The 243,479-nt window shown below is 38.3% G+C and overlaps 9 protein-coding genes and 1 long non-coding RNA gene across 18 annotated transcripts; 4 read left to right on the forward strand and 6 right to left on the reverse strand.

Moving 5' to 3' along the window:
• The first annotated feature begins 11,158 nt into the window (after window positions 1-11,158).
• On the forward strand, window positions 11,159-22,844 carry LOC121943490 (cdc42 effector protein 3). Its single transcript, XM_088079288.1, has 2 exons — window positions 11,159-11,317; window positions 18,523-22,844. Exon 2 carries the CDS (start codon window positions 19,007-19,009, stop codon window positions 19,916-19,918), a length of 912 nt encoding a protein of 303 aa, XP_087935414.1. The 5' UTR covers window positions 11,159-11,317; window positions 18,523-19,006; the 3' UTR covers window positions 19,919-22,844.
• Window positions 22,845-23,641: 797 nt separating this feature from the next.
• Window positions 23,642-44,450, forward strand: ercc2 (excision repair cross-complementation group 2). The gene is made up of 23 exons (XM_042487277.2): window positions 23,642-23,811; window positions 24,225-24,324; window positions 27,481-27,558; window positions 27,661-27,723; window positions 27,924-28,037; window positions 29,747-29,863; window positions 30,236-30,352; window positions 30,566-30,689; window positions 31,598-31,694; window positions 32,977-33,110; window positions 33,329-33,497; window positions 33,710-33,828; window positions 34,346-34,415; window positions 34,788-34,857; window positions 36,412-36,513; window positions 36,719-36,782; window positions 36,975-37,096; window positions 37,984-38,076; window positions 38,264-38,336; window positions 38,465-38,535; window positions 39,653-39,796; window positions 40,026-40,169; window positions 41,999-44,450. Exons 1-23 carry the CDS (start codon window positions 23,807-23,809, stop codon window positions 42,089-42,091), a joined length of 2,283 nt encoding a protein of 760 aa, XP_042343211.2. The 5' UTR covers window positions 23,642-23,806; the 3' UTR covers window positions 42,092-44,450.
• A 296-nt stretch (window positions 44,451-44,746) lies between these two features.
• Window positions 44,747-92,534, reverse strand: klc3 (kinesin light chain 3). Its single transcript, XM_042486945.2, has 14 exons — window positions 92,305-92,534; window positions 89,496-89,744; window positions 88,413-88,478; window positions 87,820-87,984; window positions 85,005-85,080; window positions 83,223-83,368; window positions 82,966-83,048; window positions 82,304-82,391; window positions 81,219-81,320; window positions 79,703-79,876; window positions 79,291-79,390; window positions 78,391-78,571; window positions 76,867-76,933; window positions 44,747-47,787 (listed from the first exon to the last, which is right to left on the reverse strand). Exons 2-14 carry the CDS (start codon window positions 89,703-89,705, stop codon window positions 47,707-47,709), a joined length of 1,539 nt encoding a protein of 512 aa, XP_042342879.2. The 5' UTR covers window positions 89,706-89,744; window positions 92,305-92,534; the 3' UTR covers window positions 44,747-47,706.
• Window positions 92,535-98,712: 6,178 nt separating this feature from the next.
• LOC148189442 (uncharacterized) lies at window positions 98,713-117,088 on the reverse strand. 2 transcript variants are annotated; one of them, XR_015776856.1, is made up of 4 exons: window positions 116,947-117,088; window positions 116,407-116,615; window positions 101,991-102,109; window positions 98,713-100,283 (listed from the first exon to the last, which is right to left on the reverse strand). It is a non-coding gene; the product is annotated as an uncharacterized LOC148189442 (long non-coding RNA). The 2 variants fall into 2 exon arrangements; XR_015776857.1 differs by lacking the exons at window positions 116,407-116,615; window positions 116,947-117,088 and adding an exon at window positions 114,965-115,074 and having other exon boundaries at window positions 98,749-100,283.
• Window positions 113,013-122,040, forward strand: ckmb (creatine kinase, muscle b). Its single transcript, XM_042486204.2, has 9 exons — window positions 113,013-113,170; window positions 114,634-114,746; window positions 114,992-115,088; window positions 116,974-117,128; window positions 117,553-117,685; window positions 118,291-118,462; window positions 119,014-119,137; window positions 119,658-119,847; window positions 121,481-122,040. Exons 2-9 carry the CDS (start codon window positions 114,654-114,656, stop codon window positions 121,657-121,659), a joined length of 1,143 nt encoding a protein of 380 aa, XP_042342138.1. The 5' UTR covers window positions 113,013-113,170; window positions 114,634-114,653; the 3' UTR covers window positions 121,660-122,040.
• Window positions 122,041-122,750: 710 nt separating this feature from the next.
• Window positions 122,751-204,881, reverse strand: mark4b (MAP/microtubule affinity-regulating kinase 4b). 8 transcript variants are annotated; one of them, XM_088079290.1, is made up of 19 exons: window positions 204,736-204,881; window positions 171,176-171,373; window positions 169,527-169,580; window positions 153,347-153,395; window positions 153,074-153,139; window positions 152,124-152,194; window positions 151,595-151,651; window positions 150,820-151,056; window positions 149,706-149,825; window positions 149,509-149,608; window positions 149,251-149,360; window positions 148,405-148,588; window positions 148,065-148,285; window positions 146,409-146,512; window positions 140,193-140,471; window positions 137,316-137,398; window positions 132,224-132,268; window positions 130,515-130,560; window positions 122,751-128,555 (listed from the first exon to the last, which is right to left on the reverse strand). In XM_088079290.1, exons 1-19 carry the CDS (start codon window positions 204,775-204,777, stop codon window positions 128,222-128,224), a joined length of 2,400 nt encoding a protein of 799 aa, XP_087935416.1. In that variant the 5' UTR covers window positions 204,778-204,881; the 3' UTR covers window positions 122,751-128,221. The 8 variants fall into 8 exon arrangements, with proteins under 8 accessions (XP_087935416.1, XP_087935415.1, XP_087935417.1 ...); XM_088079289.1 differs by lacking the exon at window positions 204,736-204,881 and adding an exon at window positions 197,870-198,866; XM_088079293.1 differs by lacking the exon at window positions 204,736-204,881 and adding an exon at window positions 197,870-198,866 and having other exon boundaries at window positions 128,435-128,555; window positions 132,224-132,260.
• A 2,058-nt stretch (window positions 204,882-206,939) lies between these two features.
• LOC121943506 (uncharacterized) lies at window positions 206,940-212,021 on the forward strand. Its single transcript, XM_042487027.2, has 3 exons — window positions 206,940-206,983; window positions 208,025-208,252; window positions 208,974-212,021. Exons 2-3 carry the CDS (start codon window positions 208,037-208,039, stop codon window positions 210,954-210,956), a joined length of 2,199 nt encoding a protein of 732 aa, XP_042342961.2. The 5' UTR covers window positions 206,940-206,983; window positions 208,025-208,036; the 3' UTR covers window positions 210,957-212,021.
• On the reverse strand, window positions 212,019-223,671 carry LOC121943507 (uncharacterized). The gene is made up of 8 exons (XM_042487028.2): window positions 223,302-223,671; window positions 220,956-221,054; window positions 219,756-219,963; window positions 219,218-219,288; window positions 218,290-218,415; window positions 217,050-217,332; window positions 214,453-215,201; window positions 212,019-213,849 (listed from the first exon to the last, which is right to left on the reverse strand). Exons 1-8 carry the CDS (start codon window positions 223,455-223,457, stop codon window positions 213,583-213,585), a joined length of 1,959 nt encoding a protein of 652 aa, XP_042342962.2. The 5' UTR covers window positions 223,458-223,671; the 3' UTR covers window positions 212,019-213,582.
• Window positions 223,672-224,342: 671 nt separating this feature from the next.
• LOC148189443 (uncharacterized) lies at window positions 224,343-228,797 on the reverse strand. Its single transcript, XM_088079297.1, has 4 exons — window positions 228,580-228,797; window positions 227,480-227,819; window positions 226,850-226,915; window positions 224,343-226,088 (listed from the first exon to the last, which is right to left on the reverse strand). The coding sequence occupies exons 1-4, from the start codon at window positions 228,769-228,771 to the stop codon at window positions 224,623-224,625; spliced, it is 2,064 nt and encodes a 687-aa protein (XP_087935423.1). The 5' UTR covers window positions 228,772-228,797; the 3' UTR covers window positions 224,343-224,622.
• Window positions 228,798-228,832: 35 nt separating this feature from the next.
• LOC121938101 (uncharacterized) lies at window positions 228,833-236,382 on the reverse strand. The gene is made up of 4 exons (XM_042481383.2): window positions 235,768-236,382; window positions 233,561-233,901; window positions 232,497-232,563; window positions 228,833-231,872 (listed from the first exon to the last, which is right to left on the reverse strand). Exons 1-4 carry the CDS (start codon window positions 236,186-236,188, stop codon window positions 230,284-230,286), a joined length of 2,418 nt encoding a protein of 805 aa, XP_042337317.2. The 5' UTR covers window positions 236,189-236,382; the 3' UTR covers window positions 228,833-230,283.
• Between the last annotated feature and the right edge of the window lie 7,097 nt (window positions 236,383-243,479).

Below are 243,479 nucleotides of genomic sequence, written 5' to 3' on the forward strand. Positions count from 1 at the left end.
AAAAAGAAAGAAGTCAATGTTTTGGAAACACTGGGTTACTGTATGATGCGCGTGCATATGCTCGTGGTTGTCTGGTCGGAGATGCTTACGACATGGAGGGGAGAGCTGCAGCACGAGGGGGTATTTTCAGACTCTGACTGTTTTTTGCCTTTTCCAGATTTCTGCCTACCCCTGCTTTAAGAAAAATTTCAAAAGCAGGACTTTTACTAGTAAAAGAGTATTTCTACATTGTGGTATTAGTACTTTGGCTCACCGGCCTCAAATTGTGATTCAGTTTATCCACTAAAGAACTCAGCTCCCCTGAGTTTAACTCAACTATTTCAAATGACGTCGATACACAACTTGTGTTGGTTTGTCAGTGCGTCTTTCCTCGTCTCCTCCGTTCCCAGAAACTCCCAACATCAACATCTTAACTTCCTGTTGTGGAGCGGACTAAACCAGACCACAGGTCAAATTTAAAACTGGCATGTTCCCAAACACACGCTCCCACAAACAGAAACACACACACACACACACACACACACATACACAAACAGGCACCACAAGCATGTGGCTACCACAAAGTGAACACTGGTACAGGATGTTGTACTCACCTCTCGTGGGTGTTGTTTAAGAATGGAGATGCACACTTCTTATTTTCAATGTCACACATACACACATACACACATGCACACACACACACACACACACACACACACACACACACTCACACACACTCACACACACTCATAAATGGCGTCTACTTCTCAGTCGTGATGTTTTACTGAGAAAAAATATTGGTGAGAGTTTTAAGTCTTTCATCTGCCAAGTTTCCCATTGTTACCTGAAAACGTGTTACTTTTGCAAACACACAGCCACACACACACTAACACACACACACACACACCTTGTCCCTTTTGGAAACTGCCCAGCGTCAGCAAGGCATGAGTTAGATGTTTGTTTATCTTGCAGTTTGGCCATTAAGGTTCCTAAGTTTATTTTATCTGTCAATCTCACACACATAAACACATACTGTATGTTTTTTCTAATAACTGCAGCCCCCTCCCCCTGGCATTAACATGAAACTACGCGACCTTGAACCAAGTCTTCAAGGAAAAGATTTTTGGGAAATGTACCAGTGGAAAGTGGTAGAGAAGCCTACATTTACTCTGTCAGGCTCATTGTTTCACCTGTTTGCAGTCTTTATGTTATGCTAAATTAGCTGATTGCTGGTGGACATGAAAGTGGTATTAATCTTCTGAACTAACTGTTTGTAAGAAAAAGCTGATATTTCCCAGAAATTTGCACTGAATTCCAGGGCTGTCAGCTTTAACACATTAATCATGATGCAATTAGAGTTTGCACATAAAGCATAGTTTTTTTTTAATCGCAGGTGATTCCTCTCTTTGGATACATTTTGACAATGAAAAACAGCATCGCCATATTAGGGGTCCCTAATATGGGCTCTGTGTAACCCATGAGTCTAACGTTTACAGACATTCCCACTTTATGATTGTCCCATGCAATTTTGGGCAGAAAACATACATTATTTTCCATGCAGTATAAATGTGTTATTTTCTCCTATTGAATATTTCTGCATATTGGGGTCCCGAAACGGTCTTGAAATTGCTCCCACCTACAAGGTGAGCAATTGGATTGACTCCAGCAGCCAACTGCATTGCCATAGCCAGCAAAGCACTATTTTGGGGTGTGTGCAAATCGCCATAGACCTGTGACTGAAACTAAATCAAAGAAGTTAACTACAGCGCTGCCTAATAGGTGAAAACAAACTTAATCAACAAATGTTGTCATTTAATTCCCAATCAAGACAATCTGGTAAGACTTGCTTTATCATGTTGATATGGACTTCAAAACTGTTTTGAAATGCAAAATGATAGAATTGAAAACATGCAATAAAAAAATTGATTAATCGTAATTAACTATTGAAATTAAGTGATTAGTTGCAATTAAAAAAAACAACCAAAAAAAAAAAAAAAGTTTGAAAGTGTGTAAAAAATGATGTAGACAGTTACGACCCAACCCAAAACCCAGTACCCTCACAACTGCCCTTCTGTATTCCTTTAATCCTCAAATAGTCATTTCCACACTTCCAAAACTGTCCTCCCTCTGAAGATTTTAAAACAGATATACACACACTGTGTCCCTGCATGATTCAGGCTCAGCAATAAGTAGAGAGGTGATCATCCGGCCACGTCCCTTCCTCTCTTTCTCTGCCTTTGTCTATTTCAGTGTGTTTGTTCCAGGCGGGCAGGGGCTCTGATCCCCCGGACGACCCCTGAGCCTTGACAGAGAGGAGGAGGGAGAGAGAGAGAGAGAGAGAGAGATAGAAAGAGGAAGGGAGGCCAGAGGAGAGAAAGAAAGGATTGTGGGAAAGGAAGGAGGCTAAAGAGACAGGAGGATCAGGATCCGGATGAGGAGGACGAGAGGGGAGGAAGAATTTTGCAAAATGACCAGAGGCCAGCACAATACATGTTTCTAGGATTTTAGGGTTTTCTAGGATTTGGGACATTTATAGGATTTTAGGACATTTCCAAGATTTTAGGATATTTCTAGGACTTTAGGACATTTCAAGGATTTTAGGACATTTCAAGGATTTTAGGACATTTTAAGGATTTTAGGACATTAGGGGCTTAGCTAGGTCCTCTGTCATTGATGCAGGGGATCCTCCACTGGCACTTTCTTTTTAAATAAACAAGCTCTATTTTGATGCTGTTTTGTGCACTCTGGCACCTTCTGTACACTTAAGGTAAAAAAAACAATTCCCAGTGTGAATCACTTTTTTATTGTTAATTAAAAAATGGTTGGAGGGCCCCCTGGCATCCTACGGGGGCCGGTTTGGCCTGTAAGTTGAGCACCGCTGGTCTAAAGGTTTCTGTTCATGCTTCAATTCTGTTGCTTCTCTGCAGCTTGTGAAATAATTCTGTGCTCTTTGTGCACATGTGTGTATTTCTCAGTTTAGTATTTTGAGGCTGGAATGACACATTTACGGTGTCCTGTGTTATTCTGCCCTCGGTCCTTTTACATCATTCATTGTTTTGCTTTCCACCGCCCGCTCAACCTCCGGAAAAGCACCACTGAAAGACCTACACTGCATTCACAGTCTCAGCCCAGCAGCATATAAGCCCATAACTTTGCCCCCGGGGCCATAATTGAAAGCTGTGGAAGCTGAGATGGTCAGCTAATTTTAAAAATGTCACCAAAAAATAGAAAAAAAACCAAACTATTCTTTTGTTGAAGTCAAGTGACACAAATGCAGACTATATTTAGGGTGATGACATTGCTTTTGCTTTATTTATAATCCTTAACAATCTACAAGCTAGATTTACAATGTGCCTCAATAACATTTCCAAAACATATTGTTTGTGTTGCAAACATAGAGGAGAACTGGTTCAAGAGGTCATCTCTCAGGTTCCTAACTTCTTTTAGTTCTTTTCCCACAGTTGACCATCAGTACATTTTTTCTCATTTAAAGTAAATTGCACATGTGTAAATAACTTGCATTATTTAAATCTTTGGGTTGCCCTTTGCGGCCTGAGCATGATGTAAGTTGAAAATAGCTGTTCGGGCAACTGACACTTATCAGCATTATAGTACATACTTTGTAGTTTGTGATGTCTCTGACTATGTGTTAAATAATGCAAAAAAAAGAAGTGTGAAGAATTTGCAAATCAGGAACAGCTATAGGCTGTGCAGCGATTTTAGCAAAATAGCCAAAATAGAAACTACAGGTCATGTGACACAGTTTTAAGAGCCAGTATCACTTTTTATCAATCACATCCATTAAGAAAAAGGAAAAAAATAAGTTGGCATTGCATGTGTCTGTAAACCATGAATACATTACATTGGTATGTTTTATACATACATTATAAAGCGTCTAATGTGATAAAGTATATGAGATGACTTTCACGGTGAAACTGTGACAAGTAAGCAACATACCTGCAAAGCTGCAGACCTCTGAGAGCAAGTCATTGCTGTGTTTCCAGCAACTTTCTAGGCACCCAACATTGGTATTTTATAGCAAGCCATTGCTGTTTTTACAGCTGTTAGGCATGAAAAGCAGATGTTTTTGGCTCTGAGACATCGCTGTTTTTTCTGCTGAGATTTTGCCTCACAAACCAGGTAATTAGAGCCAAAACATGAACTTTTGTGAACCACAACCAAGTGGTTTTTGTGTCTAAACTTAACCAATTGTTGAAATGTAAAGGAAATGAAAAATGAAACGTAATAGCATGCAAGTGTAATGTTTTTCTTTTTACTTTTAGTATGTACCACAGCTGCCCTTACAAAATACGCACTATTGTGTGGAGTCTGCACACAATTGGAATAAACCAATTCGTCATAACACTGCACCCTGAACTTTGACCCTCTTGCTCATGTGTCCCTTGTAGTCTGAAGCACGGAATTTGAAGTAAGAAGAAAAAGTTCACTAAAAGAATTCCTATTCTTGTTATTACTATCCATTCTTCTGGTTATTCGTCACTGCAGCTTCAGAAAAGCCAACAACGAGCTGAGCTGTCATCTGTCTATGACTCAGTAGATATGATGAATGTTTCATTATGCAAAGGATTGTGGATCAGAATTGCCAGAAATGCATGCTGGTTTGCATATTTGCAAAATATGTAGTAGAGGATTCTGCCATTTTCGCATTTGACGCACAGTATATTGTGACATACTGAATTGTTTCGAGGCAAACTGAATAGGAGTATGGGTATCAGAGCGCACAAACAGTGTTGCTCTGACGCAGAAAAACCAGCTGGAAACAACTTCCTCTCTGAGGTCATCTATCTGATGACAGGGCCTCTTTTCTCCTTTTTCACTTCACTCCAGGTCATTATTATTTTATTTATTTCTGTGCCCAAATGCAAGCTGTAAAGACGAAAAAAAGCTTGTTAAAACATTTTTTCTCCTCCTTTTGATGTTTTCCCCCAGTCCCTCATTCTGCTTTTTCTTGTCCTCTTTTCCTCTCTCTTTCTTCAGCTTGTCACCCCTGAGGCTCTGCAGTTTTCTTCAATCACAGCAAACTAAATGGAAACATATGAAGGCTCATTTACTCACAGATTCCCAGAATTCCAGGCTATGAGGTCACTCAGTTGTGTCGTTCATGACTTTCACTGCCCGGAAATGGAAATACAACCCCACGCTCACCAGAAACCACAGTGGGCTGGATGTTAGGGCGATGTGGGTCAGGAGTGTCGAAGCCATTTAGATTTCTTTTTTTATGGTGATTTTCAAGTCAGATTTTTATAAACAACAATTTTAGGGTTTATCTTGAAGTACTTTAAGACACTAATCCAGATAAAGATGTAATGACACAACGGATAACAATAAGGGAGTGGGTATTCATCAGAAACTCTAAAAAAGACATGTTATCATTCTTTAAACTGCAACCCCCATGTTGCACCCCAGTAGATGGATAGATAGATAGACGTTCTAAGACGTTCTTAGAAAACCATTCTGTATAAAGACAGAGTTGTCTTGCCTTTAAGATGGCATTGGAGGTAATAGCGCCAAAACGGTGTCTGTGTAAAAGGGACAGCTGGCAGGGCGGGTGTGACATTCTGACGCGTGTTATGTGTGCAACCCTTAGGGGGAAATGTAAAAAGAAGCTAGCAGCAGCTAGCAATTAACACTAACAAGAAGGACAGCTGTTGAAAATGTCCTTGCATTGGGAAAACAATGCCCTGTCTGAAGAAAAGTTAAACTGGAGGAAATATTCTCAGTGCAACGTACACTTAAACTGGTTATTTTTTAAATTAATTTAGGTGGCCAAAATACGTTTTTCTGCTGACTCCTGACCACAGCAGTACACCACTGAGCTTCAGTATCATTACTCCAGCCCGCTTCTCCAAACTGGGGGCGTGATGACTGACATCGACTGAATGTAATAGACTGACTATGTATAAGTACTTCATACAACCCCACTTAAAAAAAACCCCAACCTATCCCTTTAAAATTATTGTACAGCCTCAGTGAAGTGTTGGGAGAAGTAGATACGGAGTATTTACACAGGAGATGTTGTCATATTCTGACAAATATAGTCATACTTTCCGAAAAAAAGGGGGAAACTTGAACTAATTGATTTCCTAAAAAAAAAAAAACCCAACCTAAAAATTAGTAATAACTATATATAAAGTAAATATATAGAAGTAAAACTAAAAATATAAAATTTCAACACAGAGATGACCTGAAAAACTGCTGAAAAATGTAATTATTATAATAATTTTGTGACATAATAGATATAGTTCTTTCCTAGCTTTTTTAAAATTTCTCTCAACATTCTTTCCCAGCTTTTTATAAAATATTTTTCTAAAACTTCTTACAATTTGAGAAACATTTATAACCAAGTTATTCATTGCCTTCTCTTCGTGTTTTCCAAAGAAATCACAACAGTTTGTTCAGGATTCAAAGGTTTAAATGCTTCTAAATGCATCTGAACGCAGCACAAGAAAAGTGATGCTACTCCAGGTTTTAAAGGGTTAAGTTCAAGTTCTTAAGCAACAGCAGGTCAGTAAACTTTCTGGGAATAAGATTGGAAGCGATTCAGCAGTGGGAGTTTTCCTTAATCTTGGCTCTCTTCTTGTGAAATCTGTGAGCTGCGTGTCTCATGGGGACGAATTAATACCACCTGGCTGAGTGAGCCTGTTGCATAATAACTTACAATGAGAGAGGACAGATTGGCTCTGGCTGCCGTCCTGCCTGCCAGGGTCGGTTTGCAGGACCAACATGCTGCAGTGTTACAGAGAGCGGACAAGAGGAGCTGTTTCCTTCATCCTGTCATTCTGTTCTTACTACAGACGAACGAAAAGAAGATACTGTCCTCCACTTTTTATTTTCTTCTTCTCTTTGTTCCTACACAACTTGCTTAGGGTTGAACTCTGTCACACAAACCTCCACCCCCCATGTTGTCCCTCAGAGCTGGACGAACGCCAACCTCTCTGGGGGTCTCAGCATGGGGCGACACCTGGGGGCCTGGAGCCTCGCCATGAGGCCCGGAGAGAGAGAGAGTGATCCCCATGTGGCCCCACCCCACACTGCACTGATTACATCTTGATTTACTTAGCTGATGTCATATCTGTATGTGTGTGTTCGGGTCCCTGCTGTGTGATGTAACCACATCTATCAGAGAGAGTAATTCGCTGTTTATCTGGTTTACACATTCCAGCCGGCTTCAAACACTCACACAGTGAGAGTGATACTGTGAGTGAGAGAGATATCGAGTGTGTGTTCTCTTTTTGTTTGTCTGGTGTTAAGAAAGTCCAAACTGAAGAAATCCAAAACCCTGAAGAGGTCACAAGTCCAGCAACACTTGTTGTATAAAGAACAACTTTACTGAGAGACAAACATGCACATACAACACAGCTGGAGTGGGAGAACTATTCAGATCCTTACCTCAGTAAAAATACTGTGAAAATACTCCACTACAAGTTAAAGTCTTGCATTTAAAACCTTAAATGTTTTAAAAGTGTTCTTGTGCTTTCACTAGGATTTAAACCTCAGAAACCTGAGAAAATTGCTTTGATTTCTTTCAAAAATACAGAAAAAAAGAGCAACTATATATACTATATATTAAAAATTATGTTACAGGAAAAATCTGTATATATATATATATATATATATATATATATATATATATATATATATATATATATATATATATATATATATATATATATATATATATATATATATATATATAGAGAGAGAGAGAGAGAGAGAGAGAGAGAGGAAGTTTTTCTTCATTTTCTTTCTTTCTTTTTTGCTTATTTTCAGCTAATTTCCTTAACTTTTTTACTAATTTCTCGCTTTTTTTGGTCCATTTCTTGTTAAGTTGCTCCTCCTTTTTCCATGTTTTTGAAAGAATTTCAACCAATTTGTTCAGGTATCAAAAGGTTAAAGGTCGAGTGTGTTGGATTTTGGGGAATATATGGGCAGAAATTGAATATAATATAATAAGTATGTTTTCTTTAGTGTTTAATCACCTTGAAGTAAGAATCGCTGTTTTCATTACCTTAGAAGGAGCAGGTTGTATAGGAAGCAAGTCCTTGTTCACAGAGTCTGCCATGTTTCTATGGTAGCTCAGAATGTCATCGTCATCATCATTTATTCACATGTCAAGGAAAATAATGAATACAGAATAAAATACAATGCAATAGAAGAAAACATGTGAAAGGGACACCTCAGAATGAGGTGGAGGCCGCAAGGAGGCCACAAGCTGAAACACATCAGTCTGACAATGAAGTTCTCCTTTATACTTTATTTATTGCAGCAATTTGACTTCTTTTCCTACAGTTTAACTTGTAAGTTGTGCCAGAACCCCCAACACTGAAACTCCACACCCCCAAAACTAAAATGTTGTTTGACACGTTGCAGTTTTATTGTGTGATGCTGCTTCAGTGGAAAAGACGCACGTCTTTCTTTGCAAACAGCACAGAGCACACACAAGTAGATGAGTAAAGAGGGACTGGGTTTAATTTGCCTTGCAGGCATCCCACAGGAGCTGTAAACAAGATGTGTCTGCAGTCTGACCTATGAACAGCAAACGTCTGCATTCTCCATTTGTTAAATCCTCATTACCTCGCAGTTATTAAGCTCAGAGTCAACCCTGTCAGGGCCACCAGAACGAGCCTCCAAACTTTATGCTCCAGCAGCTCTCCACTGAGCCAGCAGTAAAAATTTGAAGGCCCACGTAAATGTCTAATTATTCCTCGTGATGCAGAGACTTAATAGCTCTGTGGAGAAAATGAGCTAAATGTCGAGTTTGACCCAGATATACTGCTGCTGTAGCTGCAGACAGACACAAGCTTCATTTATTTAGCATTTTACAACAAGCAGTTGTTGCCAAATGCTACTGTACAATGAAATGTAAGTTGTAGCCCCTTCATGCTAAACACACACAGAACATGTTTATACAAATATTTATAGAATAGAATAAATGAAATGAAATAAAATTCAATAATGTATAGTTAGAGGAACCCTTCGTAAGACTTTAGTGGGAAAAAAGGTATTGCAAAAGTAAATAGTAATTATATTGTTTATTTAAAAGATAAATGAATTAGTTTTAATGTAATCATTGGCCATCATATGATATATTTGAAAGGAATACAGTACCCACAAAATGACTATTGCTATATGAATTAGTGATGTGGTGTTACCTTGAATTCAGAATATTATATTATATTACCAAAAGTACAAGAAAATTACCTGAAAATTAGGTATAAAAAAAGTTTTTAAAAAAAACCCCCACACAACAAGAAGAAGAAAAAGACAGGGAAACAACCTGGAAAGTTGCTTAAAAATTATAATAATTTCGTAAGATAATTTTAAATACGGAATTTTGTCCACATGTTATTTTCCCTATAGCTTTTTTTCTTCCCTAGCTTTTTAAAAAAATAGTTTTTCTAAATCTATTGATTTCTTGCAACATTTTGAACACTTCTTACCAAGTTGCCCATTGCTCTATTCTTCATGTTTTTTAAAGAAATTGCACCAGTTTGCTCAGAGTTCAAAGTTTTAAATATTTGTGAAAGGCGTCTGAAAGCAGCACAAGAAAAGGGATGTCTCTTCAGGTTTCAACATAACTGAACTGCAAGTAAAACCTCTCTATGCTCTCTTCAAAGCCAGACTCTAATACTGAGGTATTTTAGTGAAAAAAGTTTGTTGATGATGCTCCATTCAGTTGCAGTTTTGATTTAGCCCCATAAACTCCTGCAGCTTTAAAAAAAAAAAAAAGAAAAAGAAAAGAAAAAAGAAAACTCCTATAGATGCAGATTCCAAAGCTGACTTTTCTAACACAGCCAGACATTTATTCAACTGACTAAAAGTCAACTGATGCACTTGCTGTCAGCATGAACAATAACCAGCCTGCTGAGAGACCTGTGAGTGCTCCTGTTCTTTAAATCAGGTTTGTTTGGCTGTTGGACTGTAGTTTCTGTCTGCCTGCTGCTAATCAAATTAAAGAACAGAGTCTTCATCATCTCCACACCGTCTGTCACAGCGAGAGGTCAACAGTAAGACAGCTAACTGATTGGCTGGATGAGCTGGACAGGTGGTCAGAAAACCATGACTTATCAGTTTCATTTGCAGAGCAGAGGAGAGAAAAACAGGCCACACAGAAGCAGCAATGGGCATAATGTAACCTTAACAGTGACATTAAACAAAATCGTAGTTTTGTCAGAATCATAAAAAAACATCATAACTCGGCACTGAATAAATCACAGGTTTCCCTAAGATAGAGGACTTTGTGGGTCTCAGTCCAGCAGCTTTTGATTTGGCTTCATCCTGACATTATGTCTCACCCTTTCATCTTTGACTTCATGATTTCACACACCTGTTGATCAAAGAGGAGCTCATCAACAGTCTCTCAGCACTTTGACTTGTTTTGATCAGTAACTTTTTATCTCTCTAAAACGTATTTATCACAGCAGTTGTGATGGTTTAATTATCACAGATTTATTCAAACACCCGTTTATTTAATGGGTTATTTATCCTCTGCTCTGCTGTGTCACAGAAGTGATTGCTACCCAAAGTCATACCGGACGCTAGGAATTTCTCTTTCAAAATAAAACCATGCATGACTTGTTTATATACAGAAATTCAGACATGCTTTTTACCTAAGAAAAAGTAGCAATACTACGTTGTAGAAATACCTTGCTACACGTAAAAGGCCTGCATCCAAAATATTACTTAAGTAAAAGTAAAAATGTAGTTAAAATGCATGTAGCCTATTTACTAAGCATATGACTGGATAAATGAGACTTGGATTGTACTGCACAAGTTGTGCAAGTTTGTAAAGGGATGTTGTGATATAATTGTATTATTATTAAATGTGGTCGTCAGTCAATCAGTAAGTTAGTGTGTTGAATGTTTTTCGTGGAGGCATGCAAGAAAAACAAGTTTTATTCATAGATTTAAATGTTACCTAAAGGCAATTTAATACGTTTCTCCAAATGTAGGCCACAAGACTCACTTTTTCAGTAAAGGTTAACACATTAAGTTTCATAATATTTCAAGTGGCAACTCCCCCACCCACCTGTATCAAGATGTCCCACCCCCAAAGCAGAGAATGTCTTAGATGTGGATCTTAATTTGAAATTCCTCACCGGATGTAGTCAGTAGTCGCGCCGGCTGCTCTGACGTCGCTCCTTGTGTGTGTGAGAAGCGGCTCTTTACTTTCTCCGTCCAGAGCGCTCCAGAGACACTAATACTCTCCAGTAAGAGGTTTACCTGCCCCGGAGCTCAGCTCTGTGTCGGTGGATTTTACAAAATAACTCCAGATTTTATTCACACAAGAAAAACGGAGCGACGTCTCTGTCTGAAGGTAAAAAAACAACAGTTTATTTATGGAATTTTTTGGGTGGTGGTACTTTTTTGCATGGGTTTAACGTGGTCAGTGGTCGGTCGCTGCCTTTACTATGGGCTGCCTGTTGAATAGACCTTGTGTTTCTATTATGTGGATGACAAAAAAGGGGGAACACTAACTGGGGTAACATGTTATACATTCACATAATAGCCTTCACTGCGCGTGACACTCTCTTTGCGGTCAACGTGCGCAGTTTGTTATATAGCGGAGAGAATGATCTAAATATACATATTTTACTTGACTTCACTCCACATTTTAGAAATATGTTGTTATTATTATTGTTGATATTAATATTAATATTATATTAATACTAATATTATTCAAGTATAATCTGTTTTAGCCACCAGTAACGGTATAGTTTAGGCTCTCATGGGCAGTTTAGGTTATGATGAAATAATTCCCTAAGAAGTCGGTGTTACAGAAGCAGGCAGACCTGTTCCCGTGGGAAATAAGTGATGAGGTGAAATATTACACAATTTTAAAACGCGCCCAGTGACTCAGAGTACCTGTAGATCTCAAGAATAAAGTCGTCCGTGTTAGCAAACACAGGAGGTCACAGCAGCCAGAGTCCTGCTGCCATCTGACACACTGTAAGAGCTCCTCTTGGACATTTAGATTTGATTGTATTTTAGTGCCACACAGTTTGCAATGTTGTAGAATGAGAGGTCCAACATTTGATCCCAGCCAATCAGCAGCATTCGTGTCTATCAGCCTAATTGGAAATAAATCTGTGACTGGATTAGACTCGAAAGAAACAGATTTGTTCCACTTGTACCGATCAGTCACCCGGAGAGAGCCTTCAGGAGGACAGAGATGAGCTCACAGGCTGCCGTTACATAACGGAGGAAACGACAGGGAGGGAGTTTATTCTGGGACTCTTTTATGGAAGTGTTTGTACTCTTTGTTTTGTTTTTCATTTCAGGTTAATATATTCTACTGAAGAAATGGAGAGAGAGGTGTTAGCAGAAAACATTTTTAACAACGCCCTGTGGGAGATGAGTCATCTTGACTAAACGTGTTGCCTCGCTCCGTTTTTATTATGTAGTTATTCGTAGTTTTACTGATAGTAAACGGTGTGGTGACACATGGTCTAATACAGTGTGGATTGACTAGATGAGAGATGAAATCAGCTTTACTTTTTGGGTAAAAACAAACGGATTAGCAGACAATCAAAAGGCGCTTTTTGTCAACAATCGCCTGCTGTGCGCAGTTACGCATGGCGCACGGCTGCGGAGCATAACAGCGAGAGAGCCGCGTGTTCGCTGAGGGTTTGTCCTAGAAGATGACAGGGCTCACTGGTGGTGTCTCACTGAATGTCCCCCCTGCTGCAGAGGACACAGGCAGCAAATAGGGCCTGAGAGCAGAAACAGATGTCAGATCAGCTACTCTGTGGCTGACTGCTTCATCAGCTGCGTCCCAGAAAAAAAAGGTGAAGGCAGGAGGAGAGAAACACCAACATGCTGTCTGAACTGTTTCACCGTTATGGCTGTCAGTGTTTAAGGAAGCACACTGTAAAAACACGAGACAAAAAGATAATAAGCAACTTCGCAAGCAATGTCTTGCAAATTGAAAAAAAAAGTAAAAGGTGCCATGGAAATTACCATGAAATTAGCTAAAAAAGAGAATCATTAAACAATTTTCAAATAACTAATGAAAAAACAACAACAACAAAATCAACAACTATATAATTATCAGAAATTATTCTTTTATTTTACCATTTTTTCAGATTATTTCCTGTTTTGTCTTTTCTTTTTCTTTTATGTTTGACTAATTTTGCGTGACTTTCTTGTAACTTTTTACTAATATCTTGTTAATTTTCTGTTTTTTTTTAAGTTGCTAATTGCCTGCTTTCCATTTTTTTGAAAATTACATCGTTTACAGAAGTTGCTTAAACTTGGAAAGATTTGATTAAATATCATATGTTCAAGTTGCAACAACTTCACAAAATTTAATAAATATATAATTCAATTTTAAGTAAACTTTTTTTCTAAAAGTGAAATCAGCTTGTCAGATTTTATAGTGCAGTATGCTGGATTTTATGGAAAGTGAGGACATTTTGTTTGATCCTCATTTCTTCAAAGGACTCAGAGTTGTTTAAAGTGTCAGTTATCTTTGGATTAACCCTTTGAAACCTGATACAACATCACTTTTCTCCTGTCGCATTTAGATGCCTTCACAAATGCTTAAACCTTCATAATTTGAGCAAATAGGTTTGCTTTCTTTTGAAAACATAGAGGGACAAACGTAATGAACAACTTGGAAAGGACTGTTTTGCATACTGCAAGAAATAAGTAGCTTTGCAAAATTATTTAAAAAGATGGGAAAAATTTACAAAAACAAAACAACAACCTACATTTATAACTATCATAAATATATATTTTAAATAATTTAACAGAATTATTTTTTTAAAGCCCCCCTTTTCAGGTTATTTTCTTGTGTCTTTGTTGTTGTTTTCCTTTTCTTTTAATTTTACTGTTTATTTGTTTGGGGGTTTTTTTTAGATTTTTTTTCTATTTTTTTGGCTCATTTCCTTATAAGTTGCTCATTGCCCTTTTCCATGCGTTTGTAAGAAATGAAGCCAGTTTGCCCAGGTTTCAAAGGGTTAATGTTCAGGGTGGCACTAAAGGGAGTATCGTGCAGATTACAAACGTGTGTGTGTGTGTGTGATTGAAAGACAGATTAGACCTGGCTGGGAACCTTAATGGCTGAACTGTAGGACAAACAAACTTTCCTGTCGTGCACTGACCCTGGAAAGCTTGTAGTGATGCTGTATTTACACATATGTTGGGTGCATGTTGATGTCTGATTGCATGTTATTAAAGGTCCAGTGTGTAGGATTTAGTAGGCTATATCAGCAGAAGTTGAATATAATATATTAAGTATGTTTTCTCTAGTACATGAAAAACCTGAAAATACAAATCGTTGTTTTCTTTACCTCAGAATAAGTTGTTCTACGTATCTACATAGTAAGCGGGTCCTCATCCACAAAGATCGCCATATTTCTACAGTAGCTCAGAATGGAAAAATCAGACACTAGCTATAGACAGTGACATTCGTCTTTTGTGTCGGCAACCATAGTGAGCGGCTCCTCTATGATGAGGTGAGCCGCATCAGAGAAAACACTTATTTTTAAAGTGAAACTGCTTTTTTTCACTGGATTTGATCACCTGGAATGTTTCTTTTGACAAGAAGGAGCTTTATACTTCTCTGAAATCAAACAGGTTTTTTTTTTTTTTTTTTTTAACATCAGTAGCTGCGGGAAAAATTGCATTTCACAGTCTTTGGCTTCTTGATAAGAGATGTAACATCAGGTTCAGGGCCAAACTTTTGGTTAAAACTGCATGTTGTTTCAACACACACAGAATTATGACTCTATTTTCCTTATTTGGATGAACTATTCCTTTAAAAGAACAAAAACGGTCTCTTGGACAGCTCAGCAGGACTCACTCCACCCTTCAGTTTTTAACTGGTTTTACTTTATTGTGTATTTGTGGTTGTGGTTTTGTCGTCTGGTTGTTTTTCATGGCCTTTAATGGAGCCTACAGTGGACGTCCTCCCTTCATTAGAGTTTGTTGACAGTTGTTTGATTCGTTTGTTCCACTTCTTCTGCAGTCGATTTTTCTTTGTGTTAAAATGAAGGCTGACAAGTTAATAATTCTCTGTAGCTTAAATTAGCCTGAACTGTTTATGTCTAATATATCTGTGTTCAGATGTTCTCGAGTTTTCTGTCTGATTTGTGGTCGATAGATGTCTTTGGATTGTTGGAGGGAAAGAGAGAGAGAGTCAGTGGAAGGGCACAGTGTGAAGAATAGTTACTTTGCAGATTAGGATTTCACTTTATAAAATACACTGCATTGTTATAGATTAACTTTCCATCGGTACATAAATCAATTAAAGTAAGGTTCCCCTCGGCCACCTGCCTTTATGATTAAGAAAAAGAAATAGTCTACAGCGCAGACTGTTTGAAAGAAGTGGACATAGCCACCATGACGTTATCCGTTGGTTTGTGGACTCCCATTTTTCGTCGTTTACGCTTCCTTCCGCTGTACAACAAAAATGAAGCCAAAATATCTTGGATAAGGCCACTGCAATCTTGCGCTGGTGACCTCATTGGTTATCTATGACGACAGCAGCACATGTAGATGTGGCAGTCAATAGCTCCTCAAGTTCTTGCTACTTTTTTGTTATATTTTTCTATTTTTTCAACACCATGGCCCTTGTGGCTGCTGAAGGGGCCATACAGCTTTTCTATGATAGAGAAGCACTTATCAACATCGGGAAAAGTTGTGTAGGGTTTGGACTGCATGCAGCAGACCGTGGAATTTTTATAGTAGCTGGTGATTTTGATCAACTCATCCTTCAACTCATAAGATGTAGCAGAATCAAGGACGAATTCTACTAATAAATCTTCCTTGTACCTTCTTCTACCCTCAAATGAAACGGGTTCAGAGTGGAGCCAGCGTCTGTGGAGTAGCAATCTCTGTGGTGTTGTGTTCCTGCACATACAGCTGTAGATCTCAAACTAAGCAGGTCCTAACCTAATGTCGAGCTACAGGCATTGAAATACTGCTAAAAACAAAAGTTTTTATGTAACCTAGAGAAAATTTGACTTTTCTGCCACAACTGGCTCAGTTCTAAACTTCAAATATCGCCTGAATGCCTTCTGAACTTATGTGTAATTATTACCAGTATTGTTGCTCATCTAGAAATTTAACAAAACAAAAAAAAAGTTCCTTGTCCACTAAAAAGTCAGTTTGGCTAAAAACATAAGAAGTCATGACATATAAACAAAAACTGTATAGTCATTACTTCAGTATTTGTAGTTACTGTGCACTGAGTTTTTGGTGAGTGAAAACCCCATCGTCTGTTAAAACAGTCATTACAACATTTAATCTTCTTTCCCTGATTGTTTTTTTTAAATAATTCTTCCACTTTCTGGATAGTACGAATATCTGCTTTTATGTAATCATTGCTGCTATGAAAAACAGGATTATTTCAGTCATGAGTTTTCTGGTCTTTTTATGTAACAGTGTTGCTTTTATTCCATGCAAATTAGACTAATACTCAATTAGTCCCACTTCCGATATAAACTTTGCAGCATGAAAAACTGAACTGAAGTTACATTATTTCAGCTTGTGTCCTGGAGTCACATTTTAGGAACATACACAGAAAACCTGATAGCTGGTGGTGAGAGTAGGTCCTCTTGGGGCGTCATTCAGGGGCTACACGTGATATTCTGTTGAGCTGTACATGCTGCAAGGAGAAAAGACTCCACCTAAAGTAAAACATAGCTCTGGGTCGCTGACAGTTTGTGTTGTGTTTGGTTTCTAAAGAGCTCCCTGTGAAGGAGCTGCAAAAAAACAGTGATATCAACTAAAAGTTTGTCCCAGAACACAACAACAGGAGTTTTATAGTTTTATACTTTAAGGATCCATCCAGCAGTAAACACATTCCTCGGTAAACACTCAGAGAGCCTGTGAACCCAAAGTCATGCGGTCACAAGATAAACAGCATTACACACTGATTTTTAAAGCTCTGCTTCTTTTATTTTTAAACTGTAGTGAGCAAACATGGAGGATACGTTGATTTGCAAAACATTCCGACGTAATTCGAGTTACAAGATCTGAAAGTTTTATAAGAATTTAAAAAAAACAAAACTATGTTGATAATTAAAGCTTCAGTGTGTAAGATTTAGGGGGATTTAGTGGCATCTAGTGGATGTGAATAAAAAACCTTGCAGATTGTAACCAACTGAAACTTCTCTGGTGTGCCAACTCCCGGTTAGGATTCCTTCAGTGTTCATGGTTCAGGAGTTTGTTTGTTTTTTTTAACCAGGAGCTGATTTATCTGCAGAGCTCTCTTCCTCTCCCAGACAAATGGACCAGGTGATTTAAACGGGTAAAAACACTGAATAAAAGCGGTTTAATGTTAAAAGTCTGTGTTTTTCCAAAGTTGTTTGGCTCATTGAGGAGGGGCTTCTTACTATAGCATATGTCATACAAGGAGCAGGGAAGTCCTTATAGGGCAGGCGGGAGGGTCTGTGGATTGATACAACAAACCCTGGACTTTCATCCGGAAGCCTGCTTCCCATATGAACATTAAGCCAAACCATGATGTTTTTCTTTAATCCTAACCAGATTTTATTGCATGGGGAAATAAACCTAAATATGAGGTGTTGTAAGTTTATTTTGTACATTTATTTTGAAAAAGAATATATGCATCTAATGAGCAGAAACTGTACATTTTCTGTGAAAATGTATTGACTGAAACATCTCCTGTGTACTGAGTGTGTTAAATACATATTCTTATTTTCAGGTAATTATGCACTATAGAAAACATACTTATTATATTATATTTCATTCTGCCAATATATCCCCCTAAATCCCAAATACTGGACCTTTAATAACTATGTTTTCTATTCCAAGTCACTTTGTAGAAACTTTATACTCATTCAGAAAGTTTCTAAAAGTATATAAAATATTTTTTTTACGTTAAGAAGCTTCCTTAAGCCACAAAAAGACACTAATTGTACTTGATTTTTTTTGTCATCATTTCAAGTGGACTATCTTTTTGTGACGGCGAGCATTACATTCTTCAAAATTTGTGACAAAACCTCTTAACATAAAACAAAGCTCTTCTTTATGTTAAACGAGTCAACTGCCAAAGGAATATTTGGGATGGTGACGGGATCAAAAGATCACAGAGCCCCTCAGGCGAGACCGGACTGTCGTCCCATAATTCACAGTGTTTGTCTCTGGAAAAGAGACAGGCAAGTTGCTGCAGAAGCCAAAAGCTTTTCAAAACCAACAGTTTCCATGCTGTAATTTGTGTTTCCACTAACTAAGCTGAGGGGTCCTCGGGGAATGCGTGACCAATTTTCTGCACTGATTCATGGAGTGACTCGCTGTAAGAGCAGCCTCAAGACCTTAAGTCACACATTTTCACACAATTACGGGGCAGGCAGACCCCTCTTAGCAAACACTTGGGATTCTCTGAGTGTTTTCCATCATATGTCCTCACTGAAAAGACGCTTGTAAATCTTCTCCCGCCTTCATTCCTCTCTCCCCCGGCTGCTGCCTCCTCCCTTCACCCCATCTATCTCCCCTTTCCTCCCTCTCTCTTCATCTTTCTGACCCTGTTTTCTCTCTCATTTCTCCTCACAGATCTCCAGCATTTTGATGTCACATTCCTGAAGTTTCTGAAGGCCGACCCGACGGCAGACAGCGATCCGGCCGAAGATCATATCCTTCATCCCTTCATCCCCTCAGTCTGAGGACGGATAAAGAGAGTTGGTGTTTTGAAGAGGACCTGGTGTTTGCTTGGATATGGCTTTTCTGTGTATGAGAGACAGACGCAGAGAGCAGATCTGAGGTCAAGGCCTTCCTCCTCCTCTCCCCCCGTCACATGACAGCTTGAGGCACAACCCCGGGGTTGCTATCGCTACACTGACCGACCTAAATACTTGTAAACTCAGTCGGAGGAGCAACACAGCCTGGATCTCTCAGTTGGGAGTGGAAACAGCCAGAAATATTTTTGTTTTATGAGCTGTTCGTTTACATTCAGCTTCACTTCTCCTGCTGGTGTTAAACACCGTCTCATATAGAAAGTTTTCTCTGAATCATCTCACGTCGACCTGCCAGTACCAAAATGCCAGCAAAGACACCGATGTACTTAAAAACGACAACTCCAAAGAAGGGAAAGAGGCTGCGGCTTCGTGACATCCTCTCCGGTGACATGATCAGCCCACCGTTAGGCGACGTACGCCACAGCGCCCACGTTGGGCCTGAGGGAGAGGGCGACATGTTCGGAGACGTTGGTTTCCTGCAGGGTAAGATGGACATGCTGCCAGCTCTGAGTCGGACGCAGGACGGGCGATCTCACAGCGTGGAGAGACGGCTGGAGGACACCTACACCTCGAGACAGGACGCACACAACTATGCTTACAACGGTTACCACTACCAGCACACCGCCGACGGCCTGCTGAAAACCACCATCTCCATGCCGGTGTTCATCGCCCACGAACAGGCGCCACCCAAACCCCCACGCCTCCACCTGGACGACCCCTCCCCTCCCAGTCTGCCCTCCCAGCAAAACCACTTCCACCCCCACCGGCAGCCTGCAGACTCAAGCCAGAAGCAGGCCAACAATCACGCAGACGGGCACAGCCAGCTGTTTGAGAACGGCATGGTGGGCCGTTTGGCGTCAGAGCCGTGCCGTGACATCTCCCTCTCCCCCGCCATCCGCAGGCTTGTCCCCTCGTCTGGCTCCTTCTCAGAGGTCTCCTCTGAGGACTCCATGTCAGAAACCTGCGGGCCCCTGGATGTTCGCCGGGGCCTCAGTCTGGACTCTGACGCTGGTCTGAGCAACGAGGATCTGAGGAGTGAGCGCAGCGAGTCGCCCTGCACCGCCTTCCACCCGACCAGCCTCATGGTCTCATCCGGCGTGTCGCGGTCAGACTCTATGGTGGGATTAGACCTGGATCTGGGTCCTTCTATCATGGAAGACGTCCTGAGTATCATGGACCGCTACAAAACGGAGGACAACCGTTGTGAGCTGTGAAGACGCATTCATGTGGATATTTTTTTATACATGATTTAATAAATCTATAAGACTTAATAAAGTAAATAAACTAAAGGAGCACAGGATGGAGGGCAAAGACCTGACAGCTGAGTTTAAAGGTCGTTGACAGATTTAAAGGGATGTATGGTGGGGGTTGTATGAGGTACCTATCCAGTCAGTCAGAGTATTACATACAGTAGATGGTGGTATGTACACCCCCAGTTTGGAGAAAGCAGGTGGGAGTCCGACATGGAAGAAATGTACTGCTGTGGACGGGGTCAGCAACCAAACGTATTTTAGCCACCTAAAAAAAAGTTCCACCATCAGTTTAACCCTTTGAAATCTGAGCTAGATTTCTTTCAAAAATACAGAAAGAGGCTCCAAGTCTTGAGTTACAAGAACATTACCAGTAATGTACCAAAAAAAAAAACAATATTAGTATATAGATACAATTGTTACAATAATAATAATAATAATAATAATAATAATAATAATAATAATTATTATTATTATTATTATAGTTATAAATATATTTTTCTAGACATTTTCCGTACTTTTTCATTACTATTAACTTCTAATAATCTCTCTTTCTCTCTCCTTAAAAGCTTTTTTATTCTTGTCACCTCTTCCTTATTTGCGGGACATTGCCTTTTTAGCCATGTTTTTTTTTTTTAAGAAATCAAACTTAAGTTGCTTAAGTTTCAGAGGCTGATATGTATGTAAAAGGCATGAACACAGCACAAGAAAACTGATGTCAGTCCAGGTTTCAAAGGGTTAAATGTACACCATGGTGAGAGTTTTTTCGGTGCTTTACCTTTCGTTCAGACAGTCCATTTCAACTGGGAGGCCATGAACACCTTCAGTTTCCCATTTATGCTCTCGTCAAAGCCACCAGACTCCACTGAGAAAAACGAATTTTAGCTTGCTGAACACAGGAGCTGCTGGTCTACTGCTGCTTCAATTACTTAGTTAGTTTGTGTTATTGTGTGACGTTGGTGAAAATGAACTAACCATTTTAAACACCAAAGTCACACAACAATGCAAACAAACCAGCTGATTGAGGCAGTAGACCAGCAGCTCCTGTGTTCAGCTTTGTTAAATCACTGTTTTTCACAATGGAGTCTGGCTTTGAAGAAAGCAATATAATAGATTTATTTTCTAGTTAGAAATCGCAGTCTGACATTAAGGTAAAGTAAAAATACTCCCAATACAGTGTATTCTTAAACTGATATTGCTTTTTTAGACAGTTAAAATAGTTTTGTTGCTGCCCCCTCCACAGCAGTAGATTGCTTCACTTCCATGTCAGACTCCAGCCTCTTTCTCCAAATTGGGGGTGTGCTTACCGTCCTCTACACTCTGTGATAAACACCTCATACAACCTCATTTCAAAAAGTCTGAACTATCCCTTTAAGGTGATAAGCAGCTGGGCATGTTGGGACGTTGCTGGAGGACATGACGACAGCGAAGGCAACAGGCTGGTCCTGAGGAGCCTTTAATCAAAGCTAAACCTCACAAACACGTCACTATGTTATCACGAACACATTCCCCTTTTCTTTGGACTAAATATCAGCTTTGTCTCTTAATCTGATTTATGCTGAGAATTTTCTTCTTGTTAATGGTTAACACAGCTGAGTCAGATATAAATGTGTTGAACTGGACTCTGGGAGAAATCAGCAGCTGTGAACAAAATTCAGGAGCAACAGGACTCACTGATCCACTGTGTAAACCACAGCTGCTAATAAATAATATCTTACAGCTTCAGAGATTCACATAACACCTGCCCAGTCAAACTGGACTGTAAACATTAATAGTTTTATTTCTCAAGGTCATATTCTGTCCTATTTCATCTTGGCTGCTTGAAATGTTTCAGAATATTAATGACTTCACTGGTTTACTGTAATGCTTCGATAACAGATAAAATGTGAATACTTTCTGATTTTACTCTCCTTCTGTAAAAGATGAAGATGCAAGTTAAAGGCTCAGTGTGTAGGATTTGGGGCGATCTATTGACAGAAATTGAATATAATGTATAAAGTATGTTTTCTTTAGTGTATAATCACCCAAAAATAAGGATCAGCATGTTTTGGAAACCTTGAAATGAGATGTTTATTTCTACACAGGGAGCAGGTTCTCGTCCACGGAGATCACTATGTTGCACTGCCATGTTTCTACAGTAGCCCAGAACGAACAAACCGAACTCTGGCTCTAGATAGAGACATTAATATTTTAGCATTAGCCACTGTAGTCAGCAGCCCCTCTATGCCAAACAGCTTTGGTAAAACACAGATTGTTAATGTGAAACTGCTTTTTTAAAAAAAGATTTTTACTGGTTTAAATCACCTTGTCCATTTGTTTTTGAGAGGAAGTCACCTTTGCAGATAATTCGGCGCTGGTAAAAACCTCCTGAACGTTTGGATCTTAAGGTTATCAGAGAAAAAGCTGAGAACACATTAGCAGATGCCAAGTAAACAAGCCAAACGGTGTTGGAAAAACGCAGATTTTCCTGGCTCCTGGTTAAAACCTGAACAAAGAACACTGAGGGAATCATAACCGGGAGAAGTTTCGGCTAATTGCAATGTGCAGTCTTTACCACTACATGCCACTAAATCCTACACACTGCTCCTTTAAAATGATCTGGAGTGCTGCACCAACATTTCAGCATCTTTCTTTGGATCAGAGGGAATCTGAAGAAGCTAATTCTTGTAGTTTAACAAAATGCTAAATGTGTCATAAATGTGCTGCTTTTTAGATCATTTTTTCACATATTGGTATTTTAAAAACACTTTTCCTCCATGTTGTGACTCACTGTCCGCCCAATCTAACATTCACTGTCTGCATTATCACAGTAGCCTATCAATGAAATGTCATTTATGCTGTGTATATATATCACTGTAAATGAAAGAATAAACGTTCCTATAAAAAGACAGATTTCATGGACAATTCTTCACACATTAACATAAAAACAGACATAATTGTTCTTGATAATAAGAGATAAATCAATAGTTTGTTTCTTTCTTTTAAAAACTGTTGGTTTGTACCACTGCCTTTATGTAGTATTTGTCAAGAGCAGTGTTTGAATGTAACTAATTACATTTACTTGAGAACTGTAAATTTTTTGGTACACTTGCAGGGGTGGAGCCAGACCTAACCATTCTGGACTCAGCGAAAACCTAAGGGGGCCCAGGGGTTGATTTTTTCTAGTTTACAGCAGATATATACACTATTTCAAGGAATTCAAGATAATAGAATGACTATAAAACTGTGACTCCTTAGCCTAAATCCTATTTTGTATCTTATTGCTCTCTAACTGTCTTCATCATACTGAAACGAGAACAAACCAGATGTTAAGGATGACTATTTTTTAGTTCTGCCACTTATTTAGATCCATACATAGTAGTCAAAAAGTTATGTTAACCTTGCTCAGTTTTGATAGATAGATAGATAGATAGATCGATAGATAGAATATGACTTTTAAGGGATACTAGGAACAAATGGGTTAAGGGGCCTATTAGATTTCCTAACAAAGACTTTAAAGTTTAATAGAATATACATTTTTTTTTTTTTTTTTTTTGCTTTTTGTTTTTTGCTTCTTTTTTTTTTTTGCTTTGCTTACTTTGCTCATTTTTACTTTATTATTTATGAATAATGTAAAATGGAGCGTGTACTTGAGACTCCGGACGGTAGGTGGCAGCACGCATGTGAAAGCTTGCTGTTGCAGACGAAGGTGCATGCACTTGCGCAGCAACAGAAGAAGAAGAAGAGCTCCGGCGTTTGTCTCTGTTTTGTGTGTTTTGGTGTTTTTACAAACACCAAAGTTTTAAATGAAAAACTCACAACAGTGAAAGTGATCGACAAAGAAGAGGGAAGGCTGCTTCGCGTTTTTCCAAAATGAAGTGAGTGTTTCTACTGAGACAGAGAAGGAAAAAAACGGTCATTGCAGACGACGCTAGCTTGATAGCATCTAATTTAAAAGACGTCAGCTAATGTTAGCAAAGTTAATGGACATAAGTTAACCAGAGTAACATTAAACATGACACTGGTGACCGCAGTTTGTTCAGTTTATTTTCTAATAGTCGGTCTATATTTTAGTGTAATTGATTGTGTGATTTGGCAGAGCTAGCGTCTACATTAGCTTAGCTTCATTCACATGTGTAAATGAGTTAACTGTGAAGCTGCTTTAGGAAGCTTGCATGTCTGCGGTCCTTTTTTCCCCCCACACATACACACGCACACACACGCACACACACAACCATGCAGGATCTGCAGGCTGTGAGAAGTCATTATCTACTTTTTTTCTTATTTCCAGGCTCAACATTGAGGGTCTGTTGGTGTACTTTCCATATGACTACATATATCCTGAGCAGTACTCCTACATGCTGGAGCTGAAGAGGACTCTGGACGCCAAGGTGGGAGGTGTTCATGTATTTTGTAGGCTGAAGGAAATTCAGTGGTATTATAATCAGTGTTGTTGCTGGGCATGTACCCGCATTATGGACACAGGACAACAACAAATTAAAAAGGTCAAACTTCAATGGGATAGCATGCACATATCAGATTGTCATAATCAACAGTGGAAGAAGTACTCAGAACATGTACTTAAAGGTTTAAGTACTGTACTTAAACAATTTTTTATTATCATCGCCTATGAAAGTTCAATCAGTATTTTTGAACATGAGCCACTCTCTCTCTTAAAGGCAGAAACCAGAGATATAAGTCTCAAACTTGTGATGTTATAGGGTATAAAGGTCACATGGCCTATCGACAGGGGTTCCTCAGGGGTCTGTGCTTGGTCCCCTACTTTTCTCTCTGTACACCACCTCACTCGGTGCAGTGATCCGCTCCCACGGTTTCTCCTACCACTGCTATGCTGATGACACTCAGCTCTTCCTCTCCTTTCCACCTGATGACAGAACGGTCTCAGCTCGGATATCAGCGTGTCTGGCTGATATCTCCTCATGGATGAAGGAACGCCACCTTCAGCTAAATCTGTCTAAGACCGAACTCATGGTCTTTCCAGCTTGTCCATCTGTTCAGCCTCGGATCAGTGTCCAACTAGACTCGAGCCTACTTGTGCCCACAAACTCAGCCAGAAACCTGGGTGTCATGATTGATGACCAGCTGACCTTTAAGGTTCATGTGGCCTCAGTTTCTCGGTCTTGTCGTTATGCCCTCTACAACATCAGGAAGATCAGACCCTTCCTGACCCAACAGGCCACACAGCTTCTGGTTCAGGCTTTTGTGATCTCACGCATTGACTACTGCAACTCTCTTCTGGCAGGCCTCCCTGCATGCTCATTCAAACCTTTTCAGATGATCCAGAATGCAGCAGCACGTCTGGTCTTCAACCAGCCCAAAAGAGCACATGTCACCCCGCTGCTAATTTCTCTTCACTGGCTTCCAGTGGCAGCCAGAATCAAATTCAAAGCACTTCTCTTGGCTTACAAAACAATCACAAGAACTGCTCCAGCCTACCTGGAATCCCTGATCCAGGTCTACTCTCCTTCTCGCCCACTACGCTCTGCATGCGAAAGACGCCTGGTGCTTCCAGCCCAGCACGGCTTCTGCCACTAGACACCTGAAGCACTTTTTGCACTTACTAAGGGTTTTTTCCTTAAGTCTAAATTCTTGCTTGTGTTGTACGTCGCTTTGGATAAAGGCGTCTGCTAAATGAAATTGTAGAATTGTAGAATAAAGTCTGGAGCTGCTCCATAGACGATGAATGGGAGCCTGAATTTGTAGAACTATAAAATGTTTGTTTTCTCTTTTTATACCTAAATGAGCTTCACTTTGTTGTGGTGTTCTCTGTGCTGAAACAGAAAGTGTACCCATATATCCAGATCATTCATCTGGCTGCTCTCAGTGTCATCTAGATCATATTTCACCATTCATTGTTTATGGAGCAGTTCTAGACATTATACCCAGTGACATCACAAATTTGAATATTAGCCCTCTGGCTTTTGAATATAGGAGAGAATAGGTCCTGTTTACCAATATTTTTAGACTGTCTTAGACTGTAGGAATAAAATGTTTGAATTTTGAAAAGTGTAAATGTAAGTAGAAATAGCAATATCAAAGAACGTAAACAGTGGATAAAAAGTATAAGTCCTGCATTCAGAAAAAGAACAAACGTATTAACCATCCATTGAGAAATCACATATCTTCAAATTTGGTGATTTTTGAATATGAATGTTGTGATAAACTAAAGGGTGTAGTGTTTCTTCATGTCTTGAGAAAATTGTCATACTTTAAACTCAATAAAGACTTTAAAAAGAGTTTGGGTCAGCTGGAAAAATACATCGTCACAAAACTGAAAAGGGCTGTTTTTCTGAGACCATGAAAAGTTGACTTTTTAAAGATTTGTGGTTCTCACAGGACAGCCACGCAGCAAACTTGATGATCTTAAAGAATATGATGCATTGCTGTAGATAAAACTACCCAAAAGAATATAAAGGAGATAAAATGAGCACCACTTTAAACTTCTACAGCAGTAAAATTACACATACACATGAATGCATCAGGAATATAAATCTAAAAAACAAGGTACAAGGTAAGTTTATTGTCATTTTTCTTAAACGTAGTTTAAGAAGAAATTAAATTTAAAGGTGATCCTAAATCCTGCTACATCTTTTGCCGTGGAAGGAGGAGTTGAGGAGTCTCACAGTCTGGGGAAAGAAGCTGCTCTGTGGTCTGGTGGTTCTGCAGCGGATACTTCTGTGTCTTTTTTCCAGATTGCAGCAGGGTGAACAGACTGTGGCTGGCGTGGCTGATTGGGAATATTTCATTGCATAATTAATTATTTAATCTTTTTAATACTTTAAATACATTTTGCTGATAATACTTACATACTTTTACTTAAGTAAGGTTTTAAATGCAGGACTTGTACTTGTTGTGTATTATTTTCAGTGTGCTTCTTCCATAACTGTTGTGTTACTACTATGGGGAAACATTGGGCCTCATGCAAGAAACTCTTTACGAACAAATGTTCTCTTATTTATGCTGGTATCCAGGATTTGTTCTGATTTTGTTAGTACCCATTGATTTTTGGGATTTGCCATTGTTTTCTTATTTTTGCTTTTCTCCTAAGTAAGAGAAAGGTTTACGACTATTTCTGTCATGTAAGTAATTTTTTTATGCAAAAAAACATGTTTCCAGATCTCATATATACTGTATGTATGAGAAATTGCTATACCTATGTTGATCGGTGACTTATGATCATGTGGAATTCATCATTGAGCACACCTGATTAAGAGCAGATTTGGGTGGTTAAGAGCCTTTGGTGCACCTGGAGTTGACTTGTCTTTTTTTTTTCTCTTACCAGAAAATTAAGAGAAAATATAGGAGACATTTAAGAGAACATTGCTGTATGAAGCGCACAGGGAGGGAATTTTATCCTAAAAAAATGGGGAATAAATTTACCAGGTTGTCTCTTGGTGACTGATAAACCATGAATCAAAGGGGGAGTTTAAGTTACTGACAGTTTTTTTACTGCATTAAAGCTAGGACAGCTACACAGTGTTCATTATGTGCGTGTTTGGTTGTCATCCGATGTTGTTTATGTTCAGGGTCATGGAGTCCTGGAGATGCCATCAGGAACAGGGAAGACCATTTCTCTGCTGTCTCTCATTGTTGCCTACCAAAGAGTGAGTTCAGCACTTCTATGTTCATGTGACTTGTTATGCTCCTCTGAGGTTTCAGCCAGTGCCACACAAAAATCTTAATATACTGGGTTCTCTCTCTCTCAGGCCTTTCCTTTGGAAGTGACCAAGCTGATTTACTGCTCCAGAACAGTTCCAGAGATCGAGAAGGTGAGTCAGTGTCAGAATCACACTCAGCACAAAGAGAAAGGTGTAATTCATAGGACATAGTGGTTTAATATTAGCACCAGTACTGCTCAGAATTAACAGACAGTTAAATTTTAACAGAGAAAACATTTAAAACACTGTTAAGAAGATGCTTTTAAAATAATCTAAACATGTGTCGTATATTTGATCTGCTGTCTGATCAGGTCGTGGAGGAGCTGAGGAAGTTGATGGAGTTTTATTCCAAGCAAACTGGAGAAAGCAACAACTTCCTGGCTCTGGCCCTTTCCTCCAGAAAAAATCTCTGCATCCACCCCGAGGTACAATCAGCTCACACACAACCCGGCAAAGCATGAACGTAATAACATTTAAAGCTGACTAACATTTTTGTCTAGATACAGAACGGAGCTCTGTGTTCTTCTGTGTGTCTGTTATATGTATGTATATGTTGTATGTGTTGTCCACCAGGGTGGAGCTTTATCTCCCACCCTTCAGACAAAAGAGACAACATAATAAAAAGCAGACAGTCAAACAAACATAGACTAGGTCTTTAAAATACACTTTGCTTATTGAATCAGTTCACATCTGTGTCTTTCTGTGGCTTGAAACTCATCAATCACCTTGCTGAGTTAAGAGTATTCATTGCATTTTGGATGAAGGACTTCTTAAGATACATTTTTAAGTTGCCACGGAGGCTCTATAGCGCCTCCCAGAGCTGAAGTAAATCTTGGATCGGGCCTGACCCTGTATGAACCCACACAGTTTCTGTCCAAGCCTGACCAGAGCCTGACCCATGGTAGCAATTTTGGGCCAGAGCCATATTAAAAAACAAAATTTGTACTTTAAAAATAGGCATACAGTATATTACAGTTTATATATTAATAAAAATATTTTTTTAACATGAAAACATGTATTACAAACTAAGGGCTGGGGTGTTTCCTCCCATCACTTTTCCTTCTTCTCTTCCTTCTGTTAGTCTGTCATCTCGTGCACGACAGGTTCGGCAAATCAGGCAGCGCCCCTCGTTGCATCTAATATGCACAGTGATGGTGATGCAGCATGTAGATCAGGCATGTCAAACTGGTCCACAGGGGGGCCGGTGTGGCTGCAGGTTTTGTTTCCAACCAAGTAGCAGCACACCAGACTTGACTCATTTAATCAACTGATCTCCGTCTTCAGACAGTTGATTGGTCAAACTGTGTGCTCTTGGTTGGTTGGCACAAAAACCTGCAGCCACACCGGCCCCCCTGTGGACCAGTTTGACATGCCTGATGTAGATGTTGATCACCACTCGCCACTGTGTGTTATTTGCATCTCTTCCCATGCAGGGGAGGGAGTAGCAGAAACTGACAACCAATTCACCTTGCAGCCCCCCTTTCTCTTTATCTGGTTTTCTGCCCCTCTCTTGTCTGCGCTCTCTTTCTCTCCAGGTTCTCCACATAATCAGTCTCTTTCCAGGGTCTTTCTTTGTCTTTCCCTCTTCATTCAGTCTGTTAAAACTCTTGCCAAAGTGCCATGTAAGCATGAGACAGTTTATAACAAAGAACAAAGAAAGAAAAAAAACCTGACCCGATTCAAGCCCAAGGGATAGTGAGAAATAATAGCCCGGACGGGTTGGGCCCATTCGGGTTCGGGCAGAGAATCAAAGCTCTAAGCTGAAGTGCTCAAACTGACTGAAAAGATGATTTGAACTGTCTGCCAATACACTCCTGGCTTTTGTTCTCAATCATTTTGCAAAGAGTTGGGTCCTGGGCTTTACTGTTTTTTTTTCTTGCCATTGACACAGTCCTAGAGAATTTATTCTTAGATCTACAGTCTAGGTGACAGTAAAAGACAGAAAAAGTTGAAAAACTCAAAACCACATTTTGAAACACCGTTTCTAAAATCTGCTGACTAACTAAGTAGATGCAGTTCCATTGATCATCTCTTTAAAATATACTCTGTATTTCCACTGAAGCTCACCTGGATGTCTAGCATGGTACCTAGGTAATTAAAGGTTTAAATAAATGCATCATCTGTTTCTAACCAGGTAAGCGCGCTCCGTTTCGGTAAGGAGGTTGATGGGAAGTGCCACAGTCTGACAGCATCGTACATTCGTGCGCAACGCCACAGCGACCCCAGTGTGCCCGTGTGTCGCTTTTATGAGGTAAGAAGTCACCTGAATTTATGCAGTTTAGACCAGCTGCTATTTTTCAGCTTAAGTGGAAGTTGACTGTTTATCACAAAATGTCATCTCTCAGATGATACTTACCATGTAAGTGAGTGTCTTCAGAGTTCTATTATGTGTAAAAATGTACCCTTACACTTCAAACTTTCATTGGAGGCTCTATTTTTTTTCTTCCTAAAGATATTTGTGTTTGTATACTGTAGCCTACAGAGGGTTGACAATTCAGAATTTCACCACATAGTCCTGAAATACGGTGGTTCATTCTGTGTTGTTGTTGTTAGCTTTAGAGAGTGCGTCTGTCTGCATCTCGTTTCCTTGAACGCTCCCTATTATCGTGGTTTGTGTCTGTAGGAGTTTGATTCAGTCGGCCGACAGGTGCCTCTCCCTGCTGGCATCTACAACCTTGACGACCTGAAGGACTTTGGCAGGAGGAAAGGCTGGTGTCCGTACTATCTGGCACGCTACTCGGTACGTTGCTCAGCAGCTTTCTGCACACATAAAACCTGTAGCCTGGTGTAAAATGTAAAATGTATCTCAGCAAGAGAAATGTTTGGTGACATGCTGATTTGAAGATAATCTGACACAATTACTCTTTACTGAAATTTGAGGCTGTTCAACAAAGTTTGGTGTCGAATCTTTATTTTGTCCTACTTTCTGTCTCCTGTCTTTATCTCCTCTCAGATCCTGCATGCCAACATCGTCGTGTACAGCTACCACTACCTGCTGGACCCAAAGATAGCTGACCTGGTGTCCAAAGAGCTCGCCAAGAAGTCTGTAGTAGTGTTTGATGAGGCTCATAATATAGGTGAGGAGAAAAGTGCAATAAAATGAATGTTGTCACAGCCCAGCTCCCAGACCATGATGAATCAGAGAATGGACACAGTGGATAATAGTTTGCACACTCCTTAGTGAATTTTTTTGCATTATACAGCTCCTCATTTTAAAACATAAATATTGTCCATATTTTCAATTTATTTTTTTCAGGTTTTTGTTTTAAATTGTTCTATATTTATACTTATTGGCTATGCAGTACTTTTTAAATTTATTTTCTCTCGCACCAAAACACAAAAGCAAATCCTTATATGTTAAAACCCACTTGGCAATAAACTCCATTCTGATTCTGAAATATAAAGCCAATAATCATAATAATGTGAATGACTAAAAAAATAATATTAGATACACCTTTACTGATCCCTAGAGGGGAAGTTCAGGTGTTACAGCTGCACAAAGACAGAAATAAGAGCAGATAAATAGAGAAGTAATTTAATAAGTAAAAACAGAAACTATACAGGACCAATTAAACACAAGGTAAAAGGAGTACCCCAGAATGATATATAAGTAATGATACTTATATATGTAAAGCCATGTAATATAGTATTTAATGTAGTCAGACATATATTCACATACGACCATCATCTGGTATGACATGGTACAGTAGTATAGTAAGGTGCAATGTAATAATAGTATTACAGTATAACATAATACAGTATAGTACAACTGTATAAAATAGTATATCAAATATCAGGGTTAGACAGGGCCGTCACACAGTCTAACTATCAGGAAAAAAAACCAAATTGTTTTTGTAATTCTGCTAATTTTATCTTCTTAACATGAGCTATTGTAGACATGATTCATGGACTGAGCTTTAATCCTTTGTCTTATCTTTTCTTCTCACATTCCTTTATCTCCCGTCTCTTTCCCTTTGCTCCTCAGACAACGTGTGCATCGACTCCATGAGTGTGAACATCACCAGACGAACTCTTGACCGCTGCCAGAACAACGTGGACACTCTTCAGAACACCATCCACAAGTAAGTGACTGCCAGCACCAAGTGATATGAAACATTCAGCTCATTTAGGACATCTCAATTTCATCTTTTGCATCTTGTCTTCTGTCTTTTCCTCTCATCTGGATAGACGTCTGTTTGCTTTTAAAAGAAGCAGAGTGACTACTGCCAGCGTCCGCTCACATAACAGAATGTAAAATGAATCACTGCATGTTTCCCCTTAAAAAAGGACTGTTTGACACATTACCTGCATTTAAAAGTGTGATCTGAACTTTACTCTTTTCCCTGATTAGTTCCACCACAGTTTATCTAAGCATGTCACAGTGTCAGACATTTATAGTTTAGAGCAATAACAGTGACACTACAGAGCTCTTGATACCCAATCAAAAGACATCCCCTTGCTTCCAGTATAACCTAAACTTTCCAACAAGTCCTGTCAGTTAAAAATAATAATCCAATGTTAAAATCTGAGTTGAAATCAGCATGATAAGAGCCAGTTAGCTAAATAAATGAGGTTGCATAAGGTTTCATTGTGATGTGTTCAAGGTCGGTTCAGTAAAATGATTATTAGGCAAAGGTAAATAAAACGTAAAAGTAATAGTAATAAAAGTAAAAAAAATTTGCTTTACCAGCAATATGAAATGGATAGTAGAGATGGATTATCCTTTCATGAACCGTAATCATCTTAAAATACATAATTAAAGCTACTGATGCCAAGATTTTTCAAAGTAAATATATTAATTAAAATACAATAATTTATTTCGTAATCTGACTGAAAGTGACCGTCAAACCTGTTCTGTTAAAAATGTATTGTTGCCTCATCTATCAACTAAATAATAGAAAAGTATTGATAAGGACTCGGATCATTAAGGAGTCTTGATAATGGTATCAATACCAATGAAAATTAACGATCCCTAGACCTAATCACAAAATTTTGTATCGTAACCCCTGTGCCATGATTTGTATTGTATCACTTGCATATACACAGTCTTATCTACCAGACACATGACTGTTTTTTAGCACCACATGTGTGACTGAATTACACCAGTATTCAAAATGTCTGTCTTCCTCTTCTTGACTGTAGTACTACCTGTTAAAGAGACTATGACGGGTCATAAAGAGTACACTTCTCTGATAAATAGTTATATTTTGCTTAACAGACCGAACAGAAATCCGCTCTATTTATTTCAACTGTGTCCTCGATGAGGGAGAATTGATCAGATGATGAAATTGGGATGTGCCTGTCATTCAGTCAACTTGAGTGCCAACTTGCCCTCTGTACCCCGCCTCCCCTGCTGTCTGATAGGATAAAGGAGACGGACGCTGCCAAACTGAAGGAGGAGTACAGGCGATTGGTGGAGGGGCTGAAGGAGGCCAATGTTGCCAGGGAAACGGACATCTACCTTGCAAATCCTGTGTTACCAGATGAAATTCTTCAAGGTATGGCTGTTGTCAGGATAAGACATCAAAACTGAATGAATTTCTAACATCTGTGACATCAAAATGTTTTGCAAAAACACTTTTTCTGGCCATCATTCATCGTCATAACTCAAGAACAGAGCGAGACACTGACTTGGTGGATACCCACCTTGTAACTTTGCTGATTTTGAAATTTTGCTGATTTGATTGACATTTCAGTTTTCTGCTCTCTCTCTCAGAGGCCGTCCCTGGGACCATTCGCACAGCAGAGCACTTTGTTGGTTTCTTGAAACGTTTCCTGGAGTATCTGAAGTCTCGTCTGAGGGTCCAACATGTGGTACAGGAGAGCGCCCCGCAGTTCCTCAAAGACATCTTCGACAAAGTCTGCATCGACCGTAAGCCCCTCAGGTCAGTGTCGTCTGAAACTGAAACAGATTAAGTGTCCACTCTTTTTCTGCCTGAATTCTCCAGACAAACAAGCTTTACAAATAACCTTTATTTGTAGTTGACATTTTCTAGTTCACTTGACAATATCGTCCTCATAATTCATTTCTTCAGCCCCTTATTTGGACACATTTGCTCTCATCTGATCTGTTGACCGTCCCTCTGCGTCCCTGCAGGTTTTGTGCAGAGCGGTTACAGTCGTTACTACGAACTCTGGAGATCTCTGACATTGCTGACTTCTCAGCTGTTACTCTGATCTCTAACTTTGCTACCCTCGTCAGCACCTACAGCCAAGGTACTAAAACACTTCTGCACTTTTGTTTTAACAATATTTTTTTTGAAATTTCAAGCATATATCAAAACAGGTACATCAATGTACAAACATTTATCCCCTCATACAGTCACACATTCCCACAGACAAAGAAATAAAATTAACAAGGACATTAACAATAATAATTATAAAAACAGATTATAAATTAACCGAAATACATAAAAATAAAAAAATAAAAAAACATAATAATAGTAAAGTAATATAACAACCATCAAAGAATTCAAATAAAAGAGATGAAGTAGAATTTTAAAAATGAATAAATAAAAGGCAGCATCAATACTTTAATGTTATCCATATAACATTTGTTTTTGGTAAATGATGATAAACAGAATGGGAACGTGCCAACCACATTTTTTTTGTAGTGCAGTGTGCTTTTCTTTTAATAAATCCTTCAAACCATGTTTGTTCTGTTGTGTATCCTCTTGGCTCTTTTTTTGTGTTTGTTTCAACTTCATTTAGAATTTTTTTACTCTGTTTAAAGGTTTTACGATAATCATTGAGCCCTTTGAAGACAGAACTCCAACCATCGCCAACCCTGTGCTGCACTTCAGGTGAACAGTATCATCATTGATTTTGTGTTTCATCTTTATGGTCAACTCAGCAAAATGAGTGCAGATGTTTTTAGATTTTTGTGTTTAAGAAGGATTTTTTCATACAAAATTTCTGAACATTTATCAAATATTATCTGAAATATCATCAACATGTTAAGCATTGAAATATGACAGTTTTTCATTTTATCCATATTGAGGGTCAGAGAACAGAAAATGTCTTGGCTATTAGAGGTTTCTGTTGAATCTTGCCTTTAATCATTTGTTTGGAGGTTACAGTAAACATTTGAGACCATGCAGGACTAAGTTTGTGTGATATCAGCAGTGAAATATTAATTTAACACGTCACTGTTCTGATGTTTGTTCCTCCTTCAGCTGTATGGACCCGTCAATTGCCATCAAACCTGTTTTTCAAAGATTTCAGTCTGTTGTCATCACCTCGGGGGTAAGTTACTTAGTTAACACTTTCTCTTTCTTCTCTTCTCAGTTTTCAGTCTTCTCAGTCCGGTAATTCACAAGATTTTTGACTTAAGGCTTTGAAAAAAAGATGATGTATCTTTTTGCAGTCCCTTTATGCCAGACTGCATTTTCTTTTGTCATTTTAATATTGTTTAAATTGAGCAGGTAACTAAGTTAAAACGCCTGCTCCAGTTCCTTTCCCTTCATTCCTCTGATGAAGTGATGATTCTGTTCACCTCTGAATGGAGACTTTCCACATCATCTTGTTTCTTAAAATAAAATCCTGCAGTTTCATTTGTGCCAGGTTTGACTGAATTTCCCTGATGCCTTTTTGTTAGAGTGGAAATAAAAAAGTCTTTTGCTTTAATTTGTCATTATGAAGTAAGTGTAAATTGCACAAGATAAAATAAGATAATCTTTGTTCGTCTCACAGCTGGGAAATTTGCAACATTGCCGCTGCAAATAGATAGTGCAGGAAGCATCAGTTAAAAAAAAAACACCAAAACACACAAGGCAATATAATAGTAAGTATTTATCTGTAAAAACAATTTTAAAAAAAGAGAACGCTACATAGATCAGTATAAACAGATAAACTGTAAAAATGCAAGCAATATAATTAAGCAGAACAAAAAGTCAAATAGAAACAAAGGCAGGTATTTCCAGCTTGTGAGGGAGAGATACTAAATGACAGGGTGAAGTAGCCCGTCACATTTTAGTCCAACTGAAATCGGACTAAATCGGACTAAATCGAATTTCTTGAAATTGGACTAACACACCCAGTTAATGCGATTGGAAGTCGAACACCTCAGTCAGACTTAAACTGGACTTGGCATTCTGCACATGCTCCTAGTATCCGTGCGGGCTTCCCTCGGTGGTTAGAGACAGAGACTGTTCATTATTTATGAGGGGGCAGGGGGGGCTGCAAAACAGGTCAGGCATTTAAAAAATGGAAGCACGGAGGAGGGACTTGTGTTTTTAATTTTGGATTAGGTGAGGGACGCACAACTTGAAAAGGTAGTATTTGATATTTATTTTAAATAAAAAAAAGTCACACCCCTGTACTGTGTGAAGGAGCTGCCCAGTGCTGACAGTTTGTCCTGCATGGGGTGGGACGTGTTGTCCATAAAGTACGTTGGCTTAGCTATCATTCTCCTCTCTCCCACACCTCCAGCGGTCGAAAGGGCATCTCAGTGTAATGGCTATAGAACAATGACACCATTGCATTTAGAAAGCCTGACTTTTATGATGCAGTCCTGTCTGCCACCAGGAAGTCATTTGTTTCCTCTTGAATCTGTTTTCATTTATGTCTTTGTACTTTGATTACTTTCTTTGTTTAAAATGTTCAGTGTTACAGTGAGTAGTGAATTATTGCCATTTTTACTCACGTTGGTGGTCTGAACTTTGAATCTGTTTCTTCGTTCTTTCTGGAAAGTTGTTTAATTTTCTGCTCTGCATGCAGTCATAACCTCTGTAGACATGTACTGATAATACATTCCTGCTCTTCTTTTGACTCTCCTCTCCTTCTGTTTGACCTCTTCAGACTCTCTCTCCACTGGACATCTATCCCAGAATCCTTGACTTCCGCCCTGTTACCATGGCGTCCTTCACCATGACGCTGGCACGGACCTGCCTCTGTCCGCTGGTGTGTAACTGCACTCAGACACACATGTTCAGAATCGCACTCACTGTGGTGACTCTGGTGCTTGTCATTACAACACCAACACCACATCCCTGACCACATTCAAAAATGAATCACATAATTTCAACAACAGAAATTTTAACACACTGAATTGCAGCAGCCTACCTGAGTGTCTGATCTTTTTTGTCCTTTGTTTTCTCTTTCACAGATTGTTGGCAGGGGAAATGATCAGGTGGCCCTGAGCTCAAAGTTTGAGACCAGAGAAGACTTTGGTTAGTGGAAATGCCTCTGAGCACATATATCACATGATGATATCACCAAAAAATTATATTTATCTGTTAAAAAAAATTGCAGCTGTGACATAAATACCTATGGTTTCTTTTTCGAAACATAATCTGTAAAACATTCCTTAAAAAGCACATATTCTTTGTTCAAATATAACAGCTTTTCTTTTTTGTTTCCAGCTGTGATTCGTAACTACGGCAACCTACTTCTAGAGATGTCTGCGGTCGTTCCAGACGGCATCGTGGCGTTTTTCACTAGCTACGTTTACATGGAAAATATAGTGGCATCTTGGTACGAACAGGTCAGTGTGTAATCAGACACAGCACACACACCCGGGAGAGTGTGATGGTCAAGACACACCGACCCGAAATCAAAGAAGTAGTGGCAAAAAAGGCAGACTGTTGCGTCGCTTCACATCGCGCCCTTTGTATCAGCCAAAAAATTGCACTTGAACACACCACAAAGACTGCGGCCAAATGATTTAACCTTGCAGCAGGCGGCGGTCCTCTGTATTCATCATTCAAAAAGAGAAAACTGGAAGACCGACAGGTTAGCCAGTTAGCACTTAAAAAACTCAACCTGTTGTTGAAAAAACAGTTATGTGCTAGCGAACAGTAACACAAACAATTACAAACCTTTTCTGCTCAAGAGCTAAGAAGCCAAAAAAAAGTCTTTATTTCATTAATTACATTTATTACAGCAGTTCATTCCCAGCTAACGACACACAACAAAACATAACATAGAAGCACATCTGTAATTATCCGCAGGAAAAATATAAAATCTTTAAAATAAATACTGAATAATAAATACTAAAAAATGCCCGCTTTCCAGCAGGCAGGAAAATCTTACTGCAGCGTTCAGTCCTGCATCTCGTTGGAATCAACCTGTGGCTGAAGGTGCTCGGCCGAAACACCTGCAGGGTGTGGAGGGGGTCGTCGGGGTTGTTCACGATTTTGATTAATTTTGAGAGCATTCTCCTCTCTGCCACCTGCTGAATAAAATCCAGTTCAGAGCCATTTTTGGGGAAAAAAATGAAACACTTAATTGACAGAGAGCAGTAATTCTGTCAGCAATCATATAATACAAGGTTTTATTGTTAAAGCACAAAAGAACAGACATTTTTCAGTTCATCTATGTGGAAAAAAGAACCATTTCCTTATGTGTGTGTTTTTGTGTGTTTGTTTGCAGGGGATCCTGGAGAATATCCAGAGAAACAAGCTGATCTTCATTGAGACTCCGGATGCTGCAGAGACGAGCATGGCCCTGGAGAAATACCAGGAGGTCAGAGAAACACCTGTCATCTCACTTCATTCAATTTATTATTAAATAAGTTCAAATATCTGTAGTGCACAGCTGCAGAGGTACTGAAAGCATATTACGTTGGTTAAAGACACATGACCTAATGCCTGTGACCGTTTTTATTTAGTGTTTACAGTAATATTTGGTCCTGTTTGCATTTGCTCCTCAGGCGTGTGAGAACGGCAGAGGAGCCATCCTCCTGTCTGTAGCCAGGGGAAAGGTCTCAGAGGGAATCGATTTTGGTAGGAAACATTTTTCTTTACAATTATATGTTAGGATAAAAAAAATAAATAAATACTTCACCGGAAGACAGCTGTATGTTAGTATGTTGAGTTCAGTTTTTCAACATCTTGTTCTGTTTCCTGTTCAGTGCATCACTTTGGCCGGGCAGTCATAATGTTCGGAGTGCCTTATGTTTACACGCAGAGCCGCATCCTGAAGGTCAGAACTGTCACTATGTTTACGGCCGCATCTGAAATCACTCACTCCTAATGTAAAATGCACAACATTTACCCCGATATTTTATCTTTTCAGTGTTTGAAATTTTCTGTAGAACAGTTAAACTCAAACAATGGAACAAAAAAACAATACTTTCTGCTGACCAAAATACACCAAACACACTGGCAGCAACACACAATAGCCTAACCCTGAGGGACTGTTTGGTGCATTTTATGTGCTTTTCATGCTTTATTTTTTGATAATTTTTGCAGTATTCATGCATATGGCATGCATTTTGTTGGTTGTGTGTTTAATCTTGGAATTTCCAGCTCAGCTCCTACAATTAGGCTAAAGTAAACAAAATTTTTGATCCCACAGCCATCAAGCATAAAAACATACATTGTATTATTTCTAGTAGTCATTCTGGACTTTTGCCCTGAAATTTGTCATTTTTGCTTTTTTCCACCTGATGAAGTCATTTTGACCATATTTGGCATATGGAGAAAATACATGCTATTTCCACTGGGTGCACTGTCATAATCAATGGTGCTGGAAAACATTGACATCTGATCATCAAAAACAAATCTACTTTGCATGTAGTATCTGATACTTATGATTAGGACTGATGTTGCTCAAAAAATAAGTCAATGAAACTAGAAAATCATATTAAAGGATGACATTTTTTAAAGCTTTATTTTCAAAAGCGTGTTTTGTGTACAGAGCAATAAGAGTGTGTGTTATATTTAAAGCGAACCTCAAGGGTTAAAGTGTATCACCCCATATATATCAATGGGAGAAGCTCTCAGCATAATGCAGTTCAACAGCACCACAAAAACTACTTCCTCAAAATCAGCATGCAGCTGAACCAACACCCCTCACCTCTACAACTGTGTTTCAGAAACTGATCATGATGACCTTCATGAAGGGAGAATTTCATAAACTATCACAACATACATTCAAAGCTTCATTTGAAAACCTCAATAGAAGTTTTAAATATAAGAGCAAAACAAATCACATCTGGTACAGCCGAGTGCAGATGTTCTTTTCCTCACTCTGACTACCGTCATCTGTCTGCTCATACCTTGACTATGTGTCTTCCTCTCACTCTGGCGTGCTTCAGGCTCGTCTGGAGTACCTTCGTGATCAGTTTCAGATCAGAGAGAATGACTTCCTGACGTTTGACGCCATGCGTCACGCGGCTCAGTGTGTGGGCAGAGCCATCAGAGGCAAGACCGACTACGGACTCATGATCTTTGCTGACAAGGTGTGTGATGCTGCTGCCCAGTTTACATTTTCTCCTTCAAACCTGCCATAGAACAACATACCTATAAACAATCAGATCATTTCTTAGCATCACTGTGCTTCACGTTGACTGCTGGCAGGTCCCAGTGCAGCCGCCGTCAGTGATATCAGTGTCAGAGCAGCTCCACTGGAGCAGTCAGCAGATTATCTCAGATGAGTCAGTATGTGTTAACTGCGTCTCTCGTCTGCAGCGTTACGCCCGAGCGGACAAACGCGGAAAGCTTCCTCGCTGGATTCAGGAGCACATCAACGACGGCAGTCTGAACCTCACCGTGGACGAAGCCGTCCAGCTCTCCAAGCACTTCCTGCGGCAGATGGCTCAACCTTTCAGACAGGTACGACTCACAGCTACCACGCACCAGACACAAGTAAAACCTGAAGCTTCAGATGTTTCCTTTATTCTGGTTTCATGGCAAGTTCACTAATGCAAGCTTAAATGTGAAAACAAAAACAGACCACGACAGAAATATTTACTGCAAATACAGTGAGTTCAAACTCTTTTGTCTCTTTTGTGCAAAAGAACAAAGGAGATGTGGGTAAAGATGTTGAATTTAGTATATTTCAGTTAAAGAATCTCATGGTCTTGAAATCACAAAATATTTTTTTGTAAAGTCAACATAATTATTCCTGCATATTCAAAATGTTACTATGACCATATATAATAAAATATGATACAACTTCCCCTGTACATTACCGTACATGGAAAGTCAGCTCAAATTATATCGTAACACATTAAAAATATCCAAATTTCTAAACCCGCATATTAAAGGAATAAATGTTTTCCATCAAAGTTTAACTGAATTTTTCAATCTAATTTGGTTGATGATGACCCTGACTACGATCACGTAAAATTTAAACTGATTTACTATACAGTTTTTGAGAAAATGAAAGGGAAACTCAGTTCAAATTACAGTACAAGACAGTGACGATTTCCTCATATTTTAACTGTTGTGGAAAATAAAACGTCACTGTGATGTTCGATTTCTTTTGGTTGAATGCAGTTGTAGCAGAATAAAAAAGGACAAATACACCAGATAAGGCAGTAAAAAAAATTATGGTGCAGTTAAAAAAAAAAATGGTGTATGTAATTTTAAAACTTAGACTCACCAGTACATGTACACAGAAAACAGTATTCTGCCCCCCATACTGTACTGTACTGACATTTTTATGAAAGGGTTAAATTAACCCATAGGGATTGTTTGGTGCATTTTCACACTTTTCATTCTTCATTTGTGATAATTTTGGCTGTGTTAATTCATATGGCATATATTTTGGAAACATTGTGTATTTTAGTTAAATCTTGGAATTTCCTGCTCAGCTCCTACAGTGAGTCTAAAATACACTGTGGAAAAACACTTTACACTTGTTACATTCAGACTGTTAAGTGCAAAAAAATACACCTTTAAACTCATTCAAACTGCAATTTTCAATCCCACAGCCATCAAAGCATAAAAACATGCATTGCATTATTTCTGGGAGTCATTCTGGGGCCTTGCCTTGGAATTTGTCCCTCTGATGATGTCATTTTTTACAATATTAAAAACATGTTATTTCCACTGGGTGCACTGTGATAATCAATGTTGCTTGACACATCCCAGACTGTGACAGTCAAAAAATCTACTTTGCATGTGTTTTTTCCCTTTGAAATACATAGTGGCATCATGAAAAAAACCTGGCATTAGAAGGATTAAAATTCTTAAAATTGATTAATATTTTATATTTTTGATTAGGAATGATGTTTAAAAAATGAACTCAATGAAAGTAGAAAATCATATTAATGTATGACATTTTTGAAAACTTGAAAGTGCATTTTGTGTGCAGAGTAATACGAGTGTGTGTAACAATAAAGCCGGCCCTAAGGGTTCATGACTTCAGCTGGTAAAATGATTCTTAGATTGTTGAGCCTCGGCAGGTGAGTCAGAAAGTTGATTTCTAACAATTGGTAAGACAGACTATGAACGTTTAAGTAAAAAAGTAATCAACTTTAATCAAACAAATAAAAAGTCTGTAGCAGCTTCACTCTCAAATTAAAGTTAAGTAGAGATGCAAAGTGAACAGTCTGATTCACCAGAGATCCTCTGAGTCATTTGTTGACAGGACAGTCTGGGATCACCGTGCTCGCACTGTTTACTCGTCCTCTGATAATTTGTCTTTGTCTCTTCAGGAGGACCAGTTGGGTCTGTCCCTGCTGACTCTGGAGCAGCTGGAGTCGGAGGAGATGCTGCAGAAAATCACTCAGATCGCTCATCAGAACTGAAGGTGACATACAGTATCTACACTGCATAATGTCATCACCGTGGCAACGCCCACGATGGGGCTAGCAGCCGTTACAATAATGACATCATTAGAGCCGGGTCAAACAGCCGATGCAGTGAAGAATTAAATTTGACCTGTTTGTTGTGCGAGATGTTTGGTGTTTACCTCATCAGGACAGTTTAGGTCTCCTTGAGAAAGTTTGACTCACACGTTGGCTCAGCGCTGACGGTTACAGTAATGATTACTGATTACTGCCAGTCGCAGTATGTCGTCATTGCACAGCAGCAAAGGCACAAGCCTTCAGTATTTCAGCTCACACACTCACTGACACTGACACACACTCACACAATATTAGCACCACAGCTGTCAAACACACACTCTGTGTCGTGCTGTTTGTCAACTCTTTGTATTAAAAGAAAACATCCCATCAGCTTAAATCAAACATGGGTTGCAATTATAAACAATTTCCTTAATTGATTAACCCTTTAAAACCTGAGCAAATCGGCCTGATTACTTTCAAGAACATACGAAGAAGGCAATAAGAAACTTTTAAAGAAATTATTCAGTATATTGGCAAGGAATTGGTTAAAATTACAAAAAAAAAATTACCTGGATATCGGCAAAACAAAAAGGAGAAAAAAACGCGTAAGGAATCGTCTGAAAAGAAATGCTGAAAAAAATGTTATAAATTATTATAAATACTGTTTACTGCAAAAATTCCTATTCCTATTTTTTGCGAATTTACAGGTCATATTTTTGTCACCTTTTACTAATATCTTGCCTTTTTTTTTGCCAAGTTGGTCATCACGCTTTCTTTTATAGTTTTATAAACAGCAAGACACTTTGCTGAGGTTTCAGAGATTTAAATGCTTGTGAAAGTCTATCAAACTCAACACGAGAAATCCGGATAATGGTAAAATTAACGATTGATTATTCATTATTTGAAAAAAACATAAAAACATTGCTTATTTCAAACAATACCAAGTGTCTTTTTCCTCAGTCAAAGCTAAAAGCAAGACATTGCATAAAGTTTGACAGCATTTCAACCTATTGATTAATCACCTAAATTTCTTATGTTCTATTCAGTTCTTATCAACAGATTAATCGATGGTCGATTAATTGTCACATCCCTAAACCAAACACATTAAGTGTGATTCAGGCTGCTCAGGTCGACTGCTGTTTTATGGAGGTGGTGCTAATATTTTGTATACTGATGACTATGTTTACATGCACAAAATATTTCAGTTTTTGCCCTCGTTATGAAAAAGACAATATTCCTACCACACTCTTTACACAGCTAATGAAAATAAATATTCCACTAATCTCATTTACATGCAGCCCTGCAAACTTTGATTTAAAGTTTGTAGGGATGCATGTTTATCGTGTCAAAATATGGGAAAGTGGAATAGCTGGAGTCGCTGCGATTTTGCTTCTTTGTGTCAAAGTAGGATTTTTTCATAATTATCCAGCGATGGCAGACTCTGTAAGAACACAGCCTCCCGCCTTCACTCCTTTAACCACTTAAAAAGGCTGTTGTTGCGATATTTGTGCATATCCAAAAACCTGTTGACATCCAAGTCTTTCATACCATTTAAAAGTGTGTTTCTCCTTCCAACCCAAAAATGTGGGCTTTTGTTTTGGGCATGCATCTCGTATCCATGACAACACACAGAGCTGATAGGAAAAAGACAAAGGGCTGCGCGTCCCAAACTGCAGTAAAAACCACACAGAGATGCATATTACAAATCTGCTGTTTATATGTTCAAAGACTGCTCCTAAAACCTGAGTAATACAACGTATTTCACATCTCTTATTTGGAAAATGCTACATTTGGAAAATGAAATATGCCGTTTACGTGACCCTTTCCAAAATTGGATTATTGTCATATTCAGAATAATAGTGGAATATCAACTTGCATGTAAACATAGTCGGAGTATGTTTTCAGTATTAGAGATCACTCACAGATGCATCCTGAGAGGATAGACTTAAAATAACAAGAGTAATAAAGAAAAGTTTAATTCCTAAAATCAAAGTGCTATTTATTTTCAGTGTGAAAAAACACGTTGATTGCTTTGATCAAAAATGATAAACACTCTTTTAAAAAGTTTACTGTTTTGTTTGAAACAAGACAAGCAGATGTGTTCAAATATGTTCATCGGTGGGTCAACACGTATTATCTATGAAAATGTTCTTCCATCTGTGGGTGTGACATCGGTTTATATAACGTCTGTCATACAGACGAGTCTGCTGTTAGTTTTGCTACTGTAAATGTACAAATTAAGATTTTTTTACTGAACTTGAATATTTGTGTAGCTGTTTTTCAACCAGGAAGTTGGAATACAAATGTTTGTATTAAACAATTGACTTGTGTTTTTTTTCTTAGAAAATTGTTTTAACCTTCAATTTTTTAAAAAAAGGCCTTTTCCTCCTGACAAATCTAGGGAAAATATCTGTACTTGATACTTTAACAGTTTGACTTAACAGTGGCTTATCAAGTAGAAAAGTAACAGTCCTTAAAAAAAACCAAAAAACTAAACTTATCAAACCCTAAAAGAGAAAAAATCTGCAACAAAAAGATCTCTCTCAAAACCCCACGAGACATAAAATAAAACGATATTTCCATGCAAACAACACGCAGAAATAATATACAAGGGTGTTAAACATCTTATTTTGATTTATTTTAGCTCGAGTTTGCAAATATAAAACACAAATATTCATATTTACCGGAGTAAACACAGCATCGGGAGATATATGTAGTCCACTTTCTACATGTTTTTCCCATTTTAAATGTAACATTCTCACAAGTTCCATTAACAGACATCATTTCTACAGTAACTAACATTTTCAGCCCTTAACGTCAAACAGCAGTGACTTCTTCTATTGCAGCCAGTGTACAATCAGTAGTTCTCGATCATGGAAAAAAAAAGATATTCAGTATGTATGTTTGAATGAGTAAAAAAAGTTAAAATGGAAGCGAGCCTAAAGAGGATTTTGAGGAATAAAATCCTTGAGGGTCAGTTGGTAACAGATTTCCCAGCAGCAATCTTATATGTGTCCATATCTTATTCTAAACATTCCTGAAGATTAAGTGAGTGAAATATTATTTAATGTTCAACATAAAAAAGGAAGAAGTTGTGTATGTTTTGATCACGCAGTGTTGCAGTCATGCCACCAAATCTCGAGTTCTGTCTGTAAGGTATTAAAGTGAGCCCAAAGAAATGTAAAAGCTAGTTTGCGGTTTTTGTTAGTGAGTTGCTGTAAATTGTGGAATTCAGGCATGTCTGTGAATAAGCGTTGATGAACTCAAGTAGTTCACTTGTGCCTCAGAATTGCTCCTCAGTCATGCAAGCTACATTTACCGCTGTAGGACAGACAGACTCAAACATTTGCTTTCTGTTTTTCTGGTTTGCAGTTTATCTTCTGGACGTTTGTACTTCACAGGTTGGACACTAACCGTTGTAACTTACGGCTCGGGGCCGTTAGTGTCTGTTTGACTCGGCTCAGCTTGTTTGCTGAAACATTTTGAACTTAAACAAACGGAAATTTGCCTCTTTGTATACAGTGTGTGGAATAACACGGTCATCCACTGTGTCTTTTATACGGTCAGTATACAGGTGGGGTTGTATAAAGCCCTGTTTGACAGCAATTGATTCATTTTAAACCAAACCACGTCTTTTTTACTAGACCATCGTCATGACCTTATGTTGCCTTATGTGCAGTGCAAACGTGGTACTTTGCAGTTTGCATAATCCTGTATATATATGGATCTAAATTAGTCATATTTGCTAGAACATCCGTTCTTTTTGTAGCAGAAAGCTAAGGCTTTCAACTTCCGGTTCATCACGTTGTATGCTCGTAATGACGTCATTCAGCTACCTATAGTGCAAAAACAAGCACTTTGCTACATTCTGCTCGTTTAGGAGTACCGTCTGTAATTCAGATACGTTTGTGCGTTCATTTTGAGCTGCTGGTGTTTTTTTTAATTTATTTTTTACTTTTATTTTTAGTTAGTTTAAAAAGGTTGGTCCTTATTTTCATAATGTGGAATGACAAAACTTGACTGTGTCAAGCTGAAATAAACATTTGTGTTTTTATCATTAGCTTAAAAAATGTAATAGAAATAGAATGACCTGCACATTTTAACGGCAAAACACATTTAAAAAGCATCTTCAACAGTTAAAACTTGATTGCTTAACATCTCCTTCGTAAACCAAATGTAACATTTATATTTTGACAAACTTCAGTGTTGATTATTGTGCAAACAACTTTACATTCCTGTACTTCTCAAGAGAATTTATAAAACAAACTGTGACGTCAATGTGCCTGTTTTATCTTTAAAAATATAAATAACGTTTTTTCTCCTCAGTGTCATTCATAGAAATGTATTTAAAAGGGCACACTAGCATTTGAAAAAACCCTTATATGTCAAATGTAAAATTGGTTGTATTCGAGATTACTGCTGAGGTGAATTAACCTGCAAATTACATGATCTGGTTTAAAAATAGAAATGTAAAAACTTTAGTGAAAACTTTCTTACAGTCAAATGCTGATGTTATTTGTAGTCTACAATGGTTTTTATTTATGCTTAACTTAATAGTTAATTTGAAATAAGGAAACTGTTTGTTTCTTATCTAAAACCAGGAGGGAGTAAAATAAAATTACATTTCAAGTGAACAGGAAGGAAAGGTAATAGTGCAATGTATTTGTGTCAAGGTGTAAATATGTAACCACACCATTCTTATCACTTTTTGGAGACAGTTGTCATTACCAGAGACAAACATGTTCAATTATTTAGATAACTGTCAGTGTTTCCCCTTGGTTTACTGGTTTTATATTCATGTATTAATCTAGGTCTAAAGCTTATTTATTTTAGGGCTAGACACAAATATTTGGCTATTTGGGTTTTCATTAACTGGTTAGGTATTTGGTTTTCAATTTAGGCATTTGGATATTATTATTGTTATTATTATTATTATTATTATTATTATTATTATTATTATTATTATTATAATACAGAGGACAATTGCCATTTTAGTGTTTGTTTTACTTTTGTTCAGTGTAAATTTTAACATCTTCATATACTGAAGACACTTGTCTTCATAGACACACAATGAAATTCATCACATTAGTGTGGAACAATGGACAGACTATTGTACTTTTTCTTTTTTAAAATTTTGAAAACTGTTACGAGAGAGAGAGAGAGACCGGTGTGCTTCTGACTGCTTAACAGTGGTTGTTACACTTTACTTTACAGTCTGTGGCGCACAGTGTCTCTCTCTCTCTCTCTCTCTCTCTCCTGACACAGAAAACGGTCAGGATGACCCCCCATTATAAAGGTAGGGGAAACACTGACTAAAATGACCTATATGGTTAAAAAAAAACAGAAAACATGAATTTGATATGACTTTTTTAAATGAGGGAAATTGAAATTTGACTGTCTGACTTGTGTCGTCTCTAGTTGTGACAAATATCTCCATCTTTTTCTTCAGGGGGCTGAAAGTGGGAAATCCACTTTGGTTTAGGACATCTGATATGATCGATAAGTGTGTGAAAACCCTTCCAATTGTCTATGAAGAGGTGCTGTGTGTAGAGAATGTGTGTGTGTGTGCATGTGTGTTAGCTGGTACCGAGTGAACCTCGTCTCATCAGGCTCTGCGTGCTGGAGCTCAGGCCTCGGACATCTGTCAGACGGCTCGACTGAGGAACAAAACACATGATGGGTGTTACCAGACTTCTGTGACTGGATGATAAGGTAAAGTAAAAGGTGTGTTAATCACTTAATGAGCACATGTATGGGTTAATGTTAAGACTGGAACTGTGTATAACTGACTGTTTGTAATAAACCTTGCACTGGGTTAGTCAGTCAGTTAATTCTCCTGTTTGGTTTCCACCCTTTCTTTCTGACTTGTGTTGCATTGATACTTCGGTCCAACTAGCTATTGTCAAATTGAGACTCTGAAAATGTGCTATCACAGTATAGTATGCCAAAAAGATATCATTGTATAGTATCACACACACAAACACACACACATATAAAGTCAAAAATGACCCAAAAACATCATAGCATATACACCATGTCGTCCAAAATCAAGAAGTTAAACCAATAAAACTGGATTCTGGTTCTGATTCTACAACATTTTTTCATGGCTTCAGATGACATACTACTCACATTTTTCACTATTTTGGATCACATACAATTTGATGGCATGTTTCACGATTTTAGACAACATACTACACTATGATGTTTATTCACAATTTTGGATGACATACTTAATCATGACGTTTTTGCATGATTTTGAATGACATACTATACTATAGTATGTCGACAAATGTCAAATTTTGACATGTCAATATAATGGCTGCAAAAACGACATATAGCTTGTAGAAGCACGTCATAATAGACAGTGTCCAAAAAAAGGATGAAGCGTCATGATTTAGCATGTTGAAAAAATGGGTGAAAACACCATAGTGTAGTAACGAGCAACGTCAAATTTTGACATGCCATAAAAATGGCTGAAAAAAATGTATTAAAGCTTGTAAAGACACATCATCATAAACAAAGTGGAAAAAAAGGCCAAAAAAAGACCAAAAACTTCATAATTCAGCATGTCAAAAAAAATGACCTACAAGGCTATAGTATAGTATATCAAAAACATCAAATTTTGACATGTCATAAAAATGGCTGAAAACGATATATTAAATGTCATTAAGACGGCTGAAGACGACATATTATAGCTTGTGGAGACATATAATAGTATGCAAAGTGGAAAAAAAGGCCAAAATGTCATAATATAGCATGTCAAAAAAATGACAGAAAATGCCATAGTATAGTATGGCGAAAAACGTCAAATTTTGACATTTTATTAAAATGGCTGAAAACGATATATTATAGCTTCTAGAGACACATCACAGTATACAGAGTGGAAACAAAGGCCAAAAAAGTCAAAAAACCTCATAATTTAGCATGTTGACAAAATGGCCAAAAAGCGCATCAGGCGAAAGATGTCAAATTTTGACCCCTCCCAAAAATGGCTAAAAGTGACATATTATAGCTTGTAGAGACGCGGCAACGTATACAAAGTGGAAACAAAGGCCAAAAAGGGCCAAAACCCTCATAATTTAGCATGCTGAAAAAAATGGCCAAAAATCACATACTGTACTATGGCGGAAAATGTCAAATTTTGACCTGTCTCAAAAATGGCTGAAAATGACATATGATAGCTTGTAGAGACGTGTTATACTATACAAAGTGGAAACAAAAGCCAAAAAAGTCCAAAAGGGTAATAATTTAGGGTGCTGAAAAAATGGCCAAAAATCGCATACTATGCTAAGGCGAAAAATGTCAAATTTTGACCCCTCCCAAAAATGGCTGAAAATGACATATGATAGCTTGTAGAGACGTGTTATACTATACAAACTGGAAACAAAAGCCAAAACAGTCCAAAAGGGTAATAATTTAGGGTGCTGAAAAAATGGCCAAAAATTGCATACTATACTATGGCGGAAAATGTCAAATTTTGACCCCTCCCAAAAATGGCTGAAAATGACATATTATAGCTTACAGAGACGTGTCAACGTATACAAAGTGAAAACAAAAGCCAAAAAAGTACAAAAAGGTCATAATTTAGGGTGTTGAAAAAATGGCCAAAAATCGCATACTATATTATGACAAAAACGTCAAATTTTGACGCGTCCCAAAAATGGCTGAAAATGACATATTATAGCTTGTAGAGACATGTTATACTATACAAACTGGAAACAAAAGCCAAAAAAGTCCAAAAAGGTCATAATTTAGCATGTTGAAAAAATGGCCAAAAGCGCATACTATAGTATGGCGAAAAATGTCAAATTTTGACCTGTCCCAAAAATGGCTGAAAATGACATATTATAGCTTATAGAGATGTGTCAATGTATACAAAGTGGAAACAAAAGCCAAAACAGTCCAAAAAGGTCATAATTTAGCATGTTGAAATAAAGGGGCAAAGATCACATACTATACTATGGTGAAAAAAAAAGTCAAATTTTGACCCGTCCCAAAAATGGCTGAAAAATGACATATTATAGCTTGTAAGGACGTGTCATAGTATACAAAGTGGAAAAAAATGCCACAAAAGTCCAAAAAAGTCAGAATCTAGCATGTTGGAAAAATGGCAAAAAATCGCATACTATAGTATGGCGAAAAATATCAAATATTCACCCCTCCCAAAAATAGCTGAAAATGACATATTATAACTGGTAAAGACGTGTTATACTATGGCAAAAAAAAATGTCAAATTTTGACTTGTCTCAAAAATGGCTGAAAATGACATATTATAGCTTGTAGAGATGTGTTATACTATACAAACTGGAAACAAAAGCCAAAAAAGTCCAAAAAGGTCATAATTTAGCATGTTGAAAAAATGGCCGAAAGCGCATACTATAGTATGGCGAAAAATGTAAAATTTTGACCTGTCCCAAAAATGGCTGAAAATGAATTATTATAGCTTTTAAGGACGTGTCATAGTATACAAAGTGGAAACAAAAGCCAAAAAAAGTCCAAAAAGGTCATAATTTAGCATGTTGAAAAAATGGCCAAAATGTCAAATATGGCATAAATGTCAAATTTTGACCCATCTCAAAAATGGCTGAAAATGACATATTATAGCTTGTAAGTACGTGTCATAGTATACAAAGTGGAAACAAAAGCCAAAAAAGTCCAAAAAGGTCATAATTTAGCATGTTGGAAAAAAAGGGCAAAAATTGCATACTATGGCAAAAAATGTCAAATTTTGACCTGTCCCAAAAATGGCTGAAAATGACATATCATAGCTTGTAGAGATGTGTCACAGTATACAAACTGGAAACAAATGCCAAAAAAGTCCAAAAAGGTCATAATTTAGTATGTTGAAAAAAATGGCCAAAAATCACATACTGTACTATGGCAAAAAATTTCAAATTTTGACTTGTCTCAAAATGGCTGAAAATGACATATTATAGCTTGTAGAGACGTGTTATACCATACAAACTGGAAACAAAAGCCAAAAAAGTCCAAAAGGGTAATAATTTAGGGTGCTGAAAAAATGGCCAAAAATCGCATACTATACTATGGCGGAAAATGTCAAATTTTGACCCCTCCCAAAAATGGCTGAAAATGACATATTATAGCTTACAGAGACGTGTCAACGTATACAAAGTGAAAACAAAAGCCAAAAAAGTACAAAAAGGTCATAATTTAGGGTGTTGAAAAAATGGCCAAAAATCGCATACTATACTATGGCAAAAACGTCAAATTTTGACCCGTCCCAAAAATGGCTGAAAATGACATATTATAGCTTGTAGAGACGTGTTATACTATACAAAGTGGGAACAAAGGCCAAAAAGGGCCAAGAACCTCATAATTTAGCATGTTGAAAAAAATGGCCAAAAATCACATACTATACTATGGCGAAAAATGTCAAATTTTGACCTGTCCCAAAAATGGCTGAAAAATGACATATTATAGCTTTGAAGGACGTGTCATAGTATACAAAGTGGAAAAAAACGCCAAAAAAAGTCCAAAAAGGTCATAATTTAGCATGTTGAAAAAATGGCCAAAAACGCATACTATAGTATGGCGAAAAATGTCAAATTTTGACCCATCTCAAAAATGGCTGAAAATGACATATTATAGCTTGTAGAGACATGTTATACTATACAAACTGGAAACAAAAGCCAAAACAGTCCAAAAGGTCATAATTTAGCATGTTGAAAAAATGGCCAAAAACGCATACTATAGTATGGCGAAAAATGTCATATTTTGACCTGTCCCAAAAATGGCTGAAAATGACATATTATAGCTTTTAAGGACGTGTCATAGTATACAAAGTGGAAACAAAAGCCAAAAAAAGTCCAAAAAGGTCATAATTTAGGGTGCTGAAAAAATGGCCAAAAATCGCATACTATACTATGGCAAAAACGTCAAATTTTGACCCGTCCCAAAAATGGCTGAAAATGACATATTATAGCTTGTAGAGACGTGTTATACTATACAAAGTGGAAACAAAGGCCAAAAAGGGCCAAGAACCTCATAATTTAGCATGTTGAAAAAAATGGCCAAAAGCGCATACGGCGAAAAATGTCAAATTTTGACCTGTCCCAAAAATGGCTGAAAATGACATATTATAGCTTTTAAGGACGTGTCATAGTATACAAAGTGGAAACAAAAGCCAAAAAAGTCCAAAAAGGTCATAATTTAGCATGTTGAAAAAATGGCCAAAAACGCATACTATAGTATGGCGAAAAATGTCAAATTTTGACCCATCTCAAAAATGGCTGAAAATGACATATTATAGCTTGTAGAGACGTGTTATACCATACAAACTGGAAACAAAAGCCAAAAAAGTCCAAAAAGGTCATAATTTATCATGTTGAAAAAATGGCCAAAAACGCATACTATAGTATGGCGAAAAATGTCAAATTTTGACCCATCTCAAAAATGGCTGAAAATGACATATTATAGCTTGTAGAGACGTGTTATACCATACAAACTGGAAACAAAAGCCAAAAAAGTCCAAAAAGGTCATAATATAGCATGTTGAAAAAATGGCCAAAAATCGCATACTATACTATGGCGGAAAATGTCAAATTTTGACCCCTCCCAAAAATGGCTGAAAATGACATATTATAGCTTACAGAGACGTGTCATAGTATACAAAGTGAAAACAAAAGCCAAAAAGTACAAAAGGTCATAATTTAGCATGTTGAAAAATGGCCAAAAATCGCATACTATACTATGGCAAAAACGTCAAATTTTGACCCGTCCCAAAAATGGCTGAAAATGACATATTATAGCTTGTAGAGATGTGTTATACTATACAAAGTGGAAACAAAGGCCAAAAAGGGCCAAGAACCTCATAATTTAGCATGTTGAAAAAAATGGCCAAAAATCACATACTATACTATGGCAAAAACGTCAAATTTTGACCTGTCCCAAAAATGGCTGAAAATGACATATTATAGCTTGTAGAGACGTGTTATACTATACAAAGTGGAAACAAAAGCCAAAAAGTCCAAGAACCTCATAATTTAGCATGTTGAAAAAAATGGCCAAAAGCGCATACTATAGTATGGCGAAAAATGTCAAATTTTGACCTGTCCCAAAAATGGCTGAAAATGACATATTATAGCTTTTAAGGACGTGTCATAGTATACAAAGTGGAAAAAAACGCCAAAAAAAGTACAAAAAGGTCATAATTTATCATGTTGAAAAAATGGCCAAAAACGCATACTATAGTATGGCGAAAAATGTCAAATTTTGACCCATCTCAAAAATGGCTGAAAATGACATATTATAGCTTGTAGAGACATGTTATACTATACAAACTGGAAACAAAAGCCAAAAAAGTCCAAAAGGTCATAATTTAGCATGTTGAAAAAATGGCCAAAAACGCATACTATAGTATGGCGAAAAATGTCAAATTTTGACCCCTCCCAAAAATGGCTGAAAATGACATATTATAGCTTACAGAGACGTGTCAACGTATACAAAGTGAAAACAAAAGCCAAAAAAGTACAAAAAGGTCATAATTTAGGGTGTTGAAAAAATGGCCAACAATTGCATACTATACTATGGCAAAAACGTCAAATTTTGACCCGTCCCAAAAATGGCTGAAAATGACATATTATAGCTTGTAGAGACGTGTTATACTATACAAAGTGGAAACAAAGGCCAAAAAGGGCCAAGAACCTCATAATTTAGCATGCTGAAAAAAATGGCCAAAAATCACATACTATACTATGGCAAAAACGTCAAATTTTTACCTGTCCCAAAAATGGCTGAAAATGACATATTATAGCTTGTAGAGACGTGTTATACGATACAAAGTGGAAACAAAGGCCAAAAGTCCAAGAACCTCATAATTTAGCATGTTGAAAAAAATGGCCAAAAGCGCATACTATAGTATGGCGAAAAATGTCAAATTTTGACCTGTCCCAAAAATGGCTGAAAATGACATATTATAGCTTTTAAGGACGTGTCATAGTATACAAAGTGGAAAAAAACGCCAAAAAAGTACAAAAAGGTCATAATTTATCATGTTGAAAAAATGGCCAAAAACGCATACAATAGTATGGCGAAAAATGTCAAATTTTGACCCATCTCAAAAATGGCTGAAAATGACATATTATAGCTTGTAGAGACATGTTATACTATACAAACTGGAAACAAAAGCCAAAAAAGTCCAAAAGGTCATAATTTAGCATGTTGAAAAAATGGCCAAAAACGCATACTATAGTATGACGAAAAATGTCAAATTTTGACCCCTCCCAAAAATGGCTGAAAATGACATATTATAGCTTACAGAGACGTGTCAACGTATACAAAGTGAAAACAAAAGCCAAAAAAGTACAAAAAGGTCATAATTTAGGGTGTTGAAAAAATGGCCAACAATTGCATACTATACTATGGCAAAAACGTCAAATTTTGACCTGTCCCAAAAATGGCTGAAAATGACATATTATAGCTTGTAGAGACGTGTTATACTATACAAAGTGGAAACAAAAGCCAAAAAAAGTCCAAAAAGGTCATAATTTAGCGTGTTGAAAAAATGGCCAAAAATCACATACTATACTATGGCAAAAATGTCAAATTTTGACCTGTCCCAAAAATGGCTGAAAATGACATATTATAGCTTGTAGAGACGTGTTATACTATACAAAGTGGAAACAAAGGCCAAAAAGGGCCAAGAACCTCATAATTTAGCATGTTGAAAAAAATGGCCAAAAACGCATACTGTAGTATGGCGAAAAATGTCAAATTTTGACCCCTCCCAAAAATGGCTGAAAAATGACGTTATAGCTTTGAAGGACGTGTCATAGTATACAAAGTGGAAAAAAACGCCAAAAAAAGTCCAAAAAGGTCATAATTTATCATGTTGAAAAAATGGCCAAAAACGCATACTATAGTATGGCGAAAAATGTCAAATTTTGACCCATCTCAAAAATGGCTGAAAATGACATATTATAGCTTGTAGAGACGTGTTATACCATACAAACTGGAAACAAAAGCCAAAAAAGTCCAAAAAGGTCATAATTTATCATGTTGAAAAAATGGCCAAAAACGCATACTATAGTATGGCGAAAAATGTCAAATTTTGACCCATCTCAAAAATGGCTGAAAATGACATATTATAGCTTGTAGAGACGTGTTATACCATACAAACTGGAAACAAAAGCCAAAAAAGTCCAAAAAGGTCATAATTTATCATGTTGAAAAAATGGCCAAAAACGCATACTATAGTATGGCGAAAAATGTCAAATTTTGACCCATCTCAAAAATGGCTGAAAATGACATATTATAGCTTGTAGAGACATGTTATACTATACAAACTGGAAACAAAAGCCAAAACAGTCCAAAAGGTCATAATTTAGCATGTTGAAAAAATGGCCAAAAGCGCATACTATAGTATGGTGAAAAATGTCATATTTTGACCTGTCCCAAAAATGGCTGAAAATGACATATTATAGCTTTTAAGGACGTGTCATAGTATACAAAGTGGAAAAAAATGCCAAAAAAAGTCCAAAAAGGTCATAATTTATCATGTTGAAAAAATGGCCAAAAACGCATACTATAGTATGGCGAAAAATGTCAAATTTTGACCCATCTCAAAAATGGCTGAAAATGACATATTATAGCTTGTAGAGACGTGTTATACTATACAAAGTGGAAACAAAGGCCAAAAAAGGCCCAAAATGTCATAATTAAGCATGCTGAAAAAATGGCCAAAAATCACATACTATACTATGGCAAAAACGTCAAATTTTGACCTGTCCCAAAAATGGCTGAAAATGACATATTATAGCTTGTAGAGACGTGTTATACTATACAAAGTGGAAACAAAGGCCAAAAAGGGCCAAGAACCTCATAATTTAGCATGTTGAAAAAAATGGCCAAAAGCGCATACTATAGTATGGCGAAAAATGTCAAATTTTGACCTGTCCCAAAAATGGCTGAAAATGACATATTATAGCTTGTAGAGACGTGTTATACCATACAAACTGGAAACAAAAGCCAAAACAGTCCAAAAGGTCATAATTTAGCATGTTGAAAAATGGCCAAAAAGCATACTATAGTATGGTGAAAAATGTCATATTTTGACCTGTCCCAAAAATGGCTGAAAATGACATATTATAGCTTTTAAGGACGTGTCATAGTATACAAAGTGGAAAAAAATGCCAAAAAAAGTCCAAAAAGGTCATAATTTATCATGTTGAAAAAATGGCCAAAAACGCATACTATAGTATGGCGAAAAATGTCAAATTTTGACCCATCTCAAAAATGGCTGAAAATGACATATTATAGCTTGTAGAGACGTGTTATACTATACAAAGTGGAAACAAAGGCCAAAAAGGGCCAAGAACCTCATAATTTAGCATGCTGAAAAAAATGGCCAAAAATCACATACTATACTATGGCAAAAACGTCAAATTTTGACCTGTCCCAAAAATGGCTGAAAATGACATATTATAGCTTGTAGAGACGTGTTATACTATACAAAGTGGAAACAAAGGCCAAAAAGGGCCAAGAACCTCATAATTTAGCATGTTGAAAAAAATGGCCAAAAGCGCATACTATAGTATGGCGAAAAATGTCAAATTTTGACCTGTCCCAAAAATGGCTGAAAATGACATATTATAGCTTTTAAGGACGTGTCATAGTATACAAAGTGGAAAAAAACGCCAAAAAAAGTACAAAAAGGTCATAATTTATCATGTTGAAAAAATGGCCAAAAACGCATACTATAGTATGGCGGAAAATGTCAAATTTTGACCCCTCCCAAAAATGGCTGAAAATGACATATGATAGCTTGTAGAGACGTGTTATACTATACAAACTGGAAACAAAAGCCAAAACAGTCCAAAAAGGTCATAATTTAGCATGTTGAAAAAATGGCCAAAAGCGCATACTATAGTATGGCGAAAAATGTCAAATTTTGACCTGTCCCAAAAATGGCTGAAAATGACATATTATAGCTTATAGAGATGTGTCAATGTATACAAAGTGGAAACAAAAGCCAAAACAGTCCAAAAAGGTCATAATTTAGCATGTTGAAATAAAGGGCAAAGATCACATACTATACTATGGTGAAAAAAGTCAAATTTTGACCCGTCCCAAAAATGGCTGAAAAATGACATATTATAGCTTGTAAGGACGTGTCATAGTATACAAAGTGGAAAAAAAAATGCCACAAAAGTCCAAAAAAGTCAGAATCTAGCATGTTGGAAAAATGGCAAAAAATCGCATACTATAGTATGGCGAAAAATATCAAATATTCACCCCTCCCAAAAATAGCTGAAAATGACATATTATAACTGGTAGAGATGTGTCACAGTATACAAACTGGAAACAAATGCCAAAAAAGTCCAAAAAGGTCATAATTTAGTATGTTGAAAAAAATGGCCAAAAATCACATACTGTACTATGGCAAAAAAAAATTTCAAATTTTGACTTGTCTCAAAAATGGCTGAAAATGACATATTATAGCTTGTAGAGACGTGTTATACTATACAAACTGGAAGCAAAAGCCAAAAAAGTCCAAAAGGGTAATAATTTAGGGTGCTGAAAAAATGGCCAAAAATCGCATACTATACTATGGCGGAAAATGTCAAATTTTGACCCCTCCCAAAAATGGCTGAAAATGACATATTATAGCTTACAGAGACGTGTCATAGTATACAAAGTGGAAACAAAAGCCAAAAAAGTACAAAAAGGTCATAATTTAGGGTGTTGAAAAAATGGCCAAAAATCGCATAGTATAGTAGGGCAAAAAGGTCAAATTTTGACCCGTCCCAAAAATGGCTGAAAATGACATATTATAGCTTGTAGAGACGTGTTATACTATACAAAGTGGGAACAAAGGCCAAAAGGGGCCAAGAACCTCATAATTTAGCATGTTGAAAAAAATGGCCAAAAATCACATACTATACTATGGCGAAAAATGTCAAATTTTGACCTGTCCCAAAAATGGCTGAAAAATGACATATTATAGCTTTGAAGGACGTGTCATAGTATGCAAAGTGGAAAAAAACGCCAAAAAAAGTCCAAAAAGGTCATAATTTAGCATGTTGAAAAAATGGCCAAAAACGCATACTATAGTATGGCGAAAAATGTCAAATTTTGACCCATCTCAAAAATGGCTGAAAATGACATATTATAGCTTGTAGAGACATGTTATACTATACAAACTGGAAACAAAAGCCAAAACAGTCCAAAAGGTCATAATTTAGCATGTTGAAAAAATGGCCAAAAACGCATACTATAGTATGGCGAAAAATGTCATATTTTGACCTGTCCCAAAAATGGCTGAAAATGACATATGATAGCTTTTAAGGACGTGTCATAGTATACAAAGTGGAAACAAAAGCCAAAAAAAGTCCAAAAAGGTCATAATATAGCATGTTGAAAAAATGGCCAAAAATCGCATACTATACTATGGCGGAAAATGTCAAATTTTGACCCCTCCCAAAAATGGCTGAAAATGACATATTATAGCTTGTAGAGACGTGTTATACTATACAAAGTGGAAACAAAGGCCAAAAAGGGCCAAGAACCTCATAATTTAGCATGTTGAAAAAAATGGCCAAAAGCGCATACTATAGTATGGCGGAAAATGTCAAATTTTGACCCCTCCCAAAAATGGCTGAAAATGACATATTATAGCTTACAGAGACGTGTCAACGTATACAAAGTGAAAACAAAAGCCAAAAAAGTACAAAAAGGTCATAATTTAGGGTGTTGAAAAAATGGCCAAAAATCGCATACTATACTATGGCAAAAACGTCAAATTTTGACCCGTCCCAAAAATGGCTGAAAATGACATATTATAGCTTGTAGAGATGTGTTATACTATACAAAGTGGAAACAAAGGCCAAAAAGGGCCAAGAACCTCATAATTTAGCATGCTGAAAAAAATGGCCAAAAATCACATACTATACTATGGCAAAAACGTCAAATTTTGACCTGTCCCAAAAATGGCTGAAAATGACATATTATAGCTTTTAAGGACGTGTCATAGTATACAAAGTGGAAAAAAACGCCAAAAAAAGTACAAAAAGGTCATAATTTATCATGTTGAAAAAATGGCCAAAAACGCATACTATAGTATGGCGAAAAATGTCAAATTTTGACCCATCTCAAAAATGGCTGAAAATGACATATTATAGCTTGTAGAGACATGTTATACTATACAAACTGGAAACAAAAGCCAAAAAAGTCCAAAAGGTCATAATTTAGCATGTTGAAAAAATGGCCAAAAACGCATACTATAGTATGGCGAAAAATGTCAAATTTTGACCCCTCCCAAAAATGGCTGAAAATGACATATTATAGCTTACAGAGACGTGTCAACGTATACAAAGTGAAAACAAAAGCCAAAAAAGTACAAAAAGGTCATAATTTAGGGTGTTGAAAAAATGGCCAACAATTGCATACTATACTATGGCAAAAACGTCAAATTTTGACCCGTCCCAAAAATGGCTGAAAATGACATATTATAGCTTGTAGAGACGTGTTATACTATACAAAGTGGAAACAAAGGCCAAAAAGGGCCAAGAACCTCATAATTTAGCATGCTGAAAAAAATGGCCAAAAATCACATACTATACTATGGCAAAAACGTCAAATTTTTACCTGTCCCAAAAATGGCTGAAAATGACATATTATAGCTTGTAGAGACGTGTTATACGATACAAAGTGGAAACAAAGGCCAAAAAGGGCCAAGAACCTCATAATTTAGCATGTTGAAAAAAATGGCCAAAAGCGCATACTATAGTATGGCGAAAAATGTCAAATTTTGACCTGTCCCAAAAATGGCTGAAAATGACATATTATAGCTTTTAAGGACGTGTCATAGTATACAAAGTGGAAAAAAACGCCAAAAAAGTACAAAAGGTCATAATTTATCATGTTGAAAAATGGCCAAAACGCATACAATAGTATGGCGAAAAATGTCAAATTTTGACCCATCTCAAAAATGGCTGAAAATGACATATTATAGCTTGTAGAGACATGTTATACTATACAAACTGGAAACAAAAGCCAAAAAAGTCCAAAAGGTCATAATTTAGCATGTTGAAAAAATGGCCAAAAACGCATACTATAGTATGACGAAAAATGTCAAATTTTGACCCCTCCCAAAAATGGCTGAAAATGACATATTATAGCTTACAGAGACGTGTCAACGTATACAAAGTGAAAACAAAAGCCAAAAAAGTACAAAAAGGTCATAATTTAGGGTGTTGAAAAAATGGCCAACAATTGCATACTATACTATGGCAAAAACGTCAAATTTTGACCCGTCCCAAAAATGGCTGAAAATGACATATTATAGCTTGTAGAGACGTGTTATACTATACAAAGTGGAAACAAAGGCCAAAAAGGGCCAAGAACCTCATAATTTAGCATGCTGAAAAAAATGGCCAAAAATCACATACTATACTATGGCAAAAATGTCAAATTTTGACCTGTCCCAAAAATGGCTGAAAATGACATATTATAGCTTGTAGAGACGTGTTATACCATACAAACTGGAAACAAAAGCCAAAAAAGTCCAAAAAGGTCATAATTTATCATGTTGAAAAAATGGCCAAAAACGCATACTATAGTATGGCGAAAAATGTCAAATTTTGACCCCTCCCAAAAATGGCTGAAAATGACATATTATAGCTTGTAGAGACGTGTTATACCATACAAACTGGAAACAAAAGCCAAAAAAGTCCAAAAAGGTCATAATTTATCATGTTGAAAAAATGGCCAAAAACGCATACTATAGTATGGCGAAAAATGTCAAATTTTGACCCATCTCAAAAATGGCTGAAAATGACATATTATAGCTTGTAGAGACATGTTATACTATACAAACTGGAAACAAAAGCCAAAACAGTCCAAAAGGTCATAATTTAGCATGTTGAAAAAATGGCCAAAAGCGCATACTATAGTATGGTGAAAAATGTCATATTTTGACCTGTCCCAAAAATGGCTGAAAATGACATATTATAGCTTTTAAGGACGTGTCATAGTATACAAAGTGGAAAAAAATGCCAAAAAAAGTCCAAAAAGGTCATAATTTATCATGTTGAAAAAATGGCCAAAAACGCATACTATAGTATGGCGAAAAATGTCAAATTTTGACCCATCTCAAAAATGGCTGAAAATGACATATTATAGCTTGTAGAGACGTGTTATACTATACAAAGTGGAAACAAAGGCCAAAAAGGGCCAAGAACCTCATAATTTAGCATGCTGAAAAAAATGGCCAAAAATCACATACTATACTATGGCAAAAACGTCAAATTTTGACCTGTCCCAAAAATGGCTGAAAATGACATATTATAGCTTGTAGAGACGTGTTATACTATACAAAGTGGAAACAAAAGGCCAAAAAGGCCAAGAACCTCATAATTTATGTTGAAAAAATGGCCAAAATCGCATACTATACTATGGCAAAAATGGCAAATTTTGACCCGGCCCAAAAATGGCTCAAAATGACATATTATAGCTTGTAAGTACGTGTCATAGTATACAAACTGGAAACAAATGCCAAAAAAGTCCAAAAAGGTCATAATTTAGCATGTTGAAAAAAAGGGCAAAAACTGCATACTATACTATGGCAAAAAATGTCAAATTCTGACCTGTCCCAAAAATGGCTGAAAATGACATATCATAGCTTGTAGAGACGTGTCATAGTATACAAAGTGGAAAAAAACGCCAAAAAAAGTCCAAAAAGGTCATAATTTAGCATGTTGAAAAAAATGGCCAAAAATCACATACTATACTATGGCGGAAAATGTCAAATTTTGACCCCTCCCAAAAATGGCTGAAAATGACATATTATAGCTTGTAGAGACGTGTTATACTATACAAAGTGGAAACAAAAGCCAAAAAGTCCAAAAAGGTCATAATTTAGCATGTTGAAAAAAATGGCAAAAAGCATACTATACTATGGCAAAATGTCAAATTTTGACCTGTCCCAAAAATGGCTGAAAATGACATATTATAGCTTGTAGAGACGTGTCATGTATACAAAGTGGAAACAAAAGGCCAAAAGGGCCAAAACCTCATAATTTAGCATGTTGAAAAAATGGCAAAATCACATACTATACTATGGCGAAAATGTAAAATTTTGACATGTCCCAAAAACGGCTGAAAATGACATATTATAGCTTGTAGAGACGCGTCATAGTATACAAAGTGGAAACAAAAGCCAAATAAGGCCAAAAACATCATCATTTAGCATGTTGAAAAAATTGACAAAAATCACATACTATAGTATAGCAAAAACATCAAATTTTGACCCCTCCAAAAATGGCTGAAAATGACATATTATAGCTTGTAGAGCAGTCATGTATACAAAGTGAAACAAAAGCCAAAAAGTCCAAAAGGTCATAATTTAGCATGTTGAAAAAGGCCAAAAATTGCATACTATGGCAAAATGTCAAATGACAAAATGGCTGAAAAATGACATATTATAGCTTGTAGAGAAGCATACAAAGTGGAAAACAAAGGCCAAAAAGTCCAAAAAGGATACTATGGCAAATGGCGAAAAATGGCTCAAATGACATATTATAGCATATCATATTGCCAAAAAAGTCCAAAAGGTCATAATTTAGCATGTTGACTATACTATGGCAAAAAATGTCAAATTTTGACCTCCCAAAAATGGCTGAAAATGACATATTATAGCTTGTAGAGACGTGTTATACCATACAAACTGGAAACAAAAGCCAAAACAGTCCAAAAGGTCATAATTTAGCATGTTGAAAAAATGGCCAAAAGCGCATACTATAGTATGGTGAAAAATGTCATATTTTGACCTGTCCCAAAAATGGCTGAAAATGACATATTATAGCTTTTAAGGACGTGTCATAGTATACAAAGTGGAAAAAAATGCCAAAAAAAGTCCAAAAAGGTCATAATTTATCATGTTGAAAAATGGCCAAAAAACGCATACTATAGTATGGCGAAAAATGTCAAATTTTGACCCATCTCAAAAATGGCTGAAAATGACATATTATAGCTTGTAGAGACGTGTTATACTATACAAAGTGGAAACAAAGGCCAAAAAGGGCCAAGAACCTCATAATTTAGCATGCTGAAAAAAATGGCCAAAAATCACATACTATACTATGGCAAAAACGTCAAATTTTGACCTGTCCCAAAATGGCTGAAAATGACATATTATAGCTTGTAGAGACGTGTTATACTATACAAAGTGGAAACAAAGGCCAAAAAGGGCCAAGAACCTCATAATTTAGCATGTTGAAAAAAATGGCCAAAAGCGCATACTATAGTATGGCGAAAAATGTCAAATTTTGACCTGTCCCAAAAATGGCTGAAAATGACATATTATAGCTTGTAGAGACGTGTTATACCATACAAACTGGAAACAAAAGCCAAAACAGTCCAAAAGGTCATAATTTAGCATGTTGAAAAAATGGCCAAAAGCGCATACTATAGTATGGTGAAAAATGTCATATTTTGACCTGTCCCAAAAATGGCTGAAAATGACATATTATAGCTTTTAAGGACGTGTCATAGTATACAAAGTGGAAAAAAATGCCAAAAAAAGTCCAAAAAGGTCATAATTTATCATGTTGAAAAAATGGCCAAAAACGCATACTATAGTATGGCGAAAAATGTCAAATTTTGACCCATCTCAAAAATGGCTGAAAATGACATATTATAGCTTGTAGAGACGTGTTATACTATACAAAGTGGAAACAAAGGCCAAAAAGGGCCAAGAACCTCATAATTTAGCATGCTGAAAAAAATGGCCAAAAATCACATACTATACTATGGCAAAAACGTCAAATTTTGACCTGTCCCAAAAATGGCTGAAAATGACATATTATAGCTTGTAGAGACGTGTTATACTATACAAAGTGGAAACAAAGGCCAAAAAGGGCCAAGAACCTCATAATTTAGCATGTTGAAAAAAATGGCCAAAAGCGCATACTATAGTATGGCGAAAAATGTCAAATTTTGACCTGTCCCAAAAATGGCTGAAAATGACATATTATAGCTTGTAGAGACGTGTTATACCATACAAACTGGAAACAAAAGCCAAAAAAGTCCAAAAAGGTCATAATTTATCATGTTGAAAAAATGGCCAAAAACGCATACTATAGTATGGCGAAAAATGTCAAATTTTGACCCATCTCAAAAATGGCTGAAAATGACATATTATAGCTTGTAGAGACATGTTATACTATACAAACTGGAAACAAAAGCCAAAACAGTCCAAAAGGTCATAATTTAGCATGTTGAAAAAATGGCCAAAAGCGCATACTATAGTATGGTGAAAAATGTCATATTTTGACCTGTCCCAAAAATGGCTGAAAATGACATATTATAGCTTTTAAGGACGTGTCATAGTATACAAAGTGGAAAAAAACGCCAAAAAAAGTCCAAAAAGGTCATAATTTATCATGTTGAAAAAATGGCCAAAAACGCATACTATAGTATGGCGAAAAATGTCAAATTTTGACCCATCTCAAAAATGGCTGAAAATGACATATTATAGCTTGTAGAGACGTGTTATACCATACAAACTGGAAACAAAAGCCAAAAAAGTCCAAAAAGGTCATAATTTAGCATGTTGAAAAAATGGCCAAAAATCGCATAGTATACTATGGCAGAAAATGTCAAATTTTGACCCCTCCCAAAAATGGCTGAAAATGACATATTATAGCTTACAGAGACGTGTCAACGTATACAAAGTGAAAACAAAAGCCAAAAAAGTACAAAAAGGTCATAATTTAGGGTGTTGAAAAAATGGCCAAAAATCGCATACTATACTATGGCAAAAACGTCAAATTTTGACCCGTCCCAAAAATGGCTGAAAATGACATATTATAGCTTGTAGAGACGTGTTATACTATACAAAGTGGAAACAAAGGCCAAAAAGGGCCAAGAACCTCATAATTTAGCATGTTGAAAAAAATGGCCAAAAGCGCATACTATAGTATGGCGAAAAATGTCAAATTTTGACCTGTCCCAAAAATGGCTGAAAATGACATATTATAGCTTTGAAGGACATGTCATAGTATACAAAGTGGAAAAAAAACGCCAAAAAAAGTCCAAAAAGGTCATAATTTAGCATGTTGAAAAAATGGCCAAAAACGCATACTATAGTATGGTGAAAAATGTCATATTTTGACCTGTCCCAAAAATGGCTGAAAATGACATATTATAGCTTTTAAGGACGTGTCATAGTATACAAAGTGGAAAAAAATGCCGAAAAAAGTCCAAAAAGGTCATAATTTATCATGTTGAAAAAATGGCCAAAAATGCATACTATAGTATGGCGAAAAATGTCAAATTTTGACCCATCTCAAAAATGGCTGAAAATGACATATTATAGCTTGTAGAGACGTGTTATACCATACAAACTGGAAACAAAAGCCAAAAAAGTCCAAAAAGGTCATAATTTATCATGTTGAAAAAATGGCCAAAAACGCATACTATAGTATGGCGAAAAATGTCAAATTTTGACCCATCTCAAAAATGGCTGAAAATGACATATTATAGCTTGTAGAGACGTGTTATACTATACAAACTGGAAAAAAAAGCCAAAAAGTCCAAAAGGTCATAATTTAGCATGTTGAAAAAATGGCCAAAAACGCATACTATAGTATGGCAAAAAATGTCAAATTTTGACATGTCCCAAAAATGGCTGAAAATGACATATTATAGCTTTTAAGGACGTGTCATAGTATACAAAGTGGAAAAAAACGCCAAAAAAAGTCCAAAAAGGTCATAATTTAGCATGTTGAAAAAATGGCCAAAAACGCATACTATAGTATGGCGAAAAATGTCAAATTTTGACCTGTCCCAAAAATGGCTGAAAATGACATATTATAGCTTTTAAGGACGTGTCATAGTATACAAAGTGGAAAAAATGGCCAAAAACGCATACTATAGTATGGCGGAAAATGTCAAATTTTGACCCCTCCCAAAAATGGCTGAAAATGACATATGATAGCTTGTAGAGACGTGTTATACTATACAAACTGGAAACAAAAGCCAAAACAGTCCAAAAAGGTCATAATTTAGCATGTTGAAAAAATGGCCAAAAGCGCATACTATAGTATGGCGAAAAATGTCAAATTTTGACCTGTCCCAAAAATGGCTGAAAATGACATATTATAGCTTATAGAGATGTGTCAATGTATACAAAGTGGAAACAAAAGCCAAAACAGTCCAAAAAGGTCATAATTTAGCATGTTGAAATAAAGGGGCAAAGATCACATACTATACTATGGTGAAAAAAAAAGTCAAATTTTGACCCGTCCCAAAAATGGCTGAAAATGACATATTATATCTTGTAGAGACGTGTTATAGTATACAAACTGGAAACAAAAGCCAAAAAAGTCCAAAAAGGTCATAATTTAGCATGTTGAAAAAATTGGCCAAAAATCACATACTATACTATGGCGGAAAATGTCAAATTTTGACCCCTCCCAAAAATGGCTGAAAATGACATATTATACCTTATAGAGACGTGTCAACGTATACAAAGTGGAAACAAAGGCCAAAAAGGGCCAAAAACCTCATAATGTAGCATGTTGAAAAAATGGCCAAAAATCACATACTATACTATGGCAAAAAATGTCAATTTGACCCATCCCAAAAATGACTGAAAATCACATATTATAATTTGTAGAGACGTGTCAACGTATACAAAGTGGAAACAAAGGCCAAAAAGGGCCAAAAACCTCATAATGTAGCATGTTGAAAAAATGGCCAAAAATCACATACTATACTATGGCAAAAAATGTCAATTTGACCCATCCCAAAAATGACTGAAAATCACATATTATAATTTGTAGAGACGTGTTACACAATACAAAGTGGAAACAAAAGCCAAAAAAGTCCAAAAAGTTCATAATTTAGCATTTTGGGAAAAAAATGGCCAAAAACGCATACTATAGTATGGCAAAAAATGTCAAATTTTGACATGTCCCAAAAATGGCTGAAAATGACATATTATAGCTTTTAAGGACGTGTCATAGTATACAAAGTGGAAAAAAACGCCAAAAAAAGTCCAAAAAGGTCATAATTTAGCATGTTGAAAAAATGGCCAAAAACGCATACTATAGTATGGCGAAAAATGTCAAATTTTGACTTGTCTCAAAAATGGCTGAAAATGACATATTATAGCTTGTAGAGACGTGTTATACCATACAAACTGGAAACAAAAGCCAAAAAAGTCCAAAAGGGTAATAATTTAGGGTGCTGAAAGAATGGCCAAAAACGCATACTATACTATGGCGGAAAATGTCAAATTTTGACCCCTCCCAAAAATGGCTGAAAATTACATATTATAGCTTACAGAGACGTGTCAACGTATACAAAGTGAAAACAAAAGCCAAAAAAGTACAAAAAGGTCATAATTTAGGGTGTTGAAAAAATGGCCAAAAATCGCATACTATACTATGGCAAAAACGTCAAATTTTGACCCGTCCCAAAAATGGCTGAAAATGACATATTATAGCTTGTAGAGACGTGTTATACTATACAAAGTGGAAACAAAGGCCAAAAAGGGCCAAGAACCTCATAATTTAGCATGTTGAAAAAAATGGCCAAAAATCACATACTATACTATGGCGAAAAATGTCAAATTTTGACCTGTCCCAAAAATGGCTGAAAAATGACATATTATAGCTTTGAAGGACGTGTTATACTATACAAAGTGGAAACAAAAGCCAAAACAGTCCAAAAGGTCATAATTTAGCATGTTGAAAAAATGGCCAAAAGCGCATACTATAGTATGGCGAAAAATGTCAAATTTTGACCTGTCCCAAAAATGGCTGAAAATGACATATTATAGCTTTTAAGGACGTGTCATAGTATACAAAGTGGAAAAAATGGCCAAAAACGCATACTATAGTATGGCGGAAAATGTCAAATTTTGACCCCTCCCAAAAATGGCTGAAAATGACATATGATAGCTTGTAGAGACGTGTTATACTATACAAACTGGAAACAAAAGCCAAAACAGTCCAAAAAGGTCATAATTTAGCATGTTGAAAAAATGGCCAAAAGCGCATACTATAGTATGGCGAAAAATGTCAAATTTTGACCTGTCCCAAAAATGGCTGAAAATGACATATTATAGCTTATAGAGATGTGTCAATGTATACAAAGTGGAAACAAAAGCCAAAACAGTCCAAAAAGGTCATAATTTAGCATGTTGAAATAAAGGGGCAAAGATCACATACTATACTATGGTGAAAAAAAAAGTCAAATTTTGACCCGTCCCAAAAATGGCTGAAAATGACATATTATATCTTGTAGAGACGTGTTATAGTATACAAACTGGAAACAAAAGCCAAAAAAGTCCAAAAAGGTCATAATTTAGCAGGTTGAAAAAATTGGCCAAAAATCACATACTATACTATGGCGGAAAATGTCAAATTTTGACCCCTCCCAAAAATGGCTGAAAATGACATATTATACCTTATAGAGACGTGTCAACGTATACAAAGTGGAAACAAAGGCCAAAAAGGGCCAAAAACCTCATAATGTAGCATGTTGAAAAAATGGCCAAAAATCACATACTATACTATGGCAAAAAATGTCAATTTGACCCATCCCAAAAATGACTGAAAATCACATATTATAATTTGTAGAGACGTGTTACACAATACAAAGTGGAAACAAAAGCCAAAAAAGTCCAAAAAGTTCATAATTTAGCATTTTGGGAAAAAAATGGTCAAAAATCGCGTACTATACTAAGGCGAAAAATGTCAAATTTTGACCCGTCCCAAAAATGGCTGAAAATGACATATTATAGCTTGTAGAGACACATGAACATATACACACTGGAAACAAAAGCCAAAAAGGTCCAAAAAGGTCAGAAGTCAGTATGTTGAAAAAATGGCAAAAAATCGCATACTATAGTATGGCGAAAAATATCAAATTTTGACCCGTCGCAAAAATGGCTGAAAATGAAATATTATAGCTTGTAGAGACGCTTCAATGGAAACAAATGGAAACAAAAGCCAAAAAAGTCCAAAAAGGTCCGAATTTAGCATGTTGAAAAAATGGCAAAAAATCGTATACTATAGTATGGTGAAAAATATCAAATTTTCACCCCTCCCAAAAATGGCTGAAAATGACATATTATAACTTGTAAGGATGTGTCATAGTATACAAAGTGGAAACAAATGCCAAAAAGGGCCAAAAACCTCATGATTTAGCATGTTGAAAAAAATGGCCAAAAATCACATACTGTACTATGGCAAAAAAGGTCAAATTTTGACCTGTCCCAAAAATGGCTGAAAATGACATATTATAACTTGTAAGGATGTGTCATAGTATACAAAGTGGAAACAAATGCCAAAAAGGGCCAAAAACCTCATGATTTAGCATGTTGAAAAAAATGGCCAAAAATCACATACTGTACTATGGCAAAAAATGTCAAATTTTGACCTGTCCCAAAAATGGCTCAAAATGACATATTATAGCTTGTAGAGACGTGTCAACGTATACAGAGTGGAAACAAAAGCCAAAAAAGTCCAAAAAGGTCATAATTTAGCACATTGAAAAAATGGCCAAAAATCGTATACTATACTAAGGCGAAACTATGGTGAAGAGCTGGACGAAGTGGCCGGGGAGAGAGAAGTCTGGGCTTCCCTGCTTAGGCTGCTGCCCCTACGACCCGACCCCGGATAAGCATAAGAAAACGGATGGATGGATGGATGGATGGATGGACTATGGCAAAAAATGTCAAATTTTGACCCCTTCCAAAAATGACTGAAAATGACATATTATAGCTTGTAGAGACATGTTATAGTATACAAAGTGGAAACAAATGCCAAAAAAGTCCAAAAAGGTCACAATTTAGCATGTTGAAAAAATGGCCAAAAATCGCATACTGTGAAAAAGGCCTGGACCCTCACTTTCTCACTCTCTCTCTCGAGAGAGAGAGACCTCGACCAATCAGTGATGAGACTTGGCGCATCTCCTCTCTTACTCATCATCTGCACTCCAGCAGAGCCAGAGGAGGACCGCAACAGCCGTTAATGGACTTTTACGTCTTGATGTTCCCATTTTGGACTTTTTGCAGTTGTGTGTTTAACCCAAAATGTATCTTAAGACTGTTCTATCGCTATGGTGAATCTACTTGCCTTGCTATTAAGTTTGTGAGTAGCATGCTGTGTGCAACGTTTCGGTGTATGTTGACAACGTGATAATGAGGAAGAGAGACTTGTTATCCAGCTCTGTGTTAACAATACGGTTCTGTGTTTCGTTTCTGTTTATTCCTGACATCATGTGGTTAGATTGACAGAAGTTGTGCATGAAGTCAGTTGTAAAGCCATATTTGTATGCTTCCTTAGGTTTAAAGCCCTAATTACTGGCGTCCATGCATAAGCAGTTTTGAGACAGACAGGCACCGCTGGCAACACGCAGCCACACGTGACATATTAAAGGTTCATATCACTGTTCACACTGTAGTGGCATTGTGGTAGCTAAATCTTATTTCTATTACAGCTATATGCCTATCTTGGATATGTGTGTATACAGAGTAAATGTCAATGCTGTGTACATTGACATACCGTGGCTTGTGTAAGTATTATGCTGTAATTATTGTGCTGACACGTTTTAATGTACATTCTTTATTGTTTTCTCATATTTCAGAACCACACATAAACGTCAATAAAAATCTGCCTGGACTGCAGAGACATCTGGTTAAGTTCTTATTGGACACCCTGCAGCGGGCCAATTACGCTTCAACCAGTCAGAATAGTTTTTACACATACTATAATATGGGGAAAAATGTCGAATTTTGATCCCTCCTAAAAATGGCTGAAAATGATATATAACTTGTAGAGATGTGTCATAGTATACAAAGTGGAAACAAAGGCCAAAAAAAGGCCAAAAACCTCATGATTTAGCATGTTGAAAAAAATTGCCAAAAATCACATACTATACAATGGCGAAAAATGTCAAATTTTGACCTGTCTCAAAAATGGCTGAAAATGACATATTATAGCTTGTAAGGACGTGTCACAGTATACAAAGTGGAAAAAAATGCCAAAAAAGTCCAAAAAGGTCATAAGTTAGCATGTTGAAAAAATGGCCAAAAGCGCAGTACTATAGTATGGCGAAAAATGTCAAATTTTGACCTGTCCCAAAAATGGCTGAAAATGACATATTATAACTTGTAGAGATGTGTCATAGTATACAAAATAGAAACAAAGGCCAAAAAAGTAAAAAAAAAAAAACCTAATAATTTAGCATGTTGAAAAAATGGGCAAAAATCGCATACTATACTATGGTGAAAAATGTCAAATTTTGACCCATCTCAAAAATGGCTGAAAATGACACATTATAGCTTGTAGAGACGTGTTATACTATACAAAGTGGAAACAAAAGCCAAAAAAGTCCAAAAAGGTCATAATTTAGCATGTTGAAAAAAAGGGCAAAAATTGCATACTATACTATGGCAAAAAATGTCAAATTCTGACCCCTCCCAAAAATGGCTGAAAATTACATATTATAGCTTGTAGAGACGCATCAATGTATACAAAGTGGAAACAAAGGCCAAAAAGGGCCAAAAACCTCATAATTTAGCATGTTGAAAGAAATGGCCAAAAATCACATACTATACTATGGCGGAAAATGTCAAATTTTGACCCCTCCCAAAAATGGCTGAAAATGACATATTATAGCTTATAGAGATGTGTCAACGTATACAAAGTGAAAACAAAAGCCAAAAAAGTCCAAAAAGGTCATAAGTTAGCATGTTGAAAAAATGGCCAAAAGCGCAGTACTATAGTATGGCGAAAAATGTCAAATTTTGACCTGTCCCAAAAATGGCTGAAAATGACATATTATAACTTGTAGAGATGTGTCATAGTATACAAAATAGAAACAAAGGCCAAAAAAGTAAAAAAAAAAACCTAATAATTTAGCATGTTGAAAAAATGGGCAAAAATCGCATACTATACTATGGTGAAAAATGTCAAATTTTGACCCATCTCAAAAATGGCTGAAAATGACACATTATAGCTTGTAGAGACGTGTTATACTATACAAAGTGGAAACAAAAGCCAAAAAAGTCCAAAAAGGTCATAATTTAGGGTGCTGAAAAAAAAGGGCAAAATCGCATACTATACTATGGCAAAAAATGTCAAATTCTGACCCCTCCCAAAAATGGCTGAAAATTACATATTATAGCTTGTAGAGACGCATCAATGTATACAAAGTGGAAACAAAGGCCAAAAAGGGCCAAAAACCTCATAATTTAGCATGTTGAAAGAAATGGCCAAAAATCACATACTATACTATGGCGGAAAATGTCAAATTTTGACCCCTCCCAAAAATGGCTGAAAATGACATATTATAGCTTATAGAGATGTGTCAACGTATACAAAGTGGAAACAAAAGCCAAAAAAGTACAAAAAGGTCATAATTTAGGGTGTTGAAAAAATGGCCAAAAATCGCATACTATACTATGGCAAAAATGGCAAATTTTGACCCGGCCCAAAAATGGCTCAAAATGACATATTATAGCTTGTAAGTACGTGTCATAGTATACAAACTGGAAACAAATGCCAAAAAAGTCCAAAAAGGTCATAATTTAGCATGTTGAAAAAAAGGGCAAAAATTGCATACTATACTATGGCAAAAAATGTCAAATTCTGACCCCTCCCAAAAATGGCTGAAAATTACATATTATAGCTTATAGAGATGTGTCAACGTATACAAAGTGAAAACAAAAGCCAAAAAAGTACAAAAAGGTCATAATTTAGGGTGTTGAAAAAATGGCCAAAAATCGCATACTATACTATGGCAAAAACATCAAATTTTGACCCGTCCCAAAAATGGCTGAAAATGACATATTATAGCTTGTAAGGATGTGTCATCGTATACAAAGTGGAAACAAAAGCTAAAAAAGGTGATAATATAGCATGATCAAAAAATGGCAAAAAATCGCATACTATACTATGCCAAAAAATGTCAAATTTTGACCGGTCCCAAAAATGGCTGAAAATGACATATTATAGCTTGTAGAGACGTGTCAACGTATACAAAGTGAAAACTAAAGCCAAAAAAGTCCAAAAAGGTCATAATTTAGCATGTTGAAATAAAGGGGCAAAGATCACATACTATACTATGGTGAAAAAAAAAAGTCAAATTTTGACCTGTGTCAAAAATGGCTGAAAATGACATATTATAGCTTGTAAGGACGTGTCATAGTATACAAAGTGGAAAAAAATGCCAAAAAAGTCCAAAAAGGTCCGAATCTAGCATGTTGAAAAAATGGGCAAAAATCGCAAATGTCAAATTTTGACCCCTCCCAAAAATGGCTGAAAATGATATATTATAGCTTGTAGAGACGCGTCAATGTATACAACGTGGAAACAAAGGCCAAAAAGGGCCAAAAACCTCATAATTTAGCATGTTGAAAGAAATGGCCAAAAATCACATACTATACTATGGCGGAAAATGTCAAATTTTGACCCCTCCCAAAAATGGCTGAAAATGACATATTATAGCTTACAGAGACGCGTCAACGTATACAAAGTGGAAACAAAAGCCAAAAAAGTCCAAAAAGGTCATAATTTAGGGTGTTGAAAAAATGGCCAAAAATCGCATACTATACTATGGCAAAAATGTCAAATTTTGACCCGGCCCAAAAATGGCTGAAAATGACATGTAATAGCTTATAAACACGTGTTATACTATACAAAGTGGAAACAAATGCCAAAAAAGGCCAAAGACTTCATAATTTAGCATGTCAAAAAATGACAGAAAATGTCATAGTATAGTATGTCAAAAAATGTCAAAATTTGACATGTCATAAAAATGGCTGAAAATGACATGTTATAGCTTGTTGAGACGTGTCATAGTATAGAAAGTGTACAAACAAAAGCCAAAATAGGCCAAAAACGTCATAATTTAGAATGTTAAAAAAATGAACGAAAATGCCATAGTATAGTATGTCGAAAAACATCAAATTTTGCCATGTTTTGCCAATTTTGCCATGTCAGAAAAATGGGTAAAAACAACATTTTATAACTTGTAGAGACGCGTCATACCATAGAAAGTGGGTAAAAAGGCCAAAAACGTGAGAATTTAGCATGTCGAAAAATTTGCCGAAAAGGTCATAGTATAGTATGTCAAAAAACATCAGATTTTGACGTCATAAAAATGGCTGGAAACATATGAAAGCTTGTAGAGATGCATCAATATAAACAAGGTGGAAAAAAAGGCCACAAAAGGCCAAAAACGTCATAATTTAGCATGTCAAAAAAATGCACGAAGATGTCATAGTATAGCAAGTTCAAAAAACGTAAAATTTTAACATGTCATAAAAATGGTTGAAAATGACATAATACACCTTGTAGAGATGCGTCATAGCACACAAAGTGGAAAAAAAAGGCCAAAAAAGGCCAAAAACGTTATAATTTAGCATTTCAAAAAAATGAACGAAAATGCCGAAAAACATCAAATTTTGATATGTCATGACATTGGCTAAAAACGACATATTATGGCTTGTTGAGACGCGTAATAGTATAGAAAGTGGGGAAAAAGGCCAAAAACATCGTAATTTAGCATGTCAAAAAAATGAACACAGATGCCATAGTACAGTATATAAAAAACATCAATTTTTGACGTCCTAAAAATGCCTGAAAACGCCATAGCTTGTAGAGACGCGTCATCATAAACAAAGTGTACAAAAAGGCCACAAAAGGTCAAAAACGTCATAATTCAGCATCTCAAAAAAATTACAGAAAATGCAATCGTATAGTATGTCGAAAAACATCAAATTTTGATGTCATGAGGATGGCTGAAAACAACATATTATAGCCTAGAGACGCATAATAGTATGCAAAGGGAAAACAAAGGCCAAAAAAGGCCCAAAACGTCATAATTAAAACGAAAATGCATGTATGTCATGTATGTATGTCGAAAAATGTCAAATTTTGACATGTCATAATAATGGCTGAAAACGACATATTATGGCTTGTAGAGACGTGTCATAATGTACAAAGTGGAAAAAAGGACACAAAAGGCCAAAAACTTCATCATTTAGCAAGTAAGAAAATGACCGAAAATGCCATAGTATAGTATGTTGAAAAATGTCAAATTTTGACGTCATAAAAATGGCTGAAAACACCATATTATAGCTTGTAGGGACGCATCATAGTATACAAAGTGGAAACAAAGGCCAAAAACGTCATAATTTAGCATGTCAAAAAAAAGGAACAAAAATGCCATAGTATAGTATGACAAAAAACTGACATGTCATAAAAATGGCTGAAAACGACATATTATAGATGGTAGAGACGCGTCATAGTATATACAAAGTGGAAAAAAAGGCCCAAAACATCATAATTTAGCATGACGAAAAAATTACCAAAAATGCTATAGTACAGTATGTCGAAAAACGTCAAATTTTGACATGTCATAAAAATGGCTGAAAATGACATATTATAGCTTGTAGAGACGCATCATAGTGTACAAAGTGGGTAAAAAGGCCAAAAACGTCCAAAAACGTCATAACTTAACATGTTGAAGAAATGGCAGAAAACACCATAGTATAGTATGTGAAAAAAGGGAAGTTTGACATGTCAAAAAAATGACATATTACAGTTATACTTAGACGTTTTTTAATGATTTTGGACCACATATTATTCTATGGCCTTGGGACAATTTTTTTCTTAACAATCAGATGGCGAGCCAGAACATTTTAAGAAACTGATAAAAAAAATAAAATAAAATAAAGCAACTGAAATTTGCGACAGACCGCCTTATAGGCTACGCATGTGTGGGATATGAAGAGAATGGATAATAATAACTCAAGAAATAACAGAGGACATGGATAGACCCATTATGAAATTAAATCATGAATTTCATATATATAATTGAGTCATGAAATGGTCTTAATGAGCTTAGTTTTATTTCTCCGTTTCATATTGTGAATAATAAATATGTAGTCCATCATTTTAATTTTGAAAATAGCCTAACTTATTCTAATAACGATTTGATTCAATTCTACTCCTAGCTAGTGTAATCCATGTAGTTTGTATTTTAACAGTAATGGGTTATTCATCAGATAGTTGCCTCACTGTGTCATTTACGTCAGATTTTGCTTTTTTTGCGCTGATGTTGGTGTCCATGTTTTTCAGAAAATTTAACTAAATTTCCTTTGCGGTTCCTTTAGCAGTTTTTCACAATTTTGGACAACATACTAAATCATTACGTCCTTTCACGATTTTGGACGACATTAAATACTAAGACTATTTTGTGTTGATTGTGGACGACATACTATAACTACGGCATTTTTCCACGATTTTGGACAACATACTATACTATGAAGTTGAAGTTTTTCATGGTTTCTGATGAAAAACTATATTACTGTGTTTTTCATGATTTTGGAGGACATAGTATCGTATGACGTTTTTTAATGGTGTGGACAACATACAACACTATGACTTTTCATGATTTTGAACAACACACTATACTATGACATTTTTCCATGATTTTGGGGACATACAATACTAGGAAGTTTTTTCATGGTTTTGGATGACATATGATGTTGTCATGATGATTTTGGTCAACATATTGTCATATGACATTTTTGTGGTTAATCTGAGTGACATACTATACTATAACATTTATCCATGAGTTTTGACCACTTACTATACAATGGCCTTTTCTTCATTTTTGACAACATGCTTTACTGTGACTTTATTTAATGATTTTTGATCACTGTTAAAACACTCAGTCACCAACAGTTTGCTCACCTGGGCGCCCTCCTGACTCTCCCTGGCTCCAACATTTAGCACATTCAGAGAGTTTGCCCTCTTCATCCTGAAAAAAGGACACAATACCATAAAGAACTCCCAATCTTCATAAACTGTTATTATACCACTAAACACAAAAAATGTCCTCAGTTCAGTTTGACTGATTTCTTAGGAAAAAAAGGTTATTCAGGAAAATGCACTGCTGCCAGAATCAACTACTGTTAAATTCACAATGGCAAAGAATGCTTGGACTAAACTTTGCAAATTATTAAAGATTTCACAATATAGGCAAGTATATTCTTCACCTTGGAATAACCCAGCAGTAAAAGTGGGAAAAGTGATTTGTTGGCACTCCTGGTTGTGTAGTGGTATAAGAAATATAGCTGATCTTGCTGACGATAAAATACTTAGATCTTTTGAAGAACTCAGTGCACAGTTCAACCTAATCGATAAATCAGATTTCTGGAGATATTTACACATAAGGAGTATTTTAGGGAATGTAATTAACCAGTTGCCTGGGGAGGATAATATGTTAAAGCAATACTTTAAACTGCCTAAAATTAATCACAAGGCCTCCACCTTTTATAAGATAATTGCTAACTCAATATATGGAAACTGCGAGAACCTCAGACTTATCTGGCAGAGGGATTTAAATTTCAGCAATGATAAAGATTCTTGGGCAAGGATCATCTCCAGTGCAGGCTGGTTTACAAGAGAAGTGCAAGGGAACATTTTTACACTACAAGATACTTCATTGATATTATATTACACCTGTTTGTCTTCATAAAGTGGGTTTATTAGAAAATAATCAATACTAGAAATGTAAAAGACAGGAAGGCACCTTTATCCATGCAGTGTGGGCCTGCCCTTTAGTTCTGCCCTTCTGGAGAGAGATAATCAAAACAATACGAGAGTGGCTAGGTACACCTGTTCCTGAAGTGGTTCAACTTTGCCTTTTGGGAGACAGGTCATAACCTAACATATCAAATCCAGCATTTGCTCTAGCCCTCACAGGTTTTATTACAGCTGCTAAGGTAATCCTCTGCTACTGGAAAAGTCAAGCCAGACCTGAATATAGAGACTAGGTTCAGTTAATGACAGAGAATGCACCATTTGAGTTAATGATAACCAACCTGCATAATTGTAGAGGATCACATGTGCTTGCCTGGAATCAGTTTTAGTCTTTTATAAAAGGATTAAACACGTCATAGAAGCCACATACTGTGCTATGCTGATCTTATGTGCTTTCTGCATGTACATCTCATGTCAATCTTGTATTGCGCATATTTCTTTCTCAATGAATTACAACTGTAACACGTAGATGAGGGGAGTGGGCTTTTGTTTCTTTTACTCTGGCTCTGCCAGAGATGATGCTGTGCTTTTGTTTGGTCTGTGCTGTTTCTGTTTTTTTTTTTGTTTGTTTGTTTTCCTCTTGTCAATTTGTGTTGATGTTGTTTAAATGAAAAACTAAAACTAAAAAACTCGTCACAGTGGAAGATTAACACCTTTGTTACAGAATATTACCCAGCATTCCTTGGGGTCGCTTCCTCCAATCCAACCCCTCTCAGCTTACGGACCAGTTTCTCGCTGCTTCTGCGTATCGACTCTCTCAGTTTGGTGAAGGAACCACTGCGCTTTAGGTTACTGAGTCCATCCTGTCCTGAAGTGCCGTCCTCAGCTCCTGACCAGCTGGGGCGACCATCGCCTGCACGACGGACGGAGAGGCAGAATGACAAACAGTAATAGAGCAATGTATGAACATGCAGTTTTTGAAAACAAGCTCTCTGTGTTGGTGTTCTTTTCACCTAATCATGCATTTATCATTATGCATACAGACAAGAATTCGTGTGCATTTTATACATTATCCTCCAGTTCATCTATGTCCATTTTGTGTTTATTTCTTTGCACTATTTTTAGAGTTTACACCTTACAAAACACTTGACCATGCATTTTTATCATTGGTCCTTAGCTCTTTTTATATATATTTACAAATTATTATATAAAAAACCTTTCTTTCCCATAATTGTGTACATAATAGCCCTGCCATTGCTTTACTATTATTATTACCATTATTTGCTGTGCTGTCCTTGTCGCTAGGTGTTATATGTATTTATGTTTAAGTACATTTAAAGCGATGCAAAAAAAAAAATGAGTACATTTGTTTGTAAAGGCGATTCTGATTTCAAAAGTGCATATTGTAACTGCTGATGTAGAACTTCTGCATGAACAAATTTATTACATCCCAATGCTGCAAAACAGTCTAGAGTACAGACCTGGATCAACAGGATAACTGGGGAAGAACACAGGTATTGTTCTTGGATCGTGAGCTTAAAACTTATACAAATATTTCCTTCAGTATTCTTGTGCAATTTAACATTAGAATTTTACTTTCTGCCTGTTACTGATGAAAATTTAGTTTTGTACCTTCTACAGATCCAAACTCCTTTTCATGCGCTCTGGTCAGGATCTCTTTGTAAAGAGCCTCAGCTTGTCTGTATTTCCCCTGCTTAAGGTAGCATGATGCCTGAGAAAAGAACAAAGAACCAGGACAAGTGGATGAAAGAGAGAGGTTGAGTGAGAATAAAAAGACAAAATATTATACATATTGTATTTTACATATTGGAAAATATGATGTAGTTCCAATAGCAGAGTTTCAGACTTTTTAATTTGTCATCACCTTGACAGCCTTGACAATAATGTATTGAAATTTGAAACCCGTTGTAATTTGAAATAAACTCAGTGGGCATAACAAGAACAAAGGGGGGAATCACAGTGAAATGTAAAAAAAAAAACACAGAATGTCACATTTTCTTGTACATCAAGGTTTTCCTCTCACCAGGTTGTTCTTGGTCTTGGCCACGTTGGCGTCATCTGGTCCCAGTTTGCTCTGGTAAATGTGCAGAGCGCGTTCGTAGTACTGCTCCACCTCCTGGTACTTCCCCTGATTCTGACACAGCAGAGCCAGGTTGTTCAGCTGCTTGGCCACATCTGGGTGGTCTGTACCGAGAACCTGAGGGGGTGGTCATACACAAAGAACACTGTGAGAGGACAGAACAAATATTTTTTTCTATAATAATGACTGTGTAATAAATGATAAATGCATCCTGGAAGAAGTATTCAGACTCTTACTGAAGTAACGATAGTGATACAACACTGTGAAAAACTACTCATGGTATTGGTTGTATGTCATGTAAAAAATTCATAGTATGGTAAGTCGTGAAAAGTAAAAGTATAGTATCCAGTCAGAGTCAGAGTATACTATGCAATGAGGACTGTAATATTAGTTTACCACAAAAAACATTAAAGTATTGGACGTAATAAAAACTTTAAATTATAGTATAGCAAAAATCATGAAAAAAGTCATTGTATAGTATGTCGTCAAAATCATGAAAAAAAGTCATAATATAAAATGTCGTAAAAAATCAAGGAAAAAAGACATAGTACTGTAAGTCTTCAAAATTCCAAAACAAAGTGAAGGTAAACTATGTTGTCAAAAATCATGAAAAAAAATTATAGTATAGTATGTCATCAAAAATCATGAAAAAAGTAGTCATCAAAGATCACATAAAAAGTCAAAGTATAGTATGTTATCAAAAGTCACATAGGAACAAAATAGTATAGTATGTCCCCAAAAAACATGAAAAAATGTCACAGTATAGTATGCCATCAAAAATCACCTTTAAACTTCATATTATATGTTGTCAACAATCATGAACAAAGTTCTAGTAGTTTGTTGTCAAAACAAATAAAAGTCACAGAAAAAGTACAGAATGTCATCAGAAATTAATATACATTATATAAATATACATTATAGTATGTCGTCAAAATATCATAGTATGTCATAAAAAAAGCCAAAGTATAATATGTTGCCAAAAATCATGAAAAAACACTATAGTATGGTAAAAACTTCAAGGTATGATATGAAAAAAAAGTCACAGGGCAAAAATCACATCAGAAATCACAGGATGTTGTCAAAATTCACAAAAAAGTCGTAGTATAGTATGTTGTCAAAACTTCTGAACAATGTCATATAAGTATTAGTATTGTATGTCTTAAAAAATCATTTGAAAAAAGTCATAGTATCGTACATAAAAATGTCATATGGTTTGTCGTCAGAAATCATGGTAAAAAATCATAGTAAAGAATTTTGTCAAAAATCACACTAAGAAGTGATAGTCAGTCATCAAAACCAGTCATAGTGTAGTGTGTCATAAAAAATGTAAGAGTATAGTAGGACAGAAAAAATGTCACCGTATGGTATGTCAAATAGTTAGTATCGCATAAAAGAAAAGAAATTGCATAAACTCTGAGGATCCTCATAAGTGTAGTTATACAAATGTGTGCCCTCTTACTTTCTCTCTTATTTCCAAAGCTCTTTTACACAGCGGCTCAGCTTCTTTGTATTTTCCTCTTTTCCCATAAAGCACTGCCAGGTTGTTGAGTGTTGCTGCGACCTGCACAAAAACACACAATGTTCATTTCATACCAACTCAGGAAGTGTGACATTAAACAACCTTAAAAACAAACAATATTTCTGGATATCATTTTAATATTTAGTATGTACTTTTTTTGCACATTAAAAACAAAACAGCAAAACATCAACAAAATAGAAGCAGATTGTGCAGGTGAGATACAGAAATCCCTTCAGGCTTATAAGAGAATCTCACCTTAAAATATATTACAAAAGCAAATAAAGAATCCTACAAGATTAAGAAATCAGATCAAGCAGGCATAGGATCAATTAAGTACAATAACAATGTCTACATTATATAGCAGAGAACATAAAATAAATGGGAAATAAAATAAATAAATAAATAAAAACACAAGAATAAAATAAAATAAATGTACTGAGTGTGTATGAACCTAAGTTCGTTTGTCTACATGTGTCAGTGTATATGTTTATGCATGAGCGTGAATGAGAGTGTGTGCAGGCAAAATGCAAAAGCACATTTATGATAAGTCAACATTTAACAAAAGAGAGAGGGACAGGAAGCCAAAAGAAGTCACATGTGAACAGTTAAGAATGTTAAGTCAAAGTCTGGTTCATCAGACAGGTCCTGAGCCTTTATATGTAATTGAAGAAGTAGACTGAAGTGCAATTTGGATATAACTATTCCAGAGTTGTGCCCCCTTATATCTTCCCTTATAGAAAATTGACAGAGACCAGTGTGAAACATTGAACATTTACAAAAGAGCTCCAGGCATCCGGCGACAAACAAGGACAGAAGCTCAGACAACAGTTACAATACAGCCTGCCTACAAGATGTTCCCAGGAGACTAAACACTGGTGCAAAAAAATGATTTCAGTTCACTTATACATAGCGATAAAATGAAATGGTTAGCGAAAATCAACTGAGAGCAATAAAACATGTCATTCAATTGTTCCTTTCAAAGGTGTGTCAGGCTGCAGTTGGTTTATTGAAGGAGGCTAACTTACAGCTGGATGGTCCACTCCAAGAGTTTTCTCTCTGATCGCCAGCGCGTCGTTCAGTAGGTTGGCTGCTTCTTTGTATTTATTCTGGTCTCTGTAGAGAAAAACATGATGTCGCATTTTGTCACCACAAAATAAGCTGACACGTGAATACACATATTTCAGCAAAATAATATTATGCAATACATTATCCAGCGCTGTGAACAGAAAATGGAGACATTTTTAGAGCTCCTAACAACCTGAACCTCCAGTAAACAAAGTTGTAAGAAATAATCTACCGTAAGAAATAATCTGCTGTAATAATGCTGCCCTCAACACCACAAATATCTATATATCTATCTCTCTCTCTCTCTGTCTCTCAAATTCAAATTCAAATCTGCTTTATTGGCATGAATGTTTTTGTATCATTGTTGCCAAAGCAAAATAACAGATTATTAAATGAAGAAATACATTACAGAGATACATTTAAGACATATTATATACATGCTGTTTTAGTTACACAGAAACATTTAGCGTCAAGCTTGTTTCTCTTACTCAGACTTTTCTCCCCACATATATAGGGTCGTTTTTGAAAATTTGGGAAATGGATAAACCCAGGATATAAGTCATTTAATTTTTGAAAGAAATTTTCCTTTTTGTTGTGTTGTTGTCATGGTAACTATTCTCACCTGTACACCAGCGCCAGTATATTCAGCATGGTGGCTACGTCTGGGTGGGTGTGGCCTGAGGACTTCTCCAGGTCTTCTAAAGCCTGTTGAGCAATTAAAATAAAGCATTTTAAGGCAACTGTAAAGAATGATTTACATTTACCAGTAGAGAAGCAGGGAAAACTTGATTTTGGGCCTCAGATTATTATGGGAACAAAACAGAAACAGTTACAAGACAGTGCACAGTGGGACCAGTTGGAAGAGACGGCCCCTCTCACCTGTTTGCAGAGCGGCACAGCGACCTCGTATCGACCTTGAGATGCGTACTGGATGACCAGGTTGTGCAGTGTTCGAAGGCGCGCGGGAATCTCGTAGCCGCCTTGCTGGGCTGCAGCTGCTGCACTGCTGTGGTGAGGCTGGGACACTGATTGGCAATAAACAGACAAATACACAAGAAATGAAAAGAGGATTTTTTTTTAATACAAGCTTCGACTTGATGTAAGCAGCAGTTCAACAAGTAACATTTTCACGAGTAACATTTAATTCATGAAAGAACTATTGTATTATTTCTGGGTATCACTCTGGGCATTTAGCTTGGAATTTGTCATTTTTATTATTTCCCACCTGATGATGTAAGTTTTACCATACTTGGCATTTGGACAAAACACATGCTATTTCCACTCGATGCACTGTCACAATCAAAGGTGCTGCAAATCATTGACATATTCCAGGCTGTGATAATCGAAAAAAATCTACTTTGCATGTAATATAGTGAAAATATATATATATATATATTTATTTATTTTTTTAATTTATTTTTAAATCTAAAAACATAGTGGCATCATGACAAAAACCTGGTAATTGAAGGGATTAATTAGAACTGATGTTGGTTAACAAAGCAGCTCAATGAAAGTAGAAAATCCTATAATGGTATAATATTTTTAAAGCTTGATTTTGAAAAGTGCATTTTGTGTGCAGAGCGATATGAGTGTGTTTAATATTAAAGCGGGTTAAACAACAAATGTAATTATATGAATGAATCATATTAAAATCATGTGATACTCTGAAGAGAACCCCAGTGTGCAAACTCATTATCACTGCATGTGATGTAGATGCTAAAATTTTACACACAGCGTGAAATGTCTTTGCTGTGTGTTGAGAGAGTGAGAGAGTTGTTACTCAATATAAGCAGCAGCAACACAGTTACACTCTGAGTTTATTGAGGGAGAACTCAGTAGCACACCTCTATTTGTCATGTCAAGGAAATTATGTTAAATTGTTTTTTGTCTTGTGTCTATGTTGTCTTGTGATTTCCTGTTTTATTTTGAAATCCTAACTCTCCTCTCGTTTCAGGTCACCTACTTCCTCCCTTTGTGTGTTTTCCCGCCAGTGTGATTGTCGACCCCACCCTGATTGTCTCCACCTGTTTCCCCTTACCTTGTGTATATATAGTCCGCGTCTCCGTTTGTCTTGTCTCGTCTGCCAGTGAACGAGCGCCTTATTAATGTCCAAGTCAAGTTTTTGTTGCTCCTCGCTCAGTTGCTTTGTTCAGGTTTGAAACCTATTTTCCTTTGATACTTTGTAAACTCGAGTTTTTTCTTCCACCTCATTTGAGTGATTTTTTTGTTGATACTTTGTTTCCTCTTTTGAGAGATTTTTTTTTGTTACTTTTCCTCTTTGGAGTGATTTTGAGTTTTTGCTTCTGCCTTTGTAAAGACTTTACTGCTGCCTTTAAAAATAAAGTGTTTTTTGACTTTTGATACCTGGTGTCGTGCATTTGGGTTCAATTCCAGTTCAGTCTTGTCACTATTAAGTAATTTATTTACACATAAACATCATGCGTGAGAGACATTTTCCTAGCACTATTTCTACCCATGCAGTACATTGGAGTTTTATTCTCTGAGCTTTTGAGACTTACACCATCCTAATAAAAAACAAGGTGACTGGAAGTTGATGCTTACCCGTTAACATTCAACCTAACTTTTAGCCCAATGGGACATTTATACTGTGAATGACTGAAGGCAAGCAGTATACTTCTGTTAGAAACATTAAAGTCTTACTCTGTGATTGTTCCTCGTCCTCGGCGGGGAAGAGGTCATCCAGAGACTCCTTGGTGGAAGATGTGTCTTTGTCATCCTGAAGTGATAAATAAATACACTCAGCAAAGATGGAACTGCAGATAAGTTTTCTCATCATATTTTCAATTTTACTCAATGTGTACAGTATATAATGAGGGAGACAACTCTGATTTGAAACTAACAGATTAATACTTTTATACTAACAAATAATCAAACTGTGCGAAACGTTTAAGTCAGGGTACCCCCCAGGGTTCTCAAAATTGAACTTTTTTAAAGACATTTTTAATACAGCCTAGAATGAAATTTAAAATGGCAACTTCAAGGCCATACTGGTTAACGTCCAAAGGATATAATGATAAATCAGAATCTATTTTAAGACCTAGAAGTAATTATTTCCTGAAACTCAACTGCAATAAATCAGAAAAGTTCATAACTGGCCCCAAATCCCTCCTCCCAGGACTTCTCTCTTAGCATCTACGGCCACACAGTCACACCCACCCCTCTAGTTTACATCATCCTGGATCCCACTCTCCTTCAAATCTCACATCAAAAACATCACCAAAACGTCCTTCTTTCACCTCCGTAACATTGCATGTCTTTTACCCACCCTCTCCTCCTCCGCTGCAGGAACTCTTGTTCACGCCTCCATAACCACTAGACTGGACTATTGCAATAGCATCCTTTCTGGCCTCCTCTCCACTGACCTCCAAAAACTACAGTATGTTCAGATCTCAGCTGCCCGCTTGCTCACACGCTCCTGCTCCAGAGAACACATCACACCCATCCTTCTAGCTGGCTCCCCATACAGCACCCAATTCGCTTCACCTTCTACTACACCACTCCACCACACGCCACCTCAGATCATCTGACGCCCACCTTCAGACCCCCATCACCAGGACTAAGCACCGTACCTTGGGGGACAGAGCCTTTGCCATTGCAGCCCCAACCCTCTGGAACTCCCTCAAAACATCCGCAACTCAGACTCACTCCACTTATTTAAAAATAAATGTAAAAATCAAAAAGCCTATAATACCTGTCTCCCACTGCCTCCGCAAAATCTGAACTGCCATAACCTCCTTGCTTTTGTACTCTGTTCTTGTATGTGTATCTGTTCTTTTCATGTATTTTATATTCTGTATTTTGCATCTGTATTTGTTTTAATTTTTGCATTTCATGTAAAGCATCTTGAGTACCTAGAAAGCGCTATATAAGTCCTGTCTATTACTATTAATTTAATAAAACATGTTGTCAGTACTTACATTCATATGTGATTTATGTAGCTTTGTGGGATGTGTGTCTGTACTCTAACAATATTAAAAGGTATTTATTTGTTGCAATAAGTGTCCAAACTCTTCTTAATAGCCTCACATTGTGCCTTTTGGTCACAACAAAAAACAAAGCTCAGTAAGTGGATACACATATAACAGAAATATATATAACACCCAATGGCTTTGCAAAGTGTGTGACTGTAGCCTACTCTTATAAAATGGAGTGAAAAAACTGTGTGTTTGTCACGTGTAAAAATCCCAACTCTTGTCAATGGCCTAACATCGCGCCTTTTGATCACAAAAGCTCCAATTAAACTGAAGCTGACTCAATAATAAGTAAGACATTACCTGAGGTAGATTGGGATCAGAAATGCAGCAATACACTGCACTTTCTGTGAAGTGTTTCAGTGAGTGTCCTGGATACAAGCTTTATGGAGCTTTTTTGAAAATGTTTCCGTTGGGCAACAAAACCACCATCAGACCAAAATATACCTACATACTGTTGCATGTGTTAACCAAATATAGTTTGCATCCATGTTTGTCCAGATTCATATGTAGCCGGGACAGCTGAAAATGCTTCAAATATGGATTTTGTTGGAAAGAAGCTAAATATCCTAAAACATGGGTGCTTCGCAGAGATCTTCCCTCTGGCAGCACAGAAGAACCAGCACAGTTTAGCATCACCAATTCAGATTCTGACAAAATATATCCCTCTCTGTTCCTGAGTTATGACGCTGAATAGAGGCCAGAAAAGTGTTTTTGCATTATGCAACATTATGATGACACAGTAGAGCTCAGACTTAAAAGACGAAGAAGACGAAGACAAAGAAGAGGAAGAAGAAGATGAAGTTGTGAGTATGTTTATGTGAAGGTAATCGTTGTCACAATGAATGACAATTGTCACAACAATCAGAAAATAACATTTCATTTTATCTTTAAAGAGGTGGATTTTTGGATATATAATTTCAGCACATCATTACATCTATTCAACATTTGTGTGAAATTCATAATTAGCCTATGAGTGCTTCAGTTATGGTCAAAAACACGTTTTATGAGGTCACAGTGACCACCACCAAATTCTAGTCTCTTTTTTTGACATTTGTGTCAGATTTGAGGAAATTCCCTTTTTGAGATGTTGCATTCACATGAATGATGGCTGTCGCTGAACCGGAGGCATTAAAACTCACAGGCCTTAAACCTCTTGCAGATTTAAAACCTAAAAACTTTTTCGGGTTTGAGTCAGATCAGGTTTGTATTTCCAGCCTGATTTCCCTGAATACACACACAGAACATCCCGATACAAGCCATGCTTCAAGGGGTTAAAGAAAGAGCAGACTTCTACGCATTTGATCCTGTGATACTTTAATATATAGTTGGGGGGTGACGTAAGGATAGCAAACTCTTCCTGAACCAACACACACAGACACACACACACACACACACACACAAACACACACAGACAGACACAGACACACAGACACACACACACAGACACAGACACAAAGACACAGAGTTTGTCGTCTCCTCACCAGCTGTGGCTCCTCCATGTCGTATTTGCGTATGGACGACATGAACTGCAGGTGTCTGTTCTGCTCCTCCAGTGTGACCACCTCCTGCTCCCTGTCCTGCAGTCGCTGCTGAGCGCCTGCCAGCTCGTCCCTCAACCACTGATTCTCCTGACAGAGACGACGCACCTGAGGAGGAGCACAGGTTGAAAGAGAAGGTAGAGATGACAAGGAAGGGGGAGGTGAAAGAATGTAGGAAAGAGAAAGAGAGAAATAGGGTAAAAGTAAAGGAAAGATGATGTAGAAAGTGTGTAGAGAGGGAATGGACAGGTGGAGAGAAGAAAAGACAGAAAGGGAGAAGGAAGAGAGGAATGAGTAGTTGGAGATGTGGAAAGAGGCAGAGTAAAAGAGGACAGAGGCGTGAAAGGGGGTTATGAGTAGAAGAGAAAACATAAAAAAGGATTTAACAGTCAGTTTGCTGAGTCATGTTTAATTTCATACAGCACTTTCATAGAGTTAAAAAAAAAACAGTGTCAGAAAACCTCCCATCTGTTCATCATCTCTTCTCTCCTTCTTCTCTTTAAAACAAACAAAAAAAACTTCCTGTGAAAACTCACCTGAGCACGCAGCTTCTGTTTCTCTGCCTCCAGTGAACCCAGATGAGCCGACAATGCCATCATCACCTTGAGGGACGACAAGCATGACGTACAAATCAGAGACACCTCAGACATCAAACTAACATGAAAAGCGATTTAAGGCATATTTTCCAACTTAAAATATTATTTTATTTACCTTAGGGCAGAACTATTATAGACTTATTAACATGTGTAAGTATATTTGCACTTTTGCACGTGTCTGTATGTGTGTGTGTGTGTGTGCGTGTGTGTGTGTGTGTGTGTGTGTGTGTGTGCGTGTGTGTGTGTGTGTGTGTATGTGTATGCATGCATTAAGGGTCGATCAATATTGGTTTTTCAGAGCCGATACTGATTTTAGTACTTAATGAGACCAATACCGGATATTTGGAACCGATATACATTTACAAAGAAAAAGGAACATACTGTATTTCTGTCAAAATTTAGAATTTGGCATATAACAAACTCCAACACAAAACTTTGTTTAAATGCCTTTAGCAAATGTTTAATCAAAACTGAAACTTTCAACATCAAATACAGCAAGTTCCCAGCACCTTTTTTTTATTAAGTTCAGTGAAAATTTTTATAAAAAATGAATGAATACATTTAGTTCCCTGAGATTAGAAGTAAATGTTCCTCCCGTGCTGACTTTCTTTGCAAGTATTGCAGACTGCCTTTCCTGGCAATTTTTCATTAATTAAATTTTAATGGCAATCATTAAAATAAAACGCAGATATAGTTAATGGCCAAACAGCCGAATATCGGTCTCAATAATTGGCCAAGCCGACAATCTGTCGACCCCTAAATTGCATATGTGCATGCAGCTTTATAAATGTATTTTTGTGCAGATTTTGCTTTTATTAAAAAGGATCTTCCCCTAGCTTTATGATTTGTTTTGAATTCATTTTGAGCATGTTTTTTGTCCAGTGGACTCATATGAATATCTAATACTGTAGAGACATGGCTGATTGCGTTAGAAACTAAAAGTTGCTACAATGTGCTGCAGTGTTATAGCGGCTTAATCACAGAAAATATGTCATGACGGCTTTGCCTCTATTCTCCTCGTACCTGTGCCTCGCTCAGGCCCAGCTCTATGCTCTCCAGTGATTGGCGGATGATGTCGCTCTTCTCCTGCTCCACGCTGCCACTCTCTGGCGCCGGCCGTCTCTCCATTGCCTCATGCAGGTTCTCCAGCAGACTGCGGTTCTCTCCTCTCAGCGCCTCCAGCCCAGCGATCACCTGCTGCGTGTTGCTCAGAATCTCCTCTGCCGACAACATGGCTCCAACTCCGAGGTTGCTCCTCTCACAACAACTGACCTGGGAACAGCACAAAGTAGCAGCAGTATTAGTTTTTGTGTTAAAGGTGCTGTAGTAGTAGACAACCCTGTCTTCCAAAATTTGAGGAATGTTTTTGTTTTTCTGTAGCACAACTTTGCATACAAACAAACTTTAAATCATATCTGCAAATATTTCTTTATTGCAGTATTTAAAAGTCAGTATCTCAATCTTTCAGTGTCAGCTTGGCTTAAACTCAGCTGATGAATGCAGTCTCACTCCAGTGGTCCTGAGTTGGGGCTGGGCAATTATTCATTCATCATTCATTCATTATCCGTAACCGCTTATCCTGTTAAGGGTTGCAGGGCTGGAGCCGATCCCAGCTGACACCGGGCGAGAGGCGGGGGACACTATGAACACACTGCCAGACTATCACAGGGCTGACACACACAGACAGACAACCAATCACGCTCACATTCACACCTGTGGACAACTTAGAGTCACCAGTTGACCTGCACATCTTTGGACTGTGGGAGGAACTCCATGAAAAACCTTGCTGACACGGGGAGAACATGCAAACTGTACACAGAGGGCCCCCAGCCAGCCAGTGCGTTCAAGCCTGGGACCCTCTTGGTGTGAGGCAACAGTGCTAACCACTGCACCACCACGCTGGAAAATTACTGAATTTATTAATTAATCAAATTTTATTTCCAATTACAAATCTGTCTTCCAACGATTATGAAAACAAGGTGATTGAGATAAAATGGTTACTGTGCCACATTCTGTTTCACAATGATGCTCTTGTTTTGTCTTGTGTAAAAATCCAGTGAAGCCTTTTCCTTTACTTTAAAATCCACTGATAAAAATCAATTAATGCATGATGTTTCCAAATTCAATAAGTAATCATGTTACATTATAGTGATGTCAATACTGACCATGATTCTGATTTTTGCCATACAGGAGCTGCCCTATCCCGAGTCATTTGATAAAAGCAAAAGCCAACATTTAAGACATAATTAAGTATAAACAGTGGAAGATATTTGGATGTTGAGTGGGCCAAGAGACATAAGAAACTGAATGAGTGGGTTAACTGCAGGATGAATCTGATTTTTTTTTTTTTTTTACCTCTTATTTGTATTTATTTATTTATTATTATTGTTTGTACAGCCCTTTGAGGCTTGCTATGTGATAGGGCTATAATGAGTTTTAACTTAACCACCCTGTAAAGCACTTTGGCTTGCCTCTGGGAAGGGATATTCAAACTGCTTTGCTTTGGGGCCACTTTTAAAAAATTACAAGAGGCCAGGACCCAGTCGCAATAGCCCCATACATGTTTCTAGGATTTTAAGACGTTTCTAGAAATTTATGGAGATTTAAGGATTTTTGCATGTTTCTATGATTAGAGATTTCTTGGATTTTAGGAAATTTCTCAGATTTGAGGACATTTATAGGATTTTAGGACATTTCTATTTTAAAACATTAGGAGCTTGGCTGGGATCTCTGTTGTGGGTTTGGGGGATTCTCCAATGGCACTTTTTTTATGATAAACAAGCTCTATTTTGATGCTGACACCCTATGTATACTAAAAATGTAAAAACATTTCTCAGTTTATTTTTATTGTGAATTAGAAAATGATTGTCACCTGGCACCCCATCGTGGGCCACGTTTGGCCATAAGTTGAGTATCACTGCCTTCCAGGATGAAATCTGCTATTTGCCTTGCCCTTTTCTAGCCTGTAGACTGATTTATTATTGACTCATTAAAGTCACTTCAGTCATTAGATAGAGTTCACTATATATATATCATTGTACAAAAACGTTCAAACATGTTTTTTACCCAAATACTGTTTCCATCCAAGGACTAAAATTCAATACTTTTACTTCTAATATTCAGTACTGAGAAGCTGCAGAAAATAAAACGATCACAGTTAAAATACAAGCTGTCAGCAACTTTACAGTCAAACACATGATGGTTTTCAGTTCCCCCTTCTCTGAGAGAAGTGAGCATATGTTATAAATTGCGGTTTACTAAACCAGATTATTCTATTGGCTTGGTTCTATTCTGTCACAAACGACCTCAATCTTGTCCAAATATTCACAAGACACACAGTCCAACACTGAACACGGACATGTGCTATAAAACAAAAACAACACAGTTGAGCAACTATTTATCCATCTGACCATCCAGTGACACAAAAGCTACATGTAAACAATAATTTAGTCTCTTCTTAAATATTTTTAGTTAACTGCGGATGCCATTAAGCATTCAAATATATGAAAACACACATATAGCCCCCACACACAGTCTCCATGTGCTTTGCTTTACTGTGGGCGCAACATGCCTAAGGGTCAGTTTACCAGCATGTCAGGAATAATGTTTTCTTATGCAAATTTAAACCCAACACAAACCTCTCTGCTGATATCATGACGACTGCGTCACGTTACGAGATATTTTAATTAATTTGTTGGTGGACACATAATCGGATACATTGTACAACAAGTGGTCGATAATTATGCTCTGAAACACGATGTAAACACTCAGAAAAACACTCAGGCGAGCTTCATCTCAGATCCACATGAACAAAAAGTTATTTATAGCCTACCTGCTAAGTCCAGGCTCCCGCGGCGTGGTTTCCTCTTTTTGTCCACTCTGAGCTTATATTATTATTTTTATTTGGAAAGCGGAATCGGTCATATGCAGGGAAACATCTCTGCTCACTGTATATTTCAGTTTATTGACTGTTAAACAGGTGGGACGGTAAAAAGTAGAAAGCTGTAAATGATTCACCTGCTGCCTCCTCGGCTCTCAGCTCCTCCTGTCAACACAGTTAGCATCAAGCTAGCACAACAACAAATCCAATTTCCGCTTGTCACCTTCAAAGTAAAAGACTAATCAAAAGATACCGACGGGTTTTTTTTTTTTTTTTTTACAACTTATCTAAATATTATTCCAAACATAAATTTTAAGGTCCAAAAATAGTTAACATGGGGGGAAAAATTGATACAGCATATATATTGTTATATTGTATCGCTATATCAAGTTTTTAATCGTAGAATTTATTAATAGTTTAAATACAAATTAATTTTTATTAGCATGCAAGAATAATAGAATCAATTGCTTTTTCATTCCACTAGATACAATTTGCTACCATTAAAATGACTTTGGTGAGACTGAAATCTTTCTCCCACATAAAACGTGATGACAATGTTACCTTTTGGGTACACAACTTTCGGCTGAAAAAAAGTTATTAAATCTTATAATATTGCAATGTATGTAATTGCAATATTCAGGTTCAAATGAATGCAACCTGTACAGCAGCAAAATGACACATACACATTAATGCAGCAGACATATTAATCCCAAAACATTCCCTGACAGCAAATATTTTACTGTAAAATGAAAAAAATTAACTTTTGATACTTGATACTACTTGATACTATTTCTCTGTTAATACTTACATACTTTCTGGTAAGATTCTAAATGCAGCACTTGTATTTGTAGTGGATTTTTTTGTGTATGTGATATCAATACTTTTACTTGTAGTAATATTGGATATGTGTGTCTAAAAAATTACTTGTAATAATAAAATAAATTAGATATCTCATAAATTGAACCATGATGCATCATTTACTAAAATTTCAAACATATTTGTTATCTGGCAACAAGAGTGATGTTTATCTCGCCTCTGATATGGCAGTTGTTCTGTACACCTAATGCGTCCAATAATCTTTATTTAAGCTTTAGTATTTTAAGTTCAACCTAATGTGTAAATGGGCAGTTTAATTCTAATTCTAATTCCAGGTCAAATTTCAACTGTACTCATTAATTTAATACTTCACCTACGAGTAATACTGCTGCTACTACTATTAATAATAACAATAATAACAATAATAATAATAATAATAATAATAATAATAATAATAATAATAATAATTGTATTTATAGGGCGCTCTCACAATATAAAATATATATATTTTAAAACAGCGCTTTTATTTTGAAGGCAAAGTCTCATGATTTGTTGAATTGGTCCAGTTATGTCCATGTGCATTGACGCGTCTGAAGAGCTTACCTGATCCTATATTTCCCACCATACACCGCGGCACCGGGGCAGATTGCCCATGATGTCCTGGGAAAGGGTTTTTTTTTTTTTTTTTCTCGGATGGTGAAGACATGACCCGCCCCACTCTGCCTCTGATTGGTTTACAGAGATATTTTTATCTAATCCTAACCAATCCCACTCCTCTTGCCTAAACCTCACCAATCCAACTAACGAGGGCAGACTGTCTGTGTGTTTATGATGTGTAATGTAGGTCCACTAGATGGTGCCTGTGACAAAGTAATGTCTTCAGTGAGTTTCACCTCTCAGTGAGGAAACAGTTATTTTGCATCAATTATATTTTACTGTTGAAAAAGTTACTTTTAGTTTTGTAACTTTATTGTGTAGTGTAACTTGTAACATTTGATGAGTTTTTAATTATTTAAAACAAACAAACAAACATTTCAACTGGCCGATAAAGGTGAAAAATGCCCAAAATAAGACATTCCTTCACAGCCACAAGATGCAAAGCAACAGAATTAATGTTTTATTCAACATATACATTTTTTAATCAAAATCATATATTCGGATGGTAACTCCTTTGTTATCGCCAACATTTTGATCAGTGGCTGTAATTAAAGTAGGCCTACATTTATCTGACAGTTGGCTTTATTTTTCAGATTATTATTGTATTATTGTAAATGTAACTGCCCAGTGACACATAATCCTAATTCCAAAAAATGTTGGGACACTGTGAAAAAACAAACAAACAAACAAACAAAAGATTGGGGGGGGGGGCGCCCGGTGGCTAACATGGTGGAGTGGGCACCCCATGTGCAGAGGCTCTGTCCTAGGTTTAAGTCTAACCTCGGCCCTGTGCTGTATGTAGGGCGTTGTAGTGGGGGGAAAAGTGGGACTGACTACCAAGGGCCCCAGTGGGGAGGGGGGCCCTTAATGGGCCTGAAATTAAAATGAATTTTTCATTTTCCTTTTTTTGTCTCTGAGTTATAACTGCAATAACTAGTTGTCTGTACAAATAAACAAACATTCAGAATTTCTTTCTGGAAAAAATGTGGAGTCTCTCTCAGAGGCCCCCTAACCCCTACTAAATGCGCAAAATGGTTTAGTCTGCCCTGCGCTGGTCGACTGGGTTGATCTGTCAGCAGTCAGTCAAGCCTGAGAGTGAGTGATGTTGCAGGTTGCAGCACCATGCCCCCCAACCCCCCCCGACAAATAAAGTCAGGGTATCAAACATGGAAAGAAAGAAAAGAGAAACAAAGAAAGCAAGCTGAGGGAAAACAGCTTTTAACAACTTTCTTTCAAAAGAAAGGTGGGCACAACTTACACAGTTTAAAAATGATTTAAGCTAATACCAGCAATTTAGATTCAAGGCAGTCAGCCAGCAGGAGTCTAGCCTGGATTATATTTGCATTTTATATAGATTTCATAGATTATTATACTTATAAATAACTCAGCATCATAGATACAATCTCATGTGACATTATATTTACTATAAATATTACCTTGCGGTAAAGTCAGTCAACTCTGGAGCGATATTTAGCTAATTTCTCAGTGAGCTAGTTTAACATATTTGCGATTTGAATCAACAGATTCATTACAATCTCTAGATTCATATGATATAACTGAATTTGCACTAGCTGTAAAAGCTAGTGTGCTAATGCCCTACAAACACAGCTTATTTAATTTGAAGTATGATTATTTCCATAGTGTTAAAGAAGTAAACTAAGAATTGAGGGGAATAATTCCAATTTTAGGGTCATAGCATCAAGTGTGGCTGAATCTGATGAAGGTCTACTGGAGTTTTTGGAGTTTTTCACTTTGAGGGGTCAGATTATACCAAATAAACCCTTTTTATTCAACAAGTCACTTGGCATCAAATAATCTTGTTTAAAGAGGTGGGCAGTCTGAAGGGCAATATTGTGCATGGTAGGCAGGTAAAAAGCATATGCTCATTATTGCTATGTAAAGGCAGTGAAATTTGGGAAATCTTTTTTGGTATTTTGAATTCAGGTAAACATACAGGCCTCTAGTGGTTGTCAATTGTCTACTCCAAACTGATGGCAGAGATGTGATGTTAAAATGTGTTAAAATGTGCAAAATCAGATCAATATAGTTATGGTTCTCAGTGTAAATGAAAGAGATGAATCAATTAAGTGTTTAGTGGCTGTTGGACGTAAAACTGTTCAGCCATCACTCAGAGGTGGTACCTGACATGTTAGTCTTGTCACAACATTGAAATATGCTTTGCTCGTTCATGTGATATTTTTTTATGAAAGGAATAGATGAGTTATTTGTCATGCTGTGACTGTACGCATCCTGCGTCCAAAAGTGCCACCGTTCCCCCCGCGCCGCATGATTTGCAACTTGTAATTTGAGAGGGTGAAGTTACAAATATCAATAATGAGAAGAGTGAGTCGAGAACCAGATGTTTTGGTGTAATTATTTTAGCAAAAGTCCTGCTTTTGATTGCTTATGATTTAATGAATGTGCCCACGTTTTATCGTGCGTAATTGCGCATTCAGGTCTGTGCACTCAAACCTTTTGGCCATACATCTCAGTATTTTACAAAGCTTATATTGGAGGCAATGGCATCCTCGTTAAAGCCACACAGTTCCCACAGTTATTCCTGTAAAAGGCTGAGTGTTGATTGAGATGAGAGTGGTTTGACACGCAGTAGCTGTGCGCGCCCTGCGTCCAAAGTGCTACAGTCTCCTCCGCGCCGCATGATTTGTAACTCATAAATTACGAGAGACAAGGTTATTAACATAACTAATAAGTGAGCCGAGAAGCACATATTTTGATGTGATTATTTTTGGAGAAGCCCTGTTTTTGACTGCGCATGATTTAATGAAGGTACTCAGGTTTTATTATGCGTAATTGCGCACGCAGGTTTGTGCGCTCAGTCGTTTTGGCTACAGCTCAATGTTTTACACAGCTTATATTGGAGGGAATGACATCCACTTAAAACACACAGTCCCCACCGTTAATTTGGTAAAAAGCGATTTTTGATTGGTATGAGAGAGTCTTGTCATGCAGTAATTGTGCGCGTCCCGTGTCCAAAGTGCCACCGTCTTCACCATGCGGCAAGATTAGGTACTCATAAATTGGGAGAGCGATGTTAATAGACGCAATTAGGCAGCTGAAAAACACAAATTTGGGTGTTGCAATGTTGCTGTTGTAACTTAAAAATAACAAGTAAAATTAACTTTATCTAAGTGGTCGCAACTTCAGTAAACCATCTGTTTTCTGCTGGTTGCAAACAAATCAATAATATTTGTATATGTTAAAAATGTTAAGAAAACAGAACTGGCAACTTCATCATTGAAAAAAAATCCTCCATGTCATGATCAAGTTAAGTCACATTAACTAGTTTTACTGAAGTTCTACCACTTAGAAAGCGTTAGATAACTTCACTTGCCATTTTTAAATTCCAACAGCTTCACAAAAATTAAGTAAATACAACTCAATTTGAAGTAAATTTAAAAATTACATATCAGCATAATTTAAGCATAATAGTTTAATGTTGCTTTTAAGGCAGTCTGTTTCCTATATTTTTTTAAAGCAGCATCAACCTGTTAGATTTTACGGTGTGACTGGATAAAACTCAACCCCAGTCACTTCAGCGCCTCTGTCTCTTATTACTGCTTCATTGTGCTCTTCAAACTGCAAATACAAATTATTATGATTTGGGTCAATTCCTCACTGTTTAAAGTGTGCTGCTGGAGACAGTCATTGTCTGATTTAAATGTTAATGTGTCTTCACAGCACTGCAGTCTGTCAGCTTTCACCTCCATAGTCTCTAAGAGTCAAAGGATGCATGTAAACTTTGAAGGAGTGGGAAATAATATGGGCGAGTTGTGCCGATTGATAATTGATGATAATGACATGAGAGCACATACTGATTGGCAGCTTGTGTCCAATCAAAATAAATCTAGCATCTGGCATTGTTTGTGGCTTTTCTACAAAGCGCTTGTAATACATCAGATAAAAAAATAATTAACCATTTAAATCCTGGACAAACAATAGTTCCCGTGATTCATTCAGGTGCCTTTCACATGCATTTAATCCTCTGAAACATGAACAAATTTGGGTCAGTTTCTTTTGAAAACATGGGGGAGAGAAAGGTAACTGGCAACTTGGCATCAAATTTCCCACATATTGCAAAAAAATAGCAGAAGGTGACAGGAAAATGACCTGAAAATTTGCTTTTAAAAAACAGAACAGGAGCTGAGTGTTAGTGTACTGTATACATTTTTATCCATATAGTGTGCTTAACCATACTTACTCAAAAATGGAAACAATGTTTTATTAACTATTCTTTATCATACTTTACTTTTATCCCACGCCACCACCTGAGCTGCTGCTGTTCACTGTGAACTCAGAAAGGCGAGTACAAGATTCTGACTTGTTACTCTGTAAATCTGGTCCTTCATGTAATTCAATATTTTCAATAAAGCAAATATTATTTGCCTTGCTAATTTATTATTTCTCTTTCTCCACCACCCGAGCTGCTGCCCTTCACTGTGGTCCAAAGGGTGAGTGAGATCTTGAATTACACAAAGATAAATAAAGTCATGTATGTTACTGTGTAAAATAGCCATGTATGCACCCGTTTACCCTCCTATTATCACTTTTTTTAATAAATCAAATATTTTCTGACTTCCTCTCAGTCCGCAAGGTGATGGAAGAAAGCAACAGAGACTCTGTGTTCCTGCTGCACATCCACTGTTACCTTGACAACAGAGAGGAAATGCTTACATCCGTCCCACAGGACGAGCTGGAGAGCAGACAGAGGTAACAGTTAATGAAAACATTAACAGACTTTTTCCTGCAAGTCTTGATATTACTTATTGAATGATTCAAATGTAATTAATGTCACTCATTCTATTGTACTTTAAATATTTATTATTCATTTATTTTATAGAGACTCAACCTTCCTGCAACACAGCCAGTGTCACCTCAACAAGACAGCTGCAGAGAAGTCGTCTGTGTTTCAAATAAGTGAGTATCTTTATATTACAGAAATAGCAACACATCAACATATACTTATGATATGTCTTATGACTAACATCTTAAAATACATTGTGTTATAGTGAGTGTTTTCTAAACTAAAAATACCCTGTGACAGATTAATGATGTTAAATTACTTTATTAACTTTATTTTGGTTAACATTGATGCCGCCAGCAGAAATTGTGTTATATTTCCTTCTCACATGACACAAAGAGCATAAAAGATGGATTTGTTGTTGCAGGACAGGACTCCTTGTGTCCACGAACTCCTGAGAGTGGATGGGAACCAAACCACACTAAGTCGCCATCCCAACCATCCACTGAGCGCACACTGTCACACTCATCTGTAAACCTCAGTGGTTTACTAATGCATTCAATAAAACACTCAGAAATATAAAGTGACTCTATGTATTATCAGATTGATTTTTACTTCAGTGAGTTCATGTAAGGCTTTTGTCAATAGTATAAGTGGCTAAAATGCTACTGAAACAGCTGTGACACCAGGAGTGTCTTAAAACAAAAGGTTACCCTGAGTTATACGGATTATATTATGAAATTTGAAAGCATTACCACACACCCAGAAGCTGTGAGAAACCATCAGTGATTAGGTAAGTAAGAAGATGAACTCACTGGAGCGGCTGTTAACACTTCAGAAAGGAGAGAAGAAGCGTACTGAGGTCTTCAGCTGCTGCATAACATCAAAAAGACACACGCACACAAACTACATACGGGACTGATAAATGAAACGATCTACTGTAAACAAGTGGAGGTAATGCCATTTGCTGAAACACGGAAGGATAAAACTCTATTATATATGGTACAAACAATTCAGTGGTCACGAATGAATAGTTGGAAATTACGGGGACATTACTTAGTGAATTTCATCCTCTCCATCTTGCAGAAACACGTCTCACTGAAGAGATATTTACCAGTGAATGAATATAAAGGTGCACAGAGAATTAGAAGTGACGCGATGTTGCCTTTAAAAAATTACAACATAAAATATTACAACACGTGTATTCAATTTCAAGGATCATAACATCAAGTGTGGCTGAATCTGATGAAGGTCAACTGGAGTTTTTGGTTTTTTCACTTTGAGGGGTCAGATTATACCAAATAAACCCTAGTTATTCAACAAGTCACTTGGCAGTCTGAAGGGCAATATTGTGCATGGTAGGCAGGTAAAAAGCATATGCTCATTATTGCTATGTAAAGGCAGTGAAATTTGGGAAATCTTTTTTGGTATTTTGAGTTCAGGTAAACATACAGGCCTCTAGTGGTTGTCAATTGTCTACTCTAAAATGACGGCCTATATCCTATAGTAAATATCAAGTTATAGTTGTTTATTGCTTTTAATGGGTCATTAGATAATGCGGTGTGGTTATAACAATTGTGCAGGGTTGGCTTGGGCCATGGTGATAGGGCCCAATGAGATGTGTTTTCATGGAGCCCAGAATTCCTGGCGACGGCCCTGGCTGCATGTCATCCCCTCTCTCCTTTCAATGCGTACTGTCCTATAAAGGATAAAATAAATAAAATATTTTTTTTAAAAAAAAGATTTGTAGATATATTTATGACTTATATTCAACAGAATACAGCAAAAAGATGAGAAAACCATTGTTGGTAAACCCAATTTGTCGCTGCACTGACAAATGCAAGTTAAGACTCTACCATGCAAAGAGAAGCCCATATATCAACTACATTTAAGAAACACCCCCCTCTTCTCTGGGCATGAGCTCATCTGAGATAGATTGACACAGTAGAAAAGTGTGCTGTGCTCTGATGGGTCCACATTTCAATCATGGACATCATGTCCTCCAGGCTTAAGAGGAAAAGGACCATCCAGATAGTTACCAGCCGCTAAGTTCAACGCCAGCATCTATGATGGTGTGGGAGTGTGTAAGTGCTCATGGGTAACTTATACTTCACTAACATTTGTGTGAGCACCATGGATGCTGAAAAGTACATACAGGTTTTGGAGCAGCATATGCTGCCATCTAGACGTCTTTTTCAGGGACATTCTGCACTTGTTACAACAATATGGCTTTGTAGTAAAAAAGTGCAGGTACTAGACTGACTGGCCTGCAGTCCAGACCTGTCTCCCAGGCTATTAAATGAGGTATTATGAAGCACAAAATATGACAACAGAGGCCCCAAACTACTGAGCAACTTAAGTCACATATCAAGCAAGAATAGGATAGAATTTGATTTTCAAAACTTAAACAATTGAGGGGAGGGGGGTATGAAGTAGTTAAAATGAGCTCTGCTGCAACTTCCTGCAATAATAAAGTGCTGTTTACATGTTCATGCATTAATAATACTGATCTAATAAAATCATAACAAAATGTGGGGAACCAGTTCTTTTACTTTTGATACTTTAGGAATATTAACCAGTACATTTTTTGCAGGTCATTTACTTGTAATGGGGCATTTTTTTTGCATAGTATCACTACTTATGCTTTTGTAAATGATATGATTTCTACCCCCACCACTGCGTTTGAGCAGCACAACCTCAATATCAAAAGACTCAAAAACAACAATAAAAAACATTTAAAAAGCTGTTGACTTTCCAACAATCACCTCTAAAAGGAGGCCCCAAAGCAGATGCCTCCTGACCCCTTGGGCCCCTGTGACTGCGCCCTGTCGGCCTGTTCAGTTATATATCCACACTCTTATTCTTTCGTGTTTCTGCCAGTGAAGTTTGAGTTTCAATAGATGGCGCTCTGTCCTTTATCAACCAGTTACAGAGTTAGCTTGCTACTCATGCAATTGATCATAAAAGTAGCACTACAATGATTTTCAATACTCTAACAAACATGTTCAGGCAGGTTTCCAGGATAAATTGGCCAAAAAATGTGCTCCTTTTTAAAATCAAATGTAATGAAAATTCACAGAGAGAGACACAGTCCAACAAACAGGAACTATCAGGAGTGTGTGTGTGTGTGTGTGTGTGTGTGTGTGTGTGTGTGTGTGTGTGTGTGTGTGTGTGTGTGTGTGTGTGTGTGTGTGTGTGTGTGTGTGTGTGCGTGTGTGCGCGCATTTGTGTGACAGTTATATGAGTGGGTTGACGGACGGCTCAGCTGTCAGGCAGGCAGAGAAGCACCAGCAACTGACCGTGGTAAGTCGGCCATATAAGGTCACTGGTCTCCGGGGAGACTCCTCCAGGCCTCCGTGCTTCCTGCAAACAACCTTCTAATACCTGCTGCTCAACACATACTCACCTATAAGGGTCAGCAGGACTGAGATCAGGGTCAGGGGGTCAAATGAACAGGTTCTTGTGAAGTTGGAAAAGGCGCCCCCCAAATCAGAGCAGTGTGAAGCTGACAGCGACGGATGATGTCTGAAAGGTGCAGGAAATAAGAGGAGAGCACTTTGAAGCTTCTTTCTCAGCAGCTTAAAACAAAGTACTGTGAGGAAAAGTTTTTGTTTCAGCTCCTGAACATGTTATAAATCAACTGCATACAGCACATACTGATCAACAGATACTATTTGTTAACTGCATGAAAGGCATAATCAGGCAGCACTGACAGGTTTTTTTGGCCCATCTATTGTGACTTGAAGATATCTCATTTACCATTATTACTTTTGAACAAATAAACAGATTTGACACAATTTGTGTCAGAATTTTGTGATCGCAGTCTTGTATGTACCAGCAGACACTCAGATCTAAGAGCCCTAAAACACCAAGCCGACAGTCAGCTTTTGGTCAATTTTGGACCGTGGGTAGAGCGTCTGATAGAGCACTGTTGGCGCCAGTTGGCCCTTGTTGGATGTTTTGGGGGACAATTCAGCATGATGAATCAGTATCAGAGACGGAAGAGCAAACAAAATCACTCTGATTGGCGGTCCAGCTCTCACACAAGGAAAAACAGAAGTAAAGAAAGCAAACAAACAACTAAAGTCAAGAGGGCATGAGATTGAAGCAAATTTTTGGCTGTAAAAAAATGTTTCTTTTTTGCCTTCTAGCTCTTTAGCAGAAACATATCATAACTGTGTTACTCTTCACAAGTGCATAGTAATTTTTTTCTTTCAACATTGTGATATATTGTCAATGTGCTACCTGGGTAACTAGTGTCTTAAATCTGTCCTGTCAGTCTTCCAGTTTCCCTTTTTGAATGACGAATACAGACAACCACTATCTGCTGCTATGGAGAGCTATTAGTTGGCTGTTAGCTGTAGACTTTGCAGTGTGTTCAAGTGCAACTTTTGGCAGGAACACAGGCGACGCAACTTCATCGTCACTAGTTCTTTGATGTTGGTTTGGTGCGTCTCAGCCTCATAATGGTTCACAGGGCTGAGTTTAATCACTAAAACCAAAATGAGAACAACATTTAACACCCTAACATTGCATTTTAAACCTACATTCTATAAAACCTGTTTTCATTTAATAGAACAAGCCTAATCTCTACATAGCATTAAATGATGTAACAAATGTCATATAAATCTGAAGTTATCTAATAACAAGTACAAAGCACAACAAAGAATTAAATAATTCAAAATTATTGGGTTCCAACTTTTGTTATTTGACTGTTTTTGATACTGCAACAAAATGATTTGGGTGTGAAAGTCTTGAATCTTAATCTTGGTTTGTTATACAGCACTTTAAGTGTTAACTCTTCTCTCCAGTTGTTTCCTCTGGGAACTGGACTCCTCACTTAGTGTCATTAAACTATGCAGAGCCACCGCACATTCTTTCCTCAACCTTTGACCTCTGAGCAGAAAATAGAAACTACTTTATTTGTTCATCTGTTGCAGTGAAAATATTTATATACTAATAGCTGGAGTCCACAAGGATACAACTGAAATTAGGCCCTGAACTGAACCAATTATCTCCACGATTTAGCTTCTCAGTTATGTACGTCATTTTGCTTGTTTCTTTAGGTAAATATTAACTGTTCTCTATTGTTGACAACACTGCAAAAACTTGTGTTTTTTAGTTTGTCTAGACTGAAGACCAGCGGGCACAAAATTTGCTTTAATGTAAAATCTCCTGATTGAAAAGCTAAGCCTCGCTAAATCAGTTCAGCTTTCTAAATCTCTTCATAAAGCCCACTGACCTCTATAGTAGCTGTTAAGTCTTTGTTCTTAAGTCCAGTATTATTGACTCATTAACTGTTGACTCCATTTATTGTTAACTCATGCTGTGTTTCCTTTTCTTCCTTTTATGTTCTGCAAAGTTCTTTAGTTATTCTTAAAAGTTATTCCAATATTCTCTGTGATGTTGATTTGTCTGTATCAGCTAAGCACACACACACACACACACACACACACAAAGACGTGCGCAAGCGCGCACACACACACACACACACACACACACACACACACACACACACACCAGATCAATAAGACAGCTGATATCATGATTGAATATGTCGCACTGTTGCATTTTGCAGTCACCTCACAGTTGCAGAGCTGCAGCGTCCTACTCTGAGGACACATTAGCAGCAATGCCTATCATTACAATGTCAACACTAAAAATAATAACAGCATGTTGACTGTGCATGCAAACAATTTATCCTCTATTTTTTTTAAATCCACACACAATCGATTAAAAGATCAAATTCTTGACAAAAGGGTTGCTGCATGCAGCCACCAAGAAAATATGATAATAAAAAAATACCTTCAATTCATTTCTGATGTTTTGTGTGTGTGTGATGTGTGTGTGGGGGGTTTCAGTTCAATGCTGAGGTGAGACAGGCGGTTGGATTTCACTCTGGCAATACAATACTGCTGCTGACGCCCAACAGACAGCCGACAGCAGGAAGAAATGACGATACATTCTGCAGTCAGATGTGTGTGTAAATATATATACGTGCACATCAACGTGCACAAAGATATGCACGAACAAAAAAAAAGAACACAGGTGTGCATGGTGAACATAACTGTGTGGATATATACACGCAGACACATGTGATCCACATGAGTTTCCAACATCTCACTGATGTAAAATTAGAAATGAATGACTTATAGAATTAACTTACATGAGCCAACTTACAGCTGACCTGATTTATTTATTTTTTTGATTTGCATGATTTTAAGTAACCTGTGTAACTGAATTTTTGTGGGTGCTTTCACTTGTGACAGTAGTTAAGGCTGAGACATTAAGGCCCAACCCCAATTCACCCCTTGCCCCTGTCACTTCACGCTCACCCCTCTGTTATGCATGTTCACGTCTGGGTACAGGGTGTCCCAGTTTTCTATGAGATGGACGGGGAGGGCGAAGTGTTAGGACTAGACCTCTCTCGAAACAGAGGTTTGTTAGAGCCACACTTCAAATCAAGTGCTCTGACATATCATCAGCAAGATGGCCGCACAAGCAAAAGAAACCCACAGACGTGTTTTCATAAGATCAATATAGCGGCTAAGGCTAAACTTAAAGCCACTGAGGGGCTGCCTAGACAGGCTACTAAACTGACGTGCTCGCGTGCCTTCGTTCCATCATTCTCTTCAATGAAACATGCAAGAATTCTGCTGAAAAGAACAGCCTGACCAGCTTAAGATGGTTTTGCTGGTTGACCAGCTTAAGGTATGTTTTCACATAATAGCTGAAACTGTCAGGGGTCGGGATCCCATGTTTCCCTCTGCTACCTTATCTGTGAAGCACACAGTCTCTCCCTCACTCACCATACAGTGAAGCTTTGAGGTGCAAGGTGTCGGCATGGTGACTGTCACCCCCCCGCTGCTCCCACCAAACAAAGCTCTGATTATTAATTGTTGATTAATGGCAAAGCTCCGGAGCCCAGATAACAGTATTTGGGACAGTCCTAATAATTTGATGTTAAATATTGATAAATCAAGGTCATGACTGACAGTACCAAACGGTTTAACTGATGTAAAGCAGTGTGGCTTGCGATTGGACAGACTGTTGGTTGGAAAGGTACACAACACCAGCAGAGATCTCTACTGCACAGACTCTGGCTCCAAATGACTTCACCAGCACAAGATGGCAGCAGCCATATCCAGGATATTTTGGCTTCATTTTTTGCACAGTAGGGCTAAATGGAGACACATCATCCATTTTTATTTGTAATCTGTGGTGCAGACTGGCAGGGTTGGAGCATGAGGTGCAGGGCACAGCTGGTGGCCTGGTACTGAAGCAGAGTTGTTGTTTTTTTATTGACTAAGCATGAAAATTAACTTATGGACAATTTTTAAATGTCATGGCAACCACAAAAGGCTGCCTGTAGGTTATGCAAGGGAAATCACCACTGCAGAGGATGCAAATTCCCAACATTGAGCAATACTTTGTTTATGTAAACACCAGCATACTGATGACGAATCAGGGTCTTGAAGTGTTCTCCCATTTCATGGGGGAGGGATTTCATATCCTATCCCTTGTAGTTATGTTCCAAGGGACAAGGTGATACTCAAAAATAAGGACTAGGGGTAGAAATATGAATTGGGATTAGGCCAAAATATGTCATAAATATGTGAATAAATAAGCATTAAAATTACACATCATAAATAATGCCAGTCAATCCCTGGTATAATGTGTATACTCTCCTCTTTGAGTTATCAATTAAACCCCAACTGTTTTCTCTTCAGTGTCCAGTTATTCTGTCTACTTTTCAGCTGTCCTGCTGCTTTAGTGGATAAATATTTAAGTTTTGTAAGTCTGGTCAAGTGAAGGTGGGGGAACAGATGAATGGACAGTGGAATGGTAGGGGGGACAGACGGACTGACAGCTGAGTCGATGCAATTCAATCGGGTGAGCTGGTATCGGAGATGGGAGGACCTGATGAGGCGGCACTAAAGATAGAAATCAACGGTTCACCCCAGGCAAACTGCCACCCCCCCACCCATCATGAGTACCTCATGTTTCAGTGTGGGCTCACCACCTTCACCATCACCAAATCATCGAAATTCAAATTATTATACAAAAATCAGATAAATTAATCCAGTCGAATTAGAAGCTGTATAACGATGCCCAGCGCAGATGGGTGAATAATCAATAGTGTGATTCTTTTAGGCAGTTCAGCACCCAAACACAACTACTCATTTCACAACTATGAGAACACTTTCAGCTGTTCAGCCTGTGATGATTCTGTCATCAAATTAGGTGATGTCAACAACATTAGGAAATAATTTAAGTTTTTAAATGTTTAATAAAAATTATGCCATGCAAATTATGTTCTTCGTGTATAATAAACAAATCTACACAGTGTTCACTGCCAACTGCTAAACGTTTAAATGCTAAACGTTAAAATAATAATGTGCCCATGACTCTGCACTAACCACACGAGAAAAAAGCTTAATTTACACTAGCTGACAGCAACAGCGACGTAGCAACAATGCCAGCTGTGTGGACAAGAAAAAAAAGAAGAAAGGCAAGCAAGAAAAAAGAGAAAAAGGCAAGCTTGAGCAGTTCATCGACGCATCTGACACATGTTGCACAGTGCACATGCGGGCAGTGAGTCCTGAGCCACAGACTTTGAAATGCTTCGCAAAGAACATCAAAAAAGTGCTATGTGGTCTCACTTTGAGTAAAATGTCAACTTTGTGACAGTGTGTTGGCTTACTCCAATAAATCATTTGAAATATAAGCATCCCACACTGATGTTGAGTGATGCGAGTGGCAATATAAGTGCAAGCCAGACTACACAGCAGCAACAGCAAATATCAATAAGGGCTTTCACTCTGAAAAAGTGTGTAACAGTTGGCAAGAAGGCGCCGTTGTGTGCTTTGTTTTGTTTGACGTTTGAATGTGGTTTTGCCCCATGTTTAAACTCTCTCTAGTGAGGCACGGTGAAACAATAATGTTATGAACATGGACTTAAGAGAATCTTAGATACTACATCATCACAATGAAATTTCAAATTGAAAAAAAAGGCCACCAGTCACAAAAATGAACCAAAGTGATTTTACACATTGAGAATGGCTCCTCATTCTCCTGTCCACTCATATTTATTGATATTAGTATCAAATGTTTTAGTAGAAAAGGCATATCGTTTGTTTTTGTGAACAACTGAATGGTTGTGCTGCTCTAAATGTTGCTGCTGTAAAGAATTGTGGGATGGCAATTTCTTATTTCTTTTGGCTTTGGATGGTCCAGTGTGTCCTATGCTGAAGGAGATTAGAACGGAGGCATTGCGAGGCAGAAAAAGACTATTAAACTGAAGCCCAGGCCTCAAGCAAATGAGAAGCGGGTGACACAGCGACACAACAATCCACCTCGACAACCCAGGCAGCAATATTTTTCCTCCATAACATATCTGGTGCAGCTAATCAGTATCACACAGTGTAAACATATGTTGTAGAGGAAATAGAAAAAGATTCAATGATGTGTACAAGCATACACAAAGCCTCACATCTCATTGGCCAAAACACGGTCACGCCTTTTCATTCAGCCCGGCTCATTCCACTGCAGCACTTTTCATCGTGTGACCATCTTAACATGCACACATTGACAGAGTCGTCTTACAAATGCCTGGGTCTATTTGTGGTGCTCCCCAAACTGTTAACATGATTTTTTCCTGCTCTGGTTCAGGACTCAAATGTCTGAAACAGTAAGTCCCGGTCATATCTGAGGAATCCAAAGAAGGTATGAGGGCTTCTGCTGTTTCGTGAGATCATCAGATTCTTTCATCAAAGAATTACTTTGAGTTTTATGAAGTTATATCTTTAAATGTGGAGCATAGAGGTGTTCAGCTCAAGTTTACAACACAACACTAACATCAAGTCTGTGAAACACAGTGTCATGATAAACACCAACAAGAAGCACAACAACTAACCTTCAGGAGGACCACATCTTGTACTTTTTTAATTCTTGTCATACTGTGTTTTACATAAACCATTTTTGTGTTTTCTTTCACTCGTCTCTCTCACAACAGGAACCACAAGGACAAAATACGGACCTATAGGTTGCTGTATAATGTAGATAGAAACATTCCAAATGTGCGTCAGTGGAAGCCGTCAGTTGTCAAGACTGCCAGTTGTTCCTGGCAACACCCATGTGTGAATGTGTGAATGCATGTAACCCTCAACTGCTCCCTAAGGCGCCCTGCTGTGAATAAGAATCTGCTATCGGGAGGACAACCAGCTCAGGCAAACTTTATAAAATACATGCAATGAATGCTTCAGAACTAAATAAACTTCTTTAATACCATGACTTCTTGTATGTATGTGCGTTTACTCACACACATAATGCATCTAAACATATTAACAGAATCACATACTACATATACAACCTCAAATGTCAAATTAAAAGCAAACACCCAAAAAATACCAGAAAGGCTGAAAACTTTTCAACAACAATCTAACAATATTAGCTTTACAGAGGTCGTATTAAATGGAAGACGATATTATGCAGATATTTAACACTTTCAAACCTGAGCAAATTGACTTGAATACTTTCAAAAACATGGAAAGAAGGCGATGAGCATCTTAACAAGAAATGACCCAAAAAAATTAGCAAGAAATTGGTAAAAAGTAACAAGAAAATTAAGAAAAAAAAAAAAAAACAGGGAAGGAAACAGGAAAGTATCCAAAATAAAAAATAAGAATATATATAAATAATAAATATACATCTATATACATATACATCAATCCTATAACCTTAATTTATATGTATAGTTATAATAATCATTAATATATTTTTGTTAACATTTTTTCCAAGTTACTGATAATACAGTGTCTTGTCACCTTTCACTTTTTTGTGTGTGTGCAATTTGCAGGACATTTCATGCCAAGTTGCTGGTTGCCTTTTTGCCATGTTTTGAAAGAAATCAAACCAATTTGTTCACAATTTGTTTCAAAGGATTAAATGCTTGTGAAAGGCATCTGAAGGCAGCACAAGAAAACTGATGTCGATGCAGGTTTCAAAGGGTTAATGTGCAAGTTTCCACCGCCTGTATGCATGTATGGATGCATGCACACATTTGCGAATGCACAAACTTTACCAACTCTACAATCTCATATGCAATTCATAACACAGAGTGGTCTGTGCAAACCATTTCCTCCCTTATCCTGCTCCCTCATATGGATCAGAACCTCTTGTCTAAAATTTCCTCACAAAGACTTAAGAGGACTTTAAATGCATTACATTTAAATATGATTTTGGATAATATGCACACTAACCCCATTAAAGAGTTAAACCATTGATTGATTTTTGCACACTCTGTTTATGAGATTCAGTTGGAATCACTATAAATGATTCACAGTGTTCCTGGTTACATAACTGTCCTTGGTGCCTGTTTCCCCGGGGCAGCTGCAGGGTGCTAGGGCTGTGGAGGGTGGTAAGGGTGTGGGGTGCTGAAGGATACAATGACAGTCTAAACTGGGATACTGGATCTGTTCCACAGAGGCAAAATACCTACAGAAGTAACTGGTCTGAATGAGCAGAAGACACACAGCACATATCATGCTTCAGTCAGCGTGACCTTTGAGTGTTACTGATGGGGCTTTGTGATATAGGATTTAGTGGAGGCTAACAGTGTACTTTTATGTGTGAAATAGTCTTAATGTATCATTTTAGGTTGCTACAAGTCCACGATGGTATCTCACAACTACTGGCGTCACACGTCATGTACTCATAATTTGAAGACAAAGCCAAAAACTGGTCACGCTACAGCTGTGAAACTGGAGCTGACATGAACACAACAGTCACCTGAAAAGTTGTTCATTTAGCCAGTTTATCGCATAAAGTTGAGGGATATCCATCACTTGACTTTGAATAACCACATTTATATGTTAAGAAACTAGTTGTGATTATTTGGTTTATAGAATTGATCATCATCAGCATAATGCTCCGGTTCAACGAGTTTAATGCATGGATACATTTCCACATTTGTGGACAATAATGTTTTCATAAATTCAGAATATATTAAGAGAGTCTGGATACAGCCATGGAGGCGGGGCCCCGTTCATTCCTATGAGACCTGCTCATTGATACATGAAGCAAAAAAAGCTCTTTTTTTCAGGGATCTATGAGCCCATGAGGCTCGTGCACTACAGGCTTATACTGAAAGTATGTGCTTTAATAGTTAATGTATCCGTATAATAAACATCTGCGCTCTTCTTCTCTGTTATGTTTTGGGGAAACCTGGATCCTATGTAAGACTGCTGTCTGCGTCAGTGTCTCTCAGCTCCACCCTGCAATTTCTACTTTGTCACATGATGTGTGTATGATTTAATATGTGTCTGCAGATAGATTAGTCAGGTCTATCACATTACCGGTGTGGGGTAATGATGCTGGCACTCATACAGTGAAGAACTGGACTCAAGGTTTCACAATTAGTATATATAATTTGTAGAGTATCACCCTCTGGGAGCACAGGTCTGAGTAATGGTCTTTGCAATGGACACAAAGTGATACTCAGGGTCCCCAAACATTTTCATGGACAAAATTTCAAAACTTTTCCATTACTTTTCAGGACCTATAATAAAGATTTCCATGACTATTCACAACATATGCTCCGTACTTTCAAAGTACCAATTTTAACAGTTGTGTGTGAATATGAAACTTCTCAGAAAACCACAGAGCACACACACACTCAAGACGGGCTGAGCAAGCTGTGCACTTACAAATACTCAAACATTTTAATACCTATACAAACACACTGGAATTCATGGTTTCTCTGCGCTCACTTGCCAAATGTCTGAAGTTTGGACAGCCTGTCACTATGCATCACTACATGACTTTCAACACAGGCAGCAGTAGCACAAATCTGAAAGTTACACATACAGATACAGAAATCCAATCTATAATCTTGAATTTTATGATGATGTAATATAAGACAACACGGTTACTATTACTCCTAAATATGATGACAGATTTCCAGATACTCTGCTTCACTGACTTACCCAAGGACACTTATGAAACATGGAGGAGAGACTCAGTACAGTACACGTGCACGCATGCCAAACCATCAGAGCCACCTGCTCCTCTTAAACAGACCTGTTCAAAACAGCTTGATCCCTTATCAAACATAAAGCTGCACTTTAATGTAAAAAAAATGTTAATTGGATGTGCTTTAAAATTTTCATGTAATTTTACTATTCTGTAAATACTGGACATATGAATTACTGCAATATTAATTCCACTGCATGGAAATCTGATTTAGCAATTCAGTTGCCAGAAAAAAAATGTTTGCATTTAATGTTTCTGTGAACCCCGGATATGTTAAATTTGAGTTTCATATAGTGCGGATTTGTTGAAATGTTACAAATGTTTTATGTTACAACAGTGCTGTGGTTAATGCATGGTTAAGTTTAGGCACAAAAAGCACTTGGTTGGGGAAACATTATGTTTTGGCTTAAAGGTCCAGTGTGTAGGATTAAGGGGAATATATTGGCCGAAATGGAATATAATATTCATAACTATATGTCTGTTGGTGTAAAATCGCCTGAAAATGTGAGACGTTTGTGTTTTTATTGCTAAATTAAAATTACCCATTTATATCGAGGTCTATTTACACTGTGATGAGTTGGTCCTCGCTACAGAGCATGCCATGTTGTTTCTACAGTAGCCCAGAATGGACAAACCAAACACTGACTCTTGATAGGGCCATTCATGTTTTTGTGTCGACCACTTTAGTTTACCTACACGCTTGACACGCAAGAAGTGTCAGTACTGCAACCTCACTGCTAGATGCCACTAAATCCTACACACTAGACCTAAAATACACAGTTTGGTTGACACAAACACAGCAGGACAACAGTTTTTTTATTTGTTTGTCTTCAACGGTGGCTTGCTGTTTTGCTGCCTAGCAGCCGTCTCGCCACGGTGTCACGATATCCACCATTCCCTCCTCCTCATGAGAAACTCAGCTCGTATACATGTAATCTGAACTCTGTCATACATATGAAATGTACAAATGTAACATATCCGTGGTGTGCAGAAATGTACATGGCCGACATTTTATCCTGGGCGACTAAGCTGGATTTGAAATTCAAATTTTTGATGCAGTTTAACCATCATATGAAGATTTTAAGCCTTTTCTACAGTTAGTGTCATTGGAAATCACTCGGCACAAGGTTAAAACACTGGACCTTGCCTTCACTGCAGAGATTTTGCGAATCTAATTTCACCACATTTCAATAATGACTGTGCATGCATTGAATATATAAATGTGTGATAAATGTATGAGTGTGCATGTAAGCGCTGCTGTCCAGCACTGTTACGTCCTGCAGGCTCTCAGCAGCTACGAGCAGGCAGCAGGTGAAAGGTTGGACCGGGTGGCTGCAGCTGTCTGTTCGTTCTTGCCTTTTAGAAACTCACCCGGGCACAGAAGACCCCCTACAACCAATCAGATGAGGGGACCCTGTGTCTAATCGTCCAATAGGGACAGAGATCTGGGTATAAAAGCTTAAGCCCATCACCTGGCAGATTTGGGCAACCCCTACATTTGGTGGACAGGATCTGATCCCGGGATCTGTTACCTCTTTCTTTTCTCCAAAGCAGGTAAAAACTGATGCATTAGAAAGCCTTTTTCAAAAATCCAAGGGGATAACTGTGGTGATTTTTCTTTAAGTGCGGACAGAAACCTCTTCCTGACCAAACCTCCTGAAAACCAGATTGTTTTTTTAAAAACATTTTTAACCAAATATCTGTCAGACAGATTGGTGACCTCTGGAGCCATGAAATTTTTTCTCTCCTTGCATTTTTGTCTTGGATTCCTCCAAAGTTTTGCACATTTTTCTTGATATGGAAACTACTAAAATTGACTCTGATTTGTTCTTCGATCAGTGCTCACTGTAGTGAAACTTGGATTCCGGTAGCACTATCCACTGGTAAAAGGACAGTTATGTGTGCGGCGATGCAGTGTCACTGAAACAGTTGTGACTATCAGCTGTTGCTGACACTAGCAGGGCAGACCTGATGTGTGTCTTTGAATAGTTTAGGAGTGCTTGATTTAGTCATGGAACTTGCGGGGCCATCTGTGAGGCATGCAATGCTTTGACCTTTGAGTGCACCAGGTGTCATCAATCAATCGCACCTCCAGCAACTGACTTTGACCTCTGTCTGACGGAGAGAGAGATCAGCTGTCGGTTTGTTCTGACTGATTCTGCAGCTGCAGTTCTGCATTTACATTTTTTTTTCTGAAAGCATTTTGTTTTTACAAACTTCCAAACTTGAGACATGTGATTGTTTGGGTGGTAAATTATGTCTTCAAAAAGGCTTTTATAGATCAATTACAATGCAAAGCAAAAAACAAAAAGAAAAAATGTCAAATATTACTAAATTAAAACCACTTGACATTTTAAGCATCTGCATTTCTGTGCTTTGAAACACTGACTCAGTTTTAAAGTTTTGTTGCTTCTTGTAACAAAGTACTTCCTCTGCTATCGATGTATCACAGCTTAGCTCGGCCACTAAGTTTGCATCAGTCTGAGGCTGAATGGAGCGAGAGAGAAGAGGGATCATTCCTGTAGCTCCCCTGGAGAGATGGGAGGGGTGCAGGACAAGAGGCGTCACGGCCACGCTATTAATAATCCTCCATGTGAGAGGGGGACAGGTGGCGAGACAGTCAGAGAGGCAGCATGTAGACAGAACAGCTGACAGAGAGAGAAAAGAGTGAGACAGAAAGAGAGGAGAATGAGAAGGTTTCTTCTCTTCACCAGAAGACTCATAGATAAGGCACTTGAAAAATATGGAGAAATACCAGAAAAGGAAAATGGTATTCATTGCTATGCATCAAAGAAACATCATTTTTTGACAAATACATCTTGTAGCAAGTAAAACTATAAAACCACATTTTTTTAGGGCTGCTTCGATAACATTCCTCTGATTTAACTCAATAAGGAAAAAAGTGCCTGATTATGGTACAGACCAAAGTCATTCAAATAACACTAATATACTACAAATGAGTCTACAGGCACTGCAGACTTGCACAAATAATACCTCTTTTGCTCGTGTTTCATCAGGTGGAGTAAGAATCGCAGCCATGGCGAAGAACGTTCACAACGACTACAAGATGAAGTTCTCTGTGGATGACGAGTATCCCGATCTGTCCTTGCACAACAACCACATGGCCAAGGTACAAAATCTACAGACATGGTTGGCCCATGGCCGCACAACCCAAAACACACATCCTGCAACAGGCACCTATAAACTGCAGCATATTGCTTTATAGAAAGGTGTGACTTTTCTGTTCCAAAATGTACCTCAGATGAGACAAGTCACCTAAAAATTCTTCACTGTGACAAGCACAATTTAAAAAAACGACAGTGGACATCATGTGACACAATCACTGACCTGCACTGGGTGTCATCTGCTTCACAGGTGCTGACCAAGGACATCTACAGCAAGCTGAGGGGAAAGTCCACCCCCAGTGGCTTCACCGTGGATGACGTCATCCAGACTGGTGTTGACAACCCCGGTAAGAAGGAGCATGACATCACAATTAAAACGCACCACCAAAGACAGGGGAACTCAAATGAACTGAAGCAAATAATTCATGACCCTCACTAGATGTCTTCAAAGCTTCATGGGAGGTCACAAGGCTTTCTTGGTTTTCAGGGGTGATTTTCAGGGGTGTGAGAAAACTCTACATTAGGCTGAAATCTCAGCATTTCATTCATTCAATTGTTGTTTCATAAAGTTTCGATAATTATTTACGACACAAACTTAAAAAAGAAATCTCACAGAATAAGGGCACGGCAAAAACCTGCGCATAAATATATATTCTAAAAGTCATCACTCTCTGCTAAACAGAAAGTGCACTTAAAACAGCAGGACAACCCCTTAAAGCCACATCATGTAGGATTTCTGTTCCGTGCCCTTTGGCACCCACTGATGGTCTTCAAGTGCAACTCCACTGTTTTAAATCATAGCACTGTTACAACTCCCCCTCACAGACAACGTGCATTTGACGACAAGCTGAGGGATGCAAAGCCGGCAAAGACGTTCTGAGAGGCCAAAGAATCATGTCAATTGACGAGATACAGAAATATTGCCAAATTTATTATAAAAAATAACAACCTGATAACTATGATAACAGAGCCAACAACAACAAAGTGCAACAACCAACATAAAGCTTGCAAAAGAGCATATCATTTACTTGTCTGACAGTAACGGAGCTAGCTTGGTGTCAGACTTAAAGGCCTGAAACTCCCGCCAACATGTAAAAGTCCAGCTTCATGCCAAGCAAGCAGGGAACGTTCCCATAACATTGGCTAACATTACCTACAAGTTGCAATAATGTTTTAAAGAACACATTTGAATCTAATGTTTAAAGAACGTTTTATGGATGTTCATTATTTTAAATAACATTCCTTTGAGACTAAGACATGTCGTTAGAACTGCAACATTGTGAGGATGTTTTGGTGATGTTGAGAGATGACAGATCATAGATAATTTTCTTTTATAAAACTTTCCCACAATGTTACATGAGAACACAGGAAGAACGTTTTCAAAGTAACATTTAGAAAATGTTGAGGACTGAGATTACAGACCTTTTTTTCTTTTTTAATGAAATTATAATGTGATGTGACTTGTTAACAAAAAAAACAACATTTTAAACATTTTTAGATAGATTTCAGTTTATAGAGAATGTTACTCTCACTTTAGGAAGAACATTCTCAGAACTAAAAGAAAACTTGCCACTGAAAATGCCACTAAAACATTGCATTAGTTGCATTGTACCATTCTCAGAACATTTTTAGAACCAAAAATTGCTAGCTAGGTTGCTCACTCACCTCTTTTTTTTCTCTTCCAAGCTTCCTCTGTCACCGTCCTCGTCCGTCTCTCAGCCTCGGCCATTCTATCAAACAGTACTGAGACGAGCAAACTGCCGTTTTTCCGAGCTGAAGGCTGGTGTGTGCTGTAGCGCCATAAAGCAGTACTGCGCACTTCTGCGGCCCACTGGCCAAGTTACAAAGTGCCGAAAGCAGACGACCAGGGCGCTCTGTGGGAGTGGGACAGACACCATTCTCACTATTGAAAGTCAGTGTATGACTAGCTCAACTTTGAAACTGCTATTTAAGGTGGAAAAGCTACATAATGTTGCTTTAAAGGCACAAATTGGTTTATTCCACCCTTGGGTGGGCTTAGTCTTTAAACAAAGTAAAAACATGTAAAACAAAATATTCAAAAGTGTGTGAAAGAGACAAGAATCAAGAGAGGGAGGACAGGGGGCCCCCACAGACAGCTTATGTACAGGGCCCAGAAAAAGGGTGCTACGTCCCTGCCTCCTCACATATAATCTTTAATCTGAACTGGGCATTAATATCACAAACCTCCTCTTCCTCCCTCGTGTCCCCAAGGTCACCCCTTCATCATGACCGTGGGCTGCGTTGCTGGTGATGAGGAGTCCTACGAGGTCTTCAAGGACCTGCTGGACCCCATCATCTCCGACCGTCACGGTGGATACAAGCCCACCGACAAGCACAAGACCGACCTGAACTTCGAGAACCTGAAGGTGAGCAGATATTGTCATTTTCATTGTATTATAGATCAGCACGGCTTTAACCGTTTGAGACCTGAGCAACTTGACGGGATTTCTTTCAAAAACATGGAAAGAAGGTGATGAGCAACAAAAGAAATTAACCAAAAATTAGCAAGAAATTTGTAAAAAAAAGAACAAAAAAAAAAAAAAACATGAAAATTATTCTTTTAAAAACCAAAACAAAACAAAACAAAAAAGACTTTTAACATAACATTTAACAACATAACACAACATAATTTTAAATATGTATGTATTTTAAATATGTAATTATCAAAATAAAGAATATTTTTTTCCGTAGACAATTTACCCTAGCTTTTTTAAAAATAATTTTCTGGAACAACTACTTTCTAGCAATTTAATTTCTTATCAAGTTGCTTGTTGCCCTTTTGTCTCTCAGGGTGGTGATGACCTGGACCCCAACTACGTTCTGTCCAGCCGTGTCCGTACCGGCCGCAGCATCAAGGGATTCACCCTGCCCCCCCACAACAGCCGTGGAGAGCGCAGAGCCATTGAGAAGCTGTCCATTGAGGGTGAGTGTCAAAATATCACTGGTCATATGTAACTAAGTGCATTTACTCAACTACTGTACTTAAGTACAAGTTTGAGGTACTTGTACTTTATCTGAGTCTTTTCTTTTAGTGCTACCTTCTACTCCACCAGATATTAAAGGGAAATATTGTACTTTGAACTTCACTAAATTTATAAGACAGACTTTGTTACTTCACAGATACACAAAACTTACAAAGAGCTTATAAAATATTAATTTTGTTCTAAATTAAACTACAGTTTCTGAAAGTACAGCTGAAACAGCTGGGCAGTTTGCAACCATTTTATTATTTTTTGTGTGTAAACACATTTCATGGTTAGAGCTTCACAAATTTTAAAGATTTACTGTTTTTCTTTTAAAACATTTGAATAATTTTGAGATTTGTATTCATTTTCACAAACCAAACAATCAGTGGAATAATAGAGAAAATGACCATCAGTTATCAGTTAACCCTTTAAAACCTGGACAAATTGGCAACGGGAAAAATACTTTCAAAAACATGGGAAGTTTGTGTGGTATTAGCGCGTTTACTTGAGTAATGTTCTGGATCTTACTGTCTAACTCCTGCCCTCTGTTCTCACCTCTCAGCTCTGGCCAGCCTAGAGGGTGAGTTCAAGGGAAAGTACTATCCCCTGGACGGCATGACCGACGCCGAGCAGGAGCAGCTGATCGCTGATCACTTCCTCTTCGACAAGCCCGTGTCCCCCCTGCTGACTTGCGCTGGTATGGCCCGTGACTGGCCCGACGCCAGAGGCATCTGGTAAGAGACACACACACAAACACACACAGATAAGAAATGACATAAAAAATCTGATTACAAATTAGACTCTATTGTGTCCCCCCAGTTTAGAAAGCAAAAACAATAATCAGATGCCATTATCAACTGTAAAAGCAGATTTTCTGTGCCTATATAAACACACACTCACTACACAAACGACCCCCTCTGAGCTCCATCTGCCCTCCCCAAGCCAACCTTTAAGACCTCACCATCTGTCTCTTCCTCCCACAGCCCTAATATTTAAAATCCTGATTATTCCTTTTTTCAAACATCTGTTAAAGTGTGTCAGGAATACTGAAGCACAGTGTGCACAGCTGTAGGGCACACTGCCCTTTACAGTGGCCTATCATCCTGTAAATCCACCACTGTGCAGCTCAGATTATTCATTGTGAGCAATAGTGTTTTCTTCACCTTTCTGTGATGCTCTTTAAAAAAACTGTATTCATGCATTGTTGGGTCAAATTACTGGCTCATGAACATTATGTTCTGTATGTGTGAATCAAGTGAAACTGAGCTGAATTTTCCCCCCTCAGGCACAATGACAACAAGACCTTCCTGGTCTGGGTGAACGAGGAGGATCACCTGCGTGTCATCTCCATGCAGCTGGGAGGCAACATGAAGGAGGTCTTCAGACGCTTCTGCGTCGGCCTGCAGAAGGTGAAAACACAAAAACATGCATGCATTTTTTTACAGTTCTGCAGACACATAAATCTGCGCGATTTAACCAGGTACAAGAGTTAAATTCACCTCCCATAATCAAAACGGCTTTCTATGGTTTCTTTCTTTGTGCTGCGTACACTGTCTAACTATTAAACCTTTTTATACAGACCTTTCATCAGTGGTGGAACAAGTACTTGGTGGAACAAGTACTTCAATCTTGTATTAACTGAAACAGTGTAAAAATACATTACATACATAGTTAAGTAAGAGTACAAAACATCAATATATACTTTTAAGCACCAAAAGTAAAAGTACTTCTTATGCAGAATGGTCCCTTTCAGAATACCGTATATTATATTATTTAATTATAACTACTATTGCATTAATGTATCCATTTAATGTTACATCTGGTAAAAATGCAGCTCATTTTAACTGGTTGGTCTGGTTAGCATTTAGAAAAATCTGTTGTTTTTTACAATCATGCATTATTAATTTCACTTTCCTCTTCACTGGTCAGATTGAGGAGATCTTCAAGAAGCACAACCATGGCTTCATGTGGAACGAGCATCTGGGCTACGTCCTGACCTGCCCCTCCAACCTGGGAACCGGCCTGCGCGGTGGTGTGCACGTCAAGCTGCCCAAGCTCAGCACACACGCCAAGTTCGAGGAGATCCTGACCAGGCTGCGTCTGCAGAAGCGTGGCACAGGTAAAACAAAACAAAAAAAAAAGTAAGAAAAACAGGTTAAATGGACTCAAGATAGTCACAAGTTTTCAAAAGCTTTCTAAATTAGATTATTTTGTATAATCTGCTCCAATTGTTTTTTAGTTAATATCATCATTATCTTCTACGTCTCTTTCCTGAATATCCAACATATCCTGAGAGATACATTTTCAGGAGGTAGTCAACTTAAATAGTTTTTCCCTCCGCATCTCAGAATTAATTATAAGGGAGAACTTCTTGCTGAAAATAAATTTGTTTAATTGAAACATTCATGCGAAACTCCAGTTAGTTTCACGGGAATATTCAGTCAGTGTCACCTCTTTCTCGGGGTCTTTTTGGGGTTAGCAAGTATGTTCATACATTGATGGACTACTACTTACAGGGGACAGGCCCCCCTAGCCTTCACCTGCAATATGCCACTCAACAGAAAGAGACCCTAAATGAGAAAGAAAGATAAAATGGCCACAAGGAGATGCAAAACAGCTGCAAAGAGACACAAAATGACCACAGAGAGAGAGAGAAAATGACTACAAGAAGATGCAAAGCAACTACAAATAGACAAAATATTTGTTAAACAGCTGCAAAAAAACAAGACCCTAAACTAAGAAAAGACAGAAAACAACCAAAAAGAGGCACATAAGAGATGTGAAACAGCTGCAAAGAGACACAAGAAGACGTGTGACAACTACAGAAAAGATGAAGTGGCAAAACAACCACAAAGATTCACAGACACAAAATGACTACAAAGTGACACATAACAACAAACAGACGCAAAACTATAAAGAGATGCAAAATGACAAAAGACACAAACTACAGAGAGATTACAACCACAGACAGACAATAACTATAAAGAAACAAAAATTGACAACAAACAAAGTAAAATAACCTCAGACACAAAAACTATTGAGGTTACTCAGTACTTACTCATATTACTTAAAGGGCACAAAACTAGAGAGACACATAAAGACCGATGCTGCCTTCATGTGCTTACTTACAGTCGTAATTATGAGCGGGAAAATTGGGAAATGTTGAGAGCTGTGACGTTAGCGCGACGTTTCAGGGCAGTAGAAATGGTGGAAAGCATGGAAAGTGTCAACAACTGACAGTTATATATTTCGCTATTTTGTTCCTAGTAGCTAAGATTTCCTTTTGGTAGTTGCACATTTTAGCATATGCATCTATTAGCTGTAGCAAGCAAGCAGACATTTAACTATAAAGCATGCCAGGCGAGTATACTAGCATTGACCACATTAGTTAAGTTGCTGACTTGTTGTCCTAAATGCCTAAACATGGCGGGAAAAAGTCAATGTTGTTTTTTTTTTTTTTTTAAACCAATTCACGTGCAAGGATGCCAAAATTGTGAAGCGTTCTCACTTTTAAAAAAAGAAGAAAAAACAATTCACGTTCTATTAAATATAAATTTAGATCACATGTAAAGTGACTTAGATTAAATATATGAAAAAAATAGTAGGATATTTATGTAGGAAAGGTGGCAGGGCCTTTTGCATACCTGTCCCCGTTGTCTCCTGACCATACATGTTCTCCACAAAGTTTTCATGTTCTGGGTGACATGGTAGACAGAGGACTCAGCGTGCTCCCCTTCTTCCTGTCCCTCCAGGTGGTGTGGACACAGCCTCCGTCGGTGGCGTGTTCGACATCTCCAACGCTGACCGTCTGGGCTCCTCCGAGGTGGACCAGGTCCAGCTGGTGGTTGATGGCGTCAAGCTGATGATTGAGATGGAGAAGAAGCTCGAGAAGGGAGAGTCCATCGATGGCATGATCCCCGCCCAGAAGTAAAGAGGACAGACAACCAATGACCGAGTGACTGTCTGTTTTTTTTTTTTACATGATAAAAAATGAACTGGTAGCCTGGTTGTAAAGTTATCTTACTGGTTTCGGCCGACTGGCTACTTCCTGCTTACTTCTTTCCATCAAGAGGACACTCCACATTTCTGTCTCTGCTCCTTCCTTTCTTTCTTCCTCATCTTTTCCTTTCCTGCTTCTCTGGTTTCTAATTTCCTGTCACTTCAATCATCTCTCTCCCCATCTTCTTTGTAACATCCTGGGATCAATCCATGCATAGTCTGGTCACGGCTATGTATACGCACCAAAATGAAAACTTTTTTTGGTTGTAAAATATAACTGGACAATTAAATTATGCCCCATGTAACAATCAAACCTTCTCTCTCTCATATTTTCTTAACACACATTTTCCAGCCACTCATTACAGATTCACAGTGATGCTTACATAAACTGATAAAGTACATTTCAATATGTGCACAAGTAAACAAAATCCATAAAAAATACTGGACACAGACTATGGAGGACAACATTTGCCAAAATAAAAAAAAGAAGAAATTACTCAATAAATAATGGAAATAATAAAGAAAGAAACTTAGAAAAAAAAGTATAAACTATCTAATAAATATGCAGGTTTATTTTGAGAATACATAAATATTTACAGAAATAGAAAATTAAAAAATATATATTTTTGTAGTAATATATTTTCACATTTAATGATTTCCCAGTTCATTTATTTATCTCTTTACAAGTATTTCTAATTTCCCTGTGTCTCCATTTAAAGAGATAAACATGAAATTGGGAAATAATTAAATATGAAAATATACAGAAATATTTTTTCAAATATATTATACATTTATTTTGCTATTTCTGTGCATATGCATTTACTGTCCAAATAAACCTGCACATTTAGTAGAGATATTTATTGTGTCATTTATGTATTTATTTATTTTTTATTATGGCAGATTTAGTCCTCCATAACCAAACCCCACAAAAGATTTCACCGATAACACAAAGAAACTGGTGCAATTTCACGCCAGACACATTAAATCCATACCTAAGATAATAAAATAGACATAAAATATGAAAGAGGTTGAAAGTCTTTATTTTTGTGTCACACATTATTTCCTAGGAGACATGCAGGATTGCAGGTCGATCATTTCCGTAATTTCAGCCCATAAGTTAAGTTTTTCTTGATAACAGCGACGGCTTCAAACACACTATACAACAGAACTGTAGCCTTAAAGCGTGGCCCTAACTGTATCTACAGAACAGGTTCAGAGAGTGAGGCCCAGTTGTACACAAAATAAAAATTGCAAAAACTAGCCCTAAATCACAGCTTCACATTTTCAGACAGTGGTGGATACCTGCTGCGGCTGAAATCTCCCATTAAACAGATAAATTCCTGCAGACTTTACAGCCGTAAAGATCAGAAATCTATCTTTCCTTTTACATATCAGTGTTTTTGTTAGATGCTGCATACTTTAAAAAGTACAAGTTATAGTTGCTTGGCTTTATAGAGTTACAATATAAGTACAACAACCTTTTGATATTGGAGTCGTCAGTCTCTGTGATCAGTTGGTCGCTTTGCTCTGTAATGACAGCAAAGTGTTTTTATGAAATAAAATTTTCAAAGTGTCATCTTAAACTGCTGCCTCATCACATCGCATGCTTTGAAATTAAAGATTTTTAATGAGGCAGGAGTCTGATTGATTAACAGTTGTACAACTCTTGACAGTAATACTGGAATCTAATTTGTCAACAGTCACACGTCTCAGCAGGGCTGCGACCTGATTGGCCGACAGAAGGAAAAGTTTACAGTTTTGTGAATCAGAAGTGTTGCTGAGGTCAAGAGCTGGAAACAAATGTAACACTGGTTAAAAGAAAAGCTACAGTTGATACCTTTTATTTAAAAAATAACTTTTTGTCATATTTGCTAAAACTGTGACAGTACTACGTGAAACAGACAATGAGGGGAAAAAAATCTGGGGTATGTTCAATATGAAAACAGTGTGCATCATTTTGCTACAGTTTCAAGATTTAATGACGTTTCTTTCTTAACAAATCAGCAGAGATGTGTATTCAACCCCAATTCTGGTAGATCTTAACTTATACAGTTTGTACATACAATTTTAGTTTTTAGTTCACGCCTGCTTTGGCAATGCAAGTTTTACCATCCAAATAAAGCCATTCTGAATTGGATTAAATCAAACCTGCCATATTAGCAGGCAGTGCTGAATATCACAGCAAGGTGTTCAACTTGCCACCGTTTTTGTTTAAATAAACATTTTGCTATGTTTTGTCGGGGCTCTGGCTCCGCCTAGTGCTCCTAAAGGCATTAGTAAGAATCCACTGATCTTGCAAATGCCATGAGGAGTACTAAAAGGAGCCAGAAAACCATGATTTTTTCATGTGTTCTGTATTGTACTACAGTCACTTACAGTTTGATCAAATATGACAAAAAGTTATTTTTCTAAAAGTTTAAATTTGACAGAACTTTATGGAGACATATCGCCACTTTGAATTTTTGTACCGCATATTCCTTAATTAAGACGTACATGTAAGTAACGGAGGGAAGGGCATTCAGAGTGTCAATTATTCATGTCAGTGGGCTTTAAATGTGTGAGGTGGTGTGATTTTTTAAAACAATTCACAAAAGAAAAGTACATCTTACAGTGGAAACAGACAACTTTTGAACTTTTACCCCCTTACGTATCAAAGTTGTGTTACTGTTGGCGATGCAGTCGCAAAGACAACCGGATCTCTTTCTGTTTTCCTCAGAGCTGCAACTACCAACATCACCGGACACAATGCAATTTATTTTACTCAGTTACTTCAGTTGTTCCACTACTGGAGACAGAAACTGCAAGGAATTGACAGTTATACTGGGAGGAGCTACCAGGGAAAACAAGAGCGCTATCCTCTTACTGTTTTTGTAGCGCAATAGTTCACACACTTCATTTGTGTCATAAATCAAGTCTTCATTTTCATTTCCCAGATCGTACCTGCTGACGGACAGAATTGCATAGTGAAAGCGAGGCTTATCTGGAGCCGAACTAAACGCAGATGGTGTCATTATTTTAGATCCATTACATTGCGCAATCTACATTTACTTCATGATGATAAGTAAAAGCAAAAAACGTGTCTTTATCCACTTTACCAAAATGCTGCCGGTGCAGTACAGTACAATTCTGGCTAAAAAAAAAGTGCTCAGTTAATCTTAAAAACATATAAGCAATATTAAAAATTTAAAAAACAAGTTCAACAAGGAGCTGGTGGAGACGAAGATCACTCAAGTCTAGATTCTTGGTTTTGTGTCTGTATTGCACTACACATGAGGAAAGCGATGGTGGCGGCGTTCTGACAGACTGTGGTATTGTTAAGTGCTACCAGTAAAAACCCATCTCCTCCATTTACTCTAAACCAGTATGAGCTACTAAAGAAGAAATCACATTAAACTGAAATAGCTGCAAAGTCATCTTTTAGAAAATGCACAGCCTTTACGGGTGTTTGAATCTGTGGCTGCTTAACGTTTAACGGTTTGATAAGCAACAAGAAAAAACTTTTAGCTTCATGTGCGCCTCACAGGAAAAGAAGGGAAGGTTTGTTTGTTTTTTGTATCATACTGTGTTGAATTTCCATGATATTAGGAAAAAAACCTGGGGAAAAAAAAGAAAAAAAAGTAGACTGCCCATTGCTGTGATGGCGCAAATTTTGAAGACCAACTTGTCTGAAAAATGTCCCACTGGACCAAAAGCCCATTTTTCCAACAGCATGTTTTCCATAAAACAAACGCCCACTGCTCCAAAGTTCTATTTCTTTGAAAGGACAACCTGATCGCCAACAAAAATGTCCACATTGTAAAACCGCAGATATTTTACTTTTATACATTATTTTTTAGTAGATACATTGAAAATTAAGCCTTTGTTTCTCAACAACGCTGTGTTGAATGTGTGGTTTGGTTTAGGCAAAAGATCCACTTTCTTATGGTTAGGAAAAGATCATGTTCTGGCTTAAAAGACTCACGTTTGGTGGCACAAAAGCAGCTGGCAAAGCCGGGACGGGCCAGTGAAAACCCCCGAGGAATGGAGGTTTGGTGCTGTAAAACTGAAACTAACTGCAGGGAGTGTGTATTTTTGGACAAACAGGACTTTGGGGTCATTATTTTTGTGATAATGGGCTGTGGAAAAAATGGGTCTACGGTTGCTTTTGTTTTTTTCAGACGAACAGCGCTTTAGAATTTTATGCAGCTGGTGCCATCAGAAAGCCATGTCATTTGACCAGTAATCTGTAAAAGGGTCAGTTTGTCAAGCTTAAAAAAAAAGAAGATTTTCTGGACACAGTGAAAGTTTACGATATGTGCTGGAAAAATTGTAATATTCATGTTGTTATGGGTAAATATTGTAGTTCAGTTAATTGTTAAACAGACAATATTTATATGAACTTCTAGTTAAATTAGTGTTTACTGGTCTCAGAATAATAGATTCTGATGGGTTAATAAAGCCAGCTTTTCCAATCTTAATAGAGTAAACTAGCTATACAGACGTCTCAGGTCACACCAGGGACTGTTTATAAAGATGGACGACCCGTCTCCCACTGTGCAAAAATGAAGCCAAAATATCCTGGATACAGCCACTACCATCTTGTGCTGCTGACATCATTTGGAGCCAGAGTGCATGGTAGCAATCTCCATGGTATCAAGTTCACGCTGAGTCACCAGGAAGAGCACCAGGCTTTGAGGCAAAATTATACGTAATAGCCAAAAGTGGACTTACACTGTCATGTGATGCTATAGGGCCCAGAAAGACCTTTTCCCATTTAGGAACACTGGGAAAGAGACGTCTGTAAACTAGTGGATACATTTTTGTGATCGTCAAAACATGACATGACTCATTTACTATCAAGATTTAATCCATTCAGTTTTAAGCATTTGGAAAGCCTATAAAGAGATTAAATTATTTCATCGCCATTCAAGCTAATAAGAGGCTAAACCGGAAGTCAGCTGCTCCGCTAGCAGAGTTTAACCGCTCGAGCACAGTGCACATGCTGTATAGGCCCCGTATTGCGGAAAATCGGGGTACTTTCATGCCGTGGGAATAGAGCTATTTTGCTTCATGCTCCACTGAGCAGCTCTCATAGGAATGAACAAAACCCTGCCTTCATGGCTGTGTCCAGATTTTCTAAATACATCCATGGTTAATGCCTATTCACCCATCCGCACAATCATTAGCAGTACCATTGATCGAAAGCACACCTATTGCCAAACATGTTTATCATGACGTCTAACTCTCTTTTTATAGCATCGAATTACTAATCAAAATCAAACTGTCAGAAAAATTAACATACATCAGTGTGATAAGAACTATCTAAAATGACAGAATGACAGAATTTTGGATAAAATGATTTGATGTGTACTTTGAGTTTTTAGTTTGACCCATCTGATAACATGGAGGGAATGGGTTTTATGACCTATCCCTCAGCCAGGCACTAGATGGCGATCGAAATGTTTTGGCTTCACTTTTGGGGAGCTGTTATGTCGTCCATCTTTTATACAGTACGTGGTTAAAATAACATAAAGTGTCACCTTTTGGCCTGTGCACAGGCAACTCCAGATCAGAAACTCATTGTAAAATAAAAAGCTTACACATCTTATTGTGTAATAAAATCTCAACCGAAGAGTGTATGTAGGGAGCAGAGCATGTTCAAATGATCAGATTATCAGCCCAGTTTGTACTATCAGGCAGCTTTGCTCCTCTGTGAGCAGCTCACATGCCTGCCATCAGTGCAAAGTGGAGATACTGATAGCAGGCAGGGAAACGTTTAACCAGAAAAGGTACAAACAGAAATTAAAATCCCAACTGAGCAGTGAATGGGCGTTACCAGTGGATGGGCAGAAAGGCTGCGATACTTCATTCAGTCTGCCACAAGTTCTCTGCATTTCTGCATGTCTCCCTCTGGAGGCCGGAGGTCAGACTGCAACCTCTCTTCTGAAATATGTGACGCCTGCTTCCAAGAAACGACAACAGATGTCACACTTCTGCCCATTTTAAAAGCATTAAAGAAAGAAAATAAACTTAATACACAAAAATTACAAACGTTTCTTTAAATAGCAGCTCTTTAAAAAGGAATGATGACAACAAATATGATACAATAGGAAAAACAACGTCAACAAATCATCAATCTCCATCATTCTCAGCAACATCATTCTCATCATCATCAAACATGAAAAAAAAAACAACCTGACCCATGGGCTCACATAATATGGAGGTGGTGGTGTGTTTCAAGCAGGGGTCGTAGGTCACTGACAGCTCCAAGGTCAAGGGTCATTGTCTGCCAATGGCGGTCTATCCGTGTCTGTGCATCCGTTTGTCTGGCTGTGATTGGTGGCATCAGGAGAAGAGGGTCTTTAGCGGAGGCAAGGCATCGCTAGATGCATCAGATGAGGTGGAGCCCAGGGAGGAGGAGGAGGAGGAGATGGTTTCTTTCTCCTCTTCCTCATCCCTCCTCATTCTTCAGCCTGTCCTGTCTGTTATTCGATCTGCCCAGCCTCCGGTCGCCCTCAGAGCTCCAGCTCCTTGGACACTTTGGTGGCGATGTCTCTAAAGGCTAACGGTGCCCCCCACAGGCGTTTGAACCTCACACCGCTGCTCTGGCCCAGCCCGCTGGGCAGCTGGCAGACCTCGGCCTCGAAGGCCACGCGGGCGCCGGCTGCTCCGTGGGTGCAGGACAGGAGGAAAGGCCCGGCCAGGTGGACCTGGCAGCCGCAGCCCTGCGCCGCCTCACGCAGTGCTAGCACCACCTCGGCCGGGTCGCGGGGGCTCCGCACTCTCACATCCCATCCGCATCGGGGGGTCCGGGGCTCGGCCGCTTTCTGATGCCCAGATAGATGGCGACTGCAAAGGGGGACAAAAGGGGTGATGCAAAAAGAGGATGGAGGAGGAAAAGTAGGAAAACAAAAAGGTTGATATGGATGTTTACAGGAGGAGAGTTAAAAGGGTTAAAGATTTGGAGAGTAAAAATAAAAGAGGAAATCAAATGTGAATGTAGGAGCAAGTATAAATGAGAATGAATATTTATGTTTTTGAGTTTATGAGATATGGTTGTGTGAATGTGAATGTGAATGCATGAGTGGTTAAGGGGAGGGGGAGGAGAAGAACAAGGATTAATATCATACATTATTGGATTTTTATATCTCTGTGGCAATCTAGATCACTGATAAGTAAACATGCATTTTCTAGTCTAACAACATCTTATGCTATACAATGAATGTACAACACCTCAAATTAACTGCTCACGTCAAGGATTTGGGATTGATAAGATATGTATTTCATTCTTGATTGTGAGATTATACTCAAATGCATATCATTAATAACACACTGTACTGATAAATCACTCTTAAAGGGGTAGTTCGAATTTTTGGAAGTTGGGTTCAATTAGCCCATAGGCTATAGTCGGTGTATGCAGAGGATGTCAGTCCGTATGCCCCCAAATTTTGAGAAGCAGGCTGGAGTCTGACACAAAAACTAAACAATGTACTGCTGTGGACGGGGCCAGCAACAAAACATGTTTAAGCCACCAAAAAAGATCAATATCAGTTTAAGTGTATATTATATTTTGAATACTTTCACAGTGTTATATTAGTGTCAGACAAGGATTTCAGTCGGGGAAGTGAAGCTGTTCTATTGCTCTCCTGACAGCCAGACTCCACTCAAAAACAGTGATTTAACGTCTCTGAATACAGGAGCTGCTGCTCTACGGCTGCCTTGATCACTTGGTTAGTTAGCGTTATTGTGGGACATTTTAAAGGGCTAATTAGTTTGGAATCACCAAAATCACACGATAACACGAACAAAATTACTGATCGAGGCAGTATTAGACCAGCAGCTCCTGTTCAGCAATGTAAAATCACAGTTTTTCCTAAAGAGAGTCTGATACCTCTGACAGGAACACAGATGTGGAACTGAAGATCTCAACTGTGACTCTGACAATAAAGGAAAAAAAAGCTTGAAAATACTCTCCCCATGGCATAAAGTTAAATGTTTGTTGTTTTTTTTTTTTAATTTGCTAAAATACGTTTTGCTGCTGCCCTCATCTGCAGCAGTGCATTGCTTAGCCTCCTGGGGGCATGTCGACTGCTGCACTGTAAAGTTCTGACCAGTAGATCTTAAAAGGACGTAAATATACTATTAAATTTAATTTATGTTCACTTTATATCTAATTGTCAAGTTTGCTTAAAATTTGTTATTATTAAAAACATGTTAACAAAACAGAACTCACTCCTAAATTCATCATTGGCAAAATCCTCTTTGTCATAATCAAGTTAGGTCAGACTAACTTGGTTTACTGAAGTTGCTAACACTTAGAAAGAACAAGGTTATTCCAGTTGTCCTTTTTAAGTTACAACTTCACAAAAATAAGTAAATACAGCTCTATTTTGAGTAAACTTAACCGCTAGATATAAAGTTAAGAAAAAAATATGATTAATAATTATATTCACTTCCTTTTTCAAAGCAGTCGGTTTCCAAGATTATTTTAAGTAAGATCAACTTGTCAGATTTTACAGTGTGTTTTATCTATGTAATATAATGACTATGGATATTTACCCCATAAAACCCCACTTCAGAAACTCTAAAACCAACCAAAAATCCATCTAGGACCAACTAACACACATAGATCTCAACACGTCAGCCTGCTGGTGTAGGAGGGTAAAGAGTTTCAGGGACTGAGCTGTTGATAGACAAAATAAAAAGTTATTTCTTGTTCTTAAATCAAAGGTTCTACCTACAGGGATCATCTACCACAGGGAGAACCACAGACTGTTAGCTAACATCAGCCTGCTGCTCCTGGTTTACCTGCTGTTTTTAACCTGAGACTGAGACTGGGCTGATGCAGCTGAGGCTGAGAGGAAGTACACAAAACCTTTAATAGCATATCAATAAACTGACACTGGTAACTCAAAAAAATACAATACCAATGTAGGTATTGTAAATACATTTGTTGTATTCAACGCACTAATTGCTCTTTTTTTTAATGGTTGCTTTTTGTCACAGTTTTTACGTATCCTATCAAAGTGTGTCTGCCAAAATAAAAAAGTTAGATACTTTCTTTACATTGTTGTGTGTGATTGTTCTGCATGTAAGAAGTGAACGTACCAGAATAATGACAGTGTACTGCTTATGACCTGATTTAGTTTAAAAATTTTACAAGTGTATGGGGAATATAGGACAGTTGGGATTTGTGTTTGACCATTTATAGCATTTTCAGTTCTCGATGATGATGACTGGTTCTTGATTTTGAAAGATCCAGGTGAGAGAAGTATGCATATCTTTCTGTTTTCTGTACATTTGAGCAGAAAATGTGCATTGTCAGTATGAGCACTTTCAAATCTATTTTACTTTATTTCCTTGTGTCTTCGTCACCACAGAGAAAAGAAAAATTCCCATGCTCAAGTTCCCATGCTGGATCACAAACCAGATGCGTGACTTCATGTAGACTTCTGATGTTTAGAAAGTGATCAGAAGGAAAAACATCAGGTCTCAGTAAAACCTGAGAATGAAAACATTTACAGCTGCAGCCTGAATACAACACTTCTGTTTATGACAAATTCTTGTAAATGCACTTTACTTCTAAATTCTCTTTTAATTGAATTATCTTCAGACTGGCAGAGACTATATGGTATAATTTAACATTTTAGGTACATAGGTACAACATACTAATCTGTTTTCTTGCTGGAGCTGGCAGATGGTTAGCTTAGCTTTGCATTAAGATTGTAGAGAGCCAGGCTAGTTGTTTCCTCCATATTCAAAGGTAACAAAGCACATATATTTGTTCTTTTCTTTTCTTTTTTTTGACCACTTTCATATTTAATTACTATATTGTTACTGATTTTGTAATGTTCTGTATAGTTACCTTAATCCTTTTTGCTTTATTTGTCTGCTTTTATCTTCTTGTTAAGTACTTTGTGACATATGTGTTTTAATTGTTATTCTTAAAGCTTCTTAAGAATGCAAGTTGCATTTAAGAATTTTTAATGCCACTTGGGATAAAATATAAGACCAATTTTACAATAAAAAAATGTGGACAAAGAAATCGATGATTAAATAGATGCTACCAATTGTTTTGAGATTTTACGATACAATGTAAAAAAAAAGATTCATTAAATCCTAATTTACTTGTCTTTGCATTTTAAGATTTTAAGATTCATTTAAGATATTATTATTATATCAAACGGCCAACTCCCGTTTACACACAAATGCTTTTGTACAGATTATGTAAGTCATAACATATTTGTTTATCTGAAAGAAAGCAAATAAGAACATTTTTATAAAATGTTGAACTATTTTTTTAAACAACAGCAGTAACAGCATCATTCATATGTATCACACTAAATATCTCACTTAAGAGTAAACTAAAGGTGTTTAACATCCTTTAAGCACATGGCATTTATTTGTGATTAATATTATGAAAAGCAGGCTGCTTGTGATGCTGCTGACACACAAGATTATTCTACTGGTTCACTCTGCATGCCAGCGTTTGAAAAAATATATAAATGTGAACTCACCTTGTGACCGGAGATCTGCTGATTCTCTCAGGTTCGTCTGTGACCCTCAAGAGGAAGACAAACGGATCCGTTAGGAATCAATCAAATGGCCAGTCCATTTTTACACCAATTCCCTTCCTGGCTCAACCCCCACCCGACACACACACTTCCTGTTTTTATGCACCTAATCACTGCATCAAGTCAATCCAAGTCACATCACAACACAAGACTCGACAACTCGTCTTCAAATCACAGATGGATCATCCCCAGCCTACACTCACCACACTGGAGCACTGGATGGATGTGACACAACAAAATGTCAAAGTCAGCGACAAAACAAATGAGAAGGATAAACAAATGTAGAGGGAGTGAATCCAGAGCAGGGAACCAGGTCTTAATAGACAAAAAAACCCACATTTGGCCTATCTAATTGATCTACACCTCATAATCTAGCGAGCATTTAGGGTGAGTCCAACTCCACTTTTGATACTTTGAAACCTGGATCGACATCAGTTTCTCATGTTACGTTTGGCTGGCTGTCACAAGCATCTAAACCTTTGAAACCTGAATAAATTGGTTTGATTTCTTTTGGAAACATGGCCAAAAAAGCAGTGAGCAACGGCAAAATGAACTGAGAATTAGTGAAGTGAAAAAAAAGGAAGAGAGAGAAACATATTAGAAAATACATTTAAAAAATAATCATTTAATTTGAAGTAAATACATTTAAAGTTAATTTTATTTGCATTTCTGGCACTTTTTTCAAGCTATTTTCTTGTTTGTTTTTATATTAGTGTTATTTATTTTCTTTTTATTGTGTGCTAATTTTCAGGTAATTCCTTGCTAATTTTTCGATAATTTCTTGTGATGTTGCTCATTGCCGTCCTCCAAAGATTTTCTCAAGTTTCAAGGAGCTAAACTGTTTTTGTTTGGGTTTTTTAGTTTTTGCAATGTTCCATTTCATCTCTTACTGTATTTATGTACTTATATTGCTCCCAATATCCCTCCCAACATTTCAAGTTTGATTGAAAGTACGTATAGCGTTTGTTTTGTTTTTCTAAGTATTAAAATCAGGTGTGATCTTCCTTTGTATGTTTGTAGCTATGTATCCCTTTACATGTTAGAGAGTAGATTATTGTGTTGCCACATCAGAGGGCCACACAGATCCAGGATGCCTGATCCCATGGCGGCTGTGGGGTGCACTGGATTTCAGTTTCCTCTGCTCCACCGACAGACTGTCAGGTTGGAAGCTGCTTATTGCACTTTCCCTTCATGGCCACCAGAGGCTGCTGGTGCTATTCTCTGTGTGCCGAGTTCTTTCCCACCAACCTGGCAACCCGATCTCTATTCCAGGAACTGGGGGTGGCCTGGAGAGGCCAGTAAGAAGATTTCATTGACAGATTTTTTTTAAAACAAATGAAACCTACTCTATGTGACCCCGGTTCTGACCGAGAAGCTGTTGCAGGGCTGTGGCTTTAGATCGTTAAGATTCGATTTTTGTTAAGTCTGTGTCTCAGTGTCACCTCTCTCACAGTAGCATCCACACAGATAATCACTGGGATACGCCCCAGCATTTATCATGTTATCCAAATAATTATCCAGCAAATATCTGGAGGAGTCTTCCTGTTGGATTAAAACCTCAATCCAGCAACTCCGTTGGGAACACCATGGTGTTGCTGAACAAATCTTTTGAAATCTTGCATCAGCACAAGCCTGAACTCAACATTAATTATGTGAATGTTTTATGACTGAAGAAGTGGAGGTGTCCCATCAAGATTAAATGACTTTGTCTTTCTTGTCTGGGTAGAGAAAGAGAGTAATTCCTCCCCCAGAAACTGAAGCCAAAGTCGCCTTGACGAGTGCATTAAGTTGATGACCAGAGTTGGGAGTAACACATTACTTTACAACTTTATAAAGTTTTATTATCATCCCACTACTTCTGGTGGTTGATAAATATGTAATGCATCATAAATGTCTGCTATAGTTTTTTTTGATAAAGAATTGTATAAAATACATCAAAATAAAATGATTTTGTGTCTATTGCTTTGCAAAGTGTAAAAAAGGATTGAAAACCGACTTTTGTTTTATCTTAAGGCCTGTCGAGGCCATCATAAATAAATATATCTATTGTTTTATTGCACTGCTTACTTTTAATTATATTGATGGCTACAGATAAAATATGACACCTTTTCCCACTCTGTGCCACAGCAACACTAAAATAACATAGTGTGCACTAATAAGAGAACTGAAGCAGATATTTAATAGTTACATAAAAGTTACTTTCCCTACTAATTACTTCTATGCAGTAACTGGTAAAGTAATTGAATTACTTTTGAGAGATGTAACTGACTAAGTGCTTATTATTAGGAACTTGCACAGCACTGCTAGCACGTATCTGTGTATAAACTGTACAGTATGAGTGTCGCATTGTGTGATCTGTATTAAGGCTGAGAGGAAGAAGAGCAGAAAGTGACGGAGCGAGAGAAGCTAGCAGCAGTGTAACGGGACAATCTGCTTGTATCTTGAGGGAGAGCTGTGCAAGATCCCCGTTTAAGAGGAGGATAAATCTTGGTTACATAACTAATCCTGATTTAAAACGGCAGTGACGCTGGGTCAGTCAGTCAGGATGACTGGTGCAGGCTTCTTACAAGCATCTAGCTCCTGCAGAGGGCTCAGACACACGCTGTGTGCTCCTAATGTCACAGCTTCAACGCTACAATGATCCAGACCAAATCATTTTTACTCAGACATGAATACATCTAAACTATGCCAAACCAAAAGTTCAAGGAGAGGTCATGTAAGAGTGTAAACCCTTCCTGGACGCAGTGATGCACACTACATTAACAGTAGTGATGAGGTCAAAGACAGTGAACAAACCTCTCTCTCAGATTTTAACACTTCTCTTCATCCTTTTCCTCTGTCTTGTATAAAACACCAATAAAGCACCCCACCCCCCTTTCCTGTCTGTCCAGGATCCCACAGCCCTGCTGATTTGTTAACAACATGAGTAAACATATGGTGTTGATTACATGACTCAGACTAGTACAGTGGAGTTGCAATAAACTCACTTACTCCAGATGACACACAAAAACATCTTCACAAGGTCGATTATTCTAAAAACAAGTGTGTAACAAACTTGAACTCTCGCATCTACAAATTAATCCAACTTCACCCCTTTTTGTCCCAGAAAAGCAAGACTGATGTGTGTTACTGTTGGAAGAAGCTGTGACACCTACAGCCTCGAGTGAGAGCTACAGCATGAAGCCCAGCCAGCAGAGACATAAGCAGTCCACACAGACAGACAGACAGACAGACACAAAGACAGACAGACATTCAGGCCGACAGCTGCTGATCAAAGTTTAGTCACACAAACATACTGTTTTGAGATAGAGCTGCTCTACAGGAAGAAACAATCTTGTTAAGTTTGCTGGGTAAGAATAAACTCGGCACTAGCTTTTTTCCCAGCTGATTCAGTATGTTGGACTGATGTCAGAGCCTGACGGTGAATGAAATTACTCGGATTATCAGTTCAGTTCAGTGCACAAGTATTCTCAGTTACAGATATTCCACAGCTGCATGGACGGTGCAGAGATACAGAAGACCCTGAAACACCCTACAATCTGTTGTGAAAATTATTCAATATTGTAGTATTTGAATGTAATCATGCGTATTAAAAGTAATCGTATGAATGTATGATTCATCCCTGGTCATGGTTTAGGTACTTTCGGAGGCCTCAGAGTCCTTCACTGTCTGCATGCAGGAATGTAAGGAGGCTCCCGGCTGAGGCCTCTGAAAGTACCTAAACTATGACCATGGATGAATCATACACTCATACAGTCACTATTCCAGTCACTATTACAGACGGTATGAGGAAAATAAAGTGTTTTTTGACCAGTAAAGCATGTAAAGGACCGCTTTAGAATCTCTCCACAGCTGCAAACTTTTGTAAATCAAATCTAAGACTTCAAGATATCTGGGACAGGGTTCCTGCAGCTTTAGTCAAATTAGATTTAAGACTTTTTAAGGCTTTTTTAAATGCCACTTGGAATGAAGTTCAAGACCAATTTTCTGATAAACAAAACTGAAGAGGGACGATTTTATGTTACCCAAATGTTTGCCTCAAATGTTGAAATAAAAACCCTATTTTGAGCAAAACACACCGAAGACAATGAACATATTATATTATCATAAAAATATCTATTTGGTTTACCAAAAGAAATGGAAAATATTTGACACCCCTGTTTGGTTTTCTTTGTGTTTTTCACTCTGCATGTGAGATTCCACTGCTTGGATTTTGAACATGACAAGTTTAAAAAGAGGAATTTATTAACAAAATAATAGATGCAACCATTTTGAGATTTTACAGCACAACATAAAATCCTACTTCCCATGACTGACCATTTAAGTAATTTTAATACCAATCAAGGCCTTATTTTTAGATTAATGAATTCAATGCCTTTTGAGACTTTTTAAGGATCAGCGGGATCCCTGACCTTGGAAGGCCTTTTTTTCCCCCCGAGGAAACAGAATTAAATGCCTTTGAAGACTTAACTGTGACCTGCAGATACCCTGTTTGGATTTCCAAGTATTTCATTAAATTTAATTCACAAGATTAGCCAAAATTAGGTCAGGTTAGGTCATTTAATCTGTAAGCAATTAAACTGCATAAAAATCCCTATATTACGATATATATCAATAGTGAGATATCAACAGATTTTATTTATACTGCCCACTTCTATTAATCCCCTTTCAAACAAGCAAACATAACTCTCCTTGGACTCTTCTCGATGGAACACATATTTGAAGAGAAACTACAGAACTGCACTTTATGTGGAAAATGTAAACCAAAAAAAAAAGAATCGATTTCCCCTCTTATTTACAAAGAAAATGAGGTTTTGTCTTGGAGCCAGAGCCCCGCAGGTTGAATTGAACTCAACTACTGATTGAATTCCTGCCTGTAGAAAAGCTTTGCCTCAGATAAATGTTTGTATAACTAAACTACGACCTGCCACAGACAGCGAATGAAGGGTACAGGGGATGACGGGGCACCAGCAAGCAGGCAGACAGTCGGACAGACAGAAGCAGCAGCCAGAAAACATGGGAAAGGAAGACTTACTAACTGTTTTTGTCCCCTGTGGGAGGGTGCAGCCCGACATGGACTTGTTTGAGCTCTGACGTTTAGAAGGGTCAAGAGTGACCCTGGGAGGAGAGAGGAAGAGAAGGAGATGAAGAGAGGATGAGAGGAATGGATAAAAAAAGGAAAATTACCCGCAGAAAGTCAGAGAGACATTGAACAAAAGAGAAAGCAAGTGATGGGGGAAGTAGAATATAGAAGATGACAGACAGTAAGAAACACAGGTAGAAGAGGCAGAGAAGTACAAATCAAACTGTAGTTCAGGTAAAAGAAGGATAGAAGACTGGCAGGTGACTGGCAAGGAAAAGCAAAAGTTGTTAAAGAATCAAACAAACAGATAAAGCAACAATAAGCAGCAGAGAAGAACTGACTGTGAAAGACATTCAGTATGTCCACCTGACCAGCAGACCTGGGTCAAATAGGTTGCTTGTTTGTACCAGCTTAACTCTTCAGAACCTCGATCAACATTAGTTTTCCACCTTTCACAAGCTATTTAACCCATTGTAATCTGTGCTCATGGTTTGATTTCTTTCAAAAAATGTGGGAAAAAAAGGCAATGACCAACCTGGAATGTCCAGGAAATCGTGAGAAGTTAGCAAAAGGTTACGAGAAAATAACTGGAAAATTTGTGTTAAAAAAAGGAGGGAGGTTTATTAGAAAATTAACCAGAAAAGTGAAAAGTGTCCATAAAACTAGATTTATAATAATGAATATCATATATTTAAAAATATTGATAGAGAGCAAAAATGTATACATATGTATTTTCTTTAATATGTGCCACTTTTTTGGGTCAGGTTACTCGCATAAGAACAGCAGCTGATGAAAGAAGCTAAAAAGTGCAGTGAACACAACTGGATTTTTTGGAAACTGGAACTGGACTTTACCATAATATGGTTTAGATAGAGGGTTGGAACAAGATTTGGCTCATGTATTGAACACAATTATTGAGGATACAGGAGATATTTGCTAGTATTGTATTCATCAGTCAACTTCACCACTGCAGGATGAAATTTTGTATCCATTGCCAAAAGGAAACCATTTACTTCCCAGTTCCATTTGACAGTTCAGTCAAATATAATTTTTACTCATTTGTCTCATTCACCTGCTCTTTATTTACTTACTTTATATAAATACAAACATCACAAATTATGGTGATCACTAGTTCCAAATTGTCTGATCCATCAGGATCAAATGCTGCCAAGTTAATGAATTCCTTTTATCGACGCTGGCCATAGACTGTATAATAATGGACGTAGCTAATGTGACATCAAACATGAAGCCTTGAGTTTGGCATGCCAGACGATGCCATCTTGTTTATTTGTAGCCAAAACTGGCCATATCTAGGCAAGAGGGTAGAGCTTTGGAGGAGCGAGGGTTGGATCTGATTGAGAGGCTGAGGACATTATCGGCAGACAGCCTGTCTCTCAAGCTGCTCTGCTTTTAAATATGCACTACTTTAAGGCTTAATACAATTAAAGCAGGTGAGTTATATAATAATTCAGCCCCCAAGGATAGTTGTCATGCATGTTGAAATTAGCTACAGAGACCAAAACCAGTTTTTGTACCAGGCTGTATTCATGTTTTTTTTTCCTTTAAAGCTAGGCATTTTAACATCTCTGTCTATGGATACTGACTCTGTTTTGAAGCCAGCTTCAAGCGGCCATTAGAGGAACTGCAGCTTTTGGCACTTGTGAATGGGGTTTTTTTTCAGCCTCAGATGTTGGCACTTGATGCCAGTCGACACGTTTTACGTTGCAAAACAGAGAGGTCAAACTTATGCGTCTACTCTGCTGGAAGCTTGGAACATGAAGGAGTTATGGCGTTATATGGTGTTACAAAACAATTGTTATAATTATTCAAAAATGAAAATAGAAGTTTGTTTTTGTTGATACAAACAATTATTTATTATACATTTGAAACTTTTTAAAAAAATTTTTTTTTTAGTACAACTGTGTAAAACATGTAGCATTTTTTTCTGTGTAGCATTTTTTTCTCCATACCGTGAAAAATCAAATGTCCATGGTATGATAACCGGCAACTTTCATACCAGGGTATGCAGTTTCAAGGAATGATGCTGCAACCCTAATGCCTGTAAAATGATAAATTAAAGTAAAAATGGAAAGAGCAGCAATATGCTAAAACATATTTCTACGCAACATGAGCTTAAATACCAGTAATTCCACGTATAAGACTCCACTGCTTCACAACTCAGCAGCATGTCCGTTACACAGATAAATATAAATATTCTGTGTTTTATACATATCTTATGTGCTGTTTCACTGGGCTACATATGTTTTTTTCCTGTTGGATGAGGCAGACAAATTTTAAACAGCAAATGTTGTGGGGAGCAGCTGGTATCTGGCAGAAATCCTACAGCTGTTGTCAGGTATGGGAAACCAGACTCCTACTTTAAGCAAGTCAAACAAACAGAAGGAATCATGTTTAACACTATTGGACCCAGGTCTGAAGCCTGTTAAGCTTCATCATTAGAGGAAAAAAAGCTGATAGGTTAGTACTGGTTAGGGAATAGACGGTGAGAGGCAGCAAAGTTAGCTGATTGATCTTCATGTACACGTTTACAGCAAAAGAGCTACACTTTCCAGAATTCCGCCAATACATATACAGACTTTCACAGGCAGTCTGGTGTCACCTCACCACATGTGGATGGTTAGCACGAATCATCAAACATATTCAGTCCTTAAAATACTTGCAAACGTCAGAATGAGCACTAAAACCTGCATTTAACGGTTGATTCGTAATCTATCTCTTCTAGTTTTATCCATAGTAACACCTCTAAACAAAAGTAAAACTCTTTTCTATTCATCCTGCCCTTCTTTCTCTCCTAGCTTCTCCCCTTACCTGCGAGTCAACTTGGAGGTGAGTTTGCTGAGCAGGTTGGTCGTGGCCCGGGTCCTGGCATGGGGCAGCGGGCTGGCATCATGGGACGGAGTCAGGGAAGCTGGGGGAGCATGCGAAGGAGGGCGTCGGTCTCTAATCTGCCCTCCATGGAAGGTGCTCCTCACTGTGGATCCCCTGGAGAGGCGGGAGGAGGGTGTGGAGGATGAAGAAGAGGTCCCAGAGGCTCCGGCAATGCTGTGGGTTGAGGGTGAGGCAGGGGGCAGGCGGTGGGATAAGGAACTGAAGGGAGGCGGGGAGGTAGAAAGAGGAGGAAGAAAACTGTGAGTTGCAAGATTATTTCAATTTGTGAGTTCAAAACTATACAGGCATCACTTATACCTGACAACATAGTAACTCCTGCCGAAATATCTTTTAATATTCTGGAACAAGTTTTTTGACGCTGTGTCTCAGTAGCAAACGAGCATCCAAATATCACAACACATCATGCAATATTGGAGCTGGACCCTGTCCACACTGAATCCATTTAAAATGCACTTCAGTTACTTCATGTATACAAATCACATATGCATCAGCTGTGTGCTCGAGATCAGACTGGATACATAATGACATATAAAATGGGTGAGTATTTGCTATCTGCCTTCCTTCCACAATACAAAAAACACATTTTATATTGTGATTTTTACTTGAAATGGCATACAATATAGCCAACAGCCACAAGGTTGTTAATGGCCATGGTCAGTGGTGTCATTAGGCCTGGGTGCCACGGGGCTTCAGCCCCAAATATTTTACAAGTAGCCCCTGAACTAAATATATAGGCTATATATATATATTTTTCTAGAATAAGAATAAGCCTAATAATTTTTAAAGGGGGGTACCTAATAGTCTGTCATTCCATTCATACTTGAATAAATGTAATTACATTCCACCTTTGTGAACATAAATATATAAATCCTATTTTTAATCAATACATTTCTAATGATAGCATTTGTAAAGTATTCTGCGCCTACTTCTAATTACTAACTACTACAACTGTTTTTCTAATTGCAATTTATTATTAATCTTAAAAGTTAAAAAGAACAGTTTTTAAAGTTAAATTATGTACCAGAGTGCATGTGAAAGCATCACAATAAGGCTTGTTTTTCAAAAACAAAACAAAAGAAAACAAAAAATCGCAGGGAAGGATCCCCTTGGACACCCTACTGAAGTCGATCTTTGCAAATCCTAGAAACGCCCCTGGAAATGGTCATTTTCCAGAAACTTTCAGCCCCTCAATGAACACCCTCTGACTATCTGCCCCCTTATTTAGATTTTTGTAGTAAAAGAAGAGACATCATATTGATAATGCCTTATTTTAACCAGTTCACCAGTTTCACCAATAAGCTGTTTTTTGTCCATAGTCGTGCTTTCAAAGCGAGCGACAGGAATAAATAGAAACAAGGTATCCAACAAGTTCCCCTCGAAATGACGTAGCTCACAGCCATTTAGGACAATTCTTTTGTTGGCTTCAAATCCAAAAAGTTCCCATATTGGAGCAGTTTTCTTTAGAGACTAACGACCAAATCTTGTCACGTCACCCCAAAAAACACATCAAGACCTAGAACAAGTGAATCTAACATTTGTAATGCTTGTATGGCCTTAAACTGAAGTAATTTAAGACTTTTTCAGATATTTCAGGAAGCAGAGAAAAGATCGACAGAAAGAAAATGTAACAAGAGTGAGAGTCTCTTCACATCATGACCAACAGTTACTCCTAATCTTAAAAAGTGACTCAAAATGTCTTTACTGAGACCCTCTTATTTTTCTGTACCCCCCTTACCTCTCATCCAATTCCCTTACATTTTGTCAAATATACAGGAACACACTCACACACCTCTCCACCCCTGACTCTCTGGTTGCCTGGTGGCCTGAGGCTGCTTTTCATAACGCTCTAGATAACACCCACACACAAGGTTCAAGTGGGGCAGAACCATTAAACGAGTTAAGTTGAAGCACAGCCGTTACACAGCAAAATGGTTTAACATCAATGTGAACTAGCTGCCTACTGCAGCTCTCTGCAGGAGGGCACACTGGAGACAGACGAAGGGAGGGAGGAGAGGAAAAGAGATGGGTGGAGAAGCTTGACAGATGAAGACTGAAAGAATGGTGAGAAGAGGAGAAAAGGAAGTGACTGAATTGATTCAAAAGTGGAATAGACGTGTAGAAAGGCAGAGAGAAACAAACGATGTTCAGCTCTCATTCACAGAGAAATCCTGTAAATTTAAATTTATGATGTTTTTATTCTTCTCTGTTACAGCATGATGCTTGTAAAAGTTTCCAGTATAAATCATTTCAATGACAGTCCTGTCTAACAGGTTTGAGACTACCATGAGTGAGACTTATGTGATTGAATCAGCAAGCTAAAAATCCCTTGAACACCTGTACTCTAACGTCATTCAAAAGCTGTAGGTATTTTGAGCCTAAAATGGAAATATTCATACACTAACGTTAAAGGATTATTATCTCTGCCAGGCATAGGCCCAGAGTGTATCGTGTTTGGTCAAGTGTGTGTGTTTGTATCTGTCTTACTGCAGCTAATCTTGCGAACTACTGAAGCCTCATATTTTGTGTGCACATTTATAACTCTATGCTTGAGGACCTCTCGTGATTGTGATGATTCACAGTTAAATGTTTTCACTAAATCAGGTGGAATTAAAACAAGCCTCCCACCTGATACAGGACACATTTTGGCCTTCATCGTAACTGAAAATCTGACATCCATGGAAGTTTGGTCTAATTTTGAAACTGAGAATTTGCAGATTAATTCCACACCTGATATTTTATGATACACTAAAGTTAGGCACGATAAGAGATGAAATAGTCACTGTTTCTGTTATCTTTGCTGCCATATTGACTGTAGGGGAGCCAGGAGGAACAATTCCAGCAACCCCAGCTCTTGTTTGGTCCTCTGCACAGCGTTATACCACACGGGGAGCGTTTCAGAAGTGCAGTGTTTTGCTTGCCAAAGTTTATAGACTTACACATTTATTTGTTATTTTTCCTTGATATTTATGCTTCTGCCATAAGTAAGTAGGCAAGCTTTGTAGTTAAATGGTTTCTTTTATTGGGTTTCTTTAATTTGTGTTTATTGTTGTTATTTCCTACTTTGGTGTGCTGTAGCCTACAGGCAAAGTTAATACTGTTTGAAGTCCAGTTATATCATGGTCAAAAACAGACGAGGCACATACGCGTCTGCTGGAATTGAAAGAATTGCCTAGACTAGTAGTTCCCAAATGGAGGGTTGTGAGCACATTCTGAATGGACCACAAGTGACTCTTGAATGTGTCAATAAATTGCTTTGAAGTACAGTGAATTTCTGGCACAGAGGTTTTTACTTTTAAACGCAGTTTCTGCTCATTCTTGCAATATGTTTTATTTCTGTGTGTTCTAAGCCAATGTGTTCTTTGGCTGGACCAGTCGGGTAACCACTGGCCTAGATCAGTCTGGGTGGCCGCTTGCACAGTATGTACATACAACACAGGTAGCTATTTGCAAATAGACAATCTCAACAATGTATGCTTCCGTGATTTATACCCCAGCAGGATATTCTGGTGTGTTTGTCCACATTACACTGAGCTTTCTGATGTGTTTTCTGGTCTACATCTACTGTGTGTCTCAGCATGATGTCACTTATCTTCTGGTGTCATCAGAGATTAGTGTCTGTGTGTACAATGTGCATAAACAGAGCAATGTGTGTCCAACAAATGGGCCTATTATATATTTATATCATATATATTCTATATTTATATAAACCAAACTAGTAAGCACATAGACACACTGCTGTGTCCATATACAGTATATTGTGTCTCCTGTGCACATTTGCTAGAACAGTACACACAATTTTCATGAACACTATTAACTAGACGTGAATGTGTGTATCTGTGTGTGTCCATACACGTGTTTGTCCCATCAACCACTCTGGCATGGCATTACATTGACAAGGCCTCGGGGGCGAGTGGAGGGTTACTTTGGCACTATGCCAGTCCCCACTTCATCCCGCTGCTCTCTCCTCCTGCTCGCCTCCTCCCCCTCTCCTGTTTCTTCCTCACCCTCTTCCCTCTCATTTCCTCATCTGTCCCTCCTTTTCACTGCCCTACATTCCTTACCACCACCTGTTCAATCAAAAAACTGGAGCTACAAAGGAGAATACTGACTTGCTGTGATTCCTGAATGTAATAGGGTTGGGTGTGTCATGAAATCAACACATAGGAGCAAAACCTAAACTGTCTCTCAAACGCCAAAGTGTCAGCGCTCCATCCTGAACACTGATGTTTTTCTCTCTGTTTGGTATCTTAAAGCATAATGATTGGTTCACATGAGCATGTTTGTACAGTTTAGTGATGCCACTTTCTTCTGGCTGCTATTTACAGCCAACAATGTTTTTGTGCAGCTTTTAGGAAATACTTCACCCCTCAAATGATCATTTATATATCAATTACACACCCTGTGTTATGTTGAATTTGTAAAGAAAAATTATTTTCCTTGTATTACTCCACGGTGAATAAAGAATGTAAAAACAGAGAAAACTCCTGATGAATGGAAGACATGGGCAGCCATGTTTAACAGCAGCAAAACTGTCTGTTAACAAACTATCACACAACTCATGCAGTATAATTCAAGTCCTAATTATCCAGTCGCATGCTCAGTACTTACCAGAAACATGCATTTTTGCTAAATGTTACTATTTAAAACTAAATGGAAAGTGAAACTTATTTAAGCCAGGCTCCATTGAAAAAAACCCAAAAAAAAACAAACTGTAATTTTACCTTGCTGAACACTGGCACTACGGTCTACCGCTTCCTTGATCAGTCTGTGTAATTGTGTGACTTTGGTGTTTTAAAGGATTAGTTTGGATTCACCAAAGTCATAAATTAACACAAACAACAGATGAGGCAGTGGTAGAGCAGCAGCTTCTGTGTTCAGTGCAGTAAAGTTAGTGTTTCTGTCAGTAAAGTCTGGCATTGAATTGAGCATAAATGAGACTTCAATTTAAAGAGACTGCACAAGTTGTTTGGAAGTTTGTAAATAGTTCTTTTGATATAGTTTTGCTATTGGATTCTTCTTTCATTGTGGAGGGATGCAGGTAAAACAAAGTTTTCTTCAAAACTTCGATGCAAGACAGCATGAGTAACTGATATACAAATAATCGTCTGGGGTTGAAGTATTCCTTTAACACTAAGCGTTTTAAAATTATTTGTGCAATCACTCATTCATGTTTTTTGTGCTGCTCTCGATGGATTCTTAGATTTAAAACTCTCTGTCCTTTTTCAATTTGATACACCCTCGGCCTGACCTGCCCCTGCCCTCCCTCTTCCATCTGTGCAGGAAAATCTTTACTGGAGGTCAGACGACAGACAGGAACCTTCTGGCTCTTCCTCTGAGCGGCAAAATTACAGACTGATAAAGAGACAGAGGGAGGAAAAACAGGTCAGCCAGAATGAAAGTGAGAAAGTGAGAGAGTGACCATGGGAAAAAGAGAGGGGAGAGAGAGAGAGAGAGAGAAAGAGAGAGAAGATGGTGGCTGCCATGCTCTGACACGGACAAGCAGACAACCATCTGTCACAACAACAGACAGTTCATACTGGGAACATAAACACACACACGCGGACAAACCCACTCATGCACAGTTTAAGCCCTTTATCCTCTCTTGAAGAGACAAAATCTATGTGAGACAAACACCCCGGGCCAAACACTCTCTAAGCTCTGTGCAAAAAGAGACAAGCTGTACCAGTGGAACCAGTCCTTCACAGCAAACCAAGCCTTTACAATATCCTTTCACACTGTATTAACTATGAATATGAATGCGCTTCCTTCGCACCAAACTTATATTTATATGTCAAGTGTCTGAGCTTCACTAGCATCTACAGAGGACCTACATTAATTACCAGAGCGCCATTAGCAAAAATAAATGGGGTATAAAATAAGTAAACTGTCTTCCTTATATTCAATGTAAAAAAAACTCTGCTTGGTTCATTGTATGCACCGCCATGTTGCTGTGACATTAGGTGTGTTTATATCGGCAAACTCGGGCTTGGCTGAGTGTCCAACTTGGAATTGCGACATGAATGACCATTTCATTGCACTTTTTTTTTTTTTTTTTAATTTTGAGTACACTGGATTGCAGGGATACTGTGAGGGCACTTTGCTCATCCTTTACAGTACATATCACACCCCTCTCACCTGTTTTCCTTCCCATTTTGCAGCAGTGTGTGTCTATCAGTGCTGGATCGGTCTGTACACACGTACGTGTTTCTTCGAGTCATGGCACTGGCAGGGATGTTATTCTGGAGAAAGAATCAGAAAATCACATGAATTTAATGAAATAGATGATGTCCTCAGTGGTCTTTCTTAATCAAATGGGAGTGGGCGGATGTCATTTACTACATAACAAACTGAAAGGAGGACTTCAATAAAAAAGACATTTATTATGGTGCCTTCTTAAGTCTGACAATTTATATTTCTCCATCTGAAAAGCCCTTCATGAGGAAACCCCGTCCACCTGGTACTCTGCCTCGTCTTTTTGACCTCAGACAGTCATGAGTTCTGTCTGTATCGGCAATACAGAACATTAAAGAGTTAATCTAAGGTTAATCTGGTTGCTGTCTTCAACTTGTTACATTCCCTAAATTCCTACTTACTCAAAATAATCTTACTGAACAACAATAATCTCCATATGTTCCCTGCTGTGTGAATCTACAGTTTGTTATTCATCTGTGTATGTAAGTGTTTTACTGCTTGACTCTTTTCTAATCTGTTAAGGACATGAATGTTTGCAGTCTCCATAATATCTGTGTCAGTGTAGTGTAATCTGAGGAAATGGGATTAGGAGGACTGAGGATTCTGGCATCTGTACCTTTCTATGGCTTGTTTACAATCACGTGAATATTATGACACAAGAAATTCAGACGGGGGCCTGGAAGTGATAAATCCATATACTGCATGAACTGGAAACAGAGGAACGTGACAACATAAAAGTGTAAGATGAACCTGCAGGCAGCAGGTATCATTCAGAAATTGAAACATATGTTGGGCGTGATCCATACAAAAAAGTTATCTTTACAACAATTTAACCAATTTGCCCACAATGGACACAGTCAAAGTTACAAATGACCTCTACCTCCAGACATCCTGACATTACTAATGTTACACAGCGAGCCGATAAAAGCATACAAAAGTCTAGTGAACCGTTACTATTTTGTGAACAATTAAGTCTATGAAACGACTGCCGTCTTGCTTTTGGCCGATGTAAGTAAATGTGCTTGAGTATAACTTTCTTTTATATTTCAGCTCTTTACATGGATGCATTGCTGTCAGGATAACTTAGCTAGTGTTAGCTAACTTTATTTCTTATTTTCTACCTACTGTTCCCAGAGGCTAATGAACACCGCAAAAAATCTGTCTCATGGCTATAACATGGATAAATTGGCACAGCACATTGTAATTGCATCCAGCTCGAGACATGTTTAATCCAACATCTCAACATTAGCGTTTCACATTAGTCGACTCCGCTCCTCTAGACTAAAGACGGGGGTCTTTGATGCACATCTGCTGCTGTTTCTCAGTGTTTGTTTTTTCACATCTCCCCTTTACATCCTACTATTTTGGGAGTTCGGTGGCCCTTATTTTTCTCAATTTGATTGAAGGGAACAGCCGTAAAAAAACACATATCAAAGTCATTTGTGCAGTGTTGGCAGTCTTTGCCTCCAGTGGCTGCCCTCCATCTGGACAGAGAACCGATGTATGACATCATTTGCAAAGAAAACATGATAAGTGATTAAAAGTGACAGACGTCTTCATTTGAATGATTCATCACAGCCGCAAAATATTTGCCCTTACTGTGGTTGTGTTGACTTCCTTACGGCGGTCTGGTATCTCAGCCTTATTTGGGTTGTGAGCGGAGCTAACCATGGGACTGGAGGGGGTCGGGATGCTACGGGAACCAACAGTACTGGTGCTTGGTTTGCGGCTTGTCAGCCGCTCCTCCTTAAGCCCTGCACCTTCGCCTACACCACTGGGACTCCGTTTCGGGTGTGTTGACCCTGGAACTCCTGGACCACCTGAGAGATAGGAAACAGAGTTTTCAATGAGGTAGATTTCAGGTAATTCAGAATAAATGAAACCGACTCCAGCTGATCACAAGAAGCTAAACTCCACTGATCTCCCTTTTCTGCCTTACAGAAGTCAGAGTGTCGTCTCTGGCGGTGGTAAGTGGAGGCACTGCGCTGTGCCTTGTGGCCAGAGGATGAAGAAGTTGCTCCAGAGGAGGAAGTGGTGTGTTTGCTGGTTCCGTTGGTGATGGCACTGGATCGGACTCGAGCTAGACTCAGACTGCTGCCCGACCGAGACTCAGTGGCCTCCGTCTGAGGAACAGACAAACAGACGGGGCAAGACAAGTTAACGTGATTTTGCTTTTAAAGTGAAGCTACAGCAGTCGGAAATATCCTGATTGCATTAGTAGAAACTTAATGAAGCTTTTTTTCTAATTGTCATTCTCATAATACTGATAACATTTAAGTATTGCATCGCTTAGATCTTTGTTTTGAACATGCAAAATAAAATCAGAGAACAAAATAAAATATAAGCAAGAATAACACCAGAATGCCCATTGGACATATCAGTAAACAAACAGAAGTTTTTCATGTCTGAAAAGGAGTAGCAGGAAGTGAATACTTATCAACTACTCCTTTTATTTTTCAATTTTATTTAAAAAAAAGTTCATTTTAAAGTTAAATATTCCCAATTTCTGGCCCAGTGTTCACCATACACACCTCGATTTAATTGAACAAAAATTAAGACAAAAATTAGAACAGACAATCTGGATTCAATCTCAATTCTTTTCTACTTTTTTACTAATTCCTTGCTAGATTTTGGGCCATATCTTGTTGTCTGTTGTCTGTTTTTGAAAGAGATCAAACCAATATGCCTTTGTTTTATAAGGTTAACCATATTTCACCAAAATACAGTACACATCTGTGACCCTAAACAAACAAAACATTTAAAGAAGCCACACCGAAACACTCACGTCATTCTTGCGTCCCAGCAGCAGGTATGTGGCGGTGACCTCATTGTACTTCTGACTAATCAGTGACTCTCTGATCTCATCTCTGGTGAAGCCCATCCCAACCATCACATCTGAAACAGGAACATTAAAAAAGCTACGTTCACCAGAGCCAGACGCTCCCAGTTTACCATCACTAAATATTTCCATATTGGTTATCAGTTAATCCTGTGATCAATGATTAAGTATATAAATTATCAGTGGCAGGTGCCTGTTTCTCACCAATGCGGCTGGTATTTTCTAAGTCCTCCTGTGGCTCCGTGTGGGGCTTCAGCTCATCGCCATCATAGCCGATGTTAATCCATTTATCTTTCATTATTTGCTGTTGAGGAAAGAGAAGGAGAGCTCATTATTTAAAGACTGATGTGCTCATTTTGAGCATGCTGTATGCATGTATGTGCTGTATGTTTCCTCCTCACCTCCAGCGAGCAGCGTTTGGCAGGGTTGAGGACCAGGAAGCGACGCAGGATTCCCTCGCAGTCTGTTGACATGTAGAAGGGCACACGATATTTTCCCCTCAAAACACGCTCCCGCAGCTCCTGAACACAGCACACATTGAGACACAATGAATTCCCGCTACAGAGACACCAAATCAATACAAGATCAGAAGAAGGCAATATCTAATCACTGCTTTTTGTCTTTTGGTAAAATCTTATGTGATGTGATGTTGGGATGCACAAATATGTGATGGAAAATTCCTCTTGGAGTTCATTTTTTTAATACTTTTTTTCCCCCCAAAAATAACACTGAAATACAATTAAACACTGCAAAATGTACAAACAGTTGGTCGCCTTTCTATTTATACAAGCAATTGGACTGATGAATATACAAGTCAGTTCAAATGGTAGTTATTCAGTGATCATCTTGTGAGGTCACATACATAATTCATCTTTCCTAGTACCGCAAGAAAAACAATATATCCATCCAGGCAGTCTCAGCTGGAGTTTCGGCCTGTAACCATTTTCGTGTTAAGGCTTTCTTGCTGGCAGCTAATAATATCTTTAGAAGGTATTAATATTGGGTCAAAAGATGAGGTGCAATGTTGCCCCTTTTTGACCTCTAGTGGAACCGTTTTTTTCCCGTTTTGTTTAGCTAGTGCATGTGCACAAGGACATGAGTGCACATGCAGTGGATACACATTCTTTTCAATGATTATGAACGACAATGAACGATTATTCCACTAACTGACCAGCAAAGGGAGAAGAAGTGCAATATAGGATTTAAAATACTAAAAAAAACAGCTTTGCAAATGTTTCACGAGGAAGGAAACAAAATCTGAACATTTGTTAGATCTCTGAGGTATAGAATATATGCCGTATGTTTATTGTCCGAGTTTATTTCATACTGTATGTTATATGTAGTCCCTACAGACAGATAAAGTTTTCTGAATGTTAATCTGAAAGCTATAGGTCTTGCCCACTGCACCCCATGTCCTCACTGCAGTACACCAAAACCTGAGAAAACTCTTCACTGGAGTTTCAGTCATCTCATATGACATTTATGATGAACCAAAACAGCCTTCACATCACCCACCTTTAGGTTCTGTCCATCAAAGGGCAAGGACCCGCTGACCAGTGTGTACAAGATGACCCCCAGGCTCCAGATGTCTACCTCTGGACCGTCGTACTTCTTCCCCTGGAAGAGCTCTGGAGCGGCGTAGGGTGGGGAGCCGCAGAATGTGTCCAGTTTACTGCCCGCAGTGAACTCATTGCTGAAGCCAAAGTCGGCTATTTTGATGTTAGAGTCAGCGTCTAGTAGCAAGTTCTCCGCCTGCACGAAACAACATCGATGGTGAAGCACATGAACATACAGCAATGGCATCATTTCAGTTGTCTCTTGATGTCATAGAGAACAGTTTGGCAAAGCTATACGCATCAGCTTTAACGTAAATGTCTGTTAATATCACATTCATTCATACATTTAAATTAGTACATTCAGTCTGTTTAACCCTTTAAAAAAATGAACAAGAAATTAGTTTAAAAAAGAAATTACATTAAAATATGCAAGAAAAAAGAAGATAAACAAACAAACAAGAAATTACCCCCAAAAAGTGCTCAATATTGAAAAAGAAATCTGTAAATTAATTAAAAATATATAATTATGAATATATTTTTCTGGGCATTTTTCCTAATTTTATTATTATTTTTAAATTTCCCCATTTAAAAAAATCTGGTCTTTTTCTTGTCACCTTTCAAATTGTGGGACATTTCAAAGGGATAATGTTTTTAAGGTTGAGACAGGGAGTAACTGATTTTTTGGTTATCTGTAGAAGGTCTTCATTATTTTTCTTATAACGTGGTGTTATCACCTTCAAGTCTCTGTGAACGATGTTCTTCAGATGACAGTAGTGCACCGCCGACACAATCTGACAAGAGAGAGAAAGAAAATAGAGAGAAGGTAATTGCATTCAATGTTTGCACTTAACATGTAAATGCAAGTCATGAGCTCCACTGGCACATTCACACGCCATCCTGAACAATATACCTCAGCTCTACGAATAAACAGTGGATGACTGATTTTCTTTGAGCGAGGACAGGTCTGAATCACAGTGGAAAAGTCTACTGGTTTAGGTTCATACTGACCTTTTAAAAGCAAAGCAGGGACTATAAACAATATCTGCTGTCAAGTAACTCAGATTTCAGCCATTGTAATGCCCAGTAAGCATGAATGTATATGTCCTCTTCCTCTCTTCTTCATCAGTCCAGACTTCACTTTGTTCTGCTCCATTTCTCATCACAAGGAACAGCTGGCTGTCAGATGTCTACATCTGACTTGAGACATAACTTAACTGTGTGGGGAAACAGACACACACAGGTGAGGTGTGAGGTTTAACTGACCTGTCTGAATTTGGCTCTGGCCTCTTTTTCCTTCATTCTGCCGTGGGCCACGAGGTAGTCGAACACTTCGCCTGGAAGAGAAACGAAGAGTACAGTTGTAGTTCAGACAAGCATGGAAGTCATTTCAAAGTCACACATTCCACTCTATCCAGTTGAATATGACTAGAAAGCAGTGAAAGAGGAAGATACCACACTGTGGAAATACTCCAGTACAAGTAAAATCCCTGCATTCAAAACTTTACCTTTGTGCTGGTACTTATTTCTACTTGCTTTAATTCTCTATGCTGGCATCAGAGTGACTGTAATGAACCACAATTTCCCCAGGAGGGGATCAATAAAGTATTTCTGATTCTGAAACCATCTATGACTTCCAATAAGTTAGTCTGTGTCCTGGAGTGTTGTTTCTTCCTGGTTTGTTAACACTATTTAATTAAAGTAAAGCACTGTGTGCAGGTCTACATACATATTTTCTGTGTTTGTGTGTTATGTGTGTGCCATTTGACCCCACAGATCCCAATTCTTAAAACAGGCTGAGGTTGAGTTGAACAGAGCGGCATGTCAGCTGGTGAGCTGCTGCCTCCTTATTAGGTATTGGAAGTAAGAGATCACAGAACATACAGAGAGAGCAGCACAGAGAGATTAAGAGATCATGAGGAGAGAAGAAAGAAAAATATAGAGGTTGCAAAAATAGAAGAGTGCATGGGAAACAGCTGCACGATGTTAAACAGCAAAATGAAAAGAAGGGCTTAAAGAAAGCCAGGAGAGAAAACTGTCAAGTAATTTGACCTGAGATCTCACTGATGAAAATGGAGACAAAGGGGACTCGATCGTTTATACCCTAAATTAATTAGATCATCAGTTGCACTGTATAGTCCGGGCAAAGTAATCAATCTAACTGGCACCACTGAATACTTGGAAGTGATGATGAGGATGGTGAGGATGTCACTCACCTCCGCTGGCATATTCCATCACCAGGTAAAGAGTCTTCTCAGTCTCAATCACCTCGAACAACTTCACTGTAACACACAGAAGAGACGTTAACACAAAGGTCAACATGGACAACACATAGACAACACACACACACACACACACACACACACACACACACACACACACACACACACACACAACCACACACACACACACACAAATGTACATTCACCACCTCTAAACACAAACACACACACACAAACACAAATGACTCATTTGGAATGTTAACTCACCTATGTTGGGATGGTTTAAAGATTTCATGATGCGTACCTCTCGAAACAGCTGCAAAAAAACAGAAAGTGCCATCAGACACATTATTTTTTCAAGTCCAAGTTATAAGATTTACCCTTTGAAATCTGAGCAAATTGCCCTGATTTCTTTCAAAAACAAGGGTAGAAGGCAAGGAGCAAATTAATAAGAAATCACCCAAAATGAGCAAAAAAAATATTTTTAAAAAGTCCTGAAAATTAACCAAAAAATGAAAACATAAAAAAAGGAAATTACCTAAAAATTAAGAAAAAACTGGCAACAAAACAAGAAAAAGTTTAATAAATAAATAAAATAAAAAGAATAAACTAACCTGGAGAAAGTGGTAATACACACTCACATATACATAATCATCTGTAAATATGTAAAATGTTATATATATAAATATAAATGTTAGAAATAGTTTTCTGGATATTTTCCCCTTAAAAAATACACTTCTAATACATGTTCTTGTCACCTTTTCCTTACATAAAGTTTATAAACGACACCATGGAAATTTTGTTTTGCTTGTGAAAGGCGTATGAAGAGAGCTCAGGAAAATGAACAACAGATAAGTCATTTAAAATATAAAAAACAAAACAAAGCTATATATATATTAAGAACAGTTAATCATATGCGGAATGTGGGGGTACAATAAATACAAGGCGGCACAATGAACAACACTGCAGTAAATAATGTACGTGAATGAATTAAATAAATGCATCAATAAAATAGCAGCTCTATTCTTTGTGCATGATTTAAGTTCTGGAAACGACGGACGTCCCTCTAACATTTTTATCTTAATTCTTTCTCATTATTCATCAAATGAATTGTTCTTCAGTGAATACACAAAATTCACAGCTGGTGTATAGACACCGTTACCCCCCCAGCTCATCTTTCCAACCACCTCCAGACCTGGGCCACCCAAGGGAGTGTCTCACTAGTGCTTGGCTGACAGCAGGGCCTCCTCCCCTGGGTGTGCTCTCCCTCTGCACCCCCCCCACCCAATACATCCATCACTGAGCTCCAGACTGCTGCCTCATCCTGGCACTCTGATGTTCTGTCTCTCTCTCTCTCTCTCTCTCTCTCTGTCTAATTAAAGTAATGTATTTGTCTGTCAACTGCATTTTAAAAGATTACAAAGGGAAAGCGACAGGATGAGTGCATCACAGTGGAACATACTGATGGATGGGTTTTGAATGTTCTTAAAACAGCACGGAATTACAGTAAATTGAAGAGTAACTTCACCACAGAAATGATGAAAATCACAGAAAATATCGGGTGAAATCTGTCAGTTTTACCTCAAAATTAGATTTTGTGTAATTCAATGGTAAACTACCAAACCTTTTATACGTATAAGGGTCTGCATGCAGCCTCAGTGAAGTGTTTAACAAATGCAATCAAGTCATTCATCCATCATGAGTTGTTTTGGTTTGGTTATAAGTGACAAGGTGCGACATTCTGACCCTGGAGGGGAAATGTGACTTTCCTTAGAGGAGTGTGAGTGTGGAGTAAGTGCATGTCAGTGCCTATTTTTGTATGTGCAGGAAACTAAAACAGAAATAGAAAATGAGGCAGATTAACAATGTGCAGGAGGTGAGGGGTGCAGAAGGAGGAAAAGACAAAAAAACAATAAGAAAATGAGTAAGACAGAAGGAGGGGTAATAAAATGGTCCACAGTAAGATGTGAAACTCATAATAAAAAAATTATACACGAGTAAAAAATGTGAATGCTCCAAAAAAAAAGAAGAAAGGAAGTAACAAATAGGGGAGACAGCAGAAAATACAACAGCAGGAATGCACCGATGCCTTCATTTTTGTTGCTGAAAGTCAGCTGCCATGGGAGACACACTCCCCCCTTATTGGATCTCTGTCTCTGTCACCAAAAGCCAACATTATTATAGTTATTTACGTATTTGTTTACCACAGTAGAATCTTAGCACCAATTCTTGGTGCGAAACTTAATTGATCTATACACAAAGGAGTTTTTTTGGTCTAAAAAGAATATTAATAGTGTTCCAAAAAATTAAACTTGCTTTCAATGTAAGGGATAAACATTTTAAGCACTGGCCCCACTGGCCATCAAGCCTCTTAATTGTGTGCCCAAAGCACATTTTTGGTGGTCCGAATGTATGTGAAAACAATTCAGAAAAGGAAACTTTGTGCAAATTAACACAGCCTTCCTTAACTGTGACACTGCAATTAATGAAAATACATTCACAAAATGAAATGTATCAATGTAAACTAAAAACTCAAGTTTTTCTTTTGTGAACATAACAGTGTGTTCTCTCATAGACTTTTAGAGTTCAGCTCAACATATTGGTAACCAACCGGCGTCAACTACTGTTTGCTGTTTTCGTAGAATGTTGATCTGAAAGGTGCAGATAAATCTGGATGTTTGTGGAAATGTATCGTTCAGTTGGCAAAGACTCCAGGCTTTCGACATGCGACTGGCTTTTGATAGATAATCTCATGAGAACACACAGTCTCATTCTAAAGACCTGATAAAACTCGGCGGCTACAGGGGCCATGGTTAATGTCAAAATCAGAAAGCATCTCCCTTTTACTCTAGTCTTGAATGCACCAGGCTTCAGAAAAAAAATTCTCAACAAAAGCCATACATTACATAATATTTTGTGTTATGTTACACTGTATAGCTGCCATGTGTGAAGCAATGGAGGTATGAACAGAGCAGCATGCTTCTCTCCATCTGCTGAGATTTATTAGTGCTGATGTGAGGAGCTGCAGAGAGGTGAACTCACAGTAAAGACAGAGGGGGATATTTGATTGAGTCATTGACATGGTTAATTTAGCTGATTACATGTGTACATGAAAAAAAAAACCAAAAGCACACATATGACTAAAGAATATTATTTTGTTGAATATTCAGAGTGTGACATTAAAAAGTATTAAAGATAACAAAAAGAAGCCTCCTTCATATTCATACTCAACTGAATCAATCACATTTGAGATGTGACAGCTGCTGAGTGTGACCAGTCACAGACGGTGACAGCACCTCACATGATGAAATATGTTTTCCCTCCTGCTTCACTTTTTTATGAATCATCTTTTAACACAAAATATAAGTTTCCTTCAAGCCATATGCTCAAGGAATCTGCTCTCACAGTGAGCACTGTGCTGAGAACAGCACTTTCACAATGACATAACATTACAGAGGCCCAGAGGCGATGTGTCTATGCCTGCGTGTGCGTGTTGTCACAGATATCTGTCGGAGGCAGATTCCTGGTATTCAACAGACCCAGAGGAGAAAGACCTGTTTAGTTTGCCCACACAAGCACACACGCACTGACTGCCTTGTCTGTGCTGTGGAGCCAAGGGTACATTTACTGCCAAGATAAGACAGAGACGACTTCAAAAGGCATTCAAATGACAAAACAACCACAACACAAAAATAATTTATGGTATAAATTAAATGCCAACTTCTAATCTATTAATTGTTCTTTGCTATATATTGTAAACTGAAAATGTTTGTGTTTTGAACTGCTGGTCAGACAAAACAGTTACCCAACATGGGCTGTGGACTTAAAGGAGCAATGCATAGGATTTAGTGGCATCTGGTGGTTAAGTCTGCAGATTGCAACCAGCTGAAACTTCTCCTGTGTGCCAAGCATGAACTCGCATTAAGGATTCCTTCAGTGTTCATTGTTCATGAGGGTTTTTTTAACAGGAGCTGAATTATGTGCAGAGGTCTCTCTCTCTCTCCAAAACAAATAGACCAGGTGATTAAAACTGGTATAAAGACTATAAAAGGAAAGTTCACATTAGAAATCTGTTTCTACAACACTTGTCGGGTTTCTAGATTCGCGCCAAACTTCAGTGATATTTTTGAAATGTCTATAAAACACAATTGCGAGATGACTGTGTTTCCATTGACTGATGTTACGCGACTCCTCCTCTTGCGATAACATTCCAAGAAGCATGGCGATGGATGTTCAAAACATTAGCAGCTTTATTTTTATAGCAGCCACCACACTATTCATACCACCATTCATTATTTCCAACTGAAGGTGACGTAGGCGTGTTATGTGAGGGATAATGGAAAGGCAAGCCCCTTATACGTAAGAGTGACCACATGTGAGGGATTTGTGGGAGGTGATAGTCCATGATTTCACAGAGGAATTGTGGAATGAAAACTTCCAGATGTTCAGCTCTGCTTTCCAAGAGTTATGCGATGCAATAACACCTCTTGTAGCGCCTGCTGCATCATGCCCGATGGAGCCAGTTCCTACCGATAAGTGCATAGCTATAGCATCATGTGACCTTAAAAGCCAGAAAAGTGTTTCCATTGCAATTTTGTGAAATATGTTTTTTTTGCATCACCTGAAATACCACCTCATGTGAGCGTAAAACTTCTTGGTGGTACATTTTTTTTGTTTTTTCATTTTGAAATTAACATGTTTCCTTATGGTGTATTTTACATTCGCAATTTGGATTCGCGCAATATGAGGGTTAATGGAAACCCGCCTACTGTTCAGCTCATCCCAGATGGGCCGCTAATTTAAGTATCGGGCAATCAAGAGGTTCTTACTGGGAGAACAGTTATCTGCAGAGGTCTCCTCCTCTCCAAAACAAATGGATCCATTGATTTTAGAAAAATCTGTGTATCTCAGACACTGTTTCTGACGCTGGCTCGCAGATGGCCACATCTAGAGCCAGTGTATTCTAAGGTAACAAACACACAATTCTTATTTTCAGGTGATTATACATTAAAGAAATCATACTTTATGGATTCCATTTCTGCCAATATATTTCCCTAAATCCTACACACTGGACCTTTAACTCATGTAAAAAGGCAGGCATGCACAGCTTCAGTGATTTGGCATCCCCTCGGTTATTTTTAAAACCTCAATGTGAATTTATATGATGTTGTGTTGGGGAGTCAGGGAATATTCTTTGTCTGGGAATGTGTTATAAACATTAGTTTCTTTTCTTCTCCATCAGTTTCTCTCCTCTTAAAATGGGAAGCTGCATCGTCACAGGTCCACTGGGAATGTGTGTAATTGAATTAAGTGCATGGTGCATCAGCTGTTCAACTGAGCTTTAGGAAGAATTATCGGCTAAGCCTCTCCTTCCTCACCTCTCTCTCCTATACACCCATTTACCTCTCTCTCTCTCTCTCTCTCTCTCTCTCTCTCTAATACTCATTCACCCCTTTCACTCCCATGTTTTCACTCCTTTTTCCAGGTTATTTGGTTCACTGACAGTAATTGAATCTGTGACCACTGCTTGCTGGGATGTAATATATTTAGAGATAACAATAAAGGCTGGTAATTGTTTCCAACACAGGCTGAAAAGAGACTAAGAAGAGAAAACCTCTGCAGCTGGCCAGGAAACTGTTGAGTCACTGGTATTGACTGAATCAATCCTCAACTCATACTGCTGTTAGGTTGCGCCATGGGCCAGTTTTTATACTTTTAGGTGCATTTTGTAGATTACATTTTTTGGATTTCTTGGAAGAAAAAAAATTCCATTATGTCTTAATGCAGCATTTGTCCACTGATCCAACAGAATAACTTCACTCTCTTGCCTTATTATGTTCCCCCCTCTCTTCCTGGTTATCTTCCATGGTGACTGGCCCCACGTCACAGTTGCCATGCCAACTTAGGTATTAATCCCTGAGCCTGGATCTCCTGCTAGCCCATGGGGGTTTGTGAGGAAGACATGGAACCCGAAGCCCATGGGATGAGACCTAGACAGCAGTCGCAGCAGTCCCATACATGTTTCAAGGATTTCAGGATGTTTCAATGATTTGAAGGACATTCAAAGGACTTAAGATATTTAGGATTTTCGGATGTTTCTCTGATTTTAGGACATTTCTAGGATTTTAAGACATTTCACAGATTTTCGAACATTTCACAGATTTTGGGACATTTCGAGATTTTTTGGAGATTTGTAAGATTTTAGGGACTTAGCAAGGACTTCTGTCTAGGATCCTCCACAGGCACTTTTTTTCATAAAGAGGCTCTGTTTGATGCGACCCAGCACCATATCAGGGGCCAGATTTGGCCAGTGGCCAGTTGTATCAATGTTTAAGATTCTTCTCCACAAAATACAAATCCTTACTCACTTCTTTCTCAATTACAGAACAAAAAAAAAAAAAAATCAGTGTCACCGGGGGTGGTGGTGGTGGTGGTGGGGAGGGGCTCCTTTTCCAGTATCACTCACTTTTCCCCCCAGCTACCCTCTCTGCCCTCCTTTCAGACGGAATTAATCAACTTCTGAGCATTTATATCCTCTCTGTCTCTCTCTGTCCTTGCCAGGAATTATCAATCAACTGCTTAGTCAGAGCTCTCCCTGCTTTTCTACAAGGATTTACACAAAGCAACTTAAAGACCGACTGTCAAGTTTTTCTCCTCTCCTCTCTTTTTCACTTTGAGAGTAGTGCTGCGTGGGTTTGATTCATGTGTCTGGTCTGCCAGTCTGTTGACCTCTGACCTGTTTATTCAAACACTGTGTGTCCGTATTTTTCTTCTTTTTCGCATACAAACAGAGCGAGAGAGAGAGAGAGAGAGAGAGAGAGAGAGAGAGAGAGAGAAACAAAGAGCATCAAGAAAACAGTGATGTTGAAACATAGAAATGAGGAATTGGTAATGCTCGTCTAGCTGACACATTTAAATAACCAGCCCGTCACATCTCTACCACACGAAACACAGTCAGAAACACTGCAGTACTCTACACAATGTGAGACACACTTCCTCTTATCAGCTACAGCCAATCATGAGACTAGAGAGATTCAGAGAAATAACGGGGGAGAGAGTAGAAGACAAAGAACAACAGAACGAGAGGGAAAAATTAACACACAGGCCTCTCTCTCTCTGCTCCCACGTCAGAGTTACTCTGGTGAATAACCCTCTGTATTTGTGTCTGCACACTCTGACTGAGACACGGTCCATACTGACGGCTGTTGAGATTAAACATTTTTACCACTTCAGTCACTACATGACGACTGCTTAATGCAACAACACTAATACTGTTGCACCTTTAGGCTTAGGTGTTAAAAACTGCACATCACCATGATGAAGCTGCCAACCACAGAGGAGTTCTACACTCAGCAATGCAGGAGGAATCCCAACAGGATTATCAGAGACCCAAATCAGCCACAAACTGTTCTGCCTGTTGCCGTCCGGCAGACAGTACATCTGGTTCAACACCACCAGGCTGAAGGACAGCTTCGTCCCACACCCTGGGGCCCAGAGCTGAGACTGTGCGCTTCACAGCTTCAGTGTCAGATGGGGAGAGACCGTGTGTCAGGTGAGAGAGAGACACCTTGTGCCACGGAGCTTCAGTGTTAGCCCGGTGTGCCCCCAACTGCTTGACAGCTTTGTGACACTTTATATTTTGTAAAAAAAAATTTCGACAGTTATCAGTACAACAATCTGTGTCCAATGTTAAAAACTAGTCTGTTAAATTCTGCTGTGCATCTTAAATGGCAAGTATCTTCAGTTTATGGAAGATATTAAAATTCACTTGTTTTGTGCGGCAGAAAAGGGAAAAAGGGAATGTGTGACAGGTGTGTTGGAGGAGGGTGCAATTTATGAACAAATAAATTGTACATTGTAAACTTTCCCGCTTACTGCTGACGTATTTATCGAATAAATAAAATGAATTTTCAGTATAGCAGATCTTCATCAGATACCTGGTAAAGGACTGCTAGACCAAAATGCTTTTTCCATTTAATAAATGTCAGCAGTAAGCAGGACATTGTGTGGGACTTTCTCTTTTTGTTTATAAATATAATGAAGTCCCCAATATCTTGTAAATAAGGTAAACAAGCAAGAACTTTCATCTTTTAATACGGAGATGTGACACTTGATTCAAATAAAGTTTATAGTTAACTATGAAATGGTTTTCCTTATTACTACCTCATCCCAAAATCTAGCCAGCAAACACTTCTGAATTATGGAACTTTCTACTTTTGTCAGAGACATTTGCATATCACCAAGGACCTGAGAAAAATCCTACAATTTATGATCGACCTCAGCACATGCCGATGCCTCTCTAGGCTGTGTGTCCTGCCGAATATTTTGGGACACTCTAATGAACAGCATTACTCAAGGATCTGCCTCCACTTTTTTCTTGCCACTGGGGAACACTTGAATAGACTTTTGACCCTGTCTTTCCCTTTGTTGCCCGTTGCTTAGAGAGCCGCCCTTCTGTATTATCCCAACAAAACCCCCACTATAAGAACACCTCCTCCCAGTACCTCCATCCCCCTAATGTACAGCAGTAATTGGAGCTCCCATGCCTGTCGATGAGAGGAGCTGAATCATTAATGAAGAGTCGCCAAAGTTTAATTCAGGCCTCGTATAGCTGGCTGTTTGACCCAGATCATAGGAAGCCTGACTCAGCTTGATTAAATAAGGAGAGTTAAATATAGTTTTGGAGAGGGAGAAACACCAAGTGGGAGACCAGGGCAGGGCGTCACAATTCTCTTCTCCCACTGTTCTGGTCCCGACGCTTTGAAGACGAGCATGCGGGAAAACCTTCTGCTCTCGCTCCGTCTGCCCTCTTGTTTCATAACTGACTAACTATTCCCTTTACACACTGGCACAATAACAACAATGCATACAGCAGCAACAAGATGATTATGCACAGACACCCACACGGGGACAATATGCTGCATACAATAGCAATGCAGATAATGGCATTACACGTGCACACAAAGGCAGAGCGGAGACCGTGTCGGGCTGCGAGTTTATCCCATACGCGTAGGCCTGCGCGCAGATACACACACGCAAACACAGACACACACACTGTCTGTTCTCTTCGGTTCAGCTCTGTATCTTGTCTTTCTCAGGGTCCCTGCCCCTGCTGCTCCTGTGCCAAGGCCTCAATAACATCCCCACCCCACCCCGACTCTCTTTTGTTTGCCTGTCTGGAATTCAGCTCCTCGCTGAGGGGGCCTGAGCGAGGGGACAAAACAGACTTTACAGCATTAGATGGTGGCCCAAACACTGTCCTACATGCACACACATACACTTTACTTTTTTGCACATACACAACATTGGACGGCTGCCCACAAAATTCTCCCGTTCTCAAAGTAACACCAGGCTTTTGATGTGGCCCTGTACGGTGTGGCAGATCATCCAACAGTAAACATGGCAGAGGGAAGAGGGCATTAAATACACACTATGTCCTGTATGTTGCTATTGCAGCTGTGAACAGGACAACAGCATATTTTAAGTTAGGTGTTCCCAAAATATACCAGAGATTCAACTAACCTCCAGTGGACAAATATTTTTTCCCTTCTGATATTATGCATTTTCTAATGTCTGGAACTCATTTGCTTTAGGTGTGAGAAGATCAGCATGAAATGATGATAATCACCTTTGCAAATGGATATATACACTCTTTTTTCAAAAACACCCAAAGGCAACTCATAAACAAACAATTTACACGGTGCAGCATCATTAAATGCTCTTTGGTTGGCATGTGCAGCAATAAAAAGACAATATTTGTTTATCCCACCCTAACTACATATTACTAGATAAATGTTACTCCATCTATGCATCGATTTCCATCTGCTTCGCCCCTCTTACCAACAACGCTTTCCAGCTCCTCCTGGGGGACCCCGAGGAGTTCCCAGGCCAGATAAGATATACAGTATAATCCCTGCAGCGTGGGACCCCCCGCGTCTGCCAGGGGCCTCCTACCAGGAGGAGATGCCCAGAAAACCTTTAACAGGAGGTGCCCAGGAGGCATCCTGATCAGATGCCGGAACAACCTCAACTGGCAATTTTTGATTTGAAGGAGCAGCGGCTCTGCTCCGAGCTCCCTCCAGGTGTCTGAGCTCCTCAGCCTACCTCTAAGGCTGAGCACAGACACCCTCTAGGGGAAACTCATTTCGACTGCTCGTATCTGTGATCTCATTCTTTTGGTTCATTCTTTCTACCCAAAGCTAATGAACATAGGTGAGGGTCAAAGCATAGATGGACCGATAAATCCAGAGCTTTGTCTTCTAGCTCAGCTCCTTCTTCACAACACCAGTCTGAGGCAAAGCCCTCCTCACTGAAGAAGCTGTGCCAATCCATCTGTCCATCTCACGCTCCATTTTACCATCACTCATGAACAAGACCGCGAAATGCAAGACCTCTTTGCTTGGAGCAGCATTACTTTCCCAACCCAGCAGGGGCAATCCACCATTTTCCTGCAAAGAACTGTGGCCTCAGACTTAGGCAATATCAACATTACTCCGTTTTAAATGTAAGATGCATCAATATTGCTACGTTTCAGCCCGGCATCCTCACTACTCTGGTATTTTAGCAACCCTAAACCAAAGCGGTTTGGAAACGCTGCTGTCCCAATTTTATTTTGAAAACTCCTGTTCGCTTTCTGATTGGGAGTTATAAGCCATGACGCTGTCCTCTCTTATTGGTCATGCCAGAGTCATGTGACCATTTTGCAGAAGAAAACAAACTATGTTAGTATGTTTCTATGAACCTCGACTAGCCAGCATTATATTAACATGGATAATGAATTACAGGCATTGCTGACAATGTTGTCTCTGTTAGCAGCTGTTGTACAGTTAAATTCTGCAATTCATCAAGCTGCTACTGCTTACATGCACAGGAGGCAAGCTATTACTCAAGCAAACTGCGACAGTTCCTGTGTTTTCTAAGCTTCTTGTTTACACCAGCTAACATACATAGTGTACCTGAATGGTCATGTGATATGCGTTTTAAGGTGTGTTAGTATGGATGGAGATTAGAACTGCAACAGCGCTAAAATACTCATATGGATGGGGATTGTTTTAAGACTCAGTAATTTAAAACACAGTAATGTGGATGTACCCTTAGAGGGACTGATTCTCATCGAGACCACCTCACACTCAGCTGTAAACTGTACCATGATGACTTTTTTCTCTTGTCTTGTTTCTTAATGTCCACGTTAAAGCATGCTGGCAATGCACACAGTGGCACTTCAGCAGTAGTGGCCTCTCTCTAGAAAATCAGAACTTTTAAAAAATCCTCACGGGTACCAGATCCCTGAAATAGTTTTAGGAAGCACAATGTGGTGCTACAGATGGTAGAGAATACGACTGTGATTACAGTAGAGCTACTACTGCAACACAACGCCTGGGGAGAGAGGGGAGAGAAATGGGACAGAGCTAGAGTAAAGAGAACAAAATAAAGAGTTGATAAAGAGGAAATAAAAAGGGAGGAGAGGGGAGAAGGGAGAAGGGACAGAGAGAGAAATGGGGCATAGAGCTACAGTACAGGAAAGAAGTTGACAGAATTTAGACTGAGGCGTAACGGAGTGTGAAGAGAAAGAGAGAGCATGAGCAAGGAGAGAAAGCAGAAAGCTTCTGTTCAGAGAATTAGAGTTGATGGAAGCTACTGTGTGTCTCAACCCAACTGTGAATACTCCGTCTTTTGAATATTAATGCTGTGAAAAGGAAAATGCAAATTAAGTGCATTCCCATTAGGTACATTGAAGCAAATAAACCAATCTCCCATGAAAGACAGAAATCTGCTTAATATTGGGCAAACACACTTCAGCGTCAGCTAATGCTGAACTTATTTCATGTTTTAATCCAGAGACAAAGACACATTAGTCAGTGGTCCTAACACTACAGAGGTGGGGAGACAGCAGGTTGGACATTTAAGGCATGTCCAGCTTCACGTGTTAATTGTCAATCCAGAAGTTAAAAGCCACCCTCATTTATACAGCAGTTACGTTTTGGTTTCTATGTATTGTATAACACCTTCATAAAAGCAGCTATAAGAGATGAGAAATCTTATATTTTAGCTCTTATATTCAACTTAAGAGAAGAGACTTAATGTAACAATTAATTAAATAATCTTGATAATTGTTCAGTTGTTCTAGTTGATATTAGAGCTGAAACAACTAATCCACCACTTGTCCACAATTAAATTAATCTACATTCTGTGATTCTAGCTTCTTAAGAGGGCTGTATATAACACTGACGAAGAAGGTTGTCGAATGGCGACTCTTTAGTGGTATGTTCCGTCATAGTGTAGTTACATACAGCACTTCTACATATAAATATTTTTTGGATCCTTTACTCCTCTTTGCCAGTAAACTGATATTGACTGACATTTCATAAAGGTTTGGGAAACAATGACCAATATTTTTTTTTTTTAGAATTTTCTGACATTTTATAATCGAACCACACTGAGAAAATAATCAATAGATTAATCAACAATGAGAATTATTTTCAGTTGTAGCTCTCGTGGATATCAAGAAAAACTGCCAAATATTTACTAATCCAGTTGCTAAAACAGGATGATTTGCTGCTTTTCTGACTTCTGTATCTTATAAAAATGTATACTTTGGTATTTTGGTAAGAAAAAAAGTTATTTTAAGATGTCACCTGGGATTCTTAGAACTTTCTTCACATTTTACCGGCTGAAAATAATTACACACAAATAATCAACTCCTCATAAAAAAGGTAGACAGGCAGACTTTTTTTTTTAATTATAGCCTGAAGGATGAATTGAGTAACTGAAAAATTACCAGTTTGATTAGATATTGAACCACTTGTTTCAGAACAAATTTTTGTAGAAGTAAAAAACATCAGGACAAAGAGACAGGCAGGGGAAGAGAGGTTATGTGACAGACAGAGTCAGACAAAGAGATGGAGAGAGACAGTGTCACCTGGCAGCATGCATAGTGTCCTACACTAACTGCAATAATGCTGACAGGACAGGAAGCAACTGGCAACGCTGCGCTATGCAGCACCAGACCACTACCACTCTGCTGCAGATAACACACACATACATACACGCAGCACCGAATCAACCTATTTGAAACCAAGGTCTTTGCTTAAAGATCTGAAGAGCGCATTCATGGTGTAATTCAGTGGGAATCTCACTTATGGAATAGATAGCAATTTATGTTCTCAGGAAAATAAAAAAAGGTGAATCTCATGACTGCTCAGCATGTTTCCACAGTGGGGCACGCACACGCACACACACACACACACACACACACACACACACACACACACACACACACACACACACACACACACACACACACAAAACCAACCCTCACCCAAGTTTCAACTCAGTCAAGAGTTAATCAGCTGATGATAACACACTGACAGTATGTTCACTGTGCAGCGAAGTGCGTTTTGTAGAATATAACTGCTAAATGATACTTTAAAAGATGAAAAGTCACTCAAAAAATATTTTTTTTATAATCTGGTTAAGGTGACAGATACAAAATGATCAACTGTCTCATGTCTGTTCCTTGTAATATGTGCAATGTTGCATGGCAGCAGCCAGTATCTCTCTGTTTCCTGATGAGTCCATACAAGGCTCAGATGTGATATAATAGAACTGCTGTTTCTAAAAGGTTTAAATTTAGTCTAAATGCTCAGTTTTGATGAGTTACAAGTTATAAGTATAGTATGCACATACTGTAGCTCTAAAGCCGTTATATTTAAGAACCTTTTAGGCATTTTATTCACTTGTTTTTTGCCTGGTTTATTCTAATGTTTCAGTAACACTCGATATACTCAGACTCAACTGAGCTGGTTCAAATCCAGGGTGGTAACACCTGGTTGGAAAAACTTTCTCCTTCTGTATCCTCTTACTTTAAAAGGGCTAAATTAGGGTAAGAATTTGTTAGTTAGTTTGTTTTTATTTCTGTGTCATACGATTTATGGCCCACCCCAAATGAGATTATAAAACACCATCACATAAAATAAATTAAGTTACAAAATAATATATAACTTATATTCTTGAAAAAAAAGAACTGTGCAGTGAAAACCAAACTTTACAAATCTACAGTTTATCTTGATAAAGAGCTTGTTTTTTCATCTTCCACGCTTCCTCCAGATAATGGGTTAATCTAAATGTTTCATATGTTAATAACCAACTTAATCTTGGTGCATCATCCATATGTACTAAAGTTTCACATAAAAAGGGCAGTGAAACACAAAATGAAACTCGTTTTCTATATCAGCCAAACAACATTGACGACAAATCTGCATTTCTTCTTCTAAATTTATGTACCGTCCAGTTTCAACCATCAGTCGTAAAACACCAGATCTCAGCTGAGCACATGGGGATCTCTGCTTTTTAGTTAAGTTATATAAAACATAATTCTCAGTACCATATTGTGGTAATGTTCATAAATGTTCGTAGTTTTGGTTTAGTCCATATATCACCAGCCCATTGCTCTTCATACAGAGTAAGCACAGAATCTCTGAATGTACAAATGTTCATTTTTTATGTACTGTATTTTTTTGTTTTCACTTAGTTAAGACGTGAGCAGTCAGAGCAGCAGAGTGATAAATCCTGCCAGTATCTAGGCCAGGTGGACCAACTATCGCACAGAGCCAGACACCATCAATAACCCAACACTGTGATATCAATAGAGTCAAAGCCAGCATGTACTGGTTATCTAAGCAGCTGAGTATTCATCAATAGGCTCGCTATGGACGCATGTGTGAGTGATATAGTATCGATCTCTTGAGTGTATTTGTTGCAGTGACAGTGCTGATAAAGAAGACTCACAATCACATGAGGCCACAGTTTGACTGGCAGAGCCGCCGAACAAAGAGTAACTTGTATGAACTGTGAGAAGACAAACTACTCACAAGGTTAAAAGAGGCTCTAAATGACAAAGAACAGAGACAACAGGGAAACAAAAGTGTGGAGAAAAAAAGAATATAGTACACAAAGAGTCAGTTAAATTCAGTCACTTCTCAAGCACAAAGCTACAGTTGGTAACTTTTATGAAAATAATGTGTGGTCTGAAACTGTCACCAGATACACACAATATTATATGAGACAGACAGTCTGTAACAAAAAGATCACGTCCCTCCTCCTCGTCCTATTGCCTCTCACGGCATTTGCCAGAATCTACAGCAGCACACCGAGAACAACCAATCAGACCCGAAAAGTCTTAAACTCAGCTGTCAATCACTGTTTGTGTGTAGCTCTTTGGACAAAAACAAAAAAGGGTGGCAGCTTAAAATTGTATCACGGCAGACTTTTTTGAATATCAGCAAATATCTCTTACTATTATTATTGCCCAAAGAATCAATATAATGTCTTGATAAACTAATACGTTACACCGCTAAGCACAGACATGAATTTTTCAATAGGTTTTCATTTTCAGAGGTGAATATTCCACTGATGAAGTCAGATGAGAAAATAACTGTAACTTGCACTGCTTGAAAACAGAATGTAGCCCTGAGGCAATGTTTCACACTCAATTTTGTTTCATTAGATCACTCTGCATTTACACATGCATCACACACACACACACACACACACACACACACACACACACACACACACACACACACACACACACACACACACACACACAATTAGCAGCAGCAGGCCAAGTTCAGACAGGAGAGAGCTTAATCTCATTAGAGGCATGAGTGCAGCACATGTAGTTCATACATGATCCTAGACAAGTATATAGCAACGTACATCTCTCCAAGTATTTAACCTAGTTAGCTGATGTAGACAAATGATGGTTATATTGTACTGACGTCCTGCCAGCTTATTGAAATGTCTGCAGGAAACTATATTAATTTCATAAAAGAAATAAACCATAAAAAAACAGTGCCACAGCTGAAGTTGAAAAGAGGTCCTCTCCAGCATCCACGTGTGCACAACCAACTCTGTTGCCTCAACGTTTAGCAAATCCCTCCTGTACTGATGCAGAGTTTTTTAGCTCTCAACCTGCAGCCAGGAACAGCTTCCCCAACACTAAGCTCCACATAACAACCAAAAGGTCAAAGTTCAGACGACTGCTGCACGCAAGGGTCACCCGTGAGTTACAACCTGAGGCAAAACAACACGTGAAGACGCTACTGTGCACAATGATGGAACACAAACAAACACACTTAGGACGCCAGACTGTTGAGTCATATTATTGGTCACATCCACATAGATTGACGAGTCAGAGGTTAAGTATAGATAAGGTGAGCAGGGGTGAGACAGAGATCACAAAAATAGGAAAAAAGTAATGATGCAAACATATAAAAAAGAAACTTTCATCATAAGTAGCTAATTTTTTCGGTCAAAGAAAATTATGAGATCAGAGTGTGTTTTATGATTCTATGATGGCTATGCTCTATGATTACTCCTGCCTTTGTTTTCCTTTTTATGCACGAAAATCTTAACACATACAAAGACACACAAACATGTCACTCACCTTCTGAAGGCTGGTTGGGTTGAGTTGTGTTTTATCGATGATCTTAATTGCCACCTGGGAGGAAACAATGAGAAAAAAAAACACAATACAACAAAGGAAAAATATTATTTCCATCCTGAAGAAAGTTGTTATTTTCCTTATTTGAGTTTATTCACTGTATGTTAAAACAACTATAGACTATTGTTGTTGTCAGTTTATCTGCTGGCGATGTATTTCAAAGTTGTTTCTTTGGTTTAAAAAAAATTACAGAAAATACTGAAGGATGCCCAATAAAATTTCCATAAACCAAAGGCAATGTCCTCAGATTGCTCAATTTGTCCAATCAGCAGTCTAAAACCCAAACACATACAATTTACTATAAGGTAAGAAAGAGCAGTAGCAAATCTTCACAACTGAGAAGTTGAAATAAGAAAAAAAGTTTTTTTTTTGTTTTAAAACTGACCTTTAACTATTAATGTCTCACAATAGTTGCTGATCTTTTTTTCAACAAATAAATCAACCAATGGTTTCACCTCTAGTTGTTTTTATTATATTATTTCCAAACTGCATAAGATCCTCTTCGTCTTTATCAGATTGGTGGCCGATGGACTAAAATAGATTGTGTTTTTATTGTTGCTTTATCTGTTGATTATTTTCATAATTAAATAAGCTGTTTCGTCTACAAAACGAAAAATTTAACCATTTAACCATTTTCAAAAGCCCAAGATGACATCCTCAAATATCTTATTTTGTCCACAACACAAAATATTCAATCTATGGTCAAAGGGGATTTAAAAAAAAGAATTAGAAAAAAAAGGAAATATTCAAATTTAAGAAGTTGTAATCAGAGAATTTGGACTTTTTTCCTTAAAAAAATGACTCAAACTGATTAAATAAAGTCAAAATATGTTGATGATTTATTTGATAGTTGACTGCTAATGAATCATTGAAGCTCTACTGAACAATGTGTCCTGGTGCTGACTCCACTTACTGGACTATGCATTAAAAGAAAACACATTTTTAGCATTTTCCAGTATTCAAGGCTGAACATGCAAATCAAACCACACTGTGCTGAGGACAAACAGATCAAAATACACAGTATTTCACAACATATTTAGAACACAGAAGCTGAAATCCACTGAATAAACCAACAAGGCATAATAAGAGGCTTAACCACATGTGGTGACCCGGTCAAAGACTGTGTCAAAGTACAACTGTAAACCACCAATATATGACTGTCTTCTGCTTTATACGGTGGGAACACAACAGCTCTCACATGATCGTGCCAGTGGCAGACACACCAAGTTTCTACTGAGCCTGATAAAGTTATTAACTCAGCTAATGTGGGTCAAGGTTTCACGAGTAGAAAGACTACAGTGTATTTAAACAGTCATTCACCCACATACAGAAACACATGGCTGTACCTCTTCAAAGGGTCTGACCGTGCTGTGAGGCCAGACAGTTTTGGCTGCTAACAGAAGGTGCTCTGAACTCGACGGAGCAGCCCTTTAAAATCTCCATCTGTGGACTGAGTAACTGAGTAACAGGGTACTGTTCTGTTCTGGCTCCCTCTCCGCAGGACTCTGCTTTAACTCTTTTCTTTCTGCCTCATCAATCCCAGCATGCATGAGGGTTTTTGCAGTAATACCTTCATGTTTCTTTATACTCACCTCTCTGCCGGTCAGTATGTGTCGTGCCAGTTTGACCTTGGCAAAGTTGCCCTTGCCGATAGTTTTGAGCAGCCGGTAGTTTCCGATGTGTGGCTGCTCATCCGAACACAAGGCGATGGAGTTACGACATCGGGCACCAAGCGAACGGCTCGACCAGCCAGAACCCTTCTCTGAGCGGCTGGCCGACAGGGAGGTATGCTGAGGAGAGAGACAGAAAGAAAGAGAGACAGGTGAACTCCAGGAACTCCAGTAGAACTAAACACTGTGTGATTTTGAATTGTTCCCATGCAGTAACTAACACTGCTGGCCTCCATAAAATTACTATTACAGTCAATTAAATTGATTATTCCCCTATACTAAACTACAGCTGGTCCAATTCTTGGACCATCCAATTCATGTAATGGATTTTCTTGAAAAAAAAAAAAAAGTGAAAGTTTCTATTCATGGGAATCCCATGGCTTTATACCAAGTACACTGAAATTTAGAAGTTGGGCCCTCTGAGCTAAATGCCATTTTTTTGCAATTCTATGTATATGTATTCAAAGCCTCACCAATTGTATATTTTTCACTGGAGTGGCTTGACATTTGTATTGGACATCCATGACAACCTAAAGATTGTAATTATAAATATGAAGAAAATTAACAATTACTGTCATTACTGTGTTAAAAATGTACTAAAACACAAAACCTAATCAGTTTTATCCTTCACATGAATAAATGTTGTCTAAATTCTTAGACATTTAACTGAGACTTGAAAAGTTTGTTATTTCAGCCGCATTCAGTGCTCCCAAAGCATGATCTGTATTCATGTCAGTAGTGTTTAATATATTTATACTGCTGATAAATTTGAGAAAGAGAGGTAAGCCCTCCAACGCATCTCAGTCCACATGGTCATACAACATCAGAGCAACCAACAAACAGCATGTGACCTTGACTCTGCGTCTGTTAGTCATGTGACTGCAGCCTGGTACTAGCAGATACCCAAAGGTGAAAAGCGAGCGTCACCAGGCCTCCTATGAATCTCATCTGACCCCTCTTAATCTGCATTCCTCACATTCATGTGTGGCGGTGAGGTCACTGGCGTTAAACACGTGTTGCTGCATCTGTATGACATGAACTGACATTGGCACATTGATCTGCCCCTGAAAACACTGTGTCAGAGCTCTGGTTTCAAAGTGTCGCAATATGGAGCTGAGCATTAAAGTTTTGCATGACAGTCACTGTCTCCTTACAAAGAAATCTGGAGCAATACTAAAATATTTGGCACTGAATTCTACAATATTCCGATACCAATTTTTTTCATCCCATAGCAATTTCTGATACCTGAACTTGCTTATCAGCTGACACCTAGCACTGATCCAGTTCCACTGCATTAAAAAACAGCACACCAACCCTGTATTGATGTGAAATAATTGCTATTATTGCTATATGGCATGGCTCAGGTTTAACCCTTTGTATTGCATAAACGGACACAGAGAATGAATGCCATGAACTTCATCATCTAATTTGACTGTCTGTGATAAAAAATATGTGATTAATAGTGGGACTTTTCCAATGTGAAATACTGCCAAATTGCTGACATTTTGCTGAAGGATGACGTTACACAATTTACTGGAAATCAAGTCATCATCATCGCTCTAAAATCACAAGTTGCCAGTGACTGCACAGCACAACTTCCTGTTTTAGAGCAGCAGAGAATAATTAATTTCTAGGAAATCTACAAAACTAACCAAGAAACGACCCAAAAATGAACAACAAATTTGTAAAAAGTACAACAAATTAAAGTTAAGTTAAAAAAGGGGGAAAATGCCTAAAATGTATAATAATTCACTAAAAGAATTTTAAATATATATATTTAAGATAATTATAAATAAAGTTTTGTTTTAGAAATGTTCCCCTGCCTTTTTTAAAATAAAATTCAAAATTATCTTTTTCTTGCAATTTGAGGAACATTTCTTGACAAGTTGCTCGTTACCTTTCCCCTGTTTTTTTTTTCCGTATATTTATGTTATATAAATTATGAATTAAGAAAATTAAGGCATCAACAAGATTCACTGACAGAAAAGACATGCATTTATGTTTTCAACTACTGTGGTTATTTTTTTCCCTTCAACCCTTCACTTCACTTCAGACCCTCAGCCCGAACCCATCTGAACCCTTTAGGTCAAGTGAGGTCCGAGGTCTGGCAGCATAAACTTAAACTCTAATCCCTCCATCTGCTTTCCTCTGGGTGGAAACAGAAATATCCCTTGAAAACAAACTTGCTTGAACTTTTCATCTGTACCAGATGAGACATGAGGAACAGGGAAAAAGGAAAGAGCACGAAGCGTCACAGGCTCACAGTCGTACTTCAGTTCCCATCAGGCCTTACTCCCATGAAACATGCATAAACATTTCAAATGATGTGTGAAGACTATTGTTTTAAGTGTCTGTTTTTAAACTTTCTTATTTGCTAACTTCCACTCACTTTCACAAGATAAAACTGAGAGATGACAGCGCTGTGGCAGTATGGGGCTTTTAGATAACACCGTTTTGCCATTTATCACCATGTAACACCACGTAAAGAGAGATCCACTCTTCCCAGCAAAGGCGACTGACGAATGATCACCACAATTTTCACTATTTTCAACTACTCATCAGAGAGTTTTTAAAGGTGCAATCTCACCTAGTTTGTTTTCTTTGGTCCAAACCATTGCAGGGCAATTTTTAATGTTGTCTAAGTAAATTACAGCTCACACTGCCAGCCAGCCGGGATGAGAATCAGCACCTCCAAATCCGAGGCCATGGTTCTCAGCCAGAAATGGGTGGAGTGCCCCCCCCAGTTCGGGAAAGAGATCCTGCCCCAAGTCAAGGAGTTTAAGTACCTCTGGGTCTTGTTCACGAGTGAGGGAAGGATGGAGCGGGAGATCGACAGGCGGATCGGTGCAGCATCTGCAGTAAAGCGGAGACTGCATCAATCTGTTGTGTTCAAGAGGGAGCTGAGCCGAAAGGCAAAGCTCTCGATTTACCGGTCGACCTACCCTCACCCATGGTCACAAGCTTTGGGTAGTGACCGAAAGAACAAGATTGTGGATACAAGCAGCCGAAATGAGCTTCCTACGTAGGCTGTCCCTTAGAGATGGGGTGAGAAGCTCGGTCATCCGGGAGGAGCTCGGAGTAGAGCTGCTGCTCCTCTGCGTTGAGAAGAGCCAGGTGAGGTGGCTCGGGTATCTAATTAGGATGCCTCCTGGACGCCTCCCTGGTGAGGTGTTCAGGGCACGTCCCACCGGTAGGAGGCCCCGGGGAAGACTCAGGACCCGACCCCAGATAAGCAGAGAAGAAGGTGAAAATGAAGGTGACTACCAGATTAGAAGTAAACAGCAGGTTGGAAAAGGTATTTGAGATCAGAAGTTTTTTTTTTATTAAAATAGACACTGCTTTTTAACCTGCTTTTATCAGTTGCTGTTTTAACAGTCCCATTTTGTGTATTTGTACCATGTGTTTTTAATGTGTTTTAAATGTGAATTTTGTGTATTGTTGAGCCTTGCCAAAATTTCAATGAAGGGATTGCGATTAAACACACTGGAACAACACTTGAATACAGCTCTATAAAGCTTTAACACATAATCACACCTGACTCTCAATATATCCCTGTCTCTTCCTGCTTCACGTCCAGTAAATGAATAAAAACAAAGCCAGGGGAGGAGTTACAGAGGTGCAAGCTCTTGTGTGGATTAGGCCTCTTGAACAGAGGACAGATATATATGTGAAAAACATGTAACATGGACTTTACTGTGAGAAAAGGCAAATAAAACTCTCAAGGGAAACTGCAATTCACGACATGCCCTCAGCACAATGACTCTCTTCTGCACCATGAGAACTACACACCAAAGCGCGCACGCGCGCACGCACGCACGCACGCACGCACGCACACACACACACACACACACACACACACACGCACACACACACACACACACACACACAGATCAGAAGTCAGATAAAAACACATCACCTTGAAATACACAACATGTGGTCAACACAGCAGTGAGATCCTAGGAACTAATGATTTTCCAGCACACACATGGGAAAGCGCACAGGCTCAGACCTGTAATACAAATAAAACTGATATACTACTGTATAACTGCCATTAAAGCTGGGGTCATCATCACTGACTGAAAAGGAAATGTAATATGGATAACATGAAAGTGTTGATCCTGCCTTTTATTTTATTCATTTTTTTGATGTTTGTTATATTACTTTATAATTATTATTATTATTTTATTATTTATTCATTTATAATCTTATTAATTATTTGTGTGTTTCAGTTAATTCATAATGTGTTATTATTATATAATCTTTTTTTTGTCATTGTTCATTTGATTTCCTTTGCCTTTGGGAATGAGTGACTGTACATGGGGATATACTGTATATGTGTACATTCATGTACATGTTTACACTTGAAATTTCAATAAAAACATTGCTTAAAAAAAAAAAGACTGACCCCCAGTCAGCAGCTACAGACACCCGAATCCAGGCCGGCACAAACCTCAGCTGAGGAGGACCAGAAAGCCCCCGCTCCCCGCCGGATCAGCAAACTTTCTAATGCTGCAGTAGTTAGACGTGGCACTACTCCTGGCCTCTGCCTGCTGTGAACCTGACACTGGAGGGTTTGCACTGCCCAAATTCTAACCACCGACTGTTCGTCTCCCGAGCTGCTAGGAGTGAAACAGAGAGACGGTGGGGAGGCTAGCTTGCTAATTCTTGTTTACGACATCTATTGCACGTCTGTCTGTCCTGGAAGAGGGATCCCTCCTCTGTCGCTCTTCCTGAGGTTTCTACCATTTTTTCCCCCATTATAAGGTTTTTTTGGGGGGAGGTTTTCCCTAGTCGATGTCTGAGGACAGAGGGATGCTGTACGCTCTAAAGCCCTCTGAGGCAAACTGTGATTTGTGATAATGGGCTTTATAAAAAATATTGACTTGACTTGTAAACAGAAGTTTACTTGCCCCAAGTAAATTTTTACTTGCCCCTATACAATTGTTTTTTATATTAGCAGTTATCAAATAACAACTAGATTGGATTGTCATGTTTAATCTTTATTTTGCCCACTTTCTCTGAAGTCACCCAACTATACCCCTGCTTCCATGATCCCGCTTCAGCTCATTAACTTTCTCTTTACCTGCTGCCATTTTGCCTGATCTGTACAGCACATGTGCAACTCTCAACAGAGACGTGAAAGCGAGATGGCTCATTCATTAGCTACTTTCATCATCAGTAAAAACAATGTTTGTAATTCTTTTTAACACTTGCCCAATCCAACAGTTACGAGATTTTCTAGACTGACGTGAGATTTTACTTACCCCAGGCAATCCTTATTGTTGAGCCCTAAATTTTGAATTGTTATCTGCTGCCTAAATTCTGTGTTTATCCCTTAAATACATTAAGATATTTTCACCATAAATAGTACATAAAAATTCACAAGAATGCAGGAAATCTTAAAAATGATGTCCCACACACTTTTCAACACAAAGTGACACCCTTGATTCTGCCTTATATACTATGTGTCCATATTAGCAAAAACTGAGCTAAAACTAGCTACAATGCGCTCCATCTGGAGCCACATGAATGGTGTTAGAAATACTTACGTTTGAGTCATTTATGAGAATGCTGCTTAAAAAAATGTTTTGGCTTTAGCACACTACAGCATGTGAGCCAGGATTAATTTCATGACTGTAACATGAATCAGTACATCAAAAAACAACTGACATCAACTGAATCATTCAATATTTCATCCCGCTATACTGAGTCGACTGCACACATCAGCTATTGAGAGTTGAACTGTGGTGATTTCTGAGTTTGAAAAACTGAAACCAAAAAACTTACAAGCAACAACAAGACTGTAAAGTAACCACTGCAGTAGCTTTCAGGGCTTTACAGGAAGTGTTTCAGGCATTACAGAGGTGCTATAAGGCGTTCATGGTGCTTTAACCACCCACCAGAATATGTTTCTTTTCCAATTTATTCCACCACGTTCATTTTCACCTCATCTTAACCCTTCCCCCATTTGTTCACCCCTTCTTCTCTTTCCCCTGGCTCATCCCATCCCCCAGACAAATCAATTTGCCTCCCTTCCTTCTATTCTCCTCTCCACGCCAGGAACCGCCCTCTCTTTTGTCTCGCACCGCTATCTTCATTTTCACCGACCTCACATCAATTTAAGCTTCTTGCCACCCTCCATCTCCCCTCCCCCCGCCGTCCTGCATACTACTTTCAAGGAGCGCAGTCTATCGATTCAACCACTCCTTCTGATTACCACGCAGTTTCATTCAGGCGGCGGCCTCTGTGTGTGTGTGTGTGTGTGTGTGTGTGTGTGTGTGTGTGTGTAGTTGGGCGAGGTGTGATGGGGGCCCTTTTGACAGCAGACTGAGGCCAGCAGAGGTATTTGGGTGGGGATGAAAGCCCCCCCCACCATATCATTATACATGTAGGGGTGACGTTTGGTATAGAAGATGGATAGCGAGCTGCTGGATGATTTGGTGTGTGTGTGTGTGTGTGTGTGTGTGTGTGTGTGTGTGTGTGTGTGTGTGTGTGTGTGTGTGTGTGTGTGTGTGTGTGCGTGGTGGGGGTCTATTGTGAGCTCTTATTATGTGATTTGCGCATTCAGCAAATAAGCCGCACCTTGTCCTTGGAAACTGAAAGAAATCCAATTCTTTGTGACAGTGTTCTGCATCTCACATCTCGCTCCGCTCTGCTGTTCTGAACTTTGCTGCTGGTGAAGCTCGTGGTGCTGATGGCAGAGTCGTGGATGTAAATGAGGCTAAAGACATCTAATGTTACCATTTTCATAATCACAGTTGTTCTGAATATTCTTTGCCATTTGAACTGCCTCCCCTCTCCATCTAATTTAAATGTTTATTCGCATTTCATTTTTTCCAAGTCCGGGTAAAGTGAATTCAGAGATTTCTTTCAAAATGCATAATAAATGTTGGAAACTGATTGTTGAAAACATGTTACAAAGACCCTTTGCTTTAAAGTACTGAAATGTGGAGTTAGACGGTGGGCCTAAAACCATAGCTTTATGACACGCTGGAGCTATACGCAGCATAACCCTGCCCCTGACAATGTAGCAGTATAAAAACAAGAGGCAGCATTGGCATAGTCCCGCGATTGGTCGTGGCCTCTGCTCCTCCAGCGGACACGTCCCCAGCGTTTCAGATCAGAGAATACTGTGCATTTTTTCATGATCTTGAGACCTTTTACATACTTGGCGATTTTTTTGTTCATTCAAATTTGGTCAGGTGTTTGATAACACATCTTTCTGTGATGTGACAAACTCAGAACACATTTTAATGATGTCTTTACACGGACTTTAAGCTGTTATGAAAAAGTCCTGATTCCATTTTGAACTACGACAGAAATATATTATTAAAACTGAAAATCCTGATCGCTCAATAAGAAATCTAATTCATTGTGAAGGTAAATTATCCTTCAATGTCAGAGTGGAAGGCCAAGTTTACTTGTGGGGGAATTTTGTAATTAAAGGAGCAGTGTGTAGGACTTAGTGGCATCTCGCAGTGAGGACTGCAGACTACAGCCAGCTGAAACTTCTCCCGTGTGCCAAGCATGAATTCCCAGTTAGGATTTAGTGTTCTTTGTTTTGGAGGTTTTAACCAGAAACCGAATTATCCGCAGTGGTCGCCTCCTCTCCAAAACAAACGGACCAAGAAATTAAAACTGGTAAAAACGCAGTTAAAGCGGTTTCATGTTATATGAAATCAGAGTTTGGTCTGTCCATTTTGGGCTACTGTAGAAACTTGGCACTGCAACATGGCAGACTCCATGAACAAGAACATATGTAGATATAAACGGCTCATTCTAAAGGAACGAAAACATAACGATTCTTATTTTAATCTAATTAAACACAAAAGAAAACATACATACAACGCTATTTTTTTTGCAAATAAATCTCAACTCACAGCCCAAGCTATCTCCTTTTACTGACCACACAAAGTCAACAGGCAGTTTAAAGCTTTAAATTCTTGTGTGGCTGATAGAACAGCCTGACGTCATTTCAACAATACACTAAACACGGGAGTGTGACTGTCAGATTACGTTAAAACAGAAAACAATCAACCCGTCAACAACAGAAGCATTATCATCCTCACATATCTTTAAACATGATGAATGCACATGTTGATGTTGTCTAAAAGTTAAGTAACTCCTCTATCATAAAGTGTCAACTTCAGTTGAAAGATTGAACCTCTAACAGATCTTAAAGATTCTCCAGTCTCTTAAAAACATTCAGAAAACAACCTTGGGTACTTTTAAAGAACTGGTAAAGACTAAATCAAGCTTGTTTTAAACTTAGAAACTTGCCACAGATCATCACAGATAGACATGTGCTGTACTGTGTAAATTGTGTAGATAACAGTTGCCATTTAATTAGGTACACCTAAAACTAAACTAAGCAATAAATCCTTCCTTCATGAATGTTGCATTCAGCTTTTGTTAAGACTGTTTTAGATTTTGAAGGCTGCAGTCTGTAGTGCTGCTGAACTACATTAAACTATAGTGAGAGGTTTTTCTGTTATTTAACCTACCCTCTTTGATGTAAATGAGGTGGACTCCTTATATTTACATGTCTGAAGAAACTATCCTTTTTAAAAGTGTCTGCACATAACTCTATGACAAATACCACGTTTTTCTCATTACGTTCGATTAGATTAGATGAGATGATGACATTACATGTAGATCATAATCACGTGTGGGCAAAACAGATAAAGATCTGTCCTTAACCCCTGAGAGAAAAAAGGTCAGGTAAGTTTTCCTACAAAATAAGAAATCTCTCTTCAACCGGTAATTTTTGTCTCCTGTTTTGTGTGGCACACATTTTATCAAAGCTGCAGATTTTATGGGAAAAAAATAAGAAAAACAGCTTTATAAGCATAAAAGAGACACTGAAGCTAAAGTAGAATTAATTAATTTCAACTCCCTCTTTACCAGAAAGGAGCTGGATTCATAACCTTTTCATCTCTAATGTTTACTTTTCTTTGGTATAAAACATAAATGAACAGACTGTACACGGAGATAAACACAGGCATCTGATCCTGGAGTCAGCTGTATCTATTAAAAATATTAAATCCAATTATTTGAGACTTTTTTACAAAGTGGATCTGCAGCACTCGGGTCACATCTGATACATGAACTAAGAACCACATCACAGAGATATAATGAGTTAGAGCTACAAAACATGAGAAATTATTCGTATAAAAGAATACGTTTTGGGCCAAATATGCAGTGGTATGTATGTTTGCATGTCTGGCATTCCATCAGCTTTTCACAGTACAGCGGCTCTTATATCCCTGCTGCTCTGTGTGGGTGGAGAGCAAAAATGCATATAAATGCATGAATGGAAACTCTTGTGATGCAATTCTACTATGAATATGAGCCTAATTTGTATGATTGCGATTCCACTCATCTTTTGTACTTTAAAAATGATGCTATAAACTGAACATAACCTTTATTTAACAGCTTAACAAACAACTTTGCTTGGTTTTAGTTTCTTTACATGCAGCTTCTCTGCTGTACGTGATCACTCTTATACTACAGGAATATTTATCACTTGCAGTCATTGTAGGAGTTTTTTAAAATGTTATTAATGGAGGAATTATTGTTTACGCTGCTACTTATAATCATAATCATAGTAATAATAACTTTCTTCATAAAGCAGTTTTGGAAGCAGAGTTTACAAGAAGAGTTTACAAGTTGTTTTGACAAACAAGACAAAGCAGAAATGGGATCCATAGACTGCGATACAACAACAGAAAGCCAAACAGTCCTATTGAACACAAGCGAAAAGAAACTAGAATACATTTAGGATAAAATTAAAACCAGAGGACAAATATTTCAAGATGCGGGACGCAAAAGTCAATATAAAATGATCCAAAGAAATAGACCAAAAACTACAACAACAGAAACAATCAAACCGATCAAACCAGAAACAAAAGGAAATAAAATAGATAAAGCATAGATTAAGATAAAATAAATAAAAACTAATTAAAGAAATAAAAAAGCAATAAAAAGAGAAAACACGACTTGACGATGGAAAATAACTTAACATGCAAATATGATTTTCTCTGTCTTTCGTGGCTGCTCTGTTATCATGTTTAAAAAAAAAAGACTGGAGGGGAGGCGAAGGGAGGGCAGACAACTGCAACGTCAACGTGACAAACACAAACACGTCTCCAAACAATGGACCACGCCCTGAGGGAGGTGTCTGCCGCTGCAGCCTGGATCTACTGGTGGTCTGAGTGTGTGTGTGGGTGGGTGCGTGTGTTGGAAGGGAGGTATTGAGTAAAGAGAGGATGTGTGACGTTGGTCCCCAGCAGAGGGATGGCGTAACCTTGATCTATCCTCACTCAGACTCTCACACACACACACACACACACACACACACACACACACACACACACAGGCCCACACACACACACACACACTCACACACACACACACACACACACACACACACACACACACACACACAGGCCCACACACACTGACCCACAGTGCCAGTCCAGCTTCCTCTTCCTCTCTCTTGCAGCTGTGGCTCTCGGCCTTGTGGCCTCAGACCTGTGTGCCCTGACACACGCCTCCTCGATCACATGCCACACAGCAGACACACTGTCTCCACAGCACAACAGGACACAACAAAGAGATAACACTGTTGTTGACAGTAAAAAAGGATGAGCGGATCCCTCTGCAACTCAGTTTTCTCGATTACACAACGCGTTACGTTGATGTCATCAGTTCAACACACATCTGTAAGGTTCCTGTCTGTGGTAACACGCTGTACTTTGTTGTATTAAGAAAAAACAAAATGGTACAAAATTACAGGATGTGGCTGACTATATGGGGAGTTCAGGAGATTGAATTTCTCATCCCGTCCCAAAGCAGCAGTAAAAGCATACTCAAAGGTCTATTTTTAGTGTAAATTATGTAATATGGGGAGGCAACAAATGTGCTCATTGTATTTAAACAAATGAAGAGATCTTAAAAAAAAAAAGGAATTAAAAGGGTCTAAGACCATTTGTAGCATTATGCTGAAAATGTCAACAACTACTCAACATGGCAGCCTATAATAGCTTATTTACAATCACGTGTATATTATGATAAATCCATATACTGCGTGAATTACAAATAGCACACCATAATACATAATGGAGTTGGATGAACCTGCAGGCAGAGAGTTAGTAATGGGGCACCCAGTGGCTCGGCTGGAAGAGTGGGCTCCATGTACAGAGGACACGTCCCTGCCACAGCGGCCGTGGGTTAGATTCTGGCCATTTGCTGCATGTCATCCCCCCTCTCATGCTTAAACGTCCTATCTCATAAAGGCAAAAAGCCCTAAAAAATTATATTTTACAATACTAATAATTATAAATACCCTTTTCCATTTTTTTTTAATTATTAAGCTTCTAATCATTTCTCAATCTCTCTCTTTTTAAACTTATTTTCAGGCCATTTATTGCAAGTTGTGGTATAATTCTTGCCAAGTTGCTTATTGCCTTTTTTAGCCATGTTTTCAAAAAGAAGTCAAACAAATTGCTTTAGTTTCAATGGTTTAAATGCATATAAAAGGCATTTGAACACAAAACAAGAAAACCGATGCCCATCCAGGTTTCAGGGGGTTAAGTCTGAGTAGGACTCCTTGTCTCATGGCGTCCTCCTCACTACTACATGTCACAAAAATGATCCTATTTATGTTTAATAGAGCAATACACATTTGACATATTTACTTTGTCAACCCACACAGACGATCCTTCTCCTCTATCTCTGCTAAATCTTCAAATTTGTCAGTAACTCCTTGGAAGGACTTTGCACATTTCAGTCATTCATCAGATGTTATGTGTCAAAAGCAGCAGGATGTTGCATGAACTTAACCTGAGTCACTTCCTGTCTTGGAGACGAGAGATGTCACAGCAATGACAGCAGAGGTGTTGCGCTGCAATACTCAGCAAGTGTTTCCTGGCAGGCCCCACAAGGAAGAAGGAGCTTCCAGAAAAACATGTCAGCGACAGTGACAGACAGGCTGTCTGATACTCTGGAGCCAAGCAGCCATCAGCTGCTGAAGTCGTGCTTTGCTCAAAACCTTGATGTGATCTAAACTTTTCACAGAACACAATGTACTGTGAGACTTTTCTGTAATGTGCAATAGGTTTTACCACTATAAATCTTGCTCATTTGCACTTAGTGAATGAAGTGATTCAGTCTGATTAAACACATTCTGAATGGAAATACAATAAATCTGCAAGCCATTATTATGCAGCATCATTCACAGGAACATAAAAGTCACAAAAATCATCATTGCCCACCATAATTACACAGAGACCTCATGACCTCGGCTTTCTTCCCCCTTCAGGTCTGACCTCATAAAACTTTGCCGTAAATCACCAGTATTCTGTCTTACACCTTTTTTATTTTAGTAAAAAAAATCCTGACCTAACACAGCCAAAATACCACTGTAATAAGCAAACCTTACTCATCCCTTTCAGCACTGACACTATGACAAAGTCTTCCATCAGCAATATCACCACTATGATGTTTGGTTTACTTTTATTGCAGGACGTAACCATTTGCAAACGATATTATTTTATGACTATTTAATGCAGCACTTTCTATTGGAGTTAGAAAACAGAAAATGTGGGAGCATGAATGGAAGAAGGTCATGCTGGATTGAAATGTCTTTGAATTTCTGAACAATTAACAGTGAAAAGCTGCTTTTTTTTTATAGGGAGTGCAAAAGACATTCAAGCCACCATAAAACGATTTTACGTGGTGAGGAATGAACCTTTTTTTATACAATTTTTGTCTGAAAGAAAAAAAACAGAACAAATAATCAAAAATAAGAAGACAAAATGAACTTGCTTGATCTAATGTAATGGCCCATAATTAAACAAAACTTCTGCTTCCATTTTAAAAGAAGATCATTTGTGGATGACTACAGCAACGCAGCAGCTGAAAGACGTCCTTCAACTTCTGCCGCTCACATTCTTTGCGATAACCATTACACTGAGTCAGAGCAGTTTGGCTGGAAGGCTCCTCTCACTGTCATGTACTGTTTATTCCCTCAGGGCAGGCTGAATTGTGTTGTTCTTACTTTTCATCATGCCATATATCATAACAGCAGCATAGACACGTTTGAAAACTTTTCAGGAATCTCACTCAAAAGGAGCTTCATTTGATTCCCCTTATAAATGTGCAAGGTTTGCATTTCTGAAATTTTATCATGGCTCTGGTATTGGTTTCTTGTGCCCTCAGGTTAGGAAACTGCAAAACAACTTCACCTGTTAAATGCAGTCATAAGGACTTAATTATTCATTAAATCAACTTGAATTTGCAAGCCTTACAAATTTCACCTTATGGATGTAAGGCAGGCTATGTTAATATTTAACATCATATTTTAAAATTAACTCTGGCTGTGTTATAACACAAAAAGATTTCTGTCCTTCATACAATTAATGAACAAATGGCATGATTTCTCAGCTTCTGTCGGCTTACATGGTGGCTAACATCTAAATATTACTTCCAATGAGAACTGCAACAGTTACTTAATGCATTGATTAGTTGATTTACAAAAATTAATTTTCTCGTTTCATGCCTCTTAAATGTGCAAATTCGATGCTTTTCTTTCTTTGTGCTGCAAAATAACAGAGCTGCCACCTACTAGCTGAGAATAATTATAAGAACCTTCAGTCAACTGAGATTCTTCAAGTCTGGCAATTGCTTTTTTTTTGTTAGAAATTTAGTTTTTGTTAGTCGTGTTTCGGTCCCCAAATGTAGCTGCAGGGTGAGCTCTCCTCGCTTTCACGCTGCTCTGTTTAGCCTGCATTAGCTGGGAGGGAAAATTTGGCTTGTTTAATGTTTTACACCTCTTCCTTGCTGGACAAGATGTGAGTTATCAAGCAAGTGAACATCAGTTTGTTTCAGTGTTTTCCAACGAAGATGTCTAACCTGGTCTATGCATCAGCAAACAGGCTCAGCAATGTCTTTCCTTGTTTGAAACTTCATGTGTCCTGGCTCTCTTTTGGTGAACTTCGCGTACCTCCAACCGATTTTCAGAGGAACAGAAAGGGCGAGAGAGGCTCCATGAAAAAAGGTAAGAATAGTCGCGGATTTGTATTGAACAGCCAAATTTAAATTTGATTGACATAATTCTGAGTCTGTTATGGCCCTACATGTTTATAAACTGAACGTCTTTGGATTGTTTTGAACTGTTTGACTGAACAATTGAAGAATTTAAAAATGTCACCTTGGCTCAGGAAAATTGCACGGGGTATTTTTTCACTATTTTCTGTCATTTTATTGACAAAACGATAAATGGAGAATGTAACAAGCAGATGAATCAATATATTTAAATAAGCATTAGCTGTAGCCCAATTGCCAGAGGACACAAAGTTGCGGAGAACAACTAGCCGACATTTTGGCTAAAAGTCGGCCTCCCTTCTTCCAGTCTGACATTATCTGGCTCCAGTATGCAAAGTGTAACTGGATTCCTCAGTCAGGACAGTGCAAAACTGGACACACACACACACACACACGCGCACACACACACACACACACACGCACGCGCGCGCGCACACACACACACACACACACACACACACACACACACACACACACACACACACACAGAAATGCTTTCTGTTTGCCTCTGGAGATCTGCCACATTACTCAGCATATCATTCACTGCAGGGCTGTGATCATCAGAAGAGGCTGAGTAAGGGTCAGATTTATTCTGTTTGGATCAACAGCAGCGGATTAAAGAGCTGAGTCACTCCTTGGCTAGACTTTGGCTTCTCTCTTCGTCTCTGTTGCATAAACCCAGTGTAACTGCAAGCTCTGAGATACATTTTCCAACATCTCCTCAGCTACAAAAAGAGAGTTGCACACAACTAGAGTCACATACTGGAAAAATACCTTTCCTTTGTACATCTTTGGCTACCGTTCCTACTGCCAATGATAACACTGTGCTCACCAAAATAACTGCTACAATGAGATCTAAGCAACATTTGTAAAATATAGACCGACAGGTTGAGAAGCATGCAGTGAGACGATCAGACGGGTTGTCAACAAGCTCTCAGCTTAGCTTATTTATTCCACAGATAAAAACAAAGTGAGTGCACCCACAGTGTCGGGGACAATGCCTCACTGCACAGAAAAAACTGCACACGCAACCACTGGGAAGTCCAGTAGGTCAAAGCTGAACTAGAAAATCTGTCTGTAAAATGTGATGAGTTGAAGAGTTTCTTTTCTTTTAAAATTTCCAAATTTGATTAACATGCTGGTTTGTTTAAAACCTGTACAACCGTCTGCTGCTTATATTCTTTGCCCTGTCAGATTACTCTTATAGTAATGTTGCTGATGAGTACTACTGACTATTATTACTTGAAGGAATGGTTGCCAAAACTACACAAATTAAGTTGTTTCAAATAATTTCCCAAGATGCATCACTCCTACTAAATCAACTGGTAGCCTCTGACACACACAGTGTTTACTAGCTAGTTGTAACAGGTTTCACTGGATTTTTAATCTCATTTGTTGCTCACTGTGCTCTCTGAATCCTCTCTTTGCTTGTTTTGATGAAATCATAAATTTTGAGTCAAATCCTAACTTTCATTTCACTTTTACTGCCTCTTCAACTTGACCCAAAATGACAAAGTTTGCAAAAACCTCTAACCTTTTAATTAAAGTGGATCTGTTTGGTAATATCTGCTATATGAGATACAGGTTGTTTTGGCTTCAGCGATGCGGATTATCTGACTCAATATTTGTGTTTGAAAATGTGTGAAACAGAAAAGTTAAGGGGAACTAAGAAAGCCAAAATGGTTAAAACTACAGCCCATCTGCTGCAGGAAACTATTAAGATGTTGTTGTTAGGGGAAGTCATGACACAGCAGTTGGCAGCACAGGTACTAACATCTCATTGCTATTATCTATTTTATAAAGCAAAAATATCAGCCCGAAAGGAAAACGCGGGGGTTGTGAAAATGACCATATCACAGCCTTATGTGTTCCTGCAGACCACAATTAAAATGACTCCTTTCTTTTGATGCAGAGCTTCTGTCTGCAGCAGCTACTGGACAGAAACAGCTTTTTCTGAAGAGACACTTCCCTCTGGTTAACAGAAACATAACCACAAACACACATAAAGATTCACACGGTCTTCATACATCTTAGAGCAAACAACATGAAGTACAAGAGCACTGCAAGAGACTCAGCTTTCAGGCAGTTGCTACAAACATATCTAAATACCATATCAATACTTTGTATCATTTATGTAACTGGAATGCAAAACAAGGGAGTGGCATGAATAAGAAGTAAAAATGTGTGTGGAAATGCAGACCTGTGGAGTTTAAAATCGCAAAACTTATGTTTTTTGGGAGAAATATTGCTGTTAAATGAAGCTATCCTTTATATAAGCTTTATAGGGCTGTAGAGCTGACAAAATACTCAGTACAGATGCAAGCACTACAGATGCAAGTACACCTAGGAGAACAGGAAGAGGAGATATTTTGCAGCTGCAGCAGCTCAGGCCTGAGGAGAGACACTGAGGACAGTAAGCCGACACCTGAGAGCCCGACAGCAGAAGAGACCCATTACACAATGAACACAACAGAGCGACTGTGTGCTCCAACTGTGAGCCCTTTATGCTCGTCAGCCGGCTTGTTTTTGAAATTGTGTGTATCTGTGTGCGATATGTTAGTCTGCAGGGGTCTGTGTGTGCGTGCGTGTGTGTGTGTGTGTGTGTGTGTGTGTGTGTGTGCACGTTTGTGTTTAGCTGTCTGTGAACACTGTGTCATTCTTCACACGGTAGCCTGATCTCCAGAAAACGCCACCTGTTCAGCACCGGTTGCTAAAAACACCTCTTAACTAGAATTACATAATTGCTGGCAGCAAAACAATTTGTGCTGACAAAAAGACACAGCAGTTACATCTGTATTAAATGTACACGTTTAATTAATACATGTTTAACCCACGTATATTAAGGTTTGGATTCTTTATCCTGCATCTGATTCTGACTTCTTTCCTTTCAAACATTTTCACACATATATTGTAGGCCTATATTAAGCTGCTAATAGAAAATTGAGTTGCTTAAAAAACATTATGTAATATCAGAGGGCAGAAAATGTGTCAATCCACAACAATTTAACTGAATGATGACACAATTTGGAGATGAATCTGCATAATTTTCGATTCTAAACTTTGTTGGGTCGTGAGTGTATGCCTTATTTAGTGTATCGCTGTTAATCCTACATTGTCAATATTCCCATCATACTTGGCGTACCTTGAAGAATCAGAATATGTTGATTTTCAACTCCAAACATTAAACATGTACCCAATTCACTACATGTATGTGTACCTAAACTGTAAATATTTTTTGTGTTTCCACTGCAGACAGTACTCTTAACATAGGCGGGGTTGTCACCAGATGGTAATGACCAAATCAATGTTCCATTCAACTCAAGCTTTATTTCCTCTTTACCAACAATGTCTGCATCTTACTGATCTTTCACATGACATAGTTGTGCAACATTTTCAGAGCAAAAAAGAGCAAGCTGGAGTGTTTCTCTAGTTCCACCCTCTAAAATTGGATCAGTGTCAGAGGTGTAAAGAAAGACAGGGAAATAATTGAATGTGTCTATCAACACCATCCATAACAAAAACAACCAAAAAAAAGTTCTAATGTGCAATGAATTGAACTGAATCGGACTGCTTGGTAGAAACAAGGCTTTACGTATACTCTGAGGAAGAAGACGACACCATGGACACTGTGATGGAGTTTGTGCAATGCACAACTGCAACTAGACAGAGAAGTGAAGTACTATTTAAGCAAGTACTACTAATCTGAGCTGAGAAAGTAAATACTTACATTTTCCTTAAAGACCTGCCACTGCTGTGCTCTTGAGCAACCCATTTACAGGAAACTGTTAAATCTCTTAAGCTCGTTTCCAGCACGCCTCTGATTCACACTCACTCTTTCTCAGCTGAGTCTGTTCAGTGCTACAACAGTGGGTAGTTTCACTGGAGCCACTGGGAGCACAGCAACTTGCTAATGGGCACATTGGTAGTAGCTGTTAAGGCTAAACAGATGGTAACTCAATCACCTCTCCAGGGATTTACGCCGGAAATTTCCCTGCGACTGGCCCACTTTTTTGACCTTTGGGCCACTGTACCTGTAACTCAAAACACATTTCAGTTACGTTAAGCTGGCAAGTGTGCAAAGCAGTACACGTCAGCAAGGCATTGTGGTCAATATAGGTCATCTAATATCAACCCGCCTAATTTTATACCGATCATACATGGCTCAGTTGTTCTCAGTGAACTAGATGATTAAAAGCCTGGAGCTGTTTATTACTGTGTCTAGTGTGTTTCTGGGTGAAACAATCGCCATCATGGGGCATCAGAGGTGAGTGCCAGCTTTTGGGTAACAAGTCAGGACAGCGAGCTCATGAATCTTCCCCCTGTCCAGGGAACACAAAAGCCCTGCTCTGCCCTGCGGAGGCACACCGAAAGTCACGCCAGCTTTTTTCCCCCAAGAACACACAACTGTACATGTGCGCACAAGCACTAACCCACACCTAGTGCATGACATCCTTTTCTCGCTCCCTCTCTCGCACACAGATAAAAGCTCATGACTGGCCCGCAGCAAAACTGTTTGTCTGTTCCCATAGTGCAGCAACAAAAAGCACAGACGTACATGCATAACGCAAATCTTCAATCAATAGCCCAGGCTATTATTTGCTCAAATCACAGAACTCATCAGGCTTATATTTGGGACAGGGATCTGTATGGGATGGGCTTTTAATTTCTTTCACACAAAACTTGCTCAGCAAAGATCGAAATACAATCAAATTATTTACTTAACCTTATGAGATCTGGGCAAATCAAATGCATCTTATCAAAAAAGATGGGAAGAAGGTAATGAGCAACAAAGAAGAAATAACTGGGAGGTTGGCATTATTTGTTAAAAGTAAAAGAAATTTACCTGATTAAAACCTGTATTACCAAATTACCAAAAATAAAAATAAAAATCCAAACAAAAATAAAAATAAAGAAACAAAAAATCAAGAAAGCAAAACAAAAAAAAACACAAAGCAAGAAATGGCCTGACAAACAGAATTAGAATTAGCTTAGAATTATAGTAATTCTGTAAAATTACTTGCATTGCAAGTATATAATCATGAATATAGTTGACTGGACATTTCTCTCTAGCTTTGTCAAAAATAGTCTCCTACATCTAGTAATCTCTTTTTTAGCATCTTTCTTGTTTACTATGCTGATAATACCGTCTTCTTTGGTGCTCACAGTTTCAATAATATCAACTGAATGACTGAATCCAAGAGAATCTTACCAAGATAATCATGTGCGTTGGATGTCCATATTAACAAAAGTTTAAATATATATATATATTGTATACATTGAGATACAGATCAAGATCAGACACAGATGAAGCAGCTAACTAACATTATGTATAGCAGGTAGCCAACAACCCGGTTTTATACATCCAAAGAACTTCTATAAAAATGAACTGCATGGCAACCAGATCCTGCCTCTAATTGAGACAGGCCGTTATTTGTTAAAATGTGTCGCCACACCCAGCTAGCAAAACAGACTGGCTGTTTATTTGGCACTAGGCTTTTATTTGAAGTTTTATAGTACATTCTTTTTTTTTTTGAAATTCTTTATGCCGTTGTCTTGGCCAGTACTCCCTTGGAAAAGAGATTCTGAATCCCAATGGGACTCCTGGTTAAATAAAGGTTCAAAGAATAAATAAATAAGATCAGTGATCCCCAAATGGTGGGTCACGGTCCAAAAGTGGGTCGTGGATCCATTCTGAATTGACCATAAGTTTGTAGAAAACACACTTTATTTTGAAGTACAGTGAATTTCTGGCACAGAACTTTTATTTTGAAGTGCATTTCCTGTTTATTCTTGCCATGTTTTATTTCTTTGGGCTCTAAGCCACCCCATTGTTTACATTCTGTGAAAGGAAATTAAATATGTGGTGATTAATCTAATTTGTGTCCCTAAAACTGATAACTAAAGAGAAATCTGAACCCCATTGCTGGACCAGTAGGAAACCACTGATTTAGATTTTACTTCATGTATAAGCTCCTACATACAGAAATGGTCTGCTGTTGGATAGATTTTAATTAAATTTCAAAGGTTAAGTTGGAGAAATTAACAAGTGAAAAAGAGAAAACAGCCTTCTTTTAACATGACAACCATGCATGTTTTAGTTTATCTAAACTTGTTTGGGTCATTTTTTATAATCCAAGAGAATAAAACATTTTCTCTACAAATAGAGAAGCATGAAATCCTGTCATTTAAGACAAAACATGAAAATCCCCAACAGCTGCGCTGCATTACTTGTGATGATGATTGCATTGTGTAGGTTTGGAGCATTTTACAAATGGTAATTTTCTGACACATGTCATCTGGAAAACCTACATAATTTGTACTCTCTGTCATGAAGAAAATTAAACGTACCACATGAAAATACAATAATTACTCAAAGTACAATTGCAGGATTTAAAGTAATGTGTGAAGAGATCAAAAAAGGACTGGATTTTTTTTTAATGTGTTAAGGAGTAAAGGGAAGAGAGGATATAGATACTGCCTGGACTAGAAAGAACGTCTGCCTTTGTAACTAGTTTCTGGGACTTTGGATCCACAGGACTTAATGGAGTCAGAAGTAAAGGGGGATAATTCGAGGAAGAGAAGTGAAGTGGGAAGAGAAAGACTGAACAGAAGCGAGGCAATGGAAGGAACACTGAGTACAAATATGCAAATTGTGGCTCCTGGTGTGAAAGCGCTGGCTGTCATGTCGTGAGTGCTGTGATTGATTTATAACGTGGCGATAATGATCTCAGAAGATGACAAATCCATGGGGGGATAAATATCTTGCGTCCTCTTGTGTAACGGTGGATTTAAAATGGTCTCCATTCTGCAGGAAGTTATAAAACTACATTCCCTATTCGTGTTACATGCAAGACACACAGCACATGTACTGACATGTTATTGTACACCCAGAAACGTACATGCAAAACCTTCATATTATGCGCCACGTGTTCCACTTCTATTAGAATAATAACATAGCCAATACCTTATGTAAACATATGACAACCATATCAAATGTGCACTACCATTTGAGATAAGTGTGATAAGCTGTTTTTTCAAAAATGCTTGCTAGAGTATCTGTATCACTGTAGAGGAGGACAAGGGACCACAGCATCACTGGGTTTGGCTGCTGCACGCCCACTCTGTCAACAAGGGAAAAGCGAAACAAACCCACGCTGCATGCTGCACATGTGTCCAGGACACTCTTGCTAACTTTGGTTGATGCTGGACAGTATTTAAAATGAGTTATTTAAAGCACTGTAATTTTACAGCAGTTTATTGTGGAACTAGAAACCGTTATCCCAATTTACTCCTAATTTGTCTTTTTTTTAACCACTACAGCTCTCAAACACTAGTGTACATTAAATCACGCCAAATGTGACAACTTTCAAAACCAAGCTCAAAACTGACTCAATTAAACATACCAGGAAAGTACAAACTAGTAAATTCTCCTACTTTCAAGATTTGGAGACTCTTCTTAAAAGGTCCAGTGTGTAGGATTTAGGGGGACATATATTGGCAGGAATGAAATTTAAAATGATAGGAATGTTTTCATTAGTGTATAGTCAACTGAAAATAAAAATCAGCTTGTTTTTGTTAGAATGAGCCCTTTATATCTACATATCGGGAGCTAGTCCTTGTCCACGGACTCTGCCATGCTGCACTGCTATGTTTCCACAGAAACCCAGAACGAACAAACCAAACTCTGGCTCCACGGCCATTCGTGCTTTTGCATTGGCCACTGTATGTAGCAGTCACTCTGTGATGATACACATCGAAAAAACACTGTTTCCTAACGTGAAACTGCTTTATTTAGTGCCTTTGACAGTATTGATCACCTGGTCCATTTCTTTTTGAAAGGAAGAGACCTCTACAGATAATTCAGTTCCCGCTAAAAGCACTGAATGAATTCTAACCCAAAGTTCATGCTTGGCACATGGGAGACGTTTCAGCTGGCTGCAGTCTGTCACTGCTAAATGCCTCTAAGTCCTACACACTGCTCCTTTACTTGATATTGTGAGGAGATATGAGGATTAGTTTAAAATGAGCAAAGGATTTTGTTCAAGACGTTTCCTTGTTTCTTGTCAAAGACATTAATAAAATAGCTCTTGAGCTAAGTAAAGGCAAAACATCAGACCTCGGCTTTGTTTGAAGCCAGAGAGTGAGCACTGAGACAGTTTCTTGGATCAAATCACTTGTGAGCATCTTAATTACATTTTAGCTTCCACTATGAAAGTGCGTACAGTCTGAACATACATAACAACATATACACAAGCAAATACCCAACAGCCTTAAAAAAGTATTTCACAGATAAAAAGAGGGTCCTCACATTCAAAGTAGGTTTTCTGTGCAGGAGGAAGATGCAATACTTTTAAAAAACAAAAAAACAACAAAAAAAAACCAAGAAAAAGGACTGCAGTATTCTCTTTAGCTCAAAAAGTAGAAAAACTACAACTTCCAAGCAAACTGCACTGCACCATACCAGACCAATAAATGCAAAGAAAGTGTCAGCATGGGAGGAACGTTTACTTTGTAAAACCTCAGGGAGATATTTCTACTTATTCATTTTTTATTTAAATTTTCAATTGACTATAAAAAGAAGTTGCTGGGAACTTCCAACTCTTAATATTGACAGAAAGATCAATGTTTTTTATTGTAAATGCATATTTGTTCCAAATATCGGTTATCGGTTTCATTAACTACTGATAATTGGTATCGTCCCTGAAAAACAAATATCGGTTGACCCCTATTAAAAATGGGCAAACTATCCCTTTAATCTGGAAAGAAGTTGAACTGCCAGAAAGCAGAATAGTTAGAAAATAACAGCACATATCATACAATAGAGGGCCACTGTTTCATTAACACACTGAAACAGACTGATAATGTATCCCAGCCTTTCGTACACTGTATACAGACTGAACACGCGACAGAGTGTGCCAGCTTTCATACGTAGAAGACTATCTGTGTGAGAGCAAGCGACTGTGCATGTGTGTGTTTGTGCGGGTGAGGAAGGGATGGGTTGGAAGGGTAATATGGAGGATCCCCTGTTGTTGCCATGGTGAGGTTGCTAACAAGAGTGGCTTGTGACTGAGCGAGCGCAGCAATCATTCTGCTGTCCATCTCATGGCCAAATAGTTTATTCCCTGCGCTGCTTTTATAAAAGATTCCTCTTCTACTCGATGACATGGCACCAAAATCAAAGCTGCGCCTCAATATGACCTGTTCTGTTCTGTGAAGAGAATTTCTTTTTTTTCAAAACCACTGGTGTCACAGCAGTGGGGCTGATGTAAATAGCTAAAAGACTTTAACCCCTTGAAACCTTGGAAAATTGGCTTGATTTCTTTCGAAAACTTGGTAAGAAGGCAATGAGCAACTTAGGGAGAAGGGACCAGGATATGAGAAAGAAACTACAAAAAAAAAAACTACACAAAAAAAAAGAAAATTACCTAAAAATCAGCACACAAAAAAATTAGGAATGTAAAACAAAACAAAAAAACAAACAAACAAGGAAATGGCCTGGAAAAAAGTTTTAAAAATATATTGTAAAAATAATTTTAATTCAGTTCTCTTTTTAAAAAAAACAATTTTCTAAATCTACTAATTTCCTGCAGTTTTGGGACATTTCTTGCCAAGTTGCTCATACCATTTTCCCCATTTTTTTTTTTTAAAAAGAAATCGACCCCCTTTGCTTTGGTTTCAAGATACTTGCGAAAGGTGTCTGAATGCACTAAAAGGTTACAGTTTATAAACATGATTGCAAACTAAAATGATCATTAAGGCATCTTGCTTTCAGTCAGAAAGAAGACTTCTGTCACACCAGCACTCAAACTTTTGACAAACATGGAACTGCATCAAGCATTTAATCGGCACGGTTATTGGTTTATTACTCTGCTTTGTTCGAGAGAAACTCCTGCAGTTACTAAACGGGTGAAGAGAGCCAATTCCCAGGAACTACTACACACCATGTGGCCAAAAAACCCTGCTGAGAATGTGAATAGATATCGTAAAAAATTGAGTTAAGCGGAAAGGGTATTTCCTGCGTCTTTACTCTGATTAAAATTGGAATTAAAAGGCTCCATCTAAATGCAGTGCCATCTTTTGGAAAGATTGTGGCTGACTCGTCTCACCCCATACACAAACTCTTCAAAACACTCCCCTCTGGCAGGAGGCTGCAGAACAAACGCATACCACAAAAACAGTTGCTTCCCGACTGCAGTGGGCCTCATCAACAACACATGGCACCCTCACTGATATGGACACCCCAAATGCAACCCCCTGCATATCCCCTAATTAACAGTTTTGCACATCTTGCACAAAACTGTAGCTATACAGACGTTTGTTATGTCACAGTACAATCATACTCAACTTATGGCCAATTTTCTAATTCACAATGAAATTTTTTACATCTAAATAGAGCTTGTTTATATAATTCAATGCCAGAAGAAGTTCCCCTAAACCCCGCCAACAGAGGTCTGGGCAAACTTGGAAATGGCCCTGTGTACACCTGACCTAAGAAGGACTGCCATGACTGGATTAGCAGGACTGGCATGGATGAGGACACCAAATGTCAAAAGGTGGAATGCAAGCACTTCATTTCTTTTATGGTCTATTAAATATTATTATAGTTTGATTATGAACTGATCCCTGGTCTCCTGTCATTTAGCAAAATAGCAACCAGGCAAAGCAAGTATCCCTTTTATGGTTCTTCTTTAAGGAATATTCATCATATTTTATTATATGTTATGTTCTCGGGTGTCGCAGTACTTTGCCTTACTTTTATTGCTTTTAATGTATTTATTGTATATTTAATGCATGCACCAAAACTCAAAGCAAATTCCTTGTAAGTGAAAAACTACTTTGTAATAAATATTAATATGATTCTGATTCTGAAGTCCAACAATTGGGTGTGACCTAACACAAACTTTCCAAACCATCCACAACAGGCTCATATAAAAAGATCAAAATACCTTGTGGATTTTGCCACCTCTATAAGTGTTTCTGGGTCCTGACAAAAAGGCTACAGGCAATAAACACCTAACCGTAACAATCCGCAGTGAGGCAGGTTAGAAATGAAAGGTTGCAGCGTTGGTGCTGCACATCTTATACGAACACCACACTTTACTTGGTAATTTCGTCTTGTTTTGTTTTCTTCCTTTTTTTTGTTTTCCCGGCTTTCTCCAACAAATTTATGCCGTTTCACTTCCAGGTCAAAACCTGTCACGTGAACTATGAAGCATGCGCAGAACATGTCAGCCAGTTCAGATCTGACTGAGGCATATAAATGAGTAAATCACCCTCCATCCGCATTATCTAGGTTTCTTAGTCCAACTTCAAGAAATTCGTCTTAGTGCAATTTCAATCAGACAAATATGTTTACATGTATTTTAAATGTCCAGTCAGACTCACACTATAATTTGACTTTTTCTAACATCATGTAAACACACTGACTGATGAAGGAAGGAAGGACGGGGGGTCTGCAGAGACTGCTGTATGGGGCTCAGAATTTGGTGCTACGCCCTTGAGCCCAGGAAGCCAGCTAACTGTGAATCAGCACTACTGGGGACATTTATATCACAACAGTAACTGACACAATATCTGAACACAACATGCATGTATTGAGATAATGATGACATATCCTATTTAAAAATTGTGTTTTGTCAGCTGCTGCAAAGGGAAGTGTCTCTTTGTGAGAGCTTTACATTCAGAAAGAGTGAGTGATATTTCAGGTGGCTGGTGGTGTAGGTGCCCTTGAGATAAAAGGTGGGCATTCTCTGTATTGTTGCACTAATGATGTCAAAATGTGGTGAAGGTATACTAGAGAGGCTCACATCCTTACAAGCATATTTACAAAAAAATATGTATAATACTTAGAAAACAAACAAACAAGCAACTCAGTGTCCTGTCTCCCCAAAACCCAGACGCTGCCACAGACACAGAAAAACATCAGCAGGACAAACCAGGCTAGCCTGACACAGCAGATTCTGCAATATTATGCCGCTTTTCTCTTCATTTAAGGACAGAAGAACAGAGCAGACAGGGTGGAAAGGGGACAGACAAGGTGAGGTGATGGAGGAGGGACGGGTGCAGGGCAGGCTGGGTGTGGAGAGGGCTGGGTGGCCTTGCATCAGATGCATTAATTATTGATCAGCTGGGGGAGGACAAACATGCGCACTGTAGACACCGGTGGAATATTTTTGGGGCAACTCATTGATTGATTAAATGTGCGCAGTTTTCATGTGTGTAATCAGTGTAACACACACAACTCTGCACTCAAGCCGCCCCCCCAGTCTCCCTCTCCTCCATCTCCATCCTGTGTCCAATTGCAACCCGTCCCAAATGAGCTAGAGGAGATTAGTGTCGCCTTGCTTGATTGCAGCTGCTCTTTGCACATGGCTGACTAATCTCAGGCCCTGACGGTTGAGGGGGTTATTGCAATAATTTTCTTCAAAAGCACACAAACACCTCATGATTACCTATTACTGCTACTGAAGGTGACAAATAGACGCCCTGTGGTTTTAATTATCTACTTACATGGTCCGGGTTCCGCTCGTTCCCAGGCAGTGCCGTGCGTAAAGACATTTTCGTCCCTGAGTGCGCTTCGTCGTCCAAGAGGAAATAAATAAGTGGGTTTGTGTTCACGCTGGGTTAAAAAAACAACACCCTCTGGTTGTCAGTCACACCAGAAAATAACACTTCTCATACAATCCGCATTGTCACAGTCCGTGAAGGCAGCACAGATCACCAAGACAGTGATCCAGCTCAAATTGATGCGTAAAAAAACAAACTACATCCACCTCATGTCTGACTGGTAACAATCCAGCCTCATCTGAAGGAAAAAAAACAGCCCAGACTGAACCCCCCTCCCCACTTAGCTTGTCACTTTCCCCCAATCCTTCCAGACGCTATCGTACCATTTCGGTGGACACAGGCTGGCTTGTTGATAAAACAATCCCGGTACTTTCAGCCGTCTTGTGGTGAAAAACAAAAGAAAATAACCATTGAGGCAACCGATGGAGGTAAAAAAGGAGAAAGCTGTGCGACCACCGCGGAGTTCAGAAAAAGGGGGAGTTTTCCTGTTAGCTAGCTAAATTGATTTTTCTGTGTGTCAAAGCGGAGGCTCCCACGATGAAATAGTCGCGGAAAAACAACCAGGAACCGTCTGAGACCGCATTTCTAGACACCGAGATATGTCCGGAGCCAAGGAGACAAATCAATGGCAAACTGCGGTTGGATTAAAGGCAGTGGCGGATGTGCAGCCTCCCAGTCAAGTCTCCGGCTCTTCCTCCCAGCCTGGTCCGCCCTTAGCTCCTCTCAGTCGGTTTGGTTCCAACGGCTTTCGCGGTGAATGAAAAGTCGCCCAGGTGAGCAGCAGCAGCGGCTCCCCGGAAACATTACAGTTATTTTTCCTGCGAAGAAGGCGTAAGAAAAACTGGATTCTTCCTCCGAAAAACACATTGAGAGGAGAAAGAGGGAGGCAGAGGGACGTCAGCGGTAATAAAAGGCGGAGCTGCTGCGTCGGTGGCCGCGCACGCGCACTCACACGCGCGCCTTTCTCCCCCTCTTCTCGCTCGTGCTGCCTTCAGGTATCCCACATTAAATCAGTCCTCCGAGTTTTGCAAAACGCAACTAAAACAAGCTTGCGAGTTAAGGTCACAAATGATTGCAGCATTTCTTACTTTTTCGACAGTTTTATCTACACATAAATATAGGCTACATACACAGAAATAAAGGGCGTCTGTTATTTTCATGACAAAAATCTGTTGAATTTTACCTCCTGGAAAAACGACTTAACTTCTGTTCCTTTCTGTTAAGAGATCTTTAACGCCTCCTGGTGGCAAAAAAAAGTTATTTTAAGAGACAACATTTTTGTCAATTACAAATGATGTGAAGCAGAAAAGTTTACAGTGAAATAATGTAAATTGAATGAATATTAATAATAATAATTATTATTGTTACTATTATTATTATTATTATTATTATTATTATTATTATTATTATTATTAACATCATCGCTCATTCATTCATTCCTTGGGTTTAAAATTAAATATATTTTACATAATAGTATAAACTTTTCTGCTTAACTTGTCTTTTTCCATACTTGGTTTTTGGTCTTTTCTATTTAATTTAATTTTAATTTTAATTTAATTTTAAGAAAAATTCTTAGTTTAACATTATTCAAATGGTATTCATTATTATTATTGTTATTATTATTATTAATATCATCATCATCATCATTCATTCATTCATAAATTCCCCGGGTTTAAAAATAAATAGATTTTACATAATTGTATTGTAAACTTATCTACTTAACATGTAGAATTCTTGACTTTTCCAGTACTTGGTTTTTGGTCTTTTCTGTTATTTACCTATGAAAATCATTACAACCACATTAATTTAACATTATTCAAATTATATTTATTATTATTATTATCATTATCATTCCAATAACAGATATATTTTACATCATATTTTTTACTGTAAACTTTCCTGTTTTTCTGTTTTTATATGTATGATTCTTGACTTTTTCAGTACTTGTTATTTTCCCTTCCTCTTACCATGTTCCTGATTTCTTTCTTTGCATATGTTATCAGAGCCTTCTTGTGGCTAAACTAAATACTCGACATAGAATGTGTACGTTTAACATAATTCATAATCAGTATTATTATTATTTTCTGTTGTGTTACTAAACACAGTATCCTCACAAACCCTTCTCTCTATATTCTTGAAGACACAATTGCTCCATTCATGCAGACGACATGGAGAGAGAGAGAGAGAGAGAGAGACAGTACATTAAAAAGACAGTAACAAACCCTCATGTAACAGAGCCCAGTAAACTGAACTACACAAAACAACCCTATAGATGGACAAATAACAGCACAGACAGCTACCAGAAAGCAATCAGACATCAGACAATTCAGTCTCAATTAGACTATTTTCTTTCCACATCATATCCCCACAGTAACAACGGTCTGAATCAGGCTGTACGGGATATTAACCACGTATTTGACAATGCTGCACATTTATCCCATCTGAAAAAGTCTCAGCATCACAAATCTAAAAAGTCAACCAGTGAAAAGGGGTTTGACACAGACTGCAGACATCTGAGAAAAACACTAAAAAAATTCAAATTAAAATTAAACAAGAAAATTAATCAAATCAAAAACACAGAAAAACTGACAATCCTGAGCTCCGCATCCAATATTGGGAAACACTGAAATTATACAGAACAACACTCAGAACAGAAAGGGAGCAGCATGAGCAACATCAACTTGCTACAACTGAAGTCTACTGACTCAAATCATTTCTGGAAAAAAATGGCACTCTTTCAACAAACCACACAAAGAAAAATCGGCTATTCAAAATGGTGAAATATGGGGAAAAAACACTTTGAAAACCTTTATAGTACTATAACACTGGATTTGGATACTGGATAATCTCCTCAACAAATTACAAATTTTAGAATTAGTTGTTCAAGACAACCACAACCCTTTAGACCACCAAATTACTGAAGAGGAGCTATTGTCTAAAATCCAGGCAATACAGCCAAATAAGGCCAGTGGTCCTGATGGTATCTTAAATGAAATGATGAAATTTAGCAACCATAAGCTCAAAACTGCCATGTTAAAACTATTCAACATTGTTCTGGGTATTACAGAGGCATATGTGTGAGCAGCAACCTGGGGAAGTTATTCTGCAGCGTCCTTAGCAGCCGACTGCAAGACTTCCTACATAATGTCCTGATCAAGAGTCAGATTGGATTTAAATCACATACATAGAACTACAGACCATATCTATACCCTCCACACCCTCGTTAATAAACATTTCCACTAAAACAAGAAGAAAATGTTCTTGTTTTGTTGATTTCAAAAAAGCAGTTGACTCAATTTGGCATAATGGTCTGTACCTGAAATTAATTGAAAAAGGTGTGTGTGGGGGGTGGGGTATCTATGATATAATTAAAACAATAATGATAAATAATAAATGTGCTGTGAAAAGGGCTAATATGGAAACAGATTTCTTTCCCCAGATTAGAGGGGTGAAACAGTGCTGCAGTCTCAGCCCCACCCTGTTTAATATTTATATTGATGATCTGGCAAAATCACTAGAACAATCAGATATCCCCGGCCTCACCCTCTCTGACTCAGAGATTAAATGCCTGCTCTTTGCAGATGATCTCATATTGCTGGCTCCATCTAAAAAGGCCCTACAACATGGTTACTATAAAAAAGTCTTCAAACATTAATATACCCATCAGAATCTGACTCAAAAACTGAACCAATAATACTGTATGGTAGTAAAGTTTTGGGTCCTCTTGTAAATCAGGACTTTGAAAAATGGGACAAACACCCAATTGAAACCCTTCACACTGAGTTCTGTAAGAGCATCCTCAAAGTCCTCAGGAACACGCCCAACAATGGCTGCAGGGCTGAACTAGGACAATTTCCCCTTTTAATTCTGATTTCAAAAAGAGCCATCAAGTTCTACAAACACTTACAAGCAAGCGAGCCCAACTCCTACCACCACAAAGCTCTTCACTGCCAAGAGGAGAACATAGAGAAGAGTTTCCTCAGCCAGGTGGTGCTGAGGCTCTCCTCCAATCTGGCCCAACCAAATTAGAGCTAAAGAAAAAGAACATTACATTAACTATTGGACATCCATCACAAATACTCAAAGCAAACGTCAGTGCTATTTGGCTATAAATAGACAATACACGGTGGCCGACTGTCTGAGCAGCGTGACTGATCAGAAACTGAGAAAGACATTGACTATGTACAGACTCAGTGGTCACAGCTTGGCTATAGAGAGCAGCAGACACACCCTGGATGCCTCGTGAAGACAGGCTGTGTCCGTTCTGTCCACAGAGAGGTGGAGACAGAGACACATTTCCTGCTACACTGTAGCACATATGATGATATTAGAACAAAGCTCTTCACACAATTTAAATGTAAATGCCAAGATTCTCACTGAGCAGACAAAATACAGTATCTACTTGGGAAAAACAGTGTCTGTGTCATAGAAGCAGCGAGGTATGTTGGTGCATGTCACAGCCTACAGGACAACCTGAACAACAACCTGACATGACGTTTTAAATTTTCTTTTTTTTGTCCTTATACAGTAGATATACCACACACACACACACACTCACACACACACGCACACACACACACACACACACACACACACACACACACACACACACACACACACACACTAAGCAAAATCTTCTTGCTCTTTTTTATTTATGCATCTATTTTTTTATCCAATGGATTGCTGTTAGTTTAATATTTATTTATATCATCATTTAATTGTATCTGAGGCATTGAATTGAATTGAATTGAGAGAGAGAGAGAGAGAGAGAGACCCTCTCTGCCTCTGCCTTATCTGTGTTTGTTGCCTTCATGATTACAGTTGGGCATGTTTAAGACAATTCAACCAACATAATTTACAGCAGCAATTAAACAGCAGGCCTATTTACCACAGTTGTAAGCAATAATTATACATTACAATGGTATTTAACCCGTGTAGCAGCTCCTCACACCATTTCCACCTCACAAGGTTGCAAGTCAGATATTGAAAAACAGAAATGGCAGAAAAAGAGATGTGATATCATTCGCATTCTGCCCCAAAATACATGCAGTTTAACATAAACCTCTAACCTCTTATTTAAAATATAACTTTATTGCACCAAAACCCCAAAATAAGAGCGTATTAATATCTACTCTGATTTTATGAATATGTACAGAGCAGTTTATAAATTGCAGTAAAATTCTAACCCTCCTCTACATTGTGCGTATAGCACAACTAAACTTGCGTTCTAGCATCATATTGATCCATTACTGCTTTTAGAACTCAGTCTCTTTCAGAATGGTGGCTTTGGATTACACCACAGTATAAAACTCTTGAAATCTTAATTTGCATATACTAAAAAATAAAGAAAATAATCTATGCATGCTCAAGTGGCCAGTAAAGTTTTAAATCTTGAAGTCTGTTATGGATGAATGCAAACTGCGTGCATATTTATACACGGGGTTAGCACATCTTGATGTTTCGCTTAATTGGGACTTATGAAGCCAAGGCAGCCAAAACCCTTAAACTAAACATCTTACAGAGCACAGTCTCGTTTATCTCTCTGCTTCCCAACGTAAAGAGAGCGCATGTAGCCGCCTAGAGCGCATGTAGCCGCCCTGGGCCCAGCATCATTTTTCAGCGTGCTCAGGCTTTTCTTACAGCCACTCTAAGCTCTTCTAGTTGATATCCATGAACTCCTTAAAAAGATGCTGGTGTCGTCAATGCCTTTCCTTTGACTGCTGTCTATTCTGAACTTTCACAACAAAGACATAAAAGCCCATCCGCTGGTGAGAACTGAATACTGGCGGCTGAGCATTGTGCTTTGATCACTGCACACATTGAAAGCTTGTTGTTAACTGTGTAGTCAACCCTTTGTTAATGTAGCATTACGTTGGCTATCTAAGATTAATATTGAGATATACTTGTCATAGAGACAAATCCCACACATATTGTATCAATAAAAAAAAAATACTGGAAGCACTTTTTTAAAGGCACTGGGATGAAGCCCTACACACTGCCCTGCCACGGCTTTTCTCATAAAGAAAGATGCTATGTCAACACACAACATATCACAAAAAAAGAGGATGACTAATTCTCACTCCTACCTCCAAAAAAGAGACATAAAGGGTCTGATGTTTCTATTTTTAAGCTGCATAACATAGGTAGGGTAGGAATTTGGCATAAGAAGAAGCAGAAATCTTGAAACAAAATGAATGTCATTTCAATCTATCCGATAATAATCGGCTGGTCTAACTGCAAGTCAAGGATCCCCAACAATGATAGGTAAATGTGGTCTTCAATACTCTCAACTAGTCAACAGAAGGGCAGTTACACAATTAGATCAGATTTCTTTGGGGAATATCACAGTGAGATCAACCATATGAACACATACTATCTCAGTCAGCTTGTTCTCTGAAAAGGAAACCAGAAAGGATTCAGGAGGAGAGATTTTCACATTCATGTAAAGTCAGAAGCAGGTGAAAATTGTTGAAACTCATGCAATTATACTTCTTAGAGCATTAAGAAATTATGCATGTGTATATTAATGCAAAAAAGTGATTGAGAATCTAATTAGCTGCTGGTGTATAATTGTAATATGTCTATCCCATTTTCTATGCAACAAAACAAAAAAAAGACCTCATCAAGCATAATCATTAATGACATTTAGGGATCTTTTTCTTGACATACTGCAGCTCTTAATGTGTCACACTGAGGATAACAAAAACCTAAAACAAGGCTTAAAATTGCAGGTATTCACATATTTGAGCCCTTGGATTGATATATTTCTTATTTACATTCATGACTAAATTATAAATTAGAAGTCTCACCTGGACTGATCTGGATCTGTTGGAGCGAACCCAGGGCCTCATCTTTCCCTCGCACCCCTATTTCCTGGTTGTGACTGAGACCTGCAATGACCTGGACCCCTGCAGACTTAAAGGATGATACTCGAACAGGCAGGTGAGCAACCCACGAGCAGATTCACTGTCAGAGACCCCTCGGAGAGCAGAGGCTGAGAGAGAGGTTTAGCAGGGGAGCAGAGTGCAGCTACTGAAACGGAGCGAGAATCGATGCTGGAAAGAACAACCAGAGCAGCAGTCCATATTTCCATGGATTGCAGAGCCTGTTCTGAACACAGTGTTACAGAGAGCACCAGCATCATTAGCATCACTGTCCGGTCAGCTGTGCATAAACCAATTAGCGGAAAAAGACACTGGATGTGGAATTGTCAATACATCTAATGGGCTATGGAAGAGGAAGGGAGGAAGTCTGTTTCTGTTGCTTTCAACATTTATAGTGTGTATGTGTGTGTGTGTATGTGTGTGTGTGTGTGTGTGTGTGTGTGTGTGTGTGTGAGAGAGTGTGTGTAACAGCTCGTGATTTGTGCTGATCTGAGCACGTCAGCAGGGATCAATCCAGCCAGTGGCTCATGCTGACCCTGAGGACATCAACACACATACAGACACATTTTTTTGTGTGCTCTTATACTTGTGAGGACATTTGTTCACATTAGCATAGTCATTACGACCACACACCCGACCACAATCACCCCTCAAACTTAGCCTAATTTTCACCTGAACACTAATGATCATTGAACAGCCCTCTGAAGAGGTCAAGACTAGAAAAACTCAAGTTCAATCACACCAATGTATGGAGGCCCATTTCAGCCAGAAAAACAAAACAAAAACAAAAACAAAAACAAAAACAAAAACAAAAACAAAAACAAAAACAAAACACACAAAAGAAAGTTTCTTGATTTATTCTTGTTGTATGTATTTGTGTTTTATGTACCTATGTCTGTGCACTTAGACACTGTGTCTCATATTTAACGATTACCTAACATAAAATGTCACTTGATGCATCATTATTCATGCTGTGTTGCAATAGAAAAAAAAAAGAATGTATCTGCCATGACGTCACCTATTGGTTTAAGGACTTCTGTATTGAATTTCAGCACTCAGCCATTGCCATCTTTTTTTTTCTTCTTTTTTTTTTTTTTGGAGCCAGAAGTGACCATGTTTAGATAAGTGGGTAGAGCTGTGGAGGCGCGAGGGTTGGAAGCTGAGGACACTACTGGCAGTCAGACTGTTGCTAAAGTGGCCCCGCCCTCAAATATGCGTAACTTTGGGCCTTGATAAAATGTAAACGGGCGAGTTATAGAAAAATTCACCCCCCACACAGTTGTTTGAGTGTTGAAATTAATTAGGGAGACCAAAACCACGTTGTAAACATGTTTATTTCTCTTAGTTGTTCTGTTAGTTTATAGTTGAGCATTTTAATATGGGGTCTATGGGAATTGACTCTGTTTTGAAGCCAGCCTCAATTGGCCATTAGAGGAACTGCAGTTTTCACCACTTCCACATTAGCTACATTTTTTTAGCTTTGGAGATTGCCACTTGTGTGTTACCTTGAAATTGTGAAGAAAAATTTGTTTTTCTTGCATGCTTCCTGTAAAAGAGTATTCGAAAATGGAAAATATTGTTGATAGATTAAAGTAAAAGGGGACCGGGTTTATCAACAGCATAACTATATCGAAACATTTGTTTACAAACTCTCACACAACTAAATACAGTATATCCATCCAGTTGCATGCTCAGTGTTTTCAAAATATGTTGCGTTGCCTTGCTTTTCATTCTGTTCTCTTTCTATTTTTATGATTTTTCCCAGTTTAATGCCTTCGGCTCTGATGCTACATCTTAACTGGCAGTACTTACCAAAAGTTACAATCAAACTATTTCTTAAAAACAAACAAAACACAACAGGATGCTTAATTATTATAAGCCCATTTCTTGAGTTTCCATTCTCTGGAAGTAGAAGTCTTCGTCTTTTGGACTTACTGATGTGGTTTGTCAGACTGCAACAGGGAATTTTCGCTTTTTTAATGCAAAACAGCAACTACGCAGCGCAGTTACCACATTGGTTTGACCAAACGTTTTTGTATGAAAAATCATCTCATAACCACAACTTCCTCTGCACATCCTCTACAGTTGAGTATAAAGACAGTCTGCAAAGTCGGCTTATAGCAAAAAGCCCTGCAACAAACACACAACTTCAAGCGCTGCCTACTTTCCGGTGGTAAGTTTTGATTTGTAAGGGTAACATTTGAAAATTGTTTACCGAACACACGACTGTACGCACCTTTAATATGCTTGACCAGTGGTGGGAAAAAGTTTTACTTTAGTAAAAGTAGCAACACTACAGTGTAAAGATACTTTGTTAAAAGTAAAAATCTTGCATTCAAAATCTTAACTGGGTAAAAGAACAAAAGTATTAGAATATAAGTAAACTTTAAGTAGTTTAAAATATCATTATTACTGGTTCATAATAACTGGTGCATTAATGTGTTAACCCCTTCAATGCTGCAGCTGGTAAAGGTGCAGCTCATTCTAACAGATTTCACAATAATTAATTTGTTAGATATTTTTGCATTAATAATGTGAATCTGCAGGGTAACTAGTAGCTAAAGCTTTAACTAAAATAAATGTAACAGAGTAAAAAGTATAATACATCGCTCATAAATGTAGTGGAGTAGAAGCAGAAAGTAGCATAAAACAGAAATGCTCACTTGAATAGTTAATCTCCACCACGGCTTTTGACCAAACCCCCCAAAATACGAATCTTGACTCTATTTAAATTGTAATTTATACTTTTTACCATAAATAACTAATGTTTTCAAAAGGATTGCAGTTGATACAGTGTAAAATAAAGAGAAACTGGTTAGGAACAACTAATTATCATCAATCGATGTATTTTAAAAATGTTTGCATTTCCTTCAAGAACAAATTTCATTTATCTGACTAAATTCAAGTCTTGTGAAATCAGCAAATTATAATGTTTCAAGGAATACAACATGCAAAATGAAGAAAATTGCATCTATTCATAATATATATTGTTCTAAATATGACAGAGAAGAGATGTAAAGTGAAATTTCAGCAGTTTTAACTCAGTGATGCCAAATTTAATTATTTTGCAGATATCTAAAACCAAGCAAACTTAACAATATTTTTAATGAAATACAGTGACAGAAAATTAATAATTTTGGGGGTGTATGAAACACTTCAGAATGTAAGACTATTGTAGTGCTACACTGCTCCCATGCTTCGTGTTTGATTTCAGCTGTAACCGACCATGTTGGCAGCTTTAACTTTGGCCTCCCTGAGCCTTGTGGTCTGGGCGTCTAACCTCTGCCCCCCAGCCTGCGACTGTCTCCACAACCTGACCAATATTGGGTGTCAGGGTAAAGGACTGGCCCGAATCCCTGAGCTGCCAGAGGGCGCAGAGCAGCTGTACATCTCATACAATAAGATACAGGAAATACCCAGGCGTGGGTTGGAGAATCTGCAGGTATGAAACACACAGCTTTTCAACCCAATAGCCAAAAAAATGTTCACAAACCATGGAAACTTTACATTTCTCAACAACACTTTGGTTAACGTGTGGTTAGGTTTTGGTACAAAATCCACTTGGTTATGGTTAGGAAAAGATCATGTTTTGGCTCAAAACACCCGTGTTTTGTGGCACAAAAGCTGCTAGAAAAGCAGGGGCAGGTCAGTGAAAACCACCCAGGTTCGGTGGCTCAAACATCCTGGGAAATTTCCTTAAGAAACGCTGCAATGTGTCATCAAAAATACCCAGGTTTGGTAAAAAAAAAAAAAAAGAAAATGTTTCAATATAACAAGGTTTCCGTCAAAATTAACCCAAATGCGGTTCCAAGAATGTCGCTGGGAAACGCTGTGAAGAGTCTCCATAAAGCAGCCATTGTTGTTGTCTGTTGGTCTCTTACAGTGGTCTGCAGCTTGGCAACTGTCTCACCTAGGCACCACACCATCCATCAACCTCCCTCCCTCTTGATGAAAAAATCAGCTCAAATACTACATCACTTTAAAAACATTGATATGCTACGTAGAAAGATAACATATCCGTGATTTGCAGAAATGTATAATATGAACATGTTCCTCTGGCGACTGGCCTGTTTGTATGTTTTCATTTTTTTTTTTCAATTATATTTCTGGAGAGTTAAAATTAAGCATTTTCACTTCTTCTCCCCTTCCCTGATATTCTGTAGGTCCTGGACCTGACTGAGAATCAGATTAATGTCTTCCTATCCTTAAACCTAGTTTGGCCCAGTATGACAAAGCTGTCCAAGCTCTTCCTACGCAACAATAACCTGAGGTCCCTACACCCTGGTCAGTTCCTAAACTGCCCTGCTCTTATCTTACTGGACCTGAGTGAGAACCAGATTGAATATCTACCGAGCGGATTCCTCCGTGGATTAGCAAATTTGAAGACGTTGAATGTGAACTTTAACCACATTCGAGTATTAACGGATGGTGGATTAGAAGGTGCCTTTGCCCTCACTAACCTTCACCTTAGTCATAATAATATAACACAGATAGAGGAAGGTGTCTTCAAGAACTCCACCATGTTAAAGAAACTTGTTCTGTCCAGAAACAGAATCACAAGTGTGGACGAGGCTAGCTTCAGAGGAGCGACAGGTCTTCAACAGCTTGACCTGAGTGCCAACATGTTGGTCACTGTTCCATCTGAGGCACTGAGGGATCTAAACAGGCTTGAGGGTCTGTATCTACAGATGAACAACATCATCAGCTTTCCTGAGGACTGCTTCTCCTCATTGGGCCTGTTGGTTCATCTTGACTTGAGCCACAATAAACTGACCACTCTGTCTGAGGGATCACTGAGAGGTCTGACCATGCTGAGAGAGCTGGGCCTCAGCACCAACCTTATAGACTCTCTTCCCTCTAACGTCTTCATCAACCTGATCAGCCTTGAGTTACTTGATTTGTACAGGAACAGACTGACATCTCTTCCTCTGGATATATTCAAGAACTTAAGTAACCTGGAAGAACTCCAGCTGGACAGCAACCAGATCTCTGTCATACCTGTAGGGGTGTTTGATCCACTATCCAAACTCAACGAGCTACATCTGTCAAACAACCACATCCTGGAGCTCCACTCTGCTCTGTTCAACAAGCTCAAATCACTTCACAACCTGTACTTGGAGAACAATGCTCTGAAGCACCTTCCTAGAGGAATTTTCCATAAGACAAGGCTCCTTAAGGAGATACATCTCAATGACAACCAAATCAGGTTTCTGTATCACTCAGTCTTCCATGGTCTGGTGAGAGTATCCTCACTGATACTCTCTCGCAACCACCTTACCTCTCTTCACCCGGACCAGTTCAGAGACCTTATCAGTTTGAAAGAGTTAAAACTAGACAAAAACCACATCAGTGACCTTCCTGAAAGCCTGTTCACGAATCTAAATAACCTTACAGCACTGGATCTGGATAATAACCAAATCTTACAGCTGTCTCCTGATGATTTTGTAGGGTTGACCCGCCTTAAAGAACTCAAGTTGAGTTTCAATCAGCTCCATGACATCCCATTCAACACCTTCAATCCCCTCAGAAAACTCCGAAGACTTCTGCTAAAGAACAACAGTCTGGATAGTTTAGACCTTCAGCTCTTTGCCCAACTTTTGAAGCTAACAGAACTCAACTTGGAAGAAAACAAGCTGGATCACCTGCAGCCTGGTGTATTTCAAGGGCTCACGAACCTCCAGAAATTGAATTTGAAGTCCAACCAGCTCAGAGCAATGGAGAATGGGACTCTGGAGTCTCTAAAAAGCCTTAGTGCCATCTATCTGTCAGGTAATTTGTGGGACTGCACCTGTACACATATTCTCTACATCAGCACCTGGGTCAACATGCACCGAGACAAGCTCAGAGACCAGCCCGTCTGCTTCTTCTCCTCTTCTTGGTCACCATTATCTAAGGATACACCACTTTCTCAGGCAGCTCTGTCTCCCCAGTGGTTACAAGATCAATGCACCCAAAGTGCTGCAAGCAGCTTGTCACCTTCATTTCCTCTAAAAATGCTGACTCTGCTCACAATGTCTCTCATGGTTGTCAGCCCATATGAGATCCTTTTAAGTGGTTTTGCACTCTTAAGCTTTTCTTCCTGTCTTTGCTTTGCATTTCTGCTCCAGCTTTTGAAGTATCTGAACCATAATCTCAATACACTGTAAATCTGAATATCTACAGGTGCATTATACATTGTGTTAATTAGAGTAATTCAGGGACATTTGCACTGAAATAATTTGGTTATGCTGAAGTTCAAGATAGAGTTGTATCAAGAGTTCTTGCAAAATTGAAAAAATGTTAGTGTTAGTTCACTGACAAAAAAAATGTGGGTATTCAATATGACTATGAGAATGTGGCACATATGGCAAGCCATTTAAACATTGTCAGCACTCAGCAGTGGTAATAGTAACTGAACATACATTTATATATATATATATATATATATATATATATATATATATATATATATATATATATATATATATATATATATATACATACACTGCATGTAACAGTTGCTTTTTAACTAGTTAGAATTCAAAGCCAACATATTCATAATATAATTTTGACTAGCAGCAATTCGTGTTAGAGATATCTACAATTAATTCTCATCAGTCAAAATTTAAATTCTTGATATAAACAGTTTCTTACTAGTGGAAAAGTGCATTGTAGATATCTGTAACTTAATTGCAACTAGTCCACTCCATACGATTGAAATCTATTAAAGCATATGCCAAATATAAGTAATTCAATCATGACATATTCTATTTATCTACCATTGCTCTTATATCACAGATATCATTAATGGATTTCTACATATCTAAAATTTAATTCTGACTGGTCAAAATTAAACTATTGATATGTCGGCTTGGAACTGCAGATAACTGAAATACAACTGTAACTAGTGAAAATTACGTGTACTACATCTACAATTTCTTTTAAAACTAGGCAGAATTGACTTATTGATGTCAAAAAAGTAATTTCCACTCAGACACAAATTATATTTTCAATAATGTACATACATATCCAAAATGAATATGCAAATTTAAAAGTGGACCCAAAGGTTTTGTGGTGTGGTATGATGCCCACATCCGAAATCGTTTGTTGACATGTCAGACAAATCAGAAATGAAATTGCTGATAAATTAAATTTGTATTTCTATTTCCACATCACAATCTTTTTTCAAAAGGAATTACCAATAATCTGTAATTAAAGATATCTAAAAATCAGTTTTGACTAGTCAAAATGTCTTTTATTAACACTTAATTAACATTTCAAAATGCGCGATGACAATTCCACTTGTGAAAACTAAATTGCTACTAGTCAGCCCTATAAAATGGGTTTGCCATATGGCACATTTTAACCTTCAAAGTAAAGCCTCACCATAAGACAACATAGAGTTTAGTCTAGTGATCTGCATCAGCTTTGTGGTTTTTTGTATATTAATGTGATTTGTTGAGTATGCTTGTGTTTGCATTTAATTTTGACAGCAGTATTAATGAAATATGTTTTAAGGTCTTAAAGCTTCTTCCAGTGCATACCAATAAAAAGAAAAAAACTCACATGATTTAACTTCAGTGTGTATTAGTTTGACTTACAGTCACAAAGTTGATATATAACAAATACTCACCCCACAAAAGAAGCTACTGATTCAACATTTTTAGAAAATAACTTTCTCTTCTGTTCTCAGTCAGCACATCGGGTTTTCTAATGCACACAAAGCAACTCAGTCATATTTTGTTCATCTATTTAAGATCATCTTCTTCATTTTGATGAAACCATTATAAATATCAGCCTTCTAACTTAAATAGTGTAGTAAAAAATCCTGAATAAAGCTGCATACAATAAAATCAGTCAGTTACACTCATAGTCTTAGATTTTACAGCTTACATTAATGATATAATTTGACATCTGTCAGCAAAATGCCGTTCAGATTTAATTGTGGCTGGTAAGATTCTTTATGATACCTCTAATCTGGGTCTCTGAAAGCAATGAGAACAGCTTATGAATGTGTAAATCTATTTACCACACCAAGTTAAAAATTTTATTTAAAATAATCAGTTTAAGGCTGCTTTATTATTTTAGAAGTCTGTACATCTGATCTTTAACGAGTTTCTGTGGTGCTAACTAACTCTTTCTGTCGTAGTACCCAACTTCAAATCATTCTGCCTGATTTTATCTCATTCCTTTTGTATAACTAGTTAAAAAAGTTAAGAAGCTGACAGTAATTTTCTTAAACTGTCTCACAGACTTTTCTGACATTTACCAGCAAACTCTGGGTATATATACAAGTATATTCAGATAAAGAACTAAAAAGCTCTCTGTACTTGCAGGTGTCTCCAGTGATACCATAAAACTTTGGAAATGCAAATTGTCAGTTATTCCTTCATCTAAATATGGCATATTTCTTTCCAGTGTCTGTGTTTCTAATTTTAGGAGGACATGTGCTTGTTTCTTTGACTGTTTTCAGACCTTTCTTACTAGATCTTTAGTACTTGTTCTGTCTGGGTAACAGTGTCAGTGTCTTCTATTCTTAAATTTAAAACACAAAAAGATGCTCACCTATCAAACCTTAGTGTTTGTGTACTCAGTAACTGTCTCAACCGTTTCAACTTCAACTACAGATTGTTAATTTATTTGTTCACTATTCTGAAATCCACACTGCAGCAATTGCCACCCCGTTCTCTGCGGATAGCTTCAAAGTGGTGATCCAGCCACTCATTTCTCAACAGGTACGGGGAAAGCTTATCCGCTCTGTCACCAGGGCAGACGTCCTACTATAGTTTAGCTTCACACGTAGAAACACTTGTGGTCCTTCAGGTTTCTCAGGTAGGAGAAACTCTTCCCACACTTGTCGCACATATACTGTTTCTCTCCGGTGTGTATCTGCTGGTGGGCTTTCAAGCTGTTGCCCTGGTTGAAGCTGCGTCCACACGTGTCGCAGCTGAACGGTTTCTCCCCAGTGTGGATACGCTGGTGTCTGTTCAGGTTTCCTGTGTTGCTGAAACATTTCCCGCATGTGTCGCAGCTGAACGGTTTCTCTCCTGTGTGGACAACCTTTAAAGAGTAAAGTTAAAAGAAAAAATCAAGACTTTATTAAAAAATAAAGTCTTGTGCAAAGAATTATACCACAGTGGGCCTTAAGAAATGTTTTATATTCTTTCCATATTCTTTATTCCTAAACCTCTCTTACTTTTTTCTGTGAGGTTTGCATTAGTCAGTCAGATTCACAAAACTCTCTGAACTGCCCAAATTTGACGTGGACATGCATGTTTGTCAGTGTTGGTGAGAAAATTTAATTCACAGAAATGTTACCAAAGAGTAAAAAGAAGAAATCAGCAAAAAGAGGGAATGTCGTTTCTTTAGTATAGTTATATTACTGGATCAAAAATCATAAGAAGATATTAACAGTCATCTTAAAATGAGGCTTGTGAGCTCTCTTGTTTATTCTGTAGCACCATACTCTGCCTAAAGCAAATTAAAAAAAAAAAAGAATTCCACCTTTTGTTTGGAGCTACTCAAGGTTGCTAGAAAGCAGCAACATATTTCTGTTTTTATATCAAGCACAGCAAAAGACAAGGATGAGGATATCTTTTCACTTTACTTGACACGTTTGTTAAACCTCTCCATTAAAGAACCAACCACTCAGTGCAAACCTACCTGGTGTGATTTAAGGCTGCTGTGCTGTGTAAACATGCGGCCGCAGATATCGCAGGAGAAGGGCCTCTCCCCACTGTGCGCCTTCAGGTGAATCTTCAGGTAACTGGAAGACTTGAAACTCTTTCCACAGAGTGTGCAGCTGTGGGGCCTGTCCACTGTGTGATACTGCTGGTGCGAGCGCAAATCGGTGATAGAGCTTAACCGCCGGCCGCAGAGTACACACATACATGGAATAGTTGCCGCATGCGTCTGAAGATGTTTGCGGAGCGAGTCGACACAGGCCACTACAGTGCTGCATGCTACACATGCCAGTGACATCTCTCCTGAGTGAGAGTGAGTCTTTTGGTGCATCTTCAAGGCACTCTTCTGGATGAAACATTTACCACAAGTCTCGCAGCTAAAGGGACGCTCACCAGTGTGTATCCGCTGATGGCCTTTCAGAGTGTCGGCCTGGTTGAAACTTTTGCCACAAGTCTCACACCTGAAGGGCTTTTCCCCTGTGTGTATGCGCAGGTGGCGCTGCAGGTTACCTTGTATTGTGAAGCTTTTGTTGCAGTACTGACAATTATAGGCGCGCTCTCCTGTGTGGACCATCTGATGCATTTTCAGGCCATGGGCTCGGTAGAAGCTCTTTCCACACTGTTCACAGCGAAACGGCCGGACCTCAGCGTGGAGACGCTGGTGGTTCCTCAGCAGCTGCTTCAGGGTGAAACCCTTCCCACAAACATCACAGGTGTGTGGTCTCTCACCTGTATATGGGAGCAGTGGGTATAGCAATGAGTGAGAGAAACAGAAGATGGTATACTGTAGACATCAAAAAAGGGAATGTGCTTTTCAAAAGGTCACCTAATTAACATTTTTAACCCTTTAAAACCTGAAATGACGTCACACCTCTCACAAGTAATTAAAACTTTGACACGTGAGCAAATTGATTTATTTCACAAACATGGGAAAAAGGCAATGAGCAACTTGGCAAGAAAGGTCCCGCAAACTGCAATAAGTACATTAGTCAGTCAGTAAATTAAGAAAATTATTTTTTTTAAAGCTAGGGTAAAATGTCTTGAGAACAATATTTTAATAATATACTTAAAACATTTTTTAACAGGATAATTATTATTTTTTATTTTTTAGCAGTTTTTTTTTTAGGTCATTTCCATTTTATTCATTTGTCTCTTTTTTGTGCTAATTTTAAAGTTTTTTCTTGTACATTTTACAAATTTTATTGCTTATTTGGGGTTATTTTCTTTTTAAGCAACTTATTATCTTCCTACCTTGTTTTTAAAAGAAATCAAGACAATTTGCCCAGGTTTCAAAATGTTAATGGAAATAAATGACTACATGTAATGTTACAGAGGTCTCTTGCACTGACAAACACAAAGAACATGTGTCTGTTCTGCTGAGCTTTGCAGCCCCTTTCAGCTGATTGTTTTGGTTTTAAGGTATTTTATTGTGTTTGAGTCTCATCGCTCTCATCAAACCCCCCTTTAATTGACCACATGTTCACTATCTGTCTAGCAATAAAGGGCAGAAAGACTAAGCAAGCTGATGGAGAAAGTGGAACATTTAGTGTCAGGGGATTTTTAGACTCAGCTGTTTTGTCATATGAACTCTAGACAATGTCCAGAGAATCAGGCTCCATCGGTTTAGGCGAGGCCTGGCACCTGGGTAGAGCATGCAGGACACAGGACATGACGTGATTACACCGTGGTCAGGTAGCTAATTTGTAATTTAGTCATGAACAACATAATCTCTTGCTGTTCCTTAACTTTGACCATTTAGTAGACATTTCCATTGCAAACATAGTGTAAATGACCCTTTTTTGCCCTTGGATGTTTACTTTCTTCTGGTTTCATACAAGCCTCGTGATAGAAATGTCATCTACACGCCCACCCACTTGCTGTGAATTCTCTGAATTACCTGCTCTATTCACGCACAGGCTCGATTGGAGTTTTCACAGACTTTGTATGAGGGAGGCAGGATAAAGTTTGTTTAATGTCTGATTCAACTGATTTGGACTTTTGCGTTCTCACACACTGCTCCTGTAGGTAATGTCTAGATTAGTGGTTCCCTTGCCCTGGTCTTGGTTTGACTTGGCCTATTAACATAATGTTTTTATGTCACTTATCTTGATGCAATAATATTCAATTTTTTGGTTGCAGTGTTCTTTAAGTTTTACATCATTTCACTTTGTTTTTGCAATATATTTTATTTCATTGTGTTTCAAGTCCACGTGTTGTATACATTTTGTGAAATAAAAATGAATGTGTGGTGATTTGTCTTATGCGTGGACCTTGAATAAATGACTAAGGACAAAATCTGGACCCTGTGGCTCCACCAGTTTCGAACCACTGGCCTAGATAATTTAGGGTTCACAGTGCATGTGTGAAAGAAGTTTTACTTTCAGGAGACTAGAAACAAACCTCCAAATTAACGATATGGTCACTTTTTCTGCTGCAGGTGTCAATATGTCTTCTATGCTTCAATGCTTCCTCACACTTTACCTTACCATAACAACATTTGAAGGCAATATCACGGCTGCTGGTTTGCCAGCTTTTTGTGGATTCCCTTTGCCCCCTGCACTGTATCATCACACTCACCTGTATGAAGCAGCATGTGTGCATTGAGGCTTCGCTGGAAGGAGAAGCCTCTGCCACACTGAGAACACAGGAAGGGCTTCTCTGCGTTCGCCTCGTGGACGGCCTGGTGGGCTTTGAGCTGCAGCAGCTTGGTGAAGGTTTTCCTGCAGTGTTTGCAGCTCAGAGGCTGCTGGTTCTGACTCTCCTTCTTTGCTCGACCACGATGGGACTTGGGCTTTAGGATACGTTTAGGTCTCGTGGTGAATGCTGGATCACTTGGATCATTTGGATTTTCTGGCTCCAACTAACAGAAAAAAATGCACAAATTGTTTATTAATTTCTTTTAACCTAATGTTCCTTTTCTTGTTTTTGGTGGGCTGATGCTAATCCCAGCATTCACTGGTCAGAGAGCAGAAATTTCCAACAATTTGAGTTTATGAAATGCTTGAAGCCTCCTGCAGACTGTGAGATTTTTGAAGTCTTACAAGTTTAGTGCAGCTACACTCTGCAACATGGATTGTAATACAATTGAGTATGACATCAAATTTGACGTATGCAGACTGTACGATGACCTCACCTACTGACTCAGGCTATGACCTATGTCCATTGAAATCATTACGCAAGAACAAAATGTTGTCAGCGTTCGTTATCCATCTACAGTGCTGCAGTGGTAAGAGCTAAATGTAAGTTAACAAATCAAGCAAAAAAGTCTGAAGAAGAGGAGGAGGAGGAGGAGAATGTGGATGCGTCCGTGGTTGGGGAAAAGTATTGTGGTGCTGATCAGTGCATCATTTCAAGCTGCATTTCTATTGGTTGGTTAGTAGATGAAGGTTACAACAGCAGTCACACAGTGAGATGTCGCAAATTTCTGACTCTGTCACAATTTAATCCCAGGCTGTCTTTGATTGTCTTTGATTGCACAACCATTACAATGGCCATCATTGAAACTTTCTAACTGTGCGATGTAAGAGCACTGTTTTAGAGCCACAACCAGAGACATCGTCGCGTTTCTTTTAGGATGGTCATCTTTCGTCTGGGACAGCACAAATTTGCACAGTGTGTACTGGGCTTAACACAGACTGGCCTTCATACCCATATAAACACATATAAGACACCATTCTTATTATGAATAAATGGACCAAGTATGTTTAATTCCTTACATATTAAAGGTAGACACAAACATATGAATATAAGAAAATGAGCAATACGAACTTAAACAGAGAAAAAAAAAGAAAATTATTTAGATATTTTTTAAATCAACCTGGTAGTCTGGGTCATCATCATCGTCCTGCCCTGCGTCATCTCTGTACTGACCGGAATCAGAGGACGCCTGGTCCGCGGTCGCCTCCAATCCCTCTTCCTTTATGATCACAGGTTGAACACTGTCCTGAGAGGAAGAGAGAATATGGAGTCATAACACAGACAACAAAGTGTCTTGGTGGCCTGGGGAAATCAAAGTAAAAAAGATATGGTCACCTCTGTTCATACAGTTTTGTGTCTTTTTGGTCTAGGTCTGTTTTTTCATGGTTTGGTCCAGGCAGTTAGGGGTAACCTTAATGCTACAGCATACAGTGACATTTCAGACAACAGTGTGCTCAATGAGGACATCAATAAGGACAAAACCAGCTTCTGAGACCCCATCAGTGTCAGAGACCATTTGGATGGATGTCTTAAAATTACTTTCTTGTGTAATCTGCAGCCCAATAATAGGTAATATAGCTGATTAAATGACTGTACCATGTTAAAGGTTGTTCCTAAATCCTAAATGAAAGAGATAGGCTGCAATTAAGAGGCTGATGTTATAAGTACTCCTGAAACTTTTGTACAAAATGTCCTTGAAATGTACTGATGACACCTTCGAGAACACTTTAAATTCAGAGGATGTAGATCCAAATTCAAAATTCTTTACGTAGCCTTTAAATATTCATATTAAGGTGATGTTTTCTAATCAACACTAAAGACTTTCTTCTCTCATCTTCTTCACCTGATAGCATTAAACAGCGCCATCTACTGGCCAGAATCTGCTACAGTCAGGGAGATGACTCAATTACTGATGACTACATTCACAGGAATAAAAACAAAAAGAAAGTAGTATGAGAAAGAGAACAGCAAATAGGAAAGAAAAACCAAAAAAGAAAAAAAAACAGTTCAAACTCAAAAAAGGATGTTAGTACATGACAGGATCTTACCTCATAAGTTCTTCCTTTCCACAGGTGGATTATAGGCGATCTCTTTACTCCAGCATCACCACATGCCACAACTATAAAAGTTCAGAAAGTTGTTTATCATTATTTTACATAATTTCTGCTTCATCAGACCTTCATACATAACTGTTTAACTGGTCTGTTAGTTTTGTAGAGGAAGAGACCTCATCTATAATCATATATCATAATTTATTTTTGATTTTTTGTAAATAACTAAAGTTATCAAATTAATGTAGTGGAGTGAAAATATAAGGTAACATAAAATGGCAATTATTAAATGCAGTACAAGTAGCCTTCCTCAAAATTGTACTAAGTATAGTACTTGAGTAAATGAAGTACCAACACTGTTTGTACAGCTATATCCCTTCGTCATTTTTGCTAAAATATACAAAAAGTGACTTGCCATTTTCTAAACGAAAGCGGTGTGTTAAAAATCAACATGTCGTATATATCATTAGCAACACAACCAATTTACCACTCAAGTGTTATATTAAGAAAAGCAACACAGTGAAAGGACACTCACCTCTGCGACTCTTCCTTCCTGAGCGTTGGCTCTGGACAGTCTCTCCTTCTGCTCCGTTGATCGGAGCCCTGCTGCTCTCCTCTGGCAGCTCCTCCACCTCATCCACGTCCTTCTGGCCTTTGCTGCCCTCCAGCACCAGCTTCAGCTCTGTCTCTGCCACCTCCAGTCTCCTCCTCAGGTCTTCCATCTCTGCAACGCCTCGTGTCACCTACAAAGACAAACCTTTTTTATAGAACTCATAACTAATGGAGAATGTGACAATTTGGCAGTCATCTGGTTTTCCAGTAGGATTGGGGGATATTTACCGTAAGATGATATATAATTGTTTGTACAATGGGAATTATCCTTTTAATATTCATAATATTTTGAAATGCAACTATTTTTGCATTTTAAAGGTTAATGTATCCTGAGCAATGTGAATAATCTCCAACCAAAAATGCTGTTTTGTTAAAACATTATGGACTCTTTTAATGTTGTAGAGCATATAGGAGTGCCACATCAATGACTGACAGTAATGTCTGTTTCTTCTCTTCCACTCAAACATACTGCTCATTATGCAGCCTTTGACTTATTTTGAAAAGAAGAAGCTAATAAAACCAAAGATATCCAAATTGTAACCATTTTTTGACACATTCAGAGCTAAAAAAAAAGACTGATTGATTAGTCAATCAATAAAAACTTAACTGACAATCTGAAAATTTTTTAAGCAAAAATGCCCCATATTGCTGGTTCCAACTTCTCAAATGTCAGAATCTACAATACAGTGATATCATTGGCTTTGGACTGTTAATGATAAGACAAAAGTAGTTTCAGGGACTTTAAGAAATTGTATTATAAATATTTCACTGTTTTCTGATTGTTAGATGAAAATGAAAGTGCTAGTTGCAGCCTGAGTATATCTTCATCAGAGGTTAAAGAAGGAATTTAATTTGATCCAGATTACTTCTTTTGCAGATTAATAAATGCCTCTGCAGAACATACGTATCAGAAGTGCTCAATAGTGAGACTAAATGTTAAACATCTTACTGTGTGACTTGTACAGATAGGTTTCAATTTTCTGAGTAACAAACATGAATTAGAAACCAACTTGCTGTAAGAACATCCTGGTATAATGTTATCTTTTCTTATAGTAAAAATAGATAAGATCGATTTTCCTAAGATTACTGCAACACAAACAAGCAGAACAGTGAAGTGACGTACCTCTAACTGCAGCAGAGTGGAACAGTCGTGGAAAAGCTGGCAGATTTTCTCCACAGCTTCTCGAGCCAGAGACGTCATGAAGACGCTAAACTTGATCACCTGATAGGAACAACATGGATCAATGTTAGAGCCAGTAAACACTACATCAATAGTTATCAGTTGTCATAGCAAAGGGTAAAAAAATATGAATTCACTGTTTCACATAATCAGTCCTGTGATACATTTTATAAGGATGAAATGGTCACAAAAACATGGAGCAATAAGAGAATATTATGATTATGTTACTCCTGTTTACAATACATTCACACAATTTTGAGGTATATGCACTTACCCTGAGTATTACCATATTTTACTACTTTGTACTTCTACTGCACCACAATTCAGAGGCATTCATTTAATAATTTAACTTTAGCAATTTAAATTAATAAACGCACAATCTAACCAACAAGTGAATTAGAGTGTGTTATTATGGTTCAGATATTCACAAGCCACCCAGCAGTACATCAAGTAACTATAATTAGCAACACCTTTATCATCAACAACATTATAGTGATAAACACATTAATGCATCAAAAACTATATTACAATAATATCCTTTATGATATACTGAAATGTGTCAGTCTGCATAATGAGTAGTTTAATGTTTGGTCATTTAAGTATATTTCAATGTCAATATTTTTGTATTTAAACTTAATTTGATTAAAGGACTTTTACTTTTTACATTGTAATTTTACATTGTGGTATTGCTACTTTTACTTAAGTAAAAGATCTGAGTACTTCTTCCAACTCTGGTAACTGTTAGGAGAAAGATCAGGGTGTCTAAAGCTATCATACACTCGATGATGATGATGATCAAATTCAAGACTTATTTTTAGATAGAGCATGTTTTTCTTATTAAATCAATCAAGTAAGTTAGGAGTATATATTTAATCTTGTGCAGTGGTAGGACTTATGTAAAAATGTATTTATTAGAGTGATTTAGGTTAATCTATATTTTGCCAAAATATTGGTGTTAGTGTAAAGAAAAAGAGCGGTATTCAGATTTTTTAAATGAGAATTTTGGAGTTTTACAAAGAACAGCTTCGATCATTAGACAAAAACAAATTAAAAGACAGATAAAATAAATTTGACAAAATGGTAATCACAATTTTAAAGTTAAGATTATACAATGGCTTTTAAGCCCTCATGTTTGTAAAATAAAGACATTTTAAGGGACTGTTCCTTTTCTATGACTGGGGAGGCTGGTGGTGCAAAAAGTGGGAGGCATGTTAAATAATTTTGGGGAGGGACTTATGTTTCCTAATTCGGCTTGGGGGCATACAACTTTAAATGGCTGTATTTCTTATTCTTTTTGCGACCAATTTTTAAAGAAAACATTCATTTCAGATGTTTGCTTTAAAATTGTCAGAATAACACCATTCACCATAGCCAGAAACTGTAAAAACAGAAATTATTGTTGGATTTTCGCATTTCTGAAGGTCCTTGGAACACATTGTGTGCGACGAACACTTCAGTAAGATAAGAAACATAACCAAATCTGAGCTTAAAATAGTGATATTTTATCAATATCACTTTATTCAACATGTTTCATTTAAAATAAACCAGTTGCACTAACTAACCAGCAAGCACCACGAGTGAAAAAGCAAAGCTTTTTTCAGCTCTGAGATTTCATCTCCATCTTTTATCTTTAAAATTTCAGATACAGATAGATTTTTTTTAAAATAAACAAACAAACAACTGAAAAAGATAAAAATTAATCAAGGCAACAATAACAAAAATGGATAAGTCACGCCACAGTTACCCCTCCTCCGATAAATAACACACAGTCCCTAAAGACCTGCAGACACTCGAGATCTCAGCTAACTACATAAAAACTTTTTTCTTGACATTGCTGCATTTCAGTGTCGTTTTGATCAGAGAAGCTGTAGTATTTAATTGATCACTGATAAACCGATGCTGGTCCTGCAGGTAGCGTCCACGCTGAGTGAAACCTGTAGCTGCGACGTCTCTAGACATACAGCAAATAGATAGGCCTTGGCCTGTTGTACAACTCAAAATGGCGATCAAAGATGGATACGTCTCTGTTGTTGGTTAACCAGAGCTATGTATTTAAATTGTATGTTGCCAAAATAAACGCTACAGCTACCACAGTAGCCCCTACAATTGTTGGTTATTTAAGTTTAGCAGTTGAAAGCTAACTAAAACAGCTAGCTAGCTCTTCTATTTCTATGCTCAGCTGGTTGTTTGGACGCCAGAGAAGGAGGGAGCATCAACACCGGAGAGGATGTTTCCGACAGCACCGACACAGCTCACATGCACACAGAAACCGGCAACGGTTAAACATACCTTCTCCTCCGAGGACCCGTGTGTGTTTTCGGCTGTACATGTCGAGACTTCTGGATATTTTGAAGCGGAGCCGCCGATAACTTTGGTAATTTCTGTCACCGTCGCATTCACCATTCTGTCCAAGACGGACCCTACCCGCGCCTCCAAATCCGACATTCTGACAAGTTTAATATGTCAACTACAAATATGTCCCCGGTCAGTAATTTTATAGTGAAACAAAGAGCCTTAGCTGTTAAAATACTGTCGTCATGGTGAAGAAACTCGTGCTTTTCACAACACGGAGCCCATCTTCCGTTTCCCAGTTCATGCTCTTCAAAATAAAAGCACGCCCACTCCAGTCCTATTAAGTCATTCAGCGCTCAAGACATCTCTCCGGAGGGGGTGTAATCTTACTGAATTCCTATTTAACCCTTAAAAAACGGAGCGAATTTACTTGATTCTTTTCAATGACGCGAAGAAGGCGATGAGCCACTTTACAAGAAACGACTCAAAAAATTATCAATAAATTCGTAAACAGCTACAAGTAAATAATCTGAAAATGAGAAAAAACAAACAAAACAACAACAAAAAAGACAAATATAAAGAGCAAACCAAAAACAACCAAACAAAAACAAAAATGGAAATCACCTGAGAAAAGTATTTACAAAAACAAAAATAATTCTGTAACATAATTTTAAATACATTGTTATGGTATTTAGGATTATAGCTTTCTAGACATTTTCCCAAGCCTTTTTTTTTTAAATTCTAGATCTACTAATTTCTTGCAACTTGTAGAACATTTCTTGCAAAGTTGCTTATTGCTCTTTTAGCTGGTTGCAACGTGCAATTGTTAGTGCTACAGTAGATGCCACTAAATCTCCATAAATCCAACACACTCCTTTAATAGGATGCTATCAAAGTATCTGGACATGATGGAGGAGTGTGCTGTTTGGCTGCTTTACTGTAAATGTCACTCCACAAGAATTTCAGCTTTATTTAGACATTTATTTTACTGTGCTATGCTGTTTTTGAACATATAAAATACAACCCAACACTGAGGAATCATATAATGGAAAAATTACCTTTATTTTAACACATAATTCATAGGTTTATCTGACTGGTTGCACAGCACCAGTAGCTGGTTTAATTTTAGCTCTATCAGTCCCTGTTTGGGTTCTAGTAAAAGGTATGCAAAGCTTTTTAAGTGTTTTCCCTCTGATATCCGATACATTTCAGGACTGGGTGTTTTGCCCTGACAGGAAATGGCCATGTAGGATCCACAACATGTAAAACACAAATTAATCACTGCTGCATTGCCATTATTGTCACCATCTGCACAGTTTCAGGACATAGCGAGTGTGTTCCCAGACATTTTCTGGTATTTCTCTGCACAGTTGTGTCTCTTGAGCAGCCTCGAGTCTGAAAATCCGAGTCCACAGCTGCTGCAAGAGTACGGCCTCTCTCCTGTGTGAACCTGCATGTGAAACTTGACGTGTCCGAGCTGCCTGAACCTCACTCCACAAACTTCACACTCGTAGGGCTTCTCCCCTGTGTGGACCCGTAAGTGTCTGAGGTAGTTTGTGTAGTTCCTGAAGGCCTTGCCGCACTGCTCGCATGTATGTGGCTTCTCTCCAGAGTGCTGCAGTTTGTGCGTCTTGAGAGCCTGATGGATGATGAACCTCTTCCCACACATGTCACAACCAAATGGACGTTCTCCCGAGTGGATCCTCTGATGGTAGTCGTACGTCGCCTTGTAGAAAAAGGACTTCCCACATGTGTCGCAGTGGTATTGCATCTGACCTGTGTGGATGAGCTCGTGTCTTCTCAGTGAACTTGCGGTGTCAAAGCCCTTGCGGCAGGTCTTGCAGCTGAACGGCGTCACGTCGACCGTCGTTCTGTCCCGTCGATAGATGACTCTGCGGTTGCCTCGCTCTCGAGTTCGTCTTCTGATGACCTGTCCGTGTCTTTCATCATGTGTGACTTTCTGGTGTTTTTGCAGCTGGCAGTTGTAGAGAAAAGTCTTTCCACACAAGTCACACATGAACGACTTGGAGGCACCGTGAATGAGCATGTGGGCTTTCAGCTTGGTGTCCTGAATGAAACTTTCCCCACAAACTTTACATTTGAACGGTTTTTCACCTGTGTGGATACGAATGTGTCTCTTCAGATTGTGTTGCAGGGTGAAGCCAGCCCCACATGTCTCACATGTAAACATTTTCCCTCTGTGGACTGACTGGTGCGTCCTGAGCGACCTCCTCTTTATAAAAGCTTTGCCACACACCGTGCATTTGTACGGGTGCTCGCCAGTGTGAATGCTTTTATGACACTGCAGTGTGAATGCGTACCTGAAACTCTCCCCGCACTCAGAGCATTTGTGCGGCTTTTCAACAGTGTGTACGACCTGATGAGCCTGCAGGTTGTGTTTGGTTTTGAAGGCCTTCCCACAGGTGGTGCAGTTAAATGGCCTCGTGTCTGTGTGCACGAGCAGGTGAGTCTTCAGGTGCATTTTTGTTTTGAACGTCTTCTCGCAGAGCTGGCACTTGAAGGTATCATACTTCCTCTCCTCATGCCGCAGCAAGTGGTACTCAAAAGTCGCTGTATTCCTGAATTTTCTCGGGCATTGGTCGCATGCGAAAGGCCTCTGTTCTTTGTGAGTGTTCATGTGCTTCATCAGATGAAACTGCCGGTTGAAGCTCTTGTTACAGACATCGCATGTAAAGACCCTCCCCTTCTTTCTGACTTCTGTGTCCTGTGTGTTTTGGCAGTCAGCGTTTTTGGATTCTGCTGTGTTTGTTGTGGTACAGTCCTCTTCAGTGTCCAGACGTGAGAGCAAAAGATAAAAGTTATCACACATGAATGAGAGAGGCAAAGACTGGAATTTGTAAGAGAGAGAAACCAATTTGACACATAATCATTATTGTTTTAAAACCCATAAAAAGATTAAAATGGTTACAGACAGAAATCTTCCACACTGAGTCTGATGTGTTTTATTGCTCTATTCGTTGTAAAAATTCCAAATTCTAGAAAAAATGGAAAGACACTTCCCCGCTCTTTCATCTCTCCACTGGAGGGCTCTCCCTGACTGTTGCTACTCTGCCAGTGTCTTGTGTTTGGCACCTGAATCTGCTGAGCTGTCCTCCCTCTCTGTAAATCTCTCTCTGTCTGTGTCATCCTCTGTTTCTTCCTCCTGTTTATCACCATGATCCACCTGAAAATACTATCTGAAATAATGAATGTATACTTTGCATTTTGCCCCTCTCTCTTGTTGCGGATGTATGTGTTACGCAGGTTATGCCACATTTTCTTCGCTGGTTCTTGGTGAAACAATTCTCACTTGGCTTTGACAGATGCAAAGAAAACGCAGAAAGTTAAACCTGTTCCGAAACTTTAATAACGGACCAAAGTGTCGGAGTCAGTGTGTCACAACATGCAACACAATGGTGTGCAAAGACCATAAAAGTCAAAGTCCCACTATCATTTACTGTGCACTTTATTTAAATCTGTTTTCTATCCGTCTTCCTCCCCACATTAATGTGTATTACTTTCACATTCATAATTTAAATTCTCACCTTGTCTACTGGCGGGTGAGGACGACTCTGCTTCAGAATTCACCTCCTTTGTTGCCTCTCCAACATCTGAAATGAATAACAAAAAATTTAAACATTTTATTCAGTTAACCAGTGAAAAAACTGTAAATGTTATGTTCACAATAATAATAATAATAATAACAATAATGATAATAATAATAATAATAATAATATGATGATGATTTCTTGGTCAAAATTTCCTTTGAAACTTTGAAATTATTTTTTTTGATGCTGTAAAATCATAAAGCTATTGACAATAACATTACTGTTTTGACCAGAGATTAAACTCCTCTAAATAAATGTATTTACATTTTGACACATTTTCTGCATGTGTGTTTGTAATCATTAAGTATATTATATAAAGTATATCAGTATATATATTTGAAAATCTGATGTAAACTCCAGCATCAGCAACCTAAATCAACTGAGTCTGATAATATGAAGTACTGCATATACTGGAGTAGGATTTCAGCCAGTCATGGGATATTTGTAGACTTTAGATGCCATGTCTACTTCCCATTTCCCCTGTAACAATTTTTTCCCAAAGGCCCTGCAATAAGCTTTTAGTAGCGTTAGTATTTTCTGGTGGATTCTCCTTGAATGGAACCATACCAGCATCATGTTCACTCTCCGTCACAGCAGCAGGTGATGATCCTGTGACTCCCTCTGTCACTGTATCTGTCTTTCTTTTTAACTTCCCGAAAGGCTTCAAGGTGTAGATCAACCCGGTCTGCTCAAACAGGACAGGGCAGCCGTTCAGGACGTTTTCTCTCCACAATCGCGCATTTTCATAATTTTCAGTCGTAGTCCTCAGCTCGATCTCCAGCTGCCCCACTTTGGCCTGAAGAGTCTTGTTTTCATTGTGCAGCATTGATGACAGCTGGAGGAAAACAGCGCTGATCTTTCTCGTTGCCTCTTGTGCCAACGCAACCACAATGCTGTCAAAATCTGCCTGTAAGGTTTAAAATACAGCAGTCAGCACAAAATAACTGTTAGATGAATGTGTCACATGCGAGATCATTCATGTTATAGAAATAGAAATGTTATTTTATGTTATTTTTTATATTATACAATTCGTATTTTTGTAATATTATATCCGTTTTAGCACTCAAATGACTTTTAGGGCCATTTTTCTCCTGCTTCTGACTCTTGAGCTGCTATTTAAATACAGCCATTTTAATTTGTTTGCCTCTTCCCCTACCCAAAAATAAAAAACAGAAGCGCGCCCCAGTGCTTTAAGAAATATTTGACAATCCTCCCGCTCATAGGTAACGAGCAGTCCCTTACATTTGACCTCTGTTTTTGGCTGTCAGTCCATTTCGCTCTCTAGAAGGCTACAAACCCTGTTGTTTACCAGTCGCCATTGAGACAAAACAAAAGCTTTAACAATAATAACGAATATAACCCGAAATAACCCCCCTACACCAATATTTACATAACAATATCCATCTCTTTGGGTTCCCACAACTTTGTTTCCCCCCTCGGGACTTCACATTTTTAGCTAACATTAGCTTCTATTTGTAATGGCAGTCCGCCATCTTTGTTAGGCGGTCTAATCTCTCCCAGACAGTGTTTCTGACCCATTTAACAAACTCTCTACTATACCGGAGACCATAGGTAGTCCACCGTGATCCATATGTGCACCACAGACCGCCCCTGAAGTGTCTGTATGCTAACTGACAGTGTATCAGTAGTGCTGAAAGTCGACTCACCTCACGTGTCATGTTTGGCAACATTCTGGATTTTTCTTCTTTAAAATTTCCGACACCGACAGCAGTTTTAATGACCGTCTCCATGATGGACTTCGTTTCGGAATAAAACACTAAATTATCAGTCATTTTCACCTTCATAGTTAACAGCCGGCTCTCTGCTACGGAGCTGATAAACAGGAAAGTGAGCGCCATTGATTCCGGAAATGGAAGGAGCGCGAAGTCAGATTTCAAAGTAAAACTCATAAAAGTTGCATTGATTGCAAAATATCTTTAATCACAATAACCAACGGAAAAATATGTACACTGTACATGATAATGCCATTTTACCATTTCACTTTTTTTGGAAAATAATTACACCTCAACGGCATATTACTGATTATGATTAACAAACAAAACGTAAATCAATACCAAAAAATGCCATTTCCAAGAATTAAGCTTAACCCTCATTTTAACAGAAGGGACTGTTACTTATTTATAAAAGGGAATTGGGTGGTGCAAAACGGGGGAAGCGCTTCAAATAGTTTTTAAACACTGGGGAGGGAGTAATGTTTTTTGATCTGGCACAGGCAAGGGACACTCAACATGTTTTCTTAAAAAATCTCCCAAATCACACCATTTATTAGTTCCAGAAACGGTAAAATATATATTTATTAATGGTGGAAGGAGGGTCATGTGTTTCCTCCAGTCACTCAGGGAGGCTCAAGGGACAAACAGCTGTTGTTCCAGGGATGGTCATGATATAAAAACACCACTGCCAACAAACAAAAAAACGAAGCACACCTCAGCCACCTCCCTACTCTGATAAATAAAGTACAGTCCCTAACACAACTGAGAGGAATAGTTGATATAAAAACAGTCTTCAAACATGTTTTTAAGTCATCAAGCCAGCATCTTTGCTGCATTTATCACCCTCAAAACATTTACATTATTTCAACTAAATACCTATGTAAATGTTGGTTTTCCCATGTTTTTAAATTATTTAATGGCAACAATGTTTAATGAAGGTAAACAGAAGTATCTTTTTGTTTTTAATGTTTTTAACAGCTGACCAAAAAGACAAAAACAGAACTATAAATGCCACAAGCGATGCTGCCTACCTGTACTGTGAATAATCAAATGAAAGTAGAGGTGCAACTACTTTTACTGTTAATTACTGTATTATTTACCTATGACATATTACCTATAAATATCAAAGGTAAGGACAAGTGGCACTTACCAGAGCCCTAAAGTGTCAAAACTCCCAACTTGACCAACAGCAAAAAACAAAAACACTTTGCCATTGTGAAGCTGTCACGTGTATTTTTAAGAATAATCTTGTGTCAATAAATTAGTTTGTTAATTGAGTGAATTATTATAATTTTAAAGCACTTTTCCAGGTCTTTTTCTTTTCTTTTTTAAAATGATTTTCTTGTACTTCTTACTAATTTCTTGCTAATTTTTGGGTCGTTTTATTTCTGTTTCCCATCACCTTCTTCACATGTTTTTGAAAGGAATCAAGCCAATTTACTCAGGTTTCAAAGGGTTAAACAGCTCTCAACAACAAACTATAAAGGTGAAACCCATGAAGTTCTTTTTGTAAAACAATGTTTCCAGCACAAAGGCACTGAGCCACACAAGTCATTTTGTTTCCCTCAGCACAACAAACTGCTGCCTCATATATGACTTCATCCGATGAAGTTCAAACACACCTCAGCATCTCATTGGCTACGGCCCGTCACAGCTGTGCTTCTTCAGCTGCCTGGAGTCAGAGAAACCACGGCCACACTGCGGGCACGAGTACAGCTTCTCCCCTGTGTGGACCTGCATGTGGGACTTGAGCTGGTTGGACTGGTGGAACTTCCTGGGACAGTACACACACTCAAACGGCTTCTCACCTGTGTGGATCCGCAGGTGTCTGTAAAAGTTTCCGTCGGTTCTGAACGCTTTGTCGCACTGGTCGCATTTGTACGGTTTTTCGCCCGTGTGAATCCGCTCGTGCTGCTTCAGACTGCCGGCGTGGAAAAATCTCTTTCCGCACACGTCGCAAACAAAGGGTTTCTCCCCTGAGTGGCTCCTCTGGTGGTAGCTGAAAGAGTACTTGTTGTGGAAAGACTTGCCACATATGGTGCAGCTGAACTCTTTGGGCTCACTGTGGCCTTTTTCGTGAAGTTTGAGGGAACACGCCGCACTGAAACCTCTCAGACAGATTTTGCAGCTGAACGGTTTCACCACCGACTTGTTTCGCCTCCTAGTCTGGGCGAATGTTTGCGTGCCGTCCGTTGCCTCGTTTCTGTCGGCATGCACGTACCTCTGATGAATCAGCAGCCTGCAGTTGAAGAGGAAGGTCTTCCCGCACAGATCGCACATGAACGGCTTCCTGGCGCCGTGGATGAGCATGTGGGACTTGAGCTTGGTGTTGTCGGAGAAGCTCTTGCCGCACTCCTGGCAGGTGAACGGCTTCTCTCCGGTGTGAATGCGAATGTGCCTCTTGAGGTTGTTGTTGAGGCTGAATCTCGCCCCACATATGTGACAGGTGAACGGTTTCTCCCCGGTGTGGACTATGCTGTGTCTCTTCAGGGCAGTGCCGGTCCTGTATGAGCGGTTGCACACGGCGCATATGAACGGAGTGACGCCGGTGTGTTTCCTCTTGTGCACGGTCAGGGAGTGGGCGTATTTGAAAGTTTCGTCGCACATTGTGCATTTGTATTTTTTGGCATTAGAGTGAACCATCTGATGGAAGCGCAGGGTGTCTTTACTCTTGAACTCCTTCCCGCACGTTGCACAGCTGAACGGCCTTTCCTCCGAGTGCACGGCCATGTGACATTTCAGCTGGACCGCCGTCTTGCAGGTCTTGTCACACAGCTGGCACTTTATCATTTTCTTCCACTTCTCGTGGCGCAGGAGGTGGTTTTCCAGAGACTGCTTGATTCTGAATGTTCGCCCGCACTGATCGCAGGCGAACGGCTTCGGTGGTTTGATCCGCTGGTGAAGCTTGAGGTGGTTCTGAAGCGTCTCCTCTCTTCGGTACGATCGTTTGCAATGAGGACACGGGAAGGGCAGCGGGGCTTTGCTCGCCTCGTGACGCAAAAGGTGATTTTCCAAAGATTTCTTTTCGAGGAAACTTCTGCCACACTGATCGCAAGGAAAAGGCTTCTTGTGGACTCTGGTGTGTTTCTTGAGTTCACTCTTCCAGTGAAAGCTGACGCCACAATGCTCACACGAGAACCTCTTCACCGTCTCTTTTCCTTTGACCCTTCTTCCCTGCACTCCACCTGACCTGATTTTTTTCTCTTTTGCGTCGTTATCAGTGGAACCTGCAATTGGAGGAAAACATTTACAAAATGAGTGGATTATTACTTAAAGATTTTATTTCAATACTCACTTTTTTCTTGAGACAGGATTCAGATACTAGAGTTGTTGCAACGGATACTGATGAATCAGATTCCTCAGATATGGTCTAAACTGGATTTACATTACAAGTCTTGATGCCCATTTCTAATTAGTTGCCTTTATCTGATTTTTTTGAACACCTGTTTACATCTCTTCTTAGAAGTGACTCAAATCCCATATCTGCATTTACACCTGCTTAAAGTTTGCTTACACTTGAAACAACGCACAAGCGTAAACAGGGTTAGCACACTCCAACTGCGGCTAAGATGTCCTCCATATTAGTTTTGCTGAGAAGCAGTTTAAAATGTTCCTATGATGATGATATATATAGTGATGTAGTTTTACTCTCCATGACTGTATTTGCAGTTGGATCTAGCTGGAGGTGTCGACAAAGAAGCACAAAAACACCAGAGGGTGCAGGTAAAACCATTCGGTGCATGTCACTGTAGAAGTTGCATGCAGACTGAAAGAAGAATTTAGAGCCCTGCGGTGGGATTGTTCTTATTCAAGTTTCCTCTTAAACTTCTGAAAATGCAATCTTATCGCACCTTCAGCTTTAGACGTCGCTCTCCTGGTCCTTCTCGATCTCCCTGAAGGCGTCTCCTCCACAGATTTCTGTGATGCACAAGGAAATAATTTCAGTTTCATTTAAAAATGTTCTCTCCATGCAATGACCAGATTTTTTGTGGTCTCAGCCTGCTCCTTAAAGAAAGTAACACTAATCATTATAGCCTGTTTTGCCCTTAAAGTTTACACTGATACTACAAGATAAACACCAGCGAGAAGCAGCTGACAAAAATACAGACACTAAATAGTTGAGGTTTGACATTTTTAAGACGTTGCTGCTTCCACAAAAATCTGTTCCTACAGCTGAAGGCACATTATATTTAAGACCTCTTAAGACTTTTGAATGCCTCTTGGAATTAAATTGAAGACCAATTCTGCAACAACCAAAAGTGCGTAGGGAAAATATTGCCCTAATATTTATTGTAACATAAAAAATAACTTCTTTGGCGACAATCATGTGAGAGGAATTTGGTAGATTTTATATATTTAAAATCTAAATTAAAAAAATAATAATAAACATAAAATCCCATTTCCCATGTCTGAGCATTTTTAAGACTTTTGAAAGATATAGGTATATATATTCTATATTCAGCTGACTGAGTTAGGACAGTGCACATTAATCAACATATCAGCAGTAAGCATCAATGTAAATGTGGGGGAATTAGCGCAACTGCTAAATTTCATCTGTAGTCCTAAAGCGGGCACTATAAAAAACAGCTGCACAGACAGATCACAGGACAGTCCACAGGACAGGACACAAACAGTCCACAGAGCACATCACAAATGGACACAGAACTACCAGATGAACAGTGAAAAAGCGTACGGTAACGGGCATCAGAGGAGAAAGCAGTGTATATTCAGGTACATGACTAATGTGTTTCAACCATGTTTGAGGTTTTTTTCTGAAGGTTGAATAGTTGTCACAATCCCTAATATGTGCCAGTAGCTTATTTAAGGCATTTTAATACCAGTGAAGGCCTTATTTTTACATTAATTAATTCAATGCCTGAGTCCTGGTTAAACCAAACACACAGAAACACACGACCTTTTCCGGCGGCGAGTCGTCACCACTGACACTGCTGGAGTCTGGACTCGGGGCGTCTTGAGGCGTAGAGCCTGGCGTCGCTGCTGGTTTGAGGATCGGCTGTGTTCCCTCCATCATTTCGGAGACAGCCGTCAGTGGCGTGGGGGGCTGGGTGACCACCTGGCTGGCGCCCAGCAGCAGCAGTGCGGGAGCAGAGCCGACAAACACCACGGGGGCTGTCGCGGGTTTAGGGTCGGTCACAGATCCAGCTGTGGAGCTCCGAGCAGCGTCAGCGCTCTCTGCTGACACCAGAGGAGGGTTCGAGGCGGGTTCTAGAGGAGCAGAGGGACTGGAAGAGGACTCTGCGTCAAAGACAGAGACAGAGAGAGACAATGTTGCATCAACTTCATTTCATTAACCCTTTGAATCCTGGATCATCATCAGTTTTCTTGTGCCTTTCCCGAGCATTTAAACCTTTGAGAAGATGGAACATGGAAAAAAAAGATAATGAGCAACTTGGCATTAAATGTCTTGCAAATTGCAAAAAAAAATGTAAAAAGGGAACAAAAAAATGACCTTAAAAAATGAGCTAAAGTGAGAGAATCAGGGAAATTTCAGATAACTGATGAAAAATACTAACTATATATATATATAGTTCATAATTATTATAATAATCAGAAATTATTATTTTTAGTACTTTTCAAGTCATTTTAGTTTGGCTAATTTTCTGTGAACTTTTTGCAAATTTCTTGCAAATTTTTTGGTCATTTTTAAATTTGCTCATTCCCTGCTTTCCATGTTTTTCAAAGAAATCAAGCCAATTTCAGGTATCAAGGGGTTAATTACTGTTCACCATCAGAGCGGTGTTATGTATTTATCACATGAAGCACTGGCTCAAGAAATGAAGAATGTATCCATGTAGGAACTCTCTCACTGACACAGAGAAGAAATAAAAAATTTCTCAGCTGACATACTGGCTCATAATGAAATCATTTATTATTGCAGCCTCGATGGTCTTTATGGAAAGCGTCCTCGTCTGCACACAGAGTTTAAAGGTAAAGTTCATGTGTTTTTTTTAGCACCACATACAGTATTAAGATCACTTCACTCACAATAGCCTTTTGCTTCTGCCGATTTCATTGACGCTTCAAAACACACAAAAGTGGTGCTCATCTGTTAAAATGATCAGAATCATAATAATATCAAGTCTCATAAAGTCGTCACAGAACTTATTTTTGGCGATAATTGAAAATCCCATTAAAAAATCGCATAAAGTTTTTGACGAGGGAAGCAGGGTGATGCTAACTTCCGGGCTGGCGTACAAAAATGCGTCATCCCTTCACCTCTCTATGGTGTGCAGACTCCGCACCACAGGCGTCTGCAGGCGTGGAGATGGAGTGCAATTATTATGGTGCAGGGAGGGTCACGCGTACAATTAATACAAATATTTTGGCATCTGGCTCGATCTCACAAAAAAGGTGAGAATTAAACTTGGTGCACTGTTCAAAATTCAAAAATAGGAAAACAGTTGTTCAGACAACCATAATCTAAGTTTAACGCTGAAGTCACTTGATACAGATCAGTGCTGAGCTTGATAAATTAGCAGAAAGCAGATAGGTACGTGTCTGTAAATCATCTCATGTGCATGCCAGATAATATACCTACATTTATTGATATTATTGTTTTTTATTGTCATCATTTTTATGGTCTTTTCGTCTGGTGTATCGTTATGCTTTTTTCCTCACTGGTTGCACATTTGTTTGCTATTTATCTGCTTCATTCTTTTACTAATTTTACTGTAATTTGTGACTGTTGACAGCCATCACTGCTAGCTGTTTCTTTTTGTTGAATTTGTTGCTATGACATGTTGCACATCTCTTTGGCCCACTGAATGTGAACTCGGGGCATTGCTGTGAAAGAGCTTCATGCTCAGTCAATTTTCCCTGAATAAACAATGGCTGATGATGATGATGATGATGATGATGATGATGATGATGATGTCATTCTGGGATGCTCAAGGGAAAATATTTGTAGCTTCAGGGAAGGTCAAAGTAAAATAATAATAATACTAAAGAAAACCACCCCTCCTCTGATAAATAAAGAACGGTCCCTAAGTAAAAGGAAAGGCAGCAAAACGTCCCATCTGTAAAGCTGAAACCAGACATGATTTTTTGTCAGTTTTGCTGAATGAATGACTTAAATTGTAAGAAAAATAGCCCCTCGCTCACCTGTCAGTGAGCCGTCCTGCAGCAGGACGTGTGCCGGGCCTCCCTGCGTCCTGCTGCCCCCCTCACTGATGCTCTTCAGCTCCTTCTCCAGCTGCTCCATCTCTCGGCCCAGCTGACCCACTCGGGCCTCCAGCTCCTGCTGCAGCTGCCCGGCTTTCCTCTGCAGCACGTCCTCCAGCTGCTCCACTCGGGCCCGCAGAGCCTCGTTCTCCTCCAGCAGCTCCGACGAAAACTCGGTGAACACTTTGTGGATCTGAACCACCAGACACTTCTCTATCTCCTGGATCTCTCCGCCGACCCTCGCCTGCTCCCACTCCGCGTTTGGCGCCTCTTTCGCCCACAGATCCCTGAAAACAGTCACGGTCGCCTGGATGGCGACTTCCACCACCGACGCCACTTCGCTGCCGAACCTCGCCTCCATTTTTATTCAGTCGAATTAAAAACAGGACCCGCTGTGTCTGTAGGGTGTTTTTAAAGCGTAAATAGGAACTTAAACCTGTTAGTTGGACATTAAACACAACAACAGTCTTTCTTGTGTGAAACTAACGTTCACTGTCCTACATGGCGGCCATTGCAGCCTGTGCGCCTCTAAAAAGAGTCCGTGTAGCATATCCGCTTCCGTTGTACGGCTACGTTTCAAAATAACACCAAAGATACCCTAGTAGGATAAAAGGGCGATAATAACCAGTGATGGAAGATGTACTCAGGTATATTATGATACTTATCAAGTAAAAGTAGCAACAATTCAGTGTAAAATATTCAGTTGCAATTAAAAGCTCTGCATTCGAAGTCTTGCGTGGGTAACAGCAAACAGTACCAGCATCAACAAAGTAAAATCACAATCAGCTTTATTGGCAAAGTAATAAAAATCCCAGCAATTTGACAGTGAAACACCTTTAATTGCATTGTTTATGTAGCATAAATAAAGTGGAGGGATTGAATATTTATAATGATTCGTTAGACACAAATATAAATATCAATAGGATTTAGCATTAATAATGTATGAAAATGGGCCAATTAAAAAAAAAAAAACAACCAACAAAAATAGCGAAAATAAAATGTTAAATGTTAAAAATAGAATACAGGGATTTAAGTATTTCTTCACCAGATTTTTATTCATGCCAATACTCCTTTACCTGAATTAAACAATTATAATTATTTCCACAAATTTCAGTTTAGAGGGGAAAAAATGTGGTGAGGGAATTATTTAAAAACTTTTGTAAATTCAGTGAGAAAGCTTAACCTGACAATCGTTGGTTTCTTATGTAATAGCGCCATCTGGTGGATATAAACAGGAATTTAGAGCTGCTTGCAAAAAAAATAAATAAAAAAGTACAAAGGCTTTGATATTCCAAATGTTTGCTATTAAATCCAGGTGGGTTGGTAATGGAAACAAGTGCATTCAAATAAAAATAAGAAAGTTAGGGCAAAAAAGTGAAAACATGTTTCAGTCTGTGTATTTGTGTGTGCAGCTCTGCATGTAGTTTCCACTGGTGTCCACGAGGGGGCGCCATCAGACAACAGTTGGTTTCTGGTTTGATGGCGCCCTCCGGTGGACATCAGCGGAAACTACAAGCAGAGCTGTTAGCAATGAATAAATAAGTAGATAAAAAACAAATAAATAATGCAATACAAAAGGTTTTGGTCATTAAAATGAATGTATTGAAATGATAAAAATAAACGGGGCTGGGTTTTTATATTAGATAAGTATACATCCAAAAAAGAGGAAAAACCTGTAAACGTGTTTTAATCTGTGTATTCGTGGATGAAGATCCTCATGTAGTTTCTGCTCTCCACCAGAGGGAGGCATTATACCAGAGACCAGCAGCTGACATTTACAACTCACTGGTTTTTAATAGTTGGTTTCGGGTGTGATGGCGCCCCCCCGTGGACATCATTAGGAATGACAAGTTTATAAAATAGTATAAAAAATAATATGATAAATAATAATAGTAATATGATAAAAGGCTTTGTATTATAATCAGGGTATTAAAATAATGATCATTGAAAAAAAAATCTAAAAGGTTGGGTTGGTAAATTAGATAAGTACATTCAAATCATAGGAAAGAAACATGTAATATGTGTATTTGTGTCTGGTATTTTTTTTTCTCTTGGTATTTAAAATAAATATATTAAAATTCTAAAATGATAACATAAAATATAATTAAAAAATGTTGGCTTGGTCCATCAGGCGAGTACATTCGAAGCGAAATAATAAAATTAGGGTAGGTTGGTTTCATGTGTAATGGCGCCCTCTTGTGGACATTAGCGGGAATTACAAATAATAATAAGAATAATAAGAATCAGACGAGTACATTTTTTTTTAAAGATTATTTATAGGGGGCATTTTCCCTTTATTTATAGGACAGCTTGAGAGAGACATGAAAGGTAGGATAAAGAAGGGTATACAACATGCCACAAGTTGGACTCGAACCCAGCTCCCTGGAGAAGTCTACAGCATATGGGGTGCATGCTGTATCCAATAAGCCAGAGATCACCCCAGTTAAATATTTTCAAAGGAAAAATAATTAAATTAGGGCAAAATATGTAGACTGAAACATGTTTTAATCTGAGTATGTGAATCTGCATGTAGGGCTGATTTCCACAAGAGGGCGTCATTATACCAGAGACCAGCAGCTGCCATTTACAACTCACTCGGTAAAATGAACATATTGAAATAATGAAATTGTGTTTTAAAAATAAATCAAAATTATTGGGTTGGTATATTTGATAAGTTCATTTCAGTCACAATGATAAAATAATAGGAAAAAACGGTAAACATATTTTAATCTACATTTGTGAGTGCAGCTCTGCATGTATTCCCGCTAGTGTACACAAGAGGGCGCCACTGGACAGGTGTTGTTTTCCGGTGAAGGGACGCCCTCTGTTGGACATCAGCAGGAATTACAAGTAGTGCAAAAAAAAATAATACAAATAAATACAATACAAAGGCGTTGCTATTTGAAATATATATATTAAATGATGAAATAATTCATAATTTACAAAGGTTTGGTTTGTATATTAGATAAGTACATTTAGATTTTTAAAAAATAGTGGGGAAGTAAACATGTTTTAATATCTGTATTTATGTCTGAGGATATGCATTTACTTCTTTCAATTCAGTTCAATCCAATTCAATTCAATTCAATTCAATTCAATTCAATTCAATTCAATTCAATTCAATTCAATTCAATTCAATTTGCTTTATTGGCATGAATAAAATATAACTATTTCTTTCTTTCTCTCACAGCTAATCAAAGCTGAAATAATATACATAAACACAGTTCATACAAGGGCTTTTAGTATTTAAGATGAATATATTAAAAGCATAACATAAAATTAACATAGATTAAAAATAAAGGGATTTTATATGTAAAGATACATTAAATCAAAAAGGGTTGGGTTGGTGTAATTCAGCTATGATTACAACTTTTTTTTAGAAACCAGTATTGTTCAAATATCAAATACAAAGTCAAAATGCATGTTCCAGTGTTTTTTTCTTTGTTGTTTTCCCATCCTAAACCTCTTTGTGGTGTGGTAGAACAGAAAAACAAAATACCACCTTATCCTACCACCCCATCCACACACCTCAAACCTCAGGAAGTAATTAAAGCAAACATATATATAAATAAATAAAATACAATAACACAAAATAAAATAAAGATTAAAAAATGAACAGGGAGTAGAACACCATAGGAAAGAGTCAAGATGCTTACTCCAAGAAATTAGATGCAATGAGAATCAGATGGGGTCCAGAGAGGTAAGCGTATTTACAAAGGAATGACAGGCTGCCCTCTTTTGTAGAAACTGGCAGATGAGCCATTGAGGGAATATTTTACATTTTCTGATGATAAAAACGACGTTAAATCAGACAGCCCGGATGTTGCGGAGGATTAGGGCTTTTCAAATGTAACAGAACACGTTTACGGGCAACAAGTGAAGAAAACAACATCTGAGTGTTTCTAAGAGAGACTGATAGATTTAAGAGGCATCCCAAAGATAGCTATTAAGAGCGAAGAGTAATATTAAGGACTTCACGTATTAAAGAAAGAAGACCAAAACTCTGCTAATTTTGGACAAGAAAAGAACATATGAGTATGATTGGCTGGTGACCAGCCACACCTATCACATATATGCGCCCAGTATCTGTACAAGCACGGGTTAATGTTGTCCAGAAACTTCTGAAAAGTGTATAAAGTATCTGTCCACTCTGCTTACAGTGGCACTATATCCTCAAATATTTTCTTAATTTTAATAAGGCATACTAGCAGTTTGGTAGAATTAACTTGATTATAAAAGGAGACATCTATCGTGGCTCTGTTGTTTACTGCTAATAAACACCAACAAAGAAAACTTTAGTTCTTAACCCTTAACCCTGCCTTCATGAGAAGGCAATGAGCAATTTAACAAGTCATGGGCTAAAAATTGATGAGAAATTAGAGAAAAAAAACAACAACTTTTTTTTGTTTTTTTTTTTACATTAGGTTTGCTACTTTTTCCTCTATGGACTACATAAAGGACTCAGCTTTCACTTACCAGCTTTGTAAAAAGACACACACAAACATTTTCTTTCAATATCACAATCTGTATTTATCAATTCAAAGAAAAACGACTGTACAGAGCAAATGATTCGCAGTTGGTTCTGATCATTTTATACATTATTGGTTCATTCATTCACCCCTTTCTCATGTTGGTAGTTTGTGTTGCCCCGGTATGTTACAGTGATTGCATAGTGGAGGGATGGGACTGGGAGACATGCACAGCAGTACCATAATAGAGACTATGTCATTCATGCAACCTCTTTGTCCTGTTGAGTTATGTGGAGGAGGTGTTTAAACCGGCTAACCAACAATCTCACTTCAACACAGACCAAAAAGTTAAATACGAGTTTCCTCTCGTGTCATCATGGATAAACTTATTTTGTTTTTACAGAAAATACTTCTGAGCAAATACATTTGTACATCATTAAGTTGCTGCACTACAGGCGGGCGTACAGAGAGACAGACAGGCTGAGGACAGACAGACAGTGGTGCTGTGAAGTCCTGAGAGGAGAGAAACCATGGCAGCACTCGGCAGCACTGGATTATCTCGGTTGATACCAAAACTTAATCTGGAATAACATTTAGAAATAATTCTTAGTTTGCATCTGTAGGGAGCGCATGTGTTTGGTGTGTTTCCTGCAGAGCTCAAGTTAAAGTAAAAAAAATGGCTAACTTGTGTTGCTTAAAGACATTAACCATCCAAAAAAAAACAAAAAACAAAAACATCCACATAATCAACCTCTCACTCACTGTTAGTGATTTATCTCCATAAAACATCAAAACTCAAGTCGTCATTCACCTCCAGTGACTGACCTGCATGTGGTTGAATTTGTCAGCCCTGACTGTACTCATATAAAACATATAAACAGATATTTAAAAAAATGTGCTGATTGTGGTCACTGTCACCTGAGCCCTTTTTAAAATAGATCTGCTATATTCCAGGCAGTGTGTGTGTGTGTGTTTTTACTGCACTGAAGTCAATCATGTGATTTTGCTGGGAAACTGGAGTTATACCCAGCAGCCAATTTGATGAATGATTTGAGCTGTGAACTTCACTCCTAGTAACATGTAAACAGAAGTCGAGGCATTTTAACCCAAATTATAACACATGCTGAACGCAGAGTGTGATAGTGGATTTTTTTTTTTTTTTACAGCTGCCGTTTACAGTTCTTTACATTCAGCTTGACACAAGAATTAGGGCTGCAGCTAACAATTCTTTTCATTATCGATAAATGTGGTGGCGATTCTCTTGATTCACCGCTTGGTCTATAAAACAATAAAAAAATTCCCATCACAGTTTCTATGGCGCTCAAGGTGACGACTGCTATTGTCATGTTTTTCTTGACAAACCGTCAAGGCAGTTAATGCAGCGGCTAGTGGGGGAGTAACTTGTAGGGGGCTTGGCTTAAAAGTAGCGGGCAGAACTTGAGGGGTCTTGCATACTATAACTGGATACTATTGGATGAATTTTCTGTCAATCAACCAGTCAATCAGTGGCCTGTTTCAGCTCTAGCGTGATTTTACTGTCTTGTAACCCTACATTTGGTCTTCACAACATGTCCTCGTACCTAAACGACAGATAGGTATGAGGTACATATTGGTTGCACAGTAGAAAATGTGGCTAACGTTATGAAATAGTCGCAAAAATTCTCTTAGGTTTAGGAAAAGGTCAAGGTTTGGGTTAAAATATGCATGTTTGTGATGTACTTTAAGGTAAAAATGGTCAAAGTTGACTTTTGCTGTTATACAGGACACAAACAGTGGTTTCCCTGGTCAAAGTCCTGTTTGTTTGACCCATCCATCCCAAGCCCCCAGGAACAGCGCTGGGCTTTGAAGCCTATTTTACATCATGGCCAAACTTGGAATTACAATGTCCAGATCTGTTACATGATGCCCCAAAAGACCTTTTCTCATTGACTAACATTGTAAAAAAAAAACAAAAAACAGTGAAATGACTCGTTTCATTATTGGGATTTAATCCATTCCATCCGATAACATTTTGAAATTCGAGAAGAGCTCCATGATTGAATCATTTCATCCCCATTCAAGTTAGCGGAGCACTAAACTGGAAGAAGCCAGGTTGGACAGCAGAAGTCCCTCATGCGGCTGCTCTGTGGGCCCAATGATGTGGAAGCAACGCCAATAAATAAATCCGGGTGATTTTAAACACGGCAGTTGAAGGGTTTTGCCTTCCTATGCCACTGAGCACACTTTAAAGAAATTAAGGAGGCCCCGCCTCTAGTGATGTGTCCAATTCTCTTTATACATGTACCTATGTAGAGTTTGTCACTCTTTATCATGAATGCAATAAGAAAACTGGATACAGCATCGAACTTGGAGATCCGTTCATTCCTCAGAGTTGCTCAGTGGCGTATGAGGCACAAACGGTTCAACTGCTGCATAAAAAACAACCCGGATGATAGAGGATGATTGGCACTATTTCCACACATAGAGAAAGCTCATTAGAAACTCTCATCGGCTGAGGTTGGCCAAGTGCAGCCGAGCAGCTAACCTCCGCCTTCCGAACGTCTAACTTCCAGTTAACTGCTCTGCTTACTTGAATTGGGAATAAGCAAGGTTCCCACACATGCTACTTGGTAACCATTCTCATGCACTCACATGCATTTTGGAGTTCACTATGTGGCCCAAAGATACTCCCACGCTTTTGATTAGAGAGCGACCTGCTCTACTTCCTGAGCCACAGCCACACAGGGAGAAAAAAAATGAAGAAACATATGTGACAGTAAATTAAGTATTTTGCTGTCACCTCATGTGGAAGGTTATCCACAGAATCACTGCAACAATTTCATCACACATAACATTCTGGGACTTTCCCAAAACTTTCAGTGATTTTTACATTTTTTTTTACTAATTCCACAACTTTTCCTGTTTTTTTATGACAGTCGAAACCTCGATAAAGTGACCTAATCTTGCAACTCATCTACATTTTGTAAATGTTATCAGGCTGAATGGATCAAATCCTGATAGCAAAATGAGTCATTTGTGGGGGTTGTGATGCTAAAAATAAAATAAATAAAACAAAATAAAATACATTAAAATATAGCAAGTTGTTTGAAAATAAATAAATAAATAAATAATAATAATAATATTCTGATTTACAGACATCTGTTTCACCATGTAAATCAATGGGAAAAGTCTTTTTGGGCACAG

Source organism: Plectropomus leopardus, chromosome 6 (assembly GCF_026936395.1).
Source record: "Plectropomus leopardus strain MGB_pleo_1.0 chromosome 6, ASM2693639v1, whole genome shotgun sequence".
In the NCBI taxonomy this organism is placed as follows: Eukaryota; Metazoa; Chordata; class Actinopteri; order Perciformes; family Serranidae; genus Plectropomus; species Plectropomus leopardus.

What these genes read in the sequence shown, in the direction of transcription:
- LOC121943490 (XM_088079288.1), top strand. Translation starts at nt 19,007, where the DNA reads ATGCCAGCAAAGACACCGATGTACTTAAAAACGACAACTCCAAAGAAG.
- LOC121943507 (XM_042487028.2), bottom strand. Translation starts at nt 223,457, where the DNA reads ATGTCGGATTTGGAGGCGCGGGTAGGGTCCGTCTTGGACAGAATGGTG. An exon ending in AGGAAGGAAGAGTCGCAGAG is followed by an intron (nt 219,289 to 219,755) that starts GTGAGTGTCCTT and finishes GAACTTTTATAG; the next exon opens with TTGTGGCATGTGGTGATGCT. An exon ending in ATGATGACCCAGACTACCAG is followed by an intron (nt 217,333 to 218,289) that starts GTTGATTTAAAA and finishes TTTTTCTGTTAG; the next exon opens with TTGGAGCCAGAAAATCCAAA.
- klc3 (XM_042486945.2), bottom strand. Translation starts at nt 89,705, where the DNA reads ATGTTGTCGGCAGAGGAGATTCTGAGCAACACGCAGCAGGTGATCGCT. An exon ending in ACATGGAGGAGCCACAGCTG is followed by an intron (nt 85,081 to 87,819) that starts GTGAGGAGACGA and finishes TTATCACTTCAG; the next exon opens with GATGACAAAGACACATCTTC. An exon ending in AGAGTCAGGAGGGCGCCCAG is followed by an intron (nt 47,788 to 76,866) that starts GTGAGCAAACTG and finishes TTTGTTCCTCAG; the next exon opens with TCGAGCCGTCTGACAGATGT.
- ckmb (XM_042486204.2), top strand. Translation starts at nt 114,654, where the DNA reads ATGGCGAAGAACGTTCACAACGACTACAAGATGAAGTTCTCTGTGGAT. An exon ending in TGAACTTCGAGAACCTGAAG is followed by an intron (nt 117,129 to 117,552) that starts GTGAGCAGATAT and finishes TTTGTCTCTCAG; the next exon opens with GGTGGTGATGACCTGGACCC. An exon ending in TCTGCAGAAGCGTGGCACAG is followed by an intron (nt 119,848 to 121,480) that starts GTAAAACAAAAC and finishes CTGTCCCTCCAG; the next exon opens with GTGGTGTGGACACAGCCTCC.
- LOC148189443 (XM_088079297.1), bottom strand. Translation starts at nt 228,771, where the DNA reads ATGGCGCTCACTTTCCTGTTTATCAGCTCCGTAGCAGAGAGCCGGCTG. An exon ending in GGAGAGTGAACATGATGCTG is followed by an intron (nt 226,916 to 227,479) that starts GTATGGTTCCAT and finishes TATTCATTTCAG; the next exon opens with ATGTTGGAGAGGCAACAAAG. An exon ending in CTCACCCGCCAGTAGACAAG is followed by an intron (nt 226,089 to 226,849) that starts GTGAGAATTTAA and finishes TGGACACTGAAG; the next exon opens with AGGACTGTACCACAACAAAC.
- LOC121938101 (XM_042481383.2), bottom strand. Translation starts at nt 236,188, where the DNA reads ATGGAGGCGAGGTTCGGCAGCGAAGTGGCGTCGGTGGTGGAAGTCGCC. An exon ending in ACGACTCGCCGCCGGAAAAG is followed by an intron (nt 232,564 to 233,560) that starts GTCGTGTGTTTC and finishes TGTGCATCACAG; the next exon opens with AAATCTGTGGAGGAGACGCC. An exon ending in AGCGACGTCTAAAGCTGAAG is followed by an intron (nt 231,873 to 232,496) that starts GTGCGATAAGAT and finishes CTCCAATTGCAG; the next exon opens with GTTCCACTGATAACGACGCA.
- mark4b (XM_088079289.1), bottom strand. Translation starts at nt 197,917, where the DNA reads ATGTCTTTACGCACGGCACTGCCTGGGAACGAGCGGAACCCGGACCAT. An exon ending in TTTAAACCATCCCAACATAG is followed by an intron (nt 153,140 to 153,346) that starts GTGAGTTAACAT and finishes TGTGTGTTACAG; the next exon opens with TGAAGTTGTTCGAGGTGATT. An exon ending in TCTCAGGTTAAAAACAGCAG is followed by an intron (nt 128,556 to 130,514) that starts GTAAACCAGGAG and finishes CCCCCTTTGCAG; the next exon opens with TCGCCATCTATCTGGGCATC.
- LOC121943506 (XM_042487027.2), top strand. Translation starts at nt 208,037, where the DNA reads ATGTTGGCAGCTTTAACTTTGGCCTCCCTGAGCCTTGTGGTCTGGGCG. An exon ending in GTGGGTTGGAGAATCTGCAG is followed by an intron (nt 208,253 to 208,973) that starts GTATGAAACACA and finishes GATATTCTGTAG; the next exon opens with GTCCTGGACCTGACTGAGAA.
- ercc2 (XM_042487277.2), top strand. An exon ending in AGAGGACTCTGGACGCCAAG is followed by an intron (nt 24,325 to 27,480) that starts GTGGGAGGTGTT and finishes GTTTATGTTCAG; the next exon opens with GGTCATGGAGTCCTGGAGAT. An exon ending in GGACCTGCCTCTGTCCGCTG is followed by an intron (nt 36,514 to 36,718) that starts GTGTGTAACTGC and finishes TCTCTTTCACAG; the next exon opens with ATTGTTGGCAGGGGAAATGA.